The sequence below is a fragment of the Amblyraja radiata genome, chromosome 10 (genome assembly GCF_010909765.2).
Source record: "Amblyraja radiata isolate CabotCenter1 chromosome 10, sAmbRad1.1.pri, whole genome shotgun sequence".
Taxonomy (NCBI): domain Eukaryota; kingdom Metazoa; phylum Chordata; class Chondrichthyes; order Rajiformes; family Rajidae; genus Amblyraja; species Amblyraja radiata.
The window spans coordinates 14,931,552-15,219,909 of NC_045965.1; the positions used below are offsets into that span (position 1 = coordinate 14,931,552).

General features: G+C 42.4%; 3 protein-coding genes and 1 long non-coding RNA gene across 10 annotated transcripts; 2 read left to right on the forward strand and 2 right to left on the reverse strand.

Moving 5' to 3' along the window:
• Window positions 1–293: 293 nt before the first annotated feature.
• On the reverse strand, window positions 294–91,512 carry axdnd1 (axonemal dynein light chain domain containing 1). Its single transcript, XM_033028142.1, has 29 exons — window positions 91,418–91,512; window positions 86,298–86,428; window positions 77,396–77,515; window positions 72,765–72,928; window positions 69,452–69,555; window positions 64,546–64,666; window positions 59,852–59,940; window positions 59,085–59,141; window positions 58,203–58,314; window positions 57,625–57,746; window positions 56,422–56,562; window positions 54,012–54,116; window positions 49,719–49,839; window positions 46,904–47,005; window positions 45,164–45,330; window positions 40,070–40,142; window positions 38,324–38,558; window positions 35,290–35,497; window positions 32,351–32,444; window positions 29,374–29,564; window positions 26,452–26,548; window positions 26,082–26,225; window positions 20,556–20,660; window positions 15,063–15,095; window positions 10,085–10,117; window positions 8,021–8,113; window positions 3,271–3,393; window positions 1,871–1,962; window positions 294–1,323 (listed from the first exon to the last, which is right to left on the reverse strand). Exons 2-29 carry the CDS (start codon window positions 86,404–86,406, stop codon window positions 1,146–1,148), a joined length of 3,333 nt encoding a protein of 1,110 aa, XP_032884033.1. The 5' UTR covers window positions 86,407–86,428; window positions 91,418–91,512; the 3' UTR covers window positions 294–1,145.
• Window positions 91,513–100,450: 8,938 nt separating this feature from the next.
• Window positions 100,451–142,755, reverse strand: soat1 (sterol O-acyltransferase 1). 3 transcript variants are annotated; one of them, XM_033028146.1, is made up of 16 exons: window positions 142,375–142,755; window positions 141,632–141,759; window positions 127,498–127,556; window positions 118,857–119,005; window positions 118,436–118,495; window positions 118,063–118,170; window positions 116,680–116,962; window positions 113,639–113,714; window positions 111,253–111,337; window positions 110,250–110,295; window positions 109,104–109,233; window positions 108,179–108,276; window positions 106,674–106,772; window positions 104,268–104,403; window positions 102,545–102,690; window positions 100,451–102,234 (listed from the first exon to the last, which is right to left on the reverse strand). In XM_033028146.1, the coding sequence occupies exons 2-16, from the start codon at window positions 141,750–141,752 to the stop codon at window positions 102,178–102,180; spliced, it is 1,653 nt and encodes a 550-aa protein (XP_032884037.1). In that variant the 5' UTR covers window positions 141,753–141,759; window positions 142,375–142,755; the 3' UTR covers window positions 100,451–102,177. The 3 variants fall into 3 exon arrangements, with proteins under 3 accessions (XP_032884037.1, XP_032884035.1, XP_032884036.1); XM_033028144.1 differs by lacking the exon at window positions 142,375–142,755 and adding an exon at window positions 142,059–142,161 and having other exon boundaries at window positions 101,499–102,234; XM_033028145.1 differs by lacking the exon at window positions 142,375–142,755 and adding an exon at window positions 141,859–142,006 and having other exon boundaries at window positions 101,499–102,234.
• A 40,038-nt stretch (window positions 142,756–182,793) lies between these two features.
• abl2 (ABL proto-oncogene 2, non-receptor tyrosine kinase) lies at window positions 182,794–277,176 on the forward strand. Of its 5 annotated transcripts, XM_033028149.1 has the most exons (12): window positions 182,794–183,375; window positions 249,279–249,449; window positions 254,383–254,678; window positions 262,408–262,680; window positions 265,357–265,441; window positions 266,522–266,699; window positions 266,824–267,008; window positions 268,051–268,203; window positions 268,857–268,946; window positions 269,834–269,995; window positions 270,810–271,043; window positions 271,332–277,176. In XM_033028149.1, the coding sequence occupies exons 1-12, from the start codon at window positions 183,204–183,206 to the stop codon at window positions 272,513–272,515; spliced, it is 3,183 nt and encodes a 1,060-aa protein (XP_032884040.1). In that variant the 5' UTR covers window positions 182,794–183,203; the 3' UTR covers window positions 272,516–277,176. The 5 variants fall into 5 exon arrangements, with proteins under 5 accessions (XP_032884040.1, XP_032884038.1, XP_032884041.1 ...); XM_033028147.1 differs by having other exon boundaries at window positions 270,810–277,176; XM_033028150.1 differs by lacking the exon at window positions 270,810–271,043.
• A 2,178-nt stretch (window positions 277,177–279,354) lies between these two features.
• Window positions 279,355–280,699, forward strand: LOC116977588. Its single transcript, XR_004413254.1, has 2 exons — window positions 279,355–280,572; window positions 280,627–280,699. It is a non-coding gene; the product is annotated as an uncharacterized LOC116977588 (long non-coding RNA).
• Window positions 280,700–288,358: the final 7,659 nt, after the last annotated feature.

Here is a 288,358-nt window from a genome sequence, read left to right on the forward strand (position 1 = left end):
TGAATTTCTACTCACCTTTTCACACTCACAGTTTTAGATTATGGGATAAGATCAAGATTCATCATTTATCAGTGTTGTAATTTGCCTCAAGAGATTACCTATGTTAAACTCCACTGGCAGCAGTTGAAATTAACACAGTTTTTATTGTGCAAAATACAGTGTGATTTTGGAAATCTTAAGGACTGGACACATCATTCAACAAATAACCAAATATTGCTTTATTTATCTATTATTAAACTTGTGATAGCAACATTATACAATATTGTGGCATTAATCAGCATAATATGGTTAAGCCTAAATGTATTAATAACTTTAAAATATTTACAACAATTTGACAGAATTTGAGCTAAAAAAACATTTGTATGCTTTCATGCAAACCCATAATTTTAAGAAAGATATATAAATTCTGAGCAGATACATGAAGTGACGTTCTGAACAGTTCAGCAAGTTTTAATGATGTTCTGATTTGGGATTCATCTACTTATCTTTTGTTGTCTTCTTATTTTATCTTCCTCTCTTCTTATAACTTCTAGTGTTTCTTATCAGGTAAACCATATTCAACCAAATAATTAAAGCTACTGCAACCGAACATCACTTCAAATATTCAAAGCAATCAAAGCAAATAATCACTGTCGTGTATCAAAAACATGGCTAGAAATAACATATCAGCATAATTGTAGATAATATGATAATTAATGTTTTTGCATATCAAGGCTGAAAAACTTATTAAACTGTTATAAACTTCCATAATCAATTGCAATTAATCTCAAATTTGTTCGAGCTTGCTTGGTTGCAGACTTGATTAACATATAAATTAGTCTAAACTTAAGATAAACATTATCACATGACAAGAACCAAGGTCACTATCTTTAAGACATTAAGAGACATTTTTGAGGAGTAAAAGTCTTGCCTTGTGTATTTGCACCTATCATTTGAAACTGCTTTAATAGTTTAATTTCAGGTTTGACTGGGCTACTCAATCAACTCAATTATTTTGATCAATTTTACCTTCTTAATCAAACCTGTTATTTTGTGTATTCTGTGAGAAGTTGGCAAGTAATTACAATGAATAACATTTTGATATCTCTCCAAGATTTACAGTAAATTCTGCAGAGATTACATGAAAGCTGATGGTGGCTATAAAACTATTTCTGGTTAAATGGAAGCTTACCAGGAATTGTTTCTGGAACTTGAAGCTTTGGTGGCAGCACGTTTGATTTTGCTTCATGTGTCAAGTCCATAATTTTAATCAAAGCTTCCTGCAGGCTAGCATCGAGAGAACTTGCCCGTTCCTCTGCATTCAAGGCACGCTGCTCTGCTTCTCTGCCACAGATTTATAATGAAGAGATAATTGTTAAAAATAAACAAAAAACACAATGCCGTCATGGGAGACTAAAATATTTAAGCATAGATTGGAGCAGTCATGAGTGTGACTGAAAGAATAGATTTTAAAGGGAGTAAACCAAAACCATACAACTGAATTAAATGCTATACTAGATGGTTCATACAGAATTATCCACAGTATCCTGCAATATTGACAAGATCCCAGCAGCCCTTCTTAAATAGATGCACAACGTTTGCACCCTCCAGTCTTCTGGCACCTCACCCTCAATGGTTTCATCAAATCACCCAGGGAAGTGTGCAAACTGAAAAATCATTTACTTGACTAAGGTTATAAGAAATCCATCCCCCTAACACACATCAGTAAAATATGGAATAATTAATAAATTGTTTACATGTTCGTTTTTGTCCAGAATAATGTATATGGCTGTACTCCAATGGTATGGCATCTGAAATAATGGATTAGGCACCAGTGTTGAGAATAAATTTAGTTGTTTTATTTAATTCAGAAGCATAAATAGCTACTCACATGAGCTGCTTCTGTAGTACTCCCATTTCAACTAATCCTTCATAATTCCTTGCTGCCTTGGGGTTTACAGGTGTAACGGCATTGAGACCACCCTGCAAACAAATGTCTCCACTGAGTGCACAGGAAACACTATTATTACATTAGGAGTAGAACTACTGGACAAGTTTCAGTCAAGGGCAATTTACCAACGAGTGAAGCAAAGATATCAAATGGGATCCTTCATTATTGTCATTATCTTAAACATACATATCTCCTTTCTTTAAAAGTTGCCCTTTTAATTCTCTACTTCTAGAGTTGTGAGAATCATTAAAATATATTTTAAAACATTAAAAGAGCAAAAAATTAGTATTGAACTACTTTGTAGCCTTTCAATCAACCATTTTCTCTTGAATTACTGATGAGTTACTGCAACAACAAAATGCTTTTTTATCAAGAATAAGAGAACAGCATTAATTTCTCATTAATTTAGCATCTTCAGCTCTGGCAAAGCAGCTATTGTTTGATTTTACAATACAATACAATAATACTTTATTAGCCAAGTATGTTTTGCAACATAAGAAGAATTTCATTTGCCAAGTCATTCATACAAATAAAAAGCAACAGAACACACAAAATACATTTTAACATAAACATCCACCACAGAGACGCCTTCACATTCCTCACTGTGGTGGAAGGCGAAAAAGAAGTTCAATTCTTCCTTCTCCCACGTTTGGGGGCCTTCCGTTGACGGGACAATCTTGATTCCTGTAGCCGGTAGTCGAGCCCTTCGCATCGGGAAATCTCAGCTCCCGCGCCGGCGATCGGACCCCGGTTCGGGGCCGGTCGAACCTCTCCGTCGTTGGAGCTTCCCGACTCGGTCTCTCCCGAGACAACGAGTTCTTGATGGTAAAATTCATAGGCCATGGTTGGAGCAATCCCAGGCAAGGGATCGGCCCCGATGGTAAGTCCACGCCCCGCGGTGGGGCTCAAAGCCAGTCCCGAGGATGCCTCCAACTCCATGATGTTAGGACGCAGAGCGACTGGAGAGATGACCCAAAAGACCAATCGCATCTCCGGCAAGGTAAGAGATTAAAAAAAGGTTCGCCCGACCCCCTCCCCTTCCCCCACATAAAACAAACCAGAGAAAAATTACACAACATTTTAATTAAAACACACTAAAAATAACAAAAATATACGAAAAAGCAGACAGACTGTTGGCAAGGCTGCCAAGTGTACGGTGGTATGCAGCATAATCAGGTTGGATCATTTTATTAATTTTTTTTAATGCAGGGCTTCAACACTTGTCTTGATCATTAAAAACACATGACATAGAAATGAAAAGTTTTAAGAAAGCTTGATCAAGCTGTTAAAAATAATCAGCATATTTTTGGAATCAATATATCTTTTAGTTATTGTTTTACCTTCTCAGGAGACAGATGAGTTTCTAGCAAGTCTCTATGATGGATGTTAGTATCTTCACCAATGTACATGACAGATTTAGAATGGCTTGATAAGTCTTCAACTACTATTATTTCAATTCGACCCTGTATAAATTAAGATAGTTGTTAAAATGCAGGTTTTTTGTTCTAAAAAAAATTATGTAGAGCGGAAATAATAACTAAATAAGAGGGAATATGTTAATGACCTTTGTGATAAACTATAAAAATATTTCCTGTTCAATGCTAATATATTGTGTAATGTATTGTGAATAATACCATATCATTCACTTTATATTTCTATACTTGACAATTAATTCCAAAACAAACTGAAAAATAAAAATGTACAGATGAGATGAAAAACGATTTAAAGTTAATGAATGGTAAGCACTGGATGAAAGGCCATTCAATACTTTCCGAACTGCAATCTATTGTAAAGGTCAGACAAATTGGAGAATCATTTGGTCAAAAGAATAAAAAATAAATTCTAAGGTACACAAAAATGCTGGAGAATCTCAGCGGGTGCAGCAGCATCTATGGAGCGAAGGAAATAGGCAACGTTTCGGGCCGAAACCCTTCTTCAGACTGATGGGGGGTGGCGGGGAGAAGAAAGGAAAAAGGATGAGGAGGAGCCCGAGGGCTGAGGAAGGGGAGGAGACAGCAAGGGCTAACAAAATTGGGAGAATTCAATGTTCATGCCCGCAGGATGCAGACTCCCCAAGCGGAATATGAGGTGCTGTTCCTCCAATTTCCGGTGTTGCTCACTCTGGCCATGGAGGAGACCCAGGACAGAGAGGTCGGATGGGGAATGGGAGGGGGAGTTGAAGTGCTGAGCCACCGGGAGGTCAGGTTGGTTATTGCGGACCGAGCAGAGGTGTTCGGCGAAACGATCGCCCAACCTCCACTTGGTCTCACCGATGTAGATCAGCTGACATCTAGAGCAGCGGATGCAATAGATGAGGTTGGAGGAGATGCAGGTGAACCTCTGTCGCACCTGGAACGACTGCTTAGGTCCTTGAATGGAGTCGAGGGGGGAGGTAAAGGGACAAGTGTTGCATCTCTTGCGGTTGCAACGGAAAGTGCCCGGGGAGGGGGTGGTACGGGATGGACGGGGAAGAAATAAAAAATAAATTCTCAAACTCTTAAATCTTAAACTCTCATTAGGTGAAATATTCAAAATATGACCATCAAACCATGACCTCCGGTTGATACATACAATGATGACTGTACAGACATCAAAGACAAATAAACCACAAACAGTCGTCCATAGCCTGGTATTTGCTGCTATTGGCTGCTGCAACCTGTAGTTACTGCCTGTAGCCAGCAGAGGCATGATATGATAGAGAAGGCGGCTGAACTGATTAATGAGGATGGACATGATCAAGAAATTGGTTTAAAGAAAGAATAATTAGTGTCAGTTTTCATCCTATTTGGTTATTCAGGGAATGCAATGCTCATATTAGCTTTGAGCTAATTTAAACTTAAGCTTTATAGGTTAGAATAAATGTTATATACCAATAAATAACGGCATAATGGCAGTGGCAGTAGTTCCGGGACTTCTTTCCATGTGGGATCCAACAGAGAAGTCTCAAGTTTAGTGAACAATGTATGAAGCAGGATCTGTCAATGTCACTCCCTATGGATCAACTGCCACAGAATCCACCAGCCCAACAACCTCATTGGATTTGGCAAGTGATGGATATGCACTTTCATTTAAGTTATTCATGTTGGGGGTTTATTTGTGTTTTAGATGTTATTATTTTGTTAACAAATAATTGAATTACAACTCGTAATTGTTTCTGAATGCTTGGTCCAGCGTTGTCACTGGAGTCCAACATGTCTCAAGCCCATTGGATTGACCCCCTCACATCCAAACCAGGTAAGTTCCGATGCAGGAAGGCCTGAGGTAGCAAATACAGGTTGTAGTAGTCCATGGTAGCAAACACCTGGCCACGGACGTCTGTTAGTGATTTATTTGTTTTTAACATAGAAACATAGAAACATAGAAATTAGGTGCAGGAGTAGGCCATTCGGCCCTTCGAGCCTGCACCGCCATTCAATATGATCATGGCTGATCATCCAACTCAGTATCCCGTACCTGCCTTCTCTCCATACCCTCTGATCCCCTTAGCCACAAGGGCCACATAACAGAACTTGTGTGAATTGGTAGACAGAAATGCTGGAGAAACTCAGCGGGTGAGGCAGCATCTATGGAGCGAAGGAAATAGGCGACGTTTCGGGTCGAGACCCTTTCTCAGACTGATGTGAGGGTGTGGGGGACGGGAAGATGAAAGGAAAAGGAGGAGACAGTGGGCTGAAGGAGAGCTGGGAAGCGGAGGAGAAAGCAGGGATTACCTGAAATTGAAGAAGTCAATGTTCATACAGCTGGGGTGTAAACTGCCCAAGCGAAATATAAGGTGCTGCTCCTTCAATTTACGGTGGGCCTCACTCTGGCCATGCAAGAGGCCCAGGACAGAAATGTCAGATTCAGAATGGGAGGGGGAGTTGAAGTGCTGAGCCACCGGGAGATCAGGTTGGTTATTGCGGACCGAGCGGAGGTGTTGGGCGAAGCGATCGCCAAGCCTACGCTTGGTCTCACTGAGTTGATCATACACTGAATAATCCAACCACATTTTTGTTTGGAAGTGGAAAGAAATAATAGAAATTGCATTCATTGCAATGTGTAAAAGAGTTGAGATACTGTATTATAATTTTGCTGCATGTCATTGTGGCATATATCATGCCTTGATTGGTGAATATGTGTAGTTTGTAACTTTATTCGAAGCAGAAATAATATGTGAATGACCACCTAAACTGTCATTTGGCAACTTAAAAAGCAGCCAAGGTTGCCCGGCTGACAACAGAGAAAAGAAATTAAGTGAGAGCCCTGCAAGTTGTATAATATTTTGACACTGTCATAGGCCTTTCTTACATAGCCATCTTGAGGAACCAGCAGCCGTCCGTTTTAACTCACTTTTTTTCGACTTTTAGTAAGTCCTGTCCTTTGTCTCTGTTGGAGAATGGACTTTTTTAATGTGGGGGGAAGGAGGTAATTATACTTCTAGGTCCCTACCTGGTCGGTGAGGCAGCTTTTTCTCCGGGCTGCCCCGTTGACCCGTCCTCGTGGCCTACCAGCGGGCGTGGAGCGCCGTTTCCTGGCGGGGACCACCAAGCACCTCGGCTTCGGTGGCGGCACAGCGCTGGAGCGCTATCGCGAAGCGGAGCGGGCGATGCCTTGCCTGGGTCGCCGCGCTGGATCAACGCGCTGGAGCTCCGGTGAGCTGTGACCGCCGAGATCAACACCTCCGGGCTGCGGATCTGCGGAGCGGGCGGCGCCGACTCTAACATCGGGAGCCTGGGAGCTCCAAACCGGCGCGGCCTTGTCGGCTTTGGAAGTCGCAGTCCCCAGCTAGGAAGCGGCCGTTCCAGGTGGCCCAGCCGCTGAGAGGACTCTCCCGACGCCGGGGCAACAACGGGCAGAACGGCCAGGAACATCGGGCCTCCTTGGAGGCAATTGCGGTGGCCTCAATAGGCCTGACTTTGGGTGAACTGGAGATGGGGACTGGACATTGTGCTTTCCCCTACAGTGGTATCCATTGTCGGGGAATGATTTTTTTGTCTGTAAGTAAACATGTTAGTCTGTGTCCAAGGTGGCTGTCGGAAGGGAGAGTGGACGCTGGCGCGCTTTAGCTGCCGCTGCTCTCTTTTCACATTGTGTTTTTGATTTTTGTTGTCTTTGGATTGAATTCTGTTTTTAATTTGTGTTTCTGTGATGTCTTTATTATTTATTTTATTCCGATTATATGTTTTATTATTCTTGTTAATCTCTGTAAGGTGTCCTTGAGATTTCTGAAAGTGCCCAAAAATAAAATGTTTAATTATTATTTATATGCTGTCACAATGCACTGTAGTATCTAAACAACTCTTCAGTAATTTTCCTTGCCCTCCATTTCAGAATAATAGGGTTTTAAGCCAATAACTCGACACTAGCACTGGCAATAAATAAATAAATAAATAAATAAGCGCAGCTTTCCAGCCCCTTATCTCATTGGCCACGCTCGGCTGCAAATCGGTGTCAATCTGGTGGGTGGGGGATTGGGAGGGGGCTCACAAGTGGAACAGCTTAGGGCCTCCCTTCATCTAAATCCGGCCCTGGCTAAACAATTACCGCCTATTGCATTTTATCTGTTTATTTATTGTGTATATATATGGTCTATGGTATAGAAACACACTGAACTTGTATCTCCTGTTCTGTATTATGTTTACATATTCTGTTGTGCTGCAGCAAGCAAGAATTTCATTGTCCTATCTGGGACACATGACAATAAAACTCTCTTGACTCTTGACTTGGACTTAAGCAAAAAAGGATTATTGGGGAAAAAAGAGGTACTTAAAATTTAGTTGCGTCTGGTTGGGTAACTATGGTAGGGTGAAGACTATTCCATGCTTTAATTGTGCGGGGGAACTCCATGGAGCAGCCAGCAACTCCGGATAGAAGAAATTGGGTGATGTTTCGGGTAGAGACCCTTCTTTAGACTCATGTTGAATTTCGATTTGAAAAATCATTAATAAATATGATCAGAAAACAATAGTGCGTTCTTTTTAGTGAGTATGGAATGTCTGTACAGTCACCATTATATGTATCAACCGGAGGACACGATTTGTTGGTCATATTTTAAATATTTCATTCAAGAGTGGATCATTTGAACAAAGAGTGCTCATGATTTGACAATACCTCAACATTTACAGTTCCCTCAGCACTTCCTGTAGGTTCAGCAGGACTTTCTCGAGCAACAGTGGTGTCCTTGACTTGCAATTGAGCAGAAGTCTGAAGTTTGAGGTAAGGAAGGAACAATAAGAAATTACAGCATTCCCACAGACAGACACTGCCACATAATTGCAGCGAGGAACACAGCTAATGTTTATGACTTCCTTCAAGTAACAATCATACAGGGAACATGTGTTTATGGGTTTGATTTAAACAGAAAATAACTATTCTTGCATAGGAAGCTTATTAAAGGCTAATCGTGTGCCGCTTTTGTCCCCTAATTTGAGGAAGGATATTCTTGCTTTTGAGGGAGTGCAGCGTAAGTTTACAAGGTTAATTCCCGGGATGGCGGGACTGTCATATGCTGAAAGAATGGAGTGGCTGGGCTTGTATACTCTGGAGTTTAGAAGGATGAGAGGATATCTTATTGAAACCTATGTTTATTAAGGGTTAGGACACGCTAGAAGCAGGAAACATGTTCCCGATGTTGGGGGAGTCCAGAACCAGGGGCCACAGTTTAAGAATAAGGGGTAAGCCATTTAGAACTGAGATGAGGAAACACTTTTTCATACAGAGAGTTGTGAGTCTGTGAAATTCTCTGCCTCAGAGGGAAGTGGAGGCCGGTTCTCTGGATACTTTCAAGAGAGAGCTAGATAGGGCTCTTAAAGATAGCGGAGTCAGGGGATAAGGGGAGAAGGCAGGAACGGGGTACTGATTGGGGATGATCAGCCATGAATGGTGGTGCTGGCTCGAAGGGCCAAATGGCCTACTCCTGCACCTATTGTCTATCATCTAATGTATCCACATATCACAAAGCTTTACCAACATAAAACATTCAGAGAGCTTAGTACTTCAAAGCCATAATGTTCATAGGGTTTCAAATAGCCACATGTTAATTGTGATAATCAAGTTAAATATCTCAAAAGGACACAAAGTGCTGGAGTAACTCAGTGGATCAGACAGCATCCCTGGACAACATGGACAGATGACATTTTGGATTGAGACTCTTCTTCAGACATAGGAAAATGGTGGGGGGGTTGATAGGTATTTAGTTGGAACAAAGGCCAGAGATAAGAGAGATGGGTGTGATAAAGGTAGATGGGGCACAGGGTAGGGAGGTGGGGGAGGAAAGAGCGGGGGGGGAAGGGAGAAAGGGGAGGTGCGTAAGTTAGCGAGATGTTACTTGAAATTGGAGATTTCGATGTTCATACCATTGAGTTGTAAGCTACCCAGTATAAAGATTTAATTTTCCAATTTTTGGTAACCACTCACTGACTCCATCCCTGCCCTTCCCCACTCCTCTTCTCCCCCCCCCCCCCTCCCCCCCCCCCCCCCACTTCCCTCCCCTATGCCCCACCCCCTCCTCCCATCCATTTCTCTCCTCCACTTACCCACCCTACACCCCGCCACATTCCCCCCTCCTCCCCTCTGGCCTTACAATGCGCAGCTCTTCAAACCTTCCTTTCTTGTTTCTGCCCATTGTTCTCACCATCTGCCTAACAAAAGAAACACCCATGCCAAGTCAACCTATTCCCTGCAAGCTTTGTCCTGCTCTTCCCTTTTTCCAGTTTTCTTATCCCTCCTCACTCTTCATAATCAGCCTGAAGAACAGTCTCGACCCGAAACGCCTCCTATCCATGTTCTCCAGGGATGCTGCCTGACCCTGAGTAACTTCAACACATTGTGTCCTTTCGTGTGTTAACCAACATCAACAATTTGCTTCAAATTGGATCAAACAATTAGTCACTTAATTGGAGGTAAAATCAGAGATAAGAACCAGTGAATAACTCAGTTATTCGCAAGCAATTACAGCAGAAAGCCAGAAAACAACTAATTACCAATCCAAGAAGAAATAAGAACATCAAAATTTGAGCTGGCAACCAGATGTGAGCAATGGATACAGCAAAAATGTAGGTTGGAGATGAGTCATAAAATGCATGAAGTACTTGGTGTGATACTCGGTATCACAGTAGATAGTGATGTGACATTAATAACCATTATTTTATGCCCTTCCGATTGCCCCAAACTTACACTAGCTTCAACGTCCTCGAAGGTGCCCAATCTCTGTAACATAGGAAGAGAGAGGGAGAGAGATAGTAAGAATAACACTGCGATCTTATGAGTTGCAACAGGATAACAATTAAAACACACAATTACAGAGTAATAAATACCAGAATTCATTATTGTATAAATTCAAATTGGCAGCAGATAATCAAAATAATTTCTTATTTATCATCTGCAAATTAAAAACCCTACAGAACAACTGAGCATTAAAACTGCAATGATCATTTCAATTCCAGTATCTACATAAAGGATTTGAGTTTACCCCTGTGCTGCTTGTGTTAGGATGTCTTTAAAACTTTAAAAAATAAGTATGAGGAACACCTGGAGGTCAGGTAAGCCCTCAAACATGCAAGGCTGAACCTTTATGCAAACTCCACCTGCCTGACTTCTGTCCATATCCGTTAATTTTATCATTGCCTTATCTGGGATGATCCATACTTTCTCTTTTGATACAGGTCTGGATAGTTGGGGGAGTTTTTTTTAAATCGAGCAATGAGAAAAATGCATAGAGAATCAGTTTTTATTTTTACGTCACCCATTCCTTCTCTCCAGAGATGCTGCCTGTCCCGCTGAGCTACTCCAGCATTTTGTGTCTACATACAGCATGGAAACAGGCCCTTTGGCCCCATTTGCACACGTCGACCAACATGCCCCTTCCACACTAGTCCTGTGCTTGATCAATAACCATCTAAACCTTTTCTATCCATATCCCTGTCCAAATGTCTCTTAAACATTGTGACAGCACCTGTCTCAACTACCTCCTCCAGCAGTTCATTCCATATACCCACCACCCATTGTGAAAAAAAAGTTACCCCTGAGGTTCCTATGAAATCTTTCCCACTCACCTTAAACCTATGTCTTCTGGTTCTCAATTCCTTTACACTGGGCAAAAGAATCTTTGCATTTACCCCATCTATTCCCCTCATGATCTTATCCACCTCTATGAGATCACCCTTCATCAGCCTGTGCTCCAAGGAGTAGTTCTAGCCTGCTAAACCTCTCCCTATAGCTCGCCCCTGAGTGACTGAAGTAGCCATTTAGCTTAGCTCAGTATGTTATAACTATGACCAGTTACCTTTAAATTTTATCTGCCTGTTATTATGTGGGTGGGATTTATTACTTAGCAGGAGGCGTGTTTGCGGCTGGGATTCTCACGCAGACGCGCTTGTAGTTTTTAGTTTAGTTTGAAGAAGCATGGGGGAGAGGTCACAGCTTTCGACCATGCACGAGTTCTACCATGCGCGAGTTTGACTATGAGTAAGATCAAAATGTACTTAGACAAGAAGAAGTTTAGATGAATATCTTACTGTTTTTACTATGACAATAAATAAACTATTAATTAAGAGACTGTTTGAAGATTTATCATTGGACGGCATTGAATGTCTTGTGGAGAGATCGTGAATGCATATCGAAATTATCTCCTTTCCCCTGCGTTCAATCATAGTGGCTAGAGGAAAGATTCCTTGAACGAATCATAATCTGCCATTGGAGTGACATCCTCATAGATATTCTCTGCAGCCTCTCCAGCTTGACAACATCTTGCCTATAACATGGTGCCCAAAACTGAACACAATCCTCTAAATGTGGCCTCACCAATGTCTTGTGCTCCTAATTTCTATACTCAGTACTGAATGATGAGGGCCAAAGTCCCAAAAGCCTTTGAACCACCCGTGATGCCACTACCTGTGGTGCCACTTTCGAGAAACTATGAAGTTACACTCCTAGATCCCTCGGTTCTACAACACTCCGCAAAGCCCTGCCATTCACTGCCCTTAAGATTGTATTCATTATCTACTTAATGTTGATTGATCTCAATGGAGCTGGGGACCGCATGTTATTTTGTGAGAGACCATAACCATATATAGTCTCGTGCACTCACTATTGCCTTCTATAATTGAAGCAAGATTTTGCATTCTAATTCCATTTAAAAATATTAACATACATTTGCCTTTCTTAACTTTGTGATTTGAGTACAAGGACATAAAAATCCCCCAAATAACAACATTTTCACCAAGTATTGATCACAGGTCATTGACCTGAAACATTACACTTCTCTCTCCAGTCATGCTGTCAGACATGCTGAATGTTTCCAGTTTGTTCTGCTCTTATTTAAGATTTGCAGCATCTACAATTTTTTTTGCTTTATTTACCAGTTATTCAACAACTTATTTGCCATTCAATATGATCATGGCTGATCATCCAAAATCAGTACCCCGTTCCTGCTTTTCCCCCCACATCCCGATTCCATTGGCCCCAAGAGCTAAATCTAACTTTCTTGAAAACATCCAGTGAATTGGCCTCCACTGCCTTCTATAGCAGAAAATTCCATAGATTCACAACTCTCTGGGTGAAAAAGATTTTCTTCATCTCAGTCCTAAATGACCTACCCCTTATGTTAAAATTGTGGTTCTGGACTCCCCCAACATGGGAACATTTTTTCCTAAATGTTCAGGCTTGATTGAATATTCAGCCTGTCCAATCCCTTAAGAATGTTATATGTTTTTATAAGATCCCCTTTCATCCTAAATTCCAGTGAATATAAGCCTACTCGATCCATTCTTTCATCAAATGTCAGTCCCGCCATCCTGGGAATTAACGATGAACCTACGCTGCACTCCCTCAATAGCAAGAATGTCTTTCCGCAAATTAAGAGACCAAAACTGCACACAATACTCCAGATGTGGTCTCACCAGGGCCCTGTACAACTGCAGTAGTACCTCCTTGCTCCGAAACTCAAATCCTCTCGCAATGTGGCTATCTGTACAATGGCGAAACAAATGCTACCCATTTTAACTCCCCTTCCCATTCCCACACTGTCCCAGGCCTTGCTGTCCTTGCTGTCTCCTCCTCTTCCTTAACCCTCGAGCTGTCTCCTCCCATTCCCCCGCCCTCGGGCTCCTCCTCCTCCCTTTTTTCCTTCCTACTCCCCCCCCCCACCCCCCTATCAGTCTGAAGAAGGGTTTCGGCCCGAAACGTCGCCTATTTCCTTCGCTCCATAGATGCTGCTGCACCCGCTGAGTTTCTCCAGCATTTTTGTGTACCTGTCCCAGGCCTCGTCCATTGCCTGAGTGAGCCCACACGGAAACTGGAGAACAACACCTCTTTTCCTCTTGGGTAGCGGACAACAATTTTAGGTAACTACTACAAAGACGTCTCTTATCCCACCCTTTTCTTCCCCCCACCAAAACTCTCTCCCCCTTAGTCCCCCCCCCACCCCCATTTCCTTTTGTCTTACACCTTCTGTCCTTTCATCCTTGGCCTTTGTCCAACCATCTGCGTATTAATAAACCCTTCTCACCTGCATCAACCTATTACCCTCCAGGCTCTGTCCTGCCTCCCCTCTCTTCCAGTTTCCACCTCCCACTACAATCAGTCTCAAGAAGGATCCCAACCCGAACCGTCACCTCTCCATATTCTCCAGAGATGCTACCTGGCCAGTTGAGGTAGTCCGATACTTTTATAAACCGGCATCTGCAGTTCAATGTGTCTATACTATTGACTTTGTTGCATCTCCTTTCGTCCTTTCTATATGGATTGGATGAACTTCAATCTTCTGCTAAGAGACCATCAGAGAGCTAATGGATATATTGGACACATAAATTAGGAGCAGGGCTTTACTGCTTGGCTCACTCAAGCTTGCATTACCATTCACAGATGATTTGAGAATATTCTCAACTCCTCATGTTGCACCTACGGCTGTTTGCCTTTCAATCCCTTGCTCATCAAGAATCTATCCAATGTCCTCAAAACATTCAAAGGATTCTGATTTCACTGTATTTTGGGGGGAGAGCATGCCCAAAACAAAACCCTCTCAAAGAAAAATGTTTGCCTCATCCCAGTCTTAAATCGTTCAGTCATTATTTTAAAATAGTTTATATAGTCTCACCAATTACCTCTCCACTTTTGTATTCAGTTCCCTCCACTATAAACAATCCTCCTCTCTGTCTCTGTCTCCCCCTCCCCCCCTTTCGTCCCCGTCTCTTACCTATGCCCCACCTGAACGCACCCTTTTCTTCCTTTCCCCTCCCCTCCCCCTTATATTCCTTCCTCTGGCTTCACAAATTACATCTCTTCTATTCTTCCCTCACACCTGTTTTTTTCATTTTGTGATTTTGTCCAACAATCTGCCTATCAACTCCCCCACTCTCCCTCCCTTGGGTGTTTTCACCTATCATTCCCCAGGCTTTGTCCTGCCCCTCCTCTCTTCCAGCCTTCTTTCCTCCCTCCCCCTTCCCCTCCCCTCACCCCAAACAGTCTAAAAATGGTTCCAGACTGGAAACATCACTTGTCCATGTTCTCCAGAGATGCTGTTGTTACTCCAAAACTTTGTGTCTTTTTTATAATTTTAGTTTAGAGATACAGTGTGGAAACAGGCCCTTCGGCCCACCGAGTCCGCACTGAACAACGATCCGGCACACTAACAATATCCTACATACACGAGGGGCAATTTTTGCCAAAGGCAATCAACCTACAAACCTGTATGTCTTTGGAGTGTGGGAAGAAACCAGAACACCCAGAGAAAGCACATGCAGGTCACGGGGAGAACGTACACACTGCACCCATGGTCAGGATCGAACATGGGTCTCTGGCACTGTAAAGCAGCAACTCTACCACTATGTCACTGTGCCGCCCCTAGACAACGGCATTCTTTTAGCTTTCCTCATTACTTGCTGTGTCTACACATGGTCCTTTAGAAAATCATCCATTATGACACCCAGATCTTTTAACTATAGTTTTCTTGCTCAATTGCTGAATATTTCTGTTTTACTTTGATTCTGATTTGAAGATTGTGCATTATTATTTATTGAAACTTGCTTTAGAATGATTATTTCCTTAGCTTTTCATGAAATATCAATGCTTAAACATGAAATATCAATTTGAAGAAAACACTCAGGTGATATCACATTTATAGCAATTATGTCCCAAACTCAAGGCCCAAACTTACACCAGCTTCAATGTCGTCAGTAGAATTCGTTTTCTGCAACACAGGAAAAGAGGAAACTAATGAGATTAGCTCATACAGTATAAAAATGAATGCACACCATTACAGAATCAATCAATAATAACTAGCAATATATTTAAATTATCTCTTAGTGCAAATAAGTAGCAAAAAATAAATCTAAATGGAAATGATGGGCATATGAGAGAATGAATGATGAGGAACTAACCACTTTTGTACCATTCATGGATAAATTTACGTTGCTGGAACCAAGAGGTTCAGCATAATAAAGCTAAACATTTATTGATCAATGGAAAACATTTAAGGACTCTTTTGGCACATATCCTATACATTCAGAACTATCTGTCTCAAAATAAGCAGAATTGCATGCCTCTAACAGTGGAATTATGTTACTGAACAAAGATTGGGCCCCTATTGTTTATGAATGATCCACAACAACACACGTAGAGAAAGATCAATCTTTATTCCATAAGCAAACAGGAACATTTAAACTGCCAGCCATTCTCATCAAGCTTGGCGTGGCTTGTGTGAGAGCCGGCTGACCTTGCTAGTGTAAAGCTGTGTAGTACCGTAATACCATGTAAAGAGTGGTATGCACATATGTGTAATGGAGATTATAAATGGCATGGATTAATAAGGGTTAATCTACATCCTTCCTCTTAAAGAAGCAAAGCATATATAGAGTGGTTAGTGGAGCCTATTGTAAAACACCAGTATAGGGTGTGGGCATTTATTATTTTACGTGTACATGCTTGTGCATATGTGAGCACATAAAACAAGACGGGTCATGCACAGTTCAAGTATAGCCAGTAAATGTTCCAATCAGCGGGTTTGGCTTGCAGACATGACCTGCACATGTACGGTAGTACCCCTCGTGCGCCTCATCCTTCTCTGAGGGAGCAAGTCCCTTATCGGCCGAACACGGAGAAGACACCGGTGGAGATGGGGGCACCGGGGAAGGCAGGGATGGTGCTGGCACCGGCAGAGGAATTGCTAGAGTGGCATACGCGGAGCGTGAGGGAAGACTGGCGGGCTGGTCTGGGGAAGGACATGGAGGTGCCGGTTCATTAACCAGGAGGAGGTGTTGGCTGGTTCGCTGATAGATGCCGTTGTCAATACTGACCAGGTACGAGCATGGCTCTGCGGTTGACCCCAGAATGACTCCGAGGCGGTCGTAACGTTGGAGTGACCGGAAGCAGGCAACCTGTCCCTTGTTGAGCGGTTGAAGCGGTTTTATCAGAGTATTTTCTTTGTATGTTGCGCCGGCGTTGGAGCTGGGATTGAATCACTGACCGTTCACAAACTTGTGGTTCTAGTAGTTGCTTGGCCAAAGGCAGAGTGGAGCGGGTTCGCCGTGACATGAGCCGTTCGGCCGAAGATCCTAGAAGATGGTCGCAGACGATGTTCCGTAGGTTGAGTAAGTCAAGATAAACATCAGAGCCAGCCCTGTGTGAGCGTTCCATTAGTTCTTTTGCACTTCTTACTGCGCGCTCGACCAGGCCGTTGGACTGCGGGTACTCGGGGCTACGGGTAATGTGGAGAAAGTCCCAGCGTTTCATGAAATCCCTGAAGAGCTGACTGGAGAATTGAGTTCCATTGTCTGAGAGTAGATTTAGGGGAGCTCCGTGGACAGAGAAGTGGCGAGTTAGTTTCTGAGTGACCATGGTTGAGGTTGGGCTACTGAGAAGGTCGATTTCGAACCATCCTGAGTAGGAATCGACTAGAACCAGGTGTTGTTTGCCATGCCACTCAAAGATGTCGGCTGCTACTGTGGACCAGGGTAAGTCCGGTGTGGGGTGCGGGAGAAGTGGTTGTTTCTGTTGGTGCGGGGTCAGGCTGTTGCAAATTGGGCAGGCAGCAACCTTCTCTAGAATGTAGTCAGTCATGTCAGGTCAGAAAAGCATGCCTTTTGCATGTTGAAGGGTTATTTCTGCAGCAGGATGGCCCCCATGGACAATATCGAAGTGCGTGCTCTGAAGAGATGTCAGGATGACTGCCTTATGTCCTTTCATTATAATGCCATCTTGAATGACCAGTTCGTCGTGGACAGGGTAGAATGGGCGGACAGCCTGCTGCAGTTGGTGCTATTTGACAGTGGCCAGCGATTGTAACATTTTGTCTGCAACTGTTTGTGCCATAAGCCCGCGGATGGAAGGCAGGAGACCATCATAACTGTGTACCCCTCATGCTCACCATCTGACCGGTGTTTTTCGCAGGTTGGGCGAGGTGCCCGTGAGAGAGTGTCAGCTACGTTCATATCCTTACTGCGTTTGTAGGTTAGTCTGATGCAGGCACGGAAATCGTTATCAAAAAATGGGGGGGTCACAATTTCTTGGCGCACACACACACACACACACACACACGAGGCTTCGGCCGTGGGCCCTGTGGACGGTAACATCGGGAGCTGACCTGGTTGGTGACCGACTCCGAACTCCAGCAACAGCAGCTTCGTCCGCCCCGAATCGTGGGGCTTGAATCGTCCCGTTCACGGGGGCTTTCATCGGCCGGCGGGGGCTTCAACATCGGGAGCCTCAATTGCCTCGATGCAGCAGTTTGGTTTTAAGCCGCGCCAGGGCACTGAAAGTCCATGCGAATGTGCCGATTCAGCCCTTAGAAAGTGTCTGATAAAGTCCAGATTACAAAATATGGGCGGGGAGGATTGTCCCCCACCTCTCAAAGAATGGGAGGACGCATCCCCCCCGTCCCCCCCCCAGGATTTCCGCCCAGGGTCTGATGTCATATCTCTATAGTTCCATCATCATACGTCGTAAACGCGTTGGTTCCATTTGGATCGGTTTACTGAGGATACTGACTAGAGGCTGGTGATCGGTTTCAACCGTGATCGGGTTGCCAAAGATAAAGTCCTTGAATTTCTTGCAGGTAAAAGCTACTGCGAGTAGCTCCTTCTCGATATGAGCGTAGCGCTGTTCAGTGTCGGTCATGGTGAGGAGGTATGGGCAACTGGTCTGGGACCCTTCCCGTAGTCTTGTAGGGCAAGCAGCGCCCAGTCCATACTGGGAGGCATCACAGGTGAGAGCGACGGGTAACTTGACATCACAGTATGTTAGGGTTAGAGTACAAGACATTAGTTGTTTAAGGATTTCAAATGCGCTCTGCTGGTGTTGGTGCCAGGACCAGTGTGTATCCTTGTGGGTCAGTTGTCGCAGTGGGGCTGACAGCTCGCTGAAATTTGGGATTAATTTTCCCAGGTAGTTTACCATGCCTAGAAATCGTTGTAGAGCTGTCACATCCGTTGGTGCTGGCATTTCGTTGATGGCAATGGTTTTTGACGGGTCTAACCTGAGTCCGTTGTTGGTGAACACGTGGCCCACATAAGTCACTTCGTCGACCCGAAACCTGGACTTGAGAGGGTTGAGTTTGAGATTTACCTCTATGGCATGATCCAGGACCTGCTTCAGGTTTGAGTCTTGTTCTTGTGCGTTGCGCCCGGCGAACAAGATGTGGTCCATGATTACGTAACATGGGTAGCCAGTAAAGAGTTGTTCCATAGTACGTTGGAAAACTTCACTGGCTGAATTGATGCCAAACGGTATTCGTGAGAATCGGTAGCGTCCGAAGGGCATCGCGAATGTGGTTAACATGGAGGATGCATGGTCTAGCGGTATTTGCCAAAATGAGTTGTTTGCATCTAGGACAGAGAAGACTGTGGCTTTTCCCAGGTTGGCTGCGACCTCTTCCACCATCCGCCTCATTGGTGTGGTCGTTTGATGGCAGTCTCCTTTGAAGGCGTGGGTTCGCATCCCACTCCTGACACCATGTTGATGAATGATCCACATCAATACACATAGTGAAAGATCAATCTTTATTCCATAAGCAAACAGGAACATTTAAACTGCCAGCCATTCTCATCCAGCTTGGCGTGGCTTGTGTGAGAGCAGGCTGACCTTGCTAGTGTAAAGCTGTGTAGTACCAAATTACCATGTAACGGGTGGCATGCACATATGTGTAGTGGAGATTATAAATGGCATGGATTAATCAGGGTTAATCTACATCTATTATATCAATCTATCATATAACTATTAAAAGTCTGGTCTTGGATATGGATGTGTTTGTTCGTGTGTGTGTGTGTGTGTGTGTGTGTGTGTGTGTGTGTGTGTGTGTGTGTGTGTGTGTGTGTGTGTGTGTGTGTATGTGTGTGTGTGTGTGTGTGTGTGTGTGTGTGTGTGTGTGTGTGTGTGTGTGTGTGTGTGTGTGTGTGTGTGTGTGTGTGTGTGTTTGTTCGTGTGTAATCACATCTTCGCGAAAAAACGATGCGGTAATGGTAAATTTTTACATATTCCAGTAGAGATTTTTCCCGTGGAGTCCAAATACTACTTATCTGAAAATTTCAGGCTTTATTTCTCGACAATACTGAAAATGTTTAAAAACACTTTGAATTTTACTTTAAAATAATTCCTCACAGCTTCCAACACACTTTGATATGAAGTTGCAAGACAGGATCACTGGCAGGAACACTCTGAACTTTTCAGCTCAATGGCATCTCACAGCAAGTGCTCCTGACATTTGCAACAATGTTGCCATCATAGCTCATGGCAGGAGGGGAGGGGAGGGTCAATTGGTATTGCAATTGGGGATTGGGTTCTTTTTTTCAACTCCACTGCTGGGGGAGGCTCACAAGTTATGATCTTTGCTGAGGAGTGCCCGAATCTTACCTTCAGCAATGGGTTGAGTTGGAGGACTACGCCTCCCGTGGGGGCTACGGGTAGGGGACGGGTGCATTGGGGGAGCAGACACAACGGTACACAATAGCGCAAACCTTACTCACCACCTTACTCCAATTTGCACCACCTTACTCACATTACTCACCATTGACCTGTGGTTTTTTTGTATCAAGTTTTGTTCAGATTGATGTTATATTTCACAAGACGTCAGATTTTTAAGTTTACTAAATCCACTTTGATACTCACTTCAACACTTCAGTGCTGGCAGTTACAGTTATGATGTCACAATGGGATCTCACAGTCCTCCACCTGACATTTGCAACAAATGTTGCCATCATAGAACACTTAGTCATGATCCTGGCAGCAAGTGATTGAACAGGAGGGGGTGTGGCCAGGGGAAGTGGAATTAGAATTGGAAGTGTTGGGGGAGACAGGGAAAGTGCAATTGGATTTTTTTTTAAGTGCAGTGCTGGGGGAGGCAGGGGAGTGGTGGAATCTTACATTGGGGAATGGGTTGCGTTGGGGACCAGGCCTCCCGTCTGAACTATGTGTGAGTGGTGGAATATTGCGTTGGGGGAACGGGTGAGTGGTGGATTATTGCTTTGGGGGAATGGGGCCCAATGGATCCCACATGGTCTAGTTACTATTAAATTGCATTACTTTAGCAGTAATTGCAATTTTGCTCAATTGCATTATTATTACCTTAAATTAAAAATGTACAGTTGTTTACTGATTTAACTTTTATACTGAAGAAAACATTCATTCTTCTATTAAAGAACATATTGTCTGACTTTACCAGGAAAGCTGCAATGGTGATGGGCTCTTCGAAAATTTCTGATTTCCCTTGCAGCATCAGGTATAGATCAGAGACAGACATCTCAAGAATATTGGTGGACGAGTGCTGCAATATGAAGAATGTATGAAGAGAATTAATAATAACAACATACCCATTTTATTGCAATTTTATTATTTTTCAATAAACTATGGAGAAAATATCAATACATAGCTTTCCTCACAGATTTGCAATGCATACAAGATCTAACATGACAGCTCACACATGAAAGAAGACATTCTCTTATGGCAGATGTATAATAGTAATTTCTCCTTTGATTCACATGATGAATGTATTGACGTCAACATTTCCTTGCTCAAGTTAGCAATGAAATGAAAACATTTGCATTCTTGCATTTGCATTCTTGCACTCATGAAACACTTTACATCTAAAACTTTTCACTTCAGAATCAAAATATTGCAAATTTAACCCAGAGCCTGGCTTTTTGTGAATATTCTCAGCTCATGGAACTAATTCTACGATACTAGAAGCACTGAACTTCAGAAGAACTGCCAGTTATAAAGCAAATCTGCTTTAAATAACAATCTTGTGGGTGTAATTTAGCGCACTTTGACTCTTTTTTTCTACGTAAGGGAGTAAGGGAGACGCGTTTTTTTCTACAAGGGAAATTGGACACTTGGGTCGGAAAAAGAGAGAGATCTACAATAATTATAGGCAGTAAGGAGTGAATGAGGTGCTTGAGGAGTATTAAGAATGTAAAAAGAATCTTAAGAAAGAAATTAGAAAAGCTAAAAGAAGATATGAGGTTTGTAAGGTTAAAGTAAATCCAAAGGGTTTCTACAGCTATATTAATAGCAAAAGGATAACGAGGGATAAAATTGGTCCATTAGAGAGTCAGAGTGGACAGCTATCTGCAGAACAAAAGAGATGGGGGAGATATTGAACAATTTATTTTCTTCGGTATTCACCAAGGAGAAGGATATTGAATTATGTGAGGTAAGGGAAACAAGTAGAGTAGCTATGGAAACTAGCTACTCAAAGAGGATCAAAGAAGAGGAAGTACTGACACTTTTGAAAAATATAAAAGTGGATAAGTCTCCAGGTCCTGACAGGATATTCCCTAGGACATTGAGGGAAGTTAGTGTAGAAATAGCAGGGGCTATGACAGAAATATTTCAAATGTCATTTGAAACGGGAATGGTGCCAGAGGATTGGCGTACTGTGCATGTTGTTCCATTGTTTAAAAAGGGTTCTAAGAGTAAACCTAGCAATTATAGACCTGTTAGTTTGACGTCAGTGGTGGGCAAATTAATGGAAAGGATACTTAGAGATAATATACATAATCATCTGGATAAACAGGGTCTGATTAGGAACAGTCAACATGGATTTGTGACTGGAAGGTCATGTTTGACTAATCTTATTGAATTTTTTGAAGAGGTTACTCGGGAAATTAATGAGGGTAAAGCAGTGGATGTTGTCTATATGGACTTCAGTAAGGCCTTTGACAAGGTTCCACATGGAAGGTTGGTTAAGAAGGTTCAATTGTTGGGTATTAATAGTGGAGTAGCAAGAATTCAACAGTGGCTGAATGGGAGATACCAGAGAGTAATGGTGGATAACTGTTTGTCAGGTTGGAGACCGGTGACTAGTGGAGTGCCTCAGGGATCTGTGTTGGGTCCACTGTTGTTTGTCATATACATCAATGATCTGGATGATGGTGTGGTAAATTGGATTAGTAAGTATGCAGATGACACTAAGATAGGTGGTGTTGTGGATAATTAAGTAGATTTTCAAAGTCTACATTGAGATTTAGGACATTTGGAAGAGTGGGCTGAAAGATGGCAGATGGAGTTTAATGCTGATAAATGTGAGGTGCTACATCTTGGCAGGATAAATCAAAATAAGACGTACATGGTAAATGGTAGCGAATTGAGGAATGCAGTTGAACAGAGGGATCTAGGAATAACTGTGCATAGTTCCCTGAAGGTGGAATCTCATGTAAATAGGGTGGTAAAGAAAGCTTTTGGTGTGATGGCCTTTATAAATCAGAGCATTGAGTATAGAAGTTGGGATGTAATGGTAAAATTGTACAAGGCATTGGTGATGCCAATTCTGGAGTATGGTGTACAATTTTGGTCGCCAAATTATAGGAAAGATGTCAACAAAATAGAGAAAGTACAGAGGAGATTTACTAGAATGTTGCCTGGGTTTCAGCACCTACGTTACAGAGAAAGGTTGAACAAGTTAGGTCTTTATTCTTTGGAGGGCAGAGGGTTAAGGGGGGACTTGATAGAGGTCTTTAAAATTATGAGAGGGATAGATAGAGTTGACGTGGATAAGCTTTTTCCATTGAGAGTAGGGAAGATTCAAACAAGAGGACACGATTTGAGAATTAAGTGACAAAAGTTTAGGGGTAACATGAGGGGGAATTTCTTTACTCAGAGAGTGGTAGCTGTGTGGAATGAGCTTCCAGTGGAAGCGGTGGAGGCAGGTTCGATTTTATCATTTAAAAATAAATTGGATAGGCATATGGACGGGAAAAGAATGGAGGGTTATGTCATGGAGTGCAGGTAGATGGGACTAGGTGAGAGTAAGTGTTCGGCGCGGACTAGAAGGGCCAAGATGGTCTGTTTCCGTGCTATAATTGTTATATGGTTATATGGTAAACGTTTGTGCATCACATTAATTTAAATTTATAAAATGGCAATTAAGAAGCTTTTAGATTGGCTATGCAGGGAATGGGGTAGTGGGGGTGAGGGGGGGGGGGTGTTGGATCGCGTGCAGGCATAGGAGATTAGCTCACAGGCTGTACTGTTGTCTGGTCTAATTAATATGTTATATCCTTGTCTGGGGGAGGCAGAGTGAGAGCAGAACTCCGGGGAGCAGGGGAAACATGGGTGAGGGCAACAGCTGGGGATAATCCATTTTTGCTGAAGAAGGAACTCATCTTTGATGTCCTAGAGAGCCCCATCATGGGTGCAGATGTCACAGAGTGTCATGGATGTGCAGAGGCCATCTATACTGTGCTGGGCGATGCATGTCTTTACATCACAAAGACTTTTTCATTATCCGCGAGGTACAAGTGAGTGAACGCCAACAACATCCATGAAGCTTGAAATGATCTGGGACAAAGCATCTCACTTCACTGCAGCCTCATTCAGAACCACAAATGATCATTCTCTCTACCACCACAGTATGTAGTGTAGAAGCAATGGGTAGCATTTACAAAATGCATTGCAGTTGTAGCTCCCAAACTCTATGAGCTCTACATTCAAGAAGACAAGACAACAAGTACAAGTAGAAGGGAGAAAGAACCTTTACATAGAAACATAGAAACATAAAAACTAGGTGGAGTAGGCCATTCGGCCTTTCGAGGCAGCACTGCCATTCAATATGATCATGACTGATTTCTCCCCATATTCCTTGATTCGGGAAGAAACTTGCAGCTTCCCTTCACAATTACACACTGTGATGATTTGAAATATAATGTTGTTCCTTCAAACACCCTACCAAATTGTTTGGAATACCAGAACCATTGTGTTAACAGCACTTTAAAAAAAATGTCTTACAATGATGGACTTACAATAATACCAATTTTGCAAAAAATGTACACCATAGGGGCTGTCCCACTGCAGTGACCTAATCCGCGAGTTCAGAAGAGTGTCTTCGACTTTCAAGCTCAAGGGCACTCTCCTGAAAAACCTCGAGCTGGATCGAAAGTCAGCGATGACACCACGAGCTGGATCGACCGACTGCACACACAAACACATCGCAAAGGCGGGGGCCAGGGAAAGCGGGGGAGTGCTGTCTCAAATTCACACCCACGATGAAGAGGAAGGTAAAAGACGGCTGCACAGTGTATGCTAAGTCCTTTAGAGAGCGCGGAGAGGGGGGGGGGGGGGGGGAGAAGGGGGGGGAAGTGGAGAGAAGGGGAGAGAAGGGGAGGAGAAAGGATTAGTAAGTATGCAGATGATACTAAGATAGGTGGGGTTGCGGGTAATGAAGTAGAGTTTCAAAGTCTACAGAGAGATTTATGCCAGTTGGAAGAGTGGGCTGAAAGATGGCAGATGGAGTTTAATGCTGATAAGTGTGAGGTGCTACATCTTGGCAGGACAAATCAAAATAGGACGTACATGGTAAATGGTAGGGAATTGAAGAATGTAGGTGAACAGAGGGATCTGGGAATAACTGTGCACAGTTCCCTGAAAGTGGAATCTCATGTAGATAGGGTGGCAAAGAAAGCTTTTGGTGTGCTGGCCTTTATAAATCAGAGCATTGAGTATAGAAGTTGGGATGTAATGTTAAAATTGTACAAGGCATTGGTGAGGCCAATTCTGGAGTATTGTGTACAATTTTGGTCGCCTAATTATAGGAAGGATGTCAACAAAATAGAGAGAGTACAGAGGAGATTTACTAGAATGTTGCCTGGGTTTCAGCAACTAAGTTACAGAGAAAGGTTGAACAAGTTAGGGCTTTATTCTTTGGAGCGCAGAAGGTTAAGGGGGGATTTGATAGAGGTTTTTAAAATGATGAGAGGGATAGACAGAGTTGACGTGGAAAAGCTTTCCCCACTGAGAGTAGGGAAGTTTCAAACAAGGGGACATGACTTGAGAATTAAGGGACTGAAGTTTAGGGGTAACATGAGGGGGAACTTCTTTACTCAGAGAGTGGTAGCTGTGTGGAATGAGCTTCCAGTGAAGGTGGTGGAGGCAGGTTCGTTTTTATCATTTAAAAATAAATTGGATAGTTATATGGATGGGAAAGGAATGGAGGGTTATGGTCTGAGCGCAGGTATATGGGACTAGGGGAGATTATGTGTTCGGCACGGACTAGAAGGGTCGAGATGGCCTGTTTCCGTGCTGTAATTGTTATATGGTTATAGGGGGAGAAAGGGGGGGAAGGAGTGCACTACGAGTTAAAAAGAACCATGCCGACCATGCTGAAATTTTTTCCGCGATCTAGCTGAGGCCGCGAGTATGCGGGAACTTCCCTTGAGGATGAAGGAGAGTCCCAGTGACCTCATAGGACCTCCTAGGACCACGTGTCGACCATGCTGCAAGTTTGAGTCGAGGGCAAACTCTTCTAAACTCGCAGATTAGGTCGCTGCAGTGGGACAGCCCTTAACTTATAAATTAGGAGCAGGAATAGGCCACTTAAACTCCCAAGCCTGCTCAAAAACGCATGATACTGCTGTAATCCCTCTGTTATTTTTGTAGTATTGCAATAGACAAGCACAAAACCAGAAGAGCAAAAGAATAATGACTTTAGAACAAAATCTGAGTTTCTAATTGGAATGATGCTTGTGTAGACAACGCATACTTTCAGCACTTGTTGAGCTCACTCACTGTCAGGGTGAAATAAGTTGCTGATATTCATTAGTCCTTAATTATTAAAGACAGACTCCAGATCAGATGACAAAACTCAATCAAGGAACTAACTCATCACATTAGCACAGTCACCAGAACCAGACATTGGGCCAAAGGAAAGCATGGTTAATATGTTGGAAATATCTCCTACACGCATTCTTACCCGCAAGCAGGCAGCGCATAGATCCCGGGTCCTATTGATGTGTGATTGTTCCTCTTCATCTGTGGATGTTAACAACTGGACTGAGTATCCTTGAATTCCTGAAAGCAAAGTCTCACAAACGTTTATCCACTCAGACGACTCCATCTTGCGGGGAAAAAAAAGATTGCAAGGTCGTCATGTAGCAACATGATTCAATAATTGTGAGAAGACTCTCCTAAAGATAAAGCACCTTTTCAACTACTGAGGGGGAAATGACAGTAAGATTACTAAGATTTTTTAAATGCAAAAGAATAATGCAGATGCCATTAACTGCTCCCTATTAAGTATGCTATCTGATGTTTAACTCATTGTTGTCAATCGGGAATATTACCTTGAGATTTTCAAGCTCCTTTATTTCATGATCTGGATTTTCTGTGCGGTTGGCTTCCATTTGCTTTACCATTTCGTCAACTATGTCTCTGCACCAACTAGAAGAATAAACATAACAGGTACAGAAAGGGTATAAGGCATAAAGAAAAGATAAGAGAACAAACATATTTAAACACTGCACCAAATAGGTCAAAAAGATACCAGTTTCAATCAGTTTCAATTCTTTGTCAACGAAGCTGTTTTTGCAATTTGTTTCAATAGTTTTGCATTTCAAAATTAAAGGATCACTTGTTTAAGATGGAGATAAGAAGGAATTTATTTTCTCAGTCTTTACAATTCTCTACCCTGGAATGCTATGAATCAATTAATATATTCAAAGCTAAGATTGAGGTCCATAGGGAAGTCAAGTTTTTGGGGGGGATTGTACTGTAAAGTGGAGACTAAGATCAAATAATAAACCAACCCAATAATATCTGCCTTGATCTCATTGAAATGTGGAGTAGGTTCTTGTTTGTAACAGAGAGGAAACATGAATGTGAGAGAAAGAGGAAGTGTGTGTGAGAGAGAGAGAGAGAGAGAGAGAGAAAGAGAGAGAGAAAGAGTGCGAGAGGGAGTGCTAGAGGGAGTGCTAGAGGGAGTGCTAGAGGGAGAGGGAGAGCGAGAGGGAGAGCGAGAGGGAGAGCGAGAGGGAGAGCGAGAGGGAGAGCGAGAGGGAGTGCGAGAGGGAGAGGGAGTGCGAGAGGGAGCGGGAGTGTGACAGGGAGAGGGAGTGTGACAGGGAGAGGGAGTGTAACAGGGAGAAGGGGATTGCGAGAGGGAGTGCGAGAGGGAGCGGGAGAGGGAGTGCGACAGGGAGAGGGAGTGTGACAGGGAGAGGGAGTGTGACAGGGAGAGGGAGTGTGACAGGGAGAGGGAGTGTGACAGGGAGTGCGAGAGGGAGAGGGAGAGGGAGTGCGAGAGGGAGAGGGAGTGTGACAGGGAGAGGGAGTGCAACAGGGAGAGGGAGTGCGACAGGGAGCGGGAGAGGGAGAGGGAGTGTGACAGGGAGAGGGAGAGGGAGAGGGAGAGGGAGTGTGACAGGGAGAGGGAGTGTGACAGGGAGAGGGAGTGTGACAGGGAGAGGGAGTGTGACAGGGAGAGGGAGAGGGAGAGGGAGTGTGACAGGGAGAGGGAGTGTGAGAGGGAGAGGGAGAGGGAGTGTGACAGGGAGAGGGAGAGGGAGAGGGAGTGTGACAGGGAGAGGGAGTGTGACAGGGAGCGGGAGAGGGAGAGGGAGAGGGAGTGTGACAGGGAGAGGGAGTGTGACAGGGAGAGGGAGAGGGAGTGCGAGAGGGAGAGGGAGTGTGACAGGGAGAGGGAGTGTGACAGGGAGAGGGAGAGGGAAGGAGAGAGAGAATGTGAAAAGGGGAAAAGGAAGTGGGAAATGGAAAGAGATAACAAAATAAAGAGAATAAAGGAAAAAGATAAAGAAAGAGGAAGAAAAAAAATGCGAGAAAGAAGAGGAACGAGAGAGAAAGGGGAAAATTAGAACACCATTTTCAATCAGGTCGGGAGGAGTTCCCCCCCGCCACGGGTACCATGTAATCCCGTGCTACCTGCTCCATGGTCGGATAGTCGACAACTAAACCGTCTCCCCCACCTGGTTTGTCAGGTGAGGAGGGGGCAGTAGATCCCCAGCAGGACCAAAAACAAAACCTGTTAAAGGGCGGATGAGCTCCTAGCGAGCCAACGCCATCCACACTTCAGTAGAAGTTGCGATCACTGTTGTACATAGCATTGTAAGACACCGTGCCCGTTAATGTTTTCAACGATGATGATGATTTGTTTTATGCAAATTTAATTAATTAACAATATATTTAACTTTGATTGTATCCCATGCCAGAGATTTCAGTGCACATTTAGTATATGCTAGCATTTATTTTGAGAAGGCTTACGTACACAAAACAGGGATGTAATGTTGAGGCTCTATAAGGCGCTGGTCAGGCAGCAGTTGGAATATTGTGAGTGATTTTGGGCACCATATCTGAAGAAAGATGTGCTGGCTCTGAAGAGGGTCCATCGGAGGTTTACAAGAATGATTCCAGGAATGAGTGGGTTAACATATGATGAGCGTTTGATGGCACTAGGCATATACTCGCTGGAGTTTAGAAGAATGAGGGGGGACCTCATTGAAACATACATAATAGTGAAAGGCTTGAATCGAGTGGATGTGGAGAGAATGTTCCCACCAGTAGGAGAGTCTAGGACTAGAGGCCATAGCCTGAGAATTAAAGAAGGAGATGAGGAGGAATTTCTTGTCAGAGGGTAGTGAATCTGCGGAATTCATTGCCACAGAAGGCTGTGGAAACCGCCAATGGATATATTTGGCAGGGATAGATAGATTATTGATTAGTACGGGTGTCAGAGGTTATGGGGAGAAGGCAGAAGAATGTTAGGATGGAGAGATAGATCAATTGTGATTGAATGGCGGAGTAGACTTGATGGGCTGAATATCTTATGATAGCACTTCTTTGCAGTAGTAAGAAACTCCCTACTGTCTGAGATGCAGGATTTCAGATATGACACATAGAAAAGATCCCTAGGTGCTATTTAAAGTGTTTTCCCAGTGACATCGCTAACATTTACCCTTCACCACGTTAAATAATCTGATTATTATGTCAATGCTGTTTCTGGAACTTAACTGTGCGCAACTTGGCTGCTGAGTTTCCAACAGTAAGTTGCCTTCAAAAGTACTTTGATGATTGTTGATGTTTGTGGAAAAATACTGAGCTCAAGAAAGTAGTATATGATCACCTGCAATCTTTTCCATTAAATTACATTAAACAATAGTAAATATCTACCTATACATCCAAAAGTGATATCGATGTTGCCTCATTATTTTTCAACGCCAATATTCTGGAAATTGGGCTGACTTTGTTATTACCTATACATTTGTGTTGACAATATATTCAGTTGACTGGCCACCATCAGAGCTTTTTCCTCCAGTTTATCAGCTGTATTTGGTCCACTCAGGTATTTGAAATATATTCTTTCGGCACAACAATCTTGGTCATGTACTACGTAAAGCAATATATCTACGAGCAAGTGGCTCATTGCACTTTGAACGAGCGCAATCTGCGAGACAGTAAAATAAAAGGGAATCAAAATATTTAATTTTCATCAACTGTTTTGCTGTCTTTCTTGCCCATTGTACATTTAGCAATTTTACGATGCTCTTTCTTGATGGAAAATATTAACATAACAAACAAGCAGAAGTCATGTAAATCTGAATACTGTACAGCAAACCATTCAGAGCTTCCGTGCAACAGGCACATGGTAGGAACTCAATTTTCTAAGCAATAGAGATTCCATAATATGACTAAAAAAAAATCTAATTCCAACTTTTGTCTAATCTAATTCTGACTAAATCTTTGGCCTTGAAAATACATTGTGCATTCCACATTACATCATCTGTGTTGCTGGAAAACGGTGTAGCATAGAATATAATTGGTTAGGAAAATGGCATTGAACAGGTGCCACACAATGGGCAATGAAGATATCTATTGATGGTCTGCCATACATTATTGCCTTGTAGACGAGAGTTCCTTTTCACAACTCATGCATTAAAACCCAGATGTCTCTTCACTCCACTATCAGGAGGAGACATTAGAAAGAGAGGGATGGTAGGAGGAAAAGGGTGAAGCAAGAGGGGAGCAGTGATGCTTGGTGATGGAGAAGAATGTTACAAAGTGGCATGTTAGGGTTCACAATTGTGGGGTGGGGTGGAGCTGAATGTTATGCATTAGCTGGTTCTCTCTACCATCGTCCATGCTCAGGCAGATCCACTGCAAATTATATTCACTTCCTCACGTGAATGTCTGTAGGTCACACAAACATGAATGAAAATCATGGAAACTGCATCATGATGTGCATGACATGGCAATAGTCTATATTATGGCACCAAATTAAAAGTGCAACCGAAACAGCACTAGATAATTCTATACATGTAGGAGTATGGTCAAGGAAATATTTTACGTTCAAATTCCATGATTGTGTATATTTGTACAGAATTCACACCTGGTTAAGAGGAGGATTTAATGCCTCAATGAACAACATATTGTTGCATTTATAATAAATAGTAGAAGGAAATTACATCGAAGTTGAAATACAACTAATTTCAAGTATCAGATGATAGTGTATGTTGGCAGTTTTTACCTAATTGTAGAAATTTGAAATGAAGCAAATTAGAGTTAAAAATAAACCACATTGGAAACAAAAATGTTAAAACATAGGCAAATAAATCGACTATTAATCTGCTATCCGGGTATCAGTGCTTTAGTTTTCAACAGGATTGGTCTGATTCTATCTGCTCTTTAAGTAACTTTTTGGTGCTCTGGAATATCAAACAGGATTTTCAGAATGTTTGAAATCAGCAAAGATCTACCAGCAGCTAATTCTACACTGCGGGATTGACAACTAGCTGGGAGAGGCATTTGGTAAACCAACAGGACATCAGTACTGCAATTTGGTTTATAAGTTTAGTTTAGTTTATTGTCACATGTACCGAGATAAAGTGAAAAGTTTTGTTGCGTGCCAACCAGTTTTATGAATTGCAATGAATGTTCACCTTTTCTTTTAATTTTTTTCTTTGCTTTCTGCCCTATTTAATACTTCCTTCTTAATTTTATCTTCCTTTAACTAAATTTTCTGGATTATTAAACTTGCCAAGGTAGAAATTTATTCTTATTTATATGCACAAAACATTTTCAAAATGCTATCATTTTATTGAAGAAGCATATTATACATTTAATTCACAAAACACAGCGTGAATCTCCACTGTAAAAAAAATACACAAAGTGCTGGAGTAACTCAGCAGGTCAGGCAGCATCTCTGCAGAACATGAATAGGTGACGTTTCGAATTGAGACCCTTCTTCAGATCCAATCTGAAATGTCACTTACCCATGTTCTCCAGAGATGCTGCCTGACCCGTTGAGTTACTCCAGCACTTTGTCATTCATCACCCACTCATCACCCACACCAAATCCTGGCATCACATCACTCCAGTCCTCAAACAACTTCACTGGCTTCCCATCTCCCACCGGATCACCTACAAAATCCTGATCCTCACCTACAAAGCCCTCCACCATCTGGCCCCCTATATCTCACTGACCTCCTCTCCCCCTACCAACCCTCACGGTCCCTCAGATCCACATCAGCCAGTCTCCTCTCCATCCACGTCCAACCTCCGCAGTTTTGGGGACAGAGCCTTCTCCAGGGCAGCTCCCAGGCTCTGGAACTCCCTCCCCCAACTGATCCGCAATTCCGTGTCCCTCACCATCTTCCAGTCCCGCCTCAAGACCCATCTCTTCACCTCTGCCTATCCTTAGCCCCACGTCCCCGTCCCTTTTCATCTGTGCATTAATTGCCTCATACTGTGTTTTGTATTGAATTCTGTCTTTACTTTGTGTACTAGTCATGTCTCTACTATTTATTTCATTCCCCTTACATGTTTTTCCTCTACATGCTCAATTTTTGTAAGGTGTCCTTGAGACTCTTGAAAGGCGCCCATAAATAAAATTTATTATTATTATTATTTGTCACTTTTTTGTAACCCGACATTTCTAGTTCCTTGTTTCTGAATCTCTGCATTATTATATTGCCAACATTTGTCAGTTTTAATGACAGGTCAGACAATACTCCAAATGGCTGATCCATTTATCACAAGCATTCTGCCCTCTCTTTATTTTTGGTGAATTTTGCAGCCAGAATACAATCCCCATGATTAGTGAACTATGGCTGGAAGGTAACCCTCTATCCAGTTACCATAACTACTCCCCAATAGCTCTGCAAATAAATTCATCATCTCCCGTGTAGACACTTGTCTTGCAACCACTCTTTGAGAGTATCTCCAGTGGCTTACCTGCTGTGCCAGTTTGGTGTCCTTGTAATTTATCATCTTAAATAGTGCAATTAAAAAGTTCTGTATCTTCTGATTCACTTCTGTAAACTGCTCTCTGACATTAAAAAATTAAAGAAGAAAACCAGAATTCTAGTTAAATTCTATATGTTTTACAGTGGAAAATAAATAACAACTTGGTTACTATTTTATCAAAAGAATACATTTCCTCATATTTGCTGAAATAGCAATATACGCTAACTTCTCCCTTCTCTGTACTACATATTATACCCAGGAATTCCTGTGCCACTATGAATCTTCCCTATTAATATATATGCACGCATCACAGAGCAAGGTTGAGCAAGTAAGGAGAAAGTTGGGAATAAATGGATAGCAAGGGGTAAAAGAGGGACAAAAGACAGAGGCTCTGCTCTCTTCTGAAATTTGGAGGTAGGGTATATTCACGTAGGAAAGTAAAAACTTGAACTGAGGTGGTTGGATGACGAGTTTAGCTGACACTGCACTGGGTACGAGTTCAGTGTAAGTTATTAGAGTGGAGTAAGTGAAAGAAGAAAGAATGCGTTTGAACCAAATTAAATCAGATAGATATACTGGTTCTAAGTGAAAGAAGATATCAGTTTAGATTGGATTGGCGGGAAGAGGGTTTTACACAAACAGAGAGAGAGCTTGTGACTTATCTGACCCAGGCACACTGAAGAAGAAGATAAAAAGATAAGGAGTCTAATGGAACTCAGACTGGAGTTTGAGGGATGAACTAGAAATAACTTGAGAAGGCAATTATTATTTTTTCTAAGATTGTAACCTATTATCAGCTAGAAGAAGGGTCTTGACCCAAAACATAGATGCTGCCTCACCCATGGATTTTTGTCTACCTTCGATTTTTCCAGCATCTGCTGTTCTTTCTTAAACATCAGTTAGATATTAAATTGGTTAATAAGTATAGATTGCATCAGATTTAATTTAGATTTTAGGACGCAAACCCCAAATTGGATTTCAATTTCAAGCTCCCAATACTTGTTTTATTTTAAACAATACAAATGAAGAACTTATTGGAGGTACTTAAATTATTGTTTCTCCTTTGCTGGCAAAAGAAAACTAGCTCTGGGTGCATAGTTTACTGACCTGCACTCTAAATACCTACATTTCAAAAAAAAAGACAATGCCATACATTGCTTTTACATGTTTTGTGGTCACGATTAAAGTTGTTGTCTAGTTGTTAGTTTTTATGGAGACATCAATTTAATGCATGCCACCTGTTGTCCTGAAGGTTAATGGGTATTGATTCTTTGTTTTGTTAGGTCCTGGGGAATGAGGCTACTCATCCAGACCCATCACATTGCTGGTACTGAAAATCTCTGTTCAACTCATTAAAGGATCAAAATGCATTTCAATGAGGTAAAACGGATGAGGCACAACTGAAGTATAGGAACATCATTCAGTTACTCAGCACGCTTTCAAAAAATAATTAGGAAAGAGCTAACAAAATAAAATACGTTATTTAGTGCTTTCTCCCTTGCCATTGGAAATGTAAAGATTCTACCCTTACTCCAGCAAGACGTCTGCCTATTTTCAAAAAGATTCCTTTCTCAGAGAAGAGCAGCTGTTGACAAGAAGATGGTCACAATAGTAGATTTCAGGAACACAAACTTCAGTCTGGACTTAAGACATTGGAGAAGAAAGTTATGAAAGTCAGTAGGTTAGAGGGGTTCAAGCGTAATGTAAGTGCTCAGAAAACTTCCCTAATGAAAGGTCAACAGTTATGCAAGATGATCGGAGATATTGCCAATTAAATTAAAGATCACAGAAGTCACTTCCCAAAATACTTTTACAGGTAATAACGCTGCAGCTTACCAATGGAGTAGTTCTTCTTGCAGACATTTACCTCTCCTGCAGCCTTATGACTATTGCAAAATATCAGTCTCCAACATAAAACAAAAAGAACAGACCTCTGTGACTTGTAACCTCTGCTTGTAAATTACAATCCTTACAATTGATTCTGTTACATGAGCCTTTTAGTTGAATGCAACTGTAAGCATTGATTCATTTTATCACATGCATGGTGTGAAATTAAATGATCAGTAATCCTAATTAAAATATATTTCTATGTTCACTTAAGGCTTTAAAGAATCTGCCTAAAGACTATATATCTAAAGTGAGAACAATCTACAGTGGCAAAACATATCAAGCAATCAGATTATGCCGAAATGGGAAAAATGGGAAGGGTGGAACAGTGGGTGTTGAAACAGATACTTGAAACTGTGGTTGTTTTGAATGTCCTAGCTAATTTCTACCATGTCACTGTTGGCCATATATTCAGTCCTTGTCAATGATAATGCAAGTTTAATAATTTATATTATGTCTGTAATCTCAAATGTATATAACAATTATAAATAACCAATTTCCAAACATATTTAGTAAGCCTGGGATTGAAGACATGACATTAGTTGTCACATCAATCTTTAATTGATTTTCCCTTTGACTAGCACTCTTCCTGTGTGATGAGTCCAATTGATCACCCATAGGAGAGAAAGTGGATTGAAACTAAATTTTAAATTCAATTAAAATTAAATTTCATTTCGACAGCATGATAGTTTGGGATTTCTTTGGAAAGCATTTTGGAATTGGCATTCTGCGTTTGAAAACAGTTTACAGTTGATTTTCATTGTTTATGATGCCCAGGTTAACTTCTGTTTTTGCTAGAATTTAAAGTCTTCCATTAGCGATTTGGGACCGCTTTCTGATCATTTTTCTGGGACAAATGCTCATCAGTGGTCTTGAAATAAATAAGTAGATAAAGAAGCATAAAAACAACAAATCTGAAATGAAACCAGAGGATACTGGAAATACTCAGCGAGTTAGGATGTGCCCATGGAAGGGGAACCAGGTAATTTTTCAAGACAAAGACCGTAGTTCAAGTAATAAACTTTAACAATGAATAATACCTGATATCTGGGAGATTCATTTTTTCCGCCTCCTCGTCTGATGTTAATTTCACTGTCTCTTCCATTAGATTTATCAAAGTCGGGAAAACCTCAGAAAGCTTCAGCAAATTAAATTCTATCATTCCTTTTTCATCCAGAGTGGTAAAGTCAAATTTAGTTCTGCAGGATTCAAGCTGGTCCTGTAACTTCATTAAATACCAAGCAGTGCCTGTTAAAATGACTACAGATAAAATTCTCTGCAGAATCATCCATCAATAATAATTCTTTGTCTACTGTGATCTAGACTGAAATAGAGTAGGAGCTCATTGTGCTTGAGACTTGGCAAAAAAAGTCTAAATCTCAGGCACGAAGAGCAATGTTCCAATTCACTGCATCGCCTGACATTTTATTCTGTTGTGGCTTATTCAAACTGTTAATGTTATAATCTATCAAAATCCACAATAGATTCAGATATCAGTATCAGCTCAGTTGTAGCATTCTCACCAGCTCATGAGTTGAAACCCCAAGTCAGAGATATCAGCAATTACTACCGCCAAACACTTCAAACATAGAAACATAGAAAATAGGTGCAGGAGGGGCCCATTCAGCCCTTCGAACCAGCACCGCCATTCATTGTGATCATGGCTGATCATCTCCAATCAATAACCCGTGCCTGCCTTCTCCCCATATCCCTTGATTCCACTAGCCGCTAGAGCTCTATCTAACTCTCTCTTAAATCCATCCAGTGATTTGGTCTCCACTGCCCTCTGTGGCAGGGAATTCCACAAATTCACAACTCTCTGGGTGAAAAGTTTTTTCTCATCTCAGTCTTAAATGGCTTCCCCTTTATTCTAAGACTGTGGCCCCTGGTTCTGGTCTCACCCAACATTGGGAACATTTTTCCTGTATCTAGCTTGTCCAGTCCTTTTATAATTTGATATGTTTCTATAAGATCCCCCCCTCATCCTTCTAAACTCCAGTGAATACAAGCCTAGTCTTTTCAATCTTTCCTCATATGACAGTCCCGCCATCCCAGGGATCAATCTCGTGAACCTACGCTGCACTGCCTCAATCACAAGGATGTCCTTCCACAAATTAAGAGACCAAAACTGTACGCAATACTCCAGATGTGGTCTTACCAGAGCCCTATACAACTGCTGACAATGACAAGGTGAATTGGAAGAGATGCCTTCTGTCATCTCCCATGGATGTCAAAGAACATCTGGCACAATTCAAAGAAAGGGTGATCGCACCAGCATCTAATGTGCGGGGATCGCTGGTCGGTGCGGACTCGGTGGGCTGAAGGGCCTGAGCCCGCGCTGTATCTCTAAACTAAACTGAGCTGTACCGCAAGCAGCATAATTGAAACAAATAATCAGGTGATTATTTCACTGATGTTTGTGGGACCCTGTTATATATAAATTAATTGCCACATTTTGTGAAAGCAACAGTTCAAATGTATGTCAGAGAAAGTAAAGAGGTTTGCGGTGTGCTGAAAGCATAAACTGGTTGTCAGTTTAAAGGTCTTTCTTTTTACATTTATACTGTAGATGGAGCAATAATATAAACATTATGAATGAACAATTGTACAATCTTTTGATGTTTTTAAATCATGCTTGTATCCTCAAGGTTATGTATGGCAGTCCAAGTGCACAATAAATACCTTCTTTCTTTTCCTCTAAAATATTCAATGATGCATTTGTGATAGTTCAGGAGCAGATCAAACAAATTATTCCTGTTTTAATTTTTTAAATGCTTAAATCCATTGCATGCCAGATCTTTATAATACAAGGTATCGCTTCTGCAACCACCAACTGGATTAATAATATCACATTAGCAATATTCTTGGACACTTTGTCCTTTATTTGAAGTGGCTGGTGTTTATAAATAGTAAAGTTTTGTTATATTGTACTGGGTGTTTATGAGACCACTGCTAGATTATTGTGCAGAATATTGGTACCCTAACCTAAATAAGTACAGGCAATACCCAACTTACGTATGTAAGCCATTCTTTAAGCCCACTGTTTTATTTCCAAGTTGTGTGTCTCGATTGTCTCGGTGGCAGTGGGCTACTGTTGTCGCATGTGTCCATTTCCACAAGCCAGTCAACTGTTCTTGTGGATGCTACCACATAGTCCCCATGTCAGAGCTCCCAAGTGGCCTCCGCATCGGAGCTCCCACGTGGTCTCCATGTTGGAGCTCCCATGGGGTCTCCACAACAAAGCTCCCACGTGGTCTCCATGTCGAATAGTAAATTTACGCATACGCAGTAGCACTTCCATTTCCCAATTAGGTAACATCTGACATGCAAGAGTCCATGGGATGTAACCCATATGTAAGTTGGGGAGTGTCTGTACATCGTAGCATTGGAGGAAGTCCAGTAGAGATTCGGCAGGCTAATTCCTGAGAATAGAGGATTATCCCATCAAAAGAAGCTAGACAGTTTGGGTTTGTATTTGTTTAGAAGAATGATCTTATTCAAATATATAGGTTCCTAAGGAGCTTGACAGGGGAGATGTTGAGAGGTTGCTGCAAATGGAAAAGTCAGGAACAAAGGGACATGGGTACAAAAGAAAGTACATAGAAGTTTGTTCTCTCAGGAGTAATGGATCACTGGAAGTCAGGCTCCCAAGGTGGTGGGGGCCAGATCATTAGATACATTTTAGATGGAGATAGATAAATATTTGTAAGATAGAGAAATGGAGACATCTTTTGCTCCTATTTTCTTATCTTGTGCTCTCACAGCAGACTGCTGCTGACAGATTTAACTTACAATGTATTCCATTGTTACATGCAAAGAACCTCATGTACAAGTCTTGCTACGGATTTATCTGATCTTGAAATCCCCATTTTGGATGTTTTGCCTACACCCTTCGGAAAGGCTGCTTTTTTTTTTGCATAGACCAATCATTGATAGTTGTCTAGGCTGCGATTAACCAAGCTGCTGAGACAAGAAATCTGAGGCAAGTCCTCCATATTTCAACTGTAAAAAAGTTTCATAACCATATTAGTCTTCGAATAGTAAAATATGTATGTGAACCAAATTCAGAAATACCATTTTCCCCTGAGAGCGTGATTGTATGCCGGTGAGAAAGTACATTCACACAGTTGTTTAATTCTTCCATTAATATTTGTTCAGCCATTTTTTCATCACTGGTCCACTTATGTCGATTAAAAAGAGTCAGACTGAGCTCTGTCCAATCATTTTGCAACTGGACTATCCCAAATAGTTCTTCTTTATTAGCTAAGAATAATGATCCTTCAAATCGCTCATAGTCTTGAGTAACCATCTAAAGGAAAAACAAATCTATTTTAGAGAATTAAGATTTATTCAGATAGTTCTTAAATAAAGATCATGCGGGTTTCTCACATAAGGTTATTGGACACAATCGCCACACTTAAGTTTACAAATATGGGTCATTTATTAAAGTTGTCATAAAAATAAATTATAAAATATTCGCTTAATAGAGCCAGTGCTAATAATTGTAATCCACAATGTCCTAATTCTTTAGTGAATGTGGTTTACCACCTCCTGTCATAGATTAGTTCCTCACAGGTATCTCCTCTGTTCCCGTAGTTCTGCTCTCGAGCCCCCTCCCCCGACATAACCAGGACAGAATTCGCCGTCCTCGACTTTCACCCCACCAGCCTTCGCATCCAACACATCGTCCTCTGACATTTTTGTCACCTCCAATGTGATTCCACCACGAATCACATTTTCCCATCTCCACCCATTTCCACCTTCTGCAAAGAAGACTCCCTCCGCAACTCCTTGGTTCACTCATCCCTAACCACACCCACCCCAGGCATTTTCCCTTCAAAGACAGGAGATGCAATACCTGCCCTTATACTTCCTCCCTTGATTCTATCCAGGGACCCCAACAGTCTTTCCAGGTGAGAGAGAGGTTCACAGGCACCTTCTCTAACCTCATCTATTGCATCTGGTGTTCCCGATGTGGCCTCCTGTACATCGGCAAGACCAAGCGCAGACTGGGCAAATGGTTACGCTGAACTCGCGCTCGGTTTGTCAAGGCCTACTTCATTGGTAACTATTTTAACTCCCCTTCCCAGTTCCATATTGACCTTTTTGTCCTGGGGCTCCATGCCACAGAGGAGGCACAAGCAATTTTGAGGTACAGCACCTCATATTTCGCTTGGGTAGCTTACAAACCAGCAGTATGAAAGTAGACTTTTCTAATTTTATTAAACTTCTACCTTTTTTTACTTCTTTCCTCGACGGAGTTGCAACTTTTTTCCGTGTCATATCTCTGTTCGCACTGCAACCCAACATCGTGGAGTTGGCGGCATCTTGCTGGGGACCGACTTTGGGATCTCCAACTGCGGGAGCCTGCGGACTTACCATCATGGAGCTTGCGATCCCCTTGTCAGGGATCGATTTCGGGGCTCCAACCACGGGAGCCTGCGGACTTTAACATAGTGGAGCTCACAGTCCCTTGGTTATGGACCGACTTCAGGAGCTCCAAGCCGCAGGAGCTTCGACCGCCCCGATTACGGGAGCTTCGATCGCCCCAACTGCGGATGGTTCAACTCACCCGACCACGGGAGAAAAGGAGGGTAAGACTTTATTGCCTTCCATCACAGTGAGGAATGAGCCACTATGGTGGATGTTTATGTCAAATTTTATGTAGTGTGTCTTGTTGCTTTTTTGGTATGACTATGAAATCAAATTTGTCGTATGTTGCAAAATATACTTGGCTAATAAATTACGATTATGGTTATGATTACGAAATGCATTCAATACATAATGATTTTATGAAACATTAGAAAATAAAATTATCACCTCATGCCAGTCTTTTAGATCTTTTGTTAGTGTGTGCAGCATTTCTTCAGGAATTTTCAGTCCTTTATGATTCCTACAACAACATAAAATGTTAGAAGTATCTTGTTGTATTTAATAATCTATAGACTTTTCACAAGCCACAACAACTAAATATTGCTCATAGCCATTTGGCAGTAGATCCACCACCGTGTGTTCTTTCAGTCACTTCTCACTTTACCACAGACAGAGCTCTTATTGATATAGATACACAACTAGTTTTACAGTGTGCCCATGAGTCTATGGGGGAGGGTGGGGGGTGGGGGGGTGGGGGGGGGGGGGGGAGTATTATGGGCATCAGTCAGGAAAGTGCATCTGAAACCATCACCTTTTGAATGGTGGAAAAAGCACAAGCGACCACATGGCCTACCTGCTCCTAACTATTATGCTTGTAACACTTCACATGTTCACTATATAATATGCCACAATAGATTGTTGCTTGATTTTAAATTAAGACAGCATAAGTTTGACCGACTGCAACTCCCAAGCAATGAGCAGAAACGTTTAATACCAATAACATAAAATATATTATTAAAGTATTCATGCTTCTCAAGTAAAATAACACTTTACAAGTGACACACTAAATTGAAGTACCTGTACAATGTTCTTAGTTTGGGACTCCTTTTATCTATGAAAGCCACCATGGCATCTTTCTCTGATCAACTCATATTTGAAAAATGCAGGCTTTAAAATAATTTGTGACAAGATCAAATTACATGTGAACATCCAAAATCGTTCAGTAAAATCGGTAACCAATAATTTAAACAAACTGATGGCTGAGGATTTTCATGTTAACATATATCTCTATATAAATACAGCATTTAAATATTTGCTCAGTGCTTTTGTGCTTCATGGGAGTTCATCTGGTTAATTTAAAAAAATGCTGTTATAACAGACTAAAAAGTAAAACAAAATATATAGAATTATTTTATGGCATGGTAGGTTAGTGTCCAAAGTGCAGACTAATCCAAGTTGTTAAACATCAGATTGCTCTGAGAAATCACGTATGTAATGGGATCTATCCCTGGATATTGAGAGAGGCAAGAGAGGAGATTGCAGGGATCTTAATGAAGATATTTGTATCTTCTCTAGCTGCAGGTGAGTTCCTGAAGGACTGGAGAGTAGCAATGTTGTTCCTTTCTATTCATGGAACCTTTATCATAGTCACTTTTACGACTATACACGATGGATATACATGTCACATCATGGATGCCCCCAGCCAAACTGAGACAGCATTTGGATTTGGTGCACTCTATGGATTTCTGCAGATACAAGGTACACTGCTGACTGTGGCAGACAGGATGCCTTCAAACCATCCAGGAATCATCATTTGGCAAGGATTCTACACAATTGGCATGGAACAAATATCTCCCGTACATGTTAAGAAGTTTCTCCAGGCGCATTCCAGATAACTGAGTAGCTGCCACAAATCATTCACTCTGTGCCACTCCAATTCTATCAATCTATTCTGTCTTCCAAGCAGACAGGTTATTTGGGACACCACAACATTAGTAAAAGGTTATCTCATGAAGCACTGAGAATCGTTACCGATAAAACATAGGATCACTACAATCTGTGCTATTTTGCACCTAAAATGGTAGATATCAAGCCAATGAAGTCCTGTATTGTTGTCATTTGAGCATCTTCACCGCTCACAAAGGTGTTTTTCAATATATATAGCTGCACATTTTTCGAATTGTGTATTTTGCACTAATGTTCATTTGCACAGTCATTTTCCTTTTCACTCTTCTATAATTTCTGTACAATTTATGTTTAGGGATAACACTTCCATACTCTCCTCACCGTTATTACTCAGATGACATTGCAGCGGCACCTAGTGGTGGCCTGGGGAATCACAGCCCACGCTATTGGCTGGCGCGGTCAAGTGATCGCGGGAGTTTTTTCATGGGCTTTTGGTAAAGCATCCATTCAAGCTCCACCCTGTTCGAAGGAGCTTCGTTATCTTGGCTGTTTAAAACTCGCTTGACTCGACTCGTCAAATTGGTGACCCCGTCAGTCCAATCGTTTATTCGGACTTCGATCATGCAAGCTGCCGCTAACCCCGATGCCCAGCTGCCCTCCTTGCAGGACCCTCCAGCAATCGGCAAGTGCGAGGGCCCCTGCTGCTCCGCACTTTTGGGCTCAGCCGCTGCGATCGCGCCGCCAGCCTACTCCACATGGACGGCCTCGGCGGCCTCTCCGACCCTGCCTATTGTTTGAGCAGGCCTTCCTAGAGCAGATGCCCGATGACATCGCTGGTTCGGACTTCGCCGACCCCCTGCAGCTCGCCGAACGGGCCGACGAACTGTGGCTCGCCAAGCGCCAGGACGGCGGGTCCATCAATCGGGTTTCCACGCCCGTGCACCTGCAGCCTCGCAGAGACATCCAAACCTTCGCTGCCATCGCCATGCCGCAGCCGCCCGCCAGACACTGGGGTCAGCGCCAGTGTTGCTGCTACCACCAACGCTGGGGTGCCGAGTCCCGACGATGCCATGCCCCCTGCTCATTTACGGGAAATGCCCAACCGTTGCTGGGCGCCGATTTCCTCCGGGCCTTTTCGCATTTGGTGGACGTGCCTGGTGGGCGCCTCGTTCCACCGGTGTGCCCCAGCCCCGTGAGCCCACGGCCCTCGGAACCCTTCCAGCCTGCTGCTGAGAGCGGTAGCCGAGGTAGAAGGCTCGTATACCTCCCTGCTCGCCGAGTTCCCGGGGTTCCTCACCCCCCCCGTTTTCGTGCGACGGCCCTTAAGCATGGGGTGGTGCACCATATTCCCACTGCGGGCCCGCCATTGCATGCATGAGCGCGCAGTCTCCTGCCTGACAAGCTGCAGATTGCCAAAGAGGAGTTCAGACAGCTGGAGGACATGGGAATCTGATAGCCCGTGGGCATCCCATTGCACATGGTCCCTAAAGCATCTGGGGGGTGGAGACCGTGCCGGGATTATTGGCGCTTGAACGCCGTTATGACCGCGGACCGCTACCCAGTCCCACATAGCCAGGATTTCATGGCCTATCTGGAGGGCGGCACCATTTTTTCTAAGGTGGACCTGGTCCGCGGCTACCACCAGATTCCCATTCACCCTGATGACTTGCCTAAAAGCGCCACCATCACCCCGTTTGGCCTTTTCAAGTGGGTACGCATGCCATTTGGTTTAAAGAATGCTGCACAGGCATTCCAACGGCTGGTGGGTTGGGGGTTAGAGTTCATATTCATCCACTTAGACAACATCCTGGTCGCCAGCCGCTTCCAACAGGAGCACTACAGGCACCAACGGGCGCAGTTCCAGCGGCTCCAGGACCACAGACTGGTAATCAACCCCGCTAAGTGCCAGTTCAGCCTCCGCACCATTTCATTCCTGTGGCATCATGTCACCTCGCAGGGCGAGACCCCGTTATCCACCAATGTGGAGGCCATCCGGCAGTGGCAGCTCACCTTCAAGGGGCTGCAGGAGTTTGTTGGCATGGTGAACTTTTATCATCGGTTTGTGCCGTCATCTGCCAGGATCATGCGTCCTTTGTTTCAGTGCCTCGTCGGTAAACCACAGGACCTTGTGTGGACCGCCGAGGCTGTGGCTGCGTTTGATGATGCAAAGGAGGCATTGGCCAAAGCCACCATGCTGGTGCCCTCGAGGGCCACCCTCGACTGCCCTCATGGTAGACGCCTCTGATACGGCTGTTGGAGGGGTGCTCGAGCAGCTCATCGATGGCCGCTGGCAGCTGCTGGCCGTTTTCAGTTGTCATCTGCGGCCCCTGGAACGCAGCTACAGCGCCTTCGACCGGGAGTTCCTTGCCCTGTACCTGGCTGTCCGACATTTGCAGTATTTTCTGGAGGGCAGGCCGTTCACAGCTTTCACTGACCACAAGCCTTTAACGTTCGCCTTGGCCAAGGTATCCGACCCCTGGTCTGCTCGACAGCAGCAGCATCTGGCGTTCGTGTCTGAATTCACCATGGACGTCCAGCAGGTGGCCGGTAAGCTCAACATGGTTGCCAATGCCCTGTCCCGCCCTGCCGGCCGTGGACCACGGCGTGGATTATGCGGGGCTTGCAGAGGCACAGCGCACAAGTGACCAGATGGACAGTTACAGGATGACCGCTTTCGGGTTGCGGTTGGCCGACGTCTCTTTCGGCTCAACAGGAGTGTCGGTCCTTTGTGATGTGTCCACGGGGAGACCACGCCCTTTGTGATGTGTCCACGGGGAGACCACGCGCAGGGTCTTCGACGCCATCCATGGCCTGGCCCACCCTTCAATCCGGGCGACTTCTGCGCTGGTGGCAGGCAGATTTGTCTGGCAGGGTCTCCGTAAACAGGTCGCGGCTTGGGCCATAGCCTGCATTCCCTACCAGATGTCGTAGGTCCAACGTCATGTGCGGGCACCGGTACAAGATTTTGTGGTTCCCTCGGGCCGTTTCCAGCACATCCATGTGGTGGGTCCACTGCGCCGTCTCGCGGTGCCGCGCATTTCCTCACCGTCGTGGTTCATTTTACGAGTCGGCCTGAGACTATATCGCTAACGGACACTTCCACCGCGCCTTTTTCTCGGGCTCTCGCGGCCCATTAGATGGGCCGCGAGAGCTCAGTTTACTTTGGCTTTGTGGGCCGCACTGGTGCAGCTGTACGGGGTGCAGTTGCACCACACCACCGCCTATCACTCTCAGGCCAACGGGTTAGTGGAACGTTTCCACCTGCACATGAAATCGGCACTGAAGGCACGGCTCACTGGTCCGGACTGGTTCGACCAGTTGCCTTGGCATCCGTACGGCCCCTAAAGCGGACTTGGACACGTCGTCCGCTGAGCTGGGTAAATATGATTAGCGGGAAAAAGAGTCACCGTGGTAAACTGGCAAAGCCTGTTAATTGGTCAAATTACAGTAATTAGTGGAAAAAGCTCAGAAAAATAATATCCAAATAATATCTTGGCGGTGCAGAGGCATAGCGGTAGAGTTACTGCTGGGTTCAATCATGCCTACGGATTGAGGGAGGAAACACAATTTTAAAGTTTTTTTCACTGTAGGTGTCACATGAGTTAGTGCCAATATCTTACCCAATATAATGCTTACTTTTTTTTCTCTGATAAATATTCGTGCCATTTTCGGAAGCCAGAGAGAATTGATTTTCTTTTTTCCAAACTTGAATTCTCTGCATCTTGCAGAGTTTTAGTGAACTTCAACATGTTTTCTCTCCATTCCCCAGTAATTTCCTGTAATTTAGCCTGGTCTTCTGCATCCTTAGAGCATGGAGAAAATAAAAATCCCAATAGGTTCAAGTTATTTATAAAGAGTACCATACATCAGTAGATTTTTTGTAAAGAGGTACTACCAACAAAATTCAATCAATTCACCACAATATGAAAATGTCATAATACCAAAATTCTGAGGATTCTGGATATCTGAATAAGTTATTTGGATTGTACCAATGAGCATGCTAGTTATTCCATAAAGACTTTGTGTCACGCGACATTGACCATTGTCCCTTGAGATCAATTGATTATTTCTATGGTAACTGCAGTTGATTAGTCCCTGATTATTTAATGCATTAACCAGCTCTTTACCCAACACTCTTTTTCCCAGTTTGAGGCAAGGATGATATAATGTCCTGCACATTTGCTTGCAACCAGTTCTTAAAGTCCAGACCATGTAATCATATGCCTGGATGATTTGGAGCCATTTACGAATAATAGTCCTGATATTAATTATAAGTGGATGTTGTAATCTTTGATATCTTCATTTTGTAGTCAAAACCATTATTCTATTCATTTTATGAAATGCAGAATGGATTAGCAGATAGTTTTACGGTTCCAGAATGTGTGTGAGGTATTCCATGGCAAATTGTACTCATGCTATGTAAATTTCCAACTAAACTAGGGACACAAGGAACTGCAGATGCTGGAATCTTGAGCGAAACCCAACGTGCTGGAGTATCTCAGCATGTCAGGCAGCTACTCTGGAAAGAATGGATGTGACATTTTGGGTTGGGACCCTTCTTCAGGCAATGTAGTGAGGATGATGGGAGCTGGAAAAGAGGTGGGGAATGCCCTGGCAAGTGATACATGGATGCTGCTGAGGGGGGGTTTAATTGGCAGATGCATGGAGTATGTGACAAAGGCAAGAGATGAAAAGGAGACAAAAGGAGGTCAGATAAGGAGAGAACAAGAGTGAGATGTAAAGCTTTACAGAGGGAGGAATATAGAAGGGATGGTGGAAAACGGGGCAGGTTAGTGAGACAAATATGTGACCTGGGTTGGGAGGAAATGGTTTTTTCAAATGTTCATAATTTTCATCTTGAAATCTAGACCAAATGTGCAGTATTGTATGAAAAGCACAATATATTACGTGAACCATTCTAAGTTTGCGTAATATTTTTCATATTTTTAATGTTGCATTAAATTCTTGTAGATATCACAAGATAGATATCATGTTAACAATATAAGGCCTGCATTTCAAAGCACATATCATTGAGAACAAGAGTGCTCATGATAGGCACTTTTAACTTATTTCTGACTGAGGGACTGTGAAACATTAGAATAGATAATATATACTGTTTCCATTTGATTTATTCTTTATTTCATGAGGATTTATTGTTTTATAACTGAGCACCAAAAAATAAAATCTGCATCAACTTTGTAAAAAACTCAAACTCATAACAGTAAAAAATACAGCATCAGTTAGTTATGCACACAAATTTGCCCTGAATATTCCAACTGAATATTCCAATTGAAAAACATTTCTCAACATTTTTTGTTTAAAATAGATGATACACTTCTAAATCCACAAAAGTAATTTGTGAAGCCAACAAGCTACCTTTATGCCAAGCTGTGCTACAAAATGTTGTGCAATTGTAGTCCAGAGTTTTGCACTGATTTCAAGATCGTGAACCAGTTTAAGATTGTGCTCCTCAATCACCTGCAAAGAAAGAAATAGGTAACGATGTCACTAAGACATAACATCCCAACTCCAAAGGACATATAATCTAAATTGAAATTAACAGATTAAAATGTTATACCATGCAGCAAATATCTATAAGATTGTACATGTTCCCACAACAAGTATTCCGGTTTCCCTTTGTTCCTCAACATGTTGAGTTCATCCACATCAATGAGGCACAACTTGCATTCCATGCCACTCAGTGACAATGTCTATCCTTAAACTAGAAGCAGAATGATGCTCGAGATAGATTTTGCTGCACTGTTCTCATGTTTGTTGTGGCAAAATAAAATACCACAATAAATTAAAATGTATTTGGAGATATATTTGAATTAGTTGTTTTACTTCCTTTATTTAATTTGATGAAATCCTTGGTGCAGAATATTTCAATTACCTTAATTACCTGATGTCACCAAATTTAGCCACAATATGTGTGTAAATCATGACGAATCCATGAAGGACCTAGAACACAAACTCATCTTCAACCACTTCAATAGCAAATGTAGTGTTGGTCCAATTTGTGTAAGTAACTTTGGCATAAAGACAACACCTTATCAACATCCATTTTTAAGATTGAATTTTTTTAATATTCTGGCTCAGGGGGTTAACCATCATATTTGCAAGTTCGTTAAATCATGTGGGATTGCAGATATGGAGAATATTGTAAAATGGCTTCATCACACCTAGGCAAACTGATTGGATGGACAGGAACATAGATGAAAATCTAATAAGGAGTTACCACTGATGCACAATGCAGGAAAATAGAGTACTTTTTCCATTGGTGAGATTTTTAATTATGCTGATGTTCGAAGAACCCAAGTATCTCTGCATCTGCACGTACACCAAGCATGTGGAAAATCAAATGATATATTGGCCATTATTAAGAGAGGATTTGAGTACAAAGTAAAGATTATATTTGGCCTTGTTGAGCTCACAGTTGGAAAATTGTGCATCATTTTAGTTTCCGTGCCTTAATATAGGATATGCCTGCCATAAAGTGTAGGAAAGATTCACTAACTGGTTCCAAGGGATGGCATGTTTGTTATATAAGAGGCAGTAAACAAGACGGGCATTCTCTAGAGTACAGAAGAACGAGTGAAGATTTCATAGAAGATGATAAAATTCATACAAGGATCAACTGACTGGATGTATGGAGAATGTTTATCCTAGCTGTTGAGATCAGAATAATGATTACAGTCACAGAAAAGGGATAGGCCACTTAGAATTGAGTTGAGGAGGAATTTATTTTACTCAGAGGATGATGAAATCTTATTCCCGGAGGGCTGCAGAGTTTCGTCATGGAGTTTGTTCAAAACATTGATAGATTTCTAGATATTACAGGAATCAAGGGATTTGGGAATAGTGCAGGAATTTTCAGAACAAGGCTTCCAAGGAACATTTAGTTCCCCTTCTGCATCAGCCTATGTTAGTAGAATGGTTATAAATTTTAAATGTAAAATGCCTACAAGTAGAATCAATCCAACACGTCATCTTTATTCCACCCAATGGTCTCTGCTTCAATCCTATCCCTAAAATATGCAAGTAATTTACAGTGTCTTTAAATAGTGCAAGTGCATGATTTCCACATGTGTTCCATCCTGGCATATCCATGTATCATATCACAGGGCGGGACGGATGGGGTTATGTGGATTTATGTCATGCATGCACACCATTGGTGTTCATCGATTACATTATCAATTTTACTCAAAATATCAATTTTGTGGGATTTGTTATACAAATAAACTTCATGTCCATGGAGTTAATAATTAAAGGCAGATTTGTTCAAGTATCTTGAAAATGTTCAGGTAATAAGGGAAAGCTAGCATGCCTGATAAACTTGAGTGAATTTGTTCAATAAGATAACTGAGTCGTAGAACAGGATAATTTCCATGATACTAGTTATAGGGATTTTCAGAAGACATTTGATAAAGACAAGTGATTCTTCATTGAAACTGAAATTGATAGAATGGAAGACACACTATTGATCAGCATTGAAATTGATCAGGGGACAGGCAAGAGAGTGGAGCAATACATTTGACTGAATCACCCATAAAGAAGCGATCCCAGGTTCTTTGTGTTGCATTTTGGGAGGTCAAATGAAAGGGGAAAATAAACAATCAATGGCATAACCCCTAGCATCATACCCTTAGCAACCATAGGGTAGTCAATCAGAACCTTTTCCCCCCAAGATGGAAAAATCAGATATGAGAGGGCATGGCTTTAAGGTGAGAGGAGGCATAGTTTAAAGGAGATGCGCTGGGCAAGTTTTTTCACATATAGGTGCTGAATGTCTGGAACACACTGAGTTGAGTCAGGGATTAATAGTGACATTTGAGAGACTTTTGGATAAGTAAGAGTCAAAAGTGATTTATTATTAAATGTGCCAAAATAGGTTTGCAAACACAAAACAATAGATAATATAATAACGTAATATAATAACAAAAATGTTCAATACATAAAAAACCCCAATATAGTGCAAACGACCCAGAGCCCGAGCTATGGGTCAAATACCAGCTGATAGGACTAGTGTTGATGCGGCATGTCGGCCAGCAAGGGCAGGGAGGACTGAAGGGCCTGTTTTCACGTTGCATGACACTACGACTGTATTTTGAGGAACGAGGGAAGGAGGAGAAGAACAATTAAGTTATCATAAATGAAGTACAATATGCAAAGATGCAGTAAAATGAATTACCTTTAGTGCCAGACTATAGGCAGCATCACTCCACCAATCCTTTTCCTGTGTTAAGGTGTCTATTTGTGCAATCAGTCTTTTTCGCTGCATTTCATATAAGCAGTGATATTCATCAAGCATACTAAGGGCATAAAAATAGTCAATCAATACAAACAATTATATATTTAACCTCTTAATCATAAAAGCCTTCAGTTGTGAGTTGTTTAAGAAAGAACTGCAGATGCTGGAAAAATCGAAGGTAGACAAAAATGCTGGAGAAACTCAGTGGGTGAGGCAGCATCTGTGGAGTGAAGGAATAGGTGACATTTCGGGTCGAGACCCTTCTCGACCCGAAACGTCACCTATTCCTTCGTTCCATAGATGCTGCCTCACCCGCTGAGTTTCTCCAGCATTTTTGTCTACCTTCAGTTTTGAGTTGGTTCTTTTCATGAAGTAGCTCCAAATCTGATGTGATTTGTGGTTCTTAGCAAAGGAGCTACAGCAGAACATTTTGAAAGCTGAAAAATTCTTCGTCATTTTGCCAAAACCTTAGTTTTTTTAAATCAGCTTCTTGTTTAGGTCTTCAGTATTTGAAGAAGGGAATAGGAAATATGAACACAGGAACTAGCAAATAATGTATTTTTTGGCCAATCCATCAATAACAACGTCTTTGAAAAGTATTGTAACTTGGCACAGTGGATGGTGAGGAATTCTAAAATTAATACATCCAAGTTCAAGTTGGTGGAACAAGGTGGAAATGTGTTAGAACAATGCCTGGATTTTCAGAAGCCAATACTAATAAACTTTGTGATTTCAAAAAGGCGTTCGATAGTGTACATAGAGATATCCTGTGGCAAATTCTTAAAGTGGATGGCATTCCAGAGGCTTTCATAAACATCTTCAAGCACCTTTACGAGGGATCCAGTTGCTGCGTCAAGATTGATTCAGGAAACACAGAATTCTTTAACATTGTCGCAGGGGTAAGACAAGGTTGCCTTCTATCCCCTTACTGTTTATTGTCACGACCGACTCTGTCATGCGGAAGACAATGAACAAACCTGACTGGAATACCATGGAGGACAGGAAGATGCCTCAGACCTAGATTTTGCCAATGACATTGCACTACTAGCAGAGTCGAGACACGCCCTTCAAGAGATGACAATCACTCTTGGAGGAGAATGCATCAAAGGTTGGATTAAAGATCAGCAGCCAGAAGACTAAGACCATGCAGACTGGAGACCAGCAGCCAATAGACCAACTGATAATCAATGGGGAACCTATGGAAAACACCACAAGATTTACCTATCTTGGCAGCATGTTCACAGTAGATGGAGATGTAGAGGTCGACATCAACTCCTGAATTGGTAAAGCTCCATCTGTCTTCAGACGAATGCAGCCAATATGGTCAAGTGGCGGGATATCTAAGATGCTAAAAGTCAAGTTCTTCCAGTCCTCCCTACAGCCCTCTAGGCCAGTGAGACTTGGAAAATCAATGTGAAAATGAAAAATAAATTGGATGCATTCCAACAACACTGCTTGAGGAAGATCCTGAAGACTAGCTACAGAGGCCACATCACAAATGAAGAGACCTACCAGGAAACTGCAACAAAGCCTCTCAGCCAGGACATATAGGTACGCAGGATGAAATTTGCAGGACAAACTCAGAATGTCACCAGAACATGCACCTAAGATAGCAATGACATGGCGACCTGACGGAAGATGGAAAAGAGGCCGACCAAAACTCACATGGAGGCGAACATTCCAGAAGGATTTGGAAGTTTGGGAAGCAAGCCTGCCGAGGGTGGAAGACGCCGCACATAACCGAACAGAATGGCGAAAGCTTGCTGCCCAACGCACTCAACAGTGTGGGAGGAACCAAGTCTAAGTAAGTAAGTTCAAGGTACATAGATACTTTTACACAAAAACAGATCACAAAAGATCAGGAGACACATTAACCATCCTCTGGTTTGTTCAGGCAGGTGCTTCACCGTCCCTTCCTGAAAGTAACACCTCTCAATGGTTCAATGCTTCTTTATTGTCGTGTATATACTGCCCAGTAACATTATTTTTGACTTAACTCACACATGCACAAGGCGCCATAATTTAGCACCATTTACAAAAACCCCAAAGTCCAGTCCATGTTTTCAATATTCTAGAGTGGCCGCAGGTTGCTGCAGGACCTCCTTTGTCACCCTCGGCCTGTGAACCAACATCACTCTCCTCGCCCTACTGCATTTGTGCCCCAGGGTGCATCCTGAAGCTGACCTTGAAGGTGCTGGTGGCATTATTCCAGTCCTTCTCCGATCAGCTCACTCCATGCATTCGACGTCGCCAGTGGCTACCTTCTCCTCAGCTCTCCGGTCTTCAGGGCTGAGCTCAGGGGCTTCTGAGCTTCCCTCCCTGCAGTTTGGCCCGCCGGGTCCTTCTCCACGGCGGTCTGCTTCGTTCACTGCTGCAGCGCATCCCAGGAGCCTTCCGCTGCACCCCGGTGCATCCTGGGAGCCTACAGCGGCACTGCCTCAGAAAATGGAGCATAGCAGCAAACTTCTTTCACGTCACCAAAACAACACTCAGAACAGTTTGGTGGAAAATTCCAGATCTAATAAATTCAATCTCACTCAACATAGAATTTGGCAGGTACACAAAAATGCTGGAGAAACTCAGCGGGTGCAGCAGCATCTATGGAGCGAAGGAAATAGGTGACGTTTCGGGCCGAAACCCTTCTTCAGACTGATAGGGGGTGGGGGCGGGGAGAAGGAAGGAAAAAGGGAGGAGGAGGAGCCCGAGGGCGGGGGGATGGGAGGAGACAGCTCGAGGGTTAAGGAGGGGGAGGAGACAGCAAGGGCTAGCAAAATTGGGAGAATTCAATGTTCATGCCCGCCGGACGCAGGCTACCCAGGCGGAATATGAGGTGTTGTTCCTCCAATTTCCGGTGTTGCTCACTCTGGCAATGGAGGAGACCCAGGACAGAGAGGTCGGATTGAGAATGGGAGGGGGAGTTGAAGTGCTGAGCCACCGGGAGTTCAGGTAGGTTCTTGCGGACTGAGCGGAGGTGTTCGGCGAAACGATCGCCCAACCTCCGCTTAGTCTCACCGATGTAAATCAGCTGGCATCTAGAGCAGCGGATGCAGTAGATGAGGTTGGAGGAGATACAGGTGAACCTTTGTCGCACCTGGAACGACTGCTTGGGTCCTTGAATGGAGTCGAGGGGGGAGGTAAAGGGACACGTGTTGCATTTCTTGCGGTTGCAACGGAAAGTGCCCGGGGAGGGGGTGGAACGGGAGGGAAGGGAAGAATTGACAAGGGAGTTGCGGAGGGAGCGGTCTTCGCGGAAGGCAGACATGGGGGGGAGATGGGAAGATGTGGCGAGTGGTGGGGTCACGTTGGAGGTGGCGAAAATGGCGGAGGATGATTTGTTGTATTTGCCAGCTGGTGGGGTGAAAGGTGAGGACTAGGGGGACTCTGCCCTTGTTGCGAGTGCGGGGATGGGGAGAGAGAGCAGTGTTGCGGGGTATGGAAGAGACCCTGGTGCGAGCCTCATCTATGGTGGAGGAGGGGAATCCCCGTTCCCTGAAGAGAGAGGACATTTCCGATGCCCTGGTGTGGAATTTGGCAGTACTGTTTAAGAAATCCACCAATCTTACCAGCTACAACATATTGCCAATGATAGACACAAAGTGCTGGCCTAACTTAGCGGGTCACGCAGCATGTCTGGAGAAAAAAGGATAGGTAACGATTCTGGTCAGGACCCTTTTGAAGGGTCCAATCTGAAGAAGGGTCCCAACCGAATTTCTCAGTTCTTGGCATCTGGTATAAATTCCACTCACTTGTCACTAATAATTTATCTCCAGACTGAGGAAGACTTTGGGAAATATTGTAAACTTATTAAAACTAGGGTTGCTTCCAACTCCACCTTCCTTCCATCAATAAGGCTCCTTACTTCCTTTTTCACTATAATATATGCCTCTATCCAACTGCCTATGAAACTACAGCCATGAGATTCAAATTATCTAAAATTTTCCATGCTAACATTCCACCTTCCTGGTTACAGTAGTCACGACTCTTGCTATTAATATCCCACCACAACTAGAGAGCAGTCTTGAACTACTATCTGCCTCATTGACTTTCTTTGATCAGACTTTACTGGCTTTATCTTGCACCAATCGTTATTCCCTTATCATACACTTTGAATAGTTCGATTGTAATCATAGATTGTCTTTCCACACCAAAAGCTTTTCTCTGTACTTCGGTACACGTGACAATAAACAAAACGGATAATATCTGAGTATTTGCATCAGAACATTGAGAACTCACTTGGCATTTTTATGGGCTTCAATCAATGCACTACTTAGCTCCTCCCGTGTTTTTGCTATGGTTTTTGTCGCCTTAAGGTCCTGCTCTCGAAGTAGAACAAGTTCACTGGAAATGAGAGACCGAAAGTTAGAAATTGCATCTATTAGCGGTGTACTTACGTACTCACAGCACTAGCATGTAGCCCAGAAGACACAGTCTTTGCAACCAGTCTTGAAGGACATTTTTTCTCCACAGTTTTCTCTGTAATGTTAAAACTCAGTACATTGAGGACTGTTGGACCATCCATTACAATGGATTTCATATAGTAACATAATCTCCAGTTTATGTTAATTGATCAATGTTTCTTTGGCAAAAAGTTGCTTTTCCACAGTATGATAACTTGCGTCTCAGCTATAGAATCTGAGTGTTTCTTAACCTTTTTCAATGTTTATCTTCAGCCTTCTCCTTTTCCTTCACAACCTGGATACTTATTTTGCTTCTTTTAGATATGTTCCATTGTGACCCGTTACTCTTTGGTGACTATTCGCATGTGATAATGTATGTCGCGAGAATTATGTGGCAGGGGAAACATATTTAAGTCCAATTTCATCCCCCTACAGCATCTACAGGCCTGGAGTTCAGACACTGACTGACTGACTTTCCCACTCCCTCACCCAAGAGTGCTGCATATGGTTTAATGCAACTACCTCAACACCAACCAAGAATAAAACTTGGCATTTTCCTGTTTACTATGACTCTTTGCAAGGAGTTTGAACTTAGACCATAGAACAGCACAGCACAGGAACAGGCTCTTCATCCCACAATGGCCATGCCGAACATGATGTCAACTAATCTCATCTGTCGCATGTGATCCATATCCCACCATTCCCTGCATATCTATGTGCCACTATCCTGTCTTTGTCCGCCACAATCCCTGGCAGGGCATTCCAGGCACCCACCACTCCTAGTAAAAAAAAACTTGCCCTCCACATCTCCTTTAAATCTTGCCCTCTCACCTTAAAGATATGCGCTCTGGTCTGGCATTTCCCTCCACGGAAAAAAAGATTCTGAATGCCTACCTTATCTATGCCTCTTGTAATTTTATATACTTCTAACAGGTCTCCCCTCAGCCTCCCAATGCTATTGAGAAAATAATCCAAGTTTGTCCAACCTCTTCATGTAGCTATTACCCTCTAACCCAGGAAGCATTCTGGTAAATCCCTTCTGCACCATCTCCAAAGTTTCCACATCCTTCGTGTTATAGGGTGACCAGGTGCGTACAATACTCCAAATGCAGACTAACCAAAGTCCTACAAAACAGCAACATGACTTCCTGACTCTTATGCTCAATGCCCCGACCCTTGAAAGCAAGTATACCAGACCCTTTATTTACTGCTCCATCTACGTATTGCCAATTTCAGGGTGCTATGGACCTGAACCCCAAGATCCCTCTGTACATCAATACTGGTGTCTTGCCATTAACTATATACTTTCTCCTTACATTCGACTTCAATAAGTATTACATCTTACACTTGCTCAGATTAAACTTCGTCTGCCATTTCTCTGCCCACTTCTGCAGCTGATTGCTACCCACCATAACCTTCCTCAGTGCCTGTGACTCCACTAATTTTGGTGTCATCTGTAATTTTATAAACCAACCCATAAACCAACCCATTTGTGTCCAAGTCATTTATATATTATATATATATATATATCTCATGAACAAAATATGTTTCAACAAAGATCCCTGCAGAACTCCACTGGTCACAGACCAGTTAGAATAACACCCTTCCACTATAACCCACTGGCTTCCATGAGTAAACCTATTCTGAATGCAAATGACTCAGTCATTTTGAATTCCATACATCTTACTCTTCTGGATCAACCTACCATCAGGGACTACCATGCCTTATTAAAATTCATGTAGCTAAAATCCATGTAGCCAACATCCACTGCCCTAACCTAATTGATCACCTTTGTCATATTCCCACAAACCTCAATCAACTTTGTAAAACATGACCTGCCGCAAACAAGGCAATGCTGACTGTCGCTAATTAGCGTGTTCTCCTCCAAATACGAGTGAATCTTAACTCAAAGAATCCTTTCCAATAGCTTCCCTACCACTGATTAGTTTAGAGATACAGCACGGGCACAGGCCACTCGGCCCATCGAGTCTGTGCTGACCAGCGATTCCTGCACACTAGCACAATCCTGCACACCAGGGACAATTTACAATTTTTACTGAAATCAATTAACCTACAAACCTGTATATCTGAAGTGTGGGAGGAAACCGGAGCACCTAGGAAAAACCCACATGGTCAATACTACCCAGAAGTTTCATACAATTTGGAAATTACTAGTTTGTTTAGAAAGCCCTTACATCCCAATAAAACCAACATTTCTGGAAAGCTTCCATGATTAAGATTATTACCTGTTGAGTTTTTCAACAGCATTCTGGAAAAGAAACAGCTCCAAAATTAGTTCCTTGTCCAATAACCGTTGCATCATGATTTCATTGTGCATATTAGTTAGATAGCGAGGAATGTAGTCCAATAAACTTACATACCTCTCTCTGTGAAAGAAGTAAAATAAATATTATAGCTTACCTTAAGCTAAAAGAAATAATGAAAATCACACAACTTATTAAAAGATTTCCCCTTTTAATTCTTTCTCTTTTCTTCTTTATATATAAAATTGGGAAAGCTCACTTTTCTCATGATATTTCCAGCCAAGTCTTGGATGACTCTAATGTTGCTACCTCCTAGCGCATTCCATCCTAAAATCATTCATTCCCTCCTCCAGTATCATCAATTCATATATTTGAAATATTTCAATCTGTCAATAAATGCTAACCAAGAATTTATATTCTGAATTGGGGTAGTGGCTAGCTTTGCAAATGTGGGAGGAAATGTATGATGTTATTTGGTTTCAAATTTGGACATGACGCCAACTATCATTGGAGGGAAATTATCATCATTTTGCGTCAAGACTGAAAGAGTAGAGGGGACACAAGAGACTGCAGGTTTTTCAATCGTGAATGAAAAACAAAACTACTGGAGGAACTCAGCAGGTGTGGAGGGGAAACAAAGTGCTTGAGAAACTCAGCAGGTCAGACATCACCTGTGGAGGGGACACAAAGTGCTGGAGTATCTCAGTGGGTCAGGCAGCATCTCTAGAAGGGAATGGACAGACATTTCGGGTCAGGACCCTTCTTCAGACTAATGGAGAGGAGGGAAGATAACTGGAAGATAGCTGGTAGCTTACAACCCAATTGCACTAAAAGAAAATGTTAAATATAGTTGAAACACTAAAATATATTATTAAATCTGCAATTTAAATGCTTGTTTGATTATGCATCTCTAATAATGTTTCATGGCTACACAAAACAAAATTGTATGTATTAGCTTGCATCCCCAACGCATCAGTAAAATCATTTGCAGACTTTATATGGTAAGTTGAATTGAATACCTTTATTGTCATTCAGACCTTACGGTCTGAACGAAATTTCGTGCCTGCGGTCATACATACAATCATACAATAATAAACAACAATAAACACAAATTAATTGTATCTAGGTTGCAACGTTTGGAACAAATGATAGTAGAATCAGTGAACATCTCTGGTTGTGACAGACCTGACTTTGGCAAGAAGCTCTCCTCGCTCTGCACAATCCACACTAATCTGACGAATAAGCTCATGGAACACAATATTGTAAATGGTTTGCTCCTTTTTCACCAGATCCAGCAAATAATACATCTGGGCAAATAAAAATCAGCACAAAGCAGTTAGAAATAGTGGCAATAATGTAGAATCTGTTTAAGTTGTAAAATGCTACAATAACCTTTAATGATCTTTCAGTCTTAATTAATAAAGCTTTCTTTTTCACTTTACACTGAAGTTAATGGAATAAAATGTCAGAAGCAGGTCAGCTGCCAATATATTAGCATAAACACCCAAGGATGAAATTCAACCACATGTACAAGTTGACTAATAGCATTCAAAACATTTAAGTTCAACAACTCATACTTATCTGTATTAAACTCCATTAACCATTCCTCAGCCCACCTGCCCAACTGATCAAGATCCGGCTGCAATTTTTGATAATCATCTTCGCTATCAATGGTACCACCCACTTTAATGTCTTCTGCAAATTTGTTAACCATGTCTTGTACATTCTCTGTAGAAATACAGTTTCTGTCATTCTCACAATACCTGAGTTTCTCCTCTTAATTCTTGCTTTTCATCATCATTAAACCCAGCTTTTTCCAACATATCATCCATCACTTGAGACAGCTGAATCGCCTCAATTCTCCCACAGGGTTTCCTGGGAAGAGAAAATAATGCCTAAATCAGGAAATGTGTGAACGATAGTGGTGTTTTTCTTAGGGGAGTGACAATTATTTGCTGAAGAGGAAGGAAAATAGTGATGAAGCATAAAATGGTTTCACACTCGTTGCCAAAAGTCACAATTAATGCGTTATAATTGGGTATACATCTTGCACAACATTTCTCTGTATTTTGTACACTAATCTTTTCTTTTTTACATATTTCCAATTTATTTTTACAATCTGTTATTCTATTTCTTGCCAGTTTATGTATATATCCTGCTCTATATTTTTGTACTCTTTAATCTCTTCTTTTTTACCTATTTCTATTTTCTTTTTACACTCTGTTCTTCTATTTTTTACCAGTTTATACTTGCTCTAATTTCTCGTTTAATCATTTTTGGTCCATGTTTGCTGGTTGCTAATCAAATTCCAATTAATTTTCAATGCCTACCAATTTTCATAACAATTCTATATATATATTTTAATCTAATACCATATAATCCTTAATTTCTTTGATTAGCCTTGGTGGATCACTTTTATTCCATCATAGTACATTGATTGTGAAATATGCAAGGGCCTCTGCAAAAGTCTGCCATTGTTTATCTTGGCAGATACTTGGCTTCACTGCTGTCAATAATAATAGCATTGACAACAATGGGACCGTTTTTGAAAGTACTGTGCAATTCAGAGGCTTTTTTAAAAAAAGTATCTTTAAGTGCATCATGAAGCCAACTGGCACAGTCGTGGAGTTAATACAACTACTCACATGGAGGGAAATACTCTCAGTTTTTTCTCATGGTCCTCCAGTAGGGTGGTGTATTTACTATAAGAAAGATCAACCACAGAACATTAGTTGTTTTAATGGACTCTTTGGCAGTAAAAATATGCATTAGAAAGGGACACGAGTTCCTGTTCCTTGAAAAAAGGAACATGGAAGGTAGATAAAGAAACCGGTTTGGCGAGTCGAGACAGCGAATTAATTTAAATTGCTTTATTTTGCAACGGTAAAACAACAAATTAACTCTGGTCGGTAAGACAGCCAAAACGCGATGCTACGTCCACAAGTGTGGCGCTAGACTTATACAACTCGGTAAAAAGCGCGCAAAACTCGCCCCCCACGCCCACGTGATCGGTGCAACCAATCCAAGGGTTTGACTAACCAAAGCCACCACCAGGTGTCGCTACACCGGATTACTGTTTTATAACATTATTCAATACCAACTCCAGTTAATACCAGACTACTGGTAATCTTTAATTCCTAATACCCCAGTTATATAATAAATTGCAGTCTCAATGTGCTGTATTAAAAAGATTGTGGGGGCCAAACACATCAACTGTAACCATTCCATTGTAATTTTTAAGTAGGGCCATGTACTAAATCTATTACAAAATTAGGAAAGAAATGTGTCAGCATTTTATTATATGCAGGGCCATGCTGTGATCCGTCATGTCATAAAACATGTAGGAGAAAATCTTTCACTTTGAAGAAAAAGCTACTTTTGTCAAAGATTTAATACATTAAGGATTACTCACTCATCATAATATTCTAGTCCCAGGACTCCCCTGTTCTTCACAATGTGGTACTGATCTGGTATCAAACTCTCAGGTACATCCACCTTCCTCTATTGAGTGAAAAAAAAGTACTTAATATCAAAAGTATTAAATGCAGTTCCTAAATAACACAAAGTACAAATATCATAAACAGCTACCAGAAGGTGAATGGGCCTGGAAGGCCTCAACGTTAAATCTAAATCTCAGAAAATGACATGGCATTAGGTGCACGGTAGGTGAGGTAATCTCCAAATGATAACGGGGAATTAGCCTCTCTCAGTACACCTCAAGCCGCTCAATGTTTCTTTAATGTATAAGCCTATTATTGGAAATGTTGCCTTTCAATTGAGACTTTAAACAAAAACCATTTAACATGAGCCGTAATTTAGAAAGTGTAAGAGAAAGAACAAGATGATAATGCAGGGCAGTGAACAAAGGAAAAAAGGTGGCAAGGGGGAAATCGTCAGACAAATAAAGTCCAGCAAATAGAGTAAGATAGACAGTAAATTGGCAAAACTGAAGGATCTTTACTCATACTCATACTTACTTTATTATCCAAGTATGTTTTGCAACATACGAGAAATTTGATTTGCCATACATTCATACTAATAAAAAGCAGCAAAACACACAAAATGCATTTGACATAAACATCCACCACAGTGACTCCTCCACATTCCTCACTGTGATGGAAGGCGAAAGTTAGTTCAATCTCTTCCCTTCTTTGTCCTCCAGTGGTCGGGGGCCTCTAACCTTCTGTAGATGGGACGATCTTACTCCAGTAGCCGGCGGCGGGCATCCTCATCAGGACGATCAAGCTCCTGCATCGGGGGGGAATCTCAGCTCCCCCGCGCCGGGCGATTTACCTTGGGTCGGGCCTTGTCAACGTTGTGCGGTTTTGGAGCTTCCCAACTTGGTCTCTCCTGAGACTGTGAGCCCTTTGATGTTAAAATCTGCAGGCCGCAGTTGGAGCGTCGATCCCAGGCAAGGAATCGGCTCTGATGGTAAGTCTACGCCCCGCGGTCTGGCTCAAAGTCAGTCCCGAGCAAGGCCTCCAGCTCCACGATGTTAGGCTGCAGAGCGACTGCAGATACGACCCGGAAAACAATCGCATCTCCGGCAAGGTAAGATATGAATATTTTATCATAAAAAGATAAATCACAACATGAACTCAAGTGATTAGAAGGGCCAAAAGGGACTGTTAAATGTTTTAGACGTCGGATTGAAGAAAACCCCAAGGCATTTTACACATATATTAAAAACAAAAGGATAACCGGGGGGGGGGGGACGATAATGGAGGGAATTTGTGCCTGGAGACGGAGATGTAGGCGAGGTACTAAATGAATACTTCGCATCTGTGTTCACCAAGAAGGACATGGAGGAGAGTGAGATCAGTGTGAAAATACTAAAATGCAAAGACAGCTTGCGATCAATAAGGAGGTGATGTTGGGGCTCTTGAAGAGCATGAAGGTGGATAAATCCCCAGAAGCTGATGGAATCTATTCCAGTTTATTAAGAAAAGCAAGAGAGGAAATTGCAAGAGCCTTGACAGAAATCACTGCAACTTCTCTAGCCACAGATAAGATCCCAAACAACTGGAGATGATCCAATGTTATTCCTTTGTTTAAGAAGGGAAGTAGAGATAATCTAGGGAATTGTAGGTCGATGAACCTCACGTTAGTAGTTGGGAAGTTATTAGAGAGCATTCTTCAGTTTAGGATTTACTGCTGTTTGGAATGGAATGAGACAATTAGGGACCGTCAGCTTGCCTTTGTACGTGGTAGATTGTGTCTTATTAATGATTGCGTTATTTGAAGAGGTGGTGAAGGTGATCGATGAGAGTAGGTCGGCAGATGTTGTGTACATAATTTTAGTAAGGCATTTGATAAAGTCCCCCATGGAAGGCTGATCCAGAAGATTAATATCCACAGGAGTGACGGTAACTTGGTCATTTTGATTCAGATCTGGCTTACTCATAGAAGACAGAGGGTTGCAGTGGAAGGGCATTATTCTGGCTGGAGTCTGTGACCAATGGAGTTCTGTGGGGATCTATGCAGGGATCTCTGTTGTTTATGATGTATATAATCTTGGACATAAACATAGATAGGCTGCTTAGTAAATTTGCAGACAACAGCAAGATTATTGGACAGTGAGGAAGGTGGTCAAAGTATACAGTGGGTTATAGATCAACTATAGTAGTGAAATAGACAGAGAAATAGCAGATGGAGTTTAATCCAAACAAGTGAGGTGCTGCACTCTAGGAAGTCGAATGATGGTATACAATTAACGGCAAGACCCTTAACAGTTGTTTAAGAAGAAACTGCAGATGCTGGAAAATCGAAGGTAGACAAAAGTGCTGAAGAAACTCAGCGGGTGCAGCAGCATCTATGGAGCGAAGGAAATAGGCAACGTTTCAGGACAAAACCCTTCTTCAGACTGATGTAGGGTGGGGGCGGGGGGGGCGGGGAGAAGCAAGGAGAAAGGAAGAGGAGGAGCCCGAGGGCTGAGGGAGAGCTGAGAAGGGGAGGAGACAGCAATGGCTACTGGAAATTGGAGAATTCAATGTTTATGCTGCTAGGGTGCAGACTGCCCAAGCGGAATATGAGGTGCTGCTCCTCCAATTTCCGGTGGTGCTCACTCTGGCCATGGAGGAGGCCCAGGACAGAGAGGTCGGATTCGGAATGGGAGGGGAAGTTGAAGTGCTGAGCCACCGGGAGATCAGGTTGGCATTGATATGGAGAAGTATCTTTGGGTCCAGGCTAATTGCTCCCTGAAAGTGGCAACACAAGTAGATAGATCAGTAAAGAATGTGTATGGTATGCTTGCCTTTACTGATCAGAGCCTAGAGTATACTCTAAGCGTCAGGAAGTCAAGATGCAGCTTTATCAGAATTTGATTAGGCCACATTTGAACTATTGGTTCCTCAATCTCCTAAGGAAGTAGAGGCGTTGGTGTGCCTTCTTGGCTGTTGCTTCAATGTAGTTGGTCTTCCTCAAATCGTTGGTAATACTAATACCAAGAAAGTTGAGGTTCTCAACCATTTCCATTTGGAGTATTGCTTGCAGTTCTGGTCACCCCATTACAGAAAGAATGTGGAGGCTTTGGAGAGGGTGCGGAAGAGACATGGTGATGCAGCGGTAGACCTGCTGCCTTACAGCGCCAGAGACCTGAGTTTGATCCAGACTACGGGTGCTGTCTGTACAGAGTTTTTAAAGTTCTCCCCATGACTACGTGAGGTTTCCACAGGCGCTCCGGTTTCCTCCCACACTCCAGATATACGGGTTTATAGGTTAATTGACATCGGTAAAAATTGATAATTGTCCCTAGTGTGCAGGATAGTGTTAGTGTACGGGTATCGCTGGTCGGCACGGACTCGGCGGGCCGAATGGCCTGCTTCCATGTTGTATCTATAAACTGAACTAAAGAGATTTACCAGAATGTTTCCTGGATTAGATGGTGTTAGCTACAAGGAGAGGTTAGATGAACTTGGATTAATTTCTCAGGCACATCGGATGTTGAGGGGAGACCTGATGGAAGTACGTAAAATTACGGGAGGCACAAGTAGGGCAGATAGGTGGTGGAGGCAGATACGATGGTGTAATTTAAGTTTTTGGATATCTACATGGATATGCAGGGAAAGGAAGGATATGAATCACGTGCAGGTAGAGGAGATCAGTTTAACCTAGCATCACGTGAGGCTGGGACATTGTGGGTTCCTGTGTATTGTTCCATCTTCTATGTTCTATGAAGGCTTCACAAAGGCGGCACCTATCATTAAGGATCACCACCATCCGCCCATGCCATCTTCTTGCTGCTACCACCAGGTAAGAGGTACAGAAGCCTTATGTCCCACAACACTGACAGCTACTTTCCTGCAATTCAATCCTTTAACTGATCTGTGCAACCCTATTCCTAAATCAGCATGGGAAACCTATGGACCACCTCTTGCACTACCATGGACCTGTTTCTCATTATGTTTTTGCACTAAGGTCCTGCTTTCCGCAATTCTTTTATTTTGTACCTTCTTGCATAATTTATGTATAATTTGTGTATAATTTATGTCCTGCGTAGTGTCTGAGTCAATGTGTCTGAGATGCTGCTGTAAGTAAGCTTTTCATAGTACCTGTACCTCACCATACTTGTGCGTATGATAATAAACTTGATGATGTGCTATAGTTACTCATTACTAAAAGGCATTTGATAAGTTATCTCATCAAAGATTACTCCACGAGATCTTGGCAATGAAGATAAAATGTGGATCATTTTTTAGATTGGCAATCTGTAACTAGTGGGCTATAAAGATCGGTGATAGAACCCAACTACTTATACTCTATATTAATGACTTAGGTAAAGAAACCAGGCTTACAGTAACAATTTTGCTCATGAACCAATATTTATTTCTCTCTCTGTTACCTTCTTCCCAGGGAAAGCACTTCTCACAGTCAAGAAACCTTCCAAATTCACATATTTAGCTTGATAATTAATTTAACTGTTGACAGCTGAATTAATGCCTCCTATTTGATATCTTCATTTCCACCTTGTCATGTTGAATTAGAATTTTATTTTCTTAATTCATAAACATTTATAATGAAATGCCTACATATAAGAGCGATTTTAACAGGAAGCAAAGCATAATAAATATTGCTCAAAAGTTGTTTGATTTCTTAATTGTTACTCACTTTGGCGGGATGTTTTTCAACCTGAGCCCGAACTGAACTTTTGTCCATGGCTGCCAATGACTCAGGCACCATATTGGTGGGACATTTGGTATATACGGCATCACGTAAAAAGGAGATATCCCTGCATGAAGGTTTGGAAAGGTTAAAATCAAAGAAAGTCACAAAACAAAAATAGATGCATATGGACCAAGATTTTAAAGAATTAATGAAAAGACTGAAGTGATCGCAGCCTTCTGCTAATTTTAACATTGACATTTGCAATAAAGAGACTTTAGAACCTGAAGACGTCTCTCTTTCCAATGACGTAATTTTTATTTTTTGAGAAATAAGATAAGAAAGTAGGGAATAAAATCTGTTTGCAAAGGAAAACACAGCAGACAGGAAGGTAATGCAAAAAAAGGAGACATATAAGAAGTGCACAGAAGAAACAAGAGCAAGGAGAAATGTAAATCCTGGATAGGTGAATTGTGCAGGAGATTGGCAGTAGTCAAAGAAAAGAGAAGAATTATTAGAGGGACAAGTAACTCAGCGTGGAAAAGAAAACTATATGCGAGCAAACCCGCAGCAAAATTACAGGCCTACTAAACCAGAGCATTATACAACAATCTGGAGTAGAGTCATAGAGTTATGGGCCTGTCCCACAGGCGACTTTTTAGGCAACTACAGGAGACTATGTGGTCGCTACATGTTCGCGGGTGGTTGCCGGGGAGTCGCCTTCATGGTCGTGAAGAGTTCCCGCATTCTCGGATCTAGTCGCGGCTTCATTCTGGTCGCCGCAAATTTTTCAACATGTTGAAAAATTAGCAGTGACCAGAATGAAACCGCCATGGAGAGTAGCGAGAATTCTCGTGCCGTAGGTGGGTGGCCAGGAGGTCCTAGTGGGTTGCCAGGAGGTCGTAGGTTCTCGTAGGTTGTAGCTGGTGCTGACCGGTGAATTTAATTGGCTCATTGGGGAAAAAAATATATAAACAGTAGTTTTCAAAACCAAGGAAACCGACCGGTAATGTTAATGTCCGCCAAGCTACACAGCCGTGTACCTCTGGCTTCTTAAAAGTTGTCTCCACTCCTTCTCCCCACCCCGTCTCCCCCTTCTAACCCCCCTCTTTTAAAGGACTTGTGACCCTTCCCGTACACTGTGCTTCCACCGTCTTAATTACAGCGCCAACCTTCTTGTTCATCGTGGCTTTGCATCGCGTAAATTTCACTCAGACAGCTCTCCCCCCGTTTGCCCTGTCCCCCGCCTGCATAACTGGCTGGTGAAGGAAGCGATGTGTGTATTCCATTCTGATAATCGTCGTACCAGTTGCCAGGTTTTCAGCAACCGGCTACGACATGACAATCGCCTGAAAAATCGCCTATGTGGGACAGACCCATTATACAGCCCGGAAGCTGGTCCTTCGGCCCAACTCGTTCATGTTGGCCAGATGCCCCATCTAATTTTCCTACATTTGGCTCATGTCCTTCTAAACCTATCCTATCTGTATACCTGTCCAAGTGTCTTTTAAATGCCTCAACTACTTCCACTCGCAGCTCATTCCATATACTAATCATTCTGAACTAAACGAATTAAACTAACTAAACTAAATTGTCTGAGCAATAAAGTTGCCCCTCAGCTTCCTATTAACTCTTTCCCCTCTCATCTTATACCTATGTCCTCTGATGCTTGACTAGATATAAAATGATTCCCCTCAATGATTTTATACATCTTTATAAGATCATCCCTCAGCCTTCCTAGCCTGCCCAACCTTTCCTGAAAGCTCAGGTACTCGAATAATGGCAACATCTTCATGAATCTTTTCTGCAATCTTTCCAGCTTAATTACATCCTTACTATAGCACGGTGACCAAAACTGAACACAATAACTATTCTCAACATAATATTGTGACCTCACCAATGTCTTCTACCACTGTAACCTAATGTTGCAACTTCCGTACATAATGAAGGCCAACGTACTAAAAACCTTCTTTACCACCGTAAAGGATCCATCACTGATTCCTGACACTAACAATGATTCGTATATCACAGCTGGAGCTCCCACAATTTCTTCTTCAGCTTTTCACAACGTCCTCAGATATATAATCAAGTCCACTTGACCAATATTCCTTTAAACCTTTTCTATCCATGTGCCAGTCCGAATGTCATTTAAATGTTGTTATTATATCTGCATCAACCACATTGTCCAGCAATTCATTCCATATACATACCATGCTCGTTGTAAAAAATATTGACCCTCAGTTTCCTATTTAAATCCTTTCTGTGGACCTACGTTCTCTATTTTTCAACTGCTGTGCAAAGGCTGTATGCACTCACCCTCTGATATTCATGATTTTATGCACCTCTTTAAGCTCACCTCTCAGTCTCTTGTCTCCAAGGAATTTGCAGACCTGACCAACCTCTCCCTATTGCTCAGGCCCTCAAGTCCTGGCAACATCCTTGTAAATCTTTTCTGCACTCTTTCCAGCTTAACAGCATCTTTGTACAACAGGGTGACCAAAACTGAACACATAATTCACCTGGCCAGGCGCCAACTCTCAGGCACTTCCTCCTACTTATCCTTGGACCATGACCCCACAGACGAGCACCAGACCTTAATCTCAAGCACCATCACTGACTTCATCACTTCCGGCTCCCTGCCCTCCCAAGCCTCCAACCTCATCGTTCCCCAGCCCCGCACGGCCCGATTTTATCTTCTCCCTAAAATCCACATACAGAAATGTCCTGGCAGACCCATTGTTTCTGCTTGTACATGTCCTACCGAACTAATTTCCACATAGGATAGGACTCCATCCTATCCCCCCTGGTCCAATCCCTCCCCACCTATGTCCAAGAAACCTCACACGCTCTTCGTCTCCTTCATGACATCCGTTTTCCAGGCCCCCACTCCCTCATCGTTACTATGGATGTCCAGTCACTCTACACCTCCATCACCCACCAGGAGGGTCTTAAAGCCCTTCGTTTCTTCCTCGACCGCAGAACCAACCCATTTCCGTCTACTAATACTCTCTTCCACCTAGCAGAGCTGATCCTTACACTGAACAACTTCTCCTTTGACTCCTCCCATCTCCTCCAAATCCAAGGCGTAGTTATGAGCATGGGTTGCCCACCAACATCGTATACCACTGCAATATAACACCCCAACTTCTATTCTCAGTGTCCTGACTGATTATCAGCGTTCCAAAGGCCTTCTTGGCCACCCTGACTACCTGTGACGCTACTTTCAGGGAACTACGTACTTGTACTCCTGGTTCCTCTGTCCTGAGGCCTACACTGTTTTGACCTCCCAAAATGCAAAATTTCCACTTATCTGAATTAAACTCCATTTGCCATTCCTCAGCCCACTTACCCAGCTGATCAAGATCCCCTTGTAATTCTTGATAACTTTCTTCATTGTCTATCATGCCACCTATTTTTAGTGCCATCTGCCAACTTACTATCTGTGTCTTTTACATTGTCAACCAAATCGTAGAAATACTGAACTACAACTAAAATCAATGGGATCACATGCAAGATATAGTGACTGAAGCAAAGCCTGGGAAGTAATAGATCGATGCAGGTGAGGGGGGGGTGGTGATTGGAAGATGGGTGAAGATGCTGACAAAGGCAAGAGGTGAAAAGGATGCAGAAGTGTGTCAGATGGGTAAGATGAGAAGGAGAGAAATATAAAGCTGGAGAGAGGGATATGGATGGAAGGGGACAGGGTAGAGATGCATCAACAGTCCCGACACCTCCTCTCTCACTTCCATCCAAGGATCCTGACAGTGTTTAAGGATGAGACAGAGGTTCACTTGCAAGTCTTCCACCTTCATGTATTACATTCAGTATTCCCGATGTGGCCTCCTCTTCATTGCAGAGAGAAAATGTAGATTAGGTTACTGTTTCATTGGACACTTGCTCTCTGAATGCCCAGACATGTTGTGGCTTCTGGTTGCTGGCCATTTTAACTCCTATTCCCTTTCCTACATTGACCTTTCTCTCCTTGACCTCCATTGTCAGAGTGAGGCCACACACAAACTGGAGGGAGAACACCAGAAATTCCACTTGGGTAGCGGAATTCTGTAATTTCAAGTAATATCCCTCCAATGCTCCTTCACTTCTTTAATCCCATCACCCCTCCATCCCAGTGTACACACATTTACCCACCACCTCCAAAACCTTGTTCCTTTCTCCTCCTCTTCCTTACACACTTCTCCCAAGTCTCCCATTTTCCTTTCATGCCCCCCTTTCCCCTTCCCTATCCCCATCCCTTTCCACCTATATCCCTCGCTCCAGCTTTGCATTTCACTCCTCCTTTCCTTTCTTTATCTGACTCCCTTCTGTCTCATTTTCACCTCTGTCACTATCTCCATCCATCAGCCAATCTCCCCCCTCCCCCACTTCACCTGTATCCACCTATCATGCCAGGCTTTGATCCACCACATCTCTCTTTTTCAGCGTTCTCCTCCCATCCCATCAGTGAAGAAGGATCCAGACCCGAAATGGCATCTGTCCACTCATTCCACAGATGCTGCCTGACCAGCTGAGTTCCTCCAGCACTTTGTTTATTGCTCAATATCCCAGCAGCCGCATCTCCTGTGCCTTCATAAATGGATTGCATCTAAGATATTCTGTTAAGCATTCTGAATAACAGCAATATCCTATTTTTCCCTCCACAACCTGCATTCTTCATTCCCTGCACTATGTGCCACTCTTGTACTCCTATCAGTCAAATAATTAAAAAGAACAATATGTCAGGTTCACCTTCTACCCAATAAAGTAGCATGAAATCTGAGTTTGTCTGTGAGTCACAATTAGAAAATAAACTGTGTTATAACAAAATTGTGTGGAAAGCAAGTAAGCTGGGTTTTTCAAACCTAGGGTAACATATTCCATTCAAATATCCCCACCTCAAGATGCTCTATAAATGTACCTTCCTGCTCGAACCAGTGAGATGGGCTGATCTATCAAGTACTTGAACTTTGCTCTCCGTCTTGGGTGTTGCCATACACGATCAGTTGGTCGGATGCTGTTTTGCTGTGGAATCAAAGCATTTAGACCATTTGTACGAAGCTGGTAACTATTAACAGCATCGTTATAACTGTAATCAAAGAATGTGCCAAAATTAAAATCATAATGTACTTAATTTCATTCTGTTCTTTAAATTAAAGAAATCATGTATAGTTGTATTTTTCAAAAAACAAACTATCCATGGGCAAAAAATGTTCTGAATGCCTATGATTGTCCTGCAATCAAAGCTCCCCAATGACAATGTTTCTATCAACTGAGGGCAAAATAAAACACCTACTTATGTTTAAGAAGGAACTGCAGATGCTGGATAGAAATGCTGGAGAAACTCCTACTTATGTATATCATCTGTAGAATAAACTACAAAGAAATGGGTTATTGTGGTTGTGAGGAACCATTGTATCTCAAATATATGCCTTATAATCATGGAGAAGATGATGGAAATAACTGGACAGCTATCAGAGATTCACAGATGTTTCTGGTGGGTTGGTGTAAGGGGGTTAAGGGTTTTGGAACCAAGATATGATGATTAAATTAAGAAACATTTCAGCCAAGTACCGTTTGCTTTGGTATGAATTGCATCACTAAGTTACAAAGAAAAGCCCTTTATATAATAAAAAATAGTTGCCCTTGGAAAACAATAAAGCGATTTTTACATAAATTGACAACTGGATTTTCTTGTTCAGAAACTCAAGGCACCAGCACAAATGTGAAAGTTCTGAACTTCCTTTTCACTATAATTGGAAGTGGATAGAGTCCAGCAATACAATGTCAGCTTCTCCTGCATTTCCCAGCAGTTATGCAGGGAAGTCGGCACACTGACAACTGAATTGATTTCATTGGAAAGGGAAGGCTATGAAGGAGGAAGATGTGTCCTAGTTTTTCAATTTAAACAAACAGGTTAATCTTTAAGACTATGATTGTTTGTAAATGAGCTTTATGAGAGATAACTTTGAAAGCCAGTAAGTCTAAGATTATACTATATCAGTTATTAAACTAAGAAGCCTGCACACACTATGAACAGTGCCGATTTCAGCTGGACTACCGGTAGGCTCATATCAGTGGTAAGAAAATTGCTCAGACAAGTACAACGTGATGCATTTTTAGAAGTTAAATCAGTCCAGGATGCACACAATGAATGGTAGAGGCCTCAATGTGTTATTAAATAGACGGACCTCGGTGAAGAAGTACATGGTTTCCTTGCAAGTTGTAACCATGGGGAAAGCATGGTGAAGATTGCATATGGCGTGCGTGCCCTTATCGGCCATGTTCGTGAGTACAAGAGTTGGGACAAAAACATTGGTGAGACAATACCTGAAGTATTCATTACAGTTCTGATCACCATGCTGTAGGAAGGATATTATAAAGTTAGAGAGGGTGTATGTCACCTGCACTGGAAAGCTTGAGTTATAAGGAAACACTAGATAGGCATGGACTATTTCCCATAGAGTGAAGGATACTGAGAGATGACTTTAAAGAGGTTTATAAAATTAGATACCCACTAACTTTATTTTCCTAGAGTAGAGAAGTCTAAAACTAGAGGGCGTAAGTTTAAGGTGAGAGGGGAAAGATTTGAAGTGGATCTGGGGGTAGATTTTTCATGCAGAGGGTGGTGGATATGAGGAATCAGCTGCCAGAGGAAGTGCAGAGGCAGTTGAAATTACAACATTTGAAAGACTTTTGGACAGTATATGAATAGGAAAGATTTAGAGGCAAATGGATTAAACACAAGCAAATTGTATTAGTTTAGGCAGGCATCTTGGTAGACATGGATAAATTGAGCCAGGGCTTGTTTTCATGCTCTAAGAAGCTAGAGCAATAGGACCTAACAGACATGAAACCTTAGAACTGCAAGGAGCTTAATGGATCAACCAACATTCCCATAGATTACTATTTAGGCAGAGAAGGACGTAATGAAAGGGTTTTTTTCCCCCATTTCATCATGATGCATACATGTTAAATACTTCCCAACAATATCAAACACACTGCACGTAAATCACAATACTGCAAATCTGAAATAAAAATAAAAAATGCAGGAAAACTCAACAAGTCAGGGAACAGAAAGAGAAACCATTAATGCTTCTTTGTCAGAAATGGGAAAAGGAGAAATGTTAGTCTCAGATTAAACATAGAAAGATAGAAGAATGCAAGGGGAAAATGTTCATACAGAGAAATAAAGAGCATGTTATCTCTGGTTAGAGAATTCAATAGTCAGTCACATGGCATTGAAACAGGCCCTTCAGCCCAACTTGCACATGGTGGCCAAGATGCCCCATCTGTACTAGCCCTTCCTGTCCACGTTTGACCCATATCTCTCTAAACCTTTCCAATCCATATACCTGTAGCCCGGCAGTCTACAATGTGCCGAGGCATTAGATGTTCCTGAAGATTGCATTAGCCTCATTATAACAGCACACATGGTTATAGCAAGGAAGGTCAGATTGTGAGTCGATTAGTGAATTAAAGTGCCAGGCACCCAGAAGCCAAAAGTCAGTCCTGTGGACTGTGTGCTGGGGCACCACAAATTTGTGTTTGGTTTCTCCGTGACAGCTTTAAAGAGCATAGTAAGCACTTTGTAGAAAGGCACAAACATAACTATTTGTGCATGCATTAATTTATACTAAAACTGAACCTTCATAGCTGCATGGAAAATTTTATATTTTGAATCTTACATTAAATCTATCATCTTGGATGTCTTGGAGCACATTTTCACTCTTAAAAAAACCGGCTAGCCACTACGCAGTTCGGAATCAGAGCCAAAAAATAGATGGGTTGTCCCGTGGTTGGGGGGTGATTAGAATACCAGATTGATATTCAGAAGTTGGGGGTGGATGCAAAATTCACAATATTTACGCTCACATAAAGAGAGCGGGAACATAGAAAAAAAAATCAGAATGGCAACAGTCAGATTTGGTTTCCACCAAAAACATTCACTTCATACAGAGTTTGAAAGATTGCAGAGGGAGAAACAACATGCTGGGATGTCATAGTCTAGTTCTTAGAATCATCAACGAGCGGATTGAAGGGTGATTTTGGATGCCAAAGTGTGGGGTTGACCCAATGCTGGAGGTAAGTTCTCACCTTCCCTTGCAAGCATCCAAGTTTGACACTGAATTTATTTTGTTTCCTCTTTAAACTGGAGAGAGAATACTAAATGCATTACTAATTTTATTTAAATGGTAAGCACTTGAGTATATAAAGTACTTTTATGTCCCTACCTTAAGATCTTTTGAGGATTTCGAGGATAACTCTGCATGACAACATGAATTTGGCCTCGTGGCCAATGACAGCAGGATCTCTTCTGGGATGAAGTCATGCTTGAGAGGTGGCAGTGGCTTATGTTGTTCAATGGTGTCCGGCTTTTCTTCTAGTTGGGATAACTCTGCACAAGCACAAGTCAATAAAAATACTATGACTAATACATTAGTTGATTAGCAAATTAATCAAAACTTAAATATTTCAAGACCTGAAATGTCACCCATTCCTTCTATCCAGAGATGCTACCTGGCCCACTGAGTCACTGAGTTAAGGGCCTGCCCAACTTGGCCGTCATTTACGCGACAGGCCGGTAGTGACTGATGCGCGACGGTCGCGTGTGTCATCATGCGTCCGCACAGCTGTCTGGAGCCGTGACGTTATTTGAAGATAGACACAAAATGCAGGAGTAACTCAATAGGACCGGCAGCATCTCTGGTGAGAAGGAATGGATGATGTTTCGGGTCAAGACTCTTCTTCAGTCTGAAAAAGGGTCTCGACCCGTAACGTCACACATTGCTTCTCTCCAGAGATGCTTCCGGTTCCGCTGAATTACCCCAGTATTTTGTGTCTATCTCCAATCGTCTTGGCCCCGCTCTGGGAGCAGGAGTGGTAGTGGATCCGGATTCGCGACAACCGTGGGCCCCAGGCCGAGCTCGGCGGTCGCATGTCAGCTTCTGCTGCTGTTGGAGGTGAGACGTTGCGCCGCGCCAGGGTGTCCCACTTGACTGTCATTTACGCACCAGGCCGGTGGCGCGCGAAGATTTCGTCCAGAACGAAATCCAGGAGCGCTGCACGATACCGCACGCAACTCCACACTCCTCCACACCACTCCATGCGCCCGTCCCACGCGACCCACACGCTACCCACACACTACCAGGTTGTGTAATTGGCGTGCAAATGACGGACAAGTGGGACAGGACCTTTACTCCAGCATTTTGTGTCTATCTGGCACAATCCTAAAGTGATAGGATTGAAGCATAATCTGACATCCATGAGGTGGCGCTGCTCTACCTCTGAGACTAGCTTTGACAACAATTCAATGGCAGTAATTTCCCTGTGTTATGGTGTTTCTCAAAAAACTGTGTGAGGTCCATCCAGTGCTACTTTGTCGCAGATTGTTTGGTCCAAGTAAGCTTAGATATAGGGAATGCATACACTTTTTAAGAAAATAAAAACTGATGCAGACTTCTAAGATTTCTGAGCAGAGGAATTTTATAAAATCCCAAACTAATAGTTCACTGCATGTTTATATTCACATCCACAGCATCTTTGCTTTAAGTTTTCATTTAAAATAAAGTTTATGTGTGGCTTTTCAACAAGAATAAAACAGCTAGGTAAACAAGGACTTAGATTTGTTGTTGTAGAATATTAAAATGGGCAAATTAGTAAAGTTTTTTTTTAAATGTAACAGAGATGATGCACAGAAAATGCAACGTACCCTTTCTATCCCTAATTGATAGACCCTAACAAAGCGAGATTGTACAGGTTTGGACTGTTTCAGTGGAACATTGGCCGCTGAGGGGGGACCTGATAGAAGTATATAAAATTATAAGATGCAAAGATAGTCTAGACAATCAGAATCTTTTTCCCAGATGGAAATGTCAAAGACTGGAAGGCCTATCCACGTGCCTATCTAAAATCCTCTTAAATGCTACTCTCGTATCTGACTCCACCACCACCCATGTCCGCAAATTCCAGACACCCACTACTCACTGTGTAAAAAAAAAGTTGCCTCTCACATCTTCTTTAAACTTTGGCCCTCTCGACTTAAAACTAGGCACAAGGATATGCCGGGAATGAAGAGCAGAATGAAGACAGATGAGATTAGTTTATTCTAACCATGTTCAGCATAGATACTGGGGGTGAAGGACCTGTTTGTGTACTAAACTGTTCTATGATCTATAACCATTTAAAATAGGATAGGAATTCATAGTGTCTTCTAGCCTTTGTCTATCGTTTACACTTGGGTGATACAGCCATCAAGAAAATTAATGCAGGGATGTGTCAAATTATACTGTCTCATGTAGCTTTACTGATATTATAGAAGACATTGAATCTCCATTGATTGAAACTAAAAACATTAATGTGCTGTACAAGCCAGATAGACTAGCCTAATTGTATCAACAATTGTAATGATGTATTGTATATTGTTTATCTGTGCCATAGATACATAGATACACAGATAATAGGTGCAGGAGTAGGCCTATTGGCCCTTCGACCCAGCACAGCCATTCAATGTGATCATGGCTGATTATCCACTTTCAGTACCCCTTTCCTGCCTTCTCCCCATATCCCTTGATTCTGCCAGCCCTAAAAGCTCTATCTAACTCTCTTTTGAATGCATCCAGTGAATCGGCCTCCACCGCCTCCTGAGGCAGAGAATAGGGTCATAGAGCTATACAATATGAAAGCAGCCCCTTTGACCCAACTAGTGCACACCGACCAAGTTGATCAACCACTTACCAATGCCTGGCCCATATCTCTCAAATCTTACCTACCCATGTATCTGTCCAACGGTCATTTAAATGTCGTAATTGTACTAGCCTCCACCACCTCCTCTAGTAGCTCATTCCATATGAGCACCATGCTCGAGATCAGTTTTAAATCATTCCCCTCCCACCTTAAAACCATGACCTCTAGTTTCAGACGCCCCTACACTGGAGAAAAAAAAAGACTGGCTACTCACCTCATCTTGCGCCTCATGATTTTATGAATCCTTGTAAAGTCACCACTCAGATTTTCATGCTGCAGCGAAGACAGACCCAACGTATCTAGCCACTCTAACAGGAAGATGCATGCCCTGAACTCTTGTCATCACACTTTCAAAAATTATCTTCCAATCCTTTCTCTAATATCCCCCAATGATGGTCTCTCTTCTAATTTCCCCATCCCTCGCACAACTTCTCTCTGACTGGTCCCCACACTCATCTCTATTTGCCCTTCCACATCTACTCACATCAAACACTACTTTTCATGCCTCACAATTGATTAGCATGGGTGTCAGAGGTTATCCGGAGAAGGCAAGAATGGGGTTGAGAAGAATAGCATGTTCCTGTTAGAGTGGCTAGATAGATCAGCCATGATTAAATGGCGGAGTACACTTGAAGGGCCGAATGGCCTAATTCTGCTCCTATCACTTATTATCTTATTACAAACACTTGCCTTGAACATCTGCTGCACCATCTGCCCACCCACAATCCTCTCTCAAAATCCTTTACTTTATTACTTCCTATCTGTCAGGGAGGAAGATCAATATCTGGTAGAATATCCAAGCCTTCCTGACTGCACACTTACAGTCAGACGTAATTTCTTGCTTTAGTTCAATGATGTGCAACTTAAAGGCATCTTCCAAAACTTTGCATTGAGATTACAAAGAAATTCCTATCATAGAGTCATACTGCACAGAAGCACCTCTTCCACCCAACTCACCCATGCCAATCAAGAGGTCTCATCTCAGCTAGTCCCTTTTGCTTGCATATGGCCCACCTCTAAATCTTCCCTATCTCTTCACTCAGAGAACCATGAATCTTCGGTTTCTTAATCCCAAGGGACAGATTTTGCACTCCCAGATGCTCAATGGAAAAAGGGAATAAGGCAGCAGGGCAGAATTAAGGTAAAACATCATGTCAGTATAGCACAACAAACTCAAGAGATTATGTGCTTAATCTCTGTCTTTTACACTCCTTGTTCATGTGGCTCTGTAAATTGGAATGGATCACCATTTCTTATCAAGTACATTCCCTGTTTAAAATGATGCATTGTTACTTACTCCATAATTTCTCCATTTTGGGAAATATAGCAATCATACCAACTGTAAATAAATGACAATATTTGTCATATATGACGAGATGATAAGTAATTTCATCATGCATGGAAACCATAGCTAATGCTATGTTTATCCAACATGGATAGTAATCAACATCAGAAACAATTCCACTATTTTCCAAAGATAGACACAAAATGCTGGAGTAACTCAGCGGGACAGTGGGCATCCAGAGATGCTGCCTGTCCCGCTGAGTTATTCCAACATTTTGTGTCCATCTTTGGTGCAACCAACATCTGCAGTTACTTCTCATACATTATTTTCCAAACTGCAGCTCAGCTGCTTGTTGAGTGGTTATATTATCATGATCCATATCTTTCCAAACTTGGCTGGTTCAACAGTTACCAGTTTATGCAGTTTGATACGAGGCAATATCTTTGTCAACTAGGTCATTAGGAAAGGTAGAAAAACTCCAATGATACGCTACCTGACCACAGAAATCCTGATGGTTGTGCATCTAGCTCACTGGGTACTGATTCCAACAGTTCCCTTTACACACCCACACTCCCTTGAGTTATGTTTCTGTGTTCCCTTTAAACTTCACTGGTTTACTGAAAAATGTATTATTCTTCTGCGTAGGTGTCTTGGAATATTAATATGCAACATCCAATAATCAGGAAACCTATAATTCCGGCATCACTAAGATCCCCAATATGCCAGTTTAAAGGAGTTTTAAGCATTTTTGTTTTAAAAGAGATCATGATTGTCACATTCCTCTTTAAACTTTGATCCTGATTCTTACTCAGTTTCGATGTTGCCACTTCATACCTTGTTCATTCTTCAAATGTTTGCACTCGTTGGAGACGGCCTTCCTACTTTCATCAGACATTGGTTCTTCATCAAAACAAGCACAGATATCCAATATCTGTTGAGAGGTTGGATTAGGCTCTAAAGAAAACAAAGCATAATCGTAGCTTTCAGTAGCTTTCAAATTGCTTGAGCTCTTTGTTCAATGTTCAAAGCAGGCACTTAAACCACATTAGTATAAAGTCCATTTGAGAAATCTACTTAACAGCTTTTAATCTTTGTTTGTATAACATGGCATAGTGGGTCAAAACATCAATTCTTGATTCATTTTTCATGTAATATTCTTGCATTTATATAGTATACTCTGAATCTGCATCTTCTCAAATAAAGTCAAATAATACATTATTTGTATTCTGTAGGAAGATGAAGAAATTTCCATGCATCAGAAATATGCTACCGACAGTAATGAGATGGAATCAAGTCAAGAGTGTTTAATTGTCATATGTTCCAGGAACAAAACAATTAAATTATCACTTGCTGCAGCTTTACAAGCACATTATCGCAGCATGTAATAAATATTAAACAATAATACAACAAAATACAACTATACTCAGTAACTTGATCATAATAGTGCAAGCCAAAGTACATAGTGGAATAATGTACAAAGTCCATTGTATTTCATTTCTGAGACAACGATCTGGTTAGCTTTGTTCAGTGCAGTTCAAGAACCTGATGGTTGATGGGAAGAAGCCATTTTTGAATGTTGAGGCAACAGTTCTCTGGCTCGGATGCATTTGGGATTCTCAAATTCATCATGAATGACCCAGTGTGTTTTGCCATACTCCAATTTACCATAGAATAAACTAAAGTCCCTCTCACACCAATGCCTTCTCAACAGTTGTTAAACTCCCTTCAAGGTGGAAGAGAATGATGTTGGTGAATGGGCTTCGGGCTCATCTCCTGCCCCACAGAGGTCCTTAGAGGCACTCTGGGTCGGCTACGGGAGGCGCGGCATGGCGGCTGAGAGATGGTCATCGTGGCGAGGGCAGCAAACTCATGGCCAACGTTGAGGCATCAGAGTGGTCGAGGCAGCGGAGTGGGTATCTGGAGGCCCCATTAGATTGGGTGCCACTCCAAATGACCGAGCACGTGGAACGGACTCAGCCTGCAGCGGCACTGGGCAGCAGATCAGCAGTGAAGGATATCGACACATCACCTGGCCAGCACAGCCCTGCAACTCCAATCCTATGCTACTGCCAGGACAACGGATCTTTGTGGCCAAGTTAAGACTACTTTGTAAAACATTTTGAACTTGAAGGGAACAAGTGGCTGCCTGAAACGTGTAAAATCTTGCGTATTGATTCAATGCGATCTACTGTCTTACATTTGTGTGCTTCAGGGGCTGTCCCACGGGTGACCTAATTGGCGAGTTTAGAAGAGTTTAGGAGAGTTTGAAAAAATGTCATGTTGAAGACCTCCTTCAACCTCCTTCGACTATGTTGAAGACTAGCTACGACTAACGTCGGTAAAATTGGACAACTGAACAGTGGAGAGTGAAGACGACCTCCTTCGACCTCCCTTCGACTATGATAAAGACTATCTATGACTTGACTTGACTGGACTACCCTCGATTACCTCCAACTAACATGCTGATCTACTACAACAAAACCTACGAGTAAAAAAAGTATTGATTTTTTTCCATGGCAACCTTATTTTACTCGCGGGCATTTTTCAACTACGCCGCGACCTAGCTGAGGCCTCAAGTACACAGGGACTACTCTCGAGCATGAAGGAGAGTTACAAAGGCCTCCTACGACCTCGTGTCGACCATGCAGCAAGTTTGAGTCGAGGGCAAACTCGCCAGAACTCGCGGATTAGGTCGCCCAAGTGGAACAGCCCCTTTAGTGTGATTGTGTCTAATGTATAGGAGGAATGTCACTGAACTGAATGTAAAAAATGAATTTTGCTGTACTTAGGAACACATAACAATAAAGTACCATATTGAAACATATTCTTCCCGATGGGTCGCAGTGAGATGAGAGCATGGCCACTCTCTGTAAGCTGATTTTTATTCCACCGTTTTTCTTGAAGGAACCAACATTTTTGTTATTCGCTATGTCGAGTGATATGGACACATTTTTGAAAAGATGTAAAGGAATTAGAATGGGTGTAATATAAATTTACAGCAGCATTCCAAGAATGAGGGACTTCAGTTCATGGTGATCCAAAAGAAAAATTTAAAATCGAGGCCGAGAAGAACGGCATCTAAAGGTGGAAGGATCGAGAAGTAGGTGTCATGGAAAGAAGATGATTGGAAAACAAAAAACATTAGGATTTTTTAAAGCATGGTGAGTAGTTATAATATGGAATGCACAGGGTAGTAGTGAAAGCAAGCTCAACTCTTGTATTCAATCAGTAGCTGGCTAAGTCTCTGAAAGGAAATAAAAACCTACAGGGCTATGAAAAAAGAGCAGGGATGCATGGATAGCTAGTCGCTCCTAAATGTGGCTATTATTCTTTCAATGGGCTGCCTGGCCTCCTTCCATGCTGTAACCATTCTGAGATTCAACAAACGTCTACTAAGAGTTGATGAGCTAGATTCTACACGTTGTGTTATATTAGGGAGAAAATTACCTAGATATTTTATTCAAGTCGAGAGTCGCATCCATTTAGATAAATGTGGTCAGTATGACAAGTATAACAGGTATCGGGATCAGGAAGGTAACTCTGATGGACCTTCAGCTCTTCTACTTACCAACAGATGGAAGGTTTTTGATTAATACTTTATTGTCATGTGTACTTGGTACAGTGAGATTCTTTGTTTGCTTACAGTGCAAGTATGCCACTTAAAGGGTGCCAACAAAGGTACAAAAGTATTCAATATAGTCCCTCTTCCTTCTCCCCCACCTAACCCCCCCCCCCCCCTCCTACTGGAGTAACACAGCAGGTCAGGCAGCATCTCTGGACAACCAACGTTTCAGGTTGGGACCATTCTTTGGTGGCTTCCCATCTCCCACCGGATCACCTACAAAATCCTGCTCCTCACCTACAAAGCCCTCCACCATCTGGCCCCCCCATATCTCACTGACCTCCTCTCCCCCTACCAACCCTCACGGTCCCTCAGATCCACATCAGCCGGTCTCCTCTCCATCCACAAGTCCAATCTCCGCAGTTTTGGGGACAGAGCCTTCTCCAGGGCAGCTCCCAGGCTCTGGAACTCCCTCCCCCAACTGATCCGCAATTCCGTGTCCCTCACCATCTTCCAGTCCCGCCTCAAGACCCATCTCTTCACCTCTGCCTATCCTTAGCCCCACGTCCCCGTCCCTTTTCATCTGTGCATTAATTGCTTCATACTGTGTTTTGTATTGAATTCTGTCTTTACTTTGTGTACTAGTCATGTCTCTACTATTTATTTCATTCCCCTTACATGTTTTTCCTCTACATGCTCAATTTTTGTAAGGTGTCCTTGAGACTCTTGAAAGGCGCCCATAAATAAAATTTATTATTATTATTATTATTATTTGGAATGTCCCCTATCCATGTAATCCAAAGATTCTGCCTGACCCATTGAGTTACTCTAGCACTTTGTGTTCTGTGCGAAATTCAGACATCTGCAGTTGCTTGTATTTCTACTCAAGATGCCTCGCCAACAGTCTGTCTGTCCCTTCCTTCTTTGTGTTTTAATAGTATATGTTAAATGTCTTTTTTTAGTGTTCTTTAGCATGTTTTATGTGGGGTTGGGGGAAACTTTTTCTAATTGCTTACCTCGACGGAGATGCAATTTTTTTCCGTATTGTATCTCCGTCCGCACTGCGGCTTTAACATCGAGGAGTTGGTGGTCTTTGCTGGAGACCAACTTTTGAGAGTAGCACAGCAGGGAGCCTATGGGACTTTAACATCGTCGAGCCCGCGATCCCTTTGCCAGGGATCGACCTTGGAGCTCTGACCGTGGGGGCTTAGAAACATAGAAAATAGGTGCAGGAGTAGGCCATTCGGCCCTTCAAGCCTGCACCGCCATTCAATATGATCATGGCTGATCATCCAACTCAGTATCCTGTATCTGTCTTCACTCCATACCCGCTGATCCCTTTAGCCACAAGGGCCACATCTAACTCCTTCTTAAATATAGCCAATGAACTGGCCTCAACTATCTTCTGTGGCAGAGAATTCCACAGATTCACCACTCTCTGTGTGAAAAATGTTTTTCTCATCTCGGTCCTAAAAGACTTCCCCCTTATCCTTAAACTGTGACCCCTTGTTCTGGACTTCCCTAACATCGGGAACAATCTTCCTGCATCTAGCCTGTCCAACCCCTTAAGAATTTTGTACGTTTCTATAAGATCCCCCCCCCTCAATCTTCTAAATTCTAGCGAGTACAAGCCGAGTCTATCCAGTCTTTCTTCATATGAAAGTCCTGCCATCCCAGGAATCAGTCTGGTGAACCTTCTCTGTACTCCCTCTATGGCTAGAATGTCTTTCCTCAGATTAGGAGACCAAAACTGTAGACAATACACCAGGTGTGGTCTCACCAAGACCCTGCACAACTGCAGTAGAACCTCCCTGCTCCTATACTCAAATCCTTTTGCTATGAATGCTAACATACCATTCGCTTTCTTCACTGCCTGCTGCACCTGCATGTCTACTTTCAATGACTGGTGTACCATGACACCCAGGTCTCATTGCATCTCCCCTTTTCCTAATCGGCCACCTTTCAGATAATAGTCTACTTTCCTGTTCTTGCCACCAAAGTGGATAACCTCACATTTATCCACATTATACTGCTTGCGGACTTAACATCATGGAGCTCGCGGTCTCTGGTCAAAGACTAACTTCGGGAACTCCAAGCCACAGGACCTTCGACTGCCCCGATGCGGGAGTTTCGATCGCCCCGATGAATGGATCGACTGCCCCGACCATGGGAGAATAAAGAGGAAGAAAAGTGGACTTTTTTACATCACAGTGCAGAATATGGGGAATCCACTGTGGTGGATGTTTATGTTAACTTTTATTTAATTATGTGTCTTGTTGCTTTTTTTTTCCATATAGCTGTATGGTAATAAGCATATCACTGTACCTTAATTGGTACACGTGACAATAAACTTTTGAAACCATTGAATTGTGGCATAAAATGGAATAAATGTATATGATCTGAATCATTACACAGATGTGTTGCAATGTGACCAAGGGTAGAAAATTAACCGATAATCTCCCAAATGATCCTTTGGAATAGATAGAGCATGATAACATTTCCCATTTGTTGCTTCTGAAACTAAAGTTTTATATTTAAATGAAGATAATTTCAAAAATATGAGGGAAGAGATGGCAGAAAGAAACCTTATAACCTTATAAGCAGTAGTGGATATTTACGACAATTTTTCATAATTTTCAAAAATACTTTGTTGCGTTACCTTGAGCAGGATGATACATCCATGACTAAGAAAATCAAGGATGGTGTCAAATTAAAAGAACAGACATAAAGTGATTTAACGATTCACAGTTAGCAAGTAAATTGGAAAAATTTATAAACCAATGGGTGTATTACAGAATTAAGAGAAAGGGGAAAAAATAGATTATAAACTGAAACTAGCAAGAAATATTTAAAAAAAGTAAAAAGCATACATAAAGGAACAGACCCAACTAAGGTAAGTCTGAAGAAGGGTCTCGACCTGAAACATCGCCTATCACCTTTCTCCTGAGATGCTGCCTACTGTGGATAGGGTGAGCAGCTTTAAACACCTGGGAGTCCACATCACAGAGGATCTGACGTGGACAACATACACTGCCTCACTGGTGAGAAAGACAAGGCAGCGCATTTACCACCTCAGGCAGCTGAGGTAATTCAGAGTCTCTCTGAGGATCCTTCAGTGCTTTTACTCTGGGGCTGTAGAAAGCATCTTGTCCGGTAACATCTCGATCTGGTTTGGGAATAGTTCTGCTCAGGCCAGAAAGACTCTACAGAGAGTAGTGCGTTCGACTGAACGCACTATGGGAACTACACTCACCCCCCTGCAGGACCTATACACCAGGAGGTGCAGATCCAGAGCCAGCAAGATAATGAACGACCACCACAGCAAAGGACTGTTCCAGCTGCTACGGTCAGGCAAGCGCCTCCGCTGTCACGCTGCGAAAACAGAGAGGATGAGACGGAGTTTCTTCCCACAGGCTATTAGGACTGTAAATTCTAATCTCACCAGTGACTAATTTACTGTTGTGTCTTTTTATTTTTCTAAAATGTAAATACTGGTTTTGTTCTGTTCTGTTGTTTTGCACAATCTGCAGGCATTGCCACTGTCATTTCACTGCACATCTTGTATGTATATGTGACAAATAAAGTTGACTTTGACTGACCCACTGAGTCCAGCTTTTTGAATCCAAGGTAAATCATAAACCTTTTTAGAGGATGATATAGGAGATATTTTTGACAAATATTTTCAGAAAACACAATCGCATAGCAACAAGGTAGAGATGTGAGGCAAACAAAATAGGCGAATTTCAATTATTATCACTGCAGAGATTTTATGTTAATTAATGATCCTAACAAGTACCCTGATTCCAATAGCCCTAAGAGTCTTAAAGGAAGTGGCTGCAAAGATAGTGGATGCATTGGTTATGCCCTTACAAAATTCCCTGGATTCTGAAGGGTCCTGTTGGATTGATAAACAACATATACAACAACATATAATGAAAGGATGCAGACAGAAAACTTGGCACTAACAATTTCATTGGGAAAATGTTAAAAAAAAAAGTATTACTTAGCAAATAGGAGCAGTACATTTAGAAAATCATAATACAATCTCAAAGAGTCAAAATGGATTAATGAAAGGGAAATGGTAGTTGGAACATTTAATTGAGGATGTAGTGAGCAGGATAAATAAAACGGAACTACCAAATTAGTGCAAACAAAAAAGGAAGGCAGCTGGAGGATCTTTATCTAGATAAAGAGTCCCGACCCGAAATATTGACTGCCCATTTCGCTCCACAGATACTGCCTGATCCACTGAGTTCCTCCAGCTGCTCTCCTTCTTTTGCTACAAATTCCAGCAACTGCAGTCTCTTATGCTTCCTCAAATATTAGTGGATATGAATTTCCATTAGACAGGAGGTCACATCAAAGTTAGTGCACAAGGTAAAGATTCTTTGCAATGGGAGCAATATATTAGCATGGATGTCGAATCGTTTAACTTACAAAAACGGTGAGTCAAGCTAAATAGGTAATTTTAAGGTTGGAGACCTGTATCTTGTGAGTTGCCACATGAATCAATGTTGCAACCTCAACCATTTATAATATCGATGATGAGATGAAGTGTGTTGTCGCCAGATTTATTGATCTGATATGTGTGAAAACAAATTGGAAGGCAGACGCAAATGGTCTGCAAAGATGTAATGGTAGATCAAGTGAGCAAACAGAAATTTGGTAAAAGGAGTGCATTGTGTAGAACTGTGGAGTTACCCATATTGGTAGAAATATACATAATATAGTTTAAATGAAGATAAATCACAGAATGCTGCTAAACAGAGGAATCTGTATGTCGAGTACACAAATAATTATAAAGCAATTTTAATGTCAGACTTTATGAGTTACATATAAGCATTCTACAATTATATACTGAGTTGATTAGACTACACTGGGAGTAGGTCACCGAGTTTTTGTTTACTTATTTAAGGAGGGATATGCTTGGTTTACTGGATTGGTTCATGGGTTGAAGGGGTTGTCCTGTGAGGAGGATGGGTTATTTTTACTGAAGTTCAGAAGGATGAAAGTTTATCTTATTGAAACATAAGATTCCAACTGGCAAGGTAAACCCTCAGGTGGGAGAAACAACAACCAGGGAACACAGTTTCACAGTAAAATCTGTCCACTTACCATAGAGATGTGTGGGAGTGTCTTTTCTCGAATGGTTGAAAACCTTGTGAATTGTTTAACTACTATGAACTTTGAAGCCCCTAATCATTGAACAGATATAGGAGGTTGCGGGAGGGAGACAGTTTTTGGAATGTGTTGGACAAGAGGGCTAAGAATTATGAGAAACAGAAAATAAAATTAATCCACAATCTAAATCAGATCAGCAGCAAATTTACCGAATTGTAGAACAGGTTGTGAGTCACTTCTGATCCTGTTTCTTGTTTTTCTGTAGTTCAAATTTTAAAAAGGACATAAGGTAAACTTCCAGCAAGAGCATGTTTACCAAGTTTCTTCCCAGCTAATATTCAGCAACTGAATGGTCCTCTCATCAGCTGGGATGTGGCCCTGTACTACCATTTACCTCACTGGAGACCTTTGAATTATCTTTAATCAAACTTTATCTTGTGCTAAATGTTGTACCCATTATCTTTATCTGTGTACTGTGGATGGCTTGATTGTAATCACGTCTCGTCTTTTATTTGATTGGATAGCACGCAAACAAAAACTTTTCACTGTATCTTGGTACCTGTGACAATAATAAAATAGATAATGCCAAAGAAGGCCTTAACTCCCTGTTTCAGCGCTGGTGTGGGTTTAGTATGTAGAATAACATTTGTGTCATCCAACACTGTTATACACCACTTGCCATCATCGCATGAGACCAGTGGCCCCCACGTGCTTACTAGTTCAAGTACATGGAAATATTGGTATTATTTTCAACACCTGCTCTTCTGATCTGACCTGAAAATGACTCTCCAAGCTATTAGGTTTGACCATTTTTGCTTTAAACCAAAGCTGTAAATCATTTTAGAATTACAACAATTCTTTCCTCAAACAAATAAAATGACCATTCATAGCAAAGATCATTGCGAACTTCATTATGCAACAAAAGTGACTCCAACATATGACTATGAAAACAATAATGCCAACATTTAAAATGTAATTTATTGACTCTAAGACTTATGAACATTCTGAAGACTTTGGAGGGACTACATGAAAGCAAGTCTGTTTGTTGTGTACCTGTTAGCTCCTTCATTTCTTTACACACTTTGTCAGTGGGCTTAAATAAGGCAGATTTGTGGCCAGTAATAGCAAGCTGAGGTACACTTTGAAAATCTTCATCAGCCATCTCATCGTATTGATAGTAGAATCTATAAATAAAATTGTTTCTAATTAACTCAATACTACTTTTTTTGCACACTAAGAAGGCACAACAAATGTCTAAAAACCATGATGATGCGCTCTATCTCTAGACCACTGAACGGACCTCTCATAAGCAATGGGGTCTCCCAACTGCTCATTATGGCCTTTGCACTTTAAAAAAAAATCTGCACTTCCTGTAACTGTAACAGTACAACACTCTATTCTTCGCTCTAGTATTTTTCGCATTGCATTACCTGTTGTGTTGGATGTAGCTTGATTGTACTCGTGTACACATTTGGAAAAGGATAGGCTAGTTAGGAACTTAGACAAAAAAGCTGGAGAAACTCAGCAGGTGAGGCAGCATCTATGGAGTGAAGGAATAGGCAACGTTTCGGGTCGAGACCATTCCCCAGACTGTCACCATGGCTTTGTCTACTGCAGATTATTCGCTTGAACTTGAGTTCTTTGAAGAGGTGACAAAGTTGATCGATGAGCATAGGGCAATGGATGTGCTCGATGTAGATCTTAGTAAAGCATTTGATAAATCCCCTCAATGACTGATCCAGAAGATTAAGTTGCATTGCATCCACAGTGGCTTGGTCATTTGAACTGGCATTGAGTAAGCCAGCAGAACTGGCTTACTTATAGCAGACAAAGAGTTGTGTAGTGACAGAGAGGTTATAGTTATAACATACTGAGTTAAGGTAAATGGCTACTACAAGTTGTGGTGAATGGGTGTTATTCTGGCTGAAGTCTGTGACCAGTGGAATCTATATATATACTAGACTAAGTGGGACCCGTTGGGTCCCATGGGAGGGCTGGTCCCCCGACGCAATATTCCACCTCTCCGCCAATTCCAATATTAGTGGCCAGTGGGGGGGGGGGGGGGGGCTTTCTGGAGTGCTGGTATGGGTTCTTGGGGTGGCAGCTCAGTCCCTCAAGCCTGATCTGCTGGCAGCTCGCTCACGGCTGGTGGGCTGGCAGTTGACTCATGACTATTCCTTGAAATTCCATTTCAAGCTGGGTGCAAGGCCACCAAATTCAAATCCATGTTCCTACCATTTCAAGCAGGGTGCAAGGCCACCAAATTCGAGTGCAGTTTCATTCCACTTCAAACAGGGTCCAAGGCCACCAAATTCAAATGCAGCTTCATACCATTTCATGCAGGGTGAAACCACCATAAAACCGCACAAAACACCAAACTCAGTTCAGTAGACATTCAGTGTGTTCAGTTGATTCACAGCTCAAACGGAGTCATGACCTCTCCCTCTCCCTCCCCCATCATGCAGAGACTGAGCCATACCCACACTTCTGGGTTTTATAACCCCTCCCCCTCCCACCGGAATAGGGGTGGCTTTCAGGACAGGAGAGAGATTACCAACATTTTTTAAACACTAATAACGCTTTTATTTTTCATTGATGGGAAGAATTCTCTGCACCTGCTCAGCGGAGGGGGGACTGAGTAAGATGGCCACAAATCACAGCCGTGCTGTAAAAGTAAGATTATATTGAAATGCTGTAAGAAATGGGTCTCTCCCAATTGGGTTTTGTTTATCCGATATATACTGCCTCGGTACTGTTGCTCTTTTCCACAGATATGTACTGCCTCGGTTCTTTTGGACGTAAAAATAATACAGAACCGTGTAATTATTTGTTTTTTTTCGACAGAAATACACTGCACTTGGTACTGTTGTGATAAAAGATCATTCCGTCCATAAGAAGGGGAGATTATTTTGTTCTTTTCTAGTTATTAGTGTTCAGTCTGCGCAGGTGATTTGGGTGTACTAATTGGGGGGCAATCAATGTTTTGTCTTGAACATGCAGTTCATTATCTTTTCTCTTCTCCCTCATCGAGGCCAAACTAAGTTTGTGTCTGTTAATTGTGTTTTCAACAGCTGCAGGTTCATTATCTCTTCTCTTATCCCTCATCGAGGTGATCAACCAAACTAAGTGTTACCTAAGTTAGGGCTGTATATGTATGGGTCTCTATTGGAGAAGGTAAAGGTTTTTAAGTTTTTGGGTGTTTGGTTTGAAGAGCGTATGACTTGGGCTGTGCATGTAGGTAAAATTGTGTTGAAGTGTGAAAAAGTTCTGAATGTTATGAGAAGTCTGGTTGGATGTGAGTGGGGGGCCAACAGGGAGACAATGCTGCTAATTTATCAGGCCATGATCAGATCTTCTCTTGACTATGGGTGTTTTGTGTATGGGTCTGCGTCTAAAACTGTTCTGGCTAGGCTAGATGTGTTGCAGGCAAAGGCTTTGAGGCTTTGCTGTGGAGCCTTCAGGACTTCCCCAGTCCCTGCCCTGATTGTTGAAATGGGAGAAATGCCCTTATGGTTAAGGCGCATTAAGCTAGGGTTACATTACTGGGCTAAACTTTGTGGGTGTAATGATACCTTCCCAGCAAGGTGTTTGTTGCAAGAGGTTGATGATGGTAACAAATATAACACATTTTTTGTCATTATAAATCAGTGGGCTAGGAAGCTGGGTTTGGAACAAGGGGGTATTATAGAGCATACAATAAGGCTACCTGTGCCCTATTGGGTTCTTCCTGAACTGTTTATTGAGCTTGCTTTTCTTCAGGAAAAAGATAAGCGCGAGGTGACTCCAAGAATAGTGGAATATCTTAATTCAATCAGTGAGAGCACTTTGATTGTTTTTACAGATGGATCTAAAGATCCAGTTAGTGGGAGAGCTGGGTTTGGAGTGTATGTGGAGCAGCTTGGGTTGAAGATTGGCCGGCGCATTTCTGATGGAAGCTCTGTTCTCACGACTGAATTAATGGCAATTCAATGCGCTCTAAGGTGGATTGATGAAGCCAGTTTTAGAGAAGTCATTATCTGTTCTGATTCTGCAGCTGCTCTTGAAACTTTAAGAGTAGGGAAATCTAAAGCTCGTCCTGACATTCTAAATGAAATCTTGAGTGTGTTTTCTAGAATTGGGTTTGCGTGTAACATCACTTTTTGCTGGGTTCCCGGGCATGCTGGGGTGAGGGGGAATGAGCAGGTGGACCTCATAGCATAGGAGAGTTTAAGAAGAGAAATAGATATCCATGTATCATTGGGGAGAGTGGAACTGAGAGAAATAATTAAAGAGGGCTTAACAAAAGAATGGCAGAGAGGATGGGAAATGGAAGTCAGGGGTAGACACTACTTTTCTATACAATCTGAAGTTAGGAAAATATGTTTCTGTACATCTCTGTCCCGTAGGGACTCAGTTAAACTGTGTAGATTGAGGTTGGGACACTGTGGGTTAAATTACTATTTGTGCATTGTAGGGAAACATGTTTCTGGCTTGTGTGAATGTGGGAGTAATGAGACAGTTAAGCATGTTTTCCTAGAATGTAAAAAGTATAGGGTAGAAAGAAAAGTATTGTTTGTTAGACTGACAGGACTTGGAGTTGAGGCTTTTTCTGTTTTATCTCTGTTTGGACACAGTGAGAAACATCAACTGATATCCAGGGCTGTTCTTCAATTCCTGCAAGTTACAGGACTGTATGTAAGAATTTAGTTCAAACTTTGACCTGTGGAGGGCAGTAATATGCTTAGCAGCGTCTACACTGCCGGAATCCTACAAGAAGAAGTACCAAACTAAGTAGTACGAGTCTGGTTGATGGAATAAAAGGGGAACCCCGTGTAGCAATGTGTAAAAAAAAACCTGGATAGCCGTGGATGGACCATCAGAAGTCAGACGCCCAGATGGGAGAAACCTGGAGAGAGGAGCCCGTCTTCCAGAATCCAGCAGTAGTCTCCCAGAAGGGTCTTTAAGTAGGAGACACCTAGTCAGACGAGCCAGTCTCCCAGGGGTGAGAAATGGCCAGAGGAGCCCGTCTCCTAGATGCCAGAATAAGTCCCCAGAAGCCTAGCTAGACGAGAGGTGGGAGCCAGTCTCCCAGTCGCAGCAGAAGGCAAATGAGAGAGGCCCTTTGCTAGAGTATGATTAAAGTGGACATCAGGGGAGTTGATAAACAAAGTGAAAAGGGGGAGATGTATGATCTGTAGGAAGATGATAAACAAAGTGAAAAGGGGGAGATATAAAGTAAAGAGGGAGATGTGATTTCTTGCTACATTATGTAATAAATGTAATATGTATATAATGTAAATACAAGTGCCTGTAACATCTTAAAAGTAAAGAGGGAGATGTGATGTCTGTGATGTCTTTGCAATCAATGTAACAGAAACTCGTGCATGAGCTTCGTGGCAGGTCAAGTGACCTTCAAGATAAAAGGCAGTGATTGCAGAATAAACGTGCTCTTGCTCTGTAACACAAACTCGGTGTGGACCTGTCCTTTGTGCTAGTCACAACGAAGCCTTACATCAGACGAGAATACCTTACACCCACCTTTTGTGATATTTTCTTTCGCTTGCACAATACTTTAACATAGAATAAAACAATGTGTGGATGAACCTGGGACCGTAGGCTGATATCGCGTTTCTTGCTGGTTTTAAACGGAACCACTCGACTTAACTTTCAAGCCTACAGCGTTGTTTTAATACAGCCAAATGTACAATGGACAGCAAGTGGGCTATTTGTCCGAAATGCTCTGTCCTGCTCTCACTCACTCACTCACTGCGACTGCAGCTTCCGCAACCTCGCCTGCTGCCGGCTGCCGGTTGTCAGGGCGACGGCCCCGCCCAATCACAAGCACGCTCTATCCGTTGCCAGGGGCGACGGTCTGGCCCAACCCGGTTGCGTTCCGCCCGTTGCCAGGGGAGACGGACGGTCCTGCCAGTCAGGGGCGACAGTTCCGCCCGTTGCCAGGGGCGACAGTTCCGCCCGTTGCCAGGGGCGACGATGCTGAGCCAACCCCGGCCGCGTTCCGCCCGTTGCCAGGGCTTCTCAGGTCGAAAGGATCCCCCCCGTTGTCAAGAAAACTGTTCAACATCAACGCTGTCATTTGTTCTTTCAGCATGTTTTTTTAAATGGCAGTTTTAAATGCAACAATAACTGCGGGCGAGTTAAAGAAATTATCTCCGGCCACGGAAGGAAATCCTTACCTCAGGTGCTGTCGCCGCTCTCTCGCCCAGGTTCAGGCTCCGGTCCTGGACGGCGTTTGCCAGTAATCAATTACGTGATGTATCTAATCTTAAAATCTAATCGCCCCCTCGGGTTGTCGGCGAGTCTGAAGAGATTTGTCAGCGTCTAGAGTTCGTCGCTTCCGCCCCTGGCCGAGCTTGGTCTGTGTCGCCCTGGTTACGGCCAAGCGGCCGTCCTGGGCTAACTCAGAGATACAGAAAATACACACAAAACGCTGGAGTTACTCAGCGGGACAGGCAGCATCTCTGGAGAGAAGCAATAGGCGACTTTTCGGGTCGAAACACTTCTTCAGACAGAATCAGGGGAGGGGGAAACTGGAGGAATGAAAAATCTCGATGCTCAAGTCGTTTGTTCGCCAAAGGAAAGAAAGACGGTGAAGCTTAGCATCAAAACTAAATAGCACGCAACATAAAGTCACGGGAAAGGTGAAGTTTAGAGATACCCCTTTTGAGGAAAGGCGAAGAAAAAAACCCGCTGTCAAATGCCAGTAATAGGGAAACGGGCGCACAAAGCAGAAAAGCAAGGAAAACTTGTGCTGTTGTAATACCCTGGTACCGCATCTGGAGTGTTGTGTGCAATTTATCTCCTAATTTGAGGAAGGACATTATTGCAATTGAGGGAGTGCAGCGTAGGTTCACCAAGTTAATTCCCGGGATGGGGGGGGGGGGGGGGGGGGGGGGGGGGGACTGACGTATGATGAAAGAATGGGGCGAATGGGCCTGTGTTCAGTGGCATTTAGAAGGATGAGAGGACATCTTATAGAATCATATACAATTCTTAAAGGCTCGATGCAGGAAAAATGTTTCCGATGTTGGGAGTCCAGAACCAGGGGGTCACAGTTTAAGAATAAGGTGTAGGCCATTGAGGCGAGGAAAAACTTCACCTAGAGAATTATGAATCTGTGGAATTCTCAGCCGCCGAACAGTTTTCTCCAGGCTGCGATAAGCATTTCCTCTCCTTCATTTCCCTCATCTGTTGAAAACTTTCCACATTTTGGGATGCCCAATGAGGAAGGCATTTGTAATTATAACTATTACTTGCACCTGGTTTGACAAAAAATATCGACAGTAGCATTGAACAAGAAACAGTTAAAATTTGTTGCAGGTAGAAGCATCATGTAAACTATAATACACAAACAGACTACCTTTCCGTCTTCATCAAGCAGCTTACTTTACAATGGATTTTAATACCCCTAGGATAGTTGTGTTCACCTGCAAAATGCATCCTTTTAATTCTCCTGGTAATCATGGAATTTATTAAGGAATCCAAAAACAAAATCCATATCGAGTAGTCAGTCAAGGATACATATCACATGTATACCAGAAATCAAACTCGAGTATAAATTATTTGCAAATTTGTTATCCAACATTTTGATTTCATATTCATTTGTATTCAGTAACAACCATCAACATATTGCCTGGTTTCCAAGATGTTAATGTTTGCTAAGTACAATTTATTTTTTAGTTACTGCAACAGTTCTTTTGAAAATTAACTTGATCAAGTTCTACCATTTAAAATATTTATTTTCAATGCATAACCAAACAAAAATATGGCAAAGCAGTTTACTGACATTTACTTACAATTAGTGATTTTGTGGAGGATTCAGGTTGGGGAGTGTGACTGGAGTACATTAAAAATGGCCTTAGTTCAAGACCAAATTTATGCCATACAATGTCAGAATATTTCCAGTCAAATGTCAATCGTTTCCAACTTTACTTTATTATAGGGGGGGGGGGAAGACAAGGTTTTTAAAGTGTTAAATATCAGATAAGGTCCGTGCACCCCAATTTGTAGGCAAACAGATAATGGCACAGTGATATTTCTTGAGGACTCAAGGGGAAATAGTCAATGTCTTTAAATGCAAGAGGGTCCCTTTCCTTTGGAAAGAAACAGCATATTACTGATGTCACAGAAAACTGCTTACTAATCTCCTGGAATCCCATATTGACATCAGAGACAAATTATTATCCCTTACATCAGCCCAAATACTCATTCCTTCATTATCAGCACACCAAGAATAAGCTCATAGCATCTACAAAATTCTCAACTTCAACATTGTGTCTAAAACAAAACTCTACAAGCAAATAGAAAAGTGGCAAAGAAAAGAAGAGCAGCATTGGAATACCAGAGCACCATGAAAGGAAGGCTCACCAGCGTCTCTTCTTCCTGAGGAGACTGAAGAAGGTCCATCTGTCTCCTCAGATCCTGGTGAACTTCTACCGCTGCACCATCGAGAGCATCCTTACCAACTGCATCACAGTATGGTATGGCAACTGCTCTGTCTCCGACCGGAAGGCATTGCAGAGGGTGGTGAAAATTGCCCAACGCATCACCGGTTCCTCGCTCCCCTCCATTGAGTCTGTCCAAAGCAAGCGTTATCTGCGGAGGGCGCTCAGCATCGCCAAGGACTGCTCTCACCCCAACCATGGACTGTTTACCCTCCTACCATCCGGGAGGCGCTACAGGTCTCTCCGTTGCCGAACCAGCAGGTCCAGGAACAGCTTCTTCCCGGCGGCTGTCACTCTACTCAACAACGTACCTCGGTGACTGCCAATCACCCCCCCACCCCCCGGACACTTATTATCACTTATTATTATTTATTTAAATCATTTGCTATGTCGCTCTTCCAGGGAGATGCTAAATGCATTTCGTTGTCTCTGTACTGTACACTGACAATGACAATTAAAATTGAATCTGAATCTGAATCTGAATCTGAAAGAAATATGTCATGTTTATTGAAAACAGTCTAAATTCTGGAACTCATTGTACAACATAGAGGTGGTATTTTCACAAACTACAACATTTCAAGGTGGCCCAACACCTTGTTTTCAGGAACAAGAGGAAATGCTAATAAATGGCCTTACTAGATATAGCACAGATGCGCAGCGGTAGAGTTGCTGCCTTACAACGAATGCAGCGCCAGAGACCCGGGTTCGATCCCGACTACGGGTGCTGTCTGTAAGGAGTTTGTACGATCACCCGGAGGGTTTTCTCCGAGATCTTCGGTTTCCCCCACACTCCAAAGACGTTCAGATCTGTAGGTTAATTGGCTTGGTGTATGTGTAAATTGTCCCAAATGTGTGTAAGATAGTGTTAGTGTGCTGGGATCGCTGGTCAGTGCGGGCTCAGTGGGCCGAAGGGCCTGTTTTCGCGCTGTATCTCTAAAATTAGATTAGATTAGATTAGATTCGTTTTATTGTCATTCAGACCTTTCGGTCTGAACGAAATTTTGTTTCCCTGCAGTCATACATATAATTTTTAAAAATGGCAAAAACACACAATCAACACAAATTTAACATTGTGTTAACATAAACAAAGTGTCCAAGCGCCAGCCAATATTTATTTTGCAAACAACATTAAATACGGATACCAAGTTATACATCTCATTTTTCTTCAGTTTGACCTCACTGTGCACAAATTGGTTGCTATTTCCTTGCATTATAGATTGATTACAGTGCAACAGTACTTCATCGGTCATAAAACATCTGGGTTGTTGAAAGGGACTCCACAAATGTATCCTGACAACAATTTAATCTATTACAAAATATCAATAGGCATTCAAGGTTTTATTAGTCATAGATACAACACAATTCCAAGGGGCCATCAACCATGCATTTACACTGAACAGTGTTCAAATCTCAATTTTAAAAATATCAACGATGCACTGTCACTGCAATGCCAGAAATATCTGCAAAACAGTAAAGACGGCATTTAAAAAATATTTTGTATTCGCAATGTTAAGAGTCATACAGCGCAGAAACAGGCCTTTACTCAAGGTCCCATCTAAGCTAGGCCCATTTGAAATCTTTCCTATCCATTTACCTGTCCATGTGATGTTTAAGTGTTGTTATTGTTCCTGCCCCAACTACATCTGGCAGCTCATTCCATATAGCCACCACCTTACAAGTCAAAAAGCTACCTCTCAGGTTCCTATTAAATCTTTCCCTTCTCATTAAACCCATGTCCCTTAATGTTTGATTCCCCTACCCTGGGTAAGAAACTATGCATTTACCCGATCTATTCCCCTCATGGATTTTATACACCTCTATGAAGAGGTGGGGGGCAGTGTTAGCTGTGAGGAGGATGCTAGGAGACTGCAAGGTGACTTGGATAGGCTGGGTGAGTGGGCAAATGTTTGGCAGATGCAGTATAATGTGGATAAATGTGAGGTTATCCATTTTGGTGGCAAAAACAGGAAAGCAGACTATTATCTAAATGGTGGCCGACTAGGAAAAGGGGAGATGCAGCGAGACCTGGGTGTCATGGTACACCAGTCATTGAAAGTGGGCATGCAGGTGCAGCAGGCAGTGAAGAAAGCGAATGGTATGTTAGCTTTCATAGCAAAAGGATTTGAGTATAGGAGCAGGGAGGTTCTACTGCAGTTGTACAGGGTCTTGGTGAGACCACACCTGGAGTATTGCGTACAGTTTTGGTCTCCAAATCTGAGGAAGGACATTATTGCCATAGAGGGAGTGCAGAGAAGGTTCACCAGACTGATTCCTGGGATGTCAGGACTGTCTTATGAAGAAAGACTGGATAGACTTGGTTTATACTCTCTAGAATTTAGGAGATTGAGAGGGGATCTTATAGAAACTTACAAAATTCTTAAGGGGTTAGACAGGCTAGATGCAGGAAGATTGCTCCCGATGTTGGGGAAGTCCAGGACAAGGGGTCACAGCTTAAGGATAAGGGGGAAATCCTTTAAAACCGAGATGAGAAGAACTTTTTTCACACAGAGAGTGGTGAATCTATGGAACTCCCTGCCACAGAGGGTAGTCGAGGCCAGTTCATTGGCTATATTTAAGAGGGAGTTAGATGTGGCCCTTGTGGCTAAGGGGATCAGAGGGTATGGAGAGAAGGCAGGTACGGGATACTGAGTTGGATGATCAGCCATGATCATATTGAATGGCGGTGCAGGCTCGAAGGGCCGAATGGCCTACTCCTGCACCTAATTTCTATGTTTCTAAGATCATCTCTTAACATCCTATGCTCCAAGGAATAGCATGCCTAATCCCTCAAGCCCTGGCCACATCCTTGAAAATCATTTCTGCAATCTTTCCAGGTTAATGTGCAAGTGAAATGAATTTGCCAGCAGCAGTACAATGAAAAGGAACACACAAAAACATTTAACACAAACATCCACCACAGCATTCATCACTGTGGTGGAAGGCACAAAATTTGGCCAGTCCTCCTAGATCCCTCTACTCTACAACACTCCCCAGGGCCCTGGCATACACTGTGGAGGTCCTGCCTTAGATTAACTTCCCAAATGCAATACCTCCCACTTATCTACACTAAACTTCATTAGCCATTCTTCAGCCTACTAGTTCAGCTCATCAAACTACTATAATTTTTGATAACTATGATAAAACAACTTAATCAGCAAACTTACTAACCATGTCATGCATATTCTTCCAAATCATTGATATAAACCACAAACAGCAATGGGCTGAGACAAACCAATCCCTGAGGCACACCACTAGTCAAAGGCCCCATATCCAAAAAACAACCTTCTACCACCATCTTCCGCTTCCTTCTATGAAGCCAATTCTGTATGCAGGCAGCTAGCTAGCTCTCCTTGGATCCCATGCAATCTAACTTTCCTGAGCAACCTTCCATGCGGAACCTTATCAAGGCCTTGCTGAAGTCCAAAGGGAAATCTATAACCTTGTTCTTATCAACAGTCTTGGTACTTAACAAAATGTTAATCAAATTCATGAGCCACAAAACCACATTGACAACCCTTAGAATCCTCTCCAGTAACTTACCTACCACAGATATTAGGCTCACTGGTCTATAGTTCCAAGACTGTTCCTTGCATCTCTAAACACTTCTCAAACGGAGGCAAAATATTAGCCACCCTCCAGCACCTCACCTGTGTTTAAAGATGATTCATATATTTCAGTCAGGTAATCTGCAATTCCTTCTTTAACTTCCCACAGCAACCTTGTTTTATGCTCTAGTTGTAAATAGCTATTCATCATAGTAGATGCTGTTTAGAAAACTGTATGCACAAAGTTGGGCAAGTTAATGGATTCTAATCTAGACCGGTCCGTCCCATAAAAATTCACTTGGAATCAATTCCCGAGAAGTATTTGTAATCAGAACAATTAGTGAGTCAGAAATGCAGTTACCCCGCAATATATTTAATTAAAAACATGCCAATCAAGGACAATCTGTAGTTAAGGCAGGGCTTTCAAATCATCTCTCTGCAAGATGCAATATTACTACAAACCGAGTCCCCACATTGCAGAAGACGATTCCAGTCCTGCAACAGTCAGTAAATTCATGCCACCTGTCTTGCTCTTCGTTATGGGCTTCACATGAGTCAGGTGTTTGGTACCTGGAGAGGACGTGTACTGAACTTCAACTGCAAATTGGGTGGGAAGCTCAACACGTTCAACTTTCACGCTTACTGCATTTCATTTTGGCATCAGGCTAGATCAAGAATCATGCTGCATTTGCAATAAAAGCAGAATTTTTAGAACTGTTTGGAGAAACTCAGCAGGTTAGGTAGAACTTGGAGAGAAATGGACAGTTGACATTTTGGATCAAGATCCTTTGTCGGAGTTGACCTTTCCGAGTTCATCCAGTTTATTTTAGCTCCAGCATGTTCATCTCTTGTCTCCACAAAATTCAAAGTGGGAACTACTTCACAATGACACCAAATAGAAGTGCACAATTATTTCACATATTAGTCATTATTTGATGCAAATAAGCATTGTAAAATAACAAAACACACTTCTAAAGCCACCTGCTTATTATACATTTCTGTGAGCCAATGTCAACTTTTAAAAAGGTATGAAGGTAAATAAAAGCCTCAGGAATAGACCTCGTACATTGTTTTAAACCATGAGCATCAAAATATTGGATGTGTAATATAGTTTTAGAAATTTAGGTATCTTATACAAGTTGCAACTGTCAAACGAGGGGGAGGGGGCACGGAATCCACCCCCACTGTGAGAAGAGTTCCAATGACAAGCCAAATTAAAGATTTGAACTAGAGCATTGGTGTTAATAGCTACCTCATAAAATATACAAAGACACACAATAAACATCAAAATGTCAGTACTGATCCAAAGCAGTTTGTAGCAATTGTACAATTGTGGCATTGCAAATAATGCTTGTTTATTTTACTGTATAAAACCATATTTGAAATAGTTTGTTAGATTTAGTAGGCAGCATTGAGTTCAAATTGTTGACAAAATTCCATTCAACCAAGGTGATATTTTGCACCTGTTCAAGCACCAAGACAATGTATTTTGATTCATAGGTACACAAAAAAGCTGGAGAAACTCAGCGGGTGCAGCAGCATCTATGGAGCAAAGGAGATAGGCAACGTTTCGGGCCAAAACCCTTCTTCAGACTGATGGGGAGTGGGGGGGCGGGGAGAAGAAAGGAAAAAGAAGGAGGAGCCCGAAGGCTTGGGAATGGGAGGAGACAGCAGGAGGGCTGAGGAAGGGGAGGAGACAGCAAGGACTAACAAAATTGGGGGAATTCAATGTTCATGCCCCCAGGATGCAGACTCCCCAAGCGGAATGTGAGGTGCTGTTCCTCAAATTTCCGGTGTTGCTCGCTCTGGCCATGGAGGAGACCCAGGACAGAGAGGTCGAATACAGAGTGGGAGGGGGAGTTGAAGTGCTGAGCCACCAGGAGGTCAGGTTGGTTATTGCGGACCGAGCGGAGGCGTTCGGCGAAACGATCGCCCAGCCTCCGCTTGGTCTCACCGATATAGATCTGCTGACATCTAGAGCAGCGGATGCAATAGATTAGGTAGGAGGAGATGCAGGTAAACCTCTGTCGCACCTGGACGACTTCTTGGGTCCTTGAATGGAGTAGAGGGGGGAGGTAAAGGGACAAGTGTTGCATCTCTTGCGGTTGCAAGGGAAAGTGCCTGGGGAGGGGGTGGTGCCGGAGGGAAGGGAAGAATTGACAAGGGAGTTACGGAGGGAGCGGTCTTTGCGGAAGGCAGACATGGGGGGGAGATGGGAAGATGTGGCGAGTGGTGGGGTCACGTTGGAAAATTAAGTATTTTGATTCATGTCTATTACTCATATTTTTAATCAAAAATGTCATAGTGCCTTTCTCAAGCATTGCATCTCATTTAATAGATAACCAAAATAAGACATGCGCCCATTTTAAATACATCTTTAGATAAACACAATTGTGACAGCATACAATATTCATTTAATCTGTGTTTCGCCATTGAATACTGTCCCCACCTATATAACTGTACTTCAAACTAGTCTTTTCACAAGACGCACAATGGCACATGAATAGCAAGGGGTTTTGAAGCACCGCCAAAATTCTGTGGGATGGAATTGGACCCGGGATTACAAATAATGGACGAATATCAATTTGGAAAATGTTACTAGCTGCAATGTCCAAATTAGTTTTGTTACAAATAGCTTCCTTGACAAAAAAAAATCAAAATAATATGTTCTAATATGCAACCCGATATCCAATTATGGTTATAAGCAACTTCTCCACCCTGGAATGACTTCAATCTGAAGCATTCTACACAGTGATAACAAATCCACGGACAAAAAGAATGCTTCACTTTTCCGTTCAATTCAGGGAACCAGCCACAAATCCATTCATCACCCAGTTACAATTAAAAATCTAAGCACTCCAAAGAGAAAATTAAAGTTTGGGAGGTCTAAGTAGAGTTCAGCCGAGTTAGGGGCAGGATGTAGTACAAATCTGCAAAACCATTTATTAAGAATTTACTAGTAAAGTTCAAGATCCACTCAGATACACAAAGAAAAACATTTTGGCACAGGATCTTTCATTGCAGAATTGTAGCGAAATACATGGCTAAAGAATATTTTGGTATTGAAATTACCATTAAGCAACAGCACCTATACTTTAACCTATTGTACAAGATCTATTCACTGCATAACCAGCAAGAAGGACAGAAAGGTTAGGTGGAACTTTGTCAATTTAACATTACATACAAGGGATTTTAATTAAATAATTGCTTATATTTTTTCCGTAGAAATGATTTCTTGGATAGGCATCTTTCATCATTAGGATTTTAATCAAGGCTTTTTCTACAATACGCCAGGAACTACTTGGACTAAAAAACAACAAACCTGTTTGGCCAAGATTCAGCATCTAGAAACACAAACAAGACATTTTACAAAGGCAGCAGAGGCTCTAGTGTTCAAGTTTTCGTCTGCTTTGGGGAACACTAGGGAACTGCATTACCAATACTGGGGTAAGTTAAAACAAAATGTTAAGAGGAAAGACCTCAAAATTGAAATCCTTTTCTGGGCTAAATACTGTGTGGTGCTTTGTAAACTTTTATTTCTAAACAGTAATCTTGGTTAGTGAAACACCTCTTTATAGAGAAGAGTGAAAATATAAGGGTGTTGGTGTTCCAGTTTATTATGTATTTCAATTTATAAGCTGACAATCTAAGAAATCAATTAACAGAACAAAGTACAGAAAAATACAATAAAATGCATATAAATGTTAGTTATAATAAACAGCCACCATTGTTTCTGAGTTCACAGCTCAATTTAAGGAATTTCTTGACATGATTTACAGGATTATCAGTCTGGATTTGTAACCAAAACCCACTGTACAATGCACAATCAGTTAATCACTTTATTGAACAGTGATTATGTCAAAACATATTACATTAGATTCAGGATGGTATACTCTTGTTTCTAATTGGTTAGTCACAAAAACAGGCAGAGGATTTTGAAATTCTGAAGACAACTTTAATATGGAATCCATTTTTGCTGAAATTATTTTGTTGATAAGCATTGTCAATTAACAAGTTCAACAATTACTTCTTGGGTGCCAAGGTGAATAATCTAATGAGAATCCACCAGTGCAAAATCAGATAATATACTAAATGCTGCAAGAACCATTACAAGCAGAATACTTGTTTCTTCTCAATCTGATGCTCAAGCCAATAATTTACATTCTTGATAGTGAAGTTATTAACCAACACCAAAAGTAAATACCATTTCCCATCCATTTTTTTGAAATCTATCAAACTAAACCCAGCTTAAAAGTAAACGACTTAATTGGCCCCAATAGCCAGGCTTGAGAGGAAAGACATTTGTTCAGGGGGTCTGACCAGCATTGTGAAAAGAAATAAACATTTCTGGAAATGCTCAGCATCATGGTTATTGGCCTGAAATGGTAAAGTCCTGACTGACCAAGTTAAGGGGAATGCTAACTGCAAATCTGGCAATCATTCTTTATGGCACAAAATGCATTACAGCATGAAATCAGGAAGTTATTCCTGCTTTAACTTTGCATTGCGGTATCGAATTATAAAATGATACATATCCGTAAACATGTTTGTGCATATATATTTGCTAGTCACATGTAAACAGTCAAGTTTAACATTTTCATCACTTTCCGTATGGTTGTTGGGGAGAAGATGTCAGGGAGTGAAAAAAAAATGTATTTAAAAGATGTTGAGGTCCCTCTTCTCCAGTCAATATTTTGTTTCTGGCATTCCTCCCATCTCTAAACAGAGGATGAATACTTACAGTATGTGTAGCACTAAATTGACACTTTTCCTGTGATTAATGTTTCAGAAAAATATCCAGCTTTATGACCAAAACCCACAACAGAACAAGAAGCAGGCACTATTCGGTGAAAGAGAAACATTCATTTGGTTTACGAAATGTGCTGCCACAATCCGGTGGAACAGTTCCCAGTTTTCCGTAGACATGGGAACATAAGCTTTTATCCATTACGAGTGTAAGCGGCAGGTCCAAGAACGAGGCTTCAACAATTCCAAAAAGGACGGCTGCAAAGAAGAAATATTTCAATTGTCAGACGACTACATGACATTGACCAAACTATCTGAACAACATGAGACAGTCATCAGATTTGAAGGGACATCAAGATTGTAACTAGATTTCTAAATTTAATGAGAAAACTTGATTGTTGCCAATTGTTTTAAAAGGTTGCAAGATTGGCGTTTTAACTTTGTCCCCAGACAAAAATCCAATCAAATGAAAGGCAGCTTATTGGAATCCACCCCTTTTAATCAAAATCATACATCTGTCTAATTTTCAGAGTAAATCTTTCACGTTCATTTTCACATGTGGACTTACATTAGTCAGGGGACAGTGCTGCTGGGCATACCACTCCTGCGAGTATAGACATACTATCATTCCCTGGCCCAGAAACAGCGACGTCCACATCACTACGTTCCACACAGGCCCTTTCCGACGGTCGTGCAGAACAAAATTGAAAGCCACTGCAAAACAATTTTATCAAAAAAGTTTTCTTTAACAATAAACCAATGACTGATTGTTTAAAACAATTAGCTACCTGGACTGCAAACTACATTGAACAGAATGCTGAAGTAACACAGCAGCCTGACCTCTAGTACTTTGCCTTTTTTTTGTAAAACAGCATTTGCAGTTTTTTTTGTGTCTACATTGAGTGTCTACCAGATTCCTTTCTGGACAGGAAAACAAACATTTTAAAAGGCAGCAAAATTTGTATTTAAGCACAATGGCACAGCCTATAGAGCTGCAATCCCACAATGCCAGAGACCCGGGTTCAATCCTGACCTCAGATGCTGTCAGTGTGGACTTTGCACGTTCTCCGTGCATCCATGGGAGTTTCTTCCGGGTGCTTCGGTTTTCTCCCACATCCTAAAGACATGCTGGTTTGTAGGTTAATTGGCCTCTGTAGATTATCCCTAGTGGGTGGGGCGTGATTGATAAAGTGGGATAACATAGAACTAGTGTGAATGGGCGATCAATTGTCAGTGTGGACTCAGTGGGCCGAACGGCCTGTGTCCATGCTCCATCTCTAAACTAAAAATGTGAATGCTAGCCAAATCATGCATTTTCACATCTTATTGGAAGACTGAAGAGCACACTGCAAGAAAATAAATGGCAAGTGTTTTATTTTTTAAATGGAGGGGAAATTGAATTGGGAATGTCAAAGACTAGAGGGCACAGTTTTAAGGTGAGAAGAGCAAATTGAAAAAGGTGATTTTCGGGGTAGGTCTTTAAAAAAAAGTGTGGGTGTCTGCCAGGCTGGAATGGTAGCAGAGGAAGATACAATAGTTGCATTTTGTTGTTTTTTGATGTGGACATGGGTATGCAGGCACATGGATATGCAGGGAAAGGAGGAATATGGGTCATATGCAGGCAGGTGTGATTAGTTTATCTTGGCATCATGTTTGGCACAGACATTGTGGGCCCAAGGGCCTGTACTGTTCTTTGTTTTATGACGGGTTCAAATGTCATTCAATATCACAATACAACAATATCATAAACAATATGAAATAATCATCATACTTTAAATGTCTCTTCAAAACAGTCATGATCCTCCAACTACTGTGAAGCTAATAGTAATAGATAAATTCAGAAACCAAGTGAACACATTTTAGTTGAATTCAAAGGTTAGTGGCTCAAAATCTTAGTGGACTCCTTTGTTGGAAATGTCTATGTTCCTAGGAATTAAGAAAGCATCAAAATGTATTTTAATAGCCTTGTGAATTAATGAAGTTAATGCACCTTCCAGTATGGAACTATGCCATTTTGACTCAGTCATTTGATTTGACATATCGTATCTCAAAGCAGCACTGGTAGTGGTGCAATAACTGGCATCTGGGCAAACAAACAGATTCTTCCCCACCCCACTCTTTAAAAAAAAAAAATGTTTTGATGACAAGTCCAAATATTTGAATGTTAGCCATGGTGGGGAGAAAAAGAAAACAATTCCTCAGAGTAATGTGCTTGAACAATCATATAATGACAACGGTTGGTACTTGCTATGAATGAAGAGAAAACTTGGAAAAATCTAAATAGTACTCACTTCCAAAACACATGAACAGGCAGAAGAGCACCGGGTAGAAGAAACCAAAGCAAACAGCCAGCACATACTCGTGAACCACAGCAGACACCGTGAAGACTGACAACATCGCCGCAGCCCTAAACCGGTGGGTGAACAACTGTAATAGATGGAGGATGAACTGGGTTAAACCGGGTATTAAAGAAAAAAAGGTCAAGTGTCAGTAATGATAACCTTAGGGCAGAAGATCATGAATAAAACCAGTGTTTAAATCCTTCATGCCCTGTAGAAGGCTACTGCCCAGAGCTCTTGGTTCTTGGTCCTCCAAAATATTCCAAATGGAATTTAAACTGGAGCTGACATATGGTTATTGATCTAATAATAATTGCTGTTTTGTACTATTTCGAGCCAGTGCTCAGATCACGTGAAGGATGCCATTATGATAATTCATACCAAGAACTATCCAGGATGTTTCTGGAAATAAATGTTACTCTGAGACTTGACGAGAGCTATGGTGTAGCATGGTTAGCCTAGATGAATTCCAATGATGAAGCCTTTGATCTGCATCAGTTGGGTCCAACAGTCAAAATGATCAGTCAGTAACTTAAATCAATATAATTATTGAAAAAAATCATAGAACAAATACATAAATGGTGAAATGACATTGTATTGCAAGCAACAGTGTTGAGGGAAAACATTCATACTGCTATCATACATTAATTTACAAGTTGATAATATCTTTCAATGTAGACCGGACAGCTTACACCTGCGTCAGCACGAGTAACCTCAATTGGTCCCTTGATCGCGCTGACACAGGAGTAAGCTCCACCGCCCGCTGTCCTGTTATCCATCGCCCGCTGACCCGCTCCATGATCTTTGCTCTTGAACTGGTCACCTCACTGTCCAGTCTACATTGAAAGACGCGGACTGGGCAGCGATTGCTAAGCAGTGTCACCCAGCGCAGCAAGTAAGGCCATGTTCTGCTCCCTATGGCAGTCGGAATTTAAGGAATGTCGGCCGCTCGCAGCCACCCGAGCTATTTCCCTCCCCGGCCACAATGCAGTGGCGCCGTGCCCGGAGCGCCGTGGCGAGTGAGTTGCTGGCATGATTCCCGACCCCCCCCCCCCTCCTTCTCAACGCTCCTGCCCGTGCTAACCCGGGCCAGACTCCCCACACACTGTGAAAGGAACTCTTCTCCCCCAATTGGTCCCTTGAACTAGTATTGACATTCCAATAAGATCCCAACTGATTCAACTTGTGCTCCCATTTTTCCCACCATCTCTCCACCTGCTGTCACCTACCACGCCCCACCCATTCAGAATGGAGATCTGGAAGCCTTGGGCAAATTGAATTGTTACTTTATTTATTTTAATTTTTTATTTTTTAGAGCGTGAGAAATTCTATGTCCCGCCAGACTTTTTTCAAAATTTAGCAACTCAAAATGGGGGTGCGTCTTCATTGCCGGGAAATACGGTAGCTTAAAGAAATTTACTTACCACATTTGTACACAAACTCCATTCTTCTCTCTTTGTTTCTTAAGATACTCTTAAGATAATGACAATCCATGTTTGAAAAACCCGCCAAGAAACTTGTACTGCGGATGAAAGGCACGGGGGAATTATGCCTACGTAAGAGATCGATCTCTTAGGTAGGCATAATTCTCCCGTGCCTTTACTATTTATATATAATAATTACCATTTTATAATTGCAGTCAGGGTAGGCACTGCCTACCTTGCCTACCCTGGCAGCACGTGCCTGGAAGAAGGGTCCCGACATCACCTATCCACATTTTCCAGCGATGCTGCCTGACCAGCTGAGTTACTCCAGCACTTTGTGTCCTTTTGTGTATTAACCATCATCTGCAGTTCTTGCTTCAACTACATACAATAGCACTTTACCCAGTTGTTATGGACAATTATCACTAACGAACACCATTTCCACCCCCACAGTTCATTATGACAAGGGTTTACTGTGCTCAAAATCTATCTCATCATAAACAGGATTAGGCAAAGAAACGTGGAACTGCAGATGCTGGTTTAAATCAAACAAACTGCTGGAGTAACTCAGCAGGACAGGCAGCATCTCTGGAGAGAAGGAGTGGGTGACGTTTCGGGTCGAGACCCATCTGCAGACCCGAAACATCACCCATTCCTTCTCTAGCAGTTCGTGTCTACTTTAGACTAAGAAATGTTAGTGTATATTACCTGGCATTGTAAATGCTTTGCAAATGATCATTGCCTGTCCCTCGGGCTCTCTCCATTCATTGAATGGTATCACAAAAGTATATTCACTAGATCTGGCCCCTTTTCTAAGAATTCATCAAGGTGAACCAATTACAGTGCACCAAAAAAGGTCTTTCAGAGCATATCAAATGAGTCAGATTCTCCCTGGTTCCTCAAATAAATCCAGCAGACCAAAGCAGTTTCTTACCCAGAGAAAGTCTTTGTAAGCGTAATAATACAGCCAGTCATGGACCACTACATTCCAAGTCCGGTAATAGTTTGCAAATGACGTGGAATTCCACCAATCCTGAATTGAAATGAACAAGACAAGAAAAATCAATCCAAAACATTACATTGGCTTTTGATGTAGAATTTCAAAGGAAAACCCTTCCATGTTTTGCAATACAACCAAGTGCTGTATAATATAGAATTCTATTAGATAAAATAGGATTAACAATTAGAAGATAATTTCAATAAAGTAATTTAATCTGCTTCAGTTCAAAATAGTACTTCACAAGTAAAAGTCCTTCCTTATTCCACTGATTAATAATGCCAGCTATTACTTTGCTCCCCACAAAGTAAGCGAGATCCAAAGTCATTTAGGAGCATAGAGGTGCAAAAACCAGAAGCCACCACCCTACTTAACTTTTTTTTTCCATTTGAACCTATTTGCAGGAGTTCAACAGCTAAGTCAGCATATTTGAGCCAGCATTTGGTTTTCCATACTAGATCATCGATGTGTGTGTCGTCCCCCCCCCCCCCCACCCCGTTCATAACAAGGACAGCATCCCCCTTGTCCTCACCTTCCACCCCATCAGCCATCGCATACAGCATATAATCCTCCAACACTTTCGCCACCTCCAACGGGATCCCACTACTGGCCACATCTTCCCATCTCCACCCCTTTCTGCTTTCCGCAGAGAAAGTTCCCTCTGCAACTCCCTGGTCAACTCATCCCTTCCCACCCAAACCACCCCCTCCCCAGGTACTTTTCCCTGTGACCGAAGGAGATGCAACACCGGTCCCTTTACATCCCCCCCTTGACTCCATCCAAGGACCCCAACAGTCTTTCCAAGTGAGGCAGAGGTTCACTTGCAAATCCTCCAACCATCTACTGTATCCGCTGCTCCAGGTGTCAACTTCCGTACATCGGCGAGACCAAGAGCAGTCTCGGCGATCATCTCACTGAACACCTCCGTTCGGTCCACCTTAACCTACCTGATCTCCCGGTTGCACAGCACTTTAACTGCCCCTCCCATTCCCAATCTGACCTTTCTGTCCTGGGCCTCCTCCATTGTCAGAATGAGGCCCAGCGCAAATTGGACGAACAGTACCTCATATTTCACTTGGGTAGCTTATACCCCAGCGTTACGAATATTGACTTCTCTAACTTCAAATAGCCCTTGCTTTCCCTTTCCATCCCGTCCCCCTTCCCAGTTCTCCCACCAGTCTGTCTCTGACTACATTCTATTTCTGTCCCGCCGACTCCCCTGACATCAGTCTGAAGAAAGGTCTCGACCCCAAAACGTCACTCATTCCTTCTCTCCAGAGATACTGCCTTTCCCGCTAAGTTACTCCAACATTTTGTGTCTACCTTCGGTTCATGACACCTCCATTTTTAAAATTCTTTGTTAATACTTAACTTTTTAGGAACAGTCTAATGAAAACCACAATACCAAACGACACTTCCCAGAATTTAACAAATTAAGTCACCTTATAGAACATCCTGTCAGCAAACCGCAGCATTTCAGCAAAGGCATTGAGCCAGCAGTGCAGGAATGCAAAGAAAGCCAGGAATAGGACAAGTACACCTGAAAAATAAAACCAGGACACAGCTTGTGATATTTTCCAGAACTGGCAGTCACAAGTACATTTGCAAAGTTCATATTTTGACCCGTAAACCACCATTCCTGCAATGACAAGAGGAAGTCGAAGAATCTCAAATCTCATTGTCCAAAAATCTGTACCAAATACACTGATGGGGTGGAATTGAGTTGAAGCCTCTGCTTGGATCCACCCTTGACTAAAAGACTGAAAATAATTCAATGCGATAGCCATGCAAAACACTACTAACTCTGTCATCCAAACGTTCTCTGCCCTTGGCCTACCAAGTCCTATTCATTCATTAGATCCAAGCTCATCCCCATATGGATTCCCAATTAACATGGCAATTTCAAAATTAATCTTTTCAAATCACCCCATGACCTTGATTCGTACCACCCTCGAGAAATATTTGTTCATTTTTTCTTTACTTATCAAAAGACTGATAATGCTACTGTAAAGCACAGCAAGTTTACTATGATGAAGATATTTCCCAAGTACATTTGTTAATACATAAGTTGATGTGCCACTGTTCAACATTGCAGGGTATCATTTAAATAGTCTAATCCAGATACTAGTTGCACCTGTATCAGACCTGTAATTCATGTTTAACTGTTGATTGAACCCATCAGACAAGAGGCCATTTCTAGCTTTCAATGAAGGTCAACAGCACATTTGTGGGCAGACAACCTTTAGTGTGGACCAAATATACCAATGCTTCAGTCGCTTTGTTTTGGATGAAGAATCATAAATACAGCATTGTTGACAATAAGCACGCTGCAGCCGACATGTCCACTTTTAGTCTGTGTATGTGTACCTGGTAAAATGGAGTTGAAGATGCAAAGAACCAGGACTTTCAAGCTGAATGGCTCGCGGCTGATGTTTCGGAACAATGGGATACAAAGTCTCATAAAAATATAGTAAGCATAAAATAGACAGCCCAGAACCTGAAAAAAAAAAATCATAAAAATAAAAATCAGCTGAAAATTGTTAATTGAAGATCCGGCCTTCATGCTTTTAAACGATATGACAGCATTGTCACCTGCAAAGCATAAACGGTGATATTTACTTAAGCCAGATGAATAAAAGGAAATAATATTGTGTCAAAGGCAGGAATGACACTTGTAAATGGGATGGGCAATAAATATATTACTTCTAGCCAAAGCATTAATGAGTGAACTGCCATTCACATAATTTAATGATTCAGTTACACTATGTTAAATCACAATCTCAGCATTGTTTAAGAAATATAAGGCAGCTGATGGCAGTAAAAACACCACTTGTGACAACCCAACTTCCTATGCAGATCTTTGCTGGAATTTGGCTTTGTGCAAAAGATTTGCTCTGAGCCTCACGACAACAAAACTGCTTAAATAGACCAAGTACCAAAATAATTCAATTTAGTTAGCAAGCTGTTTTTATTCACCTGTGTCAAAAAAAGTTAAATAAGCAAAACAGATCTATTTTCTATACGGGTACCTTAGTTAGCACCTAGGATGCCTTCTGGGAAACAATGCTAATTGGATTACCTCTAAAATAGTTTTTTAAAAGAATTTAAAATATGGAGATACATTACCAAATGCATTATTTTTTTCTATGTACATACAATAAGGACAAGGATAAACTGTATTACAGTAAAGTGAAAATACAAAAAAAGTAACAAAACACCATGTACACTGACATTGAACACACAAATATAGAGCAGCAGGAATTTAGATGACTTTATTCTTTGTTTTTAGTGCTCAAATTTAAAAATATGTACCAATACCCAGAAATCAAATTATATTTACTTGTGTGTATAGCATTTTTGTGCCCTTTGAGCTGATGCAAGTAAGAATTTAATTGTTTGGTGCCTTTGGCAATTAAACACCCGACAATTACGTTAAATACTATGGTCATTTAGAGATGCAATGTGCGGGGCAAACTGAGTTTCAGAAATATCTACATGCACATAAAGCATTACCTGAGCAAATTTTGTAGCAACATAGCTCCATCTAATTGTAGGATTCCTGTATCAAAAGAAAATAGACTTTAATCAGAGATAGTAGTAAGTTTAAGATTTACACTGTTCCTTTATGTGACATTTCTATTCAATTCGAAGGGTGCGTATAGATGTTAAGAAATAAATTCACCACATTATAAAATCCAGAATCTGTCATGGATGCAAATATCAATATCAGTCCCAGTTTCCTGCAAGCTAAGCATATGCTGGAAACAACTGAACCTTTATACCATGGAGTATTGTAGCGAACATCAGATGTTACAATTGGTTTTGAGGATCACAAGGACACTACTGAGCAAACCACAATAATAATGGGCAGCTTTGCATTAAAATATCTAGTATCTAGCACAAGAGTTCCTAAGGTACACAAAAATGCTGGAGAAACTCAGCGGGTGCAGCAGCATCTATGGAGCAAATGAAATGGGCAACGTTTCGGGCCGAAACCCTTCTTCAGGCCCGAAACTTTGCCTATTTCCTTCGCTCCATAGATGCTGCTGTACCCGCTGAGTTTCTCCAGCATTTTTGTGTATCTTCGATTTTCCAGCATCTGCAGCTCCTTCTTAAACAAGAGTTCCTAAACTGGGTATCTTTGTTTAAACAAGCTTTTACACTTTCACTAAGTTGCTGTTACCAAAATAGAAAAGGCGTGGGAGGGCAATGCTCAGTAAAAAAAAAAATTGGCACTCACTCTCCCAAATGTTTTGGAGTGTCAAATAATTAAAAACTTGACATTATACCATAATAAAATGTTTATTGGCAAGGATAATCAAGGTATCTCAATAGAGTCGAGGAACAATCCATCTAAATGAATCAGAACCAGTTTGATCTGTTGAATTCTGATCATCCGATGCAAAATTAAAGCTATACTTCAGAAGACTACCAATTTTCCGCATTCACATTAGGTCAAGAACATCGGCTGTTATCAAGTGGACCAGTTGTCAGAAAGTGGTCAGAATGCACTTACCTTGGATAGCTGTCCCGATAGATGAGAGTAGGAGCGAAAAGGAAGTAGAGATAATGGGAGAATTGTGGTGCTGGCAGCATGTCACCTGTAAAGAGGATTAGTGTTTTCAGTAATGGGTTAAATGTATCTTGTAAATTAATATATCGTGCAATATTAAGCTTTACATCCCATTAACGCACAAAACTGTAGCACTAATTTTTCTATATTGGTCATTTTTGCTCACTTCCAATTCCTGCGTCAGCTTGTTTCACACAACATTTAGTGTACAACTGGGTCAGCTTATTGTTTGAAGCATTTAAACCAAATCTTAGAAACATGGAAACAAGGTGCAGGAGGCGGCCATTCGGCCCTTCAAGCCAGCACCACCATTCATTGTGATCATGGCTGATCGTCCCCTATCAATAACCCGTGCCTGCCTTCTCCCCATATCCCTCGACTCCACTAGCCCCTAGAGCTCTATCTAACTCTCTTAAATCCATCCAGTGACTTGGCCCCCACTGCCCTATGTGCCAGGGAATTCCATAAATTCACAACTCTCTGGGTGAAAAAGTTTTTTCTCACCTCAGCCTTAAATGACCTCCCCTTTATTCTAAGACTGTGGCCCTTGGTTCTGGACTCGCCCAACATTGGGAACATTTTTCCTGCATCTAGCTTGTCCAGTCCTTTTATAATTTTATATGTTTCTATAAGATCCCCCTCATCCTTCTAAACTCCAGTGAATACAAGCCTAGTCCATTCAATCTTTCCTCATATGACAGTCCCGCCATCCCAGGGATCAACCTCGTGAACCTACGCTGTACTGCTTCAATCACAAGGATGTCCTTCCTCAAATTAGGAGACCAAAACTGTACACAATACTCCAGAAGTGGTCTCACCAGAGCCCTATACAACTGCAGAAGAACCTCTTTACTCCTATACTGAAATCCTCTTGTTATATTATTACTCTTGTTATGTTATGTTATCTTAACCGCAGTGAGGTAAATATCAAACAGAACAAGAAATATATTATTAAAGTACATAGCATTATTGCTGCTCTTGCAGAATCAGATGCTAATTAGATTAGGCCTACAACAATGAGGAATTAACCGAGAGCTCAGAGCTTCCTCATGTAATGATATGAAGTACAGATGCAAATGACTATGAGAAAGTCCCAAAGTGAAGTGAAAGTAATGGATGCAGTACATATATCTCTTCTCCATTGGCGAAACTGTTGCACACACTTAACGTCAGCTATTTTAAGTTTTATTCTCTCCAAACTGCACATGACTTGGAACAAAGAACTGCAGATGCAGGAAACTATTGCACCAGAGCTTTCGCAATTTTAAAAAAAACATTCAGTTCAAAGGTATTAGATATACAGTGAACCCTCGTTGTAACGGACGCCTTTAAAAAGGATTTTGGTTATAGTGGACGGACCTGCCGACTTCACCCTGGCTCACGAGGTGCATCATCGAGCCTTTCTTCACCCACCGCACGGTCCGGTTGACGCGGCTGTTGTTGTGGCTCACAATGTAACCCCTGGAGACACTGCTTTCTTCAGGCCGATGCCAGCTACAGGACTTGCGATCACTACAGGGCTCCCTCCCCAATCACCAGCTACCACTTCTTTCTGTTGACCAATGCTTTGTCCACTCGGCCTCTCCTCACCCCCCTCTCCTCTACCACCTCCCATCACCCTGGCCACCATTCTCCTCCACCATCCCCCCACCCTACTTCCGATGGTCCATTACAACGAGGGTTTACAAACGTTTATTACATGTTTGCCAAGATGACTTGACTTGTGACGACTACTGTGTGCATGGAAACACAGTACAAAACAGTAATTGTCATTCAGGCTTAACTATTAGTGACAAATCTTTGCCCTTGCAGCATTGCTTGCCCAGTTCTGCTACAAAATCTTTAAGTGTTCTTGGAGAAATGCTCTATCAATGGAAAGAACAATACCCCGGCAGGACCCCTTAATTATATTGGTTTAATATGTAGAAAAAGTCAAAACTTTTATTTATTTATTTATTTATTTTTGTAAAGCGCTAGAATTGTTCTACTTTTAAATTTAACTAGCATTGTGGATTGTTGGCAAAATGCATCAAGCAGCGGACAAGAACTTCCCAGAGTGAGGGAGGTGGGAGGAAAATAAATTGCATATCCAGTGGGAATTAAATTTGTGCTACTATTAGGTTAAGATTTGGGATCAGATATGTATTCCCCAGTATCGAACAAGGGGGCAGACGGGGCTAAACACAAGTTATAGCACAAAATATTACAGGGTGCAATTCACCCTGTAAATCACTTCAGTGATTAACTCAAGGTTTTGCTATTTTCCACCCTGGGTTGTTAGCTCAAGTCAAATAAATACCAAAAAGCATGACCAAATATTCACATTCACCATTTTTCTCTCTGTTCACTGCAACTGTGCTGAAATTCTCCCGTATGAAGGAATGTGCTTTCATCATCAGGCGGACCTAATAAAATCAAAACTGAACATTAACAACCACAAATCTCCACCCAGATCATATAGCAGCATTGCAAGAGACCTGAAACATTTTGGATTTGCCGTCCCAAATGTGCAATCTGATTTCAATCTCCAATAATGTGGAGTAAAGTTAATTTTGATTGAGGTGGTACATGTATTTTTTTTCTATCCTAGTCTGCAAGGATAGCAAAGATGCAATTGGCAACAAATGGATAAGTGACAAAAGCATCACAGAGAATGCTGAAAGCACATCATGGACAAGAGCTCAAATCAATGAATTAAACGATGACACCCATGAAACGAAAAAGATTGTTAGTTTACACAACCTTCAGGGAAGCAAATCAGAGAGCCTTAACTGGTCCAGCCACTAAATCTATAAATGCAGGTGATTTTGTCATCACCCAAACTTACAGAGGGCCAATAATGTCCATTTTACCAATACTCAACAAAGGAGGCATTGTGGGGGCAAGAAACTACAAATGCTGGGAGGGACTCGGTCAGGCAGTGCCTGAAGGGGGAATGTTTCACCAACATTTTGCATTGTGACTCTTCAGAAGACAACAATCTGGGAAGTTAACTGGTATCATCACATCGAGATAGGACAAAAGAAAACGTGAGATTATTTAATATTCAATCCATATCGGCTAACCACACATTCTGACTTGGGAGATATTGTGTAAACAGGTCGAAGATTGCTATACGAGCAATACCATCCAGCTCGACTCATCTTATCCAAGATACATTCACAGGTGTTCATGGAATGCAAATGAGGAACATCAACCATTCATAATTAGAACTCAGACTTCAGAGTGGGCGTTACCGATTCAAGTGCACTCTTTGTATAAACTTGTGGCACTTGCCACCTTGTGGTCAAGTTGGAAGAGGCAGTGAATAAATCTGTGCCACTTTCTCTGCAGATCATCAATAATGCAAAGCAGGTACCAGGAATTCCAGGAAATAGTGTTTTGGGCAATTCTTGTGTGGAAAAATAAGTGAACAGTTATTAGTTCCAAAGAAATGGTGCATGGAAAAGGGGAAATAAGGGAAAGTGATGTGTTGGAGAGGGGGAGGGGGGAGAAAACAGTTTTCCTTCCTATTTCTTTTGCACTCCTTTAAAAGGTATTAGGCCATCAAAATAGCTTTGTGAAAATCCAGCCTCATAGCTACACATTCTTTTGGTTAGTGCGATGATCTTGTATTTGCTGTGGAATATAGTGGTAAATTCCATTGCATTACTTTGTGGCAAACTTGATTTCATTTGGAATAAAACAAAATGTCCTCTAATGTACTTATAATCTGTCTTGGATAGGAAAGGTCTATTCTGGAGTAACTATAGTTCATTCTATTTCGTGTTTTAAAAATCTCACAAAACTTCAGTAAGTAAAAGCAGATCTGCATAGAATCTGACAGAAATATATTTTCCAAATCACACAAGCCTCAACCTATCTTAGTTTAGATTATTGTTGTCACGTGACTATAATCGCCATCCACAGTGTTCAGATAAAGGATAAAAGGGTACAACATTTAGTGCACGATAAAGAACAATAAAAATAATTCAAAAGGTCTCCAATGAGGTGGATGGAAGGTCAAGTAATGCATTACCATAGCTGTCCATTTTCTTCTTCAAACTGAAGAAACCACCCCTCAAAATGCATCCACTTTTTTAAAAACTTCATATCGTATCTTGTGGCAGGTAGCGAGTTCCTCATTTGCATAAGACGAGTGTACTTTCCTCTGAAATACCCCATTTTTATTTCTTGACCACCATTTTATTTTGAGATCTTTGGTTTGCTCTTCCCAGCTAGTTAAATCTCTCCCACCGATACGTATCCTATAAAACCATATAGAACTTTAAAAAACTTGATCATGTTGTGCTTTTACTTTTAGAGTAGAGTAAACCAATCATCTTTGGGGTTTTTTCCTACCTTCTCTGGTTTAATTCTCATTTTGTTATGTCCACCATAAGTACTCGCACCACCATGGGACAATGCAAAGTTAATATACTATCTTCACTTCTGAAATGTATTCTTCTGGTAAGCAACCCTGGGATTAGGTTTGTTCTTGCATCAAAAGCAGAGACACAAGGAACTGCAAATTCAAAAGTGCCGAAGTAACTCAGCGGTTCAGGTAGCATCTCTGGAGGACGTGAATCGGTGATGTTTTAGTCAGGACCCTTCTTCACACAAAGGTATTTTGAGCTTATGCATGGTGTTGCATGCTTTTTAAAAATTAATACCCCAGAAGTAGTTAAGGGATATGGAATTAATTAACGTACAGCAGGAATTGTGAGATTTAATCAGTTGTTCTTGCTGCAATGTAGGACGTACATGAGTGAAGGCCCAAATTGTGCCACATTCTTTGGTTATTGGGAAAAATGGCAAAGAATTTGACCTTTTTTTGAAATGAATAGGGAGAAGTTCTGAATTAATCAAATCGTACTGCTGCTGTTTAATTACTACACATATAGTTGGAGTAGATAATGGAATTTGCAATATGGCAAATGCAGCTGCTTAGCAGTTAACAGCCATGTCAAGCTAGCTTGAGGTATTTCTGATGGCAACCATCATTACAATATCTCTAATTAATGGAGCATATATTTACAAGAATGACCCTGAGTGGATGGACAATTCCTACCCCAATGTCTCTCCAGATTGTCATCAATGCCAACTGACCAACAGCCTTCCCAATTTTTTCTAAGATTAGTTGTTGGAAGCCTAATTCATATATTTTACATGTAATTAAATCTTTCTCCCACATGGACTTCATGCCCGTAACATTGAGACATATGGATACCAATGTTGCTGGATCCACATTCCATTGATCAGAAGACGACCAAATGGCCATGCTTTTGGGAAAAGTACAAGTTCCAGGAGAGAGCCCCTTTAATCTGAATTAAAACACAAAATATGTTATTGAGATAAACGATCATTTTAGAAGACCCAAAGATCACCTACCTGTTCCAAGATAACAATGAAGCGGGAAGCAGGAGGTAGATGAAAATGGATGACAGTATAGAGCGGCGCAGCCCACAGGCCAAGTGTCTGAAACAACACAAACAATGCACCGAAGAACAATGTCCTCAGAACCCTGTGCTTTGTCGCCTGGTACCCTGATGCCCACTGGAGAAATAAGCCATATGGAACGAGAAGTGTAGACAGAAACATACAAAGCCATGTGGAAATGACAATTGGGAATCTCCCAAAGGCATAAACTAATAAATCAAAGTCCAGGACCAGCCTGCAAAACAAGAAAAAATAATAACACGTCAGAAAACAAAGATCAGCATATTAGATGTCCCTATACAATATAGCTTTAGTTTAGAGATACAGTGTGGAAATAGGCCCTTCGGTCCACTAAGTGAGGCAGCAACACGAACGTGCCACCCTTCAGATTGCTTACTGGTGATGCAGTTCAAGAAGCTTACCACAATTTTCAAGCACAACCAGGGTTAGCTTTGTTAGTCACATTTGTATTCTTACAATGAATAGAAACTAGAGTTGAATTGAAATGAATAAATGTTATTAGCCAAGTATCTATACATACAAGGAATTTGTCTTGGTGCTTTGCTCGCAAGTAGCAACATGATATACAGCAAACAATTAAGAACAAAACATTATAATTTGATCATGTGGAGAATGAAATAAAATACCAGAGCAAAAGGAGGCTACAGGCTTTTGGTTGTTGAGTTGAGCTACTGCTCGTGGAAAAAAAAGCTGTTTTTATGTCTGGCTGTGGCGGCTTTGACAGTCTGGACAAAGACTGGATGAAGTGATTCAAAGAGCTTTTGGCCAGGGTGAGGGGTCAGGGATGATCTTACCCGCTCGCTTCCTGGCAGGGGGGAGGTTGCCACAAACAAACTTCTCAGCTGATGCCCCTTCAACGGCTTGTCTGCATGTTATTACAAAATTCTGATGGCACCGTTGCAGGCTGCATTCAATGCTGACTACATACAATAGGCTACTCAGTATACCAATGCCAGGCACAGCTTCCAATTTAAGAAGCCAGAAGCAAAAAGTCTACAGATACCAAGCTAACTGGCATCGCCTTCTGGTATCCAGTTAAAGTATGAAGCAAATATTCAGGTAGAAAATGCATGCTGAAAAATAGACTTGGCTTATATTGCTAGTGGTGTCCCCTCAATTCAATCTTCAACTTCTACTAATTCAGTGATTAATAATGGCATTGCTTGCAATCTTCAAAATATTCTAGAGGTATTAGACTCTAGTGCCCTTCAGCATTTTAATTTCAGTTATTTTTATTTAGACAAGTATTTAGAAATACATAATCTACATTTTTAAAATATGTATTTTCTGTACTACGTCCTCCTAGATTCTTACCTTCCTTCATCAATGAAGTCCATCACCAAGGTACTGAATATGAACAGAATGAGTAAAGCGATGAACATGTGATAAATAGTCCGGATGTGATTCACTTGGAAGAGTTCACTATGGGAAAGCAAGAGAAATATGGCTGAACAGGAGGTTTATTACACTTACACTGATAAAACACAATGAGTAATCAGCTCGAAAAATATTATAATTACACAATTCTCAGGAATTCAAAACAATGTCAAAAGTGCAAGAAAGCCCATATCTAAACAACCAAAATTACAACTCTCAATCCAGCTTTATTAAGACTTGGCATCTCTGCTTTTATCAATCCTTCCAACCTCAACAGCTGAAAGAACCACATTATAAAACTCATACTCACTCAAGCAGCGATCGACGAGGCATGAAGTGTTTTCCCTTTTCCGGGGGTGCCCTTGCCTGTCTGTAAACAGATCAGTTGGCAGTAATTAAAGCTCAATTGCACATCATGTCATCCAGCCAATCAAAAATATGTTCCAAAAAAGTATTTGGTTATCCTGACAGCAAAGAATATTAAGAACTAGTGCAATGAGAAGCTGGATTATTAAACAGAAAGCAAAAAACACAGAAAGTAAATTCACATTTCATCACAAATTAATTGCTATTTTTCATCACACCTTTTCTCCAGGGTTTCCAAGTAAACATATTTTGATTCTGGTTTCTAGAATTTTTAAAATCAGCACCCAGGCGGTAACAATAATCCCCAATACCGTTGAAAAAGAAAGTTCAATATCAATACATTAAGTTATACTGTCATTCCTTACCTGTTAGCCACGACAGCATGTTCTTTAGTTGTAGAAGCAGATATGAAAGGAGGGATAGAGGAGTCCAAGGTGGTTGACTCATCAATCAAATTGTCCACAAAATGGTTGAAATGATAATCAATCTGCCTCAATAAGTCATTTTTCATTTGCTAGGGTAAATAACATAGAAGTTATGACATAAAATTATTGCAAATTGAACAAAACAGTCTATATTGAACCACTTTGAATACAATCACACAAATTGCACACATTTCTGGCCAGTATGGTCGCGTAGCAAATAATTTGCAATTTGAGGTTCATTTACTAATACTATTGCCGAAGATAAACGGGGACAATCAGATCATTTCCCTCCAATCACACCACTTGATTACACTACTCCTTGTTGGAGCACAAATCTATACCCATCCTTCATTTGCACATTTGACTGGTGAAATGACTACTTTTGGGGGAAATGCTGCTGTAATTTGTGAATAGTTCCATTCGTTGTGGTTCACAGGCCTTGTGAAATAATGATATTATGGATCTTCATTGCAAGGTTAATCAAGTGATCAGTAGAAAAGTCAACTACTGAAAATAGGAAACAACCTGAAAACCTCTATCCCTGCAACAAGGTGATTCAGGTTTGAATTGTAAAACCCAAAATAACATCGAGCAGAGTTTCCTTTTAGCATTCCACAATCGAATTGCAAGATGATTCTTTCCACAGAGGTGTAATTCACTGATCGTGATAGTCAGCAACAAAAATATCGGAGTTAGAACAATGCAAATTACAGTTAATTTACAACTCTGGTTTACGGCGGCGCAGCGGTAGAGTTCCTGCCTTACAGCGAAAGCAGCGCCAGACACCCGGGTTCGATCCAGGCTACGGGTGCTGTCTGTACGGAGTTTGTACGTTCTCCCCTCCGAGATCTTCGGTTTCCTCCCACACTCCAAAGGCATACAGGTTTGTAGGTTAATTGACTTGGTAAATGTAAAAATTGGCCTAGTGGGTGTAGGATAGTGTTGTAGGACCAACGACGATCGCTGGTCAGCACGGCCCCGGTGGGCTGAAGGGCCTGTTTCCACTCTGTATCACTAAACTAAACCCAGAATAATACCCCGGTTCAGTAGTTGGGGAGTGCAGTTTCAGCTGAGACACCAAACAGTAACTGCGTTTTAGACAGCTGGAATAGAGCATTATTCAGAGGAGGCCAGTAAGTCACGTGCTGTAAAGTAACCATTGCTTTTGATTAATCTACCCGACATCCAGGAAAAAGGAAGGTCAGTTGTACACAGAAATAATAAAAGGGATGGGTGATGACCAAAAAATGATTCACTTAATCCCAGGACTAAAGGATTTGATGATTCAATGAAATAGAGATTATTTTGGTGACAACAAGGATGACGATGTGTACAGGAGTACATAATGTGTTGAAATCAAAAAAAAGTTTTCAGCTTTATTTTGTTTTACAACTAAATGAGAAGATTGTTGCTGCCTGAAAATGAAGGAAAGAAATTCAGAGCTGTTCCTCGAATTTTAAAGTGGGTATGCATCAAAGGAGTGTTTGAAAACTTCTGTTACGTAATGTTCACCAAATCAACGTGCACGAACTGCATGTTGCAAGTCTAATAGTAAGCTAACAATATCCAGCTAATGAAGGAAACCAGAAAAGCTGGGACCGTGCTCAACAGTAAAATCACAGCAGTCTGGCAGGGAGTTGTACAAACAGGAAAATCAGTTCCGAGCATGTGATCAAGTCATGCTCATGTCACAAGGCACAAGCATTGAAAAAAAAAAAAAAAGTTGAGACAAAAGGTGTTTCTATTCAAGGAAGCAAAACACTCAGTGGCTCTGGGATTGGTTTCATAGGCTTGGCCATTTTTAAAAGTGAAGTCTGAGGAAGCCAAGCCAAAGAATTTCTAACATTTTCTACAGTTTTCAAGTACGGGCAGAGGGTCATTGGAATTAATTCTGATACTAGATCACTGATCCAACACATCAATTTTAGTAAGTGCCACCCAAGTACTCTGAGCATTTTCCACATTAAAGCTAATTTAATCCTCAAAACAGACTTCCCCTGAAGTGGAGAATAAATAATGGACAAGATATAGTTGAGCTTTTCATCCATTTTAGCTGGTGATTTTTTGGCAGCTGATTTTCTCCGACTCCATTTATTCCTGCTTTCAGACTGCAAACCTCATCTGTCAGGGGAAACAGTGTCATATAGAAACTGAACTCTGCACACTTCCTGTTGGATTGGAGCACGTGTGATTACAACATTAGTTCCCTTCTGATCTGGCCAATTTTAGGCCGATCTCCAAGTTGCCTTTTATCTCTAAGATCATGGAGAAAGTAGTTTATGCTCAGCTGAAACTCTTCCTGGATGAGCACAATATTCGGGAGGTTTACCAGTCTGGATTCAAGGCTATGCATAGCACAGAGTCGGCTCTGCTAAGGGTCTTCAACGACATCTTCCTGGCAAACGACTCTGGTAATTATGTGGTTCTTGTCTTGCTGGACCTATCTGCCGCCTTCGATACAGTGGACCATGGAATTTTAATTTCCCGATTACAGCACCAAGTGGGCATTTGTGGCAGTGCCCTGGGATGGTTCAGGTCCTATCTGGCAGACAGAACCATGCGTGTAAGCCTTGCTGGCTTTGAATCCTCCTCCACTCCCTTGGTATATGGGGTTCCACAGGGCTCAATTTTAGGGCCCCTGCTCTTCTCTTTATACCTACTTCCTCTGGGCTCAATTTTAAGAAGGCATGGCATCTCCTTTCACTTTTATGCAGATGATAGCCAGTTATATATGCCACTCAGGAAAGAAGATGACTATTCTCTAAAATCACTTCTGTCTTGTCATGAGGACATTAAGTCCTGGATGGCCTTAAACTTTCTGGGACTTAATGAAGAGAAGACAGAGGTGATTTTGTTTGGCCCCAATGGCTGCCGTGAACCTCCCTTTGTTGACTTGGGTCCACTGGCATTGTCTGTTTTGAACCTGGGTTTTAGGATGGACGGTGATTTTAAACTAGATAAACAAATAGGCGCGGTGGTTAAGTGCAGCTTCTTTCACCTAAGGAAGCTGGCAAAGGTGAAGCCCATTCTCGAGCGGGAGCATTTTGAAACAGTAATCCATGCCTTTATTACATCTAGGCTGGATTACTGTAACGCACTCTACTCGGGAGTCGCACGAGCTTCATTGGCTCGTCTCCAGCTTGTTCAAAATGCTGCCGCTCGCCTTTTGACCGGAACTCGAAAGAGGGAGCACATTACGCCAATTTTGGCCTCCCTTCACTGGCTCCCAGTGCACTTTCGAGTTCATTTCAAAATTATTTTATTTGTTTTTAAATCGTTGAATGGGCTCGCCCCGCCTTACCTCTCTGAGCTGCTCCACCTATATGCTCCTGCCTGGTGCCTCAGGTCAGCTGATCAGCTGCTCCTTGAGGTACCAAGGTCTATGCGGAAGCTCAGAGGGGATAGAGCCTTTTCTGTTGCTGCTCCGGCACTCTGGAACACCTTGCCGCTGCACATCAGACAGGCCCCCTCACTGTCCATCTTCAAATCCTCCCTAAAAACACATTTTTATTCTTTGGCTTTCGACACTGGCTGAGGCATTGCTCCTGTTTTTAGTGCTTTTAATGTCTTTTAATTTTTAGTGTGTTTTTTATAGTCCTTCGTTTTACGGTTTTTAATGGTTTTTAATTGTTTGTAATAGCTTTTTGTTCATGAGTTCTCATGTACAGCACTTTGTGGCAACTGCAGTTGTTTAAAGTGCTTTATAAATAAAGTTATTATAAATAAAGTTATTATTCAACAGAAACTCCAAACCATTGCCAACAATCAACAAACTTTGTTGTTCAAGTCAAATTTGATGCTAAGAGTATGGAAGTTTGATGGAACATTACGATGATTCTGATCTGTCAATGCTGGAATCTTGAGCAAAACAAGGTGCTGAAGAAACTCAGCAGGTCAGGCAGTGTCTGTGGAGGGAATGGACAAATGACATTTTGGGTTGAAATGGACCACATGACAAGGTCAAATTTCTCTCAAGGATACAAATCATCTGAAGTCCTCAAGAAAATGATTGTTTAAGATTTATGAAACAAGTTATCCCCTTGCCAAAGCACCTTGATTAAGCTTGTTGCTCAATCAAGAAATTCAGATAGATTATTCGCACAGCATGGACAAACTTGCATCAGATGCTCCTCATTATCTGTGAGAATTAGCTTAGCCCTTGACAATAGCCCCTCTTGACTTTTCCACTACTAACTAATTGGTTACATAGCTGGTTTATTCCCACTCTTTATTTTAGTAATCCTTCATTCATCTATCACTATTCCCAAATCCCTGGAGTAGAAAAACTTCCCAACCAACCCCACATTCCCAGAAACCAATCCAATAAATCTGTAACTAATTCACTTTGAACATCAACTATTCAGCATCTCTTTCCTACCCAAGCCTCCACTTCCCTCTAACATTCATTTTATCCTCATGCGAAAGGCAGAATTTTATTTTAAAATCAGCAATGCTTTCAGTTGACAACATTGACAGTGTAAGAATTAAAGTACAGCATGACAAGGATTATTACACTGTCTTGAAGCCAGAAACCAATGCAATAAATACAAACAATTGTTTCTAGTTTGATATCATTAAGATCAAAATAGATCTGTACTTTTCATCCTGCATATTAAACAGATTGGCATCATTCAAAACTTTTGATGCCAATGTCTGCAAAGAATTCTTGTCAGTTCTGACAATCTGTTAATGCCTTTCATCATGGCAGAAAACAAAATGAAGCAGTTAGCACGGACAAGTAGCTTAAAAGAAAGAATTTGAAAAAATGCATTGGAGAAAGATGCAGGAATCAAATTCCAAAGGTTAAATTAATTTGCCATTTGTCAGCCCATAAAACCAACAATACTGTAGTCCCAGTTATCGACACAGATCATTGATGGCACAGATATTCATAGGAGTCATTGCTGCTGGAAAGCTGGTGTGCCATTCCAGAACAGAGACATTTAATCACCGCTTCAGTGTACACCTTCCAGTTTCCCTACAAGTCACAATGGAGCACACATTTAGAACTCTGACCTTCCCACTTCTCTGACCAGTCTGACTGTCTCCAAGTACATTTTATCTCGGTTTACTTTGTTGTTACGTCTCCCAGATAACAATCTACTCTGCATTTGCCTTAACTCCATCCCTTTGTCCTGTTTTCACACCTAACACTTCCTTATCTATATATCTCCCTCTTTCCTGACATCAGTCTGAAGGGTCTCGACCCAAAATGTCACCCATTCCTTCTCTCCACAGATGCTGCCTACCCGCTGAGTTACTCCAGCAGTTTGTAGCACTCTGAAACTTCCATTTCTTCACCATCAAACAGAAAGTATATTTTAATAAAATATTCTAGTGTATCTTTATTCCATAGGTGAAAAGATGTGAATACTTCCCCATCTCCCTCCCAACACCGAAAAGCCAACTTAGATTATTGATGCTTTCCATCAGCCTTCAGTTCCCCGACTCCAGTCAAAAGAAATGCAGAGGAAACCTGAATAGCGTTAAAATTTGGGCTGAGAGCAAAAGAAGGTGTAACATGAGCATTGAACAACATGAAAACTGGAGGAGTTGTAGATCGCAAAAGTTATCCAGGGACACATCAAATCATAGAAACATAGAAAATAGGTAAATCATAGATCAGTAAGAACAGTATCAGGAGTCATTTAATCCAGATAAATTTAACAATGCAATTGGGGTGATTAAATTTGAATAGGGCATCAGAAATGGCAGGGATCTTGGGTACATTGATGTACAGACTAGTCCAGAGCTCTAAAAGATGCTGACACTGGTGGACAGAGGAGTGAAAAGGGCATTTAGTGTGCTTGCCATAATAGGCCAAGGCATTTTGTAGAAGAGTTACAATGTCACGCCACAGTTGTGCAAAACGTTGGTTGGACTGCACATGGTGTACAATTCTGGATGCCACATTACAGAAAGCATGTAGTCGCAATAGAGTGCAGAAAGGAGTCACCAGGATGTTGCCTGGAGTAGGGGGCTGCAGTTACAAGGATAGATTGACAAACTGAGCTTATTCTCACGGTGATGTAGGAAACAGAGGGTTGACCTTAGAGGTTTACAAATTTATGAGGGACACAGGTAGCATAGAAGTGTCCTTTGGTTCTGCGGTCCCAGTGCATGGAATCTCTAACAAAAGGGCACAAATTTAATGTGAAAGAAGAAATTTAAAAAGATGTCAGAGGAGTTGGTTTTCTCCACACGGAAAGTAACGAATATCTGGAATGAGCTACTAAACGAGGTGAAGGAAGCAGATACAATTACAATGTTCAAAGGGCATTGGGACAGATACTTGCACAATAAATCCAGAGATGGATATGGGCAATGCAGGAAAATCAGATTAGCTTAGACCATTAGTATCAATGGTTAAAAAGGCCCCTTTCCGTGCTCTACAATTCATTCATTAGCTGTGCATTCACAGAAGGGGATTCTGGAGATACTTTGGCAGAATATAATAATTGCAGTGAAAATCAAAGATGATTTAAGGAAAATCATGCTAATGATAGACAAACAAATGCAAGGAAACAACAACAAGCCAAGATGAAAGACGTTTTATGTTAAACATAAACACCAACATAGATCTGGTTAGCTAAATGAACAATTTCTGTGTAATCATAGAACGCAGATGTATGTACAGCACAGGAACAGGCTCTGTGACCCACAAGATGCCGAGTTAAATTCATTCCCTCTGCCTGCACCATCTCCCTCCATCCCCTGTATATCCACGTGCCTATCCAACAGCCTCTTAAATGCCTCTTTAGTATCTGCCTCTATCACCACCCATGGCAACACTTTCCAGGCACCCACCACTCTCTGTATAAACAACGTGCCCTTAAAGCTTTGCCCCCTAAAGGTTTGACATTTCCACTCTGGGGAAAAAAAGTTCTGATTTTCTACCTTATCTAAAGTATCATTCATTCATGTCTCTCACAACTTTCGATACTTCGATCATTAACGTTGACTATTTTAGGAATGGTTTAGAAAGATAAGGATTAAAATGTGAGCAAATGGAACTTGGTCAGCATGGTGGTGTTGGGCTGTAGGATTTGTTTCTGCATGACTCTTACGTTTCCCCTCAACAACCATCAATGACATCCGAGTGATTTATGCTAATAGGCCAAGTCAAAAAATAAACTATTCTTGCCAGAGAAACCAAGGTTAATATCTATTATCCCACAGCATCAAAGACACCTGAATATTTCTGAGGGTGAAAATAGCAAAGGCATTTAATATTAACAAGAGCCATCAGAACACTGTCATTTGATCCACATTATTGATGCAGTTACATTACAATTAAAGAACCACAATAAATCCAGATCCCAGAGATTGATGCAAAATTCCTGAAACTGATATTTTCGCACCATAATCAGCCAACGAAGACAATTAATTAAGGATATTGGATATAAATGCAGAGTTTATTTTGGCATCAGGAGATGCTGAAGGATGATACGATGGCTCAGTAGTTAGTGCTCAGCTCCAGAGACCTAGATTCAATCCTGATCTTGTGCTATTGAGGATTTGCATTCCCTCGCTGTAACCACGTGGATTTCTCTTGGGTTCGCACAGCACAAAGCCATGCCGGGCAGTAGGTTAATTGGCCACTATAAGTTCTCCCTTGTGTTGGTAAATGGCAGGAGAATCAAGGAGGGAGTAATGTGCACAAAGATGAATAGGATTACGGCCTTTGATGGTCAGTGCAAACGTAATACGCTGATGCTGCACAATTCCTGCTTTCTACCAACTTTAGTCTACAGTTCTCTGTTGCCTTGACGTTAGATCAAGATGCTGATAGTGAGCCGCAATTAGCTATAGTTTATAATTTTGTTGTGTCCCAATCCATTTTTATCACTAGTGTGTGATACTAGGACTAACGGCAAGTGAGCAAGTAATGGCAGACGCAAGTTAGGCCAGATGGAAATGCCTCAATTGATTGAGAACTGGTGTTGGCAGAGCCAAGGTGTCTCTAAACAAGTGGGGATAAAACTCCAACGATGCCACCTGCGAATGTGGTATTGAACCACAAAAAGTGGAACACCTGCTGAAATGCCCTCAGCTGGAAAACCAATGCACAGCAGCCGATCTTACTGCCTACAAATGAAAATGCCGAGACGTGTGTTCAGCTCTGGCTGAACAATATCTAATCTTGTGATGTGGACTCGATAAGAAGACTAGTGGGTCAAACACTGTATACCATGTATTGAAGATGATCTTGAACAGTTATCAAATCTCTGAAAAAACTTAAACACAAAGAACTGCTGCTGGCTGGCCAGATTAGCAATCGCAAGATGGAGTATAGGGAGGAAATAAGGGTAGAGAGACACAAAAAGCTGGAGTAACTCAGCAGGACAGACAGCATCTCTGCAGAGAAGGGGTTTCGTAGCAAGGTGTAAAGACAACTCCCTCAATATCGGCAAAATGAAGGAACTGGTGATCAATTTCAAGAAACGAGGTGGGGTGCACATCCCAATCAGCATCAATGGTGTCAATGTGGGGATGATTCAAGTTTCAAGATATAAATATCACCAACAATTTGTCCTGGTCCAACCAGGCTACAACCACATATATTGTTTCAAAGCCTTACCTCAGCCTTCAGCTTCAGTTGTATCTTTTTATTGATGACATGTTCAGCATCTACTTTTCCTGAAAGTAAACATAAAATCTTATAAACACAAGTTGAATGAACTGCACGAGAAGCGATTGGGGTTAACGGGAGTGAGGATTGTGGAGGCGTAGGAGAAACAAGCTGTCCACAACATTTCAGATTGGACAGTTACCTTGCTTAATTATCAGAACATTGTGTTAAAGGTAGAACAACATTGTGTTGATAGGCCACTAACATTCTGGAGATGGAGACATGGAGAGAATAAATTAAAAAAACATAACGGGCAATAGATCAGAGGGCTTATTTCTGTGCACTGGGACTATTAAATTAGACTCTTCTTTGAAAGACAAGGTAATTTGTCACGTCACCAGTCTGAAGAAGGGTCTCGACCCGAAACATCACCCATTCTTTCTCTCTAGAGATGCTGCCTGTCGTTTCCCCCCCCCCCCCCCCCCGAGTTACTCCAGCCTTCTGTGTCTATCTTCGGTTTAAAGCAGCATCTGCAGTTCCTTCTTACACAAAGTAATTTGCCATTCAGGCTCCAAATATCATTAATATTCAATCAGACAGCATTGGAATTAGATGCCGTCATGGACTAAATGGCCTCCCATGGTCGAACATTGTGAAGTCAGACAATGGGTCAAAATGAAAGTATCTTGAAAACCCACAGTGCACCTTGGAAGTCAAATCAATTAACTACTATTAAGCACAGCTTGGATATCTGAGTAAAGGTTTTGTTGTTTTAAATCCTGCATTTTAACCCATCTTAAATCATTCAAATATTGCAATGTTACAAATTTCAATTGCCAACACATTGTATTGAATATTTAGAATTGACATGTTGCAATGGAAAGCAAGAGATAGGAAATCACCTTACAGGCATAACAAACCTCCTCAGAGGAAATTAAGGCAGATAGCCACTATTTTTAATCATTTCGGAGATAATTTCTAAAAGACTAGCCTTTTGGTTTTGCGAAATTACCCGACAATATATTGGGGGGGAGGGGGGGGAGTGAAAGAAATATTGGAAACGCACCTCCATGGGGGAGGAAAAGAGAGGAATATGGGACATGGATGGGAGATGAGCATACAGAGGTGGGGAATGGAGCAGGTTGGCTGGTGAGGAACAGAAAATAGAGAGGGGGATGGGGGGGGGTGTTAAAGGGGGATGTGAGTTTCTGTTCTTCTAGTTTGTATGTGGCCTCACTCTGGCAGTGGAGGTGGCCCAGGATAGGAAGGTCGAATTGAGATGGGGAGGAGAGTTGAACTAGTTAGCAACTGGGAGACCAGCTGGCTTTGGCGGACAGAGCACAAGCGGTAAAACGGTGGCCTGGTCTTTGTATGGTCTTGCTGATATAAAGGAGGCAAGATGGAGAACACCAAATGCTGCAGACAAATAGTTAAGTTATACTTGTCCCACATTGAACCCCGATTAGGCCACTCTTGAAGAACCACTTTCTCTTGCTGGGTTCCACATTACAGATAGATCAACTACACTGGATTACGTGCAAAAATGCAAGGGCATACATCAGTAAAGGATGAACCATTAGAGGAGAGTGAAGGATGAGCTAATCAAGGTCATCAAAATTATGAATCGTTGGAGATGTAGAAAATGTTTCCACTTGTGGGAAATTACATAACAAGACACATACAAAGAAAGTTACCCACAAAATTCAACAGGAAATTCAGGACAAATAGCTTTATCCTCAAAACAGGGAGAACTGAAACTTAATACCACAGGGAGTGGTTGAATTGTGAATACATTTAAGTGTGTGGGTGTGAAGGACAAGCACATAAAGGAATGCGAGTTGCGCTCATAGATCAGACGATGAAATATGGGAAACAGCTCAAATGGTGTATGAATTTCAATTTTGAAAATGACGCAATATCTGTTTCTGTGCATATATTCAAATTGCAGGTTGACAAGAAGAGGGTGATGGGACCGACAGAGCTAGTAAAAGCAACAGGGAAAAAGCTCCCAAACGCCTAACATTATTGCAATGAGTGGTTAAAAATTCATCAACTAACTTGACAGTTTAAGTGATTTACAAGCATTCCACAATTCTGCAGCCAGAAGTGAGAATCAGGTAATATAATATATTACTGCTTCTAATGCTGGGGACGGCAACCTACGCCCCCCGGGCCGAATGCGGCCCTTAACTCAAAATTATCCAGCCCTCAGGCGTATTTTTGTTCTTCAAGTAATCATCCGGCCCGCAGACTTCCTTCATCTCCGGTACCTCCCGGGACGGAGGCCGCGGCACCCAGGTGCGGTGACGCAAGGAAGCCTGCGCTGGTGGCCGCAATGGCAGAGCCGCCAAGCACCGAGTTCTGGCTGTACCGCATCCTGCGCAAAGCCGTTGGAACAGCCGCGCACCTTCTGTGTCTGGGCTTCACTGTCGGGATCGGGGTTATCAACAGGCCGTGGACGAGTGAATGCAAGTGTGAGTATTTGAGCCACCGCCTTCAGGACACAGCCAAGGCAATGGTCCATCAGTATGCCATGTTCATGAGCGCCCGTAACTAGGGGCCAGTGCTCCGGTGGCATCCTCGAAGGAGGGGGATCTATGTGAACACATGATTTAATGCCTGCCATCCATGTGTACACGTGATAGATGTGGCCCGCCATCCACTCACAGACATGCGTCCTGGCCCCTACGCAGACTGGATAGACTTGGTAAAGACTGGATAGACTTGGTTTATACTCTCTAGAATTTAGGAGATTGAGAGGGGATCTTATAGAAACTTACAAAATTCTTAAGGGGTTGGACAGGCTAGATGCAGGAAGATTGCTCCCGATGTTGGGGAAGTCCAGGACAAGGGGTCACAGCTTAAGGATAAGGGGGAAATCCTTTAAAACCGAGATGAGAAGAACTTTTTTCACACAGAGAGTGGTGAATCTCTGGAACTCCCTGCCACAGAGGGTAGTCGAGGCCAGTTCATTGGCTATATTTAAGAGGGAGTTAGATGTGGCCCTGGTGGCTAAGGGGATCAGAGGGTATGGAGAGAAGGCAGGTACGGGATACTGAGTTGGATGATCAGCCATGATCATATTGAATGGCGGTGCAGGCTCGAAGGGCCGAATGGCCTACTCCTGCACCTAATTTCTATGTTTCTATGTTTTCTATGTTGCCGACCCCTGTTCTAATGTATTCACCATGATATCAGAGGTTTGCCATAAAATTGCACTCACCTGTATTCAGCGCAAATTACAGCAATGTTTATACATCGTCCATGTGTCCCAAACATTATGGTGCACTGAAATGGGGGGCCTATGTATAAACACAGCTGTAATATCTACATGGTGAAACCAAAATGTATAAAAACGGCCTTTATTAAAATCTGACAATGTGCACTTTAACCACATGTAGTTTTATTTCTATTACAAGTCTCAAATTGTGGAGTACAGAGGCAAATAAATAAATGATGGATTTTTGTCCCAAACAATGTGGAGGGCACTGTAGACTCTCCCACTAGTGGAAACAACCTCTCCGTATCCATTCTATCCAGGCCTTTAATTATTCAGTAAGTTTCAATGAGGTCTCCCCTCATTCTTCTAAAGTCCAACAAGTACAGGCCAGAGCCATCAAATGCTCACCATATGTTAACCCAAATCATCCACAGGTTCATTTGCATAAACCTCCTCTGGACCCTCTTCAATGCCAGCACATTCTTCTTCAGATGGGGCCCAAAACTGCTCACAATACTCCAAATGCTGTCCGACCAGTGCCTTGTAAAGCCAAAGCATTACGTCCCTGTTTTTATGTTCTAGTCCTCCCAAAATAAATGCAAACATTGCATTTGTCTTTCTTATTACTTATTTAACTTGCAAACTAACCTTTTGGAGATCCTGCACCAACACTCGCAAGTCTGTTTGCACTTCTGATTTTTCAATCATCTTCCTTATTTATAAAATGATTTATGCCTTTTTCCCCCTACCATCATAGTGCATGCATGACTTCACACCTTGCTACACTGTATTCCATCTGTAACTTCTTTGTTCACTCTCCCACTCTGCCCAAGACCTTCTGCAGACTCCCTTGTTCTTCTGCTCTACCTGCCCCTCCATCTACTTTCATATCAACCGCAAACTTGGCCACAAAGCCTTCAATTCCCTCATCCAAATCATTGATATACAATGAGAAGAGTAGCAGCCACAACACCGACCCCTGTGGAACACTGCTTGTCACCGACAGCTAACCAGAAAAGGCCCTCTTTATTCCCACTCTTTGCCTTCTGCCATTCAGCCAACCTTCTCTCCATGCTAGTATCTTCCCTCTGATACCTTGGGCTCTCATCTTGTTTACTAGCCTCGTGTACAGTACTTTATCAGAGGCTTTCTAGAAATCCAGGTAAACAACATCCAATGACACTCCTTTGTCAATCCTACCATTTACTTCCAAGGAATTCCAACAGGTTCGTCAGGCAAAATCTCCCCTTCACAAAACTATGTTGACTTGGGACTATTTTATCATGTTTCTAAGTACTCAGAAAACTCATCCTTAACAATGGCCTAAATTTTACCAACCACTGTAGTTGGTTTAATGGCCTATATTGTTTCTCCTCATTTGCTTTGCGCCATTCTTGAACAGCGGAATAACATTTGCAATTGTCCAGTCCTTTGGGTCCACTCCTGACCATTGATTGTTGAAAGACAACCACTAATGCCTCCACAATCTCCAAAGCTACCTTTCAGAATCCTTTGGTGTGGTCCATCTGGTGCAGGTGACTTATCCACCTTCAGACCTGGAATGTGGGAATAACCAACATGACTAGGTATATTGTTTAGCATTAAATACTCTCCAAAAAGGAAATAGTGCCTTCCACCTTAATTGTGCTTTTAGCACGGGGGCCACAAAAAGTACTGCAGGATAGGGATTTCAGAGCTCCAGGATTTGGGCCAAATTCACCAAAGTAGAAGGGAATTTCCAGCACAGGAAGCAGCCATCCAGCCAGCATAACCTACAAAAGCAGACTGCTGATAACCAACTTCAATGGGGCGTTTGCTTTGGTTGGAACGCTGACAGGCGTTGCTCCATTGGAAAATGCATTCAAAGATGGTTTGGCAAATTGCAGTCATCCTGTGGACCAAGCCTTGCAGTCAGGGCTCCAGGAAATGGGCCCGTATTTAATCTGTAGAGGGTACCAATCGAGCAAACTGTTCCTGATTGGAATCTGCTTTTTTTTTTTTTATAAAGTTTATTTTTAGGTCCAACTAGTGACATATATTTGGATGAAAATACGTAAATCACGGAGAACCATCCTTTACAACAGAACTCTAACCTACCTATAGGATGATTTCACGAAAGGTCACTGGAGCGTAGATCCGCACCCACGTGACCGCAAATTTTAACTGGAGTACATGCGTCACTTCCGGTACATGTTAGTGAATGGGAAAACACGCACTTTCACACCCGTTAAAAACATCGAAAACGGCCCGTTTTTGAGCTGCAATTAACTGTACCAGTCGGGGTGACCGTGAGGCACAGCTACCTAAATTTACAGTTAAAAAAAAAAGATAGAAACTAAGGTAAATTCAAGAGGGAGCTGATGGTGCAAAAACGGCGGAAGTTGATAGCGGACATTTGCCGTGGAGATTTAAAGATCCAAAATATCGGGAATTATCGCGTTTGCTCGCTGCATTTCATCAAAAGTAAGGCATTATTGACTTTTTATCTTTATTCATTTGTTAGATGAAAAGTATTAAAAGTTAGAAATCCTTCAGTAAAATTGCAAAATCACCCATTGTTCTCAGGTGGGTTTTAACATGCAAAATGAAAACGCTTCTGAAGCTCCATTTACCATTTAAATAATCGTAAACTCTCAATGCGTTTGGAAATAAATTTTACTCAGATGCAAGCTAAGGAATGGGATAATTGTCAGCTGTTAGTTGGACAAAATCAGGAGATTTTATTATTTGCCAAAATATATTTCTCAATGTTTCTTGTTTAAAGCCTGCACAATCACCCAAACTACTTATTTATTTATGTCGCAATGTGAGTACAAACTTCCCCAAGCCCTGCCTTGCAATCACAGTGGGCACTGCATTGAGAAATATATTTTGGCAAATAATAAAATCTCCTGATTTTGTCCAACTAACAGCTGACAATTATCCCATTCCTTAGCTTGCATCTGAGTAAAATTTATTTCCAAACGCATTGAGAGTTTACGATTATTTAAATGGTAAATGGAGCTTCAGAAGCGTTTTCATTTTGCATGTTAAAACCCACCTGAGAACAATGGGTGATTTTGCAATTTTACTGAAGGATTTCTAACGTTTAATACTTTTCATCTAACAAATGAATAAAGATAAAAAGTCAATAACGCCTTACTTTTGATGAAATGCAGCGAGCAAACGCGATAATTCCCGATATTTTGGATCTTTAAATCTCCACGGCAAATGTCCGCTATCAACTTCCGCCGTTTTTGCACCTTCAGCTCCCTCTTGAATTTACCTTAGTTTCTATCTTTTTTTTTAAACTGTAAATTTAGGTAGCTGTGCCTCACGGTCACCCCGACTGGCACAGTTAATTGCAGCTCAAAAACGGGCCGTTTTCGATGTTTTAACGGGTGTGAAAGTGCGTGTTTTCCCATTCACTAACATGTACCGGAAGTGACGCTTGTCCCCCAGTTAAAATTTGCGGTCACGTGGGTGCGGATCTACGCTCCAGTGACCTTTCGTGAAATCACCCTATTGCATTTACAGGGTTAAGATCCATGGTGGACCCAAGATCAAACAAAGTGCACATTTGTGCTATTATCCTCCTCATGAGCAAGAATGGAAATTTGACTGAATTAGCCGTTTAGGCGATTATCATGGACTAATGAAGTTATGATCACTCTTATTCATACTACTATGTAACAAAAAAGGAACATCAGGAAATAAGTCACCATTTCCTATTTCGAGTTCTTCTAGAAACTATACTGACAACTTTCAAGAATCGGCAATTTGGAAAGCGACAAATCCACTGTAGATCCTGACAGTCTACAGCTATAATTCAATTTATGTCAACTCTGTTGATTTCTCCTTGGCTGCAAGCTCAAATACACCACCCAACCCCACCTCAAAATAAGCACCAACCACACAGTAAACATACAGTCTAAGTTGTTTTAAAGCAATGACTAGTATGGCAATGTAGTGTGTTTGGGCCACAGCTATTAATAATGAGGAACATGTGATGCAAAGAGGAAACTGCAACATAATATTTGAGATGAATATTAAAAGGTATCAAGAGTACAGAAAAATAATATTTACATGAATGTCAGAGAATGGCTCAAAGCCATTTGTATGTCTCCAGATACAGAACGTTAAAATTTGTGTTAGTTTACTCTTAAGCCCCTGTCCCACTGTGTGAGGTAATTCAAGAGTTCTCCCGCATTGTAAAAAAAATTAAAAATTAAAATAATTTTTTTTTAAACGGACTCGTGGGAAGTATGCAGAATGTACTTACCGGGAACGTCGGAGCTCGGGACATCTCTTAGCGGCTCGTAACGCTAACGGCAGGTACCCGGGAAATGTGGTAAACTCGTGAAGATTTTTCAACATTGTGAAAAATTTCCACGAGAGCCCCGAGTACCCATGAACGGCCATTAGCGTAATTCTCCGAGTTTGAATCAGGGGAAACTCAGGAGAACTCTTGAATTACCTCGTACAGTGGGACAGGGGCTTAACCTCAAGCTCTTCAAATCTCAGATTAATGGATAACAACTCTTGACAAACAAGCACTGATCAGCAAAAATGTGAAAATATACTGAGACAAGAATGTCGTATGCATACAATTTAAACTGTTGAGATAATGTTGCTACACTGCAACCTTCATGTGACAACTGTAGATTTCCCACCTGCGCTCCGATATTCAACTCCTCATGGCCCACTGGCACAACACGCCTATAATTTGCATTAGTAAATCTGATTACTGAACCAGCTAATGGATTAGTATAAAGAGGAACAAATTACATTTTAATTTGATTTACTTAAGGATAACAAGTGATTTTTGCATTTTAATATTTCATGAAATTTCAATTAAAAAATTGATGTACACGTAAATATTTACTTTGCTTTTGAAAGTTTTGTTTATAAATAGAAACAGTGACAAATATCCACCAGTCTGATAGAGGAACGGCAGTCTAGAATATAGGACTTCCGCATTAAACAGTATCACCATTTCTTCTATGCATGGGTCAAATAGAACATGGCAAGGATTTAGCGACTTGCACAATAAGTTCAGTCTTACTGATTTGCTACAAGCATGAGCGAGTTCTGATGGGTCAAGTACTTTGCTCCAATTGCTAAAGAAAAGTGTAGAAAATAAACTCCTTGTTCAAAATGTAGTTTAAGTTTGGGAGCAGATACTAAACAGTTAAGAACCCTCCCCCACCTCACACTATTTTTGACCAGCAGTGGATCCAGAACTGTAGACTAAAATGGTGGATCACACAAAGCTGTCCAAAAGTGACCAGGAAATGAAAATCAACACTAACATTAAAAACAAAAAAAGACAGAGGTTTGGGCTCAGGGGTTGAAAAGTTCCCAGTGACTCAAGGAGTAATTTACTGTGCAAACGACGAGCATGAACAGCGACAACAACAAATAAGGCCACATCGTGGAAGCTATTCAATGTCACTCAGGCCAAACATTTTCCAATTAATGGAGAGACTCGGCTCTCTTGATCACAAAACCACCTTTAAGAGTTTCCAAGTCAGGCTGTTAAAGATTGAACTTTCAAAAAAAACAAAAAAAAACACACAAAATAAAAATTAGCTGAAATACTGTACAAATCTGACTCACCCCACATGACCGGGTCCTTTTAACCAACAAATTGGGCTGTGTGCACCTCGCCTAACCAGTTTACAAATGGATTCGATAGTTAGGGAATATAAAGAAGATAGCTATTGAAGATTACAGTATCAAAGGATCATTAGAGTGTAGGTGGCCACTCAGCCCATCAAGTGCATGCCTATATCTGCTTCCAACCAGCTTTTCAACACTATCATACTAGTCATTGGGAGATGTAACATGGGACCAGGCCCTTCTGCGCACCATGCCGACCACCCAGGAGATTCAGCAAATCACTTGTATTTCTTCCAATCTAGTGTACTGCATCTTGTGTCTACAATACAGCCTCTCCCACTTTGGATAAACCAAAGATCGGATGTCTGCATTACAGAGTACCCATACTCAGTCCACATGAACGACCAAGTTTCCAACAACCTACCATTTTAATTCACTATCCCATTCTCATAATGATATTTCTGCTTGGGGTCTTCCACAGTTACAACAAGTCTTAACCAAAGCTCAAGAAATACAATTTTCCATCATGTTGCAACCTTCTAGTTGACTTGAGTTATCAGGAGAGACTGGACAAGGTCATAGATTCAGAGTTGTACAGCACAGAAACAGGTCGTTCGGCCCACCGTACCAATGCAGTCACCATGCCCATCCACATCAATCCTACATACTTACATGCCAAAATAATTTACCATTACAAAATAATTTAAGTACTGTCCAGATACCTCAAAATGGTACTGTTCTTGCATGCACCATCTCACTCACCAGCCACAAACATTCAAGGTATACCTCCTGAGTTTCCCTCCAAGACCCCCTCTTTTCACCCCAAACCCATGTCCTCCACCCATGGTTCACAGGACACACACAGAACCCATCTATCTCATCCACACCAACGTAAAACCAAGAAAGTTATTTTCTTGTACCCATTCAATCACCCAATTCAACATTTCCAAGAGTATAATTGGCAGATTCCAAAGCATAACTGCTTTCTGCATGGGTAGCCTTCTTCCCTTTGTCTTTTGCCCAGGACTACAGAATCTGTTCCTCGTCATTTTTAAAACCATACACTAATACAGGGGTTCCCAACCTTTTTTGGCCTGTTTAGCCCTGGCAACTTGAATAGCACATAACAAAGTTATTCCACTTATTTATGAACAACTAATGATGAACAGATACCAGATGAACAACTAATGATGAACAGATACCAGAACCAAACACAGTCAGTCAATGAGAAAAAATATGGACAAATCCAGAACCAACAAAATTTACCCCCTGGGGGTAAATTTACCCCAGGTTGGGAACCCTTGCACTAATGGATACAGTTCCCATCCTAATACCCTGTCTAGACACTATGGCAGAGAAAGGGACAAAGCCTCTTGATACACTGAGTACATGCTTTCCATCAGGCACCCAATAATCTCATTACCTTGAACACCAAAATGCCACAAACTTTTTTGCTGCAAGCCGAGCAACCACATTCCCTCATTCAAGTAAGTTTTTATTCCACCTTCAAGGACTTTCACAACTTTATATCAGACACGGCGGAAGAGCTACTGCCTTACAGCGCCAGAGACCGGGGTTCGATCCAGACTATGGGTGCTTGCCTGTAGAGTTCGAACATTCTCCCCGTCACCTGCGTGGGTTTTCTCAGAGATCTTCGGTTTCCTCTCGCACTCCAAAGACGTACAGGTTTGTTGGTTAATTGGCTTGGTGTAAATGTAAAATTGTCCCTAGTGTGTGTGTAGGGTAGTGTTAATGTGCGGGGATCGCTGGTCGGTGCAGAATCGGTGGGACTAAGGGCCTGTTTCCACGCTGCATCTCTAAATCAAACTAAACACCAGCTTCCAAAAACTAATTGCTTGTACAGTTAAGGTGCGTAGCATCAGTCAGCACCATACAGCATGGAAAAAGACCCTTCAGTCAAACTGGTCAACGCTGACCAGGTTGCCAAACTGCACTAGTCCCACTTGCCTGCACCTGGCTCGTAAACATCCAAAATGTTTCTATCCATGTACCTGTCCAGTGGTCTTTTACATAATTGTAGCCAGCTCCACCAATTCCTCGGACGGTTCATGCATAATCCCCCCCACTATCTGTATGAAATAGTTGCTCCTCAGGATTCTTATCAATCTTTCTCATCTCAATTTAAACAAATAGCTTCTAAGTTTGGACTCCCCTACCCTAGGGAAATAACTGCAGTTATTCACCTGAACAATGACCCTCGTGATTTTCTAAACCCCCACAAGGTCAAACTGCAGCTTCCTGCACTCAAGTGAACAACAACCCAGCCTGTCCAGTCTCTCCTTGTAACTCAAGCCTTCCAGAGGCTCTAACAACCTGGCAAAGCTTTTTTTGCAGCCTTTTCAGTTAGATGAACCGCATACTCAACACACTGACCAAGAAAGTCAAGCATGCCAAATGGCTTCTTCATCCTGTCTAACCTGTGGCATCAATTTCAATGTACCAGGTTCCTTTCTAACAGGTCTTGATAGTCTACAGTACCTCGACTCAGATTAGTGTATTGTTATGTATATTCATAAATTTCTTCAGTTAAGGGTGAGCTGTGGTCAATGAATAGCATCTTAACCTAAGTGTTTTTATTGTCAAGGTGTTCTAATTGTCAAGGTGATCCAGGGTTGAAGGTCAGGCAAGGAAAATAGTGTCCTTCATACACCTATTGTTTTCTATCTCCTATTGCAAGGGGTTTAGATTATCCAGAAGACTGGTACAAATACAAGCCATCACCAAACTTTCAGAACACTTTCCAGGCCCCACCATTGACTATGCACATCCTACACTACTTTATTTTTCCAAAATAGAACACCACATATTAATCCAAATTAAACAATCTGCCATTCCTCAGCCCCATCAATCAAAATCCTGTTGTAATCTGAGAAAACCTTATTCACTCTCCACTATGCCACTACGTTTGGTGTCATCCACAAGCTTACCAACCACGCCATCTACTTTTCACAACCATTTCGTTAATATCAATGACAAACATGGGTATGGATCCGATCCCTGTTTCACACCATTTGTCACCGGCTTCCAGTTTGAAAGACAACCCTGCTTTCATGTTTTTCCATTTTAATGTGTTAATTTAGTGAGTTAAACATTTTATTCCAGTATGAAACATACATAACAAAGTCCAAAAGCAAGATGCTGGCTTCTGCTGCAGAAAATGATCGACCTCCTTTCCATGGAATTTCTTCACATTGCTCTGCAATCTTTGCACTATTGGTGTGTTTATCATGATTGTATGTATACTGTTTACTCTGAGTTTCACATGAATAAGCAAGTATTTGAACCCTGGCGTAGACAATAATAATCTGTAATATATCACATACAAACGCTTGCTCATTCTTTGCAGTGGCTGAGTGGGCAGCCAAGCACCACTTGGTTCACAACTCCTTGTCGATTTATGAAAAATAGCATCAAATCTAGGCCCCATAACAGTTTAACAATCAGATCCCTCTCAAGACAGAGAAGGATCCAAAGTAATTTCAAGACTTGAGCAATACAGGAAGAATGGTTAAAGAAACTACCACACTTTAAAGTTCTTAACCTTTCCTCAGCCCTGCAATTTTACAACTGCTCATCAGTGAAGGGCCCAAACAATACTTGTGAAGCAGGGCTGACAAACGGAATAGACATTTCCACCAGATATCCACCGATAGGTGTCTAGAAAGAGTCTGACAAACATACCAACATCAACAACATCTCATTCATTAAATGGACAGATTGCTGCCCGAGAGAAAACAGAACTGACTGGTATTAATCTTTTGCTGGAAGTTTCAAATGAATAGGAATTAATTAAGAGGCGAAACAAAACAATCACTTAATCATCAAACATCAATAGACTGGAATAATCCTTGTGCTTATAATTGATAATCTCATTCACAACTTAATAAATGGCCGATTTCCCCAATGTAGGTATTGCCATTTGTTTATGATTATAATTGTGCACCAAGATACAGTGAAAAATTGTGCGCAATGCTTTCCAGTCAAACCATCCACACACACACACACACACCTACGTGAGATGATCATCAAATTCGGTCAAGAGTTTGGAACATTAAAAAGTCAGCAACCACACAAAAAGGAAGTTGAGCAAGCTATTGCCTCACAGATCCCCACTGACCTAACAGAAGCATCAAGACATGCCATAAATAAAGATCTCACGAGTCATATCATGTGTGAAGGCAATGGGTTTTCTACCACAACCATTACATAGCTTAAACAAGGTCATCTCAGCAATTGCAAGTGAACACTGATCCACATCAAAGTGGCTTTTGCAAATTATTTTTTGGGGGGGTGGGGGGGGGGGGAGTCCAGAACCAGGGGCCACAGTTTAAGAATAAGGGGTAAGCCATTTAGAACGGAGATAAGGAAACACGTTTTCACACAGAGAGTTGCTAGTTTGTGGAATTCTATGCCTCAGACCGGTTCTCTGGATACTTCCAAGAAAGAGCTAGATAGGGCTCTTAGAGATAGCAGAGTCAGGGGATATGGGGAGAAGGCACTGATTGGGGATGATCAGCCATGATCACATTGAATGGCGGTGTTAGCTCGACCTCCACCTATTGTCTATTGTATTCATTACCATACTCCATCTGAAGAAAAAGTGGAAATAGGCACAAATAGGCACACACCAATGTGCCTATTTGTGCCATTAACACTACCCTACATTCTTAGAAATTTAAAAAGATTTGGCATGTCACTGAATATGCTGACAAACATCTCCAGAAGCACTGTGGTAAGTATCCCGACTGGTTACAACATGGACTGGTACAGTAATTCCAATGTACAGGAATGCAAGAAGCTGCAGAGTAGTAGATTCAGCCATCATAAGCACAGCCCTCCATAACATCGAAGCATGTACACGAGACACTGCCTTAAGGCAACATTACCATTCAAAGAGCCCACCATCTGGGCCATGCCTTCTTCTTGCTGTTACCACCAGCAGGAGATACCGGTCCAGAAATGATTACTTTCCGAAAACAAACGGGGTCTTGGGCCGACCAACATAACCTCAATCCAGCCCAGGCAATGAAATACTACACCGTGCCATGTAATCATGTATTATTAAGTTAGTGTGTATTGTCTGAGTCTATGTGTCTGTATTGTTGCTGTAAGCAAAGTTTTCATTATACCTGCACCTCACTACACTTGCGTAAGGACAGTGAACACAATCCGACTTACCCCATACATGTTGTCAGACCATCTTCAGCAATTTCTGACTTTAGATTGGAACAAAGCTCATTTCATAATATTCCACTGAAATTAAGCACAATGAACCGAGAGAAGAGAGTAGAATAAACGCACCATTGCTGACCGACCGATCGTACTCCTCGCCAAGTCCTTCCGAGGTTCTCACACCGTCGTCCTCCAAAGACTTGGCGGAAATTCGCCGGGATCTGAGCGCCATCGTTGTCCCGCTCGCCATCAACTTCCTGCGAGAAAAAAAGTACACTTAAAATAAACCAGATCAACGCATAGGAAGCGGGACAAATTAAATCATAGCTCCAGTAAAATTTCAACTTACACACAACCAACTAAAATTCAAAACTCCGATTCCCAGTTAGTTAAGAATGCTTACTAGCATTTTATGTTTAATCTAAAAAAAGTTAACAGGACATTGCATGTTAACGTTCCGAATGTTTTAAACAGGACAAAGGTCAAGGCTTAAAGGAAGGTTAGACGATTCAGCAGCTAAATGTGACATTATTTAAGAGGGGAAACAATACAATACAAGGGTAGTCACTGCGCCAGATAGTCATTCGCTGGGCCATTTTCCCCATCCATGAAACAACGTGTCTGGTCCACGGACTCGAAGATGCGACACGTGATCTACGGACAGCGTGCGCTAGGATGTAAGGGAGAGGAGAACTCGGGGGGGGAGGAGGAAGAGGAAGAAAGAAAAAAAGAAAGAAATAGAGGCAGGAGCAAAGATCATTGGGCAGGAGTAACCTGAAACCGGCCCGAAAAAAACACAGCAAAAGCCCAGCTCGTCGTTCAGTGCGATCCAAAATGTTTGGACAAGGGCTACGGCGACGCTCGGAACTTGCCTGGCCCCAACGAGCAATGAAAGGACGGCTGAGGGAGCGGTGCCGGCCTCGCTACTCAGGGACGTCCGGGGTCCCGTTCACCTGCACCCAGCGCCGATACTAATGTAGCCGCGTCCCGCTCAGTTGCTCCCAGAGACGGCACTAATGTAGCCGCGTCCCGCTCAGTTGCTTCGAGCGCCGACACTAATGTAGCCGCTTCCAGCTCAGTTACTCCCAGCGCCGGTGTAGCCGCTTCCAGCTCAGTTGCTCCCAGCGCCGGCACTAATGTAGCGATTCTAATGTAGCCGCTGCCTGTCTCCGCGTTCCGAAACAGAACGACGTGACTTGCAGCGTGCGCGCCGCCGACGCAATGCCAGCCAAAGATGAAGCAAGTTTGCTAGAGGAGGCGATGGCGACTCACTGACCCTGCCCTCGGTCTGTGTCCGCTAGTAACCTCGCCCGCACAACCCCATGTAAATCAGCAAAAAAACGCACCACAGACCGATACATTAGTCACTTGACTCGTTCACTGGTTGGGGTGGGGGTTGGGGTTGTGTGTGATGTGGGGGTTGTGGGTGGGGGGGACAGCACGGGGATGAATATTAAAGAACAAAAAAAGGCTTGTATGACACAAGGTACTTTATTTCCCGAATGATACTTTTTAATTAAACATTTCTGACACGCTATGTATAAATTAAAATGGCATTTCGGATTATGAAATAATGAAGTAAATCGCACCTTGCCTCGACACCTGAATGATTCCAGGTAGTCTTTTTTTATCCATCAAACAATAAATAAATCACGATTTTGATATATATATATATATATATATATATAAACTAAATGCTGGAACAACTCAGCGGGTCATAAGATCATGTGATAGGAGCAGAATTAGGCCATTCGGCCCATCAAATCTACGCCATTCAATCACGGCTGATCTATCTCTCCCTCCTAACCACATTCTCCTGCCTTCTCCCCATAACCTCTGACACCCGTACTAATCAAGAATCTATCTATCTCTGTCTTAAATATATCCACTGACTTGCCTGCACAGCCTTCTGTGGTAAAGAATGCCACATATTCTCCTCCTCATCTCCTTCCTAAAAGAAGGTCCTTTAATTCTGGGGCTATGACCTCAAGTCCTACCCTCTCCCACCAGTGGAAATGTGGGAGACTCTCCCACTAGTGGGTCATGCAACATCTGTGGATGGGAAATGGACAGAACATTTTTCAGGTTGGGACCTTTCTTCAGAATGATCTCAGACTGAATTTTGTATAATCATTTTTGATGTCTGTCACCATTGTTTGGTGGGAGTTTTACAGCATTCCCGAGTTTCACTTCTGTAATTGTATTTATTTATCGTATGTGAGTGTTGCTGACAAAGCCGACTTTCAATTCCAACCCAAATTGTCCTTGATAAATAAAATGGAAATTAATCATCGTATTGGACTGTCATCAGAAGACAGTGTGGTGAACATATTCTCACAGAATTAATACTGTGCCATAATAAGCAAATATAATACATTTCAGATATGGTGGAGTGAAGGTCATCGATGGAAGAGCTGAAGCTATTTGGACCAAAGGGCATAGCCCCCGTGAACTCTTGCAGTTTAAAGGGCCTGTCCCACTTTCACGACCGAATTCACGACCACTGCCGAGTTTGCCCTTGACTCATACTCGCAGCATGGTCGTCAAGAGGTCGTAGCAGGTCGCGATGCTAGTCGTAGGTACTCGTGGCATCAAGTGGGTCGCGGCGTTTTTCTAGCCTGATGAAATATGTCCACGAGTAAAAAAGGTCATGAATTAAGTCGTGAAAGTGGGACAGGCCCTTAAGTCTTGGGCCAGAAAGTGATTTGGCTGCAAACAGAACCATTTTCTCTGTGGCAGAAATGGTTCTGTTCAATGAAACATTCTTTCCTTATTCCTAGTGACTAATTTTGCTCAGGCTCCTTGACACAGCACTCATTTAAATGCTGCTTTAAAATTAAGTGTGTGGATTCTGTCTCACCTTTAGAACATATTTCTCCAAGTTTAAACCAGGCTGTAATGACGAGTGAAGCATAAAGGCATAAATGACAAGTGGAACCCAAAAAGAGCACCATGCACGGACTAATGGGATAAATGTCACCTCATAACACCGTCCATCACCTTGTTGATAATTGGGGAAAAAGCAATAAGAAATATAAACAGGAGGGGCCACTTTCCTTCCCGCGTTTCCTGACCAAATATTTCTACCTCAGCTTCCAATTCTATCTGATTTGAAGGATTCCAAAGATTCACAACCAGCTGAGAGAAAATGTCTCCTTTCTTTCCGTCTAAAATAGGGGACCATAGATTCTGAAATTATGTCCTCCAGGTGTAAATTGCCCAAGTGAAAATACCTTGTTGATATATTCTTTATACAAGATTCTGAGAAGGCTTGACATTTTAATAGACAGATGGAGTGGCAGTTATCTGGGATGCTTTTGTTGTGCTTTTTATAGGCAGGACCTCCTGTTTTATCCTCAGACTGCAGACTCCTCCACAGATGTTGTGAGGGTCATCGTGAGTTGCTCCCGATGATTGGCCTTGAGCTCAATACCTTCCTGAATGCTTTTTCTTCATTCTGGGCAGGCATGGGAATGGCATTTTCAGGACGTTATGTGGATGCTGCTTATCTTCAAAGAGGCTCTGATCAAATTCTTGAACCTTTCCCCCTGCTTCCCTTTAGACCTTTTCCAATGACAGCTCAGTATTGAGCCTCTGCTTTGTGAAACTGCTATCAAGAACACAAATGATATGTTCAACATAACCAACTGAGTCTAATAAGAGTTTGAATGCAGTGTGTGCTCACCTGGAGAGAACACCATTGTTGGCTTGCCTGTTTATATCTGGCTAATTGTCAACATTATAAAATGGATGTCACTGTTACAGTAAGATTGTAACTGTTTAGATCAGGGCTAGTCTGTGACACATTTCCGTGCAACAACACAGTTGTAACTGGGCCCACAGCCTGTGCTGTATCCAATACTATGAGCATTTCTTAATACGATGTAGAGTGAATAAAAATATGCTGAAGATTGTAAGGTTGGAGATCACAGAAGGAGGCTGAGATGGATTATGCTGAATGTAGTTTGCAAGCCCTTTGGGTGGCACAGTGGTGGAGCTGGTAGAGCTGCTACCTCGCAGTGCCAAAGACCCGAATTTGATCCTAGCCTCGACTGCTGTCTGTGCGGAGTTTGCCCGTTCTCCCTGTGACCATGTAGATTCCCTCTGGCTGCTCAGGCTTTCTCCCAAATCCCTAAGACCTGCAGGTTTGTTGATTAATTGGCCTCCCGTGTGCAGGAAGTGGATGAGAAAGTGGGATAACATGGAACTAGTGTGAACAGGTGATCACTGGTCAGTAAGGACCTGGTGGACCAAAGGACCTGTTTCTATGCTGTATCTATGAACTAAACTCTTTGGACTTGTCATTTGCATGAATATAATATAATCTGCCACAATTGAGGAGAGACATTTTGCTAGAGTTTGCTCCTCATTAGTTGGTTGAATGTCTATTATTAGTTTTAACTGGATATGGCAAGACTGCAGAGCTTTGATATGATTTGTTGTTTACGGAATCAATTTTCCCCAATGTGCTTCTACTTTATCATCTGTCTAGCCCTCATTTTGCCTCACTGTATTGTCAACGCATTTTTACTCCCTTGTTGCTACTCCTAGTCTGCTCATCCAGAATTGGTCTCCTGGCTTTGAAATATTTAAACGCTGTGGTATATGTGATAATGAACATTAGGCATTTCAACAAGATTGCGAACAAATGTTCCCTTCAAGAGCTATAGAATCATCAGTGAAAAGAAAACTGCTGAGGAGCAACAAAATATTTTCAATCTCTTGCAACCATTCAACCAACAACGTCCACTTTTGTAGACAGAATGGAAAAAAATCAGCTCCAGCATGAGCAAGTTGATATCATAGTGCAGGGTGCTGATGCCTTCATGACAAGAATGACCAGTTCTGTAGAATATTAACCATAGCAGTCGAATAACCTTTGGCATTTTGACCACAGCCAAGCAAATTCCAGATGTGAAATTCAGAATGCCTTATTTCTGATGACCTCAGTTTTGATCTCACAGCAGATTATTGTTTTACACTGCTGTCCAACAGTGCAAACTGTGAACTGTAAGTGTCACATATGAAGCATGATAGGTTTAGGAGACATAGGGTTCCACTCAAAGCGTATCACTCTCATTTCACCATCACTCTGATCTGACATTCTGTGGAGTGTGGCATCTTTGGCAGGGAGCTCATAGACTTGCTGAAGGTTCTTGGTGAAAAACATCACTGATGAAAAGGTCACCAGCCATTGTTTCCGGGCCTATCCTCACTCCCCTCTTGAATGTGGGGACAATATTAGCTTAATTAGCTCATTTTCTCTGTCTTCGCCGCATCTGCTCCCAAGACGAGGCTTTCCATTCTAGGACATCCGAGAACTCCTCTTTCTCTAGGAAATGTGGTTTCCCCCTCCATATACCCTCCCCCCCACCACCCTACCTACCGCTGTCATATATAGATTCATCTCCCCTGTGTCCCATAGTTGTGCTCTCGTACCCCCTCCCCCAAGGCAGACCAAGGCTAGAGTTCCCCTGGTCCTCACCTTTCACCCCACCAGCCTTCACATCCAACACATCATTCTCCAACATTTTCACCACCTTCAATGTGATCGCACCACGTCACATCTTCCAATCACCACCCCTTTCCACCTTCCACAGAGGACCACTCCCTCCGCAACTCCGTGGTTCACTCAGCTACTTTCCCTTCCCAGCTACTTTCCCTGGCAGCTGCAGGAGATGTACCTACACCTCCTCCCTCCAAGGACCTCAGCAGTTCTTCCAGGTGAGACAGAGGTTCACGTACACCTCCTCTAACTTCATCTATTGCATTTGGTGTTCCTGATGTGACCTCTTGTACATCGGCAAGACCAAGCGTAGACTTGGCAACCATTTCACTGAACATTTGCCTTTGGTCCACCAAGGGCTGCTGGACCTCACGGTTGCTGAAAATGTTAACTCCCCTTCCTGTTCCCATACTGACCATAATGTAATGAAAGGGAACTGCAGATGCTGGTTTATACCAAAGCTGGACACAAAATGTCAGTGGGCCAGGCAGCATCTTTGGAGAAAATAGACCAGTGAAGTTTCAAGCTGGGATCATTCTTCAGGCTGATTGTAAAAGAGGTGAAATGAATTGGAACATTAAGCTCTTCGGCATTTTCTACTATTCATTGAGATTATGATTGATCTTTGACCTAACTCCACACACATGCCTTAGTCCCTGCCCGTTAATACTTCCGGTTAATAAATACCTATCAGCTTGAGAATCAAATAATAATTGACCGGCTCCAATTGTTGTTTTGCAAAGAGAGGAGCAGATTGCAATCACCCACTGCATGCAGAATCATTTCCTGGAACCAAGAGGGTGCAGATGCTGGAACCTTCAGCAAAAAGCAAAGTGCTGGAGAAACACATTGGGTCAGGCAACATCTGTGGAGGGGATGGACAGTCAATGTCCATAGATCATGCCTGACCTGCTGAGTTCCTCCAACATTTTGTTTTTCATTTCTTGAGGGTTAGTTTGTAAAGTTTAGATCAAGCTTCTTTATCCTACGATACCCACCTGCAGAAATTGTTCTAGACTTTCCACAGATCATTGGCAATCACCATGACTTGATGCACTACATGGCCCATGACCTCTGTCATTTTAATGCCTGCATCTGCTCTTTTTACAAAGTAATCTATCTTTCTGTCACTGAGCAAACTTTAGGCTGCCCGGTCAAGATGTCTATGGGTTCTATATAAATACATTGAGTAGTTGCAGCCCTAATGAAATCTTTGATGGAGTATTTATATACTAATTTAAGTACCTGGTTGCTATTTTTGTTCTGTTCATTCAATCACATTTTTGGCCTGGTCTATAATTCATATTCAGTTCTATGAGCTTTAACTTCAGCTATCAGTCTCCAAAGAGGAACCTCTTTGAATGTAATCTAGAAGTTCACATAAAATTTGTAGATATTCCCTGAGTACAACTACAGACACGTCTTGAAAATGTTCAACCAATATGACCTATCCTTCAGAAATCCATTGATGGCCAATTCTGGTGTTCTAAGGCTTGTATTTTAAAACTTGTCATTATTCTATGGGAACTCAGCGGGTGAGGCAGCATCCATGAAGTGAAGGATGCTGCCTCAGATGGCACTTCCCAGGGGATAGAAGCTCCATAGATGCTGCCTCGCCCACTGAGTTTCTCCAGCATTTTTGTCTACCTTCGATTTTCGAGCATCTGCAGTTCCTTCTTAAACATTATTTTATGGGATGTCTGTTCTTCTGAAACACAAAGCCAACAAAATCTAGCAACTTTGCAATGTAAATGACAACATTTATTTTTCTCTTTGTAATAAATAAATGGAAACAGAACTGCATTCTCAGTTACTAAATGGACCTACAATTTTATCACCAGATCAATAATTACAGAGATTTTAACTTTTCATGCAAAGAAAAAAAATCCTCCGCATTCACACATTTCTTGAGGAATCTTATTTAAAATTGACTGAAAGAATTGTCTAATTATTGATAAAAACCATGCTGCCAGTTGGCTTGAGAGACATTTGCAGCAGGATTTCCTGATCCTGTATTGCTACAATTAGCCTGTATATCACTCATGTCACCTGAAGGGTGACATGCCCATTTATATAGGTGCATGCAAATTAGAACTGTTTTAACGTCATGGGCTTGCAAGTTGTTGCACAATGTACAAATCCATTAGCAACTCCTCAGCAAAAGAAACAGTCAAGTCAAGTCAAATTTATTTGTCACATACACATACGAGATGTGCAGTGAAATGAAAGTGGCAATGCTCGCGGACTTTTGTGCTAAAAGACAAACAACCAAACAAACTATAAACACAATCATAACACACATATTCTTTTACATAATAAATAATGGAAGGAAAAAAACGTTCAGTAGAGTTAGTCCCTGGTGAGATAGGCGTTTACAGTCCGAATGGCCTCTGGGAAGAAACTCCTTCTCAACCTCTCCGTTCTCACCACATGGCAACGGAGGCGTTTGCCTGACCGTAGCAGCTGGAACAGTCCGTTGCAGGGGTGGAAGGGGTCTCTCATGATATTGTTGGCTCTGGAGTTGCACCTCCTGATGTATAGTTCCTGCAGGGGGACGTGAAGTTCCCATAGTGCGTTCGGCCGAACGCACTACTCTCTGCAGAGCCTTCTTGTCCTTGGCAGAGCAATTCCCAAACCAGATGGTAATGTTCCCGGACAAGATGCTTTCCACCGCCGCTGCGTAGAAGCACTGGAGGATCCTCGGAGACACTCTGAATTTCCTCAATTGCCTGAGGTGGTAAAGGCGCTGCCTTGCCTTACTCACGAGTGCTGAGGCGTGTGATGCCCATGTCATATCCTCGGAGATGTGGACTCCCAGATATTTAAAACAGTTCACCCTATCCACAGGATCCCCATTTATCCTCAATGGAGTGTACGTCCTCGGATGATGTGCCCTCCTAAAGTCCATGATCAGCTCCTTCGTTTTTTTGATGTTCAAGAGGAGACTGTTATCCTGGCACCAGAGTGCTAGACCAGCCACCTCCTCCCGGTAGGCCTTCTCGTCGTTGTCTGAGATCAGGCCCACCACCACAGTGTCATCAGCAAACTTAATTATTGAGGTGGAGCTGAACCTAGCCACACAGTCATGTGTGTACAGGGAGTACAGTCGATGTCTGCTGTAAGACCTGGACACCATTTGCACAATGAAAGTGTTAGATAATAACCATAGCTAATTGAAATAGTGAAATGTAAAGCCAGAGCGAGAGATATGGGTGGAAGGAGGAGTGGGAGGGTGCAGGATGAAAGGGTGACTGGGCTGATGGGAGAAATGGTACACAATGGAGTCAGGAAAGAGGGGAAAGAATGATGTTACCTAAAATTGGAGAATGCAAAGTACAAAAATGCAATTGGAGAATGCAAGGCGGAAAGCTCCCGAGACGTGCCGTGGCAGCAAGCCCCTGGGATATGCCATGAAGCTGAACAAGAACGGGCCTGCAGTGTCGCCATGAATAAAAACAGCGGGCTGCCAAGATCAAAGACAGACCTGGCAGGACCCCCAAGGTCGAAGTCCCAGTGGGCCGCCCGCAGCCACGTGTGGCAGCAGGTCTGGTTTGCTGCTGCGATAAAGGATCCGGGGGGCCGCTGTCTGCAGGGGAAGCTGGGAAGCTGTCTAGCTTAGCGCCGAAGCTTGGAGAGGTGCAGAGGAGGGAGCCACAGGCAACGATGGACACATGTGGGTGTTCGCCGGTTGGAGATGGACCAGGGTATTGCCTCCAGTGCCGGCAGCATCGGCTGCAGGAGGTGTTCCCTGGGACACAGAGGCAGTCAGTCGAGGAGAGGGACGTCAGTTGGTGGGCTGAGCCGGTCAAGGGCGACGGAGGAGACCCTACAGCAGCCTGGGGCTTACCTGGGCATACCTGGACCTGGGCTTACCTGGGCATACCTGGACCTGGGGTGCTCCAGTACATCCAGCACGTGGTTGCACTTTGGACCTTTCTCTTTTCTTAAAGGAGCCAAAATATAGAGGCAGCTGCAAGAATTTCACTGTACAGTGCATACGTGACAATAAAGAACCTTTGAACCATTGTTCGCACCATTAGGTTGGAAGCTGGCCAAGCAGAATATGATGTGCTGTTCCTCCAATTTGCTTGGAAACAGAGTGTAAATGACCCAGTCATTCTCACTAACATGGTACAACAGAATTTATTAAAAGACACTGACAGTACACTACAACAAGTTGCTTCAGCTGTGTAGCAGCAATTAGACTAACTGCACAAGCGGGGTTACGATAATATGAACAGTGTAGTAGGCGGAGCTTCTAATAATAAAGCACTACATTGGTTAGTGTGGAGTAACCAATCTACATCTTTCCTTGTAGAAATAAAAGTGAAACTCAGGACATCTAAATGCAGGTGGCCTAAAGGAATAAACACTAATATGTAATGGCTGAGTAATACAGTACCAGATACGCTACTAGCGCATACAGGGACGTATAGATGGTTTAAACAAAATCCCCATACCTAAGGGGTGGCCTACAAACCCGTCCCGCACGCGTGCGGTATAGATCCGCGTCTCCTCCCTTCTCCTACCGGGGAAGTAACCAGGAACCCACGCGGGGATACCACCGGAGACCCGGGGGGGTGAACACGGCGAAGCCAGTGAGTGGGTGGGTCGAACGTTGTAGGGGGCATGGCCAGTGGCTGATCTGCAGCAGCAGAGCACGAGGGAAGAGACAGTCCGACAGTAGAAGGGTACGTCAGACGCGTGGCTTCTGGATACGAGACCACAGGACGTGGTTCCTTCACAGGAAGGAGATGTTGACGGTTGCGTCTGTAAATTCCTCCGTCGGCGTTCACCAGGTAGGAGCGCGGCTCCTTGGCAGAGCTGTGGATGTGACCCAAACGGCCATAGCCTTTGTCGGTCCGAAGGCGAACAACTTGCCCACTAGAGAGATGTGTAAGTGGTTTGCTGAACTTGTCGAAAGATCGTTTCTGTACATCGCTTTTGAGTTGGAGTTGTTTCTGGACAACAGGAGGTGAACGGACCTGTGGCTGCAGCAGCTGCTGGGGCACGGGCAGGGCAGTATGGGTCTGTTGAGACATAAGGCGTTGGGCTGGAGACCCCAGTATTGGGTCACGGGCGATGTTCCTTAAGTTAAGCAGGTCCAAGAATACATCAGATTTAGAAAGGTGTGAGCGCTCCATTAATTGTTTGGCACTACGTTGACCATTCCCAGGAATCTCTGTAAACTTGTAACGTCAGGAAGAGCTGGCGTCTCGTTGATGGCAGTGATCTTGGAGGCGTCCGGTCTGAAGTCATCACTGGTGAATACATGTCCGACATAGTTGAACTCTGTGACACGAAATCTGCATTTTAGAGGGTTGAGCTTGAGATGGATGCCTTTAGCACGTTTCAAATTGGCATTATGTTCAGTCGTGTTGCGTCCGGCAACGAGAATATCATCAACAATGATGGTGCACGGGTACCCCGCAAATAATTGTTCCATTGTGCGTTGGAAGACCTCACTAGCAGACCTGATGCCAAAGGGCATCCACAGAAATTTATAGCGGCCAAAGGGGGTGCCGAACATGGTGAGATTGGATGAGTCAGGATCCTGCGGGATCTGCCAAAACAAATTTTGGCATCCAGAACAGAGAACACGGATACACTGTTTATCTGAGCAGCAACTTCCTCTATTGTACGCATCGAGTAGTGTGGCTGTCTGATCGCTATGTTTAGGTCTCTAGGGTTGATGCAGATTCGGATTTCTTCATTGTTCTTCTTTGTTGCAACCACCATGGTTCAGTTTGTGAGCTTGTGACTCCAGGGCGGCAATTCAGTTCAGTTTCTCCAAGTGGGAGCTGTTCCCCTCCGCCGTAGACTTGCAAAATGGCTGAAGTGTTTGCAATACGTTCGGCATTGCGGATTTGTTTAAATTCAGACAAAGACATGACATTGTACTTGGCACCAGTGTCGATCTTTGCAACGGTGATGTTGCTGTTAACGAGCAGAGACTTCAGGGTCAAGTTGCTTGTTCGTGGAAGCAAACAGCAAGTTGATGTTAGGACTGTTATTTTCATGCTCTGAGCCAAACAGGAGATGGCGCTTCCAGCTCCTGGTATTCATTATCAGTAGGTTCATGTTTTAACAGGTGCGCAGACTGCCTTGGGAGCGAATGAGCTATGCGTGAATGACAGTATTTCGTGAAGTGACTCATCTTCTTACAATAGTGGCAAATTTTTCCGAAAGCAATGCAGAATTCGCGACCTGGAACGTGGGAGCCGTCACAGTTAGAGCACCGTTTGATAGATCTCTGAGGCTGTCGAGGTGGTGTGTAGGGTTGTGAACACAGTTACGATAGGAGGTGTCGGAAGCATTTACACCGTACGAGGAATGTGGCCCAGAGCCCAAAGACTTTGTGTGAGAAACATTTAATTCAGCAATCGTGCAAGCATGCTCAGCTCGGGCCAAGGTCAGTTCAGTATCGTAGAGCAGTTCGTCTCATAGCTTTTCACAAAGCAGACCAACTACCAGTTTGTCGCGGATGAGATCCTCACACAGATCCACAAAACGGCAGCATGCAGCCATGTGTTTCAGACCACTAATGAAATTTTCAACAGGTTCTCCTTGCCATTGGTAGTGAGCAAAAAACGTTCAAGTATGTTCAAGTATGGAGTTGGCATGAAGGTCACACAGCTGTCTGAACTTAGCGAGTAGGACTGCAGGGTCATCAATAGTTTCAGCAGGTACCACAATCTGGTTGTTGTGATCCAGAACTGCAGGCGCTTAGTCGAAACGTTCAGCTTCATTGCTTCAGGGCCAGCGACATTGAGTAGTATTGAGGCACGCACATCTGGTGCAGCGTTGCGATGAGCAGCACGAATGTAATGGTTGTAGTCACGCTCAAAAATACGCCTACGTTCAGCGATGTCCGAGTCAAAGATCAGAGGGTCTGGACGGCGAAGTGAGCTGGGTGTGGCAGCGATAGTGAATAGACAAAACAAAACTCAGCGGACAAAATAAAAAGCAATATACTTAAACATGGAGTGGGTTACCAACCACTTCTTGACTCCATGTAAATGACCCAGTCATTCTCACAAACATGGTACAACAGAATTTATTAAAATACACTGACAGTACACTACAGCAAGTTGCTTCAGCTGTGTAGCGGCAATAAGACTAACTGCACAAGCTGGGTTACGATAATATGAACAGTGTAGTAGGCAGAGCTTCTAATAATAAAGCACTACATTGGTTAGTGTGGAGTAACCAATCTACATAGAGGAAACCCAGGGCTGAAAAGTCAGTGTGGGAGGGGGTGTTAAAATGATTCGCAAGTGGGAGAATTAGTAAGTCTATGTGGATCGCATGCAAGTTTTGGCTAAACGGCCATCTACTCTCCGCTTGAATATTAAAGTTGGAATGTTATGTTGCAGTTATAAAAAGGGGCTGTGCAGTGGCACAACTAATGGAGCAGCTGTCGCACAGTACCAGAGACCTGGGTTCGATCGTGATCTCGGGTGCTTCTTGGTGGAGTTTACACGTTCTCCCTATAGGGACAGATTGAGCAAGCTGGGACTTTATTCCTTGGAGCGCAAGAGGCTGAGGGGTGACCTTACAGAGGTGTATGAAATCATAAGGAGAATAAATAGGGTGAATGCATAGTCTTTCACCCAGGGTAGGGGAATCAAGAACCAGAGGACACAGGTTTACTATACGATAAAGCTTTATTTATCCCAGGAGGAAAATTGATCTGCCAACAGTCATAAATACACATTAAACATGAAATTTAAGATGAGCGGGGAAAGATTTATCGGAACTTGTGAGGCATCTTTTTCACTCAAGAGGGTGGTAGATATATGGAATAAGTTGCCACAGGAGGTAGTTGAGGCAAAACATGGGAAAAAGAATTAAATCAAGTAATAACGAAAGATACTTGGGAAGAAAGTTTGCAACACATACATCAGTGTTCACTAAACGCCAGACATTCTCTAATACAATTTAAAGTAATACATAGGTTACATTATTCAAAAACAAAACTACATAAAATTTTTCAACATATCTCACCTATATGTGATAAATGTCAACATTTAGAAGCTACATTATCTCATATGTTTGCAAACTGTATAAAAATTAAAAAATTCTGGGTAAATATTTTCAGTATAATATCTAAAGTAACCAACACACAATTGGACCCAGATCCAAAATTAATAATACTCGGAATATTAGAATTAAATCAAACATTTAGAACAACACAAAGAAACTTTATTGATTATAGTTTAATAACAGGAAAAAAATTAATTCTAAAATTTTGGAAAGGCCCTACGGCCCCCACAATCAAAATGTGGATTATAGAAATGACGGAGACCTTAAACGTGGAAAGAATCAGATTTTCCCTGTTGGACAAACAGGAATTATTCGTCGGAACATGGTCTCCTTTTATTGATTACTTAAAGGGTCAGAATAGTTCAGCACAGGAACCTGACTAGCACTCGGGCTAAAGAATGGATGAAATGCTATACTCTGAAATGTACGAATATATCTCGAATGAAGTTTTTTATTTTAATAAATTTTTCCATTCTTCTTTAACTATCTTTTTCCTTTTTTTTTTTTTTTTGTTTTTTTTTTTTTTTTTTTTTTGTTTTTGTTTTTCTTCTCTTTCTTTTCTTTCTTTACTTCATCTATCTCTTTAGTTCTATCTAGTTTAAAAAAAAAAAAAGGAAGAAAAAGGCAAAAGGTATTGGAGACAATGTAATAATAATTGACAATATTATCAATTTAAAAATGTAAGACTGTAATGATGTAAATAGGTTATGTACCTATCTCCAATTTAAAAAAAAAAATATATTTTCAGGAGGTAGTTGAGGCAGGTACAATAACAGCATTTAAAAGACACTTGGTAGGTACATGACGAGGAAAGGTTTAGAGGGCCAAACCATGGGCCAAATGCTGGCAAATGGGTCTTTTTAGATGGGGCAAGTTGATCAGCGTAGAGGAGTTGAGCCAAAGGGTATGGTTCCATGTCATATGACAGTATATAATGTGCAGGCAGATAAGAGTTGGTCTTAGCATCATGTTTAGCACAGACTCGGGGTCGAAGATCCAGTTTCTGTACTGTACTGTTTTATGTTCTAAATAAATAAAAACAGAAAGTTCTGGAAACAGTGAGCAGCTAAATAAATACTGTGGCTACAAGAACAGATCAGAGCTGGGGTATTCTGTGGAAAGTCAATTACCTTCTCACAGCCTTGAGCTTTACTGCATACTGCTAAATACGTCAAAGCTTTGATGGGATATTTTCTATTTACTTGCAGGATTGCAGTTCTAATGGCCGGTTCTCATGGTGCGACCTGACGCAAGATGTCACCAGAGTGAAGTGGTCGTGGTCCAGCACGAGTTCCGCACGATATAACGGGGGGTAGATAAAGAGTTCCCACGGTACTCGGCAATTCTGTCATTTGTGCGAGTGACTTGTCCGTCTTCCGATCTTTCCCGTTAATCGTGAATGAACATCGTGGACTGTAGTGTAGTTAATCACGTGGCACAAATGATGTCACTTTTTTTCACACACTATATAAATATCCTCCGTTCGTAGAATTGGCTCATTTGCAGACATGCCTATACAAAGTTGGTTCGAGTACAGGCTGGTTGTTATTTTCATTGACGCGCTGTATGCATTAGCGCAACATGTGCATCGAAAACGCTTGCGTGAAGGCAGAAGGGTGAGATTAATTAAAAAGAGAATTAAGAGGAAGTCTCACTGGGTTAAGCCCATGTTTCAACGGAGACCTCAATTTGGACAATATGATCAACTGCTTAATGTGCTGTGCGAAGAGGATAAAAGTGCATTCAAAAACTTTGTCAGAATTTCACCCGAGCTCTTTAATGAGTTAAAGAATAATTTGGGACCTCTGCTGAAGAAGACTGACACTGTAATGAGAAAGGCACTGGAACCAGGGTTGCGCATAGCAATCACCCTACGCTACTTGGCCTCAGGCGATTCTTATAAAAGTCTATCTTACAACTTTCTTGTCGCCACCAACAGCATCTGTGGTATTGTCCGAGAAATCTGTGAGGCGATCATCCAATTTTATTCAGCTGAAGTGATGGAATGCCCCAGTACACCAGATGCGTGGAAGAGAGTTGCACTGGGGTTTGAAAACAGGTGGAACTTTGCTCACACATGTGGGGCTTTGGATGGCAAGCATGTGGCAATTCGTAAACCACCCGGAGGTGGCTCAAATTATTTCAATTACAAGAAATTCCACTCAATTGTACTCATGGCGGTGGTTGATTATAACTACAACTTCCTGTATGTGGATGTGGGCACACCTGGAAGTGTTGGTGATGGCCGGATTTGGAAAGAAACCTGGCTTGGAAAGAAAATGGAAGGTGGAACAGCAGGCATGCCTGATCCAGAACCTCTGTCAGGAGAAGACAGCCCGGACATCCCATATGCGATGGTTGCTGATGAAGCCTTTGCACTACGGCCCTGGATTATGAAGCCATATCCACAGAGGAATCTAACTAGGGAACAGAGGATCTTCAATTACAGGCTGTCAAGGGCCAGGAGGGTAGTAGAAAATTATTTTGGCATCTTGGCAAACAGATTTAGATGCTTGCTCAAGACAATGGAGCAGAGGCCCAAGAATGTGGAGAGTATAGTATATGCAGCATGTGTTCTGTACAACCTGATCCGAATGAGAGGTGCAGCTGCTGGATCAGCAACATCCATCCAGGACGGTGACATAGTGGACAGTGACACAGGGGAAGTAACACTAGGTGCTTGGAGAAGTGGTGCGAACAAGTTGAAAATGGTCTCACTGCAGCGTTTGAAAGGTAACTCGGGCACATCCAGTGTGAAAGAGCAAAGAGACCATCTCTGCGCTTACTACAATTCACAATTGGGGAGTGTGCCGTGGCAGGACAGCTATATTGATGGGTAGCCGACCACAGGAACACTACTGCATGTTATAGAGAATCTCATTGCATTGGTACCACTCCACCAGTTCTTGTTCCCTGTTGAAGTTATATGGCCTTACCTTCTGCCATCTTCCCTTTATGTTATCGTCTACTGAGGCTATTGGGGAGGCAACAGCTACTGGGGAGGCAATCTCAAATCCACCTTGATCACCCTCTCCCTGCTCCAAGGAGCCCACAGGCAGTGGTATCTCTGGCATCTCCTCTTGCCTCTCCACCTGTCTCTCTTGCTGAGTCTCCTCCTCATTTACCTACATGGCTAAAAACTTTCTGACTTTCTTTGACCCCTTTCTTTGCGCTTTTCTGAGAGGCATCTCTGCAAGTCTTACTGTGAAAAAGATTCTCAAACAATGACAATTAGGTGGGACGTCCTCGATGGACACATGGTCCATTGGCGATATTGAGACCACCTTTTTTACTCACCTTATGTCCCCTCTGTCAAGCTTCCGGGTTTACCGTTCGCAGGAGTTCCCACGGTACCCGCAAGAGTCATTACGGATATCGCACTGGCATCTGCGTTCATACAATGTTGCAACGCTCACCAAAAAGTGCTCAAGTCACTCTTGGATAAATTCAAAAATGTTTGAATTTTCTCCCGACCTTACAAAGTTACACGACTACCTGTCGTTAGCGCCACGGAGGTCCTCGGTGGTCCACGAATGCCATACTGTTATCGCAGGAGGTTCCCACGATGTTAAACTCTTGTTAAGTCTTGCGTCAGGTCGCACCGTGAGAAAGCCCTTTAACAATTTCCAAGAAACTCAATCCACCCATGACAAAGCAGCCTACTTGATTTATATACCTGATCCACCACTTTAAACGGTAATTTTCTCCACAACCAGAGCCAAGTGACTCATCCACATATGCATTGCAGTTACCCACCCAGACAACTCCTCTAGCCCTTCTGATATGTGTAACCTCAACTGCCAATAAGGACATGGGCTTCAGGCTAACAGATACATTCAGCAACACTAACAGCATGCTCGACTGTCTTCGCCAGAAAAAACTGTAGCAGTCGAATGGCACTTTCTCTAGGGCAGTCGAGAATGCCAAGAAACCTGGATAATTTATTTTTAAAATTGACAATAATTTCCTTTCAGCACTGTTTTCTTTGTTCTGTTATCTTCCAGGAGAAACCCTAGGTCAATTTTGTTCTGTAAAGATGATACACAAACGTAGATGATTGTTGCTGTAGTTAATGGTTGTTAAACCAGAGTTTTGTTTAGCAGAGGTAAATGGGGTCACACAGAGTTAGAGTTGCTGCCTTAGAGCGCCTGAGACCCGGGTTCAATCCTGACTATGGGGGCTTGTCTGTATGGAGTTTGTACATTCTCCCTGTGACCTGCGTGGGTTTTCTCCGGGATCTCCGGTTTCCTCCCACACTCTAAAGACATACAGGTTTGTAGGATAATTGGCTTAGTATAAATGTAAATGGTCCCTGGTGTGTGTAGGATAGCGTTAGTGAGTGAGGATCGCTGGTTGGCACGGACTCGGCAAGCCTGTTTCTGCGCTGCATCTCCACTTAGGTCAGTAGATTGTGCCCTTAGGATGAAAGTATACACTCTTTGACTTACAAATATATATATTTTTTAAATTCATTTAGTTCATGTTTAGTTACGTTTAATTCAGAGATACAGCACGGAAACAGGCCCTTCTACCCACCGGGTCTGCCCCCAGCGATCCCCGCACATTAACACTATCCTACACCCACTAGGGACATTTTCTTTAAACATTTACCAAGCCAATCAACTTACAAACCTGTACGTCTTTGGAATGTGGGAGGAAACCAAAGATCTCGGAGAAAACCCATGCAGGTCACGGGGAGATCGTACAATCTCCGTACAGACAGCACCTGTAATCGGGATTGAACCCGGGTCTCCAATGCTGCATTCGCTGTAAGGCAGAAAGTTTCAAATATAATGACGTGCCGGTTTGTGCTGACTGATATTGACACAGTCAGTTGCAGTGGTAGGTCAAAGATGAGCTGCTACTTATCTGACTGCTACATCTGAGCTCACTATAGTTCTTTCCCAATTTGCAAATGACCAGCATAATGTACAGCCAGTATATACAAACAAGTGTTTGGGAAACTGACGGGGTGGATTTGCCAGTTATTGTGGAGCTTCCAGTATCTTCTGGCGTGTGGAAACTTGATTCTTGGCTGCATTTCTGATTTATGAATTGTTCAGGTGATCTTGGGAGGTCCTGTGTTGAGCCCAGAGCAGAAGCGAAGGTCTTTTTACACTTGAGAGCACTAGGACAGAAATGACCGCCACGTTCATTTGATAAGTGCATCTTAATGGTTTACTTGCTGGTAAAAAGGAACATGTCATAGTATTAGTTACTGTGGTGAAATGGCATCTAGTGGTAATGTGCAAAAAAAATTAATATTTAAGCTGCATTAGAATCAAATGACAATTTTGAATATCCACTGAAAAACTTATGGACCTTAAGACTAATGATGGCAAAATATGTCGAAAGTCTGATATACCACTCTGGTCTGCTCTGGTCAATATCCTAGTTGGCATCTCATGGTGTTTTGACTACTCATCTCTTTTGTAATGTCTGAAAGTTTGTTATTAAAAAAATTATTTTCAACTAATATTTATCAAGATGTAAAAAAATTATGTTACTCACTTAAAATGTAATTTGAATTAATTTAAATCACCACCGGTCCAAATGGTCTAACTTACTTTGACGTAATAGGTTGGGTTTGCCTTGCACATCTGTTTGTTTTACACTTTATATTGCACAATTTTCCCTTCAAAGAACATCAGAAGGCCATATGTGACAAGAGCCGAATTAGGCCATTCAGCCCATCATGTCTACTCCGCCATTCCATCATGGCTGATCTACCTCTTCCTCCTAACCCCATTCACCTGCCTTCTCCCCATAAACCTTGACACCCATCAATTTAATGGACTTTGTTTCAACAATAAACTGTTCTTAGCAACTATAACACAACCAAACATCTTTGGGAGAGCAAACAAAATTGGTCAGAAACCACAAATAACTATTAAGGAAGATGAACAAAAACATAATCAAAGCTGAAGATTAAAGATTAGATTAGATTAGATATAATTTATTGCCACACAGCCAGGCTGGTGGAAATTTGGGTTGTCTGCAGCGATACAATAATAAAGAACACACAACCACAATAAAACTGTAACACAAACATCCACCACAGCATTCATCACTGTGGTGGAAGGCACAAAATTTGGCCAGTCCTCCTCCATTTCCCCCCCGTGGTCAGGACCAGAGTCCAGAGTCAGTCCAGGATCGGCTCTTCCTCACCGGAGACCGCGGCTTTAAGTTGTTGTAGGCCGCAGACTGGCGGTCAAGATTTAAAGTCCTCGCCGCAGCCAGAAGCACCGTAGACTGCAGGGCCGGCGGTCGAAGCTACCCCTCCAGGGGTAATGGTAAGTCCATGCCGGCCCCGCGGTAGAAGTCGGCCGCGGGCCGGCAGTGATGGCTTCTTCTTCCCCCGGGTCCCCAACGTGAGATCCCGGGCTGTAGACGCCGCACCAGCTGGAGCTCTGCAGACCGCGACTTCAGGCTGCGACTTCAGGCTGCCGGCTGCCCCGGGCCTGCGAAACGGAGCGCTCCCCTCCAGCGAGCCCCAGCGAGGGCTCACCCGCTCCACGCCGAGAGTCCACGCTGCGCCCGCCGCTGAAGCCCCGGGCGCGTCTCCGGGAAAGGCCATGTCGATCCTTGATGTTAGGCCACGGGGGAGGCGACCTGGAAAACTCGCCTCTCCGTGGAGGAGGCGACCGAAGCGGTTCCCCCTTACCCCCCCCCCACACAAAACACACGAAGAAACATTAAATACAGACTTTAAAACATACTAAAAAAATAAAAAAAAGTTGAAAAACTGACGAGCTGCATGACAGATGTTAGGCCACGGGGGAGTTTGTTATGGGGCCTAACTCTGATCAAGAAGGCTCACCAGCGTCTCTTCTTCCTGAGGAGACTGAAGAAGGTCCATCTGTCTCCTCAGATCCTGGTGAACTTCTACCGCTGCACCATCGAGAGCATCCTTACCAACTGCATCACAGTATGGTATGGCAACTGCTCTGTATCCGACCGGAAGGCATTGCAGAGGGTGGTGAAAATTGCCCAACGCATCACCGGTTCCTCGCTCCCCTCCATTGAGTCTGTCCAAAGCAAGCGTTGTCTGCGGAGGGCGCTCAGCATCGCCAAGGACTGCTCTCACCCCAACCATGGACTGTTTACCCTCCTACCATCCGGGAGGCGCTACAGGTCTCTCCGTTGCCGAACCAGCAGGTCCAGGAACAGCTTCTTCCCGGCGGCTGTCACTCTACTCAACAACGTACCTCGGTGACTGCCAATCACCCCCCCACCCCCCGGACACTTATTATCACTTATTATTATTTATTAAAATCATTTGCTATGTCGCTCTTCCAGGGAGATGCTAAATGCATTTTGTTGTCTCTGTACTGTACACTGACAATGACAATTAAAATTGAATCTGAATCTGAATCTGAATCTGACATGGCTGCTGCCAGAGCAGAGCAGCGCCCCCTCCGAAAACGGAAAAGGAGAATATAATATGTCAGATTGATTTATGAGTGAATTTTAGAGCAAAGATACTGGCAATGTCAGACACAATGGAAAGTGAGGCACCAATTAAAATTGGAGATGATAAAGAGGCTTGTATGGAAGTAATGCAGTCTACATGAGGATGGCGGTGAGATTGCTATAATTGTAGTCCAGCAATATGCGCTGTTTGTGAATTCTGCTTCTTGTTGTGTGGCCACAGAAAATGACAGGTTAATTCAGCCACTGAGGACATGTGTCTCATATCTGACCACGTTTGAAAGCACAGGAATCATCAAAATCTGTATTAATCAGAAACATATTTTAAGGTCACAGTTTAAGGTCCAGAACGAGGGGTCACAGTTTAAGGATAAGGGGGAAATCTTTTAGGACCGAGATGAGGAAAACATTTTTCACACAGAGAGTGGTGAATCTCTGGAATTCTCTGCCACAGAAGGCAGTTGAGGCCAGTTCATTGGCTATATTTAAGAGGGAGTTAGGTGTGGCCCTTGTGGCTAAAGGGATCAGGGGGTATGGAGAGAAGGCAGGTACAGGATACTGAGTTGGATGATCAGCCATGATCATATTGAATGGCGGTGCAGGTTCGAAGGGTCGAATGGCCTACTCCTGCACCTATTTTCTATGTTTCTATGTAAAGGGTTCATTCAAGGCCATTCAGGGAAATAATATAAGAGATTTGTGTTTCTTTTTAAAGCCAGCAGTTCACACCTTCCTCTCAGAGCAAACAATTGCCCACTTCGAGCCAGCGCCACCATTCAATATGATCATGGCTGATCCTCCAAAATCAGTACCCCATTCCTGCTTTCTCCCCATATCCCTTGATTCCGTTAGCCCTAAGAACTAGATCTAACTCTGTTCCCATCAAAACAGGTCCCCAGTTTTACATGCTGACAGACTAATGATGACTCTAATAATTTCTATTTATGTATGTACATGTATATATATGTTATGTATATATATACATACACACACATTTTACTCCTCCCCTTTTACAACACCCTTTCGTCTCCCTTTCACATCTAGCCGTTGTCACCTTTTCCATCCACCTGCCAATCAAAAACTCCGCTAGCATGTATCCACCTATATTTGCCAGGTCAGTCTGAAGAAGGGTCTCGACCCAAAACGTCACCCATTCTTTCCATTCAGAGGTGCTACCTGCCCTTACTCCAGCATTTTGTGTTTATACTTGCCAGGCTTTGTTCCAGACCCACTTCTCTATTCCAGCTTTCTCCCCACTACAACAATCAGTCTGAAGAGAGGTGCTGACCCGAAAGATCACATATCCATGTTCTCCAGAGATGCTGCCTGACCAGCTGAATTTTGCCTTTTTTGTAAACCAACATCTGCAATTCCTTGTATCTAGACTGAATTATATGCTGCTTTTGTCTTTCAATGAACAGCTCAACATGCTTTATTTGCATTTCAAACTACTTAAATTAGATCAGGTTAAGGAACATTAACCTTTGCTTCCTTGAGGCATTTTGAGCCTATTTTCCATCGGAAACTTTGATTCATTCTTTTATATTTACATCATCTTCTTGCTTAATCCTAAATAAACTCTGTTGCAACCACCTTACTGGAGCTGAAATCACGATAGGTCAAACTTCTTCTTGCGTATGGCGTGCACAGCCTAAAGTTGTAGGACAACTTGTTCTATTTGATCTTATTTGTTTGTGCACGCAGGTTGATTGTATTCGTCGAAACAGGGCGGACCACATGAAGGTTGCAATCTCCCACCCCGTAGGTCAAACTGAATACTTACATTAACAAAAGGGAGCCTCACAAATATGCCTAAAAGTCATCAATGTTAAAGTTAAATAATTGCTTAGAAAACAACTATTTTGTTTTCTCAATGATACCCATTATGAATGCAACTGCTGTACAAACAGGAATGATAGTCGGCATAATTGCACTGATTATTTATTGAAAGAAGACTCAAAGGAAAACTTACAAATAAATTACACCATTTAACTTTGAGTATTTGGCTGTTGCTTAGGAAGTAATGTTTATTTTGAAATTATATTTGCCGGATGATTAAATATGACCCGTAGAAAAATGGAACAACTCAGGGTTCATTGTCAAGGCAGCACTGAGTAAGCGGCACTGTGCCTGTAGGCGAGGGAGGGAGAAAAATGTAATCTGTTGTAACCCATTATGTGCAATGTGACTCTTTACATTGTGATTGACTTGCTTTCTCAACGATCATTTACACTTATTGAATAGTATCCACTCCACAAAGAAACAAATTTGTAAGGTATGCACCTGCATTATTGATTTAAGCAATGACGTGAGATTTTCATCCCTGTTTGCCTCCTCCTCTGATTAAGGTGCTGATTCATAATTAACCAGGCGCCTACAGCATTTGGTGCATCATCCTGGTGACTTCCTAAAGTTTGAGGCTGCATTATACAAAAGAATTATGCATCTCATGAATCATATTAAATATTGATTGAAATGGAAACAGGCATTTCAGGCCCACTAAGTACATGCCATCATTCATTCACAATAGTTCTATGTTATTCCACTTTCTCATCCACTCCCTACACACTAGGGACAATTTAATCTACAAACCCACATGACTTTGGGATGTCGGTGGAAATCAATGCAGAGAGAACATGCAAACTCCAAACAGACAACTGAGGTTAAGATCGAACATGGTGTCGTGAGGCCTCAGCTCCACCAGCTGTTTCACTCTGCAACCCCATAGAGAAGACAAAAGCCATTGTCTAAAAATCAGCCTCACAAGATCCATTCCCTAGCTATTGTTTTCATTCCATGCCCTCACATCGGTCTGAAAGTGGCAAATTTAATAGCACATTTGATCCTAAGTTCAATATCCATAAGTTTACCCAACTCTGGCCTTGCCTCATTTGTTATACGAGAAACATAGAAAATAGGTGCAGGTGTAGGCTATTCGGCCCTTCGAGCCAGCACCGCCATTCAATATGATCATGGCTGATCATCCAAAATCAGTACCCCGTTCCTGCTTTCTCCCCATATCTCTTGATTCCGTTAGCCCTAAGAACTATATTTAACTCTCTCTTACATCACTGTTGAAAGGTGCGTCCTCACAAGGAAGTTATAGGTCGCAGAGGCTTGCGTCAGTAGCAGAGAAATTATTGGGGAAGGTTCTTAGGGGCAGGATTTACTGGCATTTGGAAAAGCATGTACTTATTAGGGATAGATGGGGGCTCCGCCAGAGCCCAGCCTGTGAATGCGGAGCAGAAAAACAGGCAGCCAACCATGTCATCTCTGGGTGCCCGCTCTACCACCCACTAAATGGAGCTCAGGGCCTGGGTCTCAGACGCAGAGACAACAACCCGGCTGCTCAACACACAGCTTGAAATCTAACTATTCCTTTGGTTTATGTTTCATTCGCAAGAAGAAGTTAAGAAGTTAATCAGTTGTTACCATCATTCATCCAGGTCGCAAATACCCTTTTGACCTCTCTGTTCACATTTCCTCCAAGTTACAGAACAAATTATATTCATTTTGAAGCCTGCAGAAAAATATCAAATGATTTACCTCGTAGTATTTGGAGCCGATTCTGAGCTTGGACTAAATCTTTTGCAACTGTTGTTTAACATTTTAAGACGGGCAATTAATTTTTATTTTAGCTGTATTATGTCCACCTGAGCTCGGTTGTTGCTTGAGATATGGAAATAGTCATTGGTTGTTGCAAGTACCGGATGTGATTATCTGGCACGATACCATAGCCAAGGACACAGGGTTTATTTTTGTTGGTTCAGTGATGAGGAGCATTCGGGCTTTATTCCAAGTGAGTACTTTATTTAAGAGCCCTTACTGGCACGGTTACCAATTGCTGACTCATGATTTCTCTCAATTTCCGCAGCCAAAAAAATATATATAATATGGATACATCTAATTGTTTCAGCCTGAATATTACACATATCTGTTCTTGGTGTACCTGTTCAAGCTAATTGTTATTACTTTAGCTATCTACTCCCCATGGTTTAAAAACCAGTATAAAACACTAACTGCTGCTCTGGTGAAATATGCTATCTTAGTCCATATCAAAGATCTGAACTTTATATCTTCTGGTTGTGAACAATAATTATAGACAATAGACAATAGGTGCAGGAGTAGGCCATTCGGCCCTTCGAGCCAGCACCGCCATTCAATGTGATCATGGCTGATCATCCCCAATCAGTACCCCGTTCATGCCTTCACCCCATATCCCCTGACTCCGCTATTTTTAAGAGCCCCATCTAGCTCTCTCTTGAAAGCATCCAGAGAACCTGCCTCCACAGGCAGAGAATTCCACAGACTCACCACTCTCTGTGAGAAAAAGTGTTTCCTCGTCTCCGTTCTAAATGGCTTACTCCTTATTCTTACTGTGGCCCCTGGTTCTGGACTGCCCCAACATCGGGAACATGTTTCCTGCCTCTAGCGTGTCCAAACCCTTAACAATCTTATATGTTTCAATGAGATCACCTCTCATCCTTCTAAACTCGTGTGTACCAGCCCAGCTGCTCCATTCTCTCAGAATATGACAGTCCCATCATCCCAGGAATTAACCTTGAAAACCAACCCTGCACTCCAGCAATAGCAAGAATGTCCTTCCTCAAATTAGGGGACCAAAACTGCACACAATACTCCAGGTGCGGTCTCACTAGGGCTCTGTACAACTGCAGAAGGACCTCTTTGCTCCTATATTCGATTCCTCTTGTTATAAAGGCCAACATGCCATTCGCTTTCTGCACTGCCTGCTGTACCTGCATGCTTACTTTCATAGACTGATGTACAAGGACCCCCAGATCCCATTGTACTTCCTCTTTTCCCAACTTGACGCCATTTAGATAGTAATCTGCCTTCCTGTTTTGCTACCAAAGTGGATAACCTCACATTTATCCACATTAAACTTCATCTGCCATGCATCTGCCCACTCCCCTAACCTGTCCAAGGCACCCTGCATTCTGATAGCATCCTCCTCACAGTTCACACTGTCACCCAGCTTTGCAAATTTCAATCTGCAAATTTGCTAATGTTACTTTGAATAAATTCATCCAAATCATTGATGTATATTGTAAATAGCTGCGGTCCCAGCACCGAGCCTTGCGGTACCCCACTAGTCACTGCCTGCCATTCTGAAAGGGACTTCTCTATCCATGTCAGCACTCTGCCCCCAAAGCCATGTGCCCTAATTTTGCCCACTAATCTCCTATGCAGGACCTAATCAAATGCTTTCTGAAAGTCCAGGTACACTACATCCACTGGCTCTCCCTTGTCCATTTTCCTAGTTACATCTTCAAAAAAATTCCAGAAGATTAGTCAAGCATGATTTCCCCTTCGTAAATCCATGCTGACTCGGACCGATCCTGTTACTGCTATCCAAATGTTCGGCTATCTCATCTTTTATAATTGAGTCCAGCATCTTCCCCACCACCGATGTGAGGCTAACTGGTCTATAATTCCCTGTTTTCTCTTTCCCGCCTTTCTTAAAAAGTGGGATAACATTAGCTACCCACCAATCCACAGGGACTGATCCTGAGTCTATAAAACATTGGAAAATTATCACCAATGCATCCACAATTTCTAGAGCCACTTCCTTAAGTACCCTGGTATGCAGACCATCAGGCCCTGGGGATTTATCAGCCTTCAGTCCCATCAGTCTATCCAACACCATTTCCTGCCTAATGTGAATTTCCTTCAGTTCCTCTATCATTTCAATATGATTTTTTTCCCAATTATCAAACAGTAATCAAAGAAATTTCTTTGATTTACTGTAAGTGATAGATGTAAATCCGGAATTCCAAATATTATTAGCTTTGGGTTAGGGTCCAATTTAACTTTGATGACTTCAGAAATAACTTTAAAAATTTCTGTCCAGTAATAATTCAATTTAGGACATGTAACGAAACTATGTATTAAATTTGCCTCTGCTTTCTTGCACTTATCACAAATAGCGGAGAGATTCGGAAAAATACTATTTAATTTAGTTTTCGAATAATGTAACCTATATAATACTTTAAATTGTATCAATATATGTCTGGCCTATATATATAACATCATTTTGGATAAGGAGAATCCAATAACGGAAATATATCGTCAAGCATGGGAAAATGAAATGGGATTGGCTATAACAAAAGAAAACGGACATTTCGTTGTAGACTTTCTTCCCAGGCTATTAATTTTTCTGTATTTGGATATAAATTAAACAGTTCGTCTAACAGTCCTGCTTCTTTATTTTTATAATCTTGTGTATTGGATTTAATATAATCTCTAATTTGTAAATACCTAAACAAATGTTGTGGAGACAATCCATAAATATCTTGTAACTCCTGGAATAAAAGAAATTTTCCTTTTCTATAAAGGTGTTCTATCCTTGTAATTCCTAAATCATCCCATTGTTTAAACCCCCCATCTAATATAGCAGGTTTAAACAATGGGTTATTCATAATTGGTAATCTAAATGAGAGATTATCCAAATGTAGAGTCTTAACTATTTGTTTCCAAATACGTCTATTATTATATATTATTAGGTTGTCTTTATAATTTTTTTTTTGTACTTCCGTTGGTGCAAAAATTATCGAACCTACATTGAAAGGTAGACAGTCTTCCTTTTCTATATTTAACCATGTCGGTTCATGATCCATATTTACCCACCAGAAATTCATATTCTTAATCTGAACAGCCCAAAAATAATATAAAAAGTTTGGAAGTGCTAATCCTCCATTTATCTTAGCTTTGCATAGATGTTTTTTATTTATTCTGTGATTTTTATAATCCCAAATAAAACTATTAACAATATTATCAATTTAAAAAAAAAAAGTTTTCGGAAGAAAAAAAGGAATAGCCTGAAACAAATATAACAACTGTGGTAGAAATACCATCTTTATGGCACTTATTCTACCAATCATGGATATAGGAAGTGTTTTCCAATATAAAATATTTTTTCTAAGTTTATCTAATAGTTGAGGATAGTTGGATTTTATTAATGAGTTATGAGTTTTAGTTACGTTAATCCCTAAATATTTAAGTTTGTCTGTAACTACTTTTAATGGGTATTGTTGTAATGTATTTAGATTTATTCCTGTTATTGGCATAATCTCGCTTTTATCCCAATTAATCCTATACCCAGAAAATGCACCAAACTTAGTTATAATGTTTAGCAGGTTGGGAATACTAATTTCCGGTTTTGTAATATAAATCAAAACATCATCTGCATATAAAGACATTTTATTAATTGTTGTATCAGTATTATAGCCATATATTTCAGGTTCAGATCTAATTTTTTCCGCCAATGGTTCTATCACCAATGCGAACAATAAGGGTGATAACGGACATCCCTGTCTGCATCCCCTAGAGAGTTTGAATTTGGCTGATAAAATTTGGTTAGTCAAAATTCTTGCAATAGGATTCGAGTATAAAATTCTTACCCATTTACAAAATCTATCCCCCAATTGAAACTTTTCCATTATATTAAATAAATACATCCATTCCACCTGATCAAACGCTTTTTCTGCATCTAATGATATAACCGCTAGTTCCGTATCTCGTATTCTTTTTGAATATATAATATTAAACATTATATATAAGAAAGAAAAGAGATATTGAACAGATATGGTCTCCATATATACAGTATTTAGAGAAGTAGCTGTTCTTGGCAACACAGCTCGGCGTGCACCCTGCGGGATTTGGTGAGAATAATTCATTTTTATATTGGAATTAACATATATGTCTTTATTGATACTATCACTTGTAGTAGTGTTATTAACAATACATATTGTGGTTTTTCATTTTTTTTTTTTTTTTTTTTTTACGTTTATCTTTTTTTTATTATATAAAATCAAATTATTATTTAATCACTCTCTTAATGATTTATAACTGTTCTATTCTTTTTCTATCATTATTTCTAAAAAAAAATAGTAGATAAGTATTATTAGTGTTTTACTTAACGCAAATTGAATTAATTTGATATAAAGTTGTTTGAAGCATTGTAATTGATTACCTTTAATAAAAAAATATATTACAAATGTTCGGCTATCTCATCTTTTATAATTGAGTCCAGCATCTTCCCCACCACCGATGTGAGGCTAACCGGTCTATAATTCCCTGTTTTCTCTTTCCCGCCTTTCTTAAAAAGTGGGATAACATTAGCTACCCACCAATCCACAGGGACTGATCCTGAGTCTATAAAACATTGGAAAATTATCACCAATGCATCCACGATTTCTAGAGCCACTTCCTTAAGTACCCTGGTATGCAGACCATCAGGCCCTGGGGATTTATCAGCCTTCAGTCCCATCAGTCTATCCAACACCATTTCCTGCCTAATGTGAATTTCCTTCAGTTCCTCTGTCACCCCAGATCCTCTGGCCACTACTATATCGGGAAAATTGTTTGTGTCCTCCTTAGTGAAGACAGATCTAAAGTACCTATTCAACTTATCTGCCATTTCCATGTTCCCCATAATAAATTCACCTTTTTCGGTCTTCAAAGGTCCAACTGGTCTTAACTATTTTTTTCCTCTTCACATACCTAAAGAAGCTTTTACAATCCAGCTTTATATTCTTGGCTAGCTTACCTTCGTACCTCATCTTTTCTCCACGTATTGTCTTTTTAGTTATCTTCTGTTGTTTTTTAAACATTACCCAATCCTCTTGCTTCCCTCTCATCTTTGCTACATTGTACTTCTTCGCTTTAATTTTTATACTGTCCCTGACGTCCCTCGTCAGCCATGGTCATCCCTTTCTCCCCTTGGAATCTTTCTCCCTCCTAGGAATGAACTGATCCTGCACCTTCTGTATTATTCCTAGAAACACCTGCCATTTTTGTTCCACTGTCATCCCTGCTAGTGTATCTTTCCAGTCAACTTTGGCCAGCTCCTCCCTCATGGCCCCATGGTCCCCTTTATTCAACTGCAACACTGACACCTCCGATGTACTATTCGCCCTCTCCTATTGTAGATTAAACCTGACCATGTTATGGTCACTGCCTCCTAATGGCTCATTAACCTCAATGTCCTTTATCAAATCTGGTTCATTACTTAACACTAAATTCAGAATTGCCTTCTCCCTGGTAGGCTCCAATACAAGCTGTTCAAAGAATCCATCACGAAGGCACTCTACAAAGTCCCTTTCTTGGGGTCCAGTACCAACCTGATTTTCACAGTCTACCTGCATGTTGAAATTTCCCATAACAACCACAGCATTACTTTTACTACATGCCAATTTTAACTCCTGATTCAACTTGCGCCCTATGTCTTTGCGCCCTATTATCACACTGGATGAAGCCTTATCCATGGTTCTTCAGGAACTGCACTAACACTAACGCACCTGCCTCAGAAGCAAGACATTACAACAGAACTTTATTTATCCCAGGAAGGAAAATTGTCTGACAACAGTCATAAAACACAAGATGCATGAAACGTGAAATCAAAGTGATGAGTGGAAAGTCCAGGATTGGGGATGTGCAGAGATTGTGGGTGGGGGGGGGGGGGGGGGGGGGGAGGGGAGGGGGATAGAGTAGGGGTGTCAGTCTACCCCATGACAGAAGTAGGAGGAGTTGTACCGTTTGATAGCCACAGTGAAAAAGGACCTCCTGTGGCATTTTGTGCTGCATGTTGGTGGAAGCAGTCAACTTATACCACAACAAAAAAAATGAAATTAAACCAATTCCCTTCATGTACTGATCACAATTGTTTCCATTCTGGATTCAGTCTTGTTCCTATTATTAATTTACTCTCTATTTTTGTATTAATAAAGACCCAACATTTTTCAGTGTATCTGTGTATACATACTTCTGATAGGAGGTCATACACAGGGTCTTCTTATGAGGAATAAAATCTGATGGCATATTCAATTTGTATTCACTGCTTTGAATGGAATGGTGCCTGGAATATGGATGCCGCTTACACAATGCAGGAATAAATTTCTAGTCAACATTGTGGACTGTTTCCTACAGGTATTATTTACTTCCATTTCACACTGATAACACTGTAATTTTGTTGACTGATCTGCAATGGAGGTTAGGCTTTAAGGTGCATCTAATCAATGTAGATTAATTTTAAGAATAGTCAGAAGTGTGTGTGCGATTTGTGCAGGGTCCAATGAACACATGTGCATGATTCTTGGAGGTACTGGGCCCATTACTTTACTATCACTTTGTTAAAGGCCCATCAGCTCATCTGGGAAATAATAATCCCTTATGTCCGTTTTGATCCATCTGGATTTAGTAAAATCAAGAGTGTTTAAAAACTTCGGGCAATTACAGCTTTCACAGTGCATTAAAGCTAATAAATGGACAATTCAACATGAAAGGAATCAGGAAAACCACTGATGCTGAGAAAGCATGACCTTTAAACTTTCAAAAGAAAATATGTGTAAAATGAGACATAGTAAAGGGAGAAAAAATGAAAAGACAGCTAAACATTTGAGTATTACCGTCATTTCATTGTCTTTCCCTGTACATGCATTTCTTAAGACATGTGTACACAAACCAAAAACATGTCTTGCAAATGAAAGTTTCATACTAGAGACCTTTAACATGTTGCGTTTACTTGAAATCGCAGCCATATCCTTTGTGCACAGTTGGGTAAGGGGTGATCTTATAGAGGTGTTTAAAATCCTGAGGGGAATTGATAGGATTAGTTTTTTTCCGCAGGGTATGTATAATCAAGGGTTCAGTTTAGTTTATTGTCACGTGTCCCAAGGTACAGTGAAAAGCTTTTTGTTGCTTGCTAACCAGTCAGCAGAAAGAATAGGAATAGGAATACTTTGTCATTTGACGAGGCACAGTGAGATTCTTTGCGTGCATATACTATGTATATAAATAGTGCCACCTATGGCACAGACAATACATTAATACAATTGATCCATTTTGTGTATAGATACATGATAAGGAAATAATATTTAGTGCAAGGTAAAGCCAGCAAGTTCGATCAAAGGTAGTCCGAGGGTCATCAAAGAGGTAGATAGTAGTTTAGCACTGCTCTCTGGTTGTAGAGGGGAAAACATTAATAAGAACCTGAGGGGCAACTTTTTCATTGTATATCGAACTAGCTGCCAGAGGGGTTAACTGAAGCAGGTACAATAAAACCATTTCGTAGACACTAAACCAATTAGGCCCTGTTGGGCCCCGTTCTCCCAACGCAATTTTCTACCAGTCACCCATTCCCCCAACGCAACCCTTTTCCACCACTCACCCGTTCCCCCAACGCAAACCGTTTCCACCACTCACCCATTCCCACCACTCACCCGTTCCCCCAACGCAACCCGTTCTCCCAACGCAATATTCCACCACTCACCCATAGCCCCCAACTGCGCAGGCACGGCTCATACACTCCCTCCCCCACATCTTCACCCTGCCTCTTCTCTACCCTCTCCTCCTCCCCATCTCCCACACCTCTCCCTCCCTCTCCTTTCCCCTACACACAGTCACTACCTCCCTCCATAACCCCTCCCCTCCCTACCCCCCTCCTCTCCCTGCTCCCCCACTCCTCATCTCTCCCCTATTGCACTCCCCCACTAAACACAATGTTTCAATAACATTTCTCCTCCTCCCCTGCCCCATTCCTTCCCTGTCCTTACAACAATGTAACAAATCTATCATTGCATTGGGTAGAACACTGTTCATGGGCAGTTTATGTAAATTAGATCCCATTGTGATGACATTGTCGGGTGGAGCACTGCTCACGATATCCCATTGTGATGACATAGCTGCTTACTGCCACTGCAACTGCAAGTTCAAGTGAATCTTTCTCAAACTAGATTTTGTAAAGTTAAAAAGATGAATAACTTGTAAAATATATCATCAATTTGAACGAAACTTGACTAAAAAAACACACCACAATACAATGAGTAAGGTGGTCCAAAAATTATAGCGTTATCGTGTACCGTTTTGACGTAGTTCCAGGATCACGCACGCACATAGAATCACAAACAAGATGAGTTTTAGTAATATACAAGTGGGACCCGTTGGTCCCTGCACACAGGGGGTCTGGTTTCCCAACACAATCCGTTCCCCCAACGCTATATTCCACCACTCACCCATTCCCCCAATGCAACCCGTTCCCCCAATGCAATATTCCACCACTCACCCATAGCCCCCAAACTGTGCAGGGGTTGCTCATTTATGCTCATCTCCCTCCCCCTCCTCTTCATCCTCCCTCTTTTTAAACTTTTAAAAAATGCATGCACTTGCTGTCAGGACTTTAAAAAAAATCACAATTCCACTTCTCCAGCACTCCCTCTCCCTCCTATTCAGCCTCCCTCTGCCAGGACTCCCCGTTATGTGATTGCAACATTGTTGCAAATGAGATCCCATTGTGATGTCATAGCTGTAACTGCCAGCAAGTGCCACTGCAAGGTTCAAGTCATTCTTTCTCAAACTGGATTTTGTAATGGGGGAGGCAGAGGTGTGTGGGAGATGGGGGGTGGGGGGTGGGGGTGCGTGGGGGAAGGGGGTGCGTGGGAGAGGGGGTGTGTGGGAGGGGTGTTGTGGGGGAGGGTTGTGTCTGGGACGGGGGTTTGGGGAGGGGGGGGAGGTTGGGGTAGGGGCATGTGGGACAGGGGCTTGTGGGGGAGGGTGTGTGGGTGAAGGGGGGTGTGGGGGTGTAGAGGAGGAGGGTGTAGGGGAAGGGGTGGTGAAGGAGAGGGGGGTGGTGAAGGGGATGGTGCTGTAGGGGATGGGGTGGATGTAGGAGAGGGGAGGTGGGTGTTTGGGCTCACCGGTTCCCGGCCCCAGGTCCAACTGCATTCCTGGCTCCAGAACCCGACTCTGGACTCACTCAGCTGCTCCCATCCCCAGTGCCTGTCGCGCTCACAGCCCCAGCTCACACTCCGCTGCTTCAGCTTTATTCTTGGCGGCTTCTGGTCGGGCGGCTTCTGGACGGGCTCACAGACTCAGCCCCGTCTCCAGGGTTTTATTCTCCAGCGGGTGCCGCAAGGGGCGTTACTTTCATAGTGACTGACAGGCAAGAAGATCTCACGATTTTTAAAACCTTCATAACTTTTGTAATCTTCCACCGATCGGAACAAAACTTGGTGCCGTGGAGCAGAAGAGAATGTTGAGTAAGGTGGCGAAAAATCCTAGTGTTAAAGAGTACCGTTTTTTCGCAAATTTAAAAACAACGCAGTGGTCAAGATGAGAGCACAGACAGACATACAGACACAGATAGATACTAGACCAAGTGGGATCCGTTGGGTTCCTGTCACATAGGAGGCCTGGTCGCCCAACGCAACCCGTTCCCCCAACGCAATATTCGACCACTCACCCATTGCCCCCAAGGGAGGCCTGGTCCCCCAACGCAACCCATTCCCCAATGCAATATTCCACCACTCACCCATCCCCCCCAACACAATCCGTTCCCCAATGCAATATTCCACCACTCAGCCATAGCCCCCAAATGTGCAGGCTGGCTCATTTCCGCTTGTTCACCCTCCCTCATTGTAAACTTTTTAAAAATGCAATTGCAGTTGCTAAAGGACTCAGTGTACTGGGAATAGCAACATTTTAGTGCGTAGGGCTACAAGCTGGTAACTGCCAGTGCAGATTGGAAGAAATCTTTCTCAAAGTAGGGTTTTGTAAACTTAAAAATGTGAATAACTTGTAAAATATAACATCAATCTGAACAAAACTTGTTGTGAGACCCGTTGGATCTCTGTCACACGGGAAGCCTGTTTCCACCACTGAGCCATAGCCCCCAACTGTGCATGATCGGCTGACGGGCCCGTACTAACGGCAGAAGTTATGTTAAAGTTAATAACTTTGCATTTAATATTTCCATTTCATCACCATTCCTCTTCTTACTCCTATTCTCCTCCATTCCCCCTCAACCCCCAGCACTCCATCCCACTCCTCTTGACCCTCCCTCTTCTTTCCACTGTCCTTCTCCCCTCCCCCACTCCCTCCCTCACCTCTCACTTCCTCTCATTTCCCCACCCTCAGTCACTCCCTCCCTCACTCCATAAGCCCGACACCTCCTCTCCCAGTTTCCCCCCGCCTCCCCCACCCTCCCCCACTTTCCCCTCCCTCTCCCTCCCTAACCCCTCCTCTCCCTCAATTACCTCACTCTCCCTCCTCACCTCCCCAGGTAAAACTACCGCCAGTCTCATTTTCTCCAGCAGGAGGCCAATGATGTCGTGGAGCCATCATGTCATGAGCATCCTGGAGCCGGTGGATGGGGAGGGAGAGGCCGAGTGTACCAGGTACAGTGTCTTCCAGGACCTACCCTATCCCGGTCCCCGGTCCCCACACCGGCTGCAATCCCAGCCCATGGCCGGGGGGTGGAGGTAGAAATTAAAATAGGTAAAGCTGTTGTTAAGCGAGGAAAAAAGATGGCGGTCTGAAAATTGTGGAAAGGCCGCACTAAGAACCGGTGCGGTGTCCATTTGAAGCCAGTCAAGTAAAGACAGGAGGGGTGGGGCAAGTGGGGGCGCTGTTTTATTTTTTTTAGGTTTAAAATGAAAATAACGTGAAATATAACATAAATCTGAACAAAACTTGCTGAAAACACACCACAGGACAATTGTGAGTAAGGCGGTGCAATAATTGGAGCGCTATCGTGTACCATTTTGGCATAATTTCAGGGGGAAGGGGCAGAGGCAGAGAGGGGGCAGAGGCAGGGAGGGGGCAGGGACAGGGAGGGACAGAGAGGGGGCAGAGGCAGAGAGGCAGAGGCAGAGAGGGGGCAGAGGCAGAGAGGGGGCAGAGGCAGAGAGGGGGCAGAGGCAGAGAGAGGGCAGAGAAAGGCCAGAGGCAGAGAGAGGGCAGCGGCAGAGAGAGGGCAGAGAAAGGGCAGGGACAGAGATGGGGCAGGGACAGAGAGGGGGCAGAGGCAGAGACAGAGGCAGAGAAAGGGCAGAGACAGAGAGAGGGCAGAGACAGAGGCAGAGAGGAGGGAGAGGCAGAGAGAGGGCAGGTAGAGGGGCAGATAGAGGGCAGAGTGAGGGAGGGGGCAGAGGGGGCGGGGGGGGGGGGGCAGAGAGGGAGGGGGATAGAATTTGAGGGGTTGGGCGGGCGCGTGGCGTCACAGGGGAGGGCTGGTTCCCGAATGCAATAGTCCCTCACTCCAGCTCCAGGCTCTGTTCCAGCCCACGTCCAGTCGCCGGGCTCGGCCCGCGGCAACAACCTCCCCACCATGCGCAGCCCCAAGGACCCCGAGCGAGGCAGCTAGGCGGCGAGCGAGCGTCGACCAAAGGACCACAAGTTGGGCCATGCAGTCTTCAGTCCATGGCCCGAGTACAGGGGGGAGTGGTCAGGGGGTGACATTACTCGCAGCGCGGCAAGAACAGCAGGCATGCAGACCCATTGTGACATCATCAGCGAAAGACAGACTTTTCTTTCAACGTTTTTTCAGATTTTTGAACATTTTCATTAATAACGAGAAATAAAACATTAATTTTTCATATGCCGATTTTGGACTCCAAGGGAAAAAACTTACCGCCAGCATGCCATTTTTTCGAGAAGATGTAATTATACACAAATAGACACACACACACTAACCACCCCCCCACCCCCACATACACACACGCTAACCACCCCACCCCCCCACATGCACACTAACCACCCCCCCACATGCACACTAACCACCCCCCTTGATACTATATTATTATTCATTGGCTCCTTTTACCCAATGCCCGCCCTATCCACTGACGCAAAGCCCCCAACTCGCAGGCGCGTCTAGCGGGAGGGGGGGGAGGGTAGAGAGAGAAAGGGCAGAGAGAGAGGGGGCAGAGACAGAGAGAGAGGGGCAGAGAGAAGGGGGCAGAGAAAGAGAGAGAGGGAGGGGGGGAGGAAGGGGGGGGGAGAGGGGGGGTGGAGAGGGGGGGAGAGGAGGGAGGAGAGGAGGGGAGGGGAGAGGAGGAGGGGGAGAGAGGAGGGGGAGAGAGGAGGGGGAGAGAGGGAGAGAGGGAGGAGGAGGGGGAGAGAGGAGGGGGAGAGAGGAGGGGGAGAGAGGAGGGGAGCGGGTAGCAGTGGGCATAAGCAGGGGGGAGCGGGGGAGGAGCGGGTAGCAGCGGGGGGGGAGCGGGTAGCAGCGGGGGGGGGAGCGGGTAGCAGCGGGGGGGGGAGCGGGTAGCAGCGGGGGGGGGGGAGCGGGTGTCAACCAAAGGACTGTGAGTTCAATGGATGGGGGATGTCACTCGCAGCACGTGAAACACAGCGCAGCAGGCCGCACGCAGCAGACCCATTGTGATGTCATCAGCGAGACCATCTCGTTTATTTTCTAAGTTATTTCAAATTTGTGAACATTTTCATTAATAACTCGAGAAATATAGCTCAAATTTTCAGATAAGGTGATTTTGGACTCCAGGAGGTAAATCTATCAAAATATGTAAATGTTTTACTGTTGGGGCGTCATTTTTTCAAGATGTGATCATACACAAATAAATACACACACAAATAAATACATTCACATAAAAGATCAGTACTTTTAATAGTTAATAGACCAATGGGGAGCAGGGGGGGGGGGGGGGAGAGAGAGAGGAGGACCGGGGGAAGAGGAGGACGGGAGGAGAGGAGGGAGGGACAGAGAGGGAGGGGGGCAGAGAGGGAGGGGGCACAGAGAGGGAGGGGGGCAGAGAGGGAGGGGGGCATAGAGGGAGGGGGCAGAGATGGAAGGGGGGGGGCAGAGATGGAGGGGGGGCATAGAGGGAGGGGAGGCAGAGAGGCAGGGGGGGGGCAGAGAGGCGGGGGGCAGAGAGGGAGGGGGGGGCAGAGAGGAAGGGGGTACAGAGAGGGCAGAGAGGGAGGGGGGCAGAGAGGAAGGGGGGGCAGAGAGGGAGGGGGGGAAGTGAGGGAGGGGGAATGAGAGGGTGGGGGGATGAGAGGGAGGGGGGCACAGAGAGGGCAGAGAGTGGGCAGAGGCTGGGCAGAGTGGGCAGAGGCTGGGCAGAGTGGGAGGGGGTGCAGAGAGGGCAGAGGGGGGGCAGAGAGGGAGGGGGCAGAGAGGGAGGGGGGGGCAGAGAGGGAGGGGGTGGCAGAGAGGGAGGGGGTGGCAGAGAGGGAGGGGGTGGCAGAGAGGGAGGGGGGGCAGAGAGGGAGGGGGCAGAGAGGGAGGGAGGGTAGAGAGGGAACAGGAGGTGGAGATGGAGGGGGCAGAGAGGAAGGGAGAGGGGGTAGAGGCAGCACTTAGCCAGGTCGTAGAACAGCAGCCTCCCCACCAGGAGCCGGACCCGAGCGTGGCCACGGGCAGGCGTCTGTCGACCCGTGGACTCCGAGTGAGGTGGCGGGCAATCGTCGACCCGAGGGAGGCTGCAGGCGGACGTGGACTTGAGGGAGTCCGCGGGCGGCGACCCAAGGATCCCGAGTGAGGTGGCGGGTGGGCATCAAGCCAGGCTCGGCCTGCGGTAGCAGCTTCTCCAACAGGTGCCGGGCCCGAGCAAGGCTGCGGTCGGGCGTGGAACTGAGCGAGGGCAGCACACAGAGCCACTGTGACATCATCAGCCAAAGCCGCTCGGTTTTATTTTCAAAGTTAATTCAGATTCTTGAACATTTTGATTAATAACACGAGAAATAAAGCATGAATTTTTCGGGTAAGACATTCAGAGTCCACGGGATAAATCTTGACCAAAATATGTAAAAATGTTACCGTTAGAGCGTCGTTTTTTTGAGCAGATGTGATTATACACCCACACACATCCAAGATCAGAGTTTTATAATTATAGAGATAAGATATGATAATGATATATAAACTAGACCAAGTAGAACCCATTGGGTCCCTGTCACACGGGAGGCCTGGTCCCCTAAAGTAACCCGTTCCCCCAATGCAATAATCGACCACTCAACCATCGCCCCCCACGGGAGGCCTGGTACCTCAACACAATCCGTTCCCCAACACAATATTCCACCACTCAGCCATTGCCCCCAACTGTGCAGGCCGGCTCATTTCCCCTTATTCACCCTCCCTCATTGTAAATTTAAAAAAAAATGCAATTGCACTTGCTAAAGGACTCGGTGTACTGGGATAGCAACATTGTAGCGGGCAGGGCTGCAATCCCATTGTGACATTGTGGCTGGTAACTGCCAGTGCAGATTGGAAAAAATCTTTCTCAAAGTGGGGTTTTATAAACTTTAAAATGTGCTAACTTGTAAAATATAACATCAATCTGAACGAAACTCATTGAAAATACACCACAGAACAATTGTAAGTAAGGTGGTGCAAAAATTGTAGCGCTTTCGTGTACCGTCTTGGTGTAATTTCACGATCTCACTCACACGCTCACAGATAGACATCCAAACAAGATGAGAGTTTTAGTAATATACTAGACCAAGTGGGACCCGTTGGGCCCCATTCCCCCAATGCAATATTCCACCACTCACCCATTCCCCGAACACAATATTTCACCACTCATTCATGGCCCCCAACTGCCCAGGCACGGCTCATTTGCCATCCCCCAACACTCCCTCCCCCTCCACTTCACCCTCCCTCATCTCTCCCCATTCCTTACCTCTCCCCTATCGAGCTCCCCCGCTAAACACATTTAAATAACATTTCTCCTCCTCCCCACTCCCTCCCTCTCCTTACAACAAAGTAACAAATCTCTCAATGTACTGGGTGGAACACTGCTTCTTCCCTGGCCCCTTCCTCTTCACCCTTCCTCTTCTCTCCCCTCTCCGCACCTGTCCCCATTGCACTCCTCCACTAAACACAACATTTAAATAACATTCCCCTCCCTCTCCTTACAACCATGTAACAAATCTCTCAATGCACTGGGTGGAACACTGTTGATAATGGGCAGTTTCTGTAAATGAGATCCCATTGTGATTTCATTGTCGGATGGAGTACTGTTGACGGGCAGTTTATGTAAATGAGATCCCATAGTAACATCAGTTGCTAACTGCCAAATTGACACTGCGATGTTCAAGTGATTCTTTCCCAAACTTTCTCAAAAATGTGAATAACTTGTAAAATATAACATCAATTTGAACGAAACTTGATACACTATACCACAAGACAATTGTGAGGAAGGTGGTGCAAAATTATAGTGCTATCGTGTACTGTTTCGGTGTAGTTCAGGTCATGAAAAGCTGGCAAACAAACACACAAACTCACAGAAGATGAGAGTTTTAGTCATGTACTAGACCAAGTGGGTCCCTGTCACATGAGAGGCCTGGTCCCCCAACACAATATTCCAGCACTCACCCATAGCCCCCAACTGCGCAGGGGCGGCTCATTTCCCCTTATTCACCCTCCCTCATTAAACTTTTTTTTTAATCCTTGCTGCCAGGAATATAGAAAAAAATGCACCCTCCCTCATTAAACTTTAAAAAAATCCTTGCTGCCAGGAATATAGAATAAAGGGATTGAAACATTGTAGCTTGCAATTGCACTGGCAGGACTCAGTCTAGGGATAGCAACATTGTAGCGAGCAGGGCTACAATCCCATTGTGACATCATAGCTGTAAGTGCCAGTGCAGAGGGAAGATTTTTTTTCTCAAATTGGGCTTTGTAAATTAAAAAATGTGAATGACTTGTGAAATTATAACATCAATCCGAACGAAACCTGATACAACCCACCACATGACGATTGTGAGTAAGGTGGTACAAAAATTGGAGCACTATCATGTGCCGTTTTGGCGTAATTTGACGACATCACCGAATCAGAGATCACAGACAGGCACACACACACACACACATAGAAACAAACAAGATGAGAGTTTTAGTATAATAGATAGAAGATAGATAGATTGTACATTGATAGGAATGGTTTAGAGAGATATGTACCAAATTTGAGCAATAGTTCAATTAGAAAGTGCAATATAATTCAGGCCATGGATTTTGGAATATGGTTATATAATCTCTGAAAAGCACTTTGTACATTCAAAGTCAGAAATGACATTTATATTTTTAGATTAATTGATATAAACCCTTGAAAGCAGAAACAGAAAATGCTAAAAAGACACGACAGGCTAGTTAGCCTCTCTATGTGAAAGGGTAGCATTTTTTTTAAAAAAAAGATGAAAGTACTTGTTTAAGAAGGAACTGCAGATGCTGGAAAATCGAAGGTAGACAAAAATGCTGGAGAAACACAGCGGGTGAGGCAGCATCTATGGAGCGTAGGAAATAGGCAACGTTTCGGGTCGAAACCCTTCTTCAAAGTTCTGTTGAAGTTGTCGATCGGATCATTCAGTCTGCTCTCTCTCCACAGGCGCTGCCTAACCGGACGGGGGGGGGGGGGGGGAAATCTTGTTTTAAATATTGATTCCTACCAATAAACCACTGTTGATGAAGGAACGACTGGAACTGACTGCTCGGAGGATCAAGGAGCTCGGACCAGGGACGGAGGAGCAGCTGGGAGGACCATCTGGGAGGACCGTGGGGAGAGCGCCTCGTTGTGGCTCGGGGCAAGGCTGTTGCAGTGGGACTGCGGGACGGGGGCGGATGCGGTGCTGGAGCTGGAGCTGGGACAGGAGCAGGAGGCTGTTGTGTGGACAGTGACTGGGCTCCCTCCCAGTTCTCTACCCGGGGCTGCTGCTGCCGCCGCCGCTTTGTATTTGTGTGGACGGGACAAGAAGCCGCCACCATCTCGCCCCTCCGCCGGGGGGCAGGGGCCCGGCAGCCGGTCGCCACGCTACCTGTGAAGCCGCAACGGGAGAGGGGGCCGGGTCGTGTCGGGCCAACAGCAACACAATAACCCCGCAGCCTAGCAAGGGAAGACACCGGGAGAGGATGTAAAGGAAACGACTCGCTAGGAGAAGGATTCGGGGCGGACGCTCGTGGAGAGGCCGGGGATGGGGCAGCAGCAGGGCCGCGTCGGCGGCACCGCTCTCGTTGGTGCGAGCGGGGAGACGGGGCAGCCGGGCAGGGGTAGGGTTGGCACGGCGAGGCCCGGACATGGGGGTAGGAGACGGGAAGCAATAGCCAGGAACGCCGAGGCCGCCTGCAACATCTTCACTCACCACGGTAAGCAAGCAGCAGTTAATATCCAAGGAAACGTGTCTCCGAGGCAGAAACATATCCAACTGTCTTTAATTATCGCACACATACAACCCCCCCCCCCCCCTCTTTGTTGGTATCCCTTCTTCAGTTGTCTGCTACGTGTTAAACAATAATACTTCATGAATATTATCGTGAGACATTGCAGTAAACGGGGAATGAATTGAATTTATATGATATTTTTTAAATGCTTGTGGTCTTTCTGCACTCCACATTTGGACAACATTTAGGCTTGATGAAGGGACATTTGTAGGTTACTGGTCACATTGTCAGTGAATATAATGAATATAAAAGTAGGGAGTGTATCAACTTGTGGTGCAGATTGTCCCTCTGCATCTTTTTCAATTACTTGAGCTAATGGAAATATTGCTGATGTTATTTTTGATCAGTATGGTTTTTTGGGGGGATTTTTAAAAATTCCATAGTTTGCGTCTGTTGTATTGTAGAACAGCTCTTTTCCATGTCCATGTGGTCATCTGAAGTTGGCAAGTGAAAAAAGCTTGTGTATATAAACTGTAGTTCTTCAGTGTCCCTTGTAACCCGAATCAAGCACGATAGAGAAAACCAAAGGATCTTAAAAGTAGTGTGATGATTGCCTTTTTTAGACAATACAATGGGTATTAGTGCCTTGCAGAATAATTTCCCACAGGTCTTGATTATTTTCACAATGTTTCCAAGGTACGCATTGTTTCTAAACACCGTAATTAACCCCCATATTATGGTGATCCAGAAGTGTATTGTAGCTTCCTGCTGATGTCTTTTGGTTATGATCTTTTTTTCTTATTTATTCAGGAAATGACCCAGAGATTGCTACTTTCACCAAACCAGCCTCTTTCCTTTGTGCTTAGTGATATTCATGCAATCTTATTTACAAATTTTGGTCTATGTTATGAAAATAGGTCACCAGAAAATGCCGTTTATTATCAATTGAGATGTTTCATAGTCATAGTTAACACCAAAAGGCACCTGCCTGATTGTTTTATTATTTATCCAGTTTTTAACTGTACTGCCTCTGTGGGGAGAATTTGGCCGTAGCCTGGTACAAGTAGGATGCTAACAATTTGATTATACAAGCACTTGTTTCATCACATTGGGAAACCATAGTTGAGTAGTTTACCAAACTGAATTATGAACCACTGCAGCGGTTGAAATTAATATTACACAGTTTGTTCTGATGTAAGTCTGCTCCTGCCATACAGTATAGAAGAATGAAGGAATAAGGGACAAGGATTGGGAGTGTAGATACAAAGTTAATATTCCAAGAAAAAGTTGGAAAGGGAGGATAATGAGGTTCGCAACCAAATATTGAAATCATTTCAGATGCCAATGTCAATCTCAGTTGGAGATTGGCAGCTTAAATTCAGGATTCTCTATGTTATAGGTTAGATGGATAGGGTAAAAAGTTAATGAGACAATCCAATAACGAACAAAGCCCCATCAGTTTTACATAAAATACTCTTGAGAGTATTGTAGACTCTATATTTTGACCAAGGAAGTTGTCTTGGGATTAATATCATGCTTTGGTAACCGCTGAGCTGATTTCAATAACTACAGATTTTGGTTTTTATTGGTAAGGAGGAAAATGCTATTTGAGGCTTTATTGCTAGGTGATGTTGGCATTGATTGTAATTAGTGATGTGAAAATCTCTCCAGGGAGGCATGTTAACATATTATAATTATAAAGGGTAGATGACGAACCTTAGGTTGAAGATGCACAAAATAAGGTTTAATTATTTTTGAGGGCCTCTTCAACTGTACATGAAGCATGATGCATATTGATTGTACCCATCTTGATTTTCTAGGCAAATTACACGAAGATGGGTTTGAAGGTGACAAATACTAGACAACATATAACATTGAATGATTGGAGGATAAAGTTGGGATTTCTCAGAAAAGACTGGATAATGTCTGTACATGGTGCATGTCATTCAGATTTGTGGGAGGGACTTTGGTTGGCCTTCTTACATTGATGAATTTAAACTGTCATCGGATGAGACCTTCTCTTGTTGGCTGATGTAATCAAGTTAGTTTGTTGTGGCAAGCATGGGCCTGATTTTTGGATATGTGTGATTCAAGTGTTTTGTTTTCTTCTGTTGTTTGATATTTTAGTTGGAGTAACTCAGCGGGTTGGGTCAGGCAGCATCTCTCGAGAACATGTCCAGGTGACGTTTCGAGTCAGGACCTTTGTTCAGACTGGTGGTGGTGGTGTGGGGGGGGGGGGGGGGGGAGCGGGAAGAGAGGAGGGGCAGGATAAAGTGTTTTTTTCTATGATTGTTTTGGAAGACTTGGTGTTGCAGCAACTTGTTGATAAGATGGTAATGCTTCTTCAATCCAACCGGCATGTTTAATTAGTTAGACAGACACATTTTCATCGGTGTTTTCGACTACGTTTTATTCAGCTTTTGTTATTGAGGAATGAGCTACTGTGTCTGTCACAAATGTAAATCTGCAGTCACATGTGTTCCATTGCAACTCATAATCTGCATCTGTCCATTGATTTCACAGTAACTTGCAGCTGCAATACCATAAAGTTGTGACAGAATGAAGTAGTCTTTGTACACAAGTAAAAACTACAGATGTGTGTGTCTCAGCATTAGCCATACTGATTAGTTTATCTCTCCTGCTTTTACCAAGGGGATTGTCTCAAATCAGGTGATCGTACAGGTGCTGACTTGCAAAATACACAAACCAGCACGCAGTTTGTCAGTTTTGATTTTGGGAGAAGAAAATTATTTAAGCTTCCTACATATAGCGTGGCTAGGATTTATTCTGGATGGGAATAAGATGAAAATAGATGGTTATGGTCAAACAATGAGGGTTGCAGACATTCTTGTTATTGCCCAGATCTACATTCTCAAAGCAATTGGTGTCACTTTCAAAATTGCAATGTGTTATGTACCTATTTTTGCATAGCTCTTCCTATTTTTGACCATTGCCCCAAAGGCCCAACTTGAACTTAGAAGGAATCGTTCAAGCCGTGCTGTTGTGTATGAATTGAACCAGCAGAATGGATCTGTTCATTTTCTCAACATACTCTCAGATTGGTTTGCTCCCTGGGTCATTATCCTTCATGATGTGTTGTATGATGCGTTATTGAACCTTCATTATTTTTGCCTTTTATTGAGCATGGTCAACATGGAAGTTTCTTCAGCTGTAACGGAAGTATATTTAGGTGTAAAGTTGATAATGGATGGCAGTTTTGAAATAGACCACAGATACAGGGAGCAATACATATATAATGTTGTGCGTCCTATGTTGCTAACTTTCTGATCATGAATTGGAAAAGTCGATAGTTAATGGAATCCCACTTTTATTGCCTCCTTGTGAGATTTGGGAGTTGACTTAATTCCTCACCAAAGGGAAGTGTAATTTTGAGGTATCTAAGGAATTGAAGTGCAGTTCCTCTTGTATGTAAGCATACCAGTTGTTTTTGCACATTTTGAAACGGTATATTAAGTAAATGATACAAGTTTTGTCTTGTCAATGATGATTGAGGCTGGATATTGGTTATGTCATCAGAACAATGCAACTGAATATTATCTGGGATTCTTTTCATCTCCTTTAATTTACAAACATGATCTTGGTTTAATGATTTAACGGAGGAATGAAAACGATCAAATACAGCGTTGTGCTAAATTACTGAAGAGATAATATGTTCAAACTCCATAGTGGAAGTTGAATCATCACCTTAATGACTTGGGCTCCTGATAATTAGTATTGAGCCAATTGGATGATGAAGAATGCATGTTAAAACAACCCTTGCGCCGCATCTGCGCCCAGAATGAGGTGTTCCATGCCAGGGCATCGGAAATGTCCTCATTCTTTAGGAAACGGGGATTCCCCTCTTCCATTATAGATGAGGCTCTCACTAGGGTCTCCTCGATATCCCGCAGCTCCCCCCATTCGTAACAAGGAGAGACTCCCCCTTGTCCTCACCTTTCACCCCATCAGCCGTCACATACAGCATATAATCCTCCAACATTTTCACCACCTTCAACGGGATCCCACTACTGGCCACATCTTCCCATATCCACCCTTTCTGTTTTCCGCAGAGACTGTTCCCTCCGAAACTCCCTTGTCAACTTGTCCCTTACCACCCAAACCACCCCCTCCCCAGGTACTTACTCCTGCAATCGCAGGAGATGCAACACCTGTCCCTTTACCTCCCCCTTGACTCCATCCATGAATGAATGAATACGTTTATTGTCATTGCACAATACTGTGCAACGAAATTCCATTACATCTCCTCCGGTTAAAAACAATACAAACACGACAACCATTGACACATATGTACACTTATTAGTAAAAATAAATAGGTGTTTTAAAAGAATTTAAAAGAATTTAAAAGAATTTGGCGGCATTTCTTAGAATTACATTTTGCTTCCCCAGCATTCTCTGTTGGAATTTAGCTCTTTTATCGCACATGGGTAGAAACTATTCTTTAGTCTACCGGTGCGAGCCTTCAGAGTCCTGAATCGCCTCCCAGAGGATAGAGTAAAAAGGTGGTTGGCAGGGTGGGATGTGTCCTGCTTGATATTTGTGGCCCGGCGCAAGCATCGGGCCCTATATATGTCATCCAAGGAGGGCAGTTGGGCGTTTGTAATGTTCTGCGCAGTTTTTATAATTCCCTGCAACGCCCTCCTCTCAGCCACAGTACAGCTAGCAAACCACACCAGGATTCCATAGGAGAGGATACTCTCCACGGCGCATCGGTAGAAGGACAACAGCAGCGGCTGTGAGACGTTTGCTCTCCGCAGAGACCTCAGGAAATACAGCCGCTGATGTGACTTCTTCACGAGAGTGACGGTGTTCATTTGCCATTTAAGGTCCTGGGAGATGTTTATTCGCAGGAACTTAAAGCCAGTGACTCTCTCCACCATGTCTCCTTTGATGTATAAAGGAGCAGGTTCCTCTCTCCTCTTCCTCCTGAAGTCAACGACCAGCTCTTTCGTCTTCGATGGATTGAGTACCAGGTTGTTTTTGGTACACCAGGGACCCAATCCAAGGACCCAAACAGTCTTTCTAGGTGAGGCAAAGGTTCACTTGCTCCTCATCTACTGTTCCAAGTGTCAACTTCTCTACATCGGCGACACCAAGCGCAGGCTCGGCGATCATTTCGCTGAACATCACCGCGCAATCCGTCTTAACCTACCTAATCTCCCGTTGGCTCAGCATTTCAAATCTCCCTCCCATTCCCAATCGGACCTTTCTGTTCTGGGCCTCCTCCATTGTCAGAGTGAGGCCCAGTGCAAATTGGCGGAACAGCACCTCATATTTCTCTTGGGTACTTTACACCCCAGCGGTATGAACATTGACTTCGCTAACCTCAGGTAGCCCTTGCTCTCTCCTTCCCCTCCCCCTTCCCAGTCCTCCCACGAGTCCCATATCTCCGCCCACTTTCTTTCATTGTCCTATCCCCTCCCCTGACATCAGTCTGAAGAAGGTTCTCGACCCGAAACGTCGCCAATTCCTTCTCTCCATCGATGCTGTCTCACCCGCTGAGTTTCTCCAGCATTTTGTGTCAACCTTCGATTTTACCAGCATCTGCAGTTTTCATAATCCATCTATCTTTTTATTTTTCAAAGCATTTTTTTAATAAAAACTGCCAGTTATTTACAAATTAACTTCATGGAGCCACAAGGAACTGCAGATGCTGGAATCTTGAGCAGAACACAAAGTGCTGGAGTAACTCAGCAGGTCAGGCAGCATCTGGGGAGAGAGTGGATAGACGACATTTCAGATTGGGATCCTTCCAAAGACTGATTGTAATAGGCAGGAGAATGTTGGAAAGGCGATGGGGGCAAGACCTGACCAGTGAGATGATGATGATGGAGAAGCATTGAGGAAGATGGGGACTAAAGTGTCAGAGACTGTACTTGAAGGTACAAGAAGGGCAGGAAGGGATATTTTTTTACAATCGAATTGGATGTCTTGAATGAATGTATACTTTGGCAACAAAAAAATTATATATCAATATTCACCACCTTTAACTGTTCTAATATCTTAATTCCCACTTTGAAATATGTGTAAATACTGAGGGAAATTACGTGGGAAATTGAAGACACTGAACTGCAGTTATGATGTCTTAATAGGATTATAAATTTAATACAAGTAGAAATTTGTATGAACATTGTGCTGATGCACGTATATCTTAAGCTAATTAAAGTTCAGTATTATTATAGTCTTATCGCTCTCTGATTTTTCTCTCCAATATATCTACATATATGGAACCATATCTTATTTCTGGACTTTGCTGTATTCTCCCAAAGGAGTAAGAAAATCATTTTTTCTTAATTCTATCAAAATTGTTGGTAAATAACTTGTTCTATTTTCTATTTTGTTGTACCAAGCACTGCGGTCTTGTAAGTGAATCTTCTATTTAACTGCCCCAGCAACATTCATTAAATTCTGGAAGAGTGCACCACCCGGGGCGGCGACTGCGGGTGCTAGGAAGGCCTCGACCACGAGTGAACAACTGGGAAGAACGGAGGGGAGGCTGGCTGGACTATGGTGCCTTCCTCACCTTGGTGCCACTGTGTTATGTTGTGTCGTGGACTTTCAGTGATTGTGCTTTTTTTTTAAATTCTATTTTATTTTTAATATGTTTTATTATTTATTTATTTTTTATGATACTGCCTGTAAGGGAAATTCATTTTGTTGTCTCTAACTGAGACAATGACAATAAATTTGAATACAATACAATACAATACAATACAATATTATGACTTCCCCATTCCTTGACTTCACAACCTATGAGAGAAATTGAGTTTACCATTAGTTTATAACAAATTAGAGACAATGTTATGCTATTACCTGCCAAATTCCTTTGTTATATAGCTCTTTCAAACTTTCAAACTCACGAAAGACAATTTAATCTCATTAAAGATTGAGAATTAATAGGCTTACCAAGTGTAATGCCGAGACATTGTTTAGTTTGAGTAGATCACCGGTTCTCTGATTGACATTAGATAGGGGTTGAAAAATGATTTTGGTGCTATGGGTTTTGCATTTCCTTGCAATCCAAGCTAGAAAATATTGTTGCAATATCCCTTCCTCTCATGGGATGCTGTATGACTTCACACTGCTTGTCATTTTTCCTGTCATGTGATATTAAAGTTACAATTGCAGATTCCAAACCTTTGTCCATATTAAAAATAAAACCTGATGGATTTGTAAGTTTATAACACCTGATGATATAACACGTATTAATAACTGCTTTAATTTGTCTCTAATGCTCCGAGGATTGTCTCGACATCCAACTTAAGTATTGCTTGAGTAAAATTGATTAAATAAATGGAAGATGCTTATTAATTACAATTAACCTGAGTTTGAGACTCTCAGCAGGCAAAGTAGATTTTCTAATTTCATCTTTGTGTGAGCGAGGTACAATTCTGTGATAACATCAAATGGGTCATTCAATGGCATATTTAATATCTTGGTACCAGGTTTAGTTAGTTCACCAGAGAGCACTGTATGTGTTATTATGATATTACGTTCCAAATCTTGATTTCCTTTTATATTCTAACGATGAGTTTCTGAAGGATTGTGCATAATTAGCCATGAGTTTGAGGATAGAATGAGGCAGTAAGGGGTGGAGGTAGAGGTGAAGGTGATGTTATAGAACCTGTGATATTTGAACAATTTGCTTGCACCGTACATTATTATGATAAAGCACTAAACATTTTCTAAATTTTACATTTTCCACAATAATCATTGAAGGACTGTACCAGGAACCATTAAAAGTAGTAACTTTTAATTTGGTCTTTAATAGCTACAGCAAAGGAGATTAATTAATTGAAATGGCCTAACATATAAAAATGAGGGTAGAGAATGTGAAAAAAACTCTGTACTTACGATTTTTAAATGGATATTGGGAATTTCAGTGACCATTTAAAAAAAAATTGTTATGACTGACATTTTGTTGCTGTTGAGTGTATCCTATTTGACATGTGTTCATCTAGAAAAATGTAACCATTCTACTTCTTGAATGAGGAAAATAAATGACATTTTTCTGTTGACAAAGTTAGCTTTTATTTATTTATTTAGCGAATGCAAAGTCCTTTAGCCAAGCAGTTGCCTCTTGATCTGCTGTATGAAGTCCTCATTTGAGTCTTTGTTGAGGGCATGCTTCAATGATGTGTTGCATTGTTTGCTGCTCTCCACAAGCACACCGTGGGGTTGGACTGCTGCCCCATTTGTGAAGGCTGGCCAAGCAGGGGCCATGTCCAGTCCTGAATCTATTCAGCGTCGTCCACTGCTTCCTTGGGAGATTGGTGCCAGGGACCGGTAGGGTGGGGTCTGACACCAGATGTTTATTTGGGACGTCCTTGGACTCCCATTCCTTTTTCCAAGCTGATTGGATGGTGAAATCAGCTGGTGGTGGGTTCTTCCAAATTGGTCGTCTAGATGGAAGTCGAACAGTGGGTGGGTTGAAGATGTCCATGTGAATTGGCAGGTGAGGGGAGTTTTTGGTCTTTTGGAGCATCCTTTGAGTGAGGACTACTCGCCGGATGTGTGGAGGAGCTATGTTGGATAGGACAAGGAGCCAGGGGAGTGGTGTTGAGCGGATTGTTCCTGTGATGATCCTCATTGTTGAGTTCAATTGGGTGTCCACATGGTGTGTGTGGGATGACCTGGACCAAACGGGCACAATATTCGGCTGAAGAAAATGCAAGGGCTAGTGCTGAAATGTGCAGTGTGGGGGCTGCTGCCCCCCACTTTGAGCCAGCAAGCTGACTGAGGAGATTGTTTCTGGACTTCACCTTAGCTGCTGTTCTTTTGAGATGTTCCTTGAAGGATAGGGTCCTGTCAAGGGTCACTCCGAGGTAGGTTGGAGTGGGGGCATACTTCAGTTTGGTCCAGCTCAGATAGATGTTTGGTTCTCTTGTGGCTTCTGCATTATGGAGGTGGAACACACTGGAGACCGTTTTTGCTGGGCTTGGTTTTAGGCGTCAGGTTTTGCAATACTCGTCCAGTTTAGCAAGGTCTTCATTGAGCACCTGTTCCAATGTACCAAAATCTTGTGCTTGGAAGGCCAAACAGATATCATCTGCATAGATGAATTTGCGGGATTTGGTGGTGGGTAGGTCATTTGTGTAAAGGTTGAACAAAGTTGGGGCTAGAACTGACCCTTGCGGGAGCCCATTCTTCTGCGTTCTCCATGCACTCTTTGATCTTGCTACACCTTCCAGTCCTTTGTGGTTGTAGGTTAAGCATAGGGTTGGAATCCTGCTGCAACATAAAGCTTGGTATGCAAACAAAAAAGGAATTTATTCATAGCACTCCAAATCCTCAGGGCATTCTAAAGTGTTTCAGAGCCAATTTATAATACTTGGAAAATACAAAATGTTGTATAGGAAAACACGAGAGACTATTTGTAAAGGATATTATTGTCTCAAACATCAGTGAAGTAACTGACCAGTGAATTTGTTCAGCGTACTTTGAAAGTAGATTCTGGAGTAGTTCCTGAGGACTGGAGGGTAGCTAATGTAACCCCACTTTTTAAAAAGGGAGGGAGAGAGAAAACGGGGAATTACAGACCAGTTAGTCTAACATCAGTGGTGGGGAAAATTCTGGAGTCAGTTATTAAAGATGGGATAGCAGCACATTTGGAAAGTGGTGAATTCATTGGACAAAGTCAGCATGGATTTATGAAAGGTAAATCATGTCTGACGAATCTTATAGAATTTTTCGAGGATGTAACTAGTAGAGTAGATAAGGGAGAACCAGTGGATGTGTTATATCTGGACTTTCAGAAGGCTTTGACAAGGTCCCACATAAGAGATTAGTATACAAACTTAAAGCACATGGTATTGGGGGTTCAGTATTGATGTGGATAGAGAACTGGCTGGCAGACAGGAAGCAAAGAGTGGGAGTAAACGGGTCCTTTTCAGAATGGCAGGCAGTGACTAGTGGGGTACCGCAAGGCTCAGTGCTGGGACCCCAGCTATTTACAATATATATTAATGATCTGGATGAGGGAATTGAATGCAACATCTCCAAGTTTGCGGATGACACGAAGCTGGGGGGCAGTGTTAGCTGTGAGGAGGATGCTAGGAGGCTGCAAGGTGACTTGGATAGGTTGGGTGAGTGGGCAAATGCATGGCAGATGCAGTATAATGTGGATAAATGTGAGGTTATCCACTTTGGTGGCAAAAACAGGAAAGTAGACTATTATCTGAATGGTGGCCGATTAGGAAAAGGGGAGATGCAACAAGACCTGGGTGTCATGGTACACCAGTCATTGAAAGTAGGAATGCAGGTGCAGCAGGCAGTGAAGAAAGCAAATGGTATGTTAGCATTCATACAAAAGGATTTGAGTATAAGAGCAGGGAAGTTCTACTGCAGTTGTACAGGGTCTTGGTGAGACCACACCTGGAGTATTGCGTACAGTTTTGGTCTCCTAATCTGAGGAAAGACATTCTTGCCATAGAGGGAGTACAGAGAAGGTTCACCAGACTGATTCCTGGGATGGCAGGACTTTCATATGAAGAAAGACTGGATAGACTCGGCTTGTACACGCTGGAATTCAGAAGATTGAGGGGGGATCTTATAGAAACTTACAAAATTCTTAAGGGGTTGGACAGGCTAGATGCAGGAAGATTATTCCCGATGTTGGGGAAGTCCAGAACTAGGGGTCACAGTTTAAGGATAAGAGGGAAGTCTTTTAGGACCGAGATGAGAAAATCATTTTTTACACAGAGAGTGGTGAATCTGTGGAATTCTCTGCCACAGAAGGTAGTTGAGGCCAGTTAATTGGCTATATTTAAGAGGGAGTTAGATGTGGCCCTTGTGGCTAAAGGGATCAGGGGGTATGGAGAGAAGGCAGGGATAGGATACTGAGTTGGATGATCAGCCATGATCATATTGAATGGCGGTGCAGGCTCGAAGGGCCTAATGGCCTACTCCTGCACCTATTTTCTATGTTTCTATGAAAGAGGATCTTTCAAAGGGCAGGATCTACAGTATATCTGTTGAAGTTGCAAGAGGCCTTTTGTAGATCGATGAAGAGATGTATCCTCCTCCAAATATTTTTACCTGCTCTTGTATTGTAACATACAAGCAATAGAGAATATGCTTCTGTTGTGAAGTAACGACCACTGAACAAAGAGGAACAAGGAACTGCAGATGCAGGCTTACAAAAAAGACAAAGTGCTGGAATAATTCAGTGGGTCAAGCAGCATCTCTGGAGAAAATGGACAAGTTACTCAAATATCAAAAAATATATCAATCTCAGTTTTTAATGAAATTTATGACTGGCCCTTCATTGCCCTCTGGGCGTGAATTCCAAAGGTTCACTGGCCTCTGAAGCATTTCAGGAACTTGTCTGTTCCATCAGCTGTACCTCTCTGGAAAGTTTATATTTTAAGGTAAGGGGAGCAACATTGTACATGGTGATCCAGTTGTGGTTTCACCAGGACCAGATGTAATTTTGGTACAACAGACTTACTCTTGTTGTCTTTGTGTCTATCTTCGGTTTCAACCAGCATCTGCAGTTTCTTCCTACAGACTTACTCTTGTTCTCAGATCCTCAAGTGATAACAAGTCCTCACGACGTACATTTGAGTGCAAATGTTCCTTTGAGCACCAGAAATTCTCGATCTCTCACCATAAAAGAAAATGCTGAACATTATAACAATATTTTAAAGACATTTGGGCAGTATATGGATAGGAAAGGTTTAGAGGGATATATGGGCCAAACACAGGCAGGTGGGACTAGTGTAGATTGGTTATCTTAGGCGGCATGAGCAAGTTGGACCGATTGGCCTGTTTCCGTGCTGTATGACTATTTCTGTCTTAAGTGTTTTAAGCAAACTTGCATGTTTACCTTTGGTCCTCTCAACTATATCAAGCTTGTGAATAGTTGGGGCTTAAGCACTGATCCCATTGTTACCCCACTCGACACAACCTCTGTTCATTCCTGCTCTTCTCTATATGTTAAGCAAATCTCAATCCAGAGTAGTATATTGTCCCCTGTTACACGTGCTCCAACTTTATTCAGTAACTTCCTTTATGAACCATCATATTTGCTGAAAAAATAATTTATACGAAGGAAAATTAATTGCTGTTTCCAACATATTGTCATGACAACAATCACAAGGATTAGTGTGTTGCAAGTAGCTGGAGCAGGGAACTAGCAGTTCATAATTATCACCTGCATCCTGCTGCTGGTATCATCTTACAATGAAATCTTAATTTTTAAATTCCACAGTTTGGGATGATGGAATGGATTAAAAAGAAATCATCATACCAGCAGTCGTCAATGATTACCAGGAACTTAACGGAAATAATTATCGTAACCTCATGATTTTATTGTACCTTTCTAGCACAATAAGTTAATGTGATAAATATTTGTGTGTTCAACAACCTATGCTTGTTTTGTCATAGTTCTAGGAACATTTAACAGCAAAGAGGTACATGCAAAACTTGTACAGAAAAAGTACTCTTGGCATGCTGAGGAGGCTCTTGTTTATTACAGTCCCCTCAAAGCTGATGAAATAGTACTCCAAATCAACCATTTGGGGGGAAGAGCTCTGCATCTGTCTAGTCTGTTATTTGGGAGACCAAAAAGAGGAAAGACCCCATTTGGTCTCCCAAATAACCGACTAGACAGATGCAGAAGGGGGTGGTTCTGGGACGCCAGAATGCACCGCTGAGCCTACTGGAGACGTCGTGGGTTCAATCAGCGAAACGTCGATGAAAGTAGGTGCCCACTTGATAACCCCAATGACGTGTCTGCCTAGCCTTTCTCAACATCGGAGGAGCATGGGTGAGTGCAGAAGGCTCCCATCACCATCGGGAGTAAATTGATATTTGGCAATTTGGACTTTTAACATCTAGTCCTGTGTATTTGTAAACAGGACAGCAAGTGGAACAGAATTTAAACTGGTACCTATGCCCATGAGTGAGTCGCTCATCGGCGCTAGTACAGATGGAGCTGGCCACATCCTGATAGACACAGGTGCTAGACGAGCCTAATATAAGTGCAGAAAGAACTAATACCAGGGTAGCCGACTTTCTTTTTGCATTTTGCGAGCATCCTTGTGTGTCACGTGCATCTCTCCATGACTATATGGTAAGAGTAACCAATAATTAATTCCCACTGAGACCACCCATCTCACCCATGCTAAACAGAATAGTTTGACATGGCACTTCACAAGCATTCATTAGGTGGCATAGGCCTTAACCAGAATTGGATTTCAGCGTAATCTGTAACTCTGGTTTTGTATATCTTTCTCTATCATCACTGTCAAACCTGGAGTCCATCCTTGATCCATTGAAATGTGCTGGTGTCATGCAGCAGCACATTAGATGTACTTTTAAAAAAATCACCTAAATGAACAACACAAGACGATAAGCAGCAGAAGCAGACATGTTATAGCAAATCAATGTTATGACCAGTGGATTAGATGCAAGCCCTGCTGTCCTTCAATGTCCAAGCAAGTGAATGGACAGTGAAACAATGACAACAGGAGATGGCTCTGTGAATGGATCTGTTCCCAGCGAAGGCAAAGTCCTACTGATGAATACAAAATACATGGTTTGAGCCTTTTTAGTGATGACTGCTGAGCGACTGATTCATTTCAGGAACTCCATTCTACCCGAGTAACCCAGGAATTTTAATGATGGATTTCAAATATTTTATTTAGATACGTGATGGCTGAGCACATAGAATAAATCCTGCAGTATCCCAGTTGTTGTGCTGAAAGCCTATGTTCCACTTTTGTCTGTGCTATGTCAAGCTGTTTCCATGCATCTACATCTTGATAAATCCCTCATATAGGAGAAAATTAATTAGGCGTATTCTGCCCATAAAAACAGGACTAATTGGATCTCACAAATTGTTGCCCATCTGTAAAGTTGCAGCAGGCATCATAGTCAGCACTAACATGGCACTTCTCAAGCAAGAAGAGAAATAGTTATATGTACATCTCAATCATCCCACTGTAGAGTATCCTCAATCCAACTATTTTCAGCGTTTATTCAGGATCAGGTTGACACTGGCAACTAATTACTAAGTGCTCTTGAGAATATGATAATGAACCACTACTTTGAACAACTGCAGTTTTTCTGTTGAAGGTATTCGCACAGTGTTTTTTGGACAGAAATTCTAGGATTTAGTTTATTTCCAACTAAAGATGGTCTGTGGCTTGGAGGGGGGAGGAAACCTGCAGGTGCTGGGTGTTCCCCTTGTGATTTCTGACATCAAGAAAGCCAAGTTTGCGATGTTAAGCAATTAACTTCTGTCCATCGCAAGGTCAGAAGTGGGGATGTTTGCTACTGTAGTGTTTGTGTCTGCAATGTGTACTGATTTGAGATCAAAGCTTGTCCATGACTTGTCACAAATCACACATAAAATAGAATTCTCCACAAATTGCCTGGATGACCTTAGCTCTAACATTACTAGTTTTCCATCCAAATCTTGTTGATGAGCACTCCATCCACAATCCTGAACATATCCCCTCCAATGTCAAGGTGTAATGGCTGTATTTTCTACCATTCCCAAAATAACCGCCATTATTCACCAAGTTGCTTTTGAAATCAATTCCTAACATGTAACTTTAACCAATCAGGGACAGCAGGATTTTATGGGTGCCAATGGCCTATAGATTTTCCATGTCATATCCTGCTGTAATTTAAAAAATATACTGCCGTTTCTTCATTGTCGTTCAGTAAGACTTTTGGAAACTATTAGCTAATCACTTAGTTGAAGCACTTTGATTGCGTGGACATTAGTAATTTAATAAAATAAAGATGATACATCTACTTAAAGCTATGAAATCCTCACCTGACCAGTGAATCCCACATTCCAAGAGGGAGTAAAAAGGAAATGTTACTTCGAATGCAACAAGACATCATATGTAACTGATTTTTATATTGTATTAAGCAACGAGAAATTAATATTTTCACCCTCCTGTTACTTCCTGCTGCCTGTCTTGGCCAGGACTCTCTTGTAAAATAGATTTTTAATCTCAATGAGACTTCTGGTTAAATAAAAATTAAAAAATTAAAAAATAAAAACTTCCCACTTAGGGAGGAAGTTGGCTGCACCACTTGATTTTGGCTTGGCTGTAGTTCCTACCTCATGAGACACCGATTGTTAAAGTACCCAGTCAAGTCAATAAACCTTCAGAGTACTTAGTTTTAAAAAAAAAGCACTTTAAATGTTGAGTTAAAGCAGTTCTCTCTGTTTGTTCTCTGATTTTGTATCTGGTTCAGCAGCAGAGTTCTGTCTGTATGTTTGTTGCGCATCTGTATTTTGTTTGTTATAGATATCTGCCAAAAAACGAACTTTATAGTTATCTTAAAGTAGTAACTCTTTCTCATTCCTTTCAAAGTATTCATTTATTATTTTAAATACTGTTCTGCATTGAAAGTTATTCATATTATGAGTGTTCAAGGTTTTCAATACTACGCCCAACTTTAGTTTATGTTAAGCTTAGAGTGTTGGAAATTTTGGCTCATAAATAGAAGTGGGTCTTCTCTTCCATTTATTGGGATTACAGTTGATCCTTCTGAAGCCTTTCCCATACATCAGATTATCAGAGTTTCACTATTTGGAAATCTCAGTCATTTGGCATCTGGGTCACCAAGTGACATTTGTTATGCTCTCTATTGGCTCACTAGGGGTCCAATTGCCCTTCTCCGAGGATCCCTTCAAATTCACTATGCTCTTGCTTTCTGCACTCTCTTTAAACTTAAATTTGGAGACATAGAGCACAGAAACTGGCCCTTTAGCCCAACTCGTCAGTGCTGACCAAGATGCTCTATGTAAGCTGGTCCCATTTGCTGACTGTGGGGCCCCATATTCCTATACATGTACCTGTCTAAGTATATTTTAAGTACAGTAAACCCTTGCTTTAACGGACCCATTTATAATGGATTTTGGTTATAGCGACAGACCTGCCGATGCACACAACCTCCCCCAGCTTCCAACGCCACCCCCAGCTGGCAAGGTGCACCAACGAGCCCTTCTTCACACACCGCATGTTCCAGTTGACATGGCTGTTGTTGCGACTTGCGTTGTGGCCAACGTGGGACCCTTGCACCAGCTGCCGCATCTTTCTGTTGGCCACTGCCTCCTCTGCCAGAGGAGGCGGCAGGGGAGTGGACAATGTAACGATTAAGAGGGGATGGAGCTCCACGGTGAAAGAGCAACTCCTGTCGGTAGCAGCAGCCTGAAGAAAGTGCATTCTGTCGGGTAGCTATAAAGTGAGCTGCAACAACTGGTGAAGAAAGATTCAATGATGTACCAGGTATGGTGTAATACATTTTTTGCATACAGCTCAGCAAAACTATCTCCGTACATAAGCACAAACGCCCTGGTTAGTACAGTATGCACAGATTGAGCCAATTGAGTCCATATACAAGAGGTGACTTTTTGGTGCCATTTTACAGTCCCATCTGCAGCTGGCCACAAAAGCCCGTTGCAGACGTCGCCTCCATTCCGGTCGTCCGCGAACCGATGTCCCTCTTCATATCTGGCCCTCTTCAGTTTTTGTTCCCCGGAGGAGGCGCCTCCCGCAGCCGACCTCGAGGGCGTGGAAGGTAACGCCCTCGGTTGCTCTCATGGGGCCACTTGTTGCCGGTCCGCTAACCGGCCCTCTGCCTCCCTCCTCTCTGGTACATGGGGCGAGCAGAGGCCAGGCTTGGCGGCAATCTCTCTGGGCTGATTCTTGTTGCCACGGCAGCGAGCCAGGCCTGTTGTCGGTCATGGTCACAGCCACAATCTGTCGGGAAGTGCAGCCCTTGATGCTGGTGCTTATTTTTCCTGACCAGAGCCTCAATTTCTCTCATCATCCAGACTTCCTTACTCCCAGCTCCCTTGGCTTTCAGTCTAACAGTTTTGACCTTACCAATGTTCTAAAAGTAACCTTTGCCTTCTGCCTTGAAGGGCCATTTACATATTGCCCAAGGAAACTTTCCTGAATCCTTTTGAGAAATTCCACCCTGTCTGAAGATATGGCGCTATGGCAGTCCCAGTCTATAATTGGGAAGTTAAAATCTCCGACTTTGACAACCCCATGAGTCTTGCAGTTACCTATAATTGGCTTACTTGTTGGTTCATCTAATTCTCATTGAACCTTTGGGGGTCTATATTGCATTCTCAACAAAGTAATCATCCCCTTTTTTATTTCTCAGCCCCACCCATATAAGCAATGCCCTCTTCTCTTTTACCTGTTGCACCTGTACCCAGGAGTCCTGTCCCTCCCTTACCCAGTTGCATATCGCCATCCACACAGAGTCCATCCACCTTTCCCACCAGGCCTCCTGCGTGGAAATAAAATATAATCCAAGTGTCCTTCCTCCTCCTCTGCATGCTCTTGCCTATCCTGTCTACTGAACTTGCTTTCATTGCCTTCCATATCAACTCTCAACTGCCTCACTCCTGCATTGCATCCCGTCCCCCTGCCAATAAAGCCGAAACCCTCACAGGTAGCATGAGCAAACCTGCCCACCAGAATATTCGTCCCGTTCCAGTTCAGGTGCAACCTCATCCCTCTTGCACAGGTCGCCTCTGCCCCAGAAGAGAACCCAATGCCCCAATATTCTAAATCCTTTCCCCCTGCTCTCAGCCACGGATTTACATGCCCCATCTTCATTGTTCCTAACCTCACCAGCATGTGGCTCAGGAGATTTCTACCCTTGAACTGTTTTTTAACTTTTTGCCCAACTTGATGTATTCACTCTGCAGGACCTCATCCCTTTTCATTTGTGCCAACATGCATAACTTCCAGCTGCTCACCCTGTCACTAGAGAAAGTTCTGCAACCAATCTGAGACATCCTGAACGGTGGCACCAAGAAACCAACACACCATTCTGGAGTCTTTATTTGTTGCCACAGAATCTCCTGTGTTCCCCAAACTAATGAATCTCCTATCACTGCGGCTCTGTCTGTTTTCACCCTTTCCCCACTATGTCTTAGATCCAAGCCCAGCACCACTTCCTACACCACCTGTGTAGGAAGGAACTGCAGATGCTGGTTTAAACTGAAGATAGACACAAAACGCTGGAGTAACGCAGCAGGTCAGACGGCATCTCTGGAGAAAAGGAATAGAATACCTCGACCCGAAACGTCACCTATTCTTTTTTTCCAGAGATGCTGTCTGACCTGCTGAGTTACGCCAGCATTTTGTGTCTATTCAAAGACAACACTGTTGTTCTTTCATGACCAGTCATCCCTCCCCATTGTATCCAAAGGGGCATGCCTGTTGATGGGAATGGCCCCACGTGCACTCTGCCTCCATCCTTTCCTGGTGGTCATCCATCTACTTTCTTCCCATACCATAGATATGACACGTCATCGCAACTCGTCTCAATGATATCCTCAGTCTCCCACATGATAGAGGTCGTCCAGGTCTCCCACATTGTGAGCTCATCCAACTGCTGCTCCAGTTCTCCAATGCAGTCGACCAGGAGCTCCAACTGGATACAGCTCTCACAGGTGCAGTGTTCAGGATCACTGGAAGGCTCTCTGACTTCCCACATCCTGCAGGAAAAGCATATCACTGCCATCTCTATTACACTAGTTTACGGAATATTTACAAAAAATAAGAAAAAGCACAAAGCATACCTTAGCCACTGCCACCCTCGTCACCAAAGCCTCGTATTTACCTCCTCAACCCAAAGCCTTGCACCTACCGTACACAGACATTCCACGAGTGTCTGCCTTCCTTCTTATCTATCCTCTTGGAGCAGTCACTCCAGGATGCTAACTGCCATCATCTGCAAGACTGTATCTGTTGTAGTGTCAGGACTATTAGAATACCCTTACATGACTCAGCAAAATCAACATAAATTTGTGAAAGGGCAAATCTCTCGTTGGAGCCGAGCAAAGGAGTTTAAGGAGAAAATAGTGTATTTGAATTTTCATAGAACTTTCAAATAATTTCCATTCCAACATGTTAAAACACAAAATGGGGCTCATGGAAGTGCATGCAATATACAGGAATGAGGATTGGTTAACAGCCAAAAAACGGCAGGTTGAAACTAGTTGCACTTTGCAAGGTTTGTTGCTTTATTCTCAATTATTTAGGACTATATCGTAGAATTGGAAGAAAAGACCATGTGATATGTAACAAAATGTAATTGTGATACAAAGCTGGAGCAGACGTTAATTGTGACACGCTTGACCTCCTTGGCTAGTCCAGCATGACATGTACACATCATTTCAATATTCCACAGACTGACAGAAGGTGCCTGACAGGATGGTTAAACTTGTAGTTTGTGCTGCATCTGTCATTCGTACTAGACTTCTGCGTGCTCCTGAGGCACAGACTCGAGTGCCACCCTAAATGTTCCTTCTCCACCTGGAGCTGTCATCAGCCAATGATTTGTATAATTCTGTGTGAATGCTGCATTTTTTCACGGAGGCTTTGAGATTTAAAAATATCTTTTCCTTTGTCTCCCTCTGAAGGTCAGAATAAAGACCGGTTTTACCAGTGGGTGAAATAACGGGTGAGAACTAGACATGGAAAGTGTGATGAGAAAATGATCAAGATATGCAAATTGATAGGAAAAGTAGGGGAGAAAAATGTTTGAAGAGTTGTGAGGAGAACGCATAAGCAACTGGGAAAATGAATAAGTCAGCCCTTAGCATTGTAGGTTGTGGAATCAAACAAGCACTTTATACAATTTTGGTCAATTATCTCAAGAATATACCTGCCTAGGAGCTAAGGAAGTGAAAGCTCACCTGATGGATAATGGCTTAGAAGAATTATCCTTTGAGAGCACATTGAGTATACTGGGCCATAGGCCAATATTCTCTGCCCAGTTAAAAGGAATTGCAGTTAATCGTGTTGAAATATGAAAATCATAGCTATTGAAAAGGGTAAATGTTTTGATTTGCTTATCTGGGAAGCCTAGCATTAGGGTGACAATACTAGAATAAGAAATCATCTATTTAGATTGAGATGAGAAATTTCTTGGGTTATGAGTATGTTCAAGGCTGAGCTAAATAATTTTTGAATATTAAACCAATTTAAGAGATTGGAGGATTATGTGGGGCATTAAAGTAAAAGATCAGATGTAATATAATTGAATGGTGGAGCAGACTTATAGTGCAAAGTGGCCTACTATTTATTGCACCCATTTCTTCCTTTCCATCTCCCCTTCCACCTTAAATGCCTTCCTCTAGCTTCACAATTTGCACTTCTATCCTTATCTCACACCATTTTGTCATTTCATCTCTGGTGTTTGTTCAGTCATCCGCCTATCATAAACTCCCCTCACCTGCATCCACCCACCACTCGCCAGGCTTTGTCCTGCCCCACCCCATCAACCACAAAAATGTCACCTACACATTTTCTCCAGTGATGCTGCCTGACCTACTGAGTTACTCCAGCACTCTGCCTTTTTTTGTGAACTAGCATATGCAGTTCCTTGTATCTACATCTTACAGCCCTTTCAGCTCAGTGATCAAATGTGTATGTGTACCAGACTAGAGAAAACGTTCACATGCCTGGCACCTTTAAGGTTTCTCTGAAAATTAAAGATGCTAAGTATGTGAAAATTAGCCTTATTTTTAGATCATTCCAAGTTGATCTCAATCACAGCACAAACTGCTGCAGGTGTAACGATTAATTTGCATTAAATTTACAACCTTAAAATAGGAATCGAGGAACTGTTTTGGGTTGCAATCGTGGGAATAGAGTGCAAGGTGCCTGACTCATAATGTGACTTGTGCTTACAGTTGGCATAAGAATGTTCACTACCACCAATGCAATCCTGACATTAAAATACTCAGCCTGTCAACAGCGAATTTTCTCACCTTGATCAAAAATGCTTTCTTTGGGAACAAAAGAATAGGTACATTGCTCTTTTCAAAATGGGTATTTTATCTTTGCTGTGAGAAATAAGAACCTTGCATGGAACAAATTGTTTCCTCTGTGTACTGCTTTGTAATTACTTTTGCCTGGAAATCTTTCAAGTGAATAGAATGTTATTTGAAGAAGAGAAATGTACATGTCAATGTGGAAAGATTTGGGGAGTGGACTTAAATGGATAGCCATTTGAAAGAGTTGGCATAAGCCCAGTAAACGCAATGGCCCATTTTTGCACTATTTTATTCCGTAATCCAATTTCAAAGGAAACAACCAGAAAATGAATGGAATCAACCTAATGAGCAATGTTGCTTGTATTTAGCGTATATTTCACTGACAATGACTATAAGTTCAATTAAGTCCTCTGAGTCAAATAAGATGGATGCAGTTAGATATTGCATACTATAATATCTTTATATTTGGACAGCACAAGTATTGATCAATATTTATCAATGTCCCACCATAATAATACCAGTCCTATTGTTGCATGATATCCACACGTATGCAGTTCTTAAGCACTCCAGCAGGAAGTACTAGTCACTTTTTAAAGAGGACCCCATTGCTGTATAGCTACATTCCCTGGTTTAGGCCATATTAGCTGTTCTTATTGAAATTCTCAGACTGGACTATTGCTGTGCAATGAACAGAACTCTGAAGTTGAGTTATTTCCGCTGTTGTCCTAGGGAATACTTAGGACTTAAAAGTAATTCTTCTTGAAATGGAAGCTTTTTAAACTAAAAAACTCAATTTGGTGCAGAAAATAATCATTATACTACTCATGCAGTTTGTGAGATCAGAAGGAAAACATTTGTTAAGTGTAATGGTGCACTTGATCATGTTTTGAAATAACATATCGAAGGAGATTTCAGAACTTTGTGCTTTAAATTTTCTTCATTGAGTTGTTTTTAATGACCAACAACAGCACATGGGATTCTATTGGTTTTCCCAGATATTAATGTCCACTTAAACTACATGAGGATATTTTTACACACCGCTTCAATGTTTTCACATGCTTTCATTTTACTAGATGCTTTGCATTGGGATCATAATTCCACAAAACCTTTGGCCCGTGGGAATGTGTTTACCATTTAACAAGGATCTCTGGTTCATCAGATAATAACTTATTAACAGTCTGCTTTTGCCACCCGCTATTTCTGTATATTATTCAGTTAACTCTATGATTTTCATAATCCAGAATTTTCCAGGGATATGGACATTTTTAGCCATATTTAGTACATTTATGTAGTACATTACTACATATTTAGTACATTTTGGATTGTACCTTAAACATGACTGTCATCCACCAGCCTGCAGGCAGCCTCTCTCCAACAAGCCATGGGGTGATTCATTGCTAAGAAAATCCAGGTGAAGGGTAGGCTCTCGGGCCAGGTATGTACACAATTGCGTACAGTCCATTGAACATCTTGACAAAAATAGAGAAGGGTATATATCCATTTGGGCTGAAGTTATCAAGAGCCCAATAATGAATCAGCTCTCAGCAGGGTAGCATCAAGTGGGATACCAGTGCATTCAAGGCATGACCACATTGATCCTTGTGTGAAGATTGAGGTTTTCTTAATGAAGTGAACAAGAGGATTTACAAGGGTCGGGCAGTGGCCATTGTCTGCGTGGGCTTCATGAAGGCCTTTGACAAGGTCCCCCCAGGTAGGCTGGTCCAGAATGTTACAACACACGGGATCCAGGATAGGCTAGGCAAATGGATATAAAATTAGTTTGTTGATAGGAGGCAGAGGGGGATATTGGAAGGTTGTTTTTTTTAGATTGGAGGCCTGCAATCAGAAGTATGCCACAGGAATTGGTGCTGGGTCCTCTATTGTTTTTCATAAACACTTTGGATGAGAATGTAGGTGGCATGATTAGTAAATTTGCAGATGCCACCAAAATTGCTGGTATAATAGGCATAGAAGAAGATCATGTAACGGTGAACATTAACTGGGAAAGTGTACAAGGGAGCGGCAAATGGAATTTAACTCGGCAAGAGAGAAGTGATGTATTTTGGGATGTTAAACCAGGTGACGTTGGTAACTAAACATCGGTGAGGCAGCTGGAGTATTTTGGGCGGTTCTGGTTGGCACACTACATGAAAAATGTGATTAACCTAGAGAGAATGCCGTGAAGATTCACAAGGCTGTTGCCAAAATTGGAGAGCTTGAGTTACAAGGAAAATTTAGACAGATTGGATTACCTTGGAGTAACATTATGCAGGCGTTTAAATTATGAGCGGCCAAGTCTGTTTCTCCATGGTAAGAATACCTCAAACTAGATGGAACGGGTTTAAGGTAACTGGGAAAAGGTTTAAAGATCTGAGGGATAAATATTTTTCACATATCTGTAATGAGCTGCCAGCGGAAATGATGGAGGCAGGAACAGTAACGACATTTAAGCGGTATCTCAATGAGTACTTGAATGCTCAAGGCATAGAATTATAGACTCGTGGGATTAGTATAGGTGGGCATGATAGTTGACATAGATGCGGTGGACCAAAGGGCCTGTTTATATACTGTATAACTATGATTCTTTGGCTGCAAATCCAGTGAAATCCATGCAATTGCTGCATGTTCTATGCACAATATTTGCCTCAAATAAAACAGATTAATGATGCTACACTTGTCTCAAATTCACTCTAGGACGAAGTCAAAAGAAGGGTCGCAATCTGAAACATTGCTTGTTTTTTTTCGCTCCACAGATAATGACTGACTTGCTGAGTTCCTCCATCGGTTTGTTTTTGCAACAAATCGAGGAGCTTTTCCTGTTTTAACAGGATGGTGTTATTTCATGATTCGGTATATGATTCCTGTGCTTTGAGTAATGTTTTCCAATCTCAAAAGACTGGACATCACTAGGGTTACAGAATACATTTAGGTATTAGAGTAGGTAGTAACTATTCAAGAAAGATAAATGTTATTTTAATAACTAATCAAATAAAAATTTGCACTCTAATATTGCATTTTAGTTTGTGTCATGAATTAAACTTGATGTAATTTGTCTTTGTTACTGAATTTGAATATCAGTAAATCTCCAATCGTATCGTTTAGACTAAAAACATAATATGCTGTTGTGGTCTTGGACAACACTTTACTCTTTAGTGCGCTTGACTTGCATTAAGTCCAACCCCATAATTGTATGAATGGCAATGATTAATGGTTATGGCGTTGATGCTTTAGTGGTATTACACAGTATTGTGTCAGAATAAAATGTATATTTCCCATTTGATACAGATCCTAAATGCTTCTTAGAAAGTGGATGAATAGATAGACAATACAAGTTTGAATAGCAGTGATTCTGTGATGAATGTCCTGGACATGTCACCAAACAAAGTCCAAATAATCGTGATTGGAGTTGAAATCATTGGAATTTCACAATGGATTGCTCTTATTTCTTCAATTTACTGCTATTTATTATCATAACATTAATGTTCCTATCTACAGTTTGTAGAATCACTTTGTCCAGAAATACAAAAGCTTCTTACAACTGAGGATTGTTATTAATAATAGGTTTAAACTATTCAGTCAGAACATGCTGCATACTTAGGAACATTGAGCTTGGTTTATAAATTTTCTTGAAATGTACTTTGTCCTTGTGTTCTATGGACTTGACTATGAAATTCAGCAGCTATTTTTAATCCTTTCAAACCTTAAATTGTTGTTTGCAACCCATTGATCCTTGACTGTTCTGCATCTATTCTGAATGTCCGTGTTTACCCCCATTTGAAGTAAGGGCGGTTAATAATGCATAATTTACTTGTGCTGAAATTACTGAGTAGGTGGACTTAAAAATTGAATTTTATTTCTTTGAAATATTGATAATATTTGGTTTGGGTTTCTTTCAACATAACCTAGAGTTATTTAGAGAAACAGAGCCTTCGGCCCAACTCATCTATGCTGAACCAAGATGTTGATCTGAGCTAGTCCCATTTGCCTGCACTTGGCTCGGATCTCTCTAATTCTGTCAATTTCCCTGTCCAAATGTACTCTTCACTTTTTCTTCCAGCTTGTTCGTACCCACTATGTGAAAAGTTACACTTGAGTCCCATTTTAAAATATAAATCTATGCTGTATAGTTTGAGACTCCCTACCTAAAGAAAAAGATGGTATCTGTATCACTCATCATTTTATTTAATTATATAAAGCCACCTAGACTCTCCTTTTCACTCAGTCCCTCCAGTCCCTGGTAACATCCTTACAAATCATTATTGCTATTTAATAGCATCCTTCCTGTAGTTTGATGAGCAAAACTCTGCACAATACTCCATGTACGGTCCCACCAATGGCTTGCAGACACTCCCCGACTTGCGTAAGAGTTACGTTCCCTAAACACCTGCGTAAGTCAGATTTTGTGCAAGTCAGAATGACATTAGAACTAGGCAGAAACAAAGAACTGCAGATGATGGTTAATACACAAAACAACACAAAATGCTGGAGTAACTCAACTGGTCAGGCAGCATCTCTGTTGAATGTGGATAGATGACGGGCAGTGGACATCAAGCTGGAAGATGTCGCCAACTTTAGGGGAGAAGGGATGGTGGTGGAAAGAGAAACGGCGGAGTGGACTAAGCGACAGGCGAAGGTGGAGGAGAGGGGAGCAGACAAAATTATCGTTGACAGGAATAAGTGGCAGATGGTGAGATGGGAGGGAGCCCCATGGTGACCAAGTACATCCTGTCAATGGCATTTGCCTGAAGAAAACACTGTTGGCCTGGGTCTACAACGTGAGCCACAGTAACAGCCAGGTCAACTGGACAGTGCGGCAGCTGTTGAAGAAAGTCTCGCTGGTGCACCTTGTGGAAGATGTCAGTGACTCGGCCAGGTGTTGCGTTCTCCTTTCTCCCTCATTCTCGCTTGCCTTCCCAGTCACACCGAAGGTGGCCGATACTGGAAGAACAGTGAAAGTTAACTGGGAAATTGTTTCCTTTAACTCGACCATAAATCCTGTCTTTTATGTTTAGCATAAATCATGAGGATGAAAAAAAATTAGATCGTTAATTTCAGATGTATAAAATTAAATCTTCAGCTTTTTTTTGGAGGAAAAAAATCCCCTTTAGGCATCTTTCAACTGCACTTTTGGGCAGTTGATGTACATTTAAAAAATGTTATTTTGAATTTCACAAATCATTCTTTTGATATTTCTCCATTGACAACTAATAGTAAAAGAGTTCTATTCTTCGTCTTAATCACATGACTTGTCCTTCTAGGGAAAACCAAGCACTGCACTCAGAACATAGAACAAATGGGATTGAGGTCGGGCAAGATTACTTGTGAGAAATTACTTTGATTTGTAACTTCAGTGCTTTCAGTTATTTTGGTATTGTCTCATGTTGTGGACACAGATGGCAAAGTTAAATTTTACCATCTACCGCAAACTGCTTTGAGAAAGTGAGCAGCCTGAGGTACTTTAAGCCACTTGATTGCCATTCAGAGTCAGTTGCACTTATGTGGAAATGCAAAAAGGTCATAATTTTCAAAAGCGGTAAATTATATTTGCTAAAGGAAGAACATTATTCAATCATTTGTACTTTATAGCAATCTGGTAGCAACATTCCAAAATTACTTGAAGTTAAATTTTATTTTCTGCATTTCTAATAACTAAGTTATCTTTTTGGATTTTGCAGATTGATCATCCAGGCTTTGCCAGTTCTAAACATTGTTTGTAGCTGTTTTTGGTTGCACAGCATTTCTTGACCCAATCACTCACTGTCATTTGTAGTCCTGCTCTATTGAGCAGATTTCCAGAGATCATCCATTTTCATCTACCATTCTTCCTGTAGGGAACCACCACGTTGTATATCCCTATGCATAAACCGATTGAGTTCATTAGGGTTCTCAAATTAAAGAAAGATGAAAGAATAAGAGCTTACATTTGTATAACAAATGTAGTAAAACTCTGAGGGAAAAGTTCATCTCAATGGTGCTTATTTTATTACAACACCTGCCTCGACGTGAATTGTCCAAGTTGAGATTGAGTGAAATCGTCAATGGCAATCATGTTTTGCTGATTAACGAACAAAATTCTGATCTAGACCCTTGGTAATTTGGGGGAAAAAACCTTTCCACATTGAATGTTGATTCCAATCATACTTTTGTAATTACTTTCTGGATATTCCCATTAGACTAAAGTGGAATTATTAAAACAAACTTGCTAAGAATATGGTACTTTTGCCTGAGGTCTGCTTGTACTGTAGGACATAGTTGTAGATTAATTTAGTTTATTGTCCCGTCTACAGCCCGGGATCCCTTGTGGGGGACCCGGGGGAAGAAGAAGCCATCACTGTCGGCCCGCAGCCAACTTCTACCGCAGGTCCGGCATGGACTTAACACCACCCCTGGAGGGGGGGCTTCGACCATCGGCCCTGCGGTCTGCGGTGCTTCTGGCTGCGGCGCGGCGGGAACCTTAAATCTTCGACCGCCGGCCTGCGGCCTACACCAGCCTGAAGCCGCGGTCTCCGGTGGGGAACAGCCGATCCTGGACTTATTTTGACTTTGTCCCTTACCATCTGGACACCCGCAGCAACGGCTGCGGAGGGTGGAGGTCCCGACCACGGGGGGAAATGGAGGAGGACTGACCAAGTTCTGTGCCTTCCACCACAGTGATGAATGCTGTGGTGGATGTTTGTGTTACATTTTTATTGTGGTTGTGTGTTATTTATTATTGTACCGCTGCTGACAACCCAAATACCACCGACCCTGGTTGCGTGGCAAATAAATTATTTCTATCTATCTATCTATCTACTAAGGTACAGTGAAAAGCCTTTGTTGCGTGCGAACCAGTCAGCGGAAAGACATTACTTGATTACAATCGAGCAATTCATAGTGAATATATTCACATATGCATAGAATAAATCAATATGGGTAACATGCATCTAACTCCTACCCAAAATCTACAGACGGTTCTCAGATTGTTTCCAATCTCATCACCTCTGGCATATCCACCTATTACCTGCCAGGATTTGCCCTGGCCCTCGTGTCTTCCAGCTTTCTTCCCCCCTCCACCGTGGCAATCAGTCTGAAAAGCGACCCAACACAGTCACCCATTACCTATCCATGTTCTCCAAGGTACTGCCTGACCCCTCCGAGTTACTCCGGCACTATGCATCTTTCTCTGGTCAAACATGCTTTTTATTTATGATATAGAAAACAATTGAAGTCAGGTGTTTGTTTGACTCTTATCTTTTCAATTGTTACTTCCATTTTCAAATTTCCCTACTTTTCATATCTGATCACGCAGGATTCAAAGAGAATGAACATGTTGAATAATATGTTTAAGAAAGAACTGCAGATGCTGGGGGGAAATTCGAAGGTAGACAAAAATGCTGGAGAAACTCAGCGGGTGAGGCAGCATCTATGGAGTGAAGGAATAGGTGACGTCACCCATTCCTTCGCTCCATAGGTGCTGCCTCGTCCGCTGCGCTTCTCCTGCATTTTAATCTACTTTATGTTGAATAATATAGTATCTTTTTACTCCATTGTAATATCTCTCTGGGACTCCCTAGTCAGATGATATGATGCCTCATCTTAAAGACTCTTCAAAGCCTTTTGCTAATGCCCCTTTATTGGCAAGTTTATTGGCATATGAGCAAGTATGGCGAGGTACAGGTACAAAGAAAATCTTACTTGCAGCAGCATCAGAGGTGATTAGTCAGTCAACACTCAGAACCAGTAAATGTATGCAAATTGCACAAATTCGCCAAGATAGTGAAAAAGGAAAAGGCCAAAAGCAAGATGTTCATACAAAACACAATTAGGAGGGGATGATTGTATTGAACGCTGAAAAGTAGTTAGTTTAGTTTATTTTCACGTGTACCGAGGTACAGTGAAAAGCTTTTGTTGCTATCTGGTCAGCAGAAAGATGATAGTGGATGAACGTGTGACGTGTGCGTTCCAGATGGCCCAGAGCAGAGTGGAGAGCCAGTGAAATACCATCTGTTCTTACTTAACCTGTAGGGAAATAGGCAAGTTGATGTGGAATCGGGTCATTTGTGGCAGGAGTTGATTCGCACCATAACCGACCTCTCGATGTAATGCTACCAGATGGAATGGAATATTCATTTTTAAGATAGGGTGTAAATAATTAATGAAAATGGCTTTGATTGTTCATCTGTAGGAACTTCATGTTGTGCCACATTTCAGACATTATAATATAGAGCTTTTTTTTATGCCTATTGAATGCAAATAACACAACAGTACAGATAGGCTTGTTTCATGATTGCATTGAAAACCCCAGCATCTCTACTCCCTCCTTCACTCTGGTTTATTTAAAAGATTCAGATTCAGATTCAATTTTAATTGTCATTGTCAGTGTACAGTACAGAGACAACGAAATGCATTAGAGACAACGAAATGCATTCAAAGTTCTTTGCATGGTTTATTTAAATTTGATATAAAAGTGAATATTGGGTTTATTGGTTGCAATACAGACACTTGTTGCTTGAAGAGTGTTCTGTAGGTGCAAATGCTGTATAAAATTAACCAATTTGGTCCAATAATGCACTAGCCCAGTCTTTTGCCTAGTCCCACAACTAGCCCAGTCTTTTGCCTACTTGCAATGCTACATGAGATGGTAAATTATTAAAATGTGATTAATTCAGTTAAATTTAATGAAGGAATAACCTCAACATTGTCCTTGTTTTGTTTTCATGTTTTTATGTATGTGTGATCACTCATTTTGAAGCTGGCTCTTTGCATGGATTTACGCTTGTACTAAATTTTCATTGTATGCTGAATGCGAACCCACTTTAATCTAAATGTACTAGAACATTTGCAATAGCTTTTCAATTGGTGCAAAGTGGTGAGCACCTCAAAGTCTGTATGCATTATTAAACCAAGGCAATGTGGATATTCTGAAAGAAGAACTCTCAGCAGAACTTTAATTATGGCAGTGTCAGTACAAGCTGACTGAAACCCAACCTGCAACCATTGAGCTCACCACACCATACAAGCAGGACTTGTAAAAGTAGAGCTTAAAATTCTCTGGATAATCGTAGTTTCCTTTATTTCTTGCTGCTGCTTATTAGATTGAGCAGTGGTGAGAACAGAGCAGAAGTGCAATATAACTTGAGATATTTGTATTCCAGAATATGTTGTGACCTGCATCGTTTTGCCTGTCTCCGCTTGTTCTTTGAGTTCCCAATATTGTGCCCTAGAAATGGAGAGCATGATGGTGCCAGATTCCTCTCCTGAATTTTTGGCCAATTCATTTATTGGACCAGCTGTAAATGTTGGGACCTGCCTGAATATGTCAGTGTTAACTGTTGTACATGGGAGTCAACACTATTTATTTATAAGTTGCTGCCAAAGTTCTTGTGGGCAAGCTGCAGAAATTTATACTGTACTTTCATTCTTATACATTGATATAATAGTGAATACTTCATCTATTGAGTACTGTTTACAAGCCTGTTGTGCTGCTGCTGCAAGTAGGAATTTCATTGTTCCGTTTCAGTACATATCAGAATAAAACACAATAAACTCGATGAACAAGCTTAATAGTGGAAAACTTGTGGCACAAATTTATAAATTAGCTCGGTTTTAAAGTTTTTTTCATTGTTCCAAACAAAAGAGCCAATGGTCCAGTTCTATGCTGAAGATAATGAGACCATGGGTGCTGATAACAGCACAGGCTAATTTTAGTTATGGCAAATTGAGCGCTACTTTCCTTTGTGAAATTAATTATTTTGAGTCCTTTTTAAAATTATACTCAATTGATTAAAAAAAAAGATATGGTGTAGAATAAATAATAAAATGAGGGTCATCATCCGGCCCGCCATTCTTCGGTGCGCTTGCACCAACAATTACTGTGGCAGATGTAAGATGGGCCTTCGCAGAAAGCAACGGGCCCGGATGGAGTCCCAGACCGCATTCACAGGACCTGTGAGGATCAGCTGGCAGTATTCTCTATCATCTATGTGATATGTGAAAAGAAAGAGATTAGTTAAAACAAATGTAGTTCCCTTGCAGTCAGAAACAGGTGAGTTGATCATGGGGAACAAGGATATGGCGGACCAATTGAATAACTACTTTGGTTCCGTCTTCACTAAGGAAGACATAAATAATCTGCCGGAAATAGCAGGGGATCGCGGGTCAAAGGAGTTGGAGGAATTGAGTGAAATCCAGGTTAGCCGGGAAGTGGTGTTGGGTAAATTAAATGGATTAAAGGCCGATAAATCCCCAGGGCCAGATAGGCTGCATCCCAGAGTACTTAAGGAAGTAGCTCCAGAAATAGTGGATGCATTAGTAATAATCTTTCAAAACTCTTTAGATTCTGGAGTAGTTCCTGAGGATTGGCGGGTAGCAAACGTAACCCCACTTTTTAAGAAGGGAGGGAGAGAGAAAACGGGGAATTACAGACCAGTTAGTCTAACATCGGTAGTGGGGAAACTGCTAGAGTCAGTTATTAAAGATGGGATAGCAGCACATTTGGAAAGTGGTGAAATCATTGGACAAAGTCAGCATGGATTTACAAAAGGTAAATCATGTCTGACGAATCTTATAGAATTTTTCGAGGATGTAACTAGTAGCGTGGATAGGGGAGAACCAGTGGATGTGGTGTATCTGGACTTCCAGAAGGCTTTCGACAAGGTCCCACATAAGAGATTAGTTTACAAACTTAAAGCACACGGCATTGGGGGTTCAGTATTGATGTGGATAGAGAACTGGTTGGCAAACAGGAAGCAAAGAGTAGGAGTAAACGGGTCCTTTTCACAATGGCAGGCAGTGACTAGTGGGGTACCGCAAGGCTCAGTGCTGGGACCCCAGCTATTTACAATATATATTAATGATCTGGATGAGGGAATTGAAGGCAATATCTCCAAGTTTGCGGATGACACTAAGCTGGGGGGCAGTGTTAGCTGTGAGGAGGATGCTAGGAGACTGCAAGGTGACTTGGATAGGCTGGGTGAGTGGGCAAATGTTTGGCAGATGCAGTATAATGTGGATAAATGTGAGGTTCTCCATTTTGGTGGCAAAAACAGGAAAGCAGACTATTATCTAAATGGTGGCCGACTAGGAAAAGGGGAGATGTAGCGAGACCTGGGTGTCATGGTACACCAGTCATTGAAAGTGGGCATGCAGGTGCAGCAGGCAGTGAAGAAAGCGAATGGTATGTTAGCTTTCATAGCAAAAGGATTTGAGTATAGGAGCAGGGATGTTCTACTGCAGTTGTACAGGGTCTTGGTGAGACCACACCTGGAGTATTGCGTACAGTTTTGGTCTCCAAATCTGAGGAAGGACATTATTGCCATAGAGGGAGTGCAGAGAAGGTTCACCAGACTGATTCCTGGGATGTCAGGACTGTCTTATGAAGAAAGACTGAATAGACTTGGTTTATACTCTCTAGAATTTAGGAGATTGAGAGGGGATCTTATAGAAGCTTACAAAATTCTTAAGGGGTTGGACAGGCTAGATGCAGGAAGATTGCTCCCGATGTTGGGGAAGTCCAGGACAAGGGGTCACAGCTTAAGGATAAGGGGGAAATCCTTTAAAACCGAGATGAGAAGAACTTTTTTCACACAGAGAGTGGTGAATCTCTGGAACTCCCTACCACAGAGGGTAGTTGAGGCCAGTTCATTGGCTATATTTAAGAGGGAGTTAGATGTGGCCCTTGTGGCTAAGGGGATCAGTGGGTATGGAGAGAAGGCAGGTACGGGATACTGAGTTGGATGATCAGCCATGATCATATTGAATGGCGGTGCAGGCTCGAAGGGCCGAATGGCCTACTCCTGCACCTAATTTCTATGTTTCTATGTTTCTATCTCTAACCTCTCACTACTCCATTGTGAGATCACAACCTACTTCAAGAAGCTAACTATCATCCCAATGACAAAGAAAAGTAAGGAAGCAGCCTTAATGACTATCATCCAGTGCCTCTAACATCCACCATCATGAAGTGCTTCGAGAAACTGGTGTAACTGGAGACTACATGCTCCAGCATCACTGGATCCCAAATGGAAATGATTGAGAGCTTCAAATTCCTTGGTGTTAATATTGTGGACTAACCCTTTTGATACAATAGCCAAAAAGGCACACCAATGCCTCTACTTCGTTAGGAGACAAAGCAAATTTGGCATATCTCCATTGACTCTTTTATAAAAAATAAAAAAAAACTTCCAGAAGCACCAGAGAAAGCATTACAGCTTGGTTTGGGAACAACTCTGTCCAAGACAGCAATAAATTGTTGTAGATATAGCCTGGTCCATCACACAGACCAGATTCCCCTCCTTGGAAAAGCAGCCAACATAATCAAAGACTTGTCCCACCCTGGTCATTCTTTCTCCCTGTTCCTGTCTGGCAAAAGGTGCGGAGCTTGAAAGCATGCACCAACAAACTCTTCTTTCCCTCTGTTATCAAGCATCTCAAGGGTCCTTCCATAATCTACCCTAGATTCCCCTTTATCCCATAGCATAAATGTGACTGTTCATTGAACTGTTCCACTACACTGCTGAGAACTATATTCTGCACTTTACCTATTGCACTTGAATTTGGCTCGATCATACTTATGTATAGTATTATCTGATCTGATTTGATTCAATATGAGGAAAGAGTGGGCTTGTATTCACTGGAATTTAGAAGGATGAGAGGGAATCTTATAGAAACGTATAAAAGAACTGAACAAGCTAGATGCAGGAAAAATGCTCCTACTGTTGGGGGAGTCCAGAACCAGGGGCCACAGTCTAAGAATAAAGGGGAGACCATTTAAAACTGAGATGAGAAAAAACCTTTTCACCCAGAGAGTTGTGAATTTGTGGAATTCTCTACCACAGAAGGCAGTAGAGACCAATTCACTGGATGAATTTAAAAGAGAGTTATATAGAGGCTAGCGGAATCAAGGGATATGGGGAGAAGGCAGGCACGGGTTACTGATTGTGGATCCCTGATCACAATGAATGGTGGTGCAGGCTCGCAGGGCCAAATGGCCTCCTCCTGCACGTATTTTCCATGATAACATGGAAAACAAATCCTTTCACTGTATCTCCATACACATGACAATAATAAACTTAAACTGAAAAACCCCCAGAAAATGTGGGAAACGTTCAGCACCTCATGAAGCAGTAGATGCAAGGGAAATTAGTTAATGCTTTGGGTCAAAGCTGCTTTGTTAGGTCAAGAATAGAGGGTTGGTTTATAGAGAAGTTTGGGAAGGATGAATCGGACAAAATGAATATCTCTGATAGGGTGAGGCCAGGATTGCTGATGGATAAATTATTAACTGGGTCATCCAGTAACTGGGACAGATGGAGCGTGAACATCTGCAACAAAAGCTTTTAAATTAAGGCAATTGAAAAGTGAAGATGCAGACGACAGAATGTGAAAGAAATTTGAAATGCAGAGCTGTTAATAATGCACAGCTGGTCAGGCTGTGCTAATGATAAAAACTGAGAAAACAAAATTATATAGATGACTTATTCAGATGAATTGACAAGTTCTGAAATTCAGAGGCAAGTAACCTAAAGTTGTTGAATTTAATACTAAGTCTAAAACACTGTATTATGTCAACAGAAGATGAGGTGCTTTTCTTCAAGTTACACTGGCATTGTAATAACAGTGCAGGAAGCCATAGCAGGATAGGATGGAGAATTTGAAGTAGCAGGTAACGAGGGGTTATGAGTTCCCTGTGGAATGAATGTAGGTGCTCCACAAAGTAGTCATCCAATTGCATTTGGTTACTCCAATGTAGTTTACAACCCTGTCAACACTGAATGCAGTATTCTAGCTTGGAAAAAGTGCACCTGAATTGCTGCTTCACTTGGGAGAGCCATTTGGTTCTCTGGATGGTGAAAGATGGAAATTGACATGTGTTAAAGATGGATTAGGGTAAAATTGGAAAATTGAAATGAAAGAGGAAGAATGATTAACGAATTCAGCAAACCAAACAGAACTATCAATTTCACACAAATTGACATGTTTGCATGAGCATTAATTGCACTCTGCATTATTTATTTAGTTTTCCACGTAGCAGTTTTTGCTGAAATGCTTAATTAATATAAAATCTTGGCACAATGTAAGTACATTTGAGAATATAAACGGTAAGTAAGTTATTATCCTTGAACTGTTGTCCTTGGGTCAATGAGAGAACATTTGCATCCGATTCGGGCAGTCTTAGATTTGAGTCATTACAGAATCTTAAGCATATAATCCAGGCTGACACATCATTGGAATACCGAGGGAGTGTTTGCATTCTCTCAGATACCATCTTTCAGATGAGAGCTAAACAAATGCTGCATCTGCTGCCTTAGGTGAAAGCAAAATATTCCATTCTTCTTGAACAGCTGCAGCCTGTCCATTGAAAGTACTCCCACAGTGCTGTTCAGTCGAGTTGCACAATTTAGGCCCAGTAGTGATAAAACAATGGTGATATATTTCCAATTAAGGAAGATGTGACTTGGAGGGAATCTGCAGGTGGTTGTGTTCCATGAGCCAGCTGCCATTGACCTTGACGATAAAGGTCAGATGTTTGAAATGTTGGTATCATTGCATTATCATAATGCAGGATGAAGACATTTGCCAGCTCCAAGTAGAACAATCTAAATAAATAGTCTAATTCCTTGCTCTTTTTCATTTTTACGTATAGCCTTACAAATTGTACATTAATAATATTATTTATCCAACACTAGAATATAAATATCTTTTAACAGTTTTTCAAGTGGCAATTGACTTTTGCCTGCTATAAAGTTTCACCAACTACTTGCCCTGGCCTTGGAATATTTGGTTGGTTGTGTTTGCAGCTGTTTGGCGGTGAATGCATCATAGTTAAGTTGCACATGATCTTTGAGTACCTTTTGCTCCCAGGGCCATTGGGCAACCGTGCAGAGTTGTTAATTCCTCATTTCTCAGCTAAAGAAATTGAATCATTCAGCAAATTTTGAAATCATAACCTTGACTGTTTCTTTGAAAAACGACACAAGGTGCTGAAGTAACTCAGTGAGTCAGGCGGCATCCCTAGAGAACATGGATAGGTGACGTTTCGGGTCGGGCCCCTTCTTCAGACTGATTGTAGGGGCGGGGGTGGGGAGAAAATAAGCTGGAAGAGAGGAGGAGCAGGACAAGCCATGGCAGGTAAAAGGTGAACACAAGCAAGAGTTGTTTTGATAGGCAAATGTGGGGCACAGGGGCGGGGTGGGGGAATAAAGAGAGTTGTAGGGGAAAAGGGGGAAGTGGAAGAGGGTTGTTAGAAGTTACATAACAGTGGGTAGGTATGTTGCAAAGCCTACCTGAAGCGCCGTTGAAGATCTGCTGCTGAGGGTGTGCGCGATTTTGGCGCCGTTTAGAGGGGGCGGGTTTAAAACGCGATTTTCTCTAAGCTGTTCCAATCGAAAATGTTCAGCCTAGTTAATTATTAACGGAAAATCGCTGGAAGACCCCGTCGCAAAAGCTATTATTAGGTTTAAAGGCCTTGAATAATAGTTATAGTAGTTTAAAAATCAATCTCTAAACCCGCGACCGCCAGCAACCGCAGGGTCTCATAAAGCAAATAGCAGAAGTTAGGTTGTATATTTTTACATTAAAAAGGGCTTCTAAAGATCCCTTTATACTAAGTTTAATATTGCGAGTAGCTCAATTTGGGCCCATTATATCGCGCAGTATTTTTCTCGGCATTTGGGGCACAAATCTACCGCAATGTGAACGTTCTAAACCAGCGCGTTCCACAGGGACCCACTGGAAAGCTGATTTAAATGGGCATTTATTTACAGCAATTAAACACTAAATTCCTTCCATTTGGCCTATAAATTAATGTAAATGAGATTTTAAAATCATGTTTTATTGTGAATTATTTGTGAATATTATTTGGACATTTAGGCTATTTAAAAATGTTAATCATTTATTAAGAAATGGATAGATGTTTAGATCTAGTAATTGAAGTCTGAAATTAGCTACAATTAGGTAACTAACTAATTATATGCTTTAATTTCAGGTCATCCAAGTAAGATTATTTTATATTTGTTTCAGAATGCTTCAATCTATGATAACTGAAAATTTCATTCAGTTCTCTTAATTTTTAAGAAAGTTATGGGCTTTTGACTGTTCACGATCACAGCTTTTTTGTTATGTCCATAGAAAATCAATAGGGAACAAGATGCTCATTTCCCAGTATGAAAATGGCCATAACTTTTTAAATACTTGAGATATGAAAGTGAATTAGGTGTCAAATTAAACTTATTTTTATGCTTTATCTGATGGGATAAATTACAGACTTGATTTTTAAAATATCAAAATTTTGTAACATTGCTACATTGGGGAATTCAATGTTCATTCTATTGGGTTGTAAGCTACCTAAGGTGAGGTGCTGTTAACCCAGTTTGCACAGGGCCTCTGTGGCAATGGAGTAGGCCTAGCATGGGAAGGAAAGTTGAAATTTTTAGCAACCGGGGATCCACAAGCCTTAGCACGCTGAGCGCAATTGTTCGGTAAAATGACCGCGGAGTCTACGCTTATTGTCGATGGACAGGAGACCACCTCAGGAACACTGGATGCAGTAGATGAGATTATTAGGTCCAGGAACATTTCATAAGGTTGCAGGGGAAAGTACCTGGGAGAGGGGAGATAGGGCGGGAAGGGATGAGTGAACCAAGAAGTTGTGGAGGGTGCTGTCTCTGTGGAAGGTAGATATGACTATTGAATCATGTTGGAGGTGATGAAAATGTTGGAGAATGATGTGTTGAATACAGAGGCTGATGGGTTTTTTTAAATGTGTCAGCAACATTTTTTTTTGTCATTTTAATCCATTAATTCAGATTGAGATTTGGATATCACTGGCAAGGTCAATCCCTTAAGGTGGTGATGAGCAACCTTCTTGAATCATTGTTGTCCTTCTAATGAGAATGCCTGCACAGTTCTGGTGATGAAAGATTTAAGTATTTAAGCCCACAGGAAGAAATTGCCATATATTTTTGTCTCCTAATTATCATAAATTGTGGCAGTAACTATTTAATTCCGTGATTATGTTTCTTTCATGAACTTGATTATGAAATTAGGAATCTTTGTATATTGGACAATATAATCTGAAATGCGAGGGGTTTATCCTCTACCATATAATCTTTTGCTTTTAAATCAAACGCTAAGCACAGAACACAAGGAAAATTATAAATGTGAAAACCTCATTGCTGTTCATAATTGCCCTGTGATTTCATGTTGCTAATTGTGTTTCTAATTGTGCCACATAATCATGCATGCTGAGGCAGTAATTGAAAGTGTTGAAGTTAAGGTCAATTTACTGGGAATAATATTGGTTTGTCCTTATTTGCTACGCATTGACTTTTAAGAAATGAAATTGTCGCAATCAAATGAGGATTATGTTGTGATATTACTTTCAGTCAAAGAACTAAGGCTTTAATGAAGATGGGTCCTAATGCTAAGGGTTTCAATGTTAGAATTATATACAAAGAGCAGTTAGATTCAGGAAAAGTGGGAAAACTATATGAGATTTAGAAGACGATGTGTTTTTCCAGCTACAGTGGTTCCAGTTTAATGTCTCGTTGTTTTATATTGGGTTGATCATTTAAAATTAAGCTTCCTTAGCATATCAGCACCAATTACAATGAAAGTGTAGCCATTATAAATTCTGATTTAAATAATTGATTATAAATGTAAAGGTTTCTAGGTAATGGGCATCAATTTATTCTACAAGTTTTTTTGAGAATCAGGGAGGCTGGTAATCTCAAGCCACTAAGTGATAGTTAATTCGAAATTGCTGGATTTGTTATTGTTCATGTTTGCTTTCAATTCAAAGTCTTGGAACTAAAGTTCTTATTTTATCAGATTTTGTCAGATGGTAAATTTGATTCTGTAACCCTGAGTTCTTTTAATTTCTGTAAAGCTGGTCATTAAATAAATGTATTTTTCAGCACTATCTGGGTTCCTTGATCAGTAGGTTCTTTTAAAGGCTTTCAATTGTTTAATCTGAAATTACTACCATTTTAATTCTCCCATTCCTATACTGACATTTCTGTACTTGATTTGATTTTATTTGATTTTATTTTATTAGGGACAGTGCATATTAATAAAACATTTGCATGTAATATGCAAGATTGTAGCCAGTGGCTAATTTCCATCTTTAGTCCCACACAAAAATAAACACATCCCAAACAAGGTAAAAAAAACAAAAGACAAAAACAAAAACAAAACAAACTATTTGGTTTAGCCTGCAGTCATAACATAGAATAAATAACAAATACTCAACACAGTTTAAAGTCCCAAAGTAATTGTCTCTTCCCTCCTTGCTTTCCCTCTGCGCTGAGGCAATCCAAGCCTCCGATGTTATGACCCCGCCGGGTGATGGTAGGTAAGTCCCGCAGGCTGAATCCGAGCTCCGCAAACGGGCCGGTTCAAACTCCGCGGCCCGGGGCGGTCGAAACTGCCAAAGCTGCCGTCCTCCAGTCCAGCGGACGCAGCTGTAGTTGCGGGAGCTCCGGAAAACAGAACTCGAGCTCCCGATGATGTCGTCCACTGGCCCACTGGCCGAGCATCCGAGGCTCCAAGGTCGGGTCGGAAGCCGTGCCGCACCGCAACCACAGCCCCGAAGTCGGCCAGGCTCGCGTTGGTAAGTCCTGGCTCTGCTCCACAGCCTCCACAGCCTCGTGGCTGCTTCTTTTGCCAGTGAGGTCAAACGCAAACTGGAGAAACAGTACTTTGTATTCTACTTGGGCAGCTTACAACCCAACAGTATGAACATTGGATTCTCCAATTTTAAGTAATTTTAAGGCCCCATCCCCCAACGGGGGGGGGGGGGGGGGGAGCGTCACATGTGAGGGCTGGTCCCCGAACGTGGCATCGGCGCTCAACCCGGAGACACGCCCCCCCCCAGAGCCAATCACCCCATCACCCGTTCCTCCAACGTAACCCATTCGCCCAACACAATATTCCACCACTCACCCATAGCCCCCAACTGCGCAGGCGCGGCTCATTTCCCCTCATTCCCCCAACACTCCCTCCCCCCTCCTCTTCACCCTCCCTCTTCTCTCCCCACAACTCCTCCCCTCCTCCACTCCCTCCTTCACCTCTCCCTTCCTCTCCTTTCCCCTACCCTCAGTCACTCCCTACCCTCAGTCACTCCCTCCCACCCTCCATAACCCCTCTCTCCTCGCTATCACCCTGACCCGTTGGGCCCCGTTTCCCCCAATGCAATATTCCACCACTCACCCGTTTCCCCAACGCAAGCCGTTCCCCCAACACAATCAATCCTTCCCACGTGGGGGGGAGGGGGGGGGCAGTGGGCACTTCCCGGGGCCAATTAATTGACTCTACTTTTGGGTCGGCGTCGGTGCTCCCTGGAGTCAATTCATAGTTCCCACGTGGTGGGGGCAGTCGGCGCTTCAATGAATGGACTCTACTTTTGTGTTGACGTCGGCGCTCCCTTGGGCCAATCAATCCTTCCCACGTGGGGGGCGGGGGGGAGCAAAAATCTCACTCTCTCCTTACTCCCCTTGAAGCTGCTGATCCCATTGTCTCTGTCACCTTTCCCTCCCTCTCCTTTTCCTTACTCTCAGTCACTGCCTCCCTCACCTCTCCCCTTTCGCACTCCCCCACTAAAGACAATGTTTAGTAGCATTTCTTCCTCCCATCCCATTGTGATGTCATTGTTGGTTTTCGGAATCTTCATGGCAGCTTGTGTAAACGAGATCCCATTGTGATTGGACGACTGTGAGATGCCATTGTGACATCATCACTGGAAGCTGCTAGAAAAGTCTCCCACTCACAGGCAGTTATTTTCAGTTGGATTTTTTTAAACTTTAAATATCAATAACTTTTGAAATATAACATAAAATGTGGAGAAACCTGTTACTAACGACCACAGGGAAAAGCTGAGTAAGATTCTGCAAAAAATTTCGCACGATTGTGTACCGTTTTGGCGTGGTTCCTTCATCTCACAGACAGACAGATAAACAAGGTGAGACTTTTAATAGTATACTAGACTAAGTGGCACCCGTTGGGTCCCAGCATCACACGGGAAGGCTGGTCACCAATGCAATATTCCACCTCTCCACCAATTCCAATATTGCTCGCCAGTGGGGGGGGCTGTCTGTTGCGCTAGTATGGGTGTTGCGAGCCGAAGGTACTGGTTTCCAGAGGGCTAGTATAGACATTGTGGGCCGAATGGATTCTTGGGCTGGCATCCAACTGTTGCAATGATTTTAAAAGCCAAGCCAAGGCAAACAATTAGGCTGCAGCCACCTGACAACCAAAATTCATTTTGTGAACACAAACTTGTTACAAAGGCGAGGCAAACAATTGGCCTGCAGCCACCTGACAACCAAAATTCATTTTGTGAACACAAACTTGTTAAAAAGGCGAGGCAAACAATTGGGCTGCAGCCATCTGACAACCAAAATTCATTTTGTGAACACGAACTTGTTCAAAAGGCGAGGCAAACAATTGGGCTGCAGCCACTTTACAGTTGCATCGAGGGGACTCACCGTGGAGTAGACGTGCGTTCAGTGTTATTTGCAGTTCAGAGAGCCGTGACTCTCGCTTCCTGGGTCTGGCAGAGACTGAGTGAGGGTTTTATAGTCCCTCCCCCCTGCCGCCAGCGGTGGCAGCAGAGAATGACAATTAAAAAAAAAACATTAATATCTCTCTGATTTCTCATCGATGGGAACAATCCTCTGGCGCCGGAAGGCAGAGGGGGGCTCTGGGTGAGGTGGCCAAAAATGACGGCCGTACGTGGTGGCGTTCTCTCGGAAATCGGTCAAGATCAGACTTTTAGTAATATAGAAGATAGATAAATTACCATCACCCCACTCATTTCTACCACTATCCCACCCCAGTCACCTTGCTCCTTTCCCCTCCTCAGTACACTCATCATCCCTAAGACTGTAAACTTAGTTGTTCGAAAGATTACAATTTAGCATTTTGCATTCAAACTTTTTTGCATCACTTGCGACTTTATGGAATAATTAAATTCTTATAACATTCCCAGTTGAGTTCAACCCCTGTTGTCCCATTTCCATGTCTTGTGTCAAAAACCTTGATGTTTTCTTCTCTGAGGTACTGATCCAATTCCTTTTCAGAGCCTTAAGAGACTCTGCTTCAACCACCTCCACAGTCTGTAAATTTGATAATCTTTGAATACCCTGGTAATTTTACAACTAATTAAATACTTTCAAGATATTGTCATTTCTGTTTACATAAGTTTATGGTTTATCCCTCATAATTTGATCAAGATGATATGACTTGATGTGAAGCTAGGTATGCCAGTTCATCAAATATTTAAGGAAGTACTAGACTAAGTGGGACCCGTTGGAGGATTTGGATTGTATTCAATTTATTGTCATTACCTCATAAGAGACAACGAAATGGATTTTCCTTACAATCAAGTAACATAAAATAAATAATAAATAAATAAAATAAAAAAATTTTAAAGCACAAACACAGAAGTCCACGACACAACACAACCCCACAATGGCACCAAAGTTGAGGAAGGTACCATAGTCCAGCCAGCCTCCCCGCCGATCTTCCCAGATTTTCACCCGTGGTCGGGGCCTCCCGAGCACCCGCAGTTGCCACCGTGGGCGGCCCGATGCTCAGGCCCTCACGCCGGGATGATGGAACACCGACGCCGAAACCTCGACGGAGAACATCCTCAGCGGCCCGGACCTCCATATCAGCCGCCTCGCACCGGAGTCCGCGGCTCCCGAAGTCCACAGGCCGAGTCGGGCAGAGTCTGCGTTGTCGATCAGTGCCGCCCGCGTTGGAAGTCTCGTCCTATCCAGGAAGCGACTGAAGGACGGTATCCCCCTTACCGTACCCTCTTCCCCCACAAAATACAGTAAAAATAACATTAAAAAACACACTTCAAACATAACAAAAAAATGGGGGGATGTGTGGGGGAGTGGGGTTGTGGGGGTAGGTGTGTGGGAGGGAGGGGGGGTGAGTGGGGTTGTGGGGGTAGGGGAGGGAGGTATGTGGGAGGCGGGGGGGTGTGGGCTCAGCGGCTCCGGCTCCGACTGCACTCAGTGGCTCCCAGCCCCAGCTGTACTCATCGACACCTGGCTCCTCGTGGTGGTCGCTGCCCCTGCCCGCGAACACAGCAGCCACCGCCCGCGAACATAGCAGCCCCCGCCCGCGAACATAGCAACCCCCGCCCGCGAACACAGCAGCCCCCGCCCGCGAACACAGCAGCCCCCACCCGCGAACACAGCAGCCCCCGCCCGCGAACACAGCAGCCCCCGCCCGCGAACACAGCAGCCCCCGCCCGCGAACACAGCAGCGCCCTCCTGGGAAAACAGCAGCCCGTGAACACAGGGGGGGTGTGGTCGCAGCAGACGCAGCTTTCGGCCTCACGCACAGTTCCCGGTCCCACTCCGACTTCACTCAGAGCTTCCAGTTCAACTTGTTCTCTGCCCGCACGCAGCTCAGACTCAGTCCCGCCTCCGAGATTTTATTCTCCGCGGGTGCCGGAAGGGACGTTACCTTCATGGTGACCGACAGGCGAGAAGACCAATCTGCTGATCTCACGATTTTTAAATATTCATAACTTTTTTATTATTTCACCGATCGGAGAAAACCTTGGGGCGGTTGGAGGAGAGGAGGACGGTGAGTAAGATGGCGAACAAAATCTTAGCGATATAAGGTTGCATTTTTTCCCTAAAATCTATTTACAACGTAGACAGGAAGTGGTCAAGATGAGACTTTTAGTAATACAGGTGCACAACCTTTTATCCGAAAGCCTTGGGACCAGACACTTTTCGTAATTCGGAATTTTTCGGCTTTCGGAATGGAAGATTTTTAGCGTAGATTTTAACGGCTGGCTCAGTGGTAGAGTGCTCGGCTCATATCCGCAAGGTCGCGAGTTTGCGCCTCAATCCCGGCAGTTACTCGATCGCGAGTTTGAGTCTTCAATGTAGTTTTTTCTTGCAGAATAGGAGAGAATAGGGAGGGTTAGGCTGGGATCATTCTCTGCGGGATGATCTTAGTGCGGGAGACAAGTGTAGGAGAGGTGTACTGACTGTGTGGGCAGAACTTTGGAAGTGATTGCCCACCATTCTCAAAAGCCGCTGTGTCTCCCTGTCCCTGGGATAGCAGGGGGCGATCAAACAGCACAATACTCCCCTCCCCCTCCAACTCCAGAGGAATCCGCTCCCCGATGGGCCGCTACGGCGACAAGTGCCAGTTCGCCCACAGCCCGAGCTGCGCCACCCCAAGAACAAGACGTACCTTGCACACCATCAGCTTCTGCCCCTACGGGGAGCGCGTTCCTCTGGAGTTGGAGTGGGGCTGGGCTGGAGTTGCTGATCTGGGATCTCCGTGCTTGCAGTGGGCCTGGGGGTCGGTGTCCCGATGAGGGGGCACAGCTCGGGCTGTGGGCGAACTGCCACTTGTCGCCGTAGCGGCCCATCGGGGAGCGGCTTCTGGTGGTCCTGACATCTCCGGCCACCCCCCCTGTACAGGAGCTGAGACTACACTGTACCGCCCTTGCAGGTGAGCAGGAGAGTGGGGTTGTTTGCAGTTGCAGAGGGAGGGGGCAAGGGCGGTACAGTTCCCAGTCTCAGCTCCTGTACAGGGGGGTGGCCGGAGACGTCAGGACCAACAGGAACCCGCTCCCCGATGGGCCGCTACAGCGACAAGTGGCAGTTCGCCCACAGCCCGAGCTGCGCCCCCTCATCCGCAACCTGGGTTCCTCTGGAGTTGGAACGGGGCTGGGCTAGAGCTGCTGCTGGCTGTGAGTCTCTGTGATCTCCGTGCTTGCAGTTGGTGTCCCGTTGGTCCTGACGTCTCCGGCCACCCCCCTGGACAGGAGCTGAGACTGGGAACTGTACCGCCCTTGCCCCCTCCCTCTGCAACTGCAAACAACCCCACTCTCCTGTTCACCTGCAAGGGCGGTACAGTGTAGTCTCAGCTCCTGTACAGGGGGGTGGCCGTAGACGTCACAGCCCGAGCTGCGCCCCCTCATCCGCAACCCCAAGAACAAGACGTACCTTACACACCATCAGCTTCTGTCCCTACGGGGAGCGTGTTCCTCTGGAGTTGGAACGGGGCTGGGCTGCTGCTGGCTGTGGGTCTCTGGGATCTCCGTGCTTGCAGTGGGCCTGGGGGTCGGTGTCCCGTTGGTCCTGACGTCTCCGGTGACTGGCACTGACCTGCTGGCATCGCCGACGTGAAGAGAGTGCAAAGCCCCCGCGCCGGTGCAATGGGCGGGGTGCTGGAGAGGGGAGGGAAGGGGTCACACACATGGCCGGGAAGCAGAGGGGTGTAGGTGGGGTGAAACTGAAGGGAGCGACAATCTGCTGCTGCCTGCCCGCAGAGTTAAAAAGTTCCCACGCAAGACTCACGATACACTGTGTATCGTGAGTCTACCGTGGGAACTTTTTAACTCAGCGGGCAGGCAGCAGCAGATTGTCAATTATTAATCCTCCCGCGCAATATACCCTCACCTTCTCTTTTATGAATGGGGATTTAGTTCCCCTTTCTTCGAGGACCGACCGGATGTTCCGCTGTCACCTCTGCGGGCCGCCCTCGGTGAACGTCTTCAAGGACCTTTCTTCAAGGACCGAAAAAATGTCCGCTATTCGGAGCTTTTCGTTATTTGGAATTTCGGATAAAAGGTTGTGCACCTGTAGTATAAATGACTTGCAGGTGAATGTGCTTCCATTGAACAAAGGCTGACATCGTGGAATGAAGAGCAGGTAAATAGTTGCTTGAATTTGCATAATTTCTAACTAATAATATTCCTTGCTATTTGGTTACAAAATAAGATGAAGGGAGATTTTAAGACATGACCAATAAACATAATTTGTTAGAACATAATGCCGTGCTGTTTATAAGCTTGTGGAGTTTCTACAGAGGCTTGGATAAAGCAGTAAGATTCACAAATTATGATATGAATGCATTTGCCAGTCGCCTCTGATAAGTGCATGTGACATTACTGCATTTTACAATGTTAAGGGTCTTCATTTTATTCATGATAGACACAAAATGCTGGAGTCACAGGCAGCATCTGTGGAGAGAAAGAATGGGTGACGTTTCGGGTTGAGATCATTTGTCAGATTTTATTCATATTGAGGCTTGACATTTAAAGTTTTGATATTTGGCTTGACTGAAAATGAATCGGTGTTTAAAAAGGTTGGGAAAAATCATTAAGCCTAAAATATCAGCACAGTGTAGAATGAGGCTAATTGGTGCCTGTGTGTCACCAAGTTTTCTGATGGACATTTTACCAAGAAACATGAGGCAAGGAAAGCATTTTTCCTCTTTTTGTGGCACTTGCGGTCGAAGCACTAAACCATTTTCATTAAGGGAAAGTAAAGGGCCTGTCTCACTGTACGAGGTAATTCAAGAGCTCTCCCGAGTTAAAAAAAAAATCAAACTCATGGTAAGCATGTAGAATGTACTTAGCGGGTACGTCGGAGCTCGGGACGTCTCTTAGCGGCTCATAACGCTAACGGCAGGTACTCAGGAAACGCGGTAAGCTCGTGAAGACTCGTGAAGATTTTTCAACATGTCGAAAAATGTCCACGAGAGCCTGAGTACCTACGAGCGGCTATTACCGTAATTCCCCGAGTTAGAATCAGGGGAAACTCAGGAGAACTCTTAAATTAGCTTTAATTACAAACAAGGGACAGCAGACACTGGTTTACAAAACTTTGGCAAATAAAGCATTTTGAAGGTAATGCAGAACTGTGACTGATGTTTAAGTTTAGGTTTATTATTGTCCAAAACAATTCCTTCTAATGTTATGGGTAGACACAAAATGCTGGAGTAATTCAGTGGGACAGGCAGCATCTCTGGAGAGAAGAAATGGATGCCGCTTGGGGCGAGACCCTTCTTCAGACTCCTAATGTTATGTTCTTGTGGATGTGACAATGAGATGATGCTCGCTGTTTTCACAGAGGCTATCTCCCTCTGTTGACATTTCATAGGATGGGCTCTTGTAAGTGATATGTTGAGGGGGTTTTTTACATTGTTTCATGGGTTTAATTTGCTTGGAATTCTCTTGGGAATTTGCAATTAAAATATTAGGCATTTGAAAGCTTCCGATGTTTTTGGACAAAATCATCTTTGCTCCATTAAAGTTTAAAAGCTAGCAGGAATTTATGCTGCTGGTTCAGTGCATGTATTTAAGAAGCATCAGAATATTACTGGTAGTGTCTCAAATTATTCTGGAGAAGTTTAATATGTTGGTGAATATTTTCATTGAAAAGATCCCTGGACTTTATTCTTTGAAAAATGTCTGAATTATTTCATTAGTATCGAGAATATTATGCTGATCAGCGAATGCTCTCATCCAGCATTTTGTATGTGTGCTGTATTTCCATCAGATTTTACCAAAACGGGCTATATTTGACTGTTTATGTGCACTGCAGGCTCATTTAGCATTGTTGGCATCCTGCTTATAATCAGCTGAAGAGCTGATCGTATAAAGTGCTGCCTATTATGTCACAACTCACCACATGGTGGCGGTGTTGTCCATTTTGCCTGTAAACTGAGGACAAAGCACTGAAGTTACTCAGTGGGGCAGGCAGCATCTCTGGAGAACATGGGTAGGTGGTGTTGCAGGTTGGAACCCTTCATACTGATTGAGGGGGGGGGGGGAGAGAGAGAGGGAGAGCTGGGAGAGAGGAGAGGCACGGACATGCTTGGGAGGTAATATGTGGACTGGGGCAAGGGAAGACTTTGATAGACAGATGGTTGGAACAAAGGCTGGAGATTAAGACAGAGGTGTGAGACAATAATTTAAGAGTTGCAAAGTTGTAAAGCTAGAAGGAATGTAGGAGGAGGGAGAGACATAGGTGCAAGGCCAGGTTGGGCACAGGGGAAGAGGAAAAGTCAAAGGATGATATGTTGGGAGGCTGCTAGAGTGAAAGGTGAAGAGCAGGGAAACTCTATCATTGTTCTGAAGATAGTCACAAAAAGCTGGAGTAACTCAGCGGGACCGGCAGCATCACTGGAGAGAAGGAATGAGTTGCGTTTCGGGTCAAAATCCTTCCTCAGTTCTCTGTTCAGTTTTATTCTGGCTGGGGGGGAGGGGAAGTGAGAGCAGAACTACAGGACACAGAGGAGGCGAAGGTGAGGGAAGGGGTTATAATACGTTTGCTATAGAGGGCATCTCGGATGTCCTAGAATGTCACCACCAACTCCAGCAGTCCTTCCAGGTTAGCCTAAGATTCACGTACACCTCTAACCTCAACTACTGCATTCTCCACTCCCAATGTGGCCTCCTGTGCAATGGCAAGACCAAGTGTAGACGCAGCGACCATTTCGCGAAACATTTGTGCACGGTCCACCATGGCTTACCAAATCCCCCCGTTGCTAACCTTTATAACTACTCTTCCCATTCCCATACTGATCTTTCTATCCTGAGCCTCCATTGCCAGAGTGAGGCCACACAAATAACTGGATGAACATCACATCATATTCCGCTTGCATTGCTTACAATTCAATGATTTGAACATTAAATTCTACAATTTTAGGTAACCTGTAACAACCCCTCTTGCACCCACCCGTGTGCCCCACCTGGACTCGCACCTTATTCTCCCCTCCCTCTTCTCCTATATTCCTTCCCCATGCTTCACAATTCCCAACTCTTTAATATTTCTGTGTAAGAAGGAACTGCAGATGCTGATTTAAACCATGGATAGACACAAAAAGCTGGAGTAGCTCAGCGGGACAGGCAGCATCTGAATTGAATGAATTGAATTGAATTGAATTGAATCGACAAACCTGCATCTCTGGAGAGAAGGAATGGTTTACTATTTCTGTCTCATATTATGGGAATGTTACAACATTTTGAGATAAAAAAAATCAAGCCTGTAATTTATCCCATCAGATAAAGCATAAAAATAACTTTAAATTTGATACCTAATTCACTTTTATATCTTCAGTATTAAAAAGGTTATGGTCATTTTCATACTTGGAAATTAGCATCTTCTTCCTTATTGCTTTTCCATTGACTTAACACAAAAGCTGTGATCGAGGACAGTCAAAAGCCCATAACTTTTTAAAAAAATAAGAGAACTGAATGAAATTTTCGTATCATAAAATTAAAATGAAGCCACACCAAAAAGCAGAATAATATGTTAAATAAACGACATACCTTTTCATTGTCCTGATATTGTGATCCGTGATGTTGAAGGCGTTGAAGGGCTTAAATTCAATCCAGCGACGCAATGTTCCAGCAAATTTTCTTTAAACCAGTAAGGGAAGCCCGAACAATTTTTCTTCATCAGCTAGCAGCCCGAGGAAATCCCTCTCCGACAACCAATACAAACCTGCATTTTAATCCCGCACCCCTCCCCCCCCCCCAAAGCCTCTGAAATCGCATGCACTGGCAGTGGCAGAGTTGGAGTGCTGCTGATGGTAGTTTTTTTTAACAACGCTACATATTATCTATCTTAGTCTCACAAAAATGCACCATTCGTGCGAAGAAAGGTCCTGACCCAAACTCACCATTCCATGTTCTTCAGAGATGCTGCCTGATCCGCTGATTTATTCCAGCACATTGTGTCCTTTTGTGTATACCAGCATCCGCAGTTACATGTTTCTACATTTTCCTTGTAAACAGTCCTGTTTTAGTGTAAACTTAAGCAACGAAGAACACATGTAAGCATTGGCAACCATAATACTTACAGGCTTAAATACATGGTACTCTGGTTCTTTCAACCCAGTTGCTAAAATTTGGGTTTGGATAGTTTCACAATTGTGAAATTGTTTCACCCAAAATTGCTTTGTCCTATTCCTATTTATTGCACATTTTCAGATATTCAGTTGAGTGGGTGGGAGAAGTGGGATGTTACACAACACAAAATGAAGGTTTATTATTATTCGTGTTTTTTTAACCAATATTATGCGCCCACTGTTTAAACTCAAAAATTCTCAATTTAATTTAAATATTTTGAAGTACATCTGTTTAAATTATTTGTATACCCTTGTGTGTACAAGGCTGAAGAAAGAAGAGTCTACTTCAATATCTCCAGAAGGCAAAATCTATTTGCACAATTGGAGGTCTATCAATAAAATTTTCCTTTCCATAAACACTCTGGATGTGTATTCATCAAGACATTTAAAAAAAAGGAGCTGGAATATGCCTTTTGCCTTTTGTACCATCATATAGTATAATCCTGATCAATCATCTATTTCAGTAAGAAAATCTTGCTGCTCCTTGTCCTTTTAATGTTTAGTTTATAATTGCCACATGTGCAGAGGTACAGCGTAAAGCTTTCAGATCAGAGTTGAGAACCATAGTGTTCCAGTAAGGACAAGGCACAAGGATGGCAAGGTGAATGAACCTCGAATGATGAGAAAAAATGTAAATATGGTGAAGAAGAAAAAAGCATATGTAAGGTTTAGGAAGATGACTTGTCCAGTCTTGTACCAACATTTAAAAATATCGTCTTTGATTCCCATGTCCAAATCATCGATACACATTGTGTATATCTGGGGCTGAAGCATTGACCCACAACTACAACGTTTCCTAGACATTGCCTGTCACCCTGAGAAAGTCCAATTTCCCCCCCCCCCTCCCCCTTTCCCTCTGTAAACCAATTTTCAATCTATGCAGCCTTCAATTAAACACGCTTTAATTTTGCACATTAAACTCTTTTGTGGACTTTAAAGATGGCATTCTGAAAATGCAAATACAATGCAGCTATTAGTTCTCCTTTATTTAGTCTATCAGTTACATCCTCAAAAATAAAACTCCAATCCGTTTGACAAACATTATTTCCCTTTCATTAATGAATATTGACTTTGTCAAAACCCATTGATATTTTCAGTTCTCTTCTATCTCCCTCTTTAAATCATAAGGTTATATCTGTCACCCTCCAAATTGCTCGAACCACTCCAAAAGTCATAGAATTTTTGAATACCTGATGTTTGACGTTGGAAGTGTTGCAGCCATACAACCAGGGCATATCCTTCATTCATTTAATGTCTGAGTATGCATTTGCACCAGACATGTAAGAATTTCAAGAGTTTGGAGTATTTGGTCTCCTTGTATAGTAACACAGTACCAATTGTAGCAGAGAGATGACTTAAGGACATAAGTTTGAAGCTGGAATCTTTCTGTAACTCCATTATTGCAGCTAGATAAACTAGACAAATGTTTGAAAGTGGAGTCTCCAGGTTCTCCATCCATTGAGGCGGGAGATAAAACGGGTGTGCAAACCTTCTGTGAGAACTGCATTTCTGCACTGCAGAAATAAGGCTGCAAAGCAGTGAATTGATCTTGTGTTATCTGACCTCGGGGCGGTGTATGCAATTACCAGCAAATTTCAGTTGCAACTTTTACTGTGGTCATTGATATGATGAATGATATAATCAAGTGATATATCAAAATAGGTGGGAGAACTTTGAGCTGATGGTCTCCGTGTCATCTATGCTGCAATGGTAGAGAGTTTCTCCCCAGCATCCAAAAAAAATCATATCACTTGCTGTGATGCAGGATTTCTGATTCCATCAATGCTAAAGTGAAGAATGCATCACTTCATCAATTCCTGGTTCAATCCCACTGTAATTCAATTTTTTTGGAGATTTTATACATCCCATGCCTGGACATGTGAGGTATTTCTCTCCAGGTCAAATGATCAGTGTATAAACTGCATGCACTGTCATGGTAGTGGGAAACTCTGATTTAAGTTAATATGTTCCAGGAGCCGAATTAGGTCATTCGGCCCATCAAATCCACTCCACCATTCAATGACGGCTGATCTATATTTCCTTCTCAACTACAATCTCCTGCCTTCTCCCCATTGCCCCAGATAATCTTACTAATCAAGAATCTGTCAATCTCCGCCTTAAAAATACCCAATGACTGCCTCTACAGCCGTCTATAGCAATGAATTCCACAGATTCACCACCCTCTGACTAAAGACATTCCTCCTCATCTTTCTAAAGGTAATTCATTTTATTCTAAGGCTATGGCCTCAGGTTCAAGACTCTCCTGCTAATGGAAACATCCTCTCCACGTTCACTCTATCGAGGCTTTTCACTATTCAGTAAGTTTCAATGAGGTCCCTCTGCCCCTCATCCTTCAAAACTCCAGCAAGTACAGCCCATTGCCTTCAAACGCTCATCATATGTCAACCCAATCATTCCTGGGTTCATTATGTAACAAGAATCTTTGGCAAGATATTTCTGAAAAATTGAAATATGTGTTATTCAGCGACTTGTATTATTCCACAAACAGTTGTTCAGAGAGTTGACTGAATTTGTGTCAAAGCTGCTAATTAATACATAATACTATAAACCCAGCATCCAAAACAAATCATATCACTTTCAGTAATGCAGGATATCTGATCCCATCAATGTTACAGTGAAGAATGCATCACTTCATCAATTCCTGGTTCAATCCCATTGTAATTCAATTTTTTGGAGATTTTATACATCCCATGCCTGGACATGTGAGGAATATTTCTACATGTTGAAAGTTGTGCAAAAAAAATGGTTCTACATTTCATGTTTTAACTTTGCCTTTACGGTTGTTTTGTTCCTAAAGTACATGCTTATTCTCTCAGAGGGCAGACAATTTGGAGCTGGAGGAAGGACATTGAATGTAGTGTTCACATCTGCAGCATATTTTTAATAAATGCAAGTTCACAAGTTATAGGAGTAGAATTAGGCCATTTGGCCCATCGAGTCTACTCCGCCATTCAATCATGGCTGATCTCTGTATCCTAATCCCATTTTCCTGCCTTCTCCCCATAACCCTTAACACCCATTCTAATCAATAATTTGTCTATCTCTGCCTTAAATGCATTTCTAAACATTTAGGAACACGCCTACTGAGCTTTCGATCATCTACTTACAAAAGAGGATCCGCATTGCACATCAATGACAAATGCTGAGATTGCCTCATTGCTTTCTGTTTGTTTCTCTCCATAGTAACTGCAAGATGATTATGTTTAAACCATAGAATCATAAAGAGAAATGGGTAATCGACTACATAAAAATCATTATTGAAATGTAGAAATCCATATTTGTTGCAGTATATTGGCAGTCGCTGTATTTTTTAAATGTTTCAGAAGTGATTATTAGGTGTATAAGACTTAAGAAATTGAATCAACTCCGCCATTTGATCATGGCTGATCTATTTTTCTCTCTCAGCCCCATTTTCCTGCGTTCTCCCTGTAACCTTTGACACCTTAACTAAATAAGAGCCTCTCAATCTCCACTTTAAAAATGCCCAATGACTTGACCTGGATGGATGTCTGTGGCAGTGAATTCCACAGATTCGCCACCTTCTGACTAAAGAAATTCCTCCTCATCTCCATTCTAATGGTACGTTCTTTTATTCTGAGGCTGTGCCTTCTGGTCCAAGACTATCTCCACCTCCATCTAGGCCTTCCATTAGTTGATAAATTTAAATGAGATCTCCATCTTCTTCACTCCAGCAAGTACAGGGCCAGACGCCGACAAAAGGTGAAAATGCATTTGTGCAGACAACCAAATTTTGAAGGATGAGCCTCAGTTTGCCTTGACAAACATTTTCAAATGCATTTGTGAGGTGATACAAGGCCACTAATTGAGCTTTCTCTACAGCTGTCGTGGAAGGCAGTTCTTCAGCACTGGCAGGACGTCGCTGAAGATGACCCGTGTGACGACTTTGCCTGCAGCAGGGCAGCAGAGAGATATGTTTATAGTTTCTGCAATTGGATTTACTTTTTTTTCCTTGAAGATGATTATAACTAATAAGTCTACTGGCTTCCCCGGTGATAGGATTGTGAATTTGTGACTGAAATTGTTCTCATCAAGGTTTTGACTTTGGGCAGGATGATATCTGCTTTTGAGGCCTGACCATTTTTAAATTGTTGTGGCTTTTCAATGTATTGCTGTTCTGTGTGTCAGCACTGCTGGACTGGATAATTTGATATGAATATATCAAATGCACTCATAGTGATGGTTGAGTTCTTTGAAGTTTCTTTTCAGCGGCCACTGACCCTTTCTCGGATGTAGGAGGGTCTATATCGTTGTTTAGACCACAAATGGTTGACATTGCTCAAATCCCACTTACGTATCCTTGGCACGTAAATTACGCAACCTCGTGGTCGCGTTGAGCCGAGACGGTCGAGTGAAGGTCGGGCGCGATTACGTGCATACGCACAGCCGTCTGGAACGCGTGACGTCATTTGAAGATGGACACAAAGCTGGAGTAACTCAGCGGGACCGGCAGCATCTCTGGAGAGAAGTAATGGGTGACGTTTCGTGTCGAGACTCTTCTTCAGTCTGAAAAGAAGGGTCTCGACCCGAAACGTCACCCATTGCTTTTCTCCAGAGATGCTGCTGGTCCCGCTGAGTTACTCCTGCATTTTGTGTCTATCTTCAATTTTCTTGGCCCCGCTCTGGGAGTAGAAGTGGGGGCGGATCCGGACCGCAACGGCCGTGAGCCACAGGCCAAGTTCGGCGATCGTTTGCCTGATTCTGCTGCTGTTGGAGGTGAAATGTTGCGTCGCGCCAGGGTCTTGGGCCTGTCCCACTTTGGCTGTCAGTTCCGCGACAGGTCATTGGTGCGCGAAGATTTTGTTCACTGCAAGAATTTCGGAGGCCCGCGCGATGTCGGGACCAGCCCCGCACAACTCCATACCCCTCCGGGCTTGTAAGTGGGACCGGCTATATGGTGCCCGTACGCCTCAAGCGACCACGGGGTCGCGTAATTTGCGAGCCAAGGACGCGTAAGTGGGACAGGCCCCTTAAGAATTTACTAATGTTATTATTACCAATGTTTTCCTATACCCATCAACTGTTCTTTTGGTCATGGGCTTTCTCTTGGACTAAGGCACTGTAGCACAGCTCTCACCTTCTATCCTTTCTGACTGTGATTCTCTGTATATTTAGTGTCTCCCTTTCTGTCCTTCTCTCTTCCTCTATCAGGCTGGATTATTGATTTCAACCTAGAGTGAGGTGCAAATTTACACATAAAGATCACAACCGAATTATAATCACCGAGTCCATTCACTTGTTGAGAAACCTCATGAAATTTGAAGTGGTCAGAGGAATAAAGAGATCTCCGCATCTCTGAAAATTGTTTTGAACTATGGATTAATCATGTGCTGTGTGAATCCAGTCTAGACTGAATAAACCAGACTTTAAAATGCGAATACATGCCTGGGTCAGAGTCAGTTGACTAGGTCAGGACTTTCAAGTAAAACCATGTCTCGTGTTCTGAATATTCCTTTTGTTTAAATTTGAGAAATGTAGGTGAAATGCCAAGTGCTTTAACACGAGATACTGTCATGTGTTAAGTGGCACACCCTTCAATCAGGATGCCATTATTAGGAGACAGCATCTGCCATTATATCCATGTTAGGATAAACTACAAATAATTTATGAGAGCTTAATGTTTCTGTATAGTTTTAATCCTTGCATTTTATTGGTTAGCGATTGTCCTTTCAAAAAAAAATCAAACTGATTTCATCAAGCAGATCCATTTAATAGATTGGAGGTAACTTTATATTTCCAAGGAATTAAAATGTTGTCCGTTATACATTTGGGGTTGAGTGGGGTTGAGAAGGAAAGATAGATCAGCCATGATTGAATGGTGGAGTAGACTTGATGGGCTGAATGGCCTAATTCAGCTCCTAGAACTTATGAACATGAAATCAAATGAGCTAATAATGCCATGTACCTAACGCTCCCGGGAGGCCGCGGGGAAGCCAAGCAGCGGGTCCCCGTGTCCGGACTCTGGGTCAGCGCTGCAGAGCTGTCAGGAGTGGACCCCGCAGTGACCGAGGTAGGACGCCGGCCGTCAGGGTCGGGTCGAGGTCGAGGGAGGCGCTGGAGATCAAGGAGGTGTGCCGGAGGTCAAGCTGGTGGTCAAGAAAGGCGTGAGTGGTTGAGGTCAGGGTGGCAGTCGGGGACAAGTGAGAGCCGGCGGTTGGGGTAGAGGAGGGTGTCGGAGGTTGGGCCGTGGTTGAGGTCAAGGAATGCGGCATCCGGTTGAGGTCAGGCCGGAGGTCAAGGTTGAGGGCAGGCGGAGGCGGTCGAAGTCAAGGCCACGGGCGCTGGTGGTCGTGGATGGGTTGGTGGTGGGTGCTGGAGGTCGGACGTGCCGCCGAAAACAAAGGGGGATCAAGTGTGGGGGAACCACCAAGAGGGAGATCAAAGGAGAACCTGGCGTGGGGAGGGGGGGCCGAGACCTAAGGGGACCACAAATGTGATACTTTGTAACCGTTCTTTATGTGGCGACTCTTTGCATACCTTAGGTATGAAAAACAAAGAATCACACTGTGACATGTCACATGTGATAATAACGTATCATAAAGTATAATTCATTCATTCATTCATTCATTCAGTTTTGGAGGTGACCATAACGATAATGCATATCATTTTTAAAACACTCTCATGCTAAAAATAATGTGAACATATGAACATCCTTAGCAGCTGGGCAGATTGTGGGTCTCTGAGAATTTGTGAATAGACAACTGAAGGGTTGTCAGGTGTTAGCTGCTGTAAGATGTCTGGGTGTGGTTGTAGTAGCTGGGACACATCGTGTCATCATTATTGCCTCAGGCAGTGGCCAGCTGCTGGAGGCAATGAAAGACTACATTGTTCATTTGTAACGCCAACTCGGATTGGCCATCAAATTAGCAGGAAGTGGTGCTTAAAGTGCCCTAAATATAGACTTGCAGTTCGTCCAATCCAGGTTTTTTATGTACCGGGGAGGAGTTCAGACGATGATCAAGGATGCAGCTCAGTTGAAAAGGACAGCCATTATTTATAGTTAACAGCTCGTTTAGAATGGATTGGACACTTTGAGATTTGTTTGGAAAACAAAAATTTAGGATTCTATGCCCAATGTGGTTCTGAAATCATGTACTGGAAGCTCATGTTGTGTGATCTTGCTGGAGCAGGTCCCTTTTATTTTCCTTTCTGCAGAGGAGGTAAAATATACTTCAACATGTAGTTGTTTAGAAATTTGATTTTTTTTTTGGTTCACCATTTAGTGGTATTTTACTGTGATAAAATGGCATGTTTTTGTTCATTATGTTTTAAGAAAAGGTCCGACCAGCAAGTCATATTTAATCAAGACTTCTTAAAGGGTCTGTCCCACTGCGGCGACCTAATTTGCGAGTTTAGAAGAGTTTGCGCTCGACTCAAACTCGCAGCATAGTCGACACGTGGTCCTAGGAGATCACTGGAACTCTCCTTCATGCTCGAGGGATGTTCCCGCATACCCGCGGCCTCAATTTGGTCGAGGAAACATTTTCAGCATGCTTTTCGGCATTGTTCTTTTGAACTCGTAGTGCAGTTGGGTCGCTAGGCAGTCGAGGTAGCTATAGGCAATCTCGTTTGCTGACCGGGCATTTTAATTGACCGGGCAGTTCTCATTTCAGAACCAAGGAAAACCGACCGGTAATGTTAAATGCCCGCTAAACTTTATTATAAGTTGTCTGGCTTCTTAAAAGTGTCTCCACTCCTCCTCTCCACTTCTCTCCACTTCTCTCCCCTTCTCTCCCCCTCTCGCCCCCCTCCGTGCGGATTAAAACTCTTGGAGTATATGTTTTATATTTAGGAGACATTTCTTTAGTCAGAGGTGGTGAATCTGTGGAATTCATTGCCACAGAAGGCTGTGGAGGCCGTCAGTGGGTATTTTCAAGGCAGAGATAGATAGATAGATAGATTCTTGATTAGTACAGGTGTCAGGTTGTGGGGAGAAGGTAGGAGAATGGGGTTAGGAGGGTGAGATAGATCAGCCATGATTGAATGGTGGCGTAGACTTGGTGGGCCGAATGGCCTAATTCTACTACGATCACTTGTGACCTAATGATCCTGGATAAAACCCATGCAGGTCACGGGGAGAAAGTACAAACTCTGAACAGCGAAGCACCCATGGTCAGGATCGAACCTGGGCCTCTGGTGCTGTAAGGCAGCAACTCTACCACTGTGCCACCGTGCTGGCCTTTTGTCTGTTATTATCCTGGTTCGTCATTCTTTCCACATTTCTGGAAATTAGCAGCATTGATCATTCCATAAGTGGCGGGAAGCTTAGTAATGCATGAACCCAAACTCATGGTCAGTTATAGTCCTAGAGTGATACAGTGTGGAGAGAGGCCCTTTAGTCCAACTTGCCCACACCGGCCAACAATGACCCAGCTGCACTAGTCCAACCTGGTCCATATCCCTCCAAACCTGTGTACAGACTTTTATGGTTTGTGGCACTGTTGATGGCACCTTCCATCATTTTTTATTAACTGAGGATACTCTCATCCCTGGTGACTGACTAATAATGACCCAGTCTGCTGATTGGCATCTGAATTTGCAGTGAAGTCATTTCATGAAGGAAATGTCTGTGGCTCTGTATAAATTTTGAAAATGAGAGATATTCATTTCAAAGGCGATTAATTCACAACTTTACAAAAGTCTTACATTTCTTAAGGATTACTTTGTCATCGTTCTATGGGTCTAAGCACTTATTCACAAGTTGCTGAACCTTTGGCTGCTGTTAAACAGAAAACAACTCAATCAGTTTAGCACAAAGTAAACCGAACAGCAAAGTTAAGGCAAATGATAAATAGCATCATTTCAGGAGACCTTTTGGCTAAGTGGCAGCTCTTTTGGAGGGAAGTGGAGGTAGTCCTGTTCTCTTTTAATTGTCAAGTATTTCTATTTGTTTTCTGCAGGAATTTATCCAATTTCCCCTTTGAATGCAGCTATTGAACCTGTTTTTCATCATCCTAATTATGTCCAATTGTAATTAGTCACTGTAAAAATGGGGTTCCCCTTTTGGTCATCTCCGTTTCTTGTTTCAATTATCCTAAATCTCTGCCTTCTTGTTATTCAGCTTACAGTGCTATGTACAGTTTTTTCTTTAGTTAATCTATCTAAATCCTTCATGCTTTCAAATACCTTTCAAAACTTCCCTCTGGCTTATCTGTTTTGAGCAAGTATATACATTTTATACTGGATGATAGGATCGTATCCAAACTATAAACGTGTGTGTGTATATGTATGATTGTTAGTACTACTCTGCTGTTCGGCACTGCTTTCTGGTACAGGTTGAACACAGATTTTCCAGAAATTGATAGACGCCCACCCCTATAATCCGGACAAAATTACGAGAGCTCAGTTGAAATTTCTGAACTGCACCATAGAAGTGACAGCAGGTGAGAGGGGAGGTCAGCCCACAGTGACTGAGCGCGTTCTGTCGGTGGCGTTGTCACCTGGGGCTACGACACAAGCCTCAGCTGGGTCACCGGACTGTGTGGTGGCTGAAGAAGGGCTTGCTGGTGCACCTTGCGAGTCTGGAGTTTGGTCGGAAGCCAGGGCTCTAAACGGCCAGGGAGATGATGGGAGCGTGTATGGGTCAGCAGGTCATTCCATTCACATTCACTTTATATTATATATTTGTTTTATTTAAGTTTCTGGCACTGCATGGTGCTTTAGAGACACGGGAGGGTTGTCATTAGCGGGCCAAGGGTGTATTGACGTTTCATTATTACTTGGTGTGGAAAAACAGATAATCCAGAAAGGCTGGATTGAGGATGCCGGAAGATTGTGTTCGACCTGTAATTGAAATAACAGGGCAGCACTACTCAGTTTAAAATGAGCAGTTGCTTGTCGAAACTCACCAACCCAACTTTTGCTGCTTCTCATTTGTATTTGCTACAGTTATGAAAGGAGAAGATAATTATTAATATTACCAAGCATAATGTACAGGTTAATTTAAAATATTGAGAAAACAGGATTTGATTGATGTAAGTTAATTCTTTGAACTCTTCTATTCTGTAACAATATCTCGCACCTCATTTTCACACAAAAGCATTGATTTAAATACCCATATAGGGCGATTGCATGGTAGGTCAAAAGGTCAAAGTGCGTGACGCACGGAGTCAGTCAAGCGTACTGGAGGACAAGCAAGCCTCCGCCATACACTCGTCACACGCAACACGTACTACCGCCTGGAAAATACCGTCAAAATGGTCAAGTTTCTGTTCTGTTTAAAATTGTGGGAATAGGGCTAACCGTGACATCAACATGCACACTTGAAATAAAGCATTTATTAAATACATTTACTTTGCAAACAGGTGATCAAAGGATCATGGTACATAGGGCCATGAAATGTCATTGGCGAGTCTGATGAAAGAAAATCCCGGCTTTTTAGGCGTACATTAAAAATGAGGGCAACCAGAGCGAATGCAGGATCACCCAAGAATAAAGGAGGGAATTTAAGCCAGGACTCAGAGGGTGTAGTCAAGATACTAAATGCGTATCTTGCTTTTGTAGTCATAAATGAAAACGATATGGGGGTAGAGTCAGAGAGTGATGCGGTGTGGAAACAGGCCCTTCGGCCCAACTTGCCCACACCGGCCAACATATCCCAGCTGCACTGGTCTCACCTGCCTGTGTTTGGTCTATATCCCTCCAAACCTGTCCTATCCATGTACCTGTCTAACTGTTTCTTAAATGTTGGGATAGTCCTAGCCTCAACTACCTCCTCTGGCAGCTAGTTCCATACACCCACTACCCTTTCTGTGAAAAAGTTACCCCTCAGATTCCTGTTAAATCTTTTCCCCTTCACCTTAAACCTATGCCCTCTGGTCCTCGATTCAGCTACTCTGGGCAAGAGACTGCATCTACCCGATCTGTTCCTCTTATGAGAGTGAGAATAATCTGGAGAACACTAAGATGCAACGGCAGTTTGAGATCAAGAAGGAGACCATATTGGAACTCTTGAACAGGATTGAGGAATATAAATCCTCAGGGACAGATGGGGATTGAAAGACGCAAAAAATGAGATTACAGGGGCCTTGATGAAGATCTTTGTGCCTTCTTTAATGTGAGCAAGATCCCAGAAGACTGGAGAGTAGTCAATGCTGTTCTTTTCTTTAAAAAAGAAGTCGAGAGAATCCAGGAAACTATAACTAGTGAGATTCACATCTGAGGTCGGGGAATGCTTGGAGAGGATGCCTTGTGATAGGAATTATTTGTATTTAGAAGAAAATGGAAAAGCTCAGGATAGTCAGCAAGGTTTTGTCCACTGGAGATCATGTCTTATGAACTTGATCGAGTTTTTGAGGAGCTGCTCTGCCCATCTCTGTAGTTGATACATATACACACACACTTTTATAGATTGGATATGATACTATCATCCAATATAAAATGTATATGCTTCCTCAAATCACACACACTAGTACTTAGGTCGAGTCATTGTTATAATATTAAGACTGCTGCATACAGCTGTGAGACAAATGAACCAGTGATATGTTTTTGATCCTTTTAGGTGGAGAATAAATTTTGCCTAGGATATTTCAAGATGTCTTCTGTCACATTATGCTATGATGTTGTTTGCATTTATTTGAGAGAACAAATATGGCCTAATGCTTCATTTGAAAGACAGCGATTGTGATGGTGTTTGCTGTACTGAAATGTTAACATGGATAATGAACCAAATTCCTGAGGGTATTGTTACTTCTATGTTTGAATCCTATTACTGTGTAAGGCTGAAGTATGATTGATGTACAGGAAGTTTGTTTAAATTTGTTTAGATTGTGAAAGTTTGACAGTGATGTCTTCATGGGATAAGTGCTGTTCTTCGTAGCTTGAAGTACAAATTCAAAACCCGTTTAACGTGGATAGATTTTGATTCTGATGATGGTAACTGTGGAAGGCTCAGCATGACTGGCTTGGAAAAATAGTTGTGTGGTGACAAATGAAAAGTCTATGAAAGACATGCATGAGCGAGACATTAAGGTTGAAATGTTTCTTAAAAAAGTAAGCAATTATAAATAAAAAGGCCAACAGTAGATTATGTGCACACTTTAATTAATACGGCTTAGTTTAACCCGCCGATGATTGTGTAACTCGTGGATTAGGTTGCCCAAGTGGGACAGCCCCTTCCGGCTGTGGAGGGGAGATTGCCAGAGGTGATGAGACTGGCAATGGTCTGGGAGATGGTGTTCAGCCACAGGATCATGAGAGATGACCGAGAATGGACGCCTGGCCTCAGCATGGCAAAGGTCACTGTGACGGCAAAGAAGGTCAAGATACATACTACCTTAGCAATGTTTGGCTCCATTAGGAATTATATATTTGTTGATCACTTATAGCTCGTGTACCCTGCATTGAAGTTGACCATTGATCATCAAAATGTCTGGTTGTGTTATGTCTGTACTCCAACTGTGAGCAGGATTACTTTGGAGTTACAAAGTGGGGCCACCTCTTATGCCCAATGGTGGCAACCTCCATCACAGCGCCTGCTGCTCTGCAGGATATGCAGCTGACAGTCCTGCTTGTGGATTTTTGTAATAGTTGAGGAACAGACACAGGCGTAGCCTGATGGGCACCTTCTTGAGCTGTGGGGTTACTGTTTTCCAATGATGGGTCTGATGTGGCTCAGAAATTAGAACCATGGTTACATAATGCGTTTTAGAAATTGGTCAACCCAGTTCAGGCACATGGTACTCTGCAGCTGAGTATGAGATAGCGAGAGCAAATGTTACAAGGTGCGTTGTGACATCACTGTTACTGTTTTCCATTTACCCTAAAGAAAAACATGATGGAATTGTTCATGTTTTATATAATAATGCTCATATGACATTTTCCAACTTCGAAGGCACATCAAAACTGCTCGTTAATGCCTTTTCTGGTGTATAAGAAACGCCTTTATTTTGATCTACTGACCATTAATGAAGGGCAATTAATGACAACGTTAATACATGTGACTTAGTGGTGATGATTAACACTGATTTCTTTGCTGTTGTTTCTTGGTTGACAAGGTTACAGTATTTGAAAAAATAAAACAATACAGGAAATTCAGATTCAGCGCAACCTCTGGGTGTTTCCAACATTTGCTGTTTTTATTGGAGTCAAGGGAAGGTATCTTGAAGTAGGTTTGAATTGCTGCCGTGCACCCTAACGAGTGGGTCATTTTTGAGTGATTAAAGCATATGGTTTCAACATCCCTTATTTATCATCACTGATTTAGATCCTGCACTTCGATTAAAAAAGTGTTTTTTGCAATCTCTTAATGTTAGGTTTGTATTAAAGCAGTTAGAGAAGCATTGGTAAACCACAGAATTCTTCCTTCAAGTTAATTAAAATTACCCAGGCGTATATGTTTCATTGAAACATCAGTCAGGAATGCAGTGCAGATATAAAAGATTTATCTTTTTAATTCTGGAAAACTGAAATTAAAACTGAGCAGAAAGTCTTAGACAAGATTTCTAATTGGAGCTCGGCCAGATGAATATTGAACAAGATCTGTGGCATTGGCCCAAATCAATATCAAGTGGGGGAGAAACTACGACGATATGACTGACCCACAAAACTGCAGATGGAATCTTGAGAAAGAAACAAACTGCTGGAAGATTTGTTTTTTGCCTGAGCTCCTCCCAACAATCTTTTCTTTGCTCAGGGCTGTATAACTATTAACAAAACCATATGACCCACTGAGTTCCTCCAATCTGGAGCTTTGCGCAAGATTTTAGCATCTGCAGTTTTGTGACTGTCATTGTGTTGTTCAAAGTAGTTTGTTGCTCTAATTGGCTGCTGACAATAGTATTTATTTGAAAAGAAAGCTCTTTGGGCATCCTTAGGCAAGCTGTTATTTGAGGGCATTTGTTTCTCTGGAAAAGCAATGCATTATAAACTGAAAAAGGAAAAAGTAAGTTCCTACAACATAAACTGCTCATCCACCATTTTCTACCTTTGCTGTGTGGAATAGAATAAAATGCAAGAAAAACAATTGCCTCTGATCTTTCCATTAATGACTGATGTGCTATGCCTATAAGGGTTTCCTGTGGTTTGAACATAGACATGTTGTCCTATGTTATTTAATTCTTCACTATTTTGTGACTATCCACTGAGGAATGTTCTCTATGAATAATTATTGTAGCTGGGCGTCAGGGATTTGAGTGTGTAAAAGAAAGAATCTGTTTTACGACAAGCCTCTTTTCCTACGTGTTGGTAACTTCTGATTCGATAGGATGTAACGAACCCAAGCATTTGTCCCGTAGATTCTTTAGAATCTTACACCCACACAGCTATGTCAAAATCAGAATCTGAAAAATGCAAGAGAATGTCTTTAACAATATCACTTGAAGTGGAGCTTCATCTTTGACAGAACCAACAAGGATGAGCTCTGGGGCAGTTTTGCTGCCGACCAGTAGTTTTGAAGAAGATTGGCATGGGATCACATGCTCTTTTATTGAGATTTCTCCTGAGCCCCTACCCTCCCCTTCAGAGTTCTATAATTTTAAAGGTACGTGATGAAGCATTTGATGTAAAAATGTATTTTTTCTCATTCTGATGTGCACATTAGTAATAAATTAGATTCAGCATCAGCATATATTCCCTTCAATGTAGCATTAACAGAAGTAAGAAACAAAGTAAATGCATGAAGTGCATTTTAAAATGTTGCTAGAAATTAGAGTTTTTTCCGGTGTTATGAATGCATTGTTGGGCATGATAAATAATTGTTAGGTATAGAAATTATGTTTTCAAGGATTTGCTTTTGTGATTAAGAGAACGGCAAGAATTGAGATGAGAAATATAGCCTTTGCAACCTCGGTATTGATACTGAGACCAGGTTGAACAGAAATCAACTGCGCTGTCATATGTTTTGCAATTTTAGTGAAGGTGCCTTTGATTAGTTGCTATATGCAAATCTTAACTAAATCCTGAAATGAAGCACAGTTTAAAATGCTAAATTTGTATCTCCTGCCTGGATATAAAAAATGAATCACTCATCAGTCAAGTTTTAATTGTATATCAATACAATTTTGTCACCTGTGAATTGGGATGATGTATTCTTGTTTTTTTCGAAGCAAAGACACTTGAAATTAGAATTTTTATCTCTTTATCTACCGTACTCAGTTGGCACTCTAAATATTTGATCTTGTCATCATTTTCTTTACTTGACTTATTTCATCTTAAATCTGGAGCAGAGGCAAGATGAAACACTTGCTAATGTTGCTGGGCATGCAGTGGAGAGCTGGTGCAAGTGAATGATTTGGAAATGCCGCAGGTTGAATTTCATTCCTCATAATATATATACAAACTTGTCCAAAATATCACCAATCTCCTATTATTAAGCACTCGTCGAGGAAATCCTGTGCAAGTGTCTCTAAGGTATAACTGGAAACAAATGTAATCCTTGGGTCACTTTCCAGTTGTTTCATGACACTTTAACATCGGGCAAATTATTTATTTAAATATGACCAGGTGGATCTTAATTTATAAAAGATTAATGCTCCTGCACCCCATTCATCCTGTACATTGAGCTGTACTTCCTTTAATTCCACTCCAAGACAAAAATGGATGTTTTCTTTCAACCGTTCATTAAGAATGTTTATCACATTGTGTGGGTACAAATGCATCTTCTACGGCCAAGCACTTCCACCACGCATTTTGTGTTTTGCACTTGGACTTTTGTTTGTCTTTATATCTTTATCAAAGTTTGCAATTTTTTGTTAGTAAATTTTCGGTCAGTCTTCAGTAACTAGGATACTGGTTACTGAGGTTTTGCAGGGTATCTTGTTTTTGAGTTTTTGATTAACCAATTCAACTCTGTCGTGTACACAGACAGATGCACAGACTGCCCCTTGTATTGATCCTATTATTCATATCACAATAAGATTGCATGAAATCCTGCTAAATTGTTTGCCACTAATCTTATCAAATGCTTAATGCTATTAAAATGCTTAATATTACTGCATTCATTCCCTCATAGGGTACAGTGACATAGTATTATGTAGCAGAAGATAGACACAAAATGCTGGAGGAACTCAGCGGGACAGGCTATCTTTGGTTTAAACCAGCATCTGCAGTTCCTTCCTACACATAATATTATGCAGCAGATTGGCATGCAGAGATCTAGAGCCACGTGTTCAAAACCAATCAGCAACGGGAGAACTGAAAATGAAATAAATAAATAAATCTGACCACAATACCTCTGATTATTGAAATGAAAACATCTATTCACTAATGATCTTTGGAGAAGGAAATCTGTCTTAAACCTTTCTAGCCTATGTGTGATTCCACAATCGTATCAATGCAGTTGACAATCAGTCCAGGGACATTTACTTGATGACACCCAGCCACAACCTGTGAAAGAATAAATCAAATCATGATCGCTTGTTTAAATATTACTCATAAACTCCATTCTCTCTTTTTACAGAAGCTTTGCACCGCCCATTTGGTTCAGACATTGATTCTCAGACACTGACCGAAGCAGTGAGGTGGAGCTCGAAGGAGAATCTTCTCGGAGCTGCTGAAAGTGATCCTAATCTATTTGTTGCACTTTATGACTTTGTTGCAAGTGGTGACAATACACTAAGCATTACTAAAGGTAAGCCGCAACCTTTCTCCATTCATTTCTATGTTAATCTGACTCTAACATGAGGCCAACTTTTGCATTATGGGAAAGACAATTCAATAAAAAAACATGTCCAAGCATGTAGTGGAAGCAAGTCATCTTCAATCCTCAGGGACTGCCAGTGAGAGAGAAACATCAATAACATTTGTATTGCTATCGGCATCTTACTGCAGTAAAAATTTGCTTCCTAAACTGAACAGTTTGTAGGCCTGACAGTAGGTTTGGCCAAAGACGTTGGTTTTAAGGTGCAATTTAAAGGAGAGAGACGAATCAGAAGCTTGGATGTTGGTATCTGTCAATGATTGATTAAAATTGAGGAAAGGCCAAAAAGCCAGAATTAGACGAACACAGGTATCAGCACTCATCTAATTTTGAGATTAGAAGAGACAATGCCACTTTGAAAGCTATATTATTTCCTGTTACACGACAGAACAAATATTATGTTAGTTCTGTCACTGCATCGTGGCTACCAGCCCATCTAATTCTGTCGCTGCATGCATAGCTAACCTAAATGCTGTATGCCTGAGACAATCAGTTAATTTCCTTAAATGAACTATAGAATTAACTTGTTGTAACAAGGTACTGCGGACGCTGGTTTATTAAAAAAATACGCACAGTGCTGGAGTAACTCAGTGGGTCAGGGAGCATCTCTGGAGAACATTGCAGGTGATAGTTTGGGACAGAACCCCACCAGCATGATTGTGGATGTGGCGGGGGGGAAGGGGGGGGGGGGGGTGTGTGGAGGGGGACGGAACAAGCCGGGAGAGAGGAGGGGCAGGACAAAGCCAGGCAGGTAATAGGTAGATACAGGTGAGGGGTGGGAGGGGGGTTGATAGGCAGATGATTGGACAAAGGTCAGAGATGAAAAGACAGATGTGCGACAAAACAATTGAAGAGTTGTGAATTGTGAAGGAAGGAAGGAATGTACCTGGGAGGGGAGGAAGACTGAAGAAATAGGTGTGAGAAAATAGCAGAATTTATTGTTCATACCTTGGTGTTGTAAGTTATCCCAGTTGAAAATCAGGTGCTGTTCCTCCAGTTTGTGTGTGGATAATATGGGAAGGGAAGAAGAGTTAAAGTGGTTAGCAACCGACAGTTCCAGTAGACTTGGCAGACCGGGTGCCAGTTTTCGGCGTAACGGTCGGCAAGTCTATGCTTGATCTCGCCGATGTACAGGAGGCCATATTGGGAACGCCGGATGCAGTCGATGAGATTCTATGTGCACGTTAATCACCTGGAAGCACTGCTGGAGTCGCTGCATGTAGGTAAGGGAGGAGGTATCGGGACATGTGTTGCATCTCTTGCAGTTGCAGGGGACAGTACCTGGGAAGGGATATTTTGGGTGAGAAGGGATGAGTGAACCAAGGAGATGCATAGGGAGTGGTCTGTGCAGAAGGCAAAAAAGTGTGGGCATGGAAAGATGTGACTGGTGGTGGAATCATGTTAGGGGTGACGGAAATATCCTACGATGATGTGTTGGATGCAGACACTAAGGTGAGGACCAGGGAAACTCTATCCTTGATCCGTCTGGGGGAGGGGGGATGGAGAGAGCCAAACTATGGGGCACAGTGGAGATGCAGGGTGACAAATCCCATCTATGACAGCAGGGTGGAAACCACGTTTACGAAAGAAACAGGACTTCTCAGATATTTTAGAATAAAAGCCTTGATGGAGTTTTGGTGGAAATGGAAAATTTCAGAGCGGGGGGTAGCATCTTTGCTTGAGGCAGCATGGGAGGAAGTGTAGTCCAGATAACTGGGAGTAGGTACGTTTGTGGTCGACATCAGTCGATATTCTGTTCCCTGCGATGGAGACAGAGAGATTAAGAAAGGGGAGAGATGTGTCTGAGATAGACCCACCAAGTTACTCCAGCACTTTGTTTAAATGTATTTGGGAGGACTGGCATGATATACTACTTACTGTGTGTTTTGAAATTGATTGAGGAAAATCTGATAAAGCATTAAAAGCACGTTGCTCTTGGAGGTTTAGATGTAAAAAGTTGCAATCTTCCAACGCTTAAAACGAGAAGGCACAAATTTATGTAAGACTTGCCAGCTGCCATTGCTATCTACACAGATATTCTTTTTAGAGGTAGGACAGCAGCTTTAAACTAGTAGCAGAACAACATGATAAATTCTGGATAGAGATCTTAATTCCACTTGAATATTTTGTCTGGTTTGAATAATTAATTTCTCACTGCACAAGTACAACTTTGTTTATTTTAATTTATTGTCACGTGTACCGAGGTACAGTGAAAAACCTTTTCCCTGAGCCACAAACATGAATGATGTTCTGAGCTAATTGGCAGAATTTCATTTGTACAATCCGCTTCATTTAACTGTACCTTTTAATCTGGGCAAAGCAACTAAACATAGGTGTAAAGATGCTAGCCTGGGACTTGCTGCTTAAAATGCAGGCAGCTCCCCAGATGACACACCACAGGTTCAGAACTTCATGTGCAAATTTCAATGTAAAAGTTGATAACTTGCTGACAGGTTCCTCAGGCAAATCTGTCACGACGCACAGCATGAGCTTGCTGGAACTCCCCAGCATTTAAGTTGGGGAATCTATTTGCAGATTCTTCGCTGGTCAGTATTGGCACTTAATCTGCAAGCCAGTTTGTTTGAATTGGAGATCTTGTAGCTGCTGGAAAGAAAGGTAAGAGCAAGTTATGTTTTGTATTTGCAGTGTTAGTTCCAATGATGAGGCCTTTTCTGATTCTCTTTTATTAATTAGTTTTGAAAGTATATGAATACAAGTGTTAAGAACTTTGATGGATGGAAAAGTCGTGGCATTACTTTGTCTGTCAAAGGATTTATTCAGCAGTTTTAAGGGCAGATATACATGCCCTAATTACATAATGTGCTGGTGCTGGTGCTGGAAGGAGCCTTATCCTAGAACATGACCATATCAATAAGGGTCAAAAACCTATCATCCGTCAAGTGTTCTTCACATATACCAGGTAAATGTGGGACCTGCTTAACTAGGTGACAAGTTGCATGCATTACATTTTGGGCCATGGTCTGTTAAGTGGTGAAAGGGACAAAATGGTTTAGTATTTCCTATAGATCTTAGGGACCAGAATTTAAATCCAGCTGAGACTGATGGGATGTAAATCTTCATCAGCAATTGGAAACATCTATTTTTTTTCCCTAGGATTGAACGTGTTTTTTTTCCAACTGCAGTTGTGCCTCGTACTAGAGTTCTGTCAGCTGAGATAATTTTCTTTGGGATTTTTAGTTGATTGGAAACTTTTGGTCATGTAAAATATATTTTAATTTTTGATCTATTTGAAGTTGTCCCAAGGATACGAACACTCAATTAATGTACAGCCTGTGCATTTGGGCCACCAGGAGGGTGGGTTTGCCAGCTGCTGTATGGCTACAGGCATCTACTGCCCTGTGTTTTGTCAGGCCGCAACAATATCTGAATTGTTTTTAGTTTAGTTTAGTTTAGAGCTACAGTGCGGAAATAGGCCATTCGGCCCACCGGGTCCCGTCGGCCAGCGATCCCCGCACACTAACGCTATCTCCACACACAAGGGACGATTTTTACATTTACCAAGCCAATTAACCTACAAACCTCTACGTCTTTGGAGTGTGGGAGGAAACCGAAGATCTCCGAGAAAACCCACACAGGTCACGGGGAGAACGTACAAACTCCGTACACTCGAATCCGGGTCTCCGGTGCTGCATTCGCTGTAAGGCAGTAGCTCTACCACTGCACCACCATGACCGCCCTAACATAAGCATAGGCCAGCCAAGGGCAACATCAAACAGACTGTTGAGTCTGTTTTAACTTGATGTTGCCCTTGGCTGGCCTATGCTTCTATTTAAATATATTGCCAGGCAGCCAAATTTCCAAGTTGCAAACTGTTCAGGTTTAACAGAACCCCTTTGTAACCTGGGGAGCGCCTTTACTTTGTTTGCCTCCACTGGAACAAAGTGCCTTGCATATCCCATCAAACTACACAGAGAGTACAGTTTATGTTTCTTGAATCCTTCTAAATTGCAGTGCTTGGTGTTCTAAATTGGCGGTGGTTGAATAGGATGGTTATAGACAGCCAAAGCTGATTATAAGATTGATGCACTATCTAGAATTTACCTCCAAATTTGATAGATAGAGGGAACTATTCCAAAATTATTTTATTTAGTGGATATTAGATTTAGTGGATATTAGATTGAGATCTCTAACGTGAAAAGTTATACATACTCCCAGTGGGTAAACTGGTTGAGATGGCCAACAACTGGAACATATAGGTGACATGTCCAATGAGGATGGGTTTATTGCAGATGGTTGGAGGAGAATTAACATTGCTAAGTGTGGCCAAATTTCGATGGATGTTGGTAAAAGGGATGGAAACATTAAAAGAAAGTACAGGAGAAGGCCTTCGAGTCAACACCGCCTTTCAATATGATCGGCTGATCATCCAAAATCAGTACCCCATTACTGCCTTCTCCCCATATCCCTTGATTCCCTTAGCCCTAAGAGCTAAATTTAACTCTCTTGAAAACGTCCAGTGAATTGGCCTCCACTGCCTTCTGTGGCAGAGAATTCCACAGATTCACAGATGATTTAATTAATATATTATCATGGAACCTATTTAATCAAAATTTATAAAATGTTATAAAATTCTCTCCACAAATTGAGAGAGCATTTCCTTTATATTTGCAAAGGAGATAGCAGGACCAGTGAAAAGATATGTAAGGATATGTAGAAATGATGCCATAACTTTATACAAGGATGTATCAAACAACTACAAGTCCTGTGTTTGGTTTTAATATCATTGTATGTGTGATAGGTATTAAATCTTTTTTTTACCTGACTGCAGAAATAAAACAGATATTACTGAGGATCAAGGAAGTTACTTGAGTATTTCATCAGGATTTCATTCCTAATTCAACAGGTGAAAAGCTGCGTGTACTGTGCTATAACCAGAATGGTGAATGGTGTGAGGTGCGCTCAAAGAATGGCCAAGGATGGGTCCCCAGCAATTATATTACGCCTGTTAATAGTCTGGAAAAGCATTCCTGGTACCATGGTCCTGTCTCACGTAGTGCTGCTGAATACCTGCTGAGTAGCCTTATCAATGGAAGCTTTCTTGTTCGAGAAAGCGAAAGCAGTCCAGGACAACTATCAATATCCCTCCGCTACGAGGGCCGAGTTTACCACTACAGAATCAACACTACACACGATGCCAAGGTCAGTTGTAAATCTGTCTGCATGTCCTTTCTCTTTCCTTACTTTGTTTGCTTTCGGTTATACACTTGCCTGCCCTTTTCCCTATTACCAGAAATTGCACAAGTTGGTATTGGTAATAAACTAAGAGCCTTTCCGGATTATCCGTTTACTCGACCAACGGAGGTCACGTGATAATAATTCACAATAATAATAATAATGCTGGCTATTGTTCCTGCTCGGCATATCGATTTATCCAAAGAAGGGAGAAGATGGGAGACATGAGAGCACAGTCACCGGCACAAAACGTAAAGTAAATGTGCACTGCAAACCGGGCTCTACTGCTGTTTAGGGACTTCTTTGCTGGACTCTCTTCGGCCCTGAGCTGAGCCCACTTGATCTCGAATTGAGCAACTCGCAGCTGTGAGACTCGTACACGCTCCCAATCAGATTTTTAAAACAAACATGAGAGAAAAAATATTATTTGGGTCACAGCGGATAGATCCTCTTCTTGTTCCTCGGCCTTGTGCTGCCATGACAGCGTCAATCCCTCAGCTCGAGCTTCCAACAATGCCCTGGTCCAGGTACCACGCAGTGGGTCAGAGGCACAGCTGCATAAGGGAACAACACAAAAATTGGCTTGCGTGTTGTTCAGGTGTTCCAACAGGAAAAGATAGAGATGAGTGTTGGGGGTGGGGTGCTGGAGGTGGATGTTGAAGGACTACAAGGACAGAGGGAATGTGAGAGCACCACTCAGCGAGTGAGTGGAAAAGTAAAGACATGGGGAAGACGAGCACTCGTATACTGCTGCTATAAAGAATCGTTTCCATATCGTCATTTTGTCCAGAGGGTGGTGAATCTCTGGAATCCATTGCTGCAGAAGGCTGTGGAGGCCAAGTCAATGGATATTTTTTAAGGCAAAGATAAATAGATTCTTGATAAGTGTGGGTGGCGGGGTTATGGGGAGAAGAGAGGAGAATGGGGTTAAGAGGGGAAGATAGCTCAGCCATGATTGGATGGCGGAGTAGACCTAATGGGCCGAATGGTCCAATTCTGCTCCTATCATGTATGAACTCATTAAAGGAGGTGCCTGGTAATTCAGTTCCTAGAAAATCGGTGGTATACCTGTACTTGTTTTTCTCCTTGAAGCCTCCATTGTGTCCGGAAACGTGGCCGTCGGGCAGGACTTCAGGTCAGAATGAAGCGCAGGGGCCTTCGGCCCCCTCTCCCTACTATCCTACTGGCTAATGTACAGTCCCTTGAAAACAAAGTGGAGGACTTAAGGGCAAGACTGCTTTATCAAAGGGAGCTGAGGGAATGCTCTGTGTTCTGTTTCACAGAGACATGGCTCACCCCCAGCTCCCCAGACTCAGCGGTCCAGCCTGAAGGGTTCTCCATCCACCGCATGGACCGTACCCTGGCATCTGGGAAAGGGAGAGGAGGGGGCGTCTGCCTCATGGTCAACTCTGCGTGGTGTTCCGACGTGGCAGTCCTGTCCAACTCCTGCTCTCCACACCTCGAACATCTGGCGGTGAAGTGCCGTCCCTTCTACCTCCCGAGAGAATTCACCTCCGTTATCCTGACCGCGGTCTACATCCCACCCCAGGCAGACGTCCGTCTGGCACTGGAGGAGCTGCATGCCGTGGTCAACAAACACCAGACGTCTTACCCCGAGGCATTTACCACCATTGCTGGGGACTTCAATAAGGCGAACCTCAAGAAATCACTCCCCAACTTCCACCAACATGTCTCCTGCTGCACCAGAGGACCTAACACCCTCGACCACTGCTACACCACCATCAAGAATGCCTATCGTTCTATCCCTCGCCCTCACTTCGGTAAGTCCGACCATACCGCGGTGCTGCTTCTTCCTGCCTACAAGCAGCAATTAAAGAGCGCACCCCCAGAAGTGAGGACAGCACAGAGCTGGTCGGGGGGGGCAGAAGAACAACTCCAGGACTGTTTGGAGTCTGTAGACTGGGCAATGTTCAAGGACTCGGCAACGGACTTGAACGAATATGCCACAGTCGTTACAGACTTCATAAAGAAATGTGTGGAGGACTGCATCCCTACAAAAACCTTCCGAGTGTTTCCCAATCAGAAACCTTGGATGAACTATGAGATCCGTACTCTCCTGAAGTCCAGACACAGGGCATTCACATCCAACGATACAGTGGCCTACATGAAGACCAGATACGACCTTGGTAAGGCCATCAAAAAGGCCAAAAGGGACTTCTGCTCCAAACTGGAGGACGAGACAGATGTTCGGCAGCTGTGGCAGGGTCTGAATGCAATCACCTCCTACAAGGCAAAACCAGGAGGCAGCTCGAATGCCGGTGTAACATCACTCCCTGACGAGCTCAATGCGTTTTACGCACGCTTTGACAGGGAGAATACTGATGTGCCTTCTCGATCCCCCATTCGCTGTGATGGCATTTCAGTCTCAGTCACAGAGGCCGATGTCAGGAAATCCTTCAGAGGGGTGAACCCCCGAAAAGCACCTGGACCTGATGGTATACCCGGCCGTGTTCTAAAAACCTGTGCGGACCAACTGGCGGGAGTTTTTACGGACATTTTCAACCTCTCACTTCTGAGGTCTGAGGTCCCCACCTGCTTTAAAAGGGCATCAATTATACCGGTGCCCAAGAAGAGTAAGGTGACGTGCCTCAATGACTATCGACCAGTGGCACTAACGCCGGTGGTGATGAAGTGCTTTGAGAGGTTGATCATGGAGCAAATCAACTCCTACATCGACAAAAACCTGGACCCACTGCAGTTCGCATACCGCCACAACAGATCAACGGTGGATGCGATCTCGCTGGCCCTCCACTCCGCACTGGACCACTTGGACAACAAAAACTCATATGTCAGGCTGTTATTCATTGATTACAGCTCGGCATTTAACACAATCATCCCCTCCAAACTGGTTACCAAACTCGCAGAACTGGGTCTCTGCGCATACCTCTGCAACTGGATCCTCGACTTCCTCGTCCACAGACCACAGACTGTTCGTATTGGTGGAAATGTGTCAGCCTCAATAACAATCAGCACGGGAGCACCTCAAGGCTGCGTGCTCAGCCCCCTGCTGTACTCACTCTATACCCATGACTGCGTAGCGAACCACAGTGCGAACTCCATCATCAAGTTCGCTGATTACACCACTATTGTGGGGCGTATCACTGATGGGGATGAGTCAGAGTACAGAAGAGAGATCGAGCAACTGTCCATATGGTGCCAGCGCAATAACCTGGCCCTGAACACCAGCAAAACCAAGGAACTGATTGTGGACTTTGGAAGGAGTAGGAGGGGGACCCACAGCCCCATTTATATCAACGGGTCGATGGTTGAAAGGGTCAAGAACTTCAAATTCCTGGGGGTGCACATCTCTGAAGATCTTTCCTGGTCCGAGAACACGAACGCAATTATCAAAAAAGCTCATCAGCGCCTCTACTTCCTGAGAAGATTACGGAGAGTCGGATTGTCAAGGAAGACTCTCTCTAACTTCTACAGGTGCACAGTCGAGAGCATACTGACCGGTTGCATCGTGGCTTGGTTCGGAAATTTGAGCGCCCTGGAGAGGAAAAGATTACAAAAAGTAGTAAACACTGCCCAGTCCATCATCGGCTCTGACCTTCCTTCCATCGAGGGGATTTATCGCAGTCGCTGCCTCAAAAAGGCTGGCAGTATCATCAAAGACCCACACCATCCTGGCCACACACTGATCTCCCTGCTACCTTCAGGTAGAAGGTACAGGAGCCTGAAGACTGCAACAACTAGGTTCAGGAATAGCTACTTCCCCTCAGCCATCAGGTTATTAAACCTGGCTCGGACAAAACTCTGATTATTAGCAACCACTTTCTGTTATTTGCACTACCAGTTTATTTATTCATGTGTGTATATATTTATATCATGGTATATGGACACATTTATCAGTTTTGTAGTAAATGCCTACTATTTTCTGTGTGCTTAAGCAAAGCAAGAATTTCATTGTCCTATACAGGGACACATGACAATAAACTCACTTGAACTTGAACTTGAACTTTTGCCTTCTGAATCTGTATAATTTTGAAATATGTTATCAAATTTTACATTATGGGGATAAAAAAGAGCATACTGACATATATCTGGATATTCCACCATTCGTGAAATATCAGAATTGATGCAGTGGATTACATAGAATTCTGAAGGAATTCATGATCCACTTTCAAAGAAGATACAATGACATGCAGCAGCTGTAAAATTTCAGGATTATTGTAAAAGCAAATGATTCAATGTTCTGTCTTTGGGTTCTGAAAGTATTTTCTGTACGTCAATGACTTCGTAAATCATGCCTGTCCTAAAAGAGGATCAGGTGAAAGGTATGCAGTATCGTTCGAATGTTACAAAATGCAGGCACTCCCAGGTGACATGTGAGCAGTTTCAAAAAGTGAAGTAACACGTTGCTGTTGGTAGTAAGTACTGCGTTTTAAGTAATACATTCCTTCCCTGAGGTATCTCCTGACAGTTCCATTTGCCGTGAAGAACAGCACCTCATATTTCGCTTGGGTAGTTTACACCCCAGTGGTATGAACATTGACCTCTAATTTTAGATAGCCCTTGCTTTCTCCCTCCTTCCCCTCCACCTTCCCAGTTCTCCCACAAGTTTTGCTGTCTCCGCCTACTTCCTTTCTTTTTTCTGCACCCCCCGACATCAGTCTGAAGAAGGGTCTTGACCCGAAACGTCGCCGATTCCTTCTCTCCATAGATGCTGCCTCACCTGCTGAGTTTCTCCAGCATTTTTTGTCTACCTTTGATTTTTCGAGCATCTGCAGTTCTTTCTTAAAGATCTCATTTACATAGCTGGCAGGTTGTTTGCAGCAACCAGGCAATGTAAAATAGCAGATTGCTGCTTTGAGCACTCAAAGTGACTTGTTTTTCACCATTTAGATTTCCATCTGCAGATTTGATAGTTTTATTTTAGCTTGGCCAATAAATTGAAAGAAGTGGTTATGACAAGCTGGCAGCATTTGTGAAGCTGTCGTCTTACACTTGAAGCAATTGTATAGTCACGAGCTGCTTACGAAGTCATTGGCATGAAAATGAGTCATCCACTTGGCTATTTTAAGAAAGTTCTAAGACTTGACTAACAAAAGGTATCATTGTGATGTGTGCACTCGTCCCACCCAGATACTGTTGCTAAATGGGCAGCCACTGCTGAAATTCTCATGTGTAAAACTATTGACATCATTTGGAGATTTTAGACTTTTGAACTCCACAGAGGCAACATCTGCCCTGCCCTAACTGATCACCTTCATCGCCTCCTCAAAAAACTTAAAAAAGTTAGTTAGATGTGGCCTGCCATGAACAAAGCCATGATGACTGCCCGTAATTAACCCATTATCCTCCAAACTCAGTGGCTGCCTCGCCAACATTCTGTCTGTCCCTTCCTTCTTGTTGGTTAAATAGTATGTTAAATGTATGTTTTTAGTGTTCTTTAGCTTGTTTTATGTTGGGGGGGGGGGGGGGGGTTGGGGAAATTAAAAAAAATCTTAGCTCGACAGAGATGCGATTTTTTTCCGTATCGTATCTCGGCCTAACATCGAGGAGTTGCTGGAGATCGACCGGGAGCTCCAACCGTGGGGCCTGCGGACTTTAACATCTGGTTAGAGACCGACTTCGGGGATCTCCAAGCCGCAGGTGCTTCGACCGCCTCAACGCTGGAACTACAATTGCTCCGACGCGGGGGCTTCGACCACCGAATGCGGGAGTTCGATCGCCCCGACGGCTGATTCGACTGCCCCAACCGCAGGAGAATAAAGAGGAAGAAGATGGAACTTTTTTGCCTTCCATCACAGTGAGGAATGTGGGGAATCCCCTGTGGTGGTTGTTTATGTTAAATTTTATGTAATTGCGTGTCTTGTTGCTTTTTTTCGTAATGTCTGTTTGGTAATTCACATATCACTGTACCTTAATTGGTACACGTGACAATAAAAGACCTTTGAAACCTTTGATGTAAATCCTTTCCCAAGTGTCCTCTGCAATAGCTTCTCTACCGCTGACGTGAGGTTCACCGGCCCCTCTCTGGATTCTCTCAATCACTTACATAAAGGAACAACATGAGCTTATCTCCAGTCCAGCAGACCTCACCTGTGGCTACTGAAGACATTGCTAGCCATGCCAATATTGAACACATTTCACCTTTAACCTGAATCTATATATAATATATAACTAAAACACTGATCTTGTGCTCTTCCGGTTTGCGCGGTTTTTCTATTTACGCAAAAATGGTACGAGATAGCGCTATGATTTTTCGCCAGGTTACACACCGTTCTCCTGTGCTACGAGTGCAACAAGTTTTGTTCCGATCGGTGGTAAATTGTAAAAGTTATCGAGGTTTAAAAATCTTTAAAAGCGCGCATGCGCAGATTCCTTCACTCAGCACCATGCAGATTGGTCACTTCTCCAGTTGGTCAATGCCATGGCTGGGATGGCGATGCCCCTTTCTGCCTGTCCCGCCTCACTCACAAACTCCTCTCTCGCCCGGCAGCGAGCAGGTAGGCGGGTGGGCAGGGCGGGGACAGCTCGAGCGGCAGAAGCGGACGGACAGGGCGGGGAGTGAGCAGAGGGAGAGTCGGGTTGCAGGGTGGCCGAGCAGTTTGCGTGCATTTTGAGACACACACACACACACATACACACACACACACTCACTCTGCAAACTGGTCCAATCGTCAAGTCAACAGGATCTAAACCACAGCTAACAATGAATGACCTGTGGAGGAAGGAACTGCAGATGCTGCTTTTTATGGATGGAGTGAGGGAGTCACTGTGGGTAGGGGAAAGGAGAGGGAGGGTGAGGTGAGGGAGGGGAGGGGGAGAGGGGAAAGATCCTGGGGAGGTGAGGAGGGAAAGTGGGGGGATTGAGGGGATTAAGGGAGAGGGGGAAAGTGGGGGAGGTGAGGAGAGGGGATGGCGGGGGAATAGAGGGAGAGGTGGGGGAGGTAGGGAGTGGGGAATAGAGGGAGAGGAGGGCAGTGGGGGAGGTCAGGAGGGATAATGGGGGGGATAGAGAATGAGGAGTGAGGGATAGTTATGGAGGGAGTGCTGGACAGAGGTTAGGGGAAAGGAGAGGGAGGGGAGGAGGAGAGGAAAAATAAGAGGGAGGGTAAAGAGGAGGGGGAGGGAGTGCTGGGGAATGAGGACATGAGACGTGCCTGCGCAGTTGTGGGCTTTGCATGAGTGGTGCAATATTGCGCTGGGACGAGTTGCATTGGGGGAACGGGTGAGTGGTGGAATATTGCATTGGGGAACGGGTTGCGTTGGAGGACCAGGCCTCCCGTGTGACAGGGACCCAACGGGTCCCACTTAGTCTAGTATAGAATATTAAGAAATATTTATTTTAAGGCGGGGTGATTCACTGCCATGCTTGGATTTATTTACTCCAGTAATAATCTCGACATTGTTTCACTTTGCCAGTTTGCTCTATATCTGGTCTGCATTATTCAGGGATTCACTGACCTGCCCAGACAAGAAACAAATCACAGTGAAGTCTGTCGTCACAATTTTGCAGAAAGGCCCTGCTTTCAAATTGTAATAGAATTAAATCATGCAAATCGGCACCACTAATCTTCGTGCCCTTTCATCCAGGTACCCATGTAGGTCCTCATACAGTGTAGGTCCTCATACAGTGCCCTGAAATTTTGGGATGTTTCTTGTTTAACAACCTAGATCTTTGCAGAAAAAGCAACCCTATACGTGACTCTTTCATTTTTTTCAGGTGTATGTAACAGCGGAGAGTCGCTTTAACACATTGGCGGAACTTGTTCATCACCATTCCACTGTGGCCGATGGGCTGGTCACAACCCTGCACTATCCTGCTCCAAAATGCAACAAGCCCACTGTTTACGGAGTTTCTCCCATACATGACAAGTGGGAGATGGAACGCACTGACATCACCATGAAACATAAACTGGGTGGAGGGCAGTACGGAGAGGTGTACGTTGGAGTTTGGAAGAAGTATAGTCTTACCGTAGCAGTTAAAACACTGAAGGTATTTATGACCTGTTCTTTTAAAGGGTCAAATAATAGTGCCTTCCTGTTCCCTGCCTGCATAACGGGCTGGTAAAGGAAGGTGTGTGTGTGCGTGCGTGCGTCCGTCCGTCTGTCCGGCAAAGTGACCCATATTCCCCTGCATATATATTGTTAAGAGAATTTTTTTTTCGATTTTGATTGGTGTAGTTTCTGTCTGGTGACAAGCAATACTTACTGTACAATCATGGATCAGGCACTTTCAAGAGTCAGTGGGTGATGCAATTTTTCAGTATATCCTTGAATCTTTTCCATTACCTACCTTCAAGTAGTTGTTCTGCAATGTTTAAGTAGAAGGCGTAAGTAACAGATTGCGAGCACAAAATAACTATGTCCTAGAGAGGTGATCCAGCCCATCCCCTCATCTGCTGAGTGTTCAACATACAGATGAACCAGTGCACACTTTTGGCTAGTTTTCCAATAGCCATCATAACTTCCATTTAACCTGTCTTTTTAATATAACAAAGTCTTTATAGCAGAATTATTAAACATTGAAAAAGAGCAGACGAACTGTGTAGGAACTGTGCAGATGCTGGTTTACACTGAAGATGGACACAAAATGCTGGAGTAACTCAGCGGGACAGTCGGCATCTCTAGATAGAAGGAATGGGTGACGTTTTGGGTTGAGACCCTTCTTCAGACAGAGTCGGGAGAGGAAGACAGAGATATAGATGGGTAAGGTGTGAAAACGAGACTTCATGAAGCACGAAGATCAAAGAAAATTTAGAATAGATCATTGTTAGCTGGGAGAAAGTGACAACGAAGCATACAAAGATAAAATTAAATCTAGGGGACAGTCAGACTTGTCAGAGAACTAAAATGAGTGAGAGGGAAAGCAAGGGTTACTTGAAGTTGAGAAGTTGAAATTCATACTACTGATTTGTAAGGTGCCCAAGTGAAATATGTGCTGTTCCTCCAATTGGCATTGGCCCTTACTCTGACAGTGGAGGAGGCCCAGGATAGAAAAAAGGTCAGTCTGGGAATGGGAGGGGGTGTTAAAGTGTTCAGCAACTGGGAGATCATGTAGGTTTAGGCAAGCTGAGCGACGGTGTTCAGCGAAAGGATCGCCGAGCCTGTGCTTGGTCTCACCGATATATAGGAGTCCACACCTGGAACAGCGGAAAAGAGCAGCCACAAGAGAGATCAGAGTAGATGGGAAAAGTAGAGTTTAAGGAATGAAGAGAAAGAGCCAGAAAAATGTGAGTGATTTCCAGTGCTTTGGGCATTGAGTAATGGCATAACTAAATGCAGGGATGAGCAGTAACCAAGGATGAATCAGAACAAAAACAGCATTGTTTTGGGTGGCAAGTTTATGGAAAGGGGTGTTGACCAGGAATGTGTAGAATGGTCAAGTCTAAATGTAATATCAACGTGGATGTGTATTGCGGCAGCAGACGAGTTTACCAAGGTTGGTTTTTTAGGTGATGTTTGTAAGAAACAAATATGAATCTTGGAGGGGGCGTGAATCTGAGCTCCAAAATTGATCATTGAAGTTCAAACAGTTTCTCGGAGCAGCGATGATGATGGCATTGATTGATATAAATAGAGGACATTTCTCTTCTTCCATGAACTCCTCATACTTGTTCTTAGTGGTAAGAATGGAGGCGATAGAAGAATAGCTTAACACGGTCACTGTCAGTAGAAAAGAGAAGCAGTGAGTCATCTTTGTATTCTAGGATGGTCTTGAAAGACAAAGCACTTTTAGCTGTTGAAAGCACAGGCCAGTAGTGCTTGATAAAGTCCAGTCAAATCTGACAAGTGCAAAACCAGTTCGTTCATTTATATTCAGCTAGTGATCTTGCAAGCTCTAATAAATAACACACATGTGGATGCAGTGCAGTTCATCGCACAAACCAGCCTTAACATAACCAAAGACCTCTCATAACCTGATCATTCTCTTTTTTCCCCTCACCCATTGGGCAGAAGATAAAAAGGCATGAGAGCACATATCATCAGATTCAAGCTAGATTATTAGAATGGGGTAAGCCATTTAGAACGGAGATAAGGAAACTCTTTTTTACACAGTCGTGAGTCTGTGGAATTCTCTGCCTCAAGAGGGTGGTGGAGGCCAGTTCTCTGGATGCTTTCAAGAGGGAGCTAGATAGGGCTCTTGAAGATAGCGGAGTTGGGGGATATGGGGAGAAGGCAGGAACGGGGGTACTGATTGTGGATGATCAGCCATGATCACAGTGAATGGCGGTGCTGGCTTGAAGGGCCAAATGGCCTACTGGTAGTATTCCCAATCTATCATATTGCAATCCTTGCACATTTTATTATCTGCACTTTCTCTGCAGCTGTAGTGTGATGCTCTGCACAGTTTTTCTTCTCTTTTTGCATTACCTGTTGCACTGATGTGGTGTGATTGCACTCGTATATGGTATGAACTGCGTGGATAGCGAGCAAAACAACGTGTTTCATTGTATGAGTATAATAAACAAATATGAATATCAATATATAGTTATAGTTACTGCATGGTATATGGTAGACCAAGAGAACAAAAAGAATGTAAATTGTTGCAACAAAATGATGTACAGCAGAAAAGATTGTGATATTTGTGGTATACTCTGAATGTGTGTGTGTGTAATTACAATTATGTTCGGTGTCTTATGTTAACAATACTTTCTTTTTTTTGTGGAAGGAGGACACGATGGAGGTGGAGGAATTTCTGAAAGAAGCTGCTGTAATGAAAGAAATTAAACACCCAAACTTAGTACAACTGTTGGGTAAGTGTTTTTTTAAGTCTTTTCTCTTCCAGTGGGTAGCAGCCCTGTATTAACAACAGTGCAGTTCGCCACTTTTTCTGAGCGCTTATTAAGCTCTACCCTGCTTTCCTTTTCCCAAACGAATAAAAAACATTAATTTGCAAATGATGAATAATTTCTCCAGTGATTATAATCAAGGGATTTATTAACATGTATATTCTACTCATGGTGCATCGTGCAAACATTTCAGGCTGTGGCTTAATTTCTGTAATTAGCAATGTGACTTAATTGAGTTGTTGATGTGGGGCAGAATATGAATGCTGTATTTTCTTCACAAGAATATTGATACCACTGAGTCAGAAGATTATGGATTTAAGTTCCATTGGAAGTGTCTAAAACTAGAGGACATAGATGTAGGAAAATTGATAAAATGTTTAGAGATGATCTGAGGATGAATTGTTCATCCAGAGGCTGATTGCGACCTGGAATGCATGGCCTACGTGCTGGAGTCAGGCTTTCTCACTATGTTTGACAATACTGTCTTGTTTAACATGTGCTAGATGGTCAGCACAGACACGAAGAACTGAACTGTTTCTGTGTTATATGAATCTACGCTTTTCTGATTTGAATCTTGAGCTTTGCTGGCATTTTGGCATGGAACTGATGGCATATTACCCTGTCAGAAATGTCTTGCTCTGAAACCTGCAATGCACAACTGGGATCTTGTAATGAGGTAAAATATACCACGATTCTACTCAAAACTGCTGGGAAAGGTCCCCATTGATATTTTCTTTTGTTTTTTAAATCACTCTGCATATTCATGCAAAATAATCTGTTCAATATCCTACTGCTGTTTGTGACCAATGTTAAAGTGCAAATCGGCTGTGGGATTTCCTATAATAATGTCTACAAATCAAACAGTTCTTTCTTTTCTGTGAGATACTTTGGGACAATCTAGGTTATAAAAGAAATCACATATATAGTTTGTCTTAATGAGTTTTGGCAATTAAATATGTGTAATGTAATATCAAATAAAAACTGGAGATTGTGTTCAACTAAGTTGAATATCAGTGGAAATAATGTGCCTTTCTGTATCTTTAGGTGTTTGTACTTTGGAACCCCCATTTTACATTGTTACAGAGTACATGCCTCATGGGAATTTACTGGACTATCTACGTGAGTGCAACCGGGAGGAGGTGAATGCTGTGGTGCTCTTGTACATGGCTACACAGATCTCCTCTGCCATGGAATATCTGGAGAAAAAGAACTTCATTCACAGGTCAGGCATTCTTTAGAATACAAAGCACGCTTTCAGAAGCACCATGTTATTTACCATGTTGGAGATGAAATCTATTATTCACCTGTATGGATATTTTGACATTGATTTTGTCTCTTCATTTCAGAGACCTTGCTGCTCGTAACTGCCTTGTTGGTGAAAATCATGTGGTAAAAGTTGCAGACTTTGGTCTGAGCAGATTAATGACTGGTGATACATACACTGCTCATGCTGGAGCTAAATTCCCAATTAAATGGACTGCACCGGAAAGCCTTGCCTACAACACCTTCTCAATAAAATCGGATGTATGGGGTATGTATTGCAATGTGTTTAATAAGCATTACATTGGAAAACTAAATTGCCTAATTGAGAAGCTGAATTGGGCTGAACTTTATCCCTCACCTTTAAAACTGATTAAAATCCAAACCAATTATTATTTTGGATCATTGGAGATAAAAAGCAGTTTGTTCTTAATATTCTTTTACAACAACCTTTGCCAGATTCTATCCCTATTGGCAAAATTTATTATCACGGTTTATTTTTTTAATTACAAGATGTGATCCTGGTAGAAATAATTAAGAATAATATCCAATACATGTGTTGTTTTTTGCAAAGGTTCTCCTAGCAGTGGTTAAATTTTAAGAATTTATGATAACAAGATCAAAATAAAGACAACAATTGAGATTTTAAAGTGTTAATCGAATCCATTAGTCATTTGGTTAAATTATTCGTTTAGTTTAATCTGTAGAATATATTTGTGTTATGATTTAATACCCCGATCTGACTAAGTAGACATTGTTCCAGAATTTAGTTAGGAGTGCTGGAAGTTCCCCATGGAAATACAAGCAATTCTCAACTTTCGGGCTACCAAGTATTGGGTTCATGGTGTAAAGTGATGTGTGTTTTTTTTTCCATTGTGTTAGCTTAAATTGTAATTTGTTTTTAAATTTGGTTCTTTCATGAATTTGTAATACTTTTTTAATGCTTTTGACTGTCAAACACATGCAGAATTATTCATAGACCTTGGCAGGCTTGATTCTTATTCTGGCCCACCCAACTAACAGCATTATGCTGCAAGGGGTCTTGCCATAGTGCAAGGCCTTTCCAGTTTTGGATCAAGTTGATCTTAAACACCAAATACAACACCAGTAAATCTGAAAAAGCTTAGTTTGTACTTAACAACACATGGGATTGCAGCAAGCACAGGCAATGTGCTGCTGACGATATGTTTATCAAATTGATTTTGGAAGGCATCAAATACCTCATGAAACTGTATTAACAATGGATGCAGGTAATTGTTACACGTGTTGACTTAGAATAATTATTAAATTGTCCACCTTTCCATTTTACGCAGCATTTGGAGTGCTACTATGGGAAATTGCTACATATGGGATGTCTCCATACCCAGGAATTGATCTGTCACAGGTCTATGACTTACTTGAGAAGGGATACAGAATGGAGCAACCCGAGGGCTGTCCCCCCAAAGTCTATGAATTGATGAGATCATGTAAGTAATATGTTTTGATAATAGTTAAGGTAGATGTTTCCATTATTTCTGTAAGCTATTAATAATGCAAATGTATTTTAAATCAGCAGGAGTCACATTTTACTCCCATATCACCGTGACCCTTAGCGTATTCACATGAAATGAAATGTGACTGTCTCGTTACAAACCAATGATCCTTAATATTTGATGAAATCAAGTTACCAAGTTATTATCAAAATGTAAATTCTATTACGATATTGTGAGATAAGTATTCTGGTCATACCTCTGATATTCAATAGTTCTTGTGACATATTGAACACTGTGTCATCATAACCCTTCCCAGTTCCATGGAATGCAGTTCCATTTAGATTAGAAATATTCCATGGAATGCAGTTCCATTTAGATTAGACTTATAATTCTGTGGAGTAATTTCCTCAAAGACAATTAAATAGAAGATAAAAATGTGCGTATGTGAATTTGGCAAACTCACCACCCTAACATGGAACCATTTGTCATGAATTTCATGTAGAAATAGGCAGTAACATCATTTGACCTTCAAATTTAGTGGTTTGTGGTAGCATGAGAGTACCACTGCTACTCAAAAAGCAAGAATTAATTTCTAATGTGTGTTGAAGGGGCATATTATGTTAAATGTGTCTGCTTTAATTTGTTAGGTTGGCAGTGGAATCCAATGGAACGGCCACTGTTTGCCGAGATCCATCAAGCATTTGAGACCATGTTCCACGACTCCAGCATTTCAGAAGGTAAGATATTGCATCTTGCTAATGTTTTCTGCAGAACACTAATACCGTATTAGTGTTCCTGTTTCAAGTAAACATATTGCCAACTAATATCAAACTGCGTTTTCTTTAAGCAGGACGGACGTTGCCGGTGAAAATAGTAGGCTTATACTTGTACTCAGTGGCTCCACATACATAGTTGCTGATGCACATTTATAATGTTGCCTAAAGAAGCTCATTACTTAAATAAGTATGAGCAATTTAAATAAAAGCATGAGCAACAATAGAATGTTGCCTGGGTTTCAGCAACTAAGTTACAGAGAAAGGCTGAATAAGCTAGGTCTTTATTCTTTGGAGCGCAGAAGGTTAAGGGGGGACGATAGAGGTCTTTAAAATGATGAGAGGGATAGACAGAGTTGACGTGGATAAGCTTTTCCCATTGAGAGTAGGGAAGATTCAAACAAGAGGAAATGACTTCAGAATTAAGGGACAGAAGTTTAGGGGTAACATGACGGGGAACTTCTTTACTCAGAGAGTGGTAGCTGTGTGGAATGAGCTTCCAGTGGAAGTGGTGGAGGCAGGTTCGATTTTATAATTTAAAAATGAATTGGATAGTTATATGGATGGGAAAGGAATGGAGGGTTATGGTCTGAGTGCAGGTAGATGGGACTAGGGGAAAATATGTGTTCGGCACGGACTTGTTGGGCCGAGATGGCCTGTTTCCGTGCTGTAATTGTTATATGGTTATATAATCAACAGCAAAAATTACTTTTCAGTAAATCTGAGATTATAGAGAAATAAGATAAAAGATAGATATATGCATAGGTAGAATGTGAAGAGTTATATAAGTTTATAAACCATAAAGACTAATACCAAATATTCAAATGTTAGTGCTTCTTTTCCTCTGGCAGAAGTTGCAGAAGAACTTGGAAAAAGTGCCTCTTCAACTGGAATCGCGCAACACTTTCAGTTACCCCTGCTCCCAACTAAAACCCGAACACTCAAGAAAAATGCAGAAAATAAGGAAAACATGGACATGGATCATCCTGCTATAGCTCCTACTGTTATGCCAGGTACTTGTTACATTTTAAATACCTCTCTTTGCATGCGGTCCTAAATGCAGTACTTTAATAATAAGAAGGGCCTCGACCCAAAATGTCCCCCTTCCTTCTCTCCAGAGATACTGCTGTCCCGCTGAGTTACTCCAGCATTTTGTGTCTATCTTCCCTGATAGATCCTTTTGTGGGGAAGTTAGGTGAACATGTCACAAACTTGATGGTCTCTATTTTTGATTGCATATTGCTCATGCCTTTATTTAAGTAATGAGCTTCTTTAGTTCAAATGACAATCCCCTCATTCCTCTCCAAAATTATATCTTTTTTTAAAGTCTGGCTCCTGGCTCTCCAAATTATCAAGTGCAATTAGACACAAGATAAATTGTAATGTGGATCAAATCAGTGCTTGGTAGTCTATTTAATTATTGATTTTTTGAAGCAGTAGCAAATCAATAAATTTGGATGGGCTTCAATTTTTAACGCAATAATTTTTTGGACAGAATATGTCAGACATAACCTGCAGATTCTGTGTTCACAACCAGAGAAGCCTTGTGCTGAATCACTTTCTCTGCTACAGTTTTATTAGCATTGGAAACAAATTGAAGATGTCATGTTGAAGAAAATAGTGCAATTTTGTCAAGTGAGTGGTTGTGCTGGGACAAAATAGGAAACTAGAAACTGAACATAACGTTTGAAACGTGCAGAAAAATTTAAAAAAAGAGAGGAAAATGAGAACATGATGGAGGCTGGAGACAGGAAAACATTAAGAATACAGTTTAAATACTCTTTCAATGTTTGGATTACATCTACTATCTTTTTCATTTCCCAATAGGGATGGGAACAAGTACAGCCCCATGTAGCATCTCGCCAGCATTGCCTCGTAAACAAAGAGACAAATCTCCTGGTGGTCTCCTGGATGATAGCAAAGAGAACCTGTTTACTCGAGATAGAAAAGCTGGCTTCTTTAGTTCCTTCATGAAGAAGAAGACTGTCCCTATGCCACCTAAGCGTAGCAGTTCCTTCCGCGAAATGGAGAACCATCCACACAAAAAATATGAGATAACGGGTAACTTTGCTTCTTTCTCATCTTTTCAGCACTCTGATGGGCTTGCTTTTGTCCATTCACACGCAGAAGGGAACCTCACTCAGGCTAGGTGTTGTGGACGAGGTTCTGTGCAAAGAAACGGTGGTGTAACTGGTGGAGGGTGGGCAGGATTTGCTGGTTTTTTCACTCCTCGCTTAATAAAAAAGACTCTTGGCTTCAAACCAGGGAAGCCTACGAGTAATGATGATTCAGGCTTGGACGGCACAAAACCTTTTCCCCGGTCAAATTCTACTTCTTCCATGTCTTCAGGACTTCAAGAACTGGATCGTCTAGCCTTGACACTTCCTAGAAATTGTCACCGCAACAGAATTCAAGTCGAGCATCCAGTGCCCTACCCTGCCAAAGAGGAAGGACCGGGACGATTGACAGATCCACTGCATAGAAAAGCAGACGATGGAGTTGCATCTTTGAGAGACAAGGCAAAAACAAAACTTTTGGCAAGGTGTGCCGCAACACCCTCTCTCAGGGCCCAGACTGGCAACGGAGATGGTGATCTTTCTCAAAACCTCAATGCTGTATCGGTTGGGCGTGGAGAAACTAACAGCAATCATTCTGGTCCATTAGGAGTGAAAGAAGATATGGAGAAGATAGGTTGGTCCTCACCAGCGAAGGCTTCTGCCACACTTCCAGCAACTCATAACCATAAAGTACCTGTTTTGATATCGCCAACTTTGAAGCATGCTCCTGCTGAAGTTCAGTTGATTGGAACAGATTCCTTGGGAAACAAATTCAAACTTCTGTCAGAGCATCAGGTTACATCTGAAAGAGAGAGGCCAAGGCTTGTCAAACCAAAATGTGCACCACCTCCACCTCCACCTTCCCTAAAACTATTGCAACCTCCTCCTAGCACTAATTTCAACAGCACAGAAACAACGGAGGACCTGGAGAGTATTTCGGCAGTACAACAAGAGGTTGAGATAAATGGTGAAGGTGGCAAACGACCAACAATACCAGTGTTTGCAAAGATTTCTAGGCCATCTATACCACCTCCTCAAGTGCCTCCAGGTTCATCCATTCCCACTGCAACAACTTCTAAACTAACAAACGGTACCTCTGTAACTGCAGGTGCTAGAATTTCCTTGCGGAAAACCAAGCTTCCACCTGAAAAAGTGCCAACAGAAAAAATCAGTAAAGAGGCATTATTGGAGTGTGCCGAGCTTCTCTCCAATGTTATTGACAGTGGTTCAGAGTCCACTTCCAACAGCCAGTTGGTTGAAGCAGGACATCGGTTGCTCGATCATTGCTCTGGTTACGTGGACTGCATTACTCAGATGAGAAACAAGTTTGCTTTCCGTGAAGCTGTAAGCAAATTAGAACATGGCTTGCATGAACTCCAGGTATCCTCCACAGCTTCGACTGGACCTCCTACAAACTCTGTGCTCAGTAACTTACTGACATGTGTTAGAGAGCTGAGTGAAATTGTACAGAGGTAGCTGAGAAGGCGTTGCTGTTAGTGAGAGGTTCACTGACTTGTTTATTATCTGAAGTACCTCAGCAAATGTTCAGCTCTTTAATGTTTACAAATTCATCTCTCTCTGTCAGTTGAGTCGTGGTTAGAGCTGTCTATGCATAATCAGACTTTTGGAGGGGATGGGAAACAGCATCTCCAACAAGTGCTGGGTGGAAAACTACTCCTGGTATTAAATTTGTGGAAAAAGTCCCAAAACTTTTTTGGGCCAGGTAAGTTATTTTTGTCTTCCTGGACAGTCCTTAGGGACTCTTCCACTTTAAAGAGGAAGGCACCCTCAAAGTCTGAAGATATGTGATCGCAATTGCATTGAATCACAACATCTAATCATTGGAAAATGTACTTAAGCCTGTTTGACAGACATGGCTAAACCATTGTTCTTCTGCAACTTGACATTACTGGTTATTCCCTTCATATTAAGAATCAAACTTCACTCATCCACATATCATTCATTTGTTGCATGCTGAAGGTGCACCAAAATTTAGAAACATTAATTCCCTATACAGTAAAATATGTTTTGCTACAGTTCAAATATCCACTAAATGAACAGACATGCGGCCATTATTAATCTTTGCTGAAATTCAGTTAAAAGGAATGTAAAATAAAAACACGACTTCCCCCTCATATCTGGTAACTGTGTTGCTGAGAGCAGTTTCTTCTGGAAGACACTGCTCAGAACATCATCTATACTAAACACAAAACTCAATTTATCTATATTTAATTTGGGTTACTAATTTATTTTGAGTGCTACTTCCAAAGTCCCTCAGAACTGTCGTGGAGCTTAAGACTTACCTCTATTGTTGCCTGTCAGAACAAATTTCATGTTTATATTTTTGGTGAATGGAGAAAAATGTTATGTGGCAGAGTCTGCTACAACTTGAGAATGACAATGTGAATTGTATTACTTTTGAATTGTTAAGTGAATCTACTGTGCTTGCTGTGAGTGTAGAAAATGACATCCCTAATCACAGATATGGATAAATAAGAGTTATACTACAATCAATGTATATAACAGAAACATTTACCCATAGCTCCACTCCTTCTACCTTGGTGCTGGAATAGCCTGATGGTCCCATAGGAAATAATGGTTCTGCTTTTACTCTCCTTTCATGGCACTGGATTGCACAAGAAAACACATGCATTGGAAACACTTCTAACCCATGTATCTTGTAGAGATGAGCTCTAATTGTTCTCAAATAAATTTATTCAGTGACATGAAGTTCACATGTATAGCAGTTGTAATAGTAACTGCTGAAAGAAAAAAAATGATTTAATGCATGGTTCTGCCCATAAATTAAAAATGCTAGGTCTGGGAAAATAACTGGATTCTCCCTCAATTTTTGAGAAGAATTTCATGCAGACATTATAGAAGTATTTATTTACTTTTTACTATAAGCACAATGAATGGCCAATGAATCCATACTAGGTATCATGTGTCCCTCTCTAGCCCTTGTTGAGTTACTGCTTCTGAAGATATGGTTGTCCCGTTGAGGCTTTTCAATTATTCTCATGTCACTGGGGAATCCTTCCTCATGCATTTACTGCCAGTCACAACGCTCATATGGCATGTGTTTTGGTCCAAAACAAGATTATTTCTGCTAAGGCTTTATTTTTTAAAGGAGAACATTTGAAGAAAATTTTGATCTTAAGCAATGCCTGGTCTGAGGAATAGTTGCTGCAAAATGTGCATTTTGAAGCTGACCATAAGCATTAGCACTAGTTTCACTTTCCCTCACAGAAGCTATTGTTTCTCATGGGACTATAATTTTTTATTTATTTATCTGAAAACAGAATAACTGCTGTGTCCAGTGAAATGCAAAATTCTAATTTTTCTCTTTTAAATGTGGTGACCATCTGATCGTATTGGCAGTATTATTGGGGGCTGTCATTTCAGACTATTTGCTGCTGATTATTTGCAGACATATTCTGTGTACATTTATACCAAAGGCCACTTGGATCAGTAATTTGTTTTCTGTACAATTTAGGCTGGGTCAAACTCATTTCTGATTTCATAGGAAGATCTAAAATTAAGATTTATATTGATAGTAATGATTATTTGGTGTACATTAACAACCAACCCAGTAGTATGGGAGGCCATTTCAATCACATGATTTTGAATGGTGCGGTGAAGTCACTTTATCTTACGACAAGACTTTTGGACTTTTTGGTCTTCAGTTGTCCATTTATAAACTTTCTGCAAAATCTCATTGATTCCCCCACAGTTACTCTTTTAAAACCCAATCTCCTGTCATATTAAATTCTTAGTGAATAATTTTAAAATGTTTGTGTTGCAAAGCACAAAGCCAGTGTGGATTTGGAAATACCCAAAACATCTATCCTTCCCGCAGTGGGGAATCCAGTAATAAATACGTAATTACAATAATGCAAATTCCCTGATTTGTGCCTTTGGTTAACCTTGGCTAGATTGGTGGTGTAAATGCTACATTTACCCTCAACATCTCTTGTACTGTGTTAATTTCTTTGGGAATCGGGGAAGAGACAAGCTTCAGATTCTGGTTCCTGTTGCTTCTAGAAAATCTGAATCCCAAATTGAGCTAAATACAAAGTTAAACGTGACTGTGATAAATAATGTTACTTAGGGTTTAAAAACAATATTGTAACAAGTCGTCATTTAACTTAAGCAAGACACTATTGAATCCATTAATTTAGTACTTTATAGATATTTAAAATTCTAATGAACCTAGAATGATCAAGATTGAAATCTGGGTCACGTTTATAATTAACTGACTTTTCACAAGATTAATCTACTAAACTCTGTGGAGGAGAGATCTCTTTTTCTTACATTTCCATTTAATTTCATTCTAAATTCCCATAGAAAATCATGCAAAAATATTTATCATTTGCATTGTTCCATTACTCAATGAGCATCCAGATTCTTCAAATTAAGTAAATACCAGAGTAAATCAGGTTCTGGCATTAGCCACAAGAACATGAATTCTTCCTTGCCTAGATTGCAGGTGGCATTTGAACGATAATTCAAGCTGGTTGCTTTTCTTCTTAAGGGAATAAAGTGTCATGATCCTTAGCTGAGGCTTGAATTAATACAGGACTTCAAGGTACAGCAGTGAGCCTGGATTCCAGGAAGAGTATTCCCTGCATGAGAATAATACTCAGTATACACATGAGGCGACAAATTAGCTATTTTCCACAACATTGATACTCCAGATTGAGGTTAGAAGATGATACTTTCAGACCTGAACAGCAAGGCTATGGAAACAGTTATCATTTCAGGTCGATGATCTGAAGCTTTTCAACCCAAAATGTTAACTATTTCTTCCTGCCGCTGCTGCCTGATCTGCTGAGTATTTCAAGCATTTTCAGCTTTGATTTCAGGTTTGCATCAAATGCATTTTTTTTATTTTTTACATACAAACCTAAATGTTGCTTAACTTTTGTATTTTTTTTCACGTCCCTAATTGATATCACATTATGTTTAATGTTATTTCCAGTGTAGGCACCGCCTTAGAAAAATCAACATCGGGCAGAGAGAAATCCTTCAGCATTTTGAATGATTTTCCACAGCAGAGTTTCTGGAATGCTTTGTTTGGTTAGCAACAGTTTGTGCCATTTAGAATCCTAAATCTCATGTTTCTACAGTGACCTAAAACAAAATTGACCTCATTGCATTGCAACATTCTATCATGGAGATACCATGGCATTACAGATTAGAAATTCACATTATTTAAAAAAATAAATTGCAACCTGATTCTGCAAGATACATAGCCAGGACAGTTATAATTTAAAAACTCTTCTGATAGATTAATTTCACTCCACATTTGCAAGTAATCTATGGTGAAGAAATGAGAATCTACCAATGTTGGTTTTAACTGTTCACAAGCAAATTTTATTCCTTGTATAATACAAATGAAAAGCAGTAATCTTAAATGTATGTGTGCAAAATTTGTGGCTTTTTAATTGCAGAACAAAGGCACGAAGGTATAATTTACCTGGTCAACTATAGTTGAAAACGTGCTGAAAAAAATAATCTTCTATTCTCATATGGGATTAAAACTACGAGTTTAGGTGTGGATGGGTTGGAGAACTGTCGAGATTTGAAAGTGAAGAGCAGCATTGCAGAAGTGACTGTGAATGTTGGGAGTTACTACTGAAAAAAATCTGTTTATTGTTAAGCAGTGCCACTTAGTGAGTTTAGCATTGCAGTTACTGTATCTTTGTACACCCTGTCATTGATTTACTTTGATGCAAATGTAATCTTCCGTGTTCAAGGAATGGGTTAATCTTTAAATCTGAACTCCAGACGTGTCTGTGAGTGAACCCAAGCGCTTGTTTTTCATGGATTGACAAAATACCTCTGTGTGTGTGTGTGTGTATGTTTTGTGGGGAGAGTGATGAAATGGGAGGGTTGGGGTGGAAAAATGTTTTGTCACATATAAATATGTATGATTTTGCTTGGAAGCAGAAATGAATTTATCCCAGCCTTGTAAACACTAAAATGTGTAAATATGTGAATTAACAGGGGTTTAAGGGATGACAGAGCTACCCCAGAATGAACACTAAATGACATAAGCAGTATTTTGGGTTCTTTTGTACTATAAATATGTTTGCGTTTGTAATTAAATTATCACAGAACTATGGTTCAACTGAGTCCTGGCTTGCTGCAAGTACTTAATGTATCCACATGTATACAGAATCCATTAGTAACACATCATTCCGTTACACCTTTAAAAGAAAAAAAACACATTTAAAACTTTATTTCAGTTAATTATTTTCTAAATAGTGGAGAATTTTGATGGGTACATTGTTTGATCATTGTTTCATTAATGATAAGATTTTAAAATGCACAAAAAAGTTCGATATTTTAAATGTGTGTGGAGTTTCCAGTGCTAACAATTAATTTATTTTCATTATGGCTGCAATGATCAGATCGCCTCCCACATGTGAAAGCACTTTATTCTAATACATTATTTCTGCAGTGCACCTGTCTGAAATGTATTTTTCCCTGGAGAAAACAAATTATTGTCATTTTAATTTTATTCTTTTTTAAATCTGATTCACTTTTAAAATGCATTGTTTATATATGCAAAATATGCTGATGTTATGTAAAATCTGCTGAAACTGCATCGTATTTAAGAATGCCAGTGAAATTGGTTACAAGAATCACATAACTACTGTTGAATCCTACAATGAAATATTGTAACTTTCCCCTTTCTCAGAGTACATTTAGATACGTATAATGAATATCCAATGGCGTTGTCTTGAAATATCTCATAATGTTTCATGCACACAGAATACCTGGTGCTGCATTTAATATTAAAATGTATCTCAGAGGAGGCTTTGCAAATATTCAAAGTTTTCAAAATATCAGTTGAAACATTTGAGCATATTAAAGGAACAAAAGCTTCTGCAACACTGCTGTAGGATTGACTATAATTTGCATTACAGTTACATTAACATACAGACACTTGACCAGGCAACTGGCTACAATAGTATAAACTTCAAATCAATGGAGTTTTATTAAACATAACTCACAAATAATCTACAATTTATGAATAATAGATTTGAGATAAAGTTGGATCACATTTGTGATGGCATGGCTGAATTGAAGTAAGTAAAGTTACCAGGCATCTGACTTGGTCTTGAATTCTGATCTCAACTATGTCTGATGCTATTTACTGTTCATTGCTGTTAAACTTTTAGCAGGTTGCTGTGTGGATTACGTGTTTCATTGTCATAAATGTATAATGATCTTCTATCACGTGTGTAATACAAAAGAATACTGATCCAAGTTCATCCTACCAACCAAACCTTCTGCTTATGGAACTTGAAAAATGATCCTATGGATAATTCCCATCCAAGCAATGCTTCCTCCCCTTCTGTATGCTTTTGAGATTTGGGCTACCTATAGTAAGCATCTTAAGACAAAGAAACCATCAACACCATTTCTGCAGAAGTCTCCAAATCCACTTGGGTAAGTAAATCAATAACGGCATTGTCAGTTAGATCAACATTGCCACTCTCATTACACTCAATCAGCTCTGCTAGGCAGGTCATGTTCACAAACCCTACACATGACTCCTGAAATGTGTTATTCCGAGCTTAGTAACAGAACGTAATTATGGGGAGGTTAGGAGAAAAGATTCAAGGATGTGACAAACCTCTGGGATACGTGGAGAAACATACCATTCCCAGTAACTATTAGAAATCCTTTGCCATAATCAGTCAAAGTGGAGGAGGAATATTGTAATGATACTGAGAAGATCAATGTAGTGTATCGAGAGCGCATGGTACCCAGTGTAAACTGCTGGACAAGTGCACCACCAAAAATCAATGATCACTCAAGAATATACGACTGGTTGTACTTTTCTGAATCTGTTCATTTTGACGCCGAACAGAGCTCATTTGCAACTGAAAATCATTGCCATGTGCCAAATCATTGATGATGTCTAAGGCATTTACTAATTTCCTGAAATCAAATGTGAGATTCCCGACTAATTTTATTGAACCAATAGCTAAATCTATATTCGAGAGACTGGGAGATGGGTTGGAGGGGGTTGATGGGAGGAAGTCTTTCTGGAAACACATTTTGTGGCAATCGAGATGGGAATGTCTTTACCAAAAAATTGACAACTATTTTTACATTGGTTTGTAGTTTAAAAAGAAACAAGTTTATTCACACCTGACCCCAATCCATTGATGTTATTGCCAGAAGATACAATAACAAATATTTAGTGGCTCTACTGACAATAAAGAACGTTTGTGCAAGCCTATTCAGCCTCTACTCAAGTTTGGGAACTATCTGATAATTGGTCTGATAGTGTTTGCTGTTCCAAAACATCCTAGATTTGAGGAAAGTGGCGAGAGTAATGGCAAGACCCACATCGATGCACTGTGGTAGACATCCCCCTGAAAATCTTTAGGAAGCTCTGACAACTGATAAAGCCTCACTGCAGCTCAGCCAGTGGTTGGAGTAGCGGGGATTCTTAAATACCACTGATATTCGGACATGTATTATTAAAAATGAAATGAATAGATTGTTCTGATAAATACATGTATGGAAATACAGGTATGGTGTGACCATTGGCAGGTACTGCAAAGAAGATCCGACCTGATATACAAAGCGTGGTTCCCAAACTTATGTAGAGAGGATAAATTGACTAAAAATAGGCGTACCAACATTCTTTATTAATAGTATTACTATCATAAAATTATCATACAGAACTCAAACTATTAAAGCAATAAATAAAACTAAATTAATTATGAAATAAGGATTTGACCTTCACATCTCTACAATGCTAATCAGGAGCTGCAGATTCTGTTTGAGGTCTAAACTGGCAAACAATTGTTTTCTCTTCTCCCTCAATCCCAATGTAAATACTAATGAATCTTGGCAAGTCGAAAGTCCGCATTGAGTCGAGCTGCAGTTTGAAACAACAGATATTGCATTATTTTAATCTGTTTTTGATTATGCAGTGAGAAATCCTGAACTTCCATTCATACAAGGAAATGTGAGCTGTTTTGCCCAGTGTGCTGAGTGCTGGCGACCTCTGGTGGTGTATAAGATGCAGATTACTATCTTTAAAATGAATCTAAAGTTGGCAGTTATGCAGTGTGATGGATCTGGTGGCCACTGAGTACCCGTACCTACCACAGGACACCCTGTCTCCATCCTTTTTTAAATTAAAAGGAACAAAGCAAGGAGAAGCCATGTTACCTAAATATGGATCCTTCTGGAAAAAAAAGGAAAGTGTGTATCATATTGCAAAGTCTTTGGTACTTCATAGTCAGTGAATTTTTTTTTAAATTCTGTTGCTGTTTTAGTCAATCTGCAAACGCTGATCTGTCACAAGCAACAATGAGGTGTTTTACACAGTCTACTTAATAATAATTGCAGAATGGCTGAATTATTGCTTGCCAGGGCACTGAGGTTTAAAGCAACTTTCTATAAATATTTAATAGAAATATTGGAGTCATCATGCCCGGTTCATTGATTAACCACTCACGATTAACCCCAGGGGTTAGAAACTTCAGGATATAATCCAGGTTAACACAACAACACTATCACCACTTACAGAAATACAATCTTCTGTTAAACAGAACCTTCATCGGCCCTCTGTTAGGGGCAAGAATGTATTATTTGTGTAAGAGCAGGGGCATTCTTCAGGAAAAATTAGCCTGAACTGATCTATATTTTAATCTGTGTTTAGCAAGGTTTTTTAGGGCTATGCAAAGCACTAATTCCATTCTACCCCTGGGCCAATCTCAAGGTTCCTTATAACAATCTCACCCATTACTGACGGTCTCCATCTTCTACCCACTAAATCAAATCAAATCAAATCAACCTTTATTGTCATCTTGCAAAGCAACAATTGTACAGTGCAAAATGAGAAGACGTTTCCCAGGGAATACCGGAGCATCGCACATAAAACTTAAACATTTCACACATAATAACAGTAAAAACAATCCAGTCCCTGATGAAACAGTATAAATAATTAAAAGCAGGTAAAACAGCAACATTAAAATACAGTAAAAACAGTCATTAAAATGTCCAGGGCAGCTGATTTGAGTGCCAGAGTTATTAAATTGTCAGTGCAAGCAGCAGAATCAGGTGGAGTGACTGTTTAGCAGAATCAGGTGGAGTGACTGTGGCAGCCTCACAGCCTGTGGCAGGAAGCTGTTTAGTATTCTTGTAGTCCGGGCTTTGATGCTACGGTATCTCTTGCCTGATGGCAGGAGACCCAGGTGTGTGTCGAGGGGGTGCAGTTTGCCCTTAGCTATTCTCAGAGCTTTTTTCAGACAGTGGCTCTGGAACAGTTCTTGTACCGAGGGTAGGGAGACGCCAATTATCCTTTCTGCTCCCCTCACTACCCTCTGCAGAGCCTTCCTGTCTGAGCAGTTACAGTTGGAGTACCAGGTGTTTATGCAGTACGTGAGTACAGACTCCACCGTGCCCCTGTAGAAAGTCCTGAGGATGTTGGTGGGGAGTGATGCCTGTTTGAGTTTCCTCAGGAAGTGCAATCGCTGATGGGCCCGTTTGACAATCCCAGCGTTGTTCCTGGACCAGGTGAGACTGTCGAGGAACTTTATGCTCTCCACTCTCTCCACCGTGGTGCCACTGATGTTGAGGGGTGTGTGTTTTGGCTGCGACCTCCTGAAGTCGACAATCATCTCCTTTGTTTTGTCGACGTTTAATGCTAAATTGTTGTTGCCGCACCAGTCCACTAGTTGTTTCACTTCCTCCCTGTACATTGATTCATCATCTCCGCTGATGAGTCCCACCACTGTTGTGTCATCTGCGAATTTTATGATCTTATTGTCCCTGAATCTGGCAGCACAGTCATGTGTGAGCAATGTGAACAACAGCGGGCTGAGCACACAGCCTTGAGGGGAGCCGGTGCTCAGCGTGATCGAGCCCGAGGTGTTCTGGCCAACACGGACTGACTGCGGTCTCTCTGTCAGAAAGTCCAAGATCCAGTGACACAGGGTGGTGTTGAGGCCCAGCAGGGTTAGTTTCTCCACAAGTCTCTGTGGGATGATGGTGTTAAAGGCTGAGCTGAAGTCAATGTACAGGATTCTGGCAAATAAGGGGGAAAAAGGTCAAGATAAGGGACAAATTCCCAACAGTATAAATAGGAGATGTTTGTAACATCATTATCTTTCCTATGGAATACTTGCTAAACACAGTCAGTTAAAAGTACAGATCTGTTCAGGGTACTTTTCCTTGTTTTAGTATCCGGAATAAGAATAGAATGTCAGCCTCTTCACCTTTCTGGCTGAATGACAGGCGACAGGTTTAATAGTCAAATCCTGTTCTCTTTTTGTAATGCTGCTTTAACAAATCCCAGATTGGATATTTGTTTTCACACCTTATCTATCTATCGCCCCCCCCGGACAAACAGTCTGAAGAAGGGTCTCGACTCGAACCGTCTCCAGAGATGCCGCCTGTCCCGCTGAGTTACAACAGCGCTATGTGTCTGTCTTTAGTTTTCTTTTTTTCTATATCAACGTGTGTCCCTTTCTGCTTGACATCACCGTCAGTGACTGTTTACCTTTGTGTACCATCCAGTAAAACCATCAAAGGTCTTCCTGCTGCAGCCATTGTTTGTTGTCTGATTATGATGCCAGCATCTGACAGTGTAACTAGGGTTGCCAACTTTCTCACTCGTAAATAAGGGGAGAAAAGGTCAAGTTAAGGGACAAATTCCCGACAGCATAAAGTACAGACTGCTGTCAGAGAGTCGACGCTGACGGGCTTAACCAACTTCTTTTTTGCTTCCCATTACTTGTTATAGCATCACAGTCTTCTTTTTTGCAGGTTTATCCATATTTGCACATGTCAAACCGATTGAACAACACCAGATGTTACTGAAACTTTTTGGTTTGACAGGAATTGGCAAAATATAGCGAACAACTGATGCGCATAAGGGGGGCTGATTGGATGACGGGTGAATCACTCGTACGTGACGTCAACAGCACATGCAACATGCGCGCACGCTGTTGTATCAGATCTAGGATCTGTCTGTAAGTGTGCCCTCTGGTGATTACAGAGTACCGCTGCTCCTCGACTTACGATGCTTCGACTTTACAATGGTGCAAAAGGGATACACATTGAGTAGAAACCGTACTTCACTAGCCTGGCCTCGTGGCAGCATTGGGTTGCGTTGATAATTTAAGCGTCTTGATGTAAGGTTGATTGAGTCAGCTGTTTTGTATGCGAGGTATCTGAGATGAGAGAGAGAGAGAGAGAGAGAGAGAGAGAGAGAGAAAAAATGAGAGGACCGAAGAAGAGACTGGTGTACGGGCAAGATTTTGCAGGGAGATAAGAGAACCGTGTTAGCCTTTCCGTGGCAGGAGGTGACGAGGGAGGGACTGGTGAGGAATCTTGCAGGAGACGAGATGGACATCGGACGGCAACAGATCTGATGAGCCGGTTGATAAAATCTCAGAGCTGCTACCTGCTGTGACAATTCGCCATGTGTTTGCTCCTGCAGGGGCTGGCACTTGGGAAATTTAAGGGGCGTCAGTGCTCAGGGAATTGGTGAGCGCTCCGACTGAACAGGGGCGGTGGTGGGAGTGGGGGTGAGGTGGCCGGTTGAGAGGCGCCAAAGAGATTTCATATTTAAAACGTGGAAATTAAAAACACTCCCAGAGGCAGAGGACTGAAGAGGAGAATAGTGGAGGCCAGTTCATTGGAGAGAGAGGGGGAGGGGGGTGGGGAAATAATCAGGAGAATGAAATCCCACAAGCGCCTGGCGGTTAAATGTATTAAATGCATTTTCGACTTACGATATTTTCGATTTAAGATGGGTTTATCGGAACGTGACAAGAGGGGCAGGAGTAGGCCATTCGGCCCTTGGAGCCAGCACCGCCATTCAATGTGATCATGGCTGATCATCCCCAATCAATACCCCGTTCCTGCCTTCTCATATCCCCTGACTCCGCTATCTTTAAACATAGAAAATAGGTGCAGGAGTAGGCCATTTGGCCCTTCGAGCCTGCACCGCCATTCAATATGACCATGGCTGATCATCCAACTCAGTATCCCATCCCTGCCTTCTCTCCATACCCCCTGATCCCTTTAGCCACAAGGGCCACATCTAACTCCCTCTTAAATATAGCCAATGAACTGGCCTCAACTATCCTTCTGTGGCAGAGAATTCCACAGATTCACCACTATCTGTGTAAAAAATGATTTTCTCATCTCGGTCCTAAAATACTTCCCTTTTATCCTTAAACTGTGACCCCTAGTTCTGGACTTCCCCAACATCGGGAATAATCTTCCTGCATCTAGCCTGTCCAACCCCTCAAGAATTTTGTAAGTTTCTATAAGCTCCCCCCTCAATCTTCTAAATTCTAGCGTGTACAAGCCGAGTCTATCCAGTCTTTCTTCATATGAAAGTCCTGCCATCCCAGGAATCAGTCTGGTGAACCTTCTCTGTACTCCCTCTATGGCAAGAATGTCTTTCCTCAGATTAGGAGACCAAAACTGTATGCAATACTCCAGGCGTGGTCTCACCAAGACCCTGTACAACTGCAGTAGAACCTCCCTGCTCTTATACTCAAATCCTTTTGCTATGAATGCTAACATATCACTTGCTTTCTTCACTGCCTGCTGCACCTGCATGCCTACTTCAATGACTGGTGTACCATAACACCCATGTCTCGTTGCATCTCCCCTTTTCCTAATCGGCCACCATTCAGATAACAGTCTACTTTCCTGTTTTTGCCACCAAAGTGGATAACCTCACATTTATCCACATTATACTGCATCTACCATGCATTTGCCCACTCACCCAACCTATCAAAGTCACCTTGCAGCCTCCTAGCATCCTCCTCACAGCTAACACTGCCCCCCAGCTTTGTGTCATCCGCAAACTTGGAGATGTTGCATTCAATTCCCTCATCCAGATCATTAATATATATTGTAAATAGCTGGGGTCCCAGCACTGAGCCTTGCGGTACCCCACTAGTCACTGCCTGCCATTCTGAAAAGGACCCGTTTACTCCTACTCTTTGCTTCCTGTCTGCCAGCCAGTTCTCTATCCACATCAATACTGAACCCCCAATACCGTGTGCTTTAAGTTTGCATACTAATCTCTTATGTGGGACCTTGTCGAAAGCCTTCTGAAAGTCCAGATATAACACATCCACTGGTTCTCCCTTAGCCACTCTACTAGTTACATCCTCGAAAAGTTCTATAGGATTCGTCAGACATGATTTACCTTTCATAAATCCATGCTGACTTTGTCCAATGAATTCACCACTTTCCGAATGTGCTGCTATCCCATCTTTAATAACTGACTCCAGAATTTTCCCCACCACCGACGTTTGACTAACTGGTCTGTAATTCCCCGTTTTCTCTCTCCCTCCCTTTTTAAAAAGTGGGGTTACATTAGCTACCCTCCAGTCCTCAGGAACTACTCCAGAATCTAAAGAGTTTTGAAAAATTATCACTAATGCATCCACTATTTCTGCGGCTATTTCCTTAAGTACTCTGGGATGCAATTTATCTGGCCCAGGGGATTTATCAGCCTTTAATCCATTCAATTTTACCTAACACCACTTCCCAGCTAACCTGGATTTCACTCAGTTCCTCCATCTCATTTAACCCCCGGTCCCTTGCTATTTCCGTCAGATTCTTTATGTCTTCCTTAGTGAAGACAGAACCAATGTAGTTATTCAATTGGTCTGCCATGTCCTTGTTCCCCATAATCAATTTGCCTGTTTCTGACTGCAAGGGACCTACATTTGTTTTAACTAATCTTTTCCTCTTCACATATCTATAAAAACTTTTGCAGTCAGTTTTTATGTTCCCTGCCAGTTTTCTTTCATAATCTAGTTTCCCTTTCCTAATTAAGCCTTTTGTCCTCCTCTGCTGGACTCTGAATTTCTTCCAGTCCTCTGGTAGGCTACTTTTTCTGGCTAATTTGTACGCTTCATCTTTTGTTTTGATACTATCCCTGATTTCCCTTGTTATCCACAGATGCACTACCTTCCCTGATTTATTCTTTTGCCAAACAGGGATGAACAATTGTAGTTCATCCATGTAGTTTTTAAATGCCTTCCATTGCATATCCACCGTCAACCCTTTAAGAATCAATTGCCAGTCTATCTTGGCCAATTCACGTCTCATACCCTCAAAGTCACCTTTCTTTAAGTTCAGGACCCTTGTTTCTGAATTAACAATGTCACTCTCCATCCTAATGAAGAACTCAACCATATTATGGTCACTCTTGCCCAAGGGGCCACGCACAACAAGACTGCTAACTAACCCATTACTCAATACCCAGTCTAGAATAACCTGCTCTCTCGTTGGTTCCTCTACATGTTGGTTTAGAAAACTATCCCGCATACATTCCAATAAATCCTCTTCCTCAGCACCCCTGCCAATTTGATTCACCCAATCTATATGTAGTTTGAAGTCACCCATTATAACTGTTTATAACATTAAGAGCTCTATGTAGCTCTTTCTTGAAAGTATCCAGAGAACCGGCCTCCACCGCCCTCTGAGGCAGAGAATTCCACAGACTCACAACTCTGTGAGAAAAAGTGTTTCCTCGTCTCCCTTCTAAATGGCTTACCCCTTATTCTTGAACTGTGGCCCCTGGTTCTGGACTCCCCCAACATCGGGAACATGTTTCCTGCCTCTAGCGTGTTCAAAACCTTCATAATCTTATATTGTTTCAATAAGATAGCCTGTCATCCTTCTAGACTCCAGAGTATACAAGCCCAGCCGCTCCATTCTCTCAGCATATGACAGTCCCGCCATCCAGGGAATTAACCTGTAAATCTATGCTGTAACTCCATCGTAGTTTGAGGAGCACTTGCTAGTAGCAGCCCAATACCGGATAAGGGCGGTCCCATATGGGACAAACCAATTTAACCCAATCTACGGGATGTCACGGCTAATACGGGACAGTTAGCAACTCTAAGTGAAACCCTCCGCAAGAGGAGGTTCTCACACTGGATGCAACAAAATTTAGATATAACTAAAGAATGTTCAGACTTTATGTTAATCAAATATAGAGAGCCAGTATTTTAAAAGTACTACGTTTTACCATGTATTGTATTGAATAACACAGGGATCATTATCCTGAGCTGCATCATAACCGGATCTCGCATTAGTTATGTGATGAAGAACCCAGCTCAAGGTAGATGTGTTGATTTTTGTGCACATGAAGCCATTGTTTTAATAGCTTCATGCCACTACATAATAGCCATGGGGATGTGATGTAAGGCTATGTTAATGGATTCCTGAATGTTAGGCCAAGAGGTGGCCTCAGTGATAGGTCTAGCTTTGATACGAAACTGTCACTACAAAAACTAGGTTAAAAAAAGTAAGGTTAGTCTTCAATTTCCTATATGGAGTTAAACGAAGAACTTGTGGATGTGCGAACATTATATCACTGGATTCTGACAACAGAGTTTGATTCACTACTACACTGCACCAACATAAAATCTCCTGCTCTTAGCAACAAATGAGGTATTACTGTTAGCTAGAAAGCAGCATTATGTACAGAAGAATCATAGTTCAACACAGACAATGTGTGTCGAAGGGCCTGTTGCTTTTATGTTTTCTATTGTGACCTGGACAGAGGCAGCCCTTGTCAGCCCAGCTGCTGGTGTTTAGGTAAATAGGAATAATTCAAAATACCAGTGTCTACGGGTGCTGGTGTCTTACCTCCGGCTTCCCTGAGGAGGCTTTGGGTATTCCGAGGTTGGCCATGAGAGACGTTCTAAGGCGCGGAGGCTGAGCTGTAGCTATGTGAGGTGAGGGTCGATGCGTTTATGGGTTGATGTGTCTGGATCGAGGTGTCATCGGAGTGGGCCGCTGGAACACCTGCAGCAGCCTGGGGCTCGCTTAGATCATAGAAACATAGAAAATGGATGCAGGAGTAGGCCATTCGGCCCTTCGAGCCTGCACCGCCATTCAATATGATCATGGCTGATCATCCAACTCAGGCACTGCTGTAAGGGGCTGAGTCTGCAAAGACATCGACAACATTGCCTGGCCAGTCCAATCCCTGCAACTCCAACCCAGTGCTGCCATCAGGACAATGGGCCAAGTTAAAATTCCATATTTTAATAACTGGACTTTAATCATACAAAATGGCACCAGCAACGTGGTGACTGGTGTACTGCCTCAGTCTAATCTACTAATTCTACACTCTTCTACTCAAGAATGATTATGCCCATGCCCATGCAGTAGGCAAAACGGAATTTCATTGTACCTCAGTACAAGTGATAATAAAGTACTATTGAACCATTATCGGGTCACGCACGCTCTTGTGGGAAAAAAAGCTGATGCAACTTACATTTTTTTAACCAA

Excerpts from the sequence above, each read along its gene's own strand:
- soat1 (XM_033028146.1), bottom strand. The coding sequence starts at position 141,752 with ATGGCGAGCGGGACAACGATGGCGCTCAGATCCCGGCGAATTTCCGCC. Across the intron at positions 113,715-116,679 it reads TCATTGTTATCTTGGAACAG|GTCCGCCTGATGATGAAAGC; the intron begins GTAGGTGATCTT and ends TGATTTTATTAG. Across the intron at positions 102,691-104,267 it reads CCTGTTCATGTGTTTTGGAA|TGGCTTTCAATTTTGTTCTG; the intron begins GTGAGTACTATT and ends ATTGTTTTGCAG.
- axdnd1 (XM_033028142.1), bottom strand. The coding sequence starts at position 86,406 with ATGGCTGATGAAGATTTTCAAAGTGTACCTCAGCTTGCTATTACTGGC. Across the intron at positions 69,556-72,764 it reads AATCCTCAAAAGATCTTAAG|CAAAACAGCATCCGACCAAC; the intron begins GTAGGGACATAA and ends TTGATTCCACAG. Across the intron at positions 20,661-26,081 it reads TATGCGCTGCCTGCTTGCGG|CACTCGTCCACCAATATTCT; the intron begins GTAAGAATGCGT and ends TTCATATTGCAG.
- abl2 (XM_033028147.1), top strand. The coding sequence starts at position 183,204 with ATGGGGCAGCAGCAGGGCCGCGTCGGCGGCACCGCTCTCGTTGGTGCG. Across the intron at positions 183,376-249,278 it reads CAACATCTTCACTCACCACG|AAGCTTTGCACCGCCCATTT; the intron begins GTAAGCAAGCAG and ends CTCTTTTTACAG. Across the intron at positions 267,009-268,050 it reads AATAAAATCGGATGTATGGG|CATTTGGAGTGCTACTATGG; the intron begins GTATGTATTGCA and ends CATTTTACGCAG.